The 288,358-nt window shown below is 48.9% G+C and overlaps 1 protein-coding gene across 6 annotated transcripts; it reads left to right on the top strand.

Moving 5' to 3' along the window:
• The first annotated feature begins 50,222 nt into the window (after window positions 1-50,222).
• LOC138491400 (zinc finger protein 883-like) lies at window positions 50,223-259,624 on the top strand. 6 transcript variants are annotated; one of them, XM_069617911.1, is made up of 4 exons: window positions 50,223-50,362; window positions 52,362-52,405; window positions 192,769-193,393; window positions 257,317-259,624. In XM_069617911.1, exons 3-4 carry the CDS (start codon window positions 192,895-192,897, stop codon window positions 258,399-258,401), a joined length of 1,584 nt encoding a protein of 527 aa, XP_069474012.1. In that variant the 5' UTR covers window positions 50,223-50,362; window positions 52,362-52,405; window positions 192,769-192,894; the 3' UTR covers window positions 258,402-259,624. The 6 variants fall into 6 exon arrangements, with proteins under 6 accessions (XP_069474012.1, XP_069474008.1, XP_069474011.1 ...); XM_069617907.1 differs by having other exon boundaries at window positions 50,223-50,517; XM_069617910.1 differs by lacking the exon at window positions 52,362-52,405.
• The last annotated feature ends 28,734 nt before the right edge of the window (window positions 259,625-288,358 follow it).

Genomic DNA, 288,358 nt, shown 5'->3' with positions numbered 1-288,358 from the left:
GCCAGCAGGCCCCCAACCATGTCCCCTTGCACCCCCACCCCCCAGCAGGCCCCCACTCATGTCCCCTTGCACCCCCACCCCCCAGCACTGTGGGGCACCTGCCAGCAGGCCCCCAACCATGTCCCACTCATGTCCCCCTGCACCCCCACCCCCCAGCAGGCCCCCACTCATGTCCCCCTGCACCCCCACCCCCCAGCACTGTGGGGCACCTGCCAGCAGGCCCCCAACCATATCCCCTTGCACCCCCACCCCCCAGCACTGTGGGGCACCTGCCAGCAGGCCCCCAACCATGTCCCACTCATGTCCCCCTGCACCCCCACCCCCCAGCAGGCCCCCACTCATGTCCCCCTGCACCCCCACCCCCCAGCAGGCCCCCACTCATGTCCCCTTGCACCCCCACCCCCCAGCACTGTGGGGCACCTGCCAGCAGGCCCCCAACCATGTCCCACTCATGTCCCCCTGCACCCCCACCCCCCAGCACTGTGGGGCACCTGCCAGCAGGCCCCCAACCATGTCCCACTCATGTCCCCCTGCACCCCCACCCCCCAGCACTGTGGTGCACCTGCCAGCAGGCCCCCAACCATGTCCCACTCATGTTCCCCTGCACCCCCACCCCCCAGCACTGTGGGGCACCTGCCAGCAGGCCCCCAACCATGTCCCACTCATGTCCCCCTGCACCCCCACCCCCCAGCAGGCCCCCACTCATGTCCCCCTGCACCCCCACCCCCCAGCAGGCCCCCACTCATGTCCCCTTGCACCCCCACCCCCCAGCACTGTGGGGCACCTGCCAGCAGGCCCCCAACCATGTCCCACTCATGTCCCCCTGCACCCCCACCCCCCAGCAGGCCCCCACTCATGTCCCCCTGCACCCCCACCCCCCAGCACTGTGGGGCACCTGCCAGCAGGCCCCCAACCATGTCCCACTCATGTCCCCCTGCACCTCCACCCCCCAGCAGGCCCCCACTCATGTCCCCCTGCACCCCCACCCCCCAGCACTGTGGGGCACCTGCCAGCAGGCCCCCAACCATATCCCCTTGCACCCCCACCCCCCAGCACTGTGGGGCACCTGCCAGCAGGCCCCCAACCATATCCCCTTGCACCCCCACCCCCCAGCACTGTGGGGCACCTGCCAGCAGGCCCCCAACCATGTCCCACTCATGTCCCCCTGCACCCCCACCCCCCAGCACTGTGGGGCACCTGCCAGCAGGCCCCCAACCATGTCCCACTCATGTCCCCCTGCACCCCCACCCCCCAGCACTGTGGGGCACCTGCCAGCAGGCCCCCAACCATGTCCCACTCATGTCCCCCTGCACCCCCACCCCCCAGCACTGTGGGGCACCTGCCAGCAGGCCCCCAACCATGTCCCACTCATGTCCCCCTGCACCCCCACCCCCCAGCAGGCCCCCACTCATGTCCCCTTGCACCCCCACCCCCCAGCACTGTGGGGCACCTGCCAGCAGGCCCCCAACCATGTCCCACTCATGTCCCCCTGCACCCCCACCCCCCAGCAGGCCCCCACTCATGTCCCCCTGCACCCCCACCCCCCAGCAGGCCCCCACTCATGTCCCCTTGCACCCCCACCCCCCAGCACTGTGGGGCACCTGCCAGCAGGCCCCCAACCATGTCCCACTCATGTCCCCCTGCACCCCCACCCCCCAGCACTGTGGGGCACCTGCCAGCAGGCCCCCAACCATGTCCCACTCATGTCCCCCTGCACCCCCACCCCCCAGCACTGTGGGGCACCTGCCAGCAGGCCCCCAACCATGTCCCACTCATGTCCCCCTGCACCCCCACCCCCCAGCACTGTGGGGCACCTGCCAGCAGGCCCCCAACCATGTCCCACTCATGTCCCCCTGCACCCCCACCCCCCAGCACTGTGGGGCACCTGCCAGCAGGCCCCCACTCATGTCCCCCTGCCCCCAGGTCCTGACGAAACGCAATCATGGCAGTAATGGGCAGCATACCCAGCACAAACACCCAGCCAAGGATTGCATCCACCCACATAGTAGATGCAATTACATGATACAACCCCAATGGCAAGTATGTAAATGAACACATGTCCGTCACACACACATACACAATGGGTGCAAGTGAATGTCAAAACCCATATCATGACATGCATGAAACCAATGAGAAAATACCACAAATGTAAGTTATAAATATATGTATTAAAGATGAAAATGAAGTAAAGAAATAAAACACACAACAATGGGGATGACAAAACTAATGGTCCATGTCCGAGAACTAATAGAAAAAACAAAAAAACAAAGGAATCCAAAAACTAATGTAGTCCAAAGCAAAATAATGGGGGGAAAAAATAAGGAAAAACCATTGCCTCATGGTGAACGGAAATATAAATCCAACAAATGTTTTCCAAACATCAAACTATGTACAAGAAGATCCCAGGGTCCAGGAGCCCAACACCATAAATGAAACCTACTACTACTAACTAATGAAAAAAATATATACAGAAAAGTGGCCATTGTCCGAGCGGTCCAAAAAAAACGTAAAAAATAAAGGAAACCTAACACTAACTAACTAAAGAACTATATACAATGGCAGCGGGCAAGTCCTGCGGCTCACTCTGTGATGTTGCCGGCCAGGGCATCATCGAACTCCATGTCGATGTCCCGGAGGCAGGACTCTGTCCTGGCCCCGAGGTCTCGCAGGGACAACCCCGTGTCCACCTCAAACTCCCTGCGAGCTTCCTCGAGGCACTCAGCCCGCCTCAACGCCCGACGCATAGAGAACTCCGCCCTGACCATGGTGAGCCGCTCCTCTTCCGCCCGCTGCCGCTCCGCACCTATCCGCTGGACCAACTGCTCCCACACGGAAGACACTGCCATCCCAGGGTTCACCTGCCCTCCGGCCGATGCCTGCCCCTCTGATCTTGATGGCCCCGAGCCATGATGCCTCCCACGTCGAGCCTGCTGCTGCCTCCGACGCCACTGCCTCTGCCAGCACGACGGCATCCAGGCTGATGGAATCCACCGATGCCGTCGTGCACGTGCCCTGCCAGATGATGCCGGCACATCCTCCATCTGCAGGGGGACAGTTGCTGGTGTGTCCACCCCTGCTGGACCTTCGACTCCTGACTGTGGCAGGGATGGGGTCCCCACCGAGCTGGCTGCGTTGGTCGGGGCAGGTCCACAGGGGGCCCTGGTGGCATCTGGGCCGGAAGACGGCATGGAGCACGACTGGCGCATAGCCCCCACAGAGGAGGAGAGGGTCGCCAGAAGGCCACACACATGTAGGAAACCCCCGACCATGGCGGCTCCCAAATGGTTCACGTACGCACGGTGCTCTTCGTGATGATGTGCATGCTCCTCCCGGGAAGCATGCACCTCATCACGAATGCCAGCCGTGCGCAACGCGACACCAATCAGGACCCTCTCCACACGGCCAGGGGTCCCCTCGTCCGCAGGTAGAGGAGTGTCAGATGACATGGACATCTCCCCTACCTGCGGACGGGCCTGGGATGGGGCATCCCTGCTGGTGCATGGTGGTGCAGTCACAGTGTCAGGGACAGTGACATGCACAGGCACCTCCACGGTGACCTGTGCTGCCTCCTGCCCCTGGCCCTGGACTGCACCACTTGCACCAGCGGGGATGCCCCCACCAGGCCCCATGTGTGGCTCAGTAGCGGCCTCCTCCTCCTCTGTGGAAACCACCAACCTGGATGTCTCCACGCCGTCTTCCGCCGGTGCAAGCCCCTGTGGGGGCTCACCCACCCCTTCCGCTGCAGCCGTGGCGGCATCCCCGCCGCTCTGCTCCACAGCGCCTTCTCCGCCCTCTTCTTCACTTGCCACTGTGTAGAGGGAGACATAGGACACAAGCATCTGGGTACTGTACAATGGTCCCCTAGACAGGAAGCAACAGCAGATGAGTGGCACTGTCATACATCACTCCCATCATGTCCCTCCACAACACATGGGTCAGTGCAGGCAAAACACATACAGTAACAGGCATGGGGCAGGCCATGGACATTGGCATACATGACCAAGGGACTCATGATTCATACAATGTTGGTTTCAAACTCACATGCATCATGGGTCTTTCCATCACATGCACACACCTCACCGTAGCTCCATCCATCTGGCCTTGTGCACCACAGACGCAGTGGATACAAGGATGACTAGGCTGCATCAGTGAATCTGAACATTGTCACAGACATGTGTCATGCATCCATGGCGGTGACAAGTCACAGACACGCAGGTCAGACACACACACATGGACACCATACGTGTACATGGGAACAGCACCCATCCCTCACCCCCACCCATGTCCAGGAACAGAGACTGCCATGCTTCCATGTGTCCATTCCGCACAGAGCCCCCCATGTTGCAATAGAACACATCACTGTACTCACATGCCTGACCATGATGTCCCTGCACACACACATACGTACATGGCCTATGTCACACATACAGGCAGGTATCAGACAACCAGCACACTGCAACATGCCCTGTCTCACACAGCAATGCTTGGCCACTTACCGGCCAACTCCAGATGGGTCTGCCTCCGAAGGATCTGGGCGTGGAGCGCTGGGTCTACGCGTTCCAGGACCCTCATCTGGATGTCACTCAGGCGTGCCCGGCCCCCCTCCGCGAGGCGCCGGGCCTTATTGAGGGTCCTGGACCTCAAGTCCTCCCAGCGCTTCTTGATGTGCTTGATGTCGCGGGTTGCCACCCCCTCCGCGTTGATGGCAACCACTACATCGTCCCAGATCCTCTCCCGTCCTTCCTTGTTGGCGCGTGGTCTTCCGAAGAGGGCATCATAATGCCCCAGGACATGCTCCACCAGGACACCAACTTCCTTCTCACTGAAGCTGGTGGCCCTCTGCCTCTCTGGCTGGGGGTCGCCACTGGTCTCAGATGGTGCTTGCCCCGACATGGCGACCCCCGAGGCAGGTGTGGGTGGGCAACTGGGTCCTGGGGCTGGGCTGTGGAGCGATGGTATCCCAGTCGGGAGTCTACTGTTCCAGCAGGGGTGGACACAGCAACTGGACCCCTGCAGATGGCTGATGTGCAGGCATCAAATGGCAGGGCACGGTGGCAGCAGGCAGGCAGGCAGGCAGGCAGGCAGCAGCAGATGGCACGTGGGAGGCTGCTCGGGGCACTGGGGGGGCAGTGATTCGGCCTTCTGGGCAGGAGCGTGGTCTTCCGTGTGTATTCGCGTGGCCAGCTTGATACGGAGTGAATTGGCACGTGAAAAATCTGCACGTCAGCGTGTAATTCGAGGAAAGGCCCTTAGCGCGTAAGCGCGTCTGCACGCATACGCATTTTCATTGGACCAAAGGCCCTCAGCGCGTGTGCGCGTCTGTGACGTGACGTGCGAGGGTGTATCCCTCATTGCACGTGATGACAGAACACACGTGGATTTCAACCAATCGCGTGTGAAAGTTCACGGCACCCCGGAACACACGTACCCAGCCCATTCGCGTGTAGATTTTCTCGCGCACCCCTGTAATACACGTACCCAGCCCAATCGCGTGTACGCTCGCTCCCCTCCAATCACACGCGATGACACCCGAATACGGGAAACACGTGCACGGCAAAAGACGTGCACAGGCGTCAACGAGTCCGCCCACACAGAGGCGTCCCGCGGACAGCATAAAAGTGCGCGCAAACAACAAACGCGTATATACAGCGACGATGAATGCCCCATTTGTTGCTGCACTGATCGTGGGACACCGCAGGAGGAGGAGAATAGCCAGGGCACGCATTTTTGCACCACGGACAAGCCTTTTTGGGATGCCTGACGACCAGGTCTACGGCAGGTATAGGTTTCCACCCCATATCATCCTAGACCTGGTCAGGGAGTGGGAAGATGACCTCACATCCCCCACCCTTTGCTCCCAAGCATTGAGCCCCTTGGAGAAGGTGCTCAATGTCTTGCATTTTTTGGCCACTGGGTCGTTTCAGCGGACCACTGCCATAGTGGGGGGGGTCTCACAGGCCACGCAGTCACGCTGCCTACACCAGGTACTGGCAATCATGACAGAGCACCCCTCAGTCCGCAGGCACATATACATGCCCAGAACACCCGCAGAAAGGCAGGCCGTTGTCCTGGATTTTTACAGGGTGGCACACTTCCCCAAAGTGCTCGGTGCCATAGATTGCACCCATGTGGCCCTACGTCCACCTAGGGCCACTGAGCACATCTACCGAAACCGCAAGCACTGGCATTCCATCAATGTACAGGTGGTATGCGATGCAAAGGGAATCATCACCTCTGTCTATGCAAACTACCCTGGCTCCACCCATGACAGTTTCATATACAGAATGTCCGCCCTGAGCCGGGCCCTGGAAGCTGGGCAGCATGGCGACACATGGCTCTTAGGTGAGTACAAATGCCCTTGCACATGCATCCAAGTCACACACAGACAAATATCCAAACCCTAATAATCTCAATTATTATCACCTCCCCAGGGGACAGTGCCTACCCTCTGAGCAAACACATGATGACGCCAATCCGGAACCCCACCACACCACCCCAGGTAAGATACAACACTGCCCATATTGCAACCAGGGGCATAGTGGAGCGCACATTCGGAGTGCTCAAGTCACGTTTCCGCTCCCTTGACCGCTCTGGTGGGCAACTACTCTATGCACCACCAGTAGTGTGCAGGATCATTGTGGCAGCATGTGTCCTGCACAATGTTGCAACACGGCAGGGCGTCCCGGTGGACATGGTGGTGCCCCCACATCCCCAACCACAGGCACAGGCGCTGCCCATGGGAGGGGAAAGGGCACGTGGCGAGGAAGCCCGGACCCAGCTTGTGGCCACATTTTTCACCTAAACTCCCACCCCTGCGGAGTGCACACAGGCCTGGCACATACCAGGTGACAATCGATGATGACAAAGTGACAGTCAACTGTCACAACCCTACCACCCTGAGATAGTTGCCATGGAAGTGCCACATCGTCTGCATCCCTAGCTACTTAAACACAAGCTATCCTGTGCAACCAAAAAGCACACATATGACATGTGAGATGACATGGGCCATACACAAGTATTCCAAGGCGCAATGAGGCAGGGGGGGGGAACAAGGGAACACAGAGAACGGTACTACTAGGCCAGGTGTCATTGAGATTGTGCAAGTGCAGGGGTAGGGGGAAGGGAAAAGTGCAAGGGGAAGGGTGGGGGGGAGTCCAGTACAGGGGAAGTAGGCCAAAAAAATAATACATAGGTCGCCTGGTGGCAACTGCAAAGGTAAGTGCAGACAAGTGCTGGGAAGGGAAGGCTGTAGGGATGGAGAGACAGTACTGCAGTGCAGGGGTTGCCAGGGTGGCAGTGCAAGTGGACAGTGGCTGGGCCAGGGACCGAGGTTGGTGAGAGTGTCCCAGTAGCAGCTCCTGTGCAGTTCCTGTGAAGAATTCTGCAAGGGAGAGGCAGAGAGTAAGCAGAAGCAAAGAGGAAGGTCTTGAGGTGCTTCCAGAACTGGAGATGGTTCCCCTCAAGTTCAAGTCAGGCAGGAAGTCAGTTCCAGGGGGAGGGCCCTGCTGCGGAGAGAAACCTACCCCCAGCTAGTTGCTCTGAGAAGCGGATGACCTGGACATGCAAGGTGTGCATCACACACACCTGCAAAACAGGCCATGGCCATCACTGTCATGTCACTCAAACCCTCCCAAACATCAACATGACATGGCAAGCAATACCCATACACCGACGCAGTAACGATAAGGTACACATTGCCATGTCCTAAATGTACAGTGGCATCGGACAATGATGCCTGACCCGGAATCAGATGAAATGACAGACCAACAAAATGTCCCACCCAAAATAAGTTGTTTCCAAATGCATTGCAACAGTCGTAGACGTAACATCACAATGAATGCCTGTCTATATGCACATTATGCATTGCAAAATCAACACTGCAGCTCATGTGTGCAGTGTCCCACTCCTGCATCACACTGCTCAGCGCACAGCACAGTGAACAGCCATTGCGTGTGATGCACACCCTGAGCATCACATCTAAGTGACAGACTACATCAGACATCAAATTAGGCATGTACTGGAACCATAATCGGTCACAGAACATGTGCTGCCGGGACACAGTGGGCACCAGAAGGCAAACAGTGTACACGTGGATATTCAAGGGTGGGAGTACATGGAGTGCATCCGAGTGCAAGTGTGTGGTTCTGCAGGGACATACACTCCACATATGCATGTGCACTCAAGTGACCATCAGTGTTCCCTACACATCACATGTGAACATCCACCATGTGTACACCCCAGCATGTCAAACCACAACTATCCCCTCGCACCTGAAAGGAAAACACAACACATGAACAGGCATTGATCAGCAGAACACAACATGTACATAGGACAACAACATTACAATGTCAGAGTTCCCTTCACACTGCAGGGCAATGCAACTATCAACAACAACCCCCCCCTCCCGCGCAAATGACCATGGCCCACTGAACAACTGCACCTGGGTCATGGAGCCTCCAACCCTCATTTCCACCCGGCCACAGGATCACCTTTACCCTTCGTGTCCATCTCCCACCTTGTGTGTAAAAAGATGCCTGAACCCTCAGAATCCACAACCATTTCCAAAATCACAAAATCCAAGGCATGAAAACGAACCCAAACACCCTCCAGTAGATGACTTGACGAAGCAGTACCTCACAAACGCCAAGTACTACCACAATGATGCAACAACCAAGGTAGCACAGCAGAACAATGTCACGACAGGATATGAGACATGTGTGGTACATGACATAGGATGATGCATCATGAATGGATGTGTACTGTTACAGGTCCCCTGTACAGGCGCGGGAGTCTCATGAAACAACCACCCACACCATGTCCCGGGTGCCTGCAAGGTCAAACTCACACAGGCCCCTGAGATCATGGTGGGGAATGAGGTTCAGGGATATGCAGTCGGGACAGGTGTAGACACACTGGATGACTGGAATGAGTGGCAGGTGAGGGGAGGAGGAATGACACATGAAACTAGGGAATGCACGAATATGTACAACCTGCATGAACACATACACAATCCAAACAAACTTGGACATCATTGTCATGGCCTTCTGTAATCCAGGCTCAGGAGTGGTACGAACCAACCACCCCCTCTAGGGTTTTGGCGCCTGCAAGTTCGGGGCTTACACAGGCATCCGCAACCCCAGTGGGGAAAGAGGGTCAGGGAACGTTGCTTGGATAGGCACGGGAAGCAGGAACACCGGGTAGAGGGCACAGGTTTCATTATTGCATAGGATCACGGGTGATTAGGGCAAAAAACATACCAAATCGGACCACACATACATCCATGCATCAGTACACTCCACAGCAAGCCTATGCAGGGCAGTTTGTAAGGAAAACAACAAGACACTTAGCTCTGGTTTTGAGTGCTGGCCTCCTGCCTGCGCACTCTCAGGGCCGGTTACAGGAGCACTGCAATGCTGCAAAGAGAGACACAGTCAACAACCTGTATGTGCCAATTACACTAAGACACAACACAAAACATGCCCCATAGCAACAAACTACTCTACAAACAGACAATCAGTGCTCGATGCTTCGTAACCATATATAACATCACCCCTGTGACGGGTCATGCACAGTCAATGCAGTAAGTCAGGCGCTGGTGGGTGCGTGGCAAATGGAACACCAATGTGTCACAATTCACACAACATGCAATGTTCCCTGGGTAAGCAGACAGACCGATATGGCAAGCCATGACTACAGAGCAAGTTGCGTACCACCATGACCAAAACAAAGTTGGCAGTGCATTAATCATGAAGTACGTGGAATAGACATGCACTGCACCCAAGTATGTCCCTTGCTGTATGTCCCTGTGAGCTGCCCCTTTCCATGTCTCGGAAGGCTACATGGTTGATACAAGTGCCTCAATGAACCTTGTTGTACCGCAGGGTATGTGCCACTGCCCCTGCATGTGTCCCAGACAACCCTACTATCAACAGCCATCAGTCCACAAACACATCTGAGCTGCATTGTGTGCTTCAACACCAATATTCGTCTAAGCTCACCCTCAGTGCTGTGACTAAGCCCCCATGTGCAAGTCGCCTGGTGCAAGCTTTGCTGTGTCGTGGCCCCCCTGTGCTGCTCACCTTGCCAGGAGTTCCTTGGAACATGTCAGCAGTTCTAGGATGTGGGTCTGCAATCACTGTGGCTCTGCTCGTGCACACATGTGCATGTGGGCACCAAGAAACGGGTCAGGAATTCCGCCATCCAATGGGCCATGTCTGCTGCCAAAGGTGCTCTGGTGCCTCATCCCCCTGCAGAAAGTGCATGAAACAAATGATTAATGCATCAAAGTGATCTGTGTGTGTCTCATCAGGCATCTCATTACTTGACCATGCCAGAGAGTCACATCACAAATCACACCATCAGCCCGTCTTTGACTTCCAAAGTGTGGAACACTATCTACAGCATGAATTGCAACAGGCACGTGTACAGGAAAGATATGAGACATAATACACAATGCATAGCAATCAATGTCCACATTAATCATGACACACCCCATCTAGCAAAAGCTGAACAGTGGACAATTACACCCAAATCATCCCCACTAGGGGTGTCAACACAAGTCACAAAGCACCAGACATGCCACAGATATGACAGTCCAAAGCCCTTGTGTAAAATTCTGTAACACCGAACCATCCTTGCGAGCCCATGGATAAGGGAGGCAGGAGTGGCATATGTGAGTCAAGGAACCCAAGCAGCAAACACATACACAAGACAACCATGAAGGGCCCAGCTGGAACAGACAGTGGATGCCTTCAAAAACCACAAGGCACCGCACTGTCACATGAAAGCACAATAGACTACAAATTTTAAACTAACTCAACTATTAACTAATTACACTGACTATGGAAAACCTACATTACCTATTTAAACTAACTATCAAACAGAAACTTAACTAACTAAACTAAAAGAAAAATCAAAAATGGCCACATACGACCCGGGGGGGAGGGGAGGCACCCAGGAGGGGGGAGGTACAGGGTGCTGCTCAACATCCACATGCGATGATGCTGAGCCAAAAAATAAAATACCTCCATGGGCTCAACGCCTGCACAGCACGACCTATGTGGGAGATAGTTGGTCGTCCGAGTCTGGCTCATCCTGGTAAGGAGGACGTGGCACAGTAGCCTGGCCACGCCTAGCCGCAGCTTGCCCCTCGTCGGCAGCAAGTCTGCCGGACAGGTGAGCCTGGTTCTGTGTGGCGATGTTACATAGGTCTGCATGCAGAACCTCACGTGATACACGTGCTTCCTCTTGCAAGGTAGCACGTGTAACACGGAGTTCCTCCTGCAAGGCCTGGCTGGACAACCGCTGCACCTCCCGGCAAGCCTGTAGCTCAGCCGAGATGGTGCGCTCAAGCTGTGCAAACCTCTCCTCTGCCTGCTGCCTCTGGGACATCATAAGGACACCCAGAGTGGATCTGAGGGAGGCATACTCCTCCCTCAGGGCATCCATGTGCGCCTCTGCGTGAGCAGCAATTGCTTGACGCAGAGACGACATTTCAGCCTGGCGTGCCCTGTCTGAGGTCGCCATGCCCAGCCTGAGCGAGCGGGCCGTGGACCGTGCCGCCTGCTGCTGGAGAAGCACCTGCCTAGCAGGGGGGAGCACAGATCGGGCCACACGCTCCATGCTGTCAGCGATGTTCTCCATTGCTGCCCCCTGCCGTTCGGAATTGGCAGTCATGTCTTGCTCCCACTCAGTACACAGCGGTTGCGCGCGGCGACCGCGTTGCCGGGCTTGACCCCTGCGGGACCCAAGGACCGGGGGTCCTCGCTGTGTTGGCACCGCCTGCGGCTGCACGACTACATGCCCCCGTCGACGTGATGTCCCAGGCACATCAGTGACTGGTGTGGAGGGTGACCCTGCGTCCCGATCCACCACGGGCGGAGGAACCAAGACTGTCTGATCCCTCAGTGCAGGTGTCGCAGACAGAGGAGTGTCCACATCAGAATCACTCACCCCTGACACATGGACTTGGTGCTCATCCAACTCAACATGGACGTCAGAGTCGTCATCAAGGCTGGACTCATAGGCAGCCAGAGACAGGATGGACTGCAGCACTTGGGGGTTTTCGTGGCCTACCACCCCACGACCCCCACTAGTGCCGGGTTGATGTGGTCTTACAAACCCTGTGTCTGGCATGACAACACCATCCTCTGCATCCATTGCGTCATCACCTGAAAAATAGAGAGGAAAAGGTCACTACACATGTCAGAAGCACACAACACACACACACACACACCGACAGCAAAGGCATCCGGCAGACATGTGACACACAACATATGACCTGGCATGCATGCTGGGTCTACTTTGATTAGCTACTGTGATCAGACCTGTTGAAAGGTGGCAGTTTGCATCGAAGTGGGTCTATGCAATGCTGAAAATGTGTACGCCACTCACTACCTACATGTACAAGCACTCCATGGTGTGTGCCAGGAAATGTGAAGGCAGTGCAATGTCAAATTCAGACATCACGTGCATTGTGTATTCAATGTGTACCATGTCTAGCAGCCAAGCACCCCTCCACCCCAGTACCAAAGCAGGGATGCCTAGCATGGTATCAAAAGGCTGCCCATACACCTGTGTATTGACAAGCAGTGTTGACTGGCATCAACAGCTTAATGTGATTCAAATTACAACACTGCAAATAATGCTGGGACAGTGGGCAGGACACATGATGGAAGATCCGGAGGCCGGCCACGTGTGAAGAAGACACGACAAGAGTTGGACTGAGTCATTGGCCATTGAACAGGCTGAGGCCTGTGAGCCACACAGATTGTCAGAGCCTAAACATGTGTGCAACGCAGGACTGAGCCACAGTTGACATGGGGAGGCCGATAATATGGCAGGCAATGTATGTAACCAAGGACTCATATTACAGTGATCATCCAGTCAAGGATACATAGGGGCATGCGTGCAATGCACATGGAGCATGAATGGGCACTCAAGTCCCTGCGGGACATCTGACCCATGCACAGTACAAGTGGGATACCCTGCATCGAGTACTAAGGCTGTACCACACAGCATATGTCTGGCAGTTTCTTAGCTGCAAGTTAGCATCTACACAGGACACATGAACAAGAAACTACACATTGGCAAGAATGTAGCAGACCAGTGCAAAGGTGGAACTGGGGTGCAGAGTGGCGGAGGAGGGGCAAGGGAGCATGCCCACATGGAGTCCCGCATGCAGGCAGAGGAGACATGCATGACGGTAGCATTGCATTACTTACACATCAGAACCATGTACACGTCACATGTAGCAGCAATCATGCACAACACATCCCACAAGTGAAACACACACGTCCTCAACAACTACGCATCAACACTCACTGGACTGGGCATCAAAGTCCAGCATCTCTCCCACACCTTCGACCAATTCTGGTGGTATGAACTCCGCAACGAGAGCCTCATGCGGAGTGAGTTCTTCCTCCTCTGGTGCAGGCCCACCGCCAGTCACCAGAGTCAAGTTGTAATTTGAGGCACGCTTAGCCTTAGTGCTGCGCTTGATGTCATTCCAGCGCTTTTTGCACTCCTGCGCCGTGCGCACCTCATGGCCGAATGAACTGACATGTTCCGCAACATGCTTCCAGTGGGTGTCACGTTGGGCAGCCGTAGTCTGACTATTGGCACCCACTAGCATGTCACGGCTGTGTCCCCGCACGTAGTCCACGAGGAAGTCCAGTTCCTGCTTACAGAAAGGCTTCTTCCTCGACGTGCAGGAGGTCGTGGCTGTGTGTGGGGTCCCAGCCTGTGCTGCAGGTGCAACCTTCCTCCTCTTGGACAGTGGCGCAGACCCTGGCTGGCTAATGCCGCCCTGACCAGTATGGCCAGTGGGTTCGGTGGATTGAGCCGAGGGAGTGGCAGGTGGAGGGATGACCAAAGGCCTGACTTGTGTCAGTGGCAGCTGGGTGCCCACTAATGGACCCTGCGCAGCAACATCAGCTGTGGCAGGGTCATTTACCGCAACGGTCCTGGTTGGCAGACTCACAACCGGGGTGCTGTTGGGTGCATCTGCCCCTGCACTTGCCAACACCCGGCTGTTCGGGGCAGCAGATGACATGACTGCCCCAGGGACACGTGTCTTGGTCTGAGCAGCCCGGCGTGCCCCTATGGTTTCCCCCCTGGCCTGTTGGAGATCTACCAAGGGCTCTTCAAGTGCCAACGCAGCCTGCGCTGGCAGACCCTGAGCCTGGGTGGCGGTGTCCACAGCTGCACCTGCAGCTACCGCTGCCCTTGGGCCCGTGGCAGTCGATGGAACGGACTGCCGGGTCATACGGGTGCCAGTGCCTGATGCAGGAGCTGCATCCCCCGGAACCACAGGGGGTGGTGGCATGGCTGCACCAACACATGGCACAACATTGTGCTCAAGTGGCGCACCCCTGCCTCTTCCCCCTCTGTGGCTGCCCTGGACACCCTGGAGTCCCCCTACTCCCTGGTCACCACAGCCACGTCCCCGACCACGCCCGCCACGAGGAGTACGCCCAGCTGAGGCGCCCCTCACCTTTGGTGGCCTCCCACCCATGGCACAGATGTAATAGTGCTGGCACAGATGGAGTGGTGCCAATGGGAGGTGTACAGCACAATTGACCTGGGCAATTGGGGTGAAGGGGGTGGGAAGCAAGATGTTAACAGCCCCCCTGCACCTGCAAGGCTGTATGTGACCCCGGTGATGTGGTGACGGGTCACGCAACGCTCAGGCACCCCAAAACTGCAGTAAAACCGTGCACGCAACCCTGCAGCCTACGTGTGTGGATTTAACCTCCCGCAGTACGCGGTGGCACCCAGTAACACGAATAACGCGTACGCGTGGGACACGCAGGCTACGATGACATCGAAAATAGGTGCAATACACAGGGGCACCCGCAGTGGGAAAAGGAGCGTTTGCGACTCACCGTCTGACTAGCGCGATGCAGAAAAACATGCGTAGCCAATACCCCCGCCAAAAGAAGAGATACGTCCTTGAGAGCTGTGAAGTAGATGGCGCGCGAAACAACTGGAAGCAGCAACACACGTCGGTCTCCACGGAAGGCACGTACAGCGAACTGCTGGGCCCGCTCACCTTAAACCCGTGCTGAGGGAAACGCACGCGCGCGTCACGTCACATGCGGACGTGCAGTTTTTCACGCGATTACGCGCATTACACGCGGACGTGCAGTTTTCCACACACGATTAGCCTGGGTACGTGTGTTTCCGGGTGCGCGGGTAGTTCCACACGCGATTGGGCTGGGTACGTGTATTTCAGGGGTGCGCGTGAAGTTCCACACGCGAATAGCCTGGGCGCGTGTATTTCAGGGGTGCGCGTGAAGTTCCACACGCAATTTCAGCAGGGTACGTGTATTACAGGGGTGCGCGAGAAAATCTACACGCGAATGGGCTGGGTACGTGTGTTCCGGGGTGCCGTGAACTTTCACACGCGATTGGTTGAAATCCACGTGTGTTCTGTCATCACGTGCAATGAGGGATACACCCTCGCTGAGGGCCTTTGGTCCAATGAAAATGCGTATGCGTGCAGACGCGCTTACGCGCTAAGGGCCTTTCCTCGAATTACACGCTGACGTGCAGATTTTTCACGTGCCAATTCACTCCGTATCAAGCTGGCCACGCGAATACACACGGAAGACCACGCTCCTGCCCAGAAGGCCGAATCACTGCCCCCCCAGTGCCCCGAGCAGCCTCCCACGTGCCATCTGCTGCTGCCTGCCTGCCTGCCTGCCTGCCTGCTGCCACCGTGCCCTGCCATTTGGTGCCTGCACATCAGCCATCTGCAGGGGTCCAGTTGCTGTGTCCACCCCTGCTGGAACAGTAGACTCCCGACTGGGATACCATCGCTCCACAGCCCAGCCCCAGGACCCAGTTGCCCACCCACGCCTGCCTCGGGGGTCGCCATGTCGGGGCAAGCACCATCTGAGACCAGTGGCGACCCCCAGCCAGAGAGGCAGAGGGCCACCAGCTTCAGTGAGAAGGAAGTTGGTGTCCTGGTGGAGCATGTCCTGGGGCATTATGATGCCCTCTTCGGAAGACCACGCGCCAACAAGGAAGGACGGGAGAGGATCTGGGACGATGTAGTGGTTGCCATCAACGCGGAGGGGGTGGCAACCCGCGACATCAAGCACATCAAGAAGCGCTGGGAGGACTTGAGGTTCAGGACCCTCAATAAGGCCCGGCGCCTCGCGGAGGGGGGCCGGGCACGCCTGAGTGACATCCAGATGAGGGTCCTGGAACGCGTAGACCCAGCGCTCCACGCCCAGATCCTTCGGAGGCAGACCCATCTGGAGTTGGCCGGTAAGTGGCCAAGCATTGCTGTGTGAGACAGGGCATGTTGCAGTGTGCTGGTTGTCTGATACCTGCCTGTATGTGTGACATAGGCCATGTACGTATGTGTGTGTGCAGGGACATCATGGTCAGGCATGTGAGTACAGTGATGTGTTCTATTGCAACATGGGGGGCTCTGTGCGGAATGGACACATGGAAGCATGGCAGTCTCTGTTCCTGGACATGGGTGGGGGTGAGGGATGGGTGCTGGTCCCATGTACACGTATGGTGTCCATGTGTGTGTGTCTGACCTGCGTGTCTGTGACTTGTCACCGCCATGGATGCATGACACATGTCTGTGACAATGTTCAGATTCACTGATGCAGCCTAGTCATCCTTGTATCCACTGCGTCTGTGGTGCACGAGGCCAGATGGATGGAGCTACGGTGAGGTGTGTGCATGTGATGGAAAGACCCATGATGCATGTGAGTTTGAAACCAACATTGTATGAATCATGAGTCCCTTGGTCATGTATGCCAATGTCCATGGCCTGCCCCATGCCTGTTACTGTATGTGTTTTGCCTGCACTGACCCATGTGTTGTGGAGGGACATGATGGGAGTGATGTATGACAGTGCCACTCATCTGCTGTTGCTTCCTGTCTAGGGGACCATTGTACAGTACCCTGATGCTTGTGTTCTATGTCTCCCTCTACACAGTGGAAAGTGAAGAAGAGGGCGGAGAAGGCGCTGTGGAGCAGAGCGGCGGGGATGCCGCCACGGCTGCAGCGGAAGGGGTGGGTGAGCCCCCACAGGGGCTTGCACCGGCGGAAGACGGCGTGGAGACATCCAGGTTGGTGGTTTCCACAGAGGGGGAGGAGGCCGCTACTGAGCCACACATGGGGCCTGGTGGGGGCATCCCCGCTGGTGCAAGTGGTGCAGTCCAGGGCCAGGGGCAGGAGGCAGCACAGGTCGCCGTGGAGGTGCCTGTGCATGTCACTGTCCCTGACACTGTGACTGCACCACCATGCACCAGCAGGGATGCCCCATCCCAGGCCCGTCCGCAGGTAGGGGAGATGTCCATGTCATCTGACACTCCTCTACCTGCGGACGAGGGGACCCCTGGCCGTGTGGAGAGGGTCCTGATTGGTGTCGCGTTGCGCACGGCTGGCATTCGTGATGAGGTGCATGCTTCCCGGGAGGAGCATGCACATCATCACGAAGGGCACCGTGCGTACGTGAACCATTTGGGAGCCGCCATGGTCGGGGGTTTCCTACATGTGTGTGGCCTTCTGGCGACCCTCTCCTCCTCTGTGGGGGCTATGCGCCAGTCGTGCTCCATGCCGTCTTCCGGCCCAGATGCCACCAGGGCCCCCTGTGGACCTGCCCCGACCAACGCAGCCAGCTCGGTGGGGACCCCATCCCTGCCACAGTCGGGAGTCGAAGGTCCAGCAGGGGTGGACACACCAGCAACTGTCCCCCTGCAGATGGAGGATGTGCCGGCATCATCTGGCAGGGCACGTGCACGACGGCATCGGTGGATTCCATCAGCCTGGATGCCGTCGTGCTGGCAGAGGCAGTGGCGTCGGAGGCAGCGGCAGGCTCGACGTGGGAGGCATCATGGCTCGGGGCCATCAAGATCAGAGGGGCAGGCATCGGCCGGAGGGCAGGTGAACCCTGGGATGGCAGTGTCTTCCGTGTGGGAGCAGTTGGTCCAGCGGATAGGTGCGGAGCGGCAGCGGGCGGAAGAGGAGCGGCTCACCATGGTCAGGGCGGAGTTCTCTATGCGTCGGGCGTTGAGGCGGGCTGAGTGCCTCGAGGAAGCTCGCAGGGAGTTTGAGGTGGACACGGGGTTGTCCCTGCGAGACCTCGGGGCCAGGACAGAGTCCCGCCTCCGGGACATCGACATGGAGTTCGATGATGCCCTGGCCGGCAACATCACAGAGTGAGCCGCAGGACTTGCCCGCTGCCATTGTATATAGTTCTTTAGTTAGTTAGTGTTAGGTTTCCTTTATTTTTTAAGTTTTTTTTGGACCGCTCGGACAATGGCCACTTTTCTGTATATATTTTTTTCATTAGTTAGTAGTAGTAGGTTTCATTTATGGTGTTGGGCTCCTGGACCCTGGGATCTTCTTGTACATAGTTTGATGTTTGGAAAACATTTGTTGGATTTATATTTCCGTTCACCATGAGGCAATGGTTTTTCCTTATTTTTTCCCCCCATTATTTTGCTTTGGACTACATTAGTTTTTGGATTCCTTTGTTTTTTTGTTTTTTCTATTAGTTCTCGGACATGGACCATTAGTTTTGTCATCCCCATTGTTGTGTGTTTTATTTCTTTACTTCATTTTCATCTTTAATACATATATTTATAACTTACATTTGTGGTATTTTCTCATTGGTTTCATGCATGTCATGATATGGGTTTTGACATTCACTTGCACCCATTGTGTATGTTTGTGTGACGGACATGTGTTCATTTACATACTTGCCATTGGGGTTGTATCATGTAATTGCATCTACTATGTGGGTGGATGCAATCCTTGGCTGGGTGTTTGTGCTGGGTATGCTGCCCATTACTGCCATGATTGCGTTTCGTCAGGACCTGGGGGCAGGGGGACATGAGTGGGGGCCTGCTGGCAGGTGCCCCACAGTGCTGGGGGGTGGGGGTGCAGGGGGACATGAGTGGGACATGGTTGGGGGCCTGCTGGCAGGTGCCCCACAGTGCTGGGGGGTGGGGGTGCAGGGGGACATGAGTGGGACATGGTTGGGGGCCTGCTGGCAGGTGCCCCACAGTGCTGGGGGGTGGGGGTACAGGGGGACATGAGTGGGACATGGTTGGGGGCCTGCTGGCAGGTGCCCCACAGTGCTGGGGGGTGGGGGTGCAGGGGGACATGAGTGGGACATGGTTGGGGGCCTGCTGGCAGGTGCCCCACAGTGCTGGGGAGTGGGGGTGCAAGGGGACATGAGTGGGGGCCTGCTGGGGGGTGGGGGTGCAGGGGGACATGAGTGGGGGCCTGCTGGGGGGTGGGGGTGCAGGGGGACATGAGTGGGACATGGTTGGGGGCCTGCTGGCAGGTGCCCCACAGTGCTGGGGGGTGGGGGTGCAAGGGGACATGAGTGGGGGCCTGCTGGGGGGTGGGGGTGCAGGGGGACATGAGTGGGACATGGTTGGGGGCCTGCTAGCAGGTGCCCCACAGTGCTGGGGGTGGGGGTGCAGGGGGACATGAGTGGGACATGGTTGGGGGCCTGCTGGCAGGTGCCCCACAGTGCTGGGGGGTGGGGGTGCAGGGGGACATGAGTGGGACATGGTTGGGGGCCTGCTGGCAGGTGCCCCACAGTGCTGGGGGGTGGGGGTGCAGGGGGACATGTTGCTTGGCTGGGGGGCATGCCCATGGTGGATGGGCTGCCTGCGGGACATGACCAGGGGTGCAGGCTAGTCCCCTGTGGTGTGGGCTGCCTGCAGAGGTCGTGGAGGGGGTAGAGGGGAGACCTGGGAGGACCCACACTGGCAATTCACCTCTTCAACTTCCCGCACACCCACGTAATACACTGCCCCACTCGCACAGGCCCAATCGCGTGTAGGATTTCTCGCGCACCCCTGTAATACACGTACCAGGCCAATCGCGTGTAGCATTTCTCGCGCACCCCTGAAATCCACGTACCCAGCCCATTCGCGTGTAGATTTTCTCGCGCACCCCTGTAATACACGTACCCAGCCCAATCGCGTGTAGCATTCCTCGCGCACCCCTGAAATCCACGTACCCTGCTGAAATCGCGTGTGGAACTTCACGCGCACCCCTGAAATACACGCGCCCAGGCTATTCGCGTGTGGAACTTCACGCGCACCCCCGGAATACACGTACCCAGCCCATTCGCGTGTAGATTTTCTCGCGCACCCCTGTAATACACGTACCCAGCCCAATCGCGTGTAGCATTCCTCGCGCACCCCTGAAATCCACGTACCCAGCCCAATCGCGTGTACATTTTCTCGCGCACCCCTGTAATAGACGTACCCAGGCCAATCGCGTGTAGCATTTCTCGCGCACCCCTGAAATCCACGTACCCAGACCAATCGCGTGTAGATTTTCTCGCGCACCCCTGTAATACACGTACCCAGGCCAATCGCGTGTAGAATTTCTCGCGCACCCCTGAAATCCACGTACCCCGCTCAATCGCGTATTTGACTTCCCGCGCGCCACTTTTTTGATGCGCTGGGACTCTACCGCCTGCCTTCGTGTGGCGGCCGTGTTTCAGCTTGTGCGTGTCTTTGCCTGTGCGTGGCTTTGCCCTATTCGATTTCATGAATACGTGTGGTTCGAGTGCGTGTGGGCGTTCCGTCTGCTTCCCTGCAGTACATCCCCAGTTACGCCCTTATTTTCCCGTGTTGTTCCCCATTCCGCGCGTTACGCCCCATGTCCCGCCCACTTTCTGGTGTGTGCGCTGAGGTTGTGCGCTTTCACTGTGCGCGTCGCGCACGCCTTTCGCGATGTTGCAGTGACTTGTAGGCCATGCATGGGTTTGGCGCACATCCCGCGGTGAACACGCGCAGGGACTTCCATGAATCGCACGCGTGCGCGTGCGCCTGTTTTTTTCCGCTTGCGCATGCTTGCGCGTAGATTTTCGGCGCACGTTTGTTCCATGAATCGGCCCCTGAATGTTTTGGATGACATCTCTACGCCTTGTAGGCCACCACAAGTTCTGTTTTACCTTGGCTAAGGTCTTGGTAATTCCAGGATGTCCTTCGATCAAAGAATCGTTATAACCTGAAATGATTTGTTGCTGTAAATCCTTGGTGGGTATGAACAGATGACCCTTAAAAAAGGGTAAGTGATTGTTGATGGAATATTCTTCCCCCTGCGCTTGCCATTCAAGGAGGGCATCCAGATTCATGGTTTGTTGAATTTCTTTTCCCAGTTCCATTTGGGTTAAGGCCGTAGTGAGGCCTAAGAGCTTGTCTTCGGGTATGAAGGGGACTGGGTCTGGGGCCATATAAACTATGTCATCAGTGCCAGTACGAGAGAGTGCGTCAGCTTTTCCATTCTTGACCCCTGGTCGAAATGTAATGACATAATCATATTCGGCAAAGAAAAGAGCCCACCGCAACTGGCGCAAAGACTGGGCTTTAGCTGTTTTAAGATATTGCAGATTTCGGTGGTCCGTGATAACTGTAATGGTGTGTCTGGCCCCCAGAAGGTAGTGTCGCCAAGCTTTAAAGGTGGATTTGATTGCCAAGAGTTCTTTGTCCGTAATGGCGTAATTTACTTCTGGAGGTGAGAACTTCTTCGACCAGAAGGCCACTGGATGTAGCTGGCCGGGGTCAGGATCTCTTTGTGAGAGGACAGCTCCCATTGCTATACTGAAAGCGTCCGTTTCCACGATATAAGGAAGATCTGGACGTGGATGTCGCAGGATTGGCGCTGAGGTGAACCCTTTCTTAAGTTCCTGAAAAGCTTTTTCTGCTTCTTCGGTCCAGGCACATTTTTTGTTATTTTTTCATAGTAATACAGTGATCGGGTGTACAACTTGGGAGATATCTGGTATGAACCGGCGATAGAAGTTCGCAAAGCCTAACATACTTTGCACTCCTTTAACTGACGTTGGTGATGGCCACTTCAGAACGGCGTCAACTTTGTGCAGGTCCATCCTGATGCCTCCGGGAGTAAGGATAAAGCCTAGAAACTCTACTTCGGTTACGTGAAAGAAACACTTTTCAAGCTTTGCATATAAACGGTGTTCACGGAGCTTTGCGAGGACTGAACGGACGTGCTTGATATGATCCTGTTTTGAGGTTGAGTACACTAGGATATCATCTATGTACACTAGGGCGCAGACATCAATTAACTCTCTCAAGACGTCATTCATGAAATATTGGAATGCTGCCGGAGCGTTGCATAACCCAAAGGGCATGACTTGATATTCCAATAAACCATATTTGGTACGGAAAGCAGTTTTCCATTCGTCTCTGCTTCTGACCCGGACCAGGTGGTATGCTCCCCGAAGATCCAATTTGGTGTAAATCTGAGCATCTTTGACCTGGTCCAGCATTTCCGGGATAAGTGGCAAGGGATAACGGTTCTTTACAGTGATCTATTTTAATGCGCAGTAGTCAATACAGGTTCTTAAATCCCCTTCTTTTTTCGGCACGAAGAACAAAGGACTGGCTGCAGGGGACTTCGATGGATGGATTAATCCGTTTGCAAGGTATTGGTCTAAGTAAGACTTCAGATGAAGATTTTCAGGTTCTGTAAGAGCATAGATTCTACCACAAGGGACTTGAGCACCAGGAAAAAGGTCGATTTGACAGTCATAAGGCCTGTGCGGCGGCAGGGTGTTTGCTTAGTCCTTCTGGAATACATCCTGGAAATCACGGTATTCCTCTGGCAAGGTCTTAGGTACACACAGTGTTGGTGTTGTCGCTCCGGGAGTTGCAGAAATACTGAAAGCTGGTTTCTGTTCTTGATAATAACAGGCTGGAGAGCAGTCACTGGGGAAGGTTAATTTTCTGGCCCGCCAGTCGATCAAAGGGTTGTGAGCGACTAACCATGGCATCCCTAGTATTAGCCGGAATTGAGGTGCCTTGATGAGATCGAACGAAATGAGTTCTCGATGCCCGTCCTGGCACAGCAAGGTTATCTCGGCTGTGCATTGGGTTACGGGTCCGGAAGCAATTTCGGTCCCATCTACCATAGTCACCTTGTCTGTAGTCGGCTTAGAACATAAGGGAAGCCCCATCTCTGCAGCCAGGTCTTGATCTATATAATTTCCCACTGCTCCGCTGTCGATGTATGCCTCAGCGGCATGCATTCTTGACGACCGTTGGTTATTGATTAAGATCACTGGTATTGCAAAGTCTGAGGTCGCTGGCTCTTTCCTCTCACTCGACAAACTGACCTCTACGTTTGCCGAGGCTGGGTAGTTTTCTGATTTAGATTCTTTCTCTTCATCTTTTTCAGTGGCCCCGACGATCTTCCTTGGAGGTTTCACCAGGCAGTCCTTCAGGAAATGCCCAGGTTTTCCGCAATACAGACATAACTGTTGTTGCCTTCTTTTATCTTGCTCTTGTTTTGTTAATGGAGGTCGCACCCCCCTCAATTTGCATGGGCTCCACAGTGCTTTCTTGTGCTCGGGTTACATTGTCTCTAGACCGAACATACACAGCCCAAGGATCCATTTTGGAGCGATCTGCTTTTTGGTCTTGCAACCGGTGGTCCAGTTGTAAGACCCGATTTATGAACTCAGAACAGTCTCGAGGAGGATCAACTACTTGAGCTAGAACGTCTTTTAATTTGCCTCATAAGCCCCGATGAAACAATGTGGTTCTTTTGTTTTCAGGCCACCTAGCTTCGGCAACCAATCTGTTGAAAGTAGCAATGTATGTTAACAAGTCCTGATTACCCTGTGGAGGGGAAAGGAGTTCATTGTCCACTGCTTGCTCTCGGGTATGGCGAGCAAAAAGTTTCTCCATTTCCCTCTGAAATCCCCCAAAGTCCTGTAATAAAGGATCATCATGGGTCACCAATGGTACAGACCAATCTGCTGCGCTACCGCTCAGGTATGATAAAACAAAGGCTACCTGAGCTTGGTCGTTTGGGAATGCTCCTGGCCTGCAAAGAAAGTGAAGGCGACACTGATTCATGAAAGCTGCGTATTTCCATGGATCACCTGTAAACCGCTCCGGCGGTGCCAAAGGAACTGTTCCTGTAGCATAATTTGTACCGGAGTAGAGGAAGTGGATGGCAGGGTAGGATTCTGCACGTCGGGTTGCTTCCAGGCAGAGGTGTCTGTCCTGCTTGTGATTGCAAGTATTGCCTGCTAATGTCTTCTGTGCGCTCCTTAGTCACTATTAAATCTCCTTGGAGAGCGTTAGTCTCCTGTCGGGCAGAATGAACCTCGGCGCGCAGTTCTCCTATTAACTGGGCCAATTGGTCTATTTCCGATGTCTCCATGGCACCCAGGTGGATTGGTTTGGCAGGCTTCGCGTTCTATTACGCTCACCTGGTTCCACGGGGACGCCACCCAGCAGTTGGGACTCAGGTATCCTTTTCTGCGGTTCCCAGGTGTGACCAGCGGGAGGGTTCTGTCTGGAATACAGGTGGGCAATGTTCAAGACTGGGCAACTGGGGTAAACAGTACCCCACCACCCCGTATACCTGCGGCCTCACTGGACCTCTCCTCACCTTGTTTTTAATGCAGGGGTGCTCTCCGTCCTGCCTTCTTGACAGGGGCGCGTTGTGCTTGGTGGGCATTTCCGATAGAGTTACTTCACTGATGCTGGCCCACTTTGAGTCTTTCAGGTAGGTCTTATTGCTGTGCTATATTATTGTCCTTGCATGCCTTTTTTGGTTTAAATAATGTCTTTTCTCTTCCTTAGGTGCGTGGAAGTCCAATATGCGGCATAGACTGAATTGGGTCGGTAAGTAATGGCGTTTTTAGAGAGCCTTGATGCGGTGAGTAGGCGCTACGCGCAGCGCTATGATGCCTTGCCTCTTGCTAACCTGTTGTCTTGTCTTCCCACAGGTCGCAGTGCCTACCCGGTGCATGGAATTCCTGAGGCGACGCTGGTCATGGAGTGGCTTGTGAGGTAAGCTTTTTGGCACCGTTCATTAAATTGTAAAAAATGTCTAATGCCTTGTTTTTTTCCTATTTTGCAGATCCGTCGGTTCGGGAGGAGCGCTGGTTCCAGGATGCTGATCTCAAGAGCCGTGGACAGCTAGCAGTGAAATTACAGGTAAGCTGCTGCTACTAACAATGTCTTTTTTCTCCTTTACAGATGCTGTTCTTCCGAGGTTCGCGGGTGCAGCTGAACATGGTGAGCGTCACGTTGCAGAATTGCAAAGTAACGCAAAGCGTGTTATCCCAGTCGGGTGTGGTTTAAATGGCTTCAAGAAAGTAGTGCAGGTAAAATAGTTCCTATGGTACCACACCCAAAAATACTATACCGCATAGCTTGGTTTCATCTTTGATGGGGGTTCATGGGAGTGGACGACTCATTCTTTGGAATCTTTGAATTTGGTGAGCATGCTCTAGGACATTAGTCCTTTGTTGACATCCAGATTTGGTGCCAACTTTGTTGTTGGAATTGTTTTGAAATGTGTGCACATATTTGCCAAGCTAGAAGACTGGATCTGCTTGTTTAGAGATGCCTGAAGCTTGTTTTGAGACTTGCACATGTTGTGAGGCTATGTTTGTTGAGAAACTCAGAGGGTTAGAAGATAACATAGCAGTAATGAATCCATACCTTAGTGGCCTTAGGGCAATAAGGGATAGACTCAAGAATATGCTAAAGAATTGGGAAAAAGTCCCAGAATCAGGACGAGACAGTGAAAGTGCATGAGAAAGGGGTGGCCCATGAGGAGAAGCAGTTACCTAGGGCAAACTCGAGTGTGATATGTGCTATGTCACGAGGAAGTGTGACACAGACATGTTCCATTGACAGTTCAGTGGTTCTAGATGATGCCATGTCAGCAGGGCGACAGAATGTTTTTTTTAGTAGATAGTGCATGTATGCCAGAGATATGTCCTATGTTAGAAGTAGTACCCATAGAAGAACCTATTGTTGTTGTGTGTCACTTTGTAGAGAAATTTTATTCACAGACATCCCATTGTGGAGAGAATATAGAGAGAAATGTTTCTGCACAGCAGTACTTAGCATTGCATTCTGATTTGATGCGGAGAAGTGAGATAGTGAGGATATTTGATATAAATTGTAATGGTACCAATTTGCAAGCTAATAGGGAAGCTGACAGATTTGAGATTTACTTAGAAGACAAATTGAAATTGAGCACAAATTGTGCACAGACATGTTTTGATATGCAGAATGCCTTGAATTCATTGACCTATGCTCGGGGATACACTGAGAGTACTGGCATTTACAGAGGAATGCGGGATGATAGATTAGAATTGCCACAACAGTACACAACATTGCTAGCAGCAGTCTGCTGTTGTGAAGTATGCCAGGTGGACATGGTTTGTTTACTGAATGGAAATGTGAATGAAGGACACAGAGTTTTGATGAATGAGTTCCTGTTTTACCAACACGAAGGAAGACGTGGTGGTTTCTTCTTGTTGAAAGAGGGTATCGGAATGGCCAAAGAGATTGTGCCAGAGGAAATGAAGGTTGCATTAGCATTGATGGACATAGAGGATGCTTTTGTTACATTGCAGCTCGACATAGAGTGGTTTGCAATCTTGGAATTTTCAAATTATTTGAAGGAATTTGTTGAAAGACAGAAATGCAGTATGCAGAGAAAGTGGAGGCAAGATGCTTCACAGAATTGACAGCAGCTGGAGATACAGACCTTTGTATACACTGAATGATGATGGGCAGACACTGAGATACTAGCACTGCTGTATGAGGGGCAGCCACAGTTTTTGTCTAGTTTATGCAGAAGGGCAATGAGAAATGAGAATAGCTTTGTTTTGTTTGAATACAGCCTGATATAACCTGAAAACACTGATACTGCACTTTCTTTCTTTTTGGTTTTGAGTTACATCTGATGCTGGGAAGACTGCCTACGCATGACAACTTGCTGATCATCTCAGAGATTGACCTGTCCAGAGAGATTACCTGAGCGACGCAGACTGACTGCATTCCGAGCTGACGACTTGACATTGAACGCACATGCCATGCGAGGTTACCGAAAAGCAGCAAGAATTCTGCGGAATGCCACTTGGAGGCCTTGGGGTGTGAACACGATATCCGTTCTGCCCTGAGAAGTATGTTGGATCCAAGCTTGCTTGCTGGCTTATTTCCAGGCTGAGAGATTTGCCGTGAGAGAGAAATCCTGGCACTTGGCGTTGTTCCTTTGTTGATGTTTTCGAATCGACATCTTTGCCACATGCTGTTTTGCGAGCTGTTTGCATTTGCAGCGACAGAAGAATGACAACTGATTGCCTTACCTTTGACCTGGAGGGGTTGAGAGGTTGAGGCCTAGGGAATGGAGTTACGTATGGGCCCTGACAAATAGGCCCCGACATGTATTCCCGATGCTTGTTTTGCTTTGGCTCGTGTGTGGACAAGCATGAGGTCATGGTTATTTGAAAGTTGCCATCTGCATTGTTCTGAGACAAAAATGTGAATAAGTAACTAAGAGAAAGGAGTGTTGTGTTTGAGACTGTTACCTAAAAAATTCCATGTGATATTAGTTTGCTTTATTCATGTTATTTTCAGTTGGTCATAAGGAGATGTCTTGGATGTATTATATTTTATTAGTATAATCTGCATTTGTGTGCATATCTGAATTTGATTTCAGATGTCCCAGTGAGAAAGGAAAAGTAAAGTGTTTGATGTGCTTGATTCTTAAGTTGTCTTTTCTTTTTACTCTCGAAAAATAATAGTTTTCCCCGTCAGTGCCAGATCCTTGGAGCGCCAGATCCTTGGAGCACTGGATCCCTGGAGGATGCCACTGGACTGGAGTCCCCTAGAAAGCCCCAGGACTGAAGAATGAGGTGATGATGATGACCCTGAAAGATGTGAAGATGATGACACCGAAAGAAGTCCCATGAAGTCCCTGGATGGAGGTTCATTTAGCTAAGAATGGTTTCCTGTGCAATTTTACAAAGACTGCGGGGGTCATTACGAGGTTGGAGGTAGCCATGGCGCTATTAGCACCATGGCTACCCGCTTACCGCATACCAGGTCCAGGTACCCTGAATGGGGAATTACCGGGCCATTCCAACCTTGGAGGTCGGTATTTCCCCATTTAGGGAACCCATCCCCATTCCCATTCGAGCCCCCATAGGGCAGAAGTGCTGGTTCCTGGACAGACTGAGTCCAGTGCTTGCAAGCTGACTGTCTGCTGGGCTGTCGCTCTCCTGAGCTGGCAATCATTAGAAGATCTGCAAAGTCTCGAGCAACCTTAGCTGTGAATGACCCTGGATCACTGCCAAGCTGAGTCAGGGAATATCGCCAGCTTAAACTAGGTAATTATGAGGTTAACTGAGGTGCATGTGAAGTGAGTGATAATATGTAGCACAGATTAAATAATTCAGTTCATTTATAGGCGCTGCATTAACAATGAGAAGCTAAACGTGCAAGTACCACTGTGTTTGTATTTCTCGATGTTTTGCTTCAAGTCAAAGTGTATTTATCCTGCCAACTGTTGTTGTGAAGCCAAGGTTGATTTGGCAGAGCTTTGTACATTATCACAGATAGAGGGTTGAAAGGCATTGCAGGAAAAACTTTGCTTACGTTGTGAATTACAACATGGGTGTACATGTCACTCTGTGTAACTTGCATATTTCTAGTTTTATGCTAAAAAATATAAATTCAAAAAGGTAATTTAGTCTCGTATTTTTCTGCATTTCATTCTCATTGGTTTGGTGTGCATAGGTAGTTAGATTGTGCGCTAAAACATCTGAAAGCAAAGTGGGTCACGCTAAATAAGAGAGGTTGAATTAATGTTTTATATTTCATTTGCATGCTTTACATTTGTTGAAACACAGACAGAAGGGCATAAGTGTGATGTTGTAGATGATACATCACAGGAAAACATGAGCCATGTATTCAGAGTGTATTAAGTCCAGTGTTTGTTTATTGTTAGTGACCCTGGTGAAATAATTATTTGGCAGTATTCTGAAATTAACCTCACCACTATGAAAATACCCCAATAGGTTTACCACAATATATTGCCAATAGCTAAGAAAATACCCCCATAGCAAAATACCACTAAATACCATGAAATATTAGATATAACCCCAAATATCTATCTATACCTGACATACATCATTTTGGATTTGTTCATATGTTACCCTAAAGAAACGATTGTGCATTATATAACTTTTTTCCAGGAGCAGTTGTTTTCCATGGCTTCGGGTGTGTGCTGATTTTGTTTACATTTGAAGACATGTGAAATTGCATAGTTTCACTGCCACTGGACCTTCCTGTTAAATAGACTCTGCTTCGATCGCACTGTAAGGCAATCCTGCAGTTGAGACCCTTTGCCATCTCTGCCTCAATGTGTAATCCTTGCCCTTATGACCTTGGAAGCTACGTCACATCGGGAGGTATTGGTTAGGGATACAGCTCACTTTATGTTCTAAAAATAAAAAAATGAAAAACATTGCATGGAGACAGTCAAATAAATCCTGATCCTTAGCTTCTGAATTACAAGTGAATTTCTAGTTTGGACAATACAGTAAAAAAAATATATACAGCTTGAAAATAAAAGCAAAAACATAATCAATTCAAAAAATAATTGAAAAACACTTGTGGCAAACAATATTTCTGCAAACTACTGCTGGGAAGATATGTGTTCAAGTGCTTGAGTTGCAGACTGGTCTGTAATCCCAGCTTTGCTACTTAACCAAAGTGTTTGCTCCTGGGCAACTTATTTTATCTAACTTTGTTTTAACTGTCAAAATTAGAAGTCCTTAGGAGGAATACAGCTCACACAGTCCAGTACTGAAAAAAGCCTTCCTCGTGATATTGATCCATATATAAGAATAATGGTGAACTTTCATATATTAGCTATCACAAAATGTATCACTTGGCTTGCGCCTAGCAACTTCTTTTTATGTAACTTCTGTGAAGGGGCACCTGCCCCAAAGAAACACTCTGGTGATGGGAATACGTTCCAAGGGTCTTTATTATAGTTATTCCAACAATCAAAATAGCTGTTAGGGCCTAGTGGGTTCTTAGGATGTTTGGCCCTAGGGTCCTCCCTCTCTAATTCGACAACCCGGCCTTTGCCTCCTTGCTAGCCCACGGGTCCATAACTGGGTGTTAGTAATACTGCAAGATGACCCCTACTGTCTGTATTTCTTCCTTAGTCTAAGAGGGGTATCCATAAGATGGTGGCTGTCTTCCTCCCTAGTCAGTTTTCCCTGACCTAGCCCTGCTTACTACTCTATGGGAGCTATGGGTTGGTGCTTCCTTCCACACAGTTCTACTTGTTCTCCTTGCACACACTGTCTCTCCTGATCCTTCTCTTCACTGGGCCCCAGGAGGTTTCCCTCCTCTCTCACACTCCACATTCCTCTGTCCACCCTTAGATGTTTTTGAAGCATAAAGTAAGGGTAGATGGATATTGCAAAACAGTTCAAAGAGTCTGGCGAAAGTTAGACTAAATATATCAAATATTTATTAAACACATTTTCTAAAAGTTACAGTGAATAATTCATGAAAATTCATACATTAGTACAAATTAAAACTATTATAAAAATAGTCTGTGACAATCTATTTCCTATTGATGGCACTCTTGTTAATGAGATTAAGTTAATTGACAAGTATAGAACAACTCATTAGTTATTGTTCAGGTCGTTGATGTTTACAACTTATTTTCTATACACCCTAATACTCAGAGAGCTATACCCTCTATAAATCCTCGTATTAGGGTGTATACGTTTACTTTATACTTCAAATTTATCCTCACCCGGAAAAAGGTGGGGATTTCACTAAAGAATAAGTGTCTATCGAGACTCTTTTTATATTTAGAGTCACCCTTAGATGTTACCACTCTCTTTATTCCTCTATCTCCAACCACCGGTCTACTACCAATACCTCTGCTACTATCTCCTTCCTTCCTCCTCACTACTACTCCACCTTCTACTCCCACTCTACTGTTGCCACTACTTCCATGCTACCACCACTACCTCTCCGCTGTTCCTACTACTCCTACTACCACTACTATTCTCACTAACCCTCTCTCCTGCTACTGTTACTTCCATTACTGTTAATACCACTCAATACCAACTACCACGTCCTGCTACTACACCACTCCCAACTACTACTACTTTCTACTCTTTTGCTATTTCGCACACTCCCTACTCTGACCAAAAACCTCTGCACTCCTTTCGCTCTTACCGCCTCGGGTCTCTCGGCCGTTCTTCTCCACTGTCTGTCCTCACCCAACTAACCCACACTGCCCAACTCACAGGCACCTTCTTAAATACCCTGTCCCCCCCCCAGGATTGGATACTCACCCTGTCCAATCAAGGGGGTGTGGCAGGGGGTAGGCGGGCTTCAAAAAGGACTTGTAAGCCCCGCCCCGTTTTCTGGCATCATCTCTTGCGGGACTGGAGTCCTTGTTTGATAAGACTTTCTGCTGGGCCTTTTAATGTAGAGTCTCTGTGGCATCCCTTTCTCTTGCGGACGGTGTTGTGCTGCTTGACGCATTCTGCAGCAAAGTGCGGACCACTGCTGCGTTGTGTCTTCCTTCTGCTGCTGCCTGTTGCGGCTTCTCCTTGTCAGTGTTCTCCTGCGGCGGGGACACCGTCAGCATACACAGTTGCACGGACAACGCTTGTTGTTTGGGGTGTGCTCCCTCTCTCCACTGACAGGGCCTGTATGCAGGCCTTATCATACTTCCCATGATACCCTTCAGTATCAAAGACTAATTCGGTGATGTCTTTTCCTGTGATGTCACTAAATAAGCTAATTGGAGGGCACACAAAATATCTGCCTGCAGGGCCCCCAAAATCCTAGGGCTGGCCTTGGCACTATGCACACCATCAACTGTGGCACTGCACCTTCGCCTTGACACAGGAAAATGCTTCCAAGGCCCCTCGGACAATAACACAAACTACACCCATGCCCCTTATTGACCTAAAGCACACCTCTCTTCCCCCCCATCTCAAGCCCCCTTCCTTCAATTGTACTCCCATGTGATCCCCCTGCCCCCTTCTACCATGAACTACCATGTGTATGCCACTAACAACACACCTTTTGCTCAACTGTGCCACTTCAGGCCACCCTTATAACAGAAAAATGCTTTCAGTGTCCCTGGGATGGCAAAAAACAAACTCACTGTAAATAAATCCCCCTTATTGGGCCTAAATTGTTACACTCTTGCTCCATCCCTGATTTGAACCCCAATATGCCCCCTCTTTCTCGTAGCATCAGTTAAGTTTAAAAAAATGCAAGAATGAAGGGCTGTAGTAAGCTTCTTTGAGGCTGCTGCTGCTCGAAATGTGCAGGTTTCGGAGGAGGCGTGGCTATGTGCCGATGACGCAAGGGAGCATGGCTTGGGTGGACACTGAGGCAGCGTGATTCAATCAAGCTAAATGAGTAGCGTCCAGGAACGGCTTTTGGTCCTTTCAACTTTTTTAGTTGAAATGGACCTTGAGCCTCAAGGGTCCCCAAGCTGCTGCCCCCATTTTGGCAATCTTATCATAAAGCAAACTACTTCTTTAATTCAGCATATTAAATGGGAGCTTTGAAATGCATGTGTTACAGGCTGCCTTTGTTGTCGTCTTTATGCCGTCCACTCCCTTCAGCCTTGCAGTATCCAGCAGCCAGCAGCCTTCTTATCACATTGTTGCCTTTTTACTCTGGTTTAGCCGGGATCATACCATTACTGTGCCGAGTTTACTGCGCCAGCCGAAAATGCAGACTTTTTAAACCTTCTTTTCTCAACATATATATGTGGGGGATGGGGTACAGTAAATTATTAATGTTGGGGCAGTATGGGGGGTTGCGGGGCATCTCCCCCCGCATATATATGCTGTGAAAACATAGTGGGAAAAAAGACATGTTTTTGTCCGGCACAGTAAACGCGGCGCAGTAATCACATATATCCATTTTGCCTACTTTATCACCTTGTTGAAAAAGAGAGCTTTACAGCTTTCTGTAAGTGGGCATTTAGTCTTTCAGTTCCTTGCTGGTTGCCTTTCTTTGTTATGCCTTGTATTGGCCAAGAAACCTATCTCTTGGTAATCTGCAGCTACTCAACCCCTCCCTCCCTTGCTTTTTCTAGGATTTTGCCATAGAATGGGGTTTCTCAACCAGAGACAAGGGGGAGGGCCCAAACATCATTTTGAAATAGGTCCCAACGATCCACAACCCATCTTCAGTTGGCCTTGGTTGTGTCTGCTGTGTGCTCAAGTACTTACCCTTGGGCAGCGTAACATGTAATGAGTGCCCTGGGGTGTTTAAGTGAGAGAATAAAGAGGTAAACTGGCCTTGCCTAAGTCACTTGCTGCTTTAAGACATTCCCTGTTGTTAGAGCCCACTCTTCCCCCTCAATATTTCTCATTCAACTTAACGCACTGGCAAAGAACAATTGTAAACTGTTTGCCTTTTTACACACTTTTTTTTTTTAAACAAAGTATGCTGTAACAAGCACCATTCTACCCCTTAGCCAGCCTTGATTGGTTTGGGGGCTATGAATATGCCTGAATGTATAGCTCTCAATCGTTTGTCTCGGAAGGATAGCTCAGCAGCAACGTGCTCGCCTTGGAAACAAGACGACACGGAACAACACAGGTTCAATCCCCGGGTCCGCGCTTAGAAACATCTGGGTATTAAGCCCATTATGAATAACCTATCATATCTTTTGTGTCCCCAGGGTGGGTGAAAACAGCAGATTTTCTTTTGGCACGTGAGAGCTCTTTGAAGTGTATAGGGTTATAGGAGACTTCCTGGGTGAGAAAACCTATTACAGGGTGGGTGACACCCACCAAAAGCTGGTGAGTTGAGAGGTATGTGCATACCCATTACTGGGTAATGTGAGTGTTATTGCACATTCTATTACATGATTACAAAGTGGAGGTGACTTTGAACTGTCATTATGGAAAACATAGTCAGTCAATATTCCATTTACAACCCATAACGGCACGTTTCCCAGTTCCAGAGGTGACACCTCGAGCCAGTCCTGGTTTTCCCGAGGCATGAGGGGACTTGTAGCTTCGTCCACCCTCCCCCCCCCACTGTAAGTATGGGCCTACAAGTCCCAGCATGCAATGGGAAACATCAGGACTGACTCGAGGTGTCACGCATGGAAATGGGAAACTTGGCAGCCATGATAACCGTAGCCCTAGTTCTTGGTTATATTCTCACTGTACTTGTTGTTCACCAAAACACTATTTGAGCAAATAGCAAATAAGCTTCTATCAACACCACTCTTAACTTTTATTTTTGGTTGCACGAACATGCCCTGCACACAGGAAGTAGTAGCTCCAAGCTCTACCTCATTGACAAAGTGCATCAGGTCCGTGATGAGTGGCTCGATCCCACTTCTCGTTTGTTTTTTTCTTCTTTTAGATAGTATAAGTATTTGTAGTACTCCACTGGTCTTCTGTTGTCCGTTTTTTATTGTAATACTGGTCCAATATCTCACATACAGTTGCCACACGTCCGGGTTTAGTCCGGACTGACCTCATTAGAAGAGCTGTGTCCGGGTGTTTGGTTGACGGACAATAAATCCGGATTTTCTCTCTCCCCTTGGTTGGCAGTCTGAGTTTCTAGCACAAGCAGCCTCTGGGGTTTTGAGGTGTGTGTCAGACTGCCCGGCTGTCAATTGCATGTCAATTTTGTTGTGTTCTCCTTGGTGCTGTGATTTACCTCTCTTTTGTTAGTTTAGGGCTGCCCAGTAGGCAGCAATGAATGGAAAATGGGGAACGGTGGAAAGTTCACCTTCAGTGACCGTTTCATGTGCACAATTCCAACTCTTCCTGCAATGTGCTACTATTTGGGCTGTTGCTTGTGATGGCCCATTTACATTATAAAGCAAAGTCCAGACACCAAGTCTCACAAGCTATCCTTTCACTTGTGAAAGAATAGGTACACTGCATAGTTATAGACATATACAAAGTTGCCTCCTTGTTTGAAAGCAAAACAACATACTTTTTTTGCAGAACTGCACGTTTTATCTACCCCTATGCACAACAATATGATGGATGCCAATGACAAAAGCAAGCAATGTTTATTAATAATGGAATCAACTCGCACCGGACTTAAGACACATGCAGTTTTGGAAGTGTCAAGTGTGAATAGGACATCAAATCCTACCTATGAATACAAGAATACAGAGAAACACTTAGCACAGGGTGAACCACTCACACCTTACCAGCATGGAATCAGTGAATATACATCTCTGCTTCACAACCGCCATATAGAGAAGGAGGAAGTGGTGGGAAAGAAGTGGACTAGTGGTCAGTGTTTGCTTTTTAACCAATGGCAATCTGCATTTGATGTGTGGTACACACATTTGGGAAAAACTAAACTACAAGTCACAGGTAGAAAATGGCTGTTGAATAAACGGTAGGGGCTGGACGGGAGGTGACCGGTTATGGGACCACTTCTCCATACTTACAGGCCGATTCATGGAATTCATGTGCGCCAAAAATCGCCATGCAAGCGTGCGAAAGCGTGCGAATCGCAGTGCAAGCGTGAAAATCGCGGCGCAAGCGTGAAAATCGCAGCACAAGCGTGCGAAAGCCACGCACATCGATTCATGGAAGTTCGCACGTGTGTAAATCCTGGGATGTGCGCTAAAATCGTGTGTGGCACATGCGCACAGCCAAAGTGCACATAGTGCGGCACACACAAAAAAAGTGGCCGGAACACGAGGCATAACACGTGGAATGGGGAACAACGCGTGAAAATGTGGGCGTTATGGGGGAAGTACAGGAGGTAAATGCGCGGAACGCCCACACGCGCGTCTACAACATGTATTCATGGAATCGAACAGGGGAAATGTGTGTGCCAAAAAAGACACGCTAATCCGGAAACATGTACGCCAGCAGGAAGCAGGCGTACGCGGCCCCACAGAGCATAAAAGTGCATGCAAACAACAAACAAGCTCAGATGCCGTCTGCCTTGAAAAGGAACGTGAAAAAGATGCACGTGTGCGTGTTGGCAACACCCCCGACAAAAGAAGAAAAGAACGCAGTCTGAGGAAACAGGGAGTATGAACTGGAAACGTTGTGAAGTAATCGCGTGTGAACCGACAAGAAGTACAAGAATCACCCGCTTGCTCTGCACAAAAAGCACGTACAAGAAAATAGCGTGATACTCGTACCTTTAAAGCCAGGTCACACGTGCAACGTCACTTACGCGCTTACGCGGTAAGGCCCTTTCCTCCAATAGCACAGTGACGTGCAGTTTTCTCACGTGCTGATTCACAATGCACCCGTGTTGTGGGGAACGCCCGCGCGCGTAACGTCACTTACGCGCTTACGCGTTAAGGGCCTTTCCTCGGATTTCACGCTGACGTGCACTTCTTTCACGTGCCAAATCACTCTGTATCAAGCTGGCCACGCGAAAACACACGGAAGACCACGCTCTTGCCCAAAAGGCCATTTTCATGCCCCCAAGAGCCCCAAACACGCTCCCACCAGCCATCTGCTGCTGCCTGCTGCCCACGTGCCCTGTTATTTGGTGCCTGCACGTCAGCCATCTGCAGGGGTCCAGTTGCTGTGTCCACCCCTGATGGAACAGAAGACTCCCGACTGGGATACCATCGCTCCACAGCCCAGCCCCAGGACCCAGTTGCCCACCCACGCCTGCCTCGGGGGTCGCCATGTCGGGGCAAACACCATCTGAGGCCACTGGCGACCCCCAGCCAGAGAGGCAGAGGGCCACCAGCTTCAGTGCGAAGGAAGTTGGTGTCCTGGTGGAGCATGTCCTGGGGCATTATGATGCCCTCTTCGGAACATCACGCGCCAACAAGGAAGGACGGGAGAGGATCTGGGAGGAAGCAGTGGTTGCCATCAACGCGGAGGGTGTGGCAACCCGCGACATCAAGCACGTCCGGAAGCGCTTGGAGGACTTCAGGTCCAGGACCCTCTACAAGGCCCGGCGCCTCGCGAAGGCAGAGGATGCAGAAGGGTGCCGGGTCAGCATGAGCAACATCCAGATGAGGGTCCTGGAATTCGTAGGGTTAGCGCTCCACGCCCAGATCCTTCGGAGGCAGACACGTCTGGAGTTGAGCGGTAAGTGGCCAAGCATTGCTTTGTGAGACAGGGCATGTTGCAGTGTGCTGGTAGTCTGATACTTGCCTGTATGTGTGACATAGGCCATGTATGGATGTGTGTGTGCAGGGACATCATGGTCATGCATGTGAGACCAGTAATGTGTGAACCACATGGATGGTGCATGTGTTCCAATGCAATATGGGGAGCTGTATGTGGAATGCACACATGAATGCACGCCAGTCTCTGTTCTTGGACATGGAGGGCGGGTGAGGGATGGGTGCTGCTCTCATGTACATGTATGGTGCACATGTGTGTATGTCTGAGAAGTGTGTGTGTGACTTTGAAATGCCATGGATGCATGACACATGCCCGTGATGATGTGTAGATTCACTCATGCAGTGCGGTCACCGTTGTATCCACTGTGTCTATCCACTGTGTCTGTGGTGTACAAGCCATGATGCATGACCCTCCGGTGATGTGTGTGCATGGGATCAGTGTGAGCCATGATGCATGTGAGTTTGAAGGCAACATTTTGGTTAAAAGAGGCCCTTGTACATGGATGCTGATGTTGATTGCAGGCGCCGTGCCTGTTTCTGCATGTGTGTTGCGTGCATTCACCCATGTATTGTGGAGGGACAGGATGGAAGTGACATTTGACAGTGCCACTCATGTGTTATTGCTTCCTGTCTAGGGGAATATTGTACTGTACCCTGATGCTTGTGTTCTATGTCTCCCTCTACGCAGCGTCAAGTGAAGAAGAGGGCGGAGACGGCGCTGTGGAGCCAAGCGGCGGGGATGCCTCCACCGGCGGCGACGCAAGGCCCAGCCACCCTCCCAGGAATTGCCATCATCTGGGAGTGAGGGGACTGGTGCCGCGTCTGCCACTACGGCTGTAGCAGAAGGGCCGGGTGAGCCCCCACAGGTGCTTGCAATGGCGGAAGACGGTGTGGAGACATCCAGGTTGGTGCTCTCCACAGAAGAGGAGGCGCCCACTACTGAGCCGCACATGGGGTCTGGTGGGGGTAGTACCACTGGTGCAAGTGGTGCAGTCCAGGCCCAGGGTCAGGAGGCAGCACAGGTCACTGCGGAGGGGCCTGTGAATGTCGCTGTCCTTGACCCTGTGACTGCACCACCATGCACCAGCAGGGATGCCCCGTCCCAGGCCCGTCCGCAGGTAGGGGGGAGTGCCACGTCATCTGCCTCTCCACTACCTGCGGACGAGGGGTCCCATGAACATATGGGCTCCGTCCTGATTGGTGTTGTGTTGCGCACGTGTGACATTCATGATGATGTGTGTGCTTCCGGGATGGAGCACACACGCCATCACGAAGTGCAGCGTCGCAAGGTGGCACTGTTGGGAGGGGCCCTGGTCGGTGGGTTCCTACATGTGTCGCACACTCTGGCGGGCTTCTCCTACTCTGTGGAGACTATGCACCAGTCGTTCTCCCTGCCGTCTTTCGGCCCAGATTCCACCAGGGTCCCCTGAGGACCTGGCCTGACCAACACAGCCAGCTTGGTGGAGATCCCATGCCTGCCACAGTCGGGAGTTGGCGGTCCAGCAGGGGTGGACACCACAACAAATGGAGACCAGCTGATGGAGGATGTGCCGGCATCATCGGACAGGGCACATGGACAGCAGCAGCAGGCTCTAGGTGGGAGCAATGATGGCTCGGGCCCATCGACATCAGAGGGGCAGACATCGGTCACAGGGCAGGAGGACCCTTCCGGGATGTCTTCCGTGTGGCTGCGGTTGGGCCGGCATATAGATGCGGAGCGGTGGCGGGCAGAAGAGGCACGGCTCACAATGGTCAGGGCGGAGAACTCCATGTGGAGGGCACTGAGTCGGGGCGAGTGCCTCGAGGCTATTTTCAGGGAGTTGGAGTCCAACATGGCATCGTCCCTGCGAACACTCAGGGCCATGGAAGAGGACCGCCTCCTGGATATTGAGCAGGAGTTCGATGATGCCCTGGCCCGGGAAATCGGAAAGTGAGCCGTCGGACTAGCCCGCCGCCATTGTATATAGTTTTTAGTGTTAGGTTTCATTTTCGTTTTCCTTTATTTTGGGGTGTTTGGACTTTGCTCCACACATTTGTATATAGTTTTTTTATTATGTAGTTTTTTTCATAGGTTTCTGTTCTTTCGTTGGGCTCATGGACCCTTGACAATTGATTGTACATAGTTGGACAATGGATTTATTGGAACTTTTTCTTTGGATTTCACCATGGATTAATGGATTTTACTTTTTACGTTTCCTTTGGATTTGCTTTGGTGGAGGGAGAGTTTGGACTATTTTTGTTTTGGATTTGTTCGGATTGGTTATACTTTTCATGTACTCATCTTTTGGACATGCTTTTCATTTCATGTTTGCAATTTTTTTATGCTTTCATTTCATTGCTTTATTTTTGTCCAGAATACATTTTGATATTTTACTTCCATGTGTGTAATTCGCTCTTTGAGTTCATGCATGTGAAAATGTGGGTTTACACAATCAATGCCAGTGTGTGTGTGACAGACATGTGTTGATGTACATATTTGACTTTTGGTTTGTGTCTTGAGATAGGCATGTCAGTGTGGGGTGGATTGGGAAATCATTGTGTCTCAAGACTGGGGTGGCGTGCTGTGGTATTTTGGTGGAGATGTGGGCCATGATTGTGCATCTTTATGTCATGTAGCGGGGGACATGATTCGGGGCCTGCTGGCAGGTGCCCGTCAATGCTGGGTGGGTGGGGGTGCTGGGGGACATGAGTCAGGGCCTGAGGCTCACTGGTGGGGGGGTGGGGGTGCTGGAGGACATGATTCGGGGCCTGCTGGCAGGTGCCCATCAATGCTGGTGGGGTGGGGCTGCTGGGGGACATGATTTGGGGCCTGCTGGCAGGTGCCCCTCACCGCTGGGGGGTGGGGGTACTGGGGGACATGAGTCAGGGCCTGAGGCTCACTGCTGGGTGGGTGGGGGTGGTGGGGGACATGAGTCAGGGCCTGAGGCTCACTGCTGGGAGGTGGGGATGCTGGGGGACATGAGTTGGGGCCTGCTGGCAGGTGCCCGTCAATGCTGGGTGGGTGGGGGTCCTGGGGGACATGAGTCAGGGCTTGAGGATCACTGCTGGGGGGTGGGGGTGCTGGGGGACATGAGTTGGGGCCTGCTGGCAGGTGACCATTAATGCGGGGGGGTAGGGGTGCTGGGGGACATGAGTCGGGGCCTGAGGCTCACTGCTGGGTGGGCGGGGGTGCTGGGGGACATGAGTCAGGGCCTGAGGCTCACTGCTGGGTGGATGGGGCTGCTGGGGGACATGAGTCAGGGCCTGAGGCTCACTGCTGGGGGGTGGGGGTCCTGGGGGACATGAGTCGGGGCCTGCTGGCAGGTGCCCGTCAATGCTGGGTGGGTGGGGGTGCTGGGGGACATGAGTCAGAGCCTGAGCCTCACTGCTGGGTTGGTTGGGGTCCTGGGGGACATGAGTCAGGGCCTGCTGGCAGGTGCCCCTCACTGCTGGGGTGTGGGGGTGCTGGGGGACATGAGTCGGGGACTGCTGGCAGCTGCCCCTCACTGCTGGGGGGTGGGGGTGCTGGGGGACATGAGTCAGGGCCTGAGGCTTACTGCTGGGTGGGTGGGGCTGCTGGGGGACATGAGTCGGGGCCTGCTGGCAGGTGCCCCTCACTGCTGGGGGTTGGGGGTGCTGGGGGACATGAGTCGGGGCCTGCTGGCAGGTGCCCCTCACTGCTGGGTGGGTGGGGGTGCTGGGGGACATGAGTCAGGGCCTGAGGCTCACTGCTGGGTGGGTGGGGGTGCTGGGGGACATGAGTCAGGGCCTGAGGCTCACTGCTGGCGGGTGGGGATGCCGGGGGACATGAGTTGGTGATCACTAGTGCAAGGTGACATGTGGGCTGGCTGGGGGGCATGCCCATGGTGAATGGGCTGCGTGCAGGACATGACCAAGGGTGCTGGGTAGTCCCCTGTGGTGTGGGCTGCCTGCAGGGGCCGTGGAGGGGGTAGAGGGCACAACTGGGAGGACCCACACTGCCAATTCATGTGTGGGACTCTCCGCGCACCCACTGGATACACGTACCCCGCTCTGACAGCGAAATCGCGTGTGAAACTGCCTGCGAACCCCAGTAATACACGTACCCCGCTCGCACAGGGCCAATCGCATGTGAAACTCCACGCGAACCCCAGTAATACACGTACCCCGCTCGCACAGGGCCAATCACGTGTGAAACTTCCCGTGCACCCCCGAAATACACGTACCCCACTCGCACAGGGCCAATCGCGTGTGAAAATTCCTGCGCACCCCCGAAATACACGTACCCCGCTCGCACAGGGCCAATCACGTGCGAAACTCCTCGCGGACCCCAGTAATACACGTACCCCACTCGCACAGGGCCAATCGTGTGTGAAACTTCCTGCGCACCCCCAAAATGCACGTACCCCGCTCGCGCGGGGCCAATCGCATGTGAAACTTCCCGCGCACCCCCAAAATACACGTACCCCGCTCGCACAGGGCCAATAGCGTGTGAAACTCCCCGCGAACCCCAGTAATACACGTACCCCACTCGCACAGGGCCAATCGCGTGTGAAACTTCCCACGCACCCCCGAAATACATGTACCCCACTCGCACAGAGCCAATTACGTGTGAAACTCCCCGGAAACCCCAGTAATACATGTACCCCGCTCGCACATGGTCAATTGCATGTGAAACTTCCTGCGCACCCCCGAATACACGTACCCCGCACGCACAGGGCCAATCGCTTGTGAAACTTCCTGCGCACCCCCAAAATACACGTACCCCACTCGCACAGGGCCAATCGCGTGTGAAACTTCCCACGCACCCCCGAAATACATGTACCCCACTCGCACAGAGCCAATTACGTGTGAAACTCCCCGGAAACCCCAGTAATACATGTACCCCGCTCGCACATGGTCAATTGCATGTGAAACTTCCTGCGCACCCCCGAATACACGTACCCCGCACGCACAGGGCCAATCGCTTGTGAAACTTCCTGCGCACCCCCAAAATACACGTACCCCGCTCGCACAGGGCCAATTACGTGTGAAACTCCCCGCGAACCCCAGTAATACACGTACCCCACTCGTACAGGGCCAATCGCGTGTGAAACTTCCCGTGCACCCCCGAAATATATGTACCCCGCTCGCACAGGGCCAATCGCGTGTGAAACTCCCCGCGCAGCGGGGTAGGTGTATTCGGAGGGGTGCGCAGGGAGTTTTACAGGCGTTTTCGTGGTTGGGGGCCTGTATGCTGGTCCACTGGCCTGTGCGCCATGTACGGGATTTGTGCGCTGTACATGGCGCATGGGGAGGGATTGGGGGCGTAACTGGCGCTGCTGCAGGGTCGCTGCACCACTCTGCGCCACGGCTGGTGATGGATGTTAAAATCCATGAATACGCTGTGCACGGGAATGGATTTTGGCGCACGCGGCTGGCGCAGACTGTCGCACACGCACACTGTGCGCCAGCCGCGTGCGCCACTTGTGCGCTGAATTCTATGAATTCCCCCCTTAGTGTTTTTGGAATGCTGTCCCTTCTCCCAGATATATCTACCTAACCAATTTCAAGTGAGAGATATTAATCATTTGTATTTTTTCTAACTTAATTAAATACTGAGGGTTGGTGGGGTGCTGGGGGACATGAGTCAGGGCCTGAGGCTCACTGCTGGGTGGGTGGGGGTGCTGGGGGACATGAGTCAGGGCCTGAGGCTCACTGCTGGCGGGTGGGGATGCCGGGGGACATGAGTTGGTGATCACTAGTGCAAGTTGACATGTGGGCTGGCTGGGGGGCATGCCCATGGTGAATGGGCTGCGTGCAGGACATGACCAAAGGTGCTGGGTAGTCCCCTGTGGTGTGGGCTGCCTGCAGGGGCCGTGGAGGGGGTAGAGGGCACAACTGGGAGGACCCACACTGCCAATTCATGTGTGGGACTCTCCGCGCACCCACTGGATACACGTACCCCGCTCTGACAGCGAAATCGCGTGTGAAACTGCCTGCGAACCCCAGTAATACACGTACCCCGCTCGCACAGGGCCAATCGCATGTGAAACTCCACGCGAACCCCAGTAATACACGTACCCCGCTCGCACAGGGCCAATCACGTGTGAAACTTCCCGTGCACCCCCGAAATACACGTACCCCACTCGCACAGGGCCAATCGCGTGTGAAAATTCCTGCGCACCCCCGAAATACACGTACCCCGCTCGCACAGGGCCAATCACGTGCGAAACTCCTCGCGGACCCCAGTAATACACGTACCCCACTCGCACAGGGCCAATCGTGTGTGAAACTTCCTGCGCACCCCCAAAATGCACATACCCCGCTCACGCGGGGCCAATCGCATGTGAAACTTCCCGCGCACCCCCAAAATACACGTACCCTGCTCGCACAGGGCCAATCGCGTGTGAAACTCCCCGCGAACCCCAGTAATACACGTACCCCACTCGCACAGGGCCAATCGCGTGTGAAACTTCCCACGCACCCCCGAAATACATGTACCCCACTCGCACAGAGCCAATTACGTGTGAAACTCCCCGGAAACCCCAGTAATACATGTACCCCGCTCGCACATGGTCAATTGCATGTGAAACTTCCTGCGCACCCCCGAATACACGTACCCCGCACGCACAGGGCCAATCGCTTGTGAAACTTCCTGCGCACCCCCAAAATACACGTACCCCGCTCGAACAGGGCCAATTACGTGTGAAACTCCCCGCGAACCCCAGTAATACACGTACCCCACTCGTACAGGGCCAATCGCGTGTGAAACTTCCCGTGCACCCCCGAAATATATGTACCCCGCTCGCACAGGGCCAATCGCGTGTGAAACTCCCTGCGAACCCCAGTAATACATGTACCCTGCTCGCACAGGGTCAACTGCATGTGAAACTTCCTGCGCACCCCCGAAATACACGTACCCCGCACGCACAGGGCCAATCGCTTGTGAAACTTCCTGCGCACCCCCGAAATACATGTACCCCGCTCGCACAGGGCCAATCGCGTGTGAAACTCCCCGCGCAGCGGGGTACGTGTATTCGGAGGGGTGCGCAGGGAGTTTTACAGGCGTTTTCGTGGTTGGGGGCCTGTATGCTGGTCCACTGGCCTGTGCGCCATGTACGGGATTTGTGCGCTGTACATGGCGCATGCGGAGGGATTGGGGGCGTAACTGGCGCTGCTGCAGGGTCGCTGCGCCACTCTGCGCCACGGCTGGTGATGGATGTTAAAATCCATGAATACGCTGTGCACGGGAATGGATTTTGGCGCACGCGGCTGGCGCAGACTGTCGCACACGCACACTGTGCGCCAGCCGCGTGCGCCACTTGTGCGCTGAATTCTATGAATTACCCCCTTAGTGTTTTTGGAATGCTGTCCCTTCTCCCAGATATATCTACCTAACCAATTTCAAGTGAGAGATATTAATCATTTGTATTTTTTCTAACTTAATTAAATACTGAGGGTGTTCCAATAGCTTTACAGACCTACAGCTCGGGGCGTACCGGGCGTTATGATCCCTCATACCTTGTTAAAGGCCCTTGCTTCACTCGTGCCATTAACTCTATCTTCAGGGCCCCTAACACCCGGTACGGCCCTTGTTGCAGGTCTATAAAGCTATATTATTCAGACCCTCCCGAAAATTACTCCATGAAATTGAACATTTTGCAAAATAAAAAAGTACATTTTGTTGGACAAAGTTGCATTTACTGCAGCATTTTTGCTTCACATTTTTTATTGACTGGAGGGTGCTAGAGAAAGAGGTTGCGTGATCGCATGTGAAATTCCACGCGAACCCCAGTAATACACGTACCCCGCTCGCACAGGGCCAATCACGTGTGAAACTTCCCGTGCACCCCCGAAATACACATACCCCACTCGCATAGGGCCAATCGCGTGTGAAAATTCCTGCGCACCCCCGAAATACACATACCCCGCTCGCACAGGGCCAATCGTGTGTGAAACTCCTCGCGAACCCCAGTAATACATGTACCCCGCTCGCACAGGGCCAATCGTGTGTGAAACTTCCTGTGCACCCCCAAAATGCACGTACCCCGCTCGCACAGGGCCAATCACGTGTGAAACTTCCCGCGCACCCCCAAAATACACGTACCCCGCTCGCACAGGGCCAATCACGTGTGAAACTCCCCGCGAACCCCAGTAATACACGTACCCCACTCGCACAGGGCCAATCGCGTGTGAAACTCCCCGCGAACCCCAGTAATACACGTACCGCACTCGCACAGGGCCAATCGCGTGTGAAACTTCCCGTGCACCCCCGAAATACACGTACCCTGCTCGCGCAGAGCCAATCGCGTGTGAAACTCCCTGCGAACCCCAGTAATACATGTACCCCGCTCGCAGAGGGCCAGTCGCGTGTGAAACTTCTTGCGCACTCCCGAAATACATGTACCCCACTCGCACAGGGTCAATCGCATGTGAAACTTCCTGCGCACCCCCGAAATACACGTACCCCGCTCACACAGGGCCAATCGCTTGTGAAACTTCCTGCGCACCCCCGAAATACATGTACCCTGCTCGCACAGGGCCAATCGCATGTGAAACTTCCCGCGAACCCCCGAAATAACCGTACCCCGCTCGCACAGGGCCAATCGCGTGTGGAACTCCCTGCGAACCCCAGTAATACACGTACCCCGCTCGCACAGGGCCAATCGCGTGTGATTCTCCCCGTGCAGCGGGGTACGTGTATTCGGAGGGGTGCGCAGGGAGTTTTACAAGCGTTTTCGTGGTTGGGGGCCTGTATGCTGGTCCACTGGCCTGTGCGCCATGTACGGGATTTGTGCGCTGTACATGGCGCATGGGGAGGGATTAGGGGCGTAACTGGCACTGCTGCAGGGTCGCTGCGCCACTCTGCGCCACGACTGGTAATGGATGTTAAAATCCATGAATACGCTGTGCGCGGGAATGGATTTTGGCGCACGCGGCTGGCGCAGACTGTCGCACACGCACACTGTGCGCCAGCCGCGTGCGCCACTTGTGCGCTGAATTCTATGAATTACCCCCTTAGTGTTTTTGGAATGCTGTCCCTTCTCCCAGATATATCTACCTAACCAATTTCAAGTGAGCGATACACAATATATCAACCTTCAAGCCTGATATTTGGAGATCTACATTTCCTTTGGGAAAAATTATACTTAATTAGAACACGCTAGTGGTGTTTCCAGAAATCTGATTGGTCAATCTGCGGGCTATACGACTGGTTTTGCCCGCAGATTAATTATAGCCTGAAAGTTAAGTGCTGTTGCTACCGCCACCGCCCATTATAAAGCACTTCCCGCATTGACTACAATTAAACACGGCACACAGAACTGAAACAGTTAATTTTCTGTGTGCTGTATTGCTGTAGAAGCGTGCAAAGAAGTTAACTTTTGTTTTTGTGCGTACCAATAAACCCCGTTAAACTTGTGCGCACCGGCACAACTTAATGCCCCAATTATGCTGCTGCAATAGCTCGGCATGTAGAACATCAACTAGCCCCTCACAATGCTTCCTTGGATCGCTCGCCGACCTTAATAATATGCGTGCTGTGCAACCCTGTCCCGTCACGTTAAGAAAATAAACACTTGGTGCTTGAATACAATCCTTCAAAGACACAGCAAAAATATAAGTATCAACCATTTTTTTAATTGCTTAAAAAGCAATATTGGACAGTATTTATTTACAAATCTTTTGTCACCAATGTGTAACTAGTTTAGCCCTCCATTTGCATACATACAAAGACACTCAGGGAAAACACTGGTAGGGAATTTGTTAACTGCACCCTTAATTTCTGTGGCACCACACTTTAGATCCAGAATTACCTTCTCCGCCCTCTAACCGTGTTCCCAATGAAAAAGAATTTCTGCAGCATATATTAATCATTTGTATTTTTCTAACTTAATTAAATACTGAGGGTGTTCTAATAGCTTTACAGACCTACAGCTCAGGGCGTACCGGGCGCCATGATCCCTCATACCTTGTTAAAGGCCCTTGCTTCACTCGTGCCATTAACTCTATCTTCAGGGCCCATAACACCCAGTACGGCCCTTGTTGCAAGTCTATAAAGCTATATTATTCAGACCCTCCCGAAAATTACCCCATGAAATTGAACATTTTGCAAAATAAAAAAGTACATTTTGTTGGACAAAGTTGCATTTACTGCAGCATTTTTGCTTCACATTTTTTATTGACTGGAGGGTGCTAGAGAAAGAGGTTGCGTGAGGCTGCAAAAGAGCCACATTGTCGATTTACATTATTTGCACATTTTGTACATAGTTTCTGCTATCCAGTTAATAGAGTCCCAGATGTCTGTGTTTTGACAGCACAGTGTTTGATTTGCTCAAATATTTTTTGATTTATTTTGCGAGCATTTTTATTTTTATTAACTTTATTGATCAATTTCACTTGTAATTGTGAAAATATTCCCCTTATATGTTCTTTACTCCCCCACTGACCAACATGCCCCCCACTGACCAATACTCCCACACTCACCAATTCTCCATCATAACGTACACCCCAAACGACTTATTCAGCCAGTCATGCTCATGCTTGCTTGCGCTGCCAAACCACAACTCGCACTCACAAACGTTCTCTAGTTCTTCTTGCAGTCTACAGTTCTTCATTATTTCTTGCTCCTCCATCTTGAAACTGTTCTTCCAGTCTACCATGTTCTTCCCCATCCTTTCTACCAATCTGCAGCTTGCTCCCTCCTTCTGGCCTACTAGTGCTTCTCTTTCTGCTCAACCTCTCTCTCCGTTTCTGGCCAACCCCTCACCCTCTGGCCTACCCTCCCTCTCTGCTTTCCGTCCCACCCCTCTGCTCCCCTCTTCTTTCTGTCACACGGCTCCCCCAATGGCCCACTGATTCCTCTCTGGCCCACTGCTTCCTCTCTGCTTTCTGGCCTGCCCCTTCCCCTCTGGCTCATCACTCCTTGCTGGCCCATTGCTCCCCCTCTCTCTACTTTTTCCACTCCTATGGGGATTCGTTTTTTTCTTATTTTTTTAAAATGCAGATTGTTTTTTCATTGTTCTCTATGTTTTTGCAAGAATGGCTGATATCGTGGGTGTTTTGGCCAAATGAACGATTTCACAGATGTTTCAAAAATGTCACATTTTGCGATTCTTTTTTTAAGCGATCGCAGAATCACTATAAACTGAGGAGGTCTGAGTATTGTACACAGGAGCAACATATCGATAATATTGATGTATGATATGCTTAACAAGTGTAACAACAAAGATAAAATGGGGATATTGAATGCCAGGCCAGTATCTGTCGAAGGCTAGGAGGAACTGGGAGAAGTCAGTTGGAGGTCAGTGTAAGTGCTCAGCCCTTATCTCATTTACAAAATGAATACTATTCTGGTGGAAAATATTATCTGTCTGGATCTTATAACTGTCCGATTTCCTTTTAAAAGGTTGATAGGGATTGGGAAGAGCCAGCTTAATGCTTGATGTGCCTAAAACATCTTTTAAACTTTCTTGCTCGTATAAAATTAATTTGGTTGGGCAATATTTTTATTTTTTTATTTTATTGTTTAAAGCACTGACCTAGCTCGAGAGCAGTGCAGCGCTGTACACGGTTTGGGTAGTCAGCGTTTGGGCTGGCATCTTTCTACAAAATCATACATACCAACCCTCCCGATTTGGGCAGGGGACTATCGATTTTCGTAGCAAAAATGTTGCCGTATTTTACTGCCTCACTCCTAAAACAATTCTAACCCCAATGCATTCTAATTGGGAAATTCAACTCTCACGACTGCTCAGAGAGAATCTCCCTCCCAGCTGTTGTAAAATGTAGACATGTATACCGTAGTGCAGTACTGTGAGTTGCATTCTGTGTGCCCATTGGGATTAGTCCATGGTCGGTTGCTATTGAAAAAGGCCTGTTTTGAGAGATTTGCGAAATTGGAGAAATGTGGTAGCATTCCGAGTTGATACTGGGATCGAGTTCCAGACAGGGGGCGCATGACAAGGGAAGGATTGTTTGCGGGTCCTCTCTTTGTAAACTATTTATGATTTGAGCAGGTTGGTCGATTTGCTGCGCGAGGAGCATGTGCCACCAGATATGTGGAGCTTAGCTGACGGGTACGTTGGTGTGCTACTCGTGACTGCTTTGTAGATGATAGATGCAGTCTTGAACAGTATCCTGGCCTGGAGAGGCAGCCAATGTAGTTCACGCAGGACGGGGGTGGTTTGTTCACATTTCCGTGCACCCGTAATAAGATCTGCTCCAGTGTGGTGGACTGCTTTTAGGGGAGTCAAGTGAGTGGCTGGGTGCCCTGTCAGGAGGGCATTTGCCCCATCGATAATGTCAACGTTTCTGTAAAATTGCAACAGATCATTCTGTAATTGGTATGTGCTTTATAACATGATTAAAGAATCCCTCTTACCATTTCTCCTGTGAGAGCCTTTTGGAATGTTGGCTTGATGTATTAATGTGCACAGAGCTTTGCTGCAGGTTCTTGACCCTCTGAGCTAGTTCAATGATTCACTCATTTTCAAAGCCTAAAATAAATCATTACAATTTTTTGTACAGCTCCTTTTAAAACTAATAACATTTCATAAATGATGAGTGACATCTACTAATTGGGCAAGATGGTGAAGTGGGTTAATGCACAGCTTGTTAAAATCTGAACAGCTCGACAGTCCCTGGATCCAATTTTGTTAGAACCAGCTCAGCTTTTCATCTTTTCTATGTATGATATATATTTTAGTGAAATGTCACTTCAGCATACATGATGCCAACCCTCCCAATTTCGGCGGAACACTCCCCATTTTTCAATAACAAATATTGGCTCTTTTAATTTTCTCCCACCCAAAATAATTAAACCCCAATGCAATCCTATTACCAAAATTATTTTCTCTCGAATTCTGTGGCAAAATCTCCCCCGCAGGTGCCCGAGAATGTTGTATGATTCAGCCTTAAATAATTATTTATTTTAATAAGACAGATTGCTTTAAAAAAAAACGGATTTACGCACATTAAGAAACAAAATAACGTAATCATGTTTTTCCTCTTCTCTTCCTATTGTTGTACAGCTTGAAACACTTGTGTATAGGCGCGTTATAAATTCCATATCATATCAAATGTATAAAACAGGAGTGTCAACTGCTATCGCTTTTACAATGTGTGTGAGACTTCAAGTTTCGGATTTTGGTTCAAGCATCGGTGGCAGCCATAATTTTATATCAGAAAATCTAATCTGATTACTGCCATGGAGACGTGGATAGCGTGACACGTGTCACATGCCACGTTCGACTCCTACCCCTGCTGGGTGCGTGTAGTTATTCCTCATTATCTGACTCCCGCAGCCAATGCTTTTCAGATCCTGGAGAAAGGAGTTGTGCTTGCGTGCCTCATTCACGGACACCCTTTATACAGTAATGAGGTGGGCGAACCGAGACTGTATGAATGAGCTCTGGGTTATTGTTACCGTTATATTCATAACCTGTATTTCCTCTGCACGGGCAGGACCGCCCTTGCGCTTGCGCAGGTAGGCGATTGTGAGGAACGCTCTGCTGTTTGATGGTGGAGCGATTTTACAATTTGTGACTTTAGGTTTCAGATCCAGGACCTCCGTGTGGAAAAGGTGGAGGAGGCAGAAAATCTTCCACGTATAGTGTGGCGCGATGACGCCATGTCACTGAGGTAACACATTTCCAGTGCCAGGCGTTATGAAACTATTGCATTCGAGGAACTATGCGATTAATAATAATCATTGTGTGTATGCCTACTATTTATATAGCACTCCGTTTTGTATTCAACTCTCTTCTAAGCGCAGTAAAATAGGCTTTATGATTACTCAATGTAATTAATTTGCCAAACTAGTAATGTTAAAGGACCAGTCGGTACCTCTTGTTTCCAGAGCAAGCCCTTAACTCGTTGAGCTATCTTTTGCACCCTGGTACCTTATCTTAGAGCTGGTTAATTTCAATGGAACGTATTGGGCTGAAATAGGAGTGCGAGTTGGAATCATGAGGTCATGATTGTTTGTGTTTTTCTTGGGGAACATTTTGGAACATTATGCTGAATGTGCCTTGGGGGTAAGCATTTTTCAAAAGCTGTTTTTGGGACATTTGGATTAAACGTGAGTATTCTGAGTGAGAAGTCTAAAATATCAATGAACAGTACCATAACAAAAGGCAGGTTGGACGTCAAGATGTCATCATTCTTCCAAATGCAGAGGATGTCCTTTGAGAGGGACAGGTTACACATCCCGTGTAAGAAGGGAACGAGGCTCCTTTTCTTGCATGCGTGTATGAGGGGCAGGACCCCTGTTGTGACTATGCATGGAATGCATCACTTTCTTAATACATGGAGGGACATACGACCCTTCTCCTGTTTGTACGGGTTAAGCTAGGGACAGGATCCCCTTTTCTTCACGTGTACGCAGTGTAGACCCCTACTCTGGGGTGTGCCTGGGAGGCTGGGGTATGACCTCCTCGTGTGCATGACTGTGTCACTACCCTTCCATACTTTCTGTGACCAAAAGATGTAGGATTTTTCAAGTTTCAAAAATAATAATTCCCATAACAAAGACATCACAGGAAAATACAAAACATACAAACAGCAGAACATGGAAAGATGTTGAAATGTTAAAAAATTATTATTCTGAATGGTAACTTAACACCAAATTGTCTGCAGATGTTGTGTGAAGGTGTTACACTCTGCCACTTGCTTTCACTGGTGCTTCACCGAAGGGTTGTCCTGGCAAGAGTGCAGGACATAGTCAAGTAGCTGCCAGGTCAGCGGATTGGTCTGAATGCAATCAAAGTAATCACCTGCCAGTCCACTGTACAGACAGACTAATTAATGTGCTACATGCTCTGTCCTGGAGTTTGCCTTAGAGTCACATAAATGACCTGCGACTGTAAAAAGCAGTAGGATCTGTCTCTGAAATCTGTAGGCGGTAGGACTGCTTCAAAAGCAGTAGCCTACTGCCTAAATCTGCAGGGTTGGCAAGTATGCCCTTCTCCTATGTTGAGTTGCAATATTTTTTTCATGAAAGACAGACTCCTTCTCTGCTGTGTAAGTGGGGGGGGGCATTTTAACTAATTGGGGCGCACCTTCCAAGATAGGGTTGGACTGCTGCAAAATAATAGGCCCTGGTTATTAAAAAATGTGGCCCAAATTCACGAATTGCAATTCGTGACTTTTCAGGACAAATCGTTTGGGTAGTACCAAGGCATACATTTTGGGGAACATTTGTGGGAAATGGCACCTTTTAAAGCACTGTCGCCCTGCACCAGTGTTTAAAACTAGCAGCTGCTGCTGCACAGATCGTGAAGTGGCACAGGGGAGAGGCCCTTGTTGCTCTAACGGGCCTGGGCATTGCCACATTGCACTGTGAGCAGAGGTTCAACTGAGCAGACACCAAGAGGCCACTGGTTTTACTTTTTATTGTTAATTGTTTTCACTACATTTTAGAGACCTTCGTATCTTTCTGCAATAGTTCTTTTGTAGTTAAATAATGTCTCCATTTTACTTGACAGGGGTCTTTGAAACTAACCAATTCACCTGGGCTCCGACAGAACTGGTAAGCAGTTAAACAGTGTCCAAAACCTTGGTAGGCGCTTCTTTTTGTGTGGTTGTGTGGTGGGGAGGCGGCTGGGGAGCTTGCTCTGCGTGGCGAGCCATATATTCACCACATCATGTATCTATTGTGTTCCTCTAAAAAGCTCTTGAAGAACAATTATGGCCTAAACAAATGACTTCTTTCCTGCATCTATGTATCTCTTGGTAGTCATAGTTGCCCCTTTCCAATTTCTGTTGATTCGTAGGTGTACATCTTTATTGACCGCATAAACACATCTGTTCCTGTCCACATTGAGTCATCATATCCAGCCATGTCTCCTAGAGCCTGTTCAGAGGGAGAGCGTGAAGTTTGAAACATGATTGAGCCCCATTAACTAGTCAGCACTTGACAATGGGCCTCATTATGACCCTGGCGCTAATGGGTTAACGGCGCCGTAAAAGGCTGCGGCGCCGTTAACCAATTAGCGCCTAATTATGAGGTCCCTTTGTGGGACCCGACCTTAACGGCTGACCAGCCGTTAAAGTAGGGACCCACAAAGGGACCTTCACAGTAAGTACCGTACTTAGCGCCTTCGCCATTCCCATTATGCCCTATGGGGCAAAAATGGGAATGGGGAAGGGCCATGGGGAAATGGGGAAATACCGCCCCGCCAACCTTGGAATGGGGCGGTATTTCCCCATTTCACCATGGTGGACACGTTACGATACCGGCACCAACCATGGTGCTAATAGTGACATGGTTTAGTGCCGGTATCGTAATGAGGGCCAATGAATGAAGAATCAAAATGGCCCTTCTGCCACACTTTCTTTGGAATGTCTAGAATTTGCAGGGGGGAAATGTCCCAACGGGTTCTTAGGTGTCACATCTAAACTGAAATGTGTTTCAACAGAAGAGAACAAAATGTAAAAATATCCAGGAACATCCCTATTTTTGCCCATTCCACTTATTTTTCTCTCTACCCACCCTGCTTCCAGCAGCACCTCGTCATAAGTGCTCGTACATGCTCTTGACCTCCCTGCAGGGGTCACGGTTCCACTACTTCTTTTGTTACACTTCTACTCCCGAGCATGCGCCTCCCTGAGTCTGCCGAAACATGCAGGTTCTGTTATGTGGGATTTGTAAAGCACGCCTCTGCCATTTACACAACCCAGTGGCACACTGGGCCTCATTGCAAGTCTACCGGTCTGGAAACATCGTTGTCGGTATGCCTACCAGCACAGTTGTTTCCAGACTGGCACGCTACGTGTTTGCCTGCCAGGGCCGTTGTGCACAGCGACCACCGTAGGCAAGCCATCACGGAAGCACCGGCACCGTTAACGACGGTAGCAGTGCTTCCGTGGTCCCCATTCCCATAAAGTCCCAGAGGAATGGTGACTTTCAAATTACCGGCGCCTGACTACCCAGACCGCCAGGGTTGGAATCCCCCTGTGTTACCGGGAAGTCAAGCGCCAGTAAATATTTTCGGGTCCGGCGGCAGCGTTAGCGCCGGTCCCGTAATGAGGACCACTATCATCTTAATCTGGTATTGGGTCAAATCTTTCTTGCATGTCTCCAGGTCTAACAGCCACCACTCTCTGGGGGCCTCCCTCATTTCACACACACCATCAACCTATGTATTCCAGATTGTGAATCCTTACTTGTTAAGTCCAGGCCCTCACCCATATCCTCACACTCTTTCTTGCTCATATACCGAATTTGCATATAGTAGAATGGGAAAGCCACAACATACAGTATTAAATCTGTACTGCTTCATTTTGGATAATTTCTAGCTTAGTGTTACATTGTTTATTTACACCTTGAAGAAGTGCATTATAATAGTCCAGCCGAGGCATGATGATGGCTCTGACTAGTACTTTGCGTTTTTTGTGTGATATGAAGGGTTTGGCGAGTCATAGGCCTCTTAGGTGGTAATGTGAGTTGCTAATGACTCCATCCACATGTCCTTTAGAACTGAGGGAGGCTTCAATATAGACACTCAGTGTTTTGGCTTTCTCAATGGTGTCTATACAGTTCAGTTACCCTCCAGAGTCATGGATTTGTATTTAGGGCTTAGTTTAACCCTTGCTTGTGCAGATCCAAAGATCATCAGTTCCATCTTTGCCAGGTTAAGACACATCCAATTCCTGCACATCCACTCTTTTATTGAAGTATAGATGGAGTTGAACCAATCGGAGTCGCTCTTGTGATCCCCACATAACTCAATCACTAGCTGGGTGTCGTCAGCATAGTTAGAAAAATACACACCCAAGCTGGATAACAAGTCACAGAATGATTAGATGTACAAGTTGAACAGAGCAGGTGAACGATACGCACGCTATGGGAAACCATATAGTATTTTCTCTGAGTCGGAGCATGCTATGGATCCATTCTCTGGCCATTTTTCGAGCCATTCTTCGAGCATTTCCCCGTTGTGATCAAGACATCTAGTAATCGATCATGATCAAACAAATCAAATGCAGCTGATCAGTCTAACAGTACTAGGAGACCCACTTCACCTTTTTCCAGGAAATTGAGCATATGAGTTTGCAGGTCTAATAGGGGGCTTTCTGTATCGTGATGAGGATGGAAATACGATTGCATAGTGTAGGATTCTCATCATTTCCTGATGTTGTTGGAATTGGGCAGGCGCCACTTTGCCAACCACCTTAAGGAGAAAGAGTGAGTTAGTAATGGGACTAAGATTGTTAGGGTCATTTGGGTTAAGGTTGGGATTTTTCAACAAGGGTGTAATTGCTACCTGGTTCATTGAATCGGGAACTACATTGTGATGAAAAGAGGAGTTTACAAACGGAACCAAAAAAGCAGCAAAGATGTTAGGGTTGCTTAAAATGAATTTAGTGGGCAGAATTTCGCAATGACAGTGGGTAGGGCGCATAGATCCAAGAAAAGTGCACAAATCAGTGATTGTTGTTAGTTTTAAATGAAAGGAGCCCATAGATTCATCTCTAATTTCGGGCTTGCGATTGTTGTCTATTTCATTCTGTGGCATCTCCGAAATTTTAGCCCTAGCTGTGGTGATTTTGTTGGCAAATGCCTTTTGTACTTCGATGCACTCTTCCCTAGACGACGTATAGGCCTTTAAGTAGAGGCTGTTCTAAGCGCCGATATATTTCAAACCGTTTTTTGGATTTATTCTCTGCTTCTTCTATTTCTTTATTGTAGAATGATTGTTTTGCCTCAAGAATGTTTTTTTTATAGCTTGATTGTAGCGTTTTCCAAGACGTTTTATTTTCTTCCATTTGATTTTTTTTCCCCAGAGGCATTCAGCTTGCCTTTTTTTCTCTTCAGACATGTCCTGTCATTTGAGAACCAAACTTGCTTGCAGTTTTTGTCCGTGGCTATATTGTTATTCACCAGGGCAACTCTGTCTATAAGGTTGGTTAGTTGTTTGATTTATGTATTAAATAGAGCTTCTGGGGGATCTAGGTCTGAGGTTGTTTCCATTGCCTGTGCTAAGCATTGAAATAGATCATTAGAAACAATCTTTTTCAGATTCCGATTGGTAACTGTTTTAGGTAGATTGTGGATCTTACTGGCACTGATTGGATACTGCATAAGACCTTCCACGAACAAATTATCAAACCAGACGCATGGTCTGGTCTTGGCAATGTTCAGAGAGATATTACTGCTGTCAATACAATCCAAGATGTTACCCGCTACATGTGTGGGTTCTGTATTCAGAATATGAAGGTTTTGATTTTTTAGATGTCTTGCCAACTCTTTAGCATCCTTGTCTTTAGAGTTGGCCAGCCAACTGTTCAAATCTCCTAGCAGGATGGTAGCACTGTTGGGTATATTCAAAGGAGCCAGAATATGTAGTAGTTCTTCATTAAACTCTATCATCTTTACTGGAGGACGATATATCAGGATGAAGTTAACGAAGAAGTTGGCATTTGGTAGAAAATTAAGGTGGATGATCTCACATCCTGCACAAGCAATGGGTGCCTCCAAGAGGTGCAGATCTGATTGGCTAGAAGAGCCATCCCTCTCCTTATTACTTGGTCACGATTCTTACCATAAAAGCTGTAGCAAGGCAGAATAGCTAGACTGACATTAGGACCACTAGAGACCGTGAGACATTTTTCCCTTATATACATGACTTCCAGATCTTTTTCCAGTATATAGTCATGTAAATTAATTGCATGTTTATTCAGCAAGCACGTGTTCAATAGTGACAGTTTAATAGTGGGCCTGTATAAATTGTTCTTTCGTGTGAGGTGGTAAGGGATTATCCCCCTCGACGATGTTGTCATTGTTAGTTTGAAATGTTGTGGTAGGTGGGTGCATTGGCTCTAAAGATACCTTCATCTTGCAGCACCTGTTTTTATTATGTAAGTCTGAAGTTACATCAAGTAGAGGCTGTACTTGAGTATGACATAGGTCTGTATTATGGACAGGGTTGTTTAATATGTGTTTTTTTAATGGTGGCAGGTCATTCCGTGTGCATACGCTATTGGAATTCACCAAGTCGGCAGAAGTCAATGGGTCTCATTACACGTTATGCGGTAAACCACGGTGCTATTAGCACCATGGTTGCCGCCGGTACCATACCAGTACCACCATGGAGAAAAGGGAAATTACCAACCCATTCCAAGGTTGGCGGGGCGGTAATTCCCCCTTTCTCCATGGCCCTTCCCCATTCCCATTTTTGCCCCATAGGGTTCAATGGGAATGGGGAAGGAGCTAATTACGGTACCGCAAATTGCGGTACCGTAATTAGCACCAAGGTCCCTTTGCGGGTCCCAACTTTAACGTCTGGTCTACACTAGCCGTTAAGGTCGGGTCCCGCAAAGGGACCTCGTAGTAAGGCGGTAAGGGTTTACCGGTACCGGTGCCCTTAACGGTACCGGTAAACCCTTACCGCCTACTGTGTAATGAGGCCCAGTCACTCCTGAGCGTCCACCATAGGTGGAGGCATGTTTTCAATACTGTCCATCCTCAGATGTAATCTGTCTGTGCCTTGTTCGTAGAAATCCAAAATGTAGTTCTGTACCTGTTTCTCTCTCCTTAGTTTTTGTAGAGCTAATAGTGAGGTAAGTTCTGGGAGAATCCCTATACTGAGGGTTTCAGTGATGGGGTTTCACGGCTGGGAGATGGGAATTGGTTGTCCCTTGGTGTAATCTTGCTGTCCCTGTGGCGTGTAATTCCTGTCACTAAGTGTGTAAAGTGTGCTTTTATGTTCTAGTGATTTATACAGATAATAGGTGGTCGGCGGCACACGCTTCAGCCCGAGTGATCAGTGATCACTCTAACAAGCAAGCAATACAAAGCGAGATGTGTGAAGATGTAACAGTATTCGTGCAGGGCAGAGCGGGTCATCTTACTGCAGTAGTGCACTAGTACGTGCTTCCCTTCCTTCCTGGAAGTAAACCAGCGTTAACCGGCCTCGCAGAATGCGCTGGCGCTGACGCGCCGCAGTGGGAAAGATAAACTGAGGGCTGAAGGGAAATGTAATCCAAAGGAACTACACACATAGCCTAAGGGTTAAATAACGAGATAATCTTATTGTCATCATCTTCTCTTGCTTAGACTGTGCCAGTGCACAGCTAACTGGAGCTCACTGCTCTCATCTGACAAAATTATAGCGCATTCAAAACAAGACTGCTCTTACACCTTCGACCGAGGGACCACATCTCACCTGCACTTCATGTACTCCACTGGCTCCCAATCGCTTGGCGGGTCACCTTCAAAGCCATGTGTATTACTCATCAGGCTTTATACCTCATTGGTACTGAATACATGCAAAAGAAGAAGTTCTATCGAAATATACCAATCAGAACCCTCAGGCCAGCCTCTGCATCACTTCTCATAATCACTGTGACCAAATCAGAGGCTTCTCTTTCTCAGTTCAAGCACCAACAGTCTGGAACTCCTTACCAATAAACATTTGCAACATAGAAGACTACCTCCTCTTTAGGAATGCTCTGAAGACCTAGTTGTTCCCAGCCACCCCCCAAGGCATAACCCTCCATCTCCAACTCAACTTCCCACTTTCATCACCTTGGCTAACACATATAAGCACTGTTTCATGCCTACCTTGCCTCCTTCTCTAGGCCTCCAGTGTACCCTGAGTTTATCCTGCCTTTAATGCACCTTCCTGCCCAGCTCATCCAGAGCTGCAGTGTTGCCCTACTGGAGGCCTTCAGAATAATTATTCATTCAGTGCCAGCACATCCACCCACCCACCCGCATCTAATCTTCCTCCAGCCAAACTAATCAAAGAACATCTTCCTTCACTGATCCAACACATTGGACCTGGACCTGACCTTCCTCCTCCTCCTGGACCTGTTTACAGGTTTGGCGGCTACCTGCCAGTTTTACTGGCACGGCTACTGCCGGACCCTTAATGAGGCCCATTGTCTTGATCTTTTTGTTGAGAGTAAAATTGCCACTGGTTCCTACTATCCCTTTTCCATGCAAAGGCCACAAATCCTCCACCAACCTTTCAATATACCACATAACATGTATGAGCACCCTGGCAGGGGGAGCCAGCCAATCAGGTGGCCAGGAACGCATGCTTGAACTGGCGATGAAAGCCTGCGTTCCATGCCACCTGACAGCCGGCTCCCCCTGCCGCCATCTTCCCCCATTCCTTTTTTTCTCCCCCCTTGCGTATAGAGCCCTGCCTTCCCTTTCCATGGCGGCCATCTTGGAAAAGTATTTTCCTTCATTCAAGGGGATGGGTGCATTGAACAAAGGAAAATACTTTTTTTTAGCATCCCGGGTTACCGCTTTGGCAACCTGGGTGATAGTAGCCTTAATCCCCCGTTCCAAGGGCTGGAATGGGGGTAACGGCCCAGAGCCCTTGTTATCCGCCATCGCCTCACTGAGGCTGATAACCTGGTCTGCCGGTCCGTTACCCCCTCCCCTCGTTCCAGCATTAGGAACGTGGGATTAACAACATATTAAAGCATCCATCACATGGAGGCTTTGCCTAGAGACTTAAATTGGGGAAGGGTCATTATCCCAAGCGATAACGACCCCTTCTGGGGCTATTAGCACATAGTTTGGGAGTTTTCGTGGTGAAGTAAAAACTTTACTTTTATAGTGAGTAAATAGACAAACTGAGTTAGAAAATTAAATGTGTATCAAACTTCGTTATAGTGGTGTGGGTTTAACATGATCATGTATATTAGGTGTCATGTAAAAGTAAAAGATTTCTCTATAAGAAAGTGAAAGCATTTTACCATGTTGTAACTTTCTCTTTGTTGCGTTAAATTGGAAGTTGCAGCAAAAAAAGCTCTTTGTGGAAACTGCCTTATTGCAAAGTTCTCACTTGGAAATTGCATTGTTTTTTCGGTTTACCTTTGAAGACAGAATGTTCAGAATGCCGTCAATAACAGTAGTTATTGATGGCACTCTGAACATTCTGATTGGCCGAGAGGAGGTCAATAACCATCTCCATGTGCTAATATAAAATGGTAAATTAGCCCATTTGTGTTTGAACTAACTTTTTGTACGTAACAGACACTGCAAATGTCTTTGCATGACCATGTCGACGTTTGCCCAAAACACATGAGTGATGGTAAAGTAGAATTTGTAGATCGTTAATGGCTGGCCATTAATTATATGTTCCTTTTTTAAATGTATTATAATATAGCCTTATAGACCGAGGGAGGGGTTGTTATTGTGCGCTTTGGGCCTTAAGTTGTGGATGCGTCATCATCCCTAGATATAATGACCCCTTCTGAAATATATAGGGCTATTAGCACATAGTTGTATTTTTATTATTATTATGGTATTTATTGAGCGTGGATCTAGCTTCGAGAAGCAACGGAGCACTTTACAGAGGTTTATAACAATACAGATACACAACAGAGATACCAAGGTGCAGAGGTATACAACAGTACAGAAGCATTACAGAACACTTTTCAGAGGTAACAACAGAACAGATATACAGCGGGGGTAGGATACAGAGGGGCACAGAGGAGGGGTACAACTGTACAGGGTTGTGGGGAGGACAGGGACAGACAGCGTCTGGCGTCTAATGAGTCACGTGGCGTGGGGGGCGGGGGTGCAACGCGATGGCCTAGGTGTTGAGGAGGAGAGACTCCTTTAAGAGCTAGGTGTTATAATTATATCAGTGTGGGGGTTAGTCTGGTGCTGATGGGGAGGAGGTTCCATAGTCTTGGGGCAGAGGCAGAGAAGGCTTGTTTTCTGGTCCTTTTGCACCTGCGGATTTTAAGTCTGCACGTGTACTTGCTTCTGGTGATCCGCTGTCTGCAAGAGATGCTGAGTTTCTCTGTGAGGCCAGTGAAGGTTGATGAAGGCCGTGTTGATGTGGTGATATCTGCGTAGACCCTTCATGAGGCCTGCGGTTGTGTGAAGGACACTTCTCAGGGGCACAAGGGGGGATGATGGGAGGCAATACATTTTTGGGAGTTTCAGTGGTGAAGCACAAAACGTTAAAACCGCAACTGAAGTAAAAAGCAAACAATGTTTGTAAATTAAATGTGGTTTTATTTTATAGTGTTTAAATAACATGCGTATATTCTTTTTAATTGCAAACCTGTTTAATCTGGAAAATGTTTAACATGAGCCTGCATTAGGTGTAACATAAAAGTAAATGATTTCTCTTTAAGGAAGTGTAAGTATGTTCCCATGTTTCAGCTTTCTCTTTGGTGTCTTAACTTGAATGTTGCAGTGAAATAAATATCCTCTCAGAGAAGGAGTGCATTTAAATAAAATATCCTGTCCCGAAATTGCATTGTTGTTTTACTGTGTGCTTTTGAAGTAAGAATGTTCAAAATTCAGTCAATATCAGTAGTTATTGATTGCACTCCGATCTTTCTGATTTGCCAAGAAGAGGTCAATAACGATCTCCATTTGCTAATAATCCATAAACTGCCTATGCTGTTCCACCAGCTCGAGCTGTCATTGTTCTCCGATGCCAGTTATATCCTATTTGGAAATTATTAGGGCTATGCAAACATGCAAACAGTTTCCTGTATGGAAGAGTATATTTGAAACAGACATTGGCCCTCATTACAGCCCCGGCTGTAATGAGGGCCAATGCTTTTAGCACCATCGTTGGTGCCAGTGTTGTAACGAGTCCGCCATGGTGGAATGGGGAAATACCACCCCATTCCAAGGTTGGCGGGGCGGTATTTCCCCATTTCACCATGGCCCTATTAACGGTCCCGTTATTAGCTCCCTCCCCATTCTCATTGAGCCCTATGGGGGCTCAAACGGGAATGGGGATGGGTTCCTTCAAGGAGGAATTACTGGATCCTGCAAAGTCGGAATGACCCGGTTATTCCTCATTGAAGGAACCCGGTACTGGACACGAGTATGGAGGCAGCCATGCCCTTGTTAAGGGCATGGCTGCCTCCATACTCGTAATGAGGCCCTATGTGACTCTATGGGAATGGGGACTTATATTTTACTGGCGCCTGACTTTCCGGGCTGCTGGGTTGTAATCTCCCGGTGGCACAGTAAATATTTACTGGTAGCACCGGCAGGGTTACCGCCGGTCCCGTAATGAGGCCCACTGTGTCTATATATCGGAGGCCTTGTGCAACGTGGTGTAAGGCAGTATTGGTTGTGTCGAGATTGTGGGATTTATTAGAAAAGGTGTGGTGTCCTTCTCTTTGATGTCAGTATCTGGGGCTGTTTTAGGTGTTATGTTTGCATGGCATAGTTGGTTTGCTTGTGATATGTCTGCAGGAGTACAGAGTGTTTTAGTATGGATTTGTGTGGGAAAGAATGCAATCCTCATGGCATCTGGTTAGTCTGAGTCGCACAGGTAGCTTGTTGGGTAACTAAAACCAAGTGTGCTATTGTCAGATGTGTTTGATCTCTCTTCGACAATGGTATATGGCTTGCTAATAAGTTTGACATATTTAATACCCATGTTTTCCTGAGCTTCAGATGTTCTTCTATTGTGCATATTCCCTTGGGGTGGGAGTTCCAGATTTTCATTGAGATGCATGAAAATGCGTATGTCATTGCTAAAACTCAGTGGGCCTCATTACGACCCAGGTGGAGGACCATGGTGTGATGTGTCCGCCATGACGGAATGGGGAATTACCACCCCCTTCCAAGGTTGGTGGGGCGGTAATTCCCCATGCCGCCATGGCCCTTCCCCATTCCCATTTTTGCCCCTTAGGGCTCAATGGGAATGGGGAAGGCGCTAAGTACAGTGCCGCAAATTGCGGAACCGTACTTAGCACCAAGGTCCCTTTGCGGGTCCCTACTTTAACGGCTGGTAAAACCAGCCGTTAAGGTCGGGTCCCGCAAAGGGACCTCGTAATTATGCACTAATAGGTTAAAGGCGCCGCAGCCTTTTACGGTGCCGTTAACCCATTAGCGCCTGGGTCGTAATGAGGTCCAGTGGGCCTCATTACGACCCAGGCGGTAACCATGCCGCTAGTAGCGCCATGGTTGCCGCCGGTATTTCACCAACTCCGCCATGGTGAATGGCAGAATTACCGCCCCATTCCAAGGTTGGCGGGGTGGTAATTCCCCATTCACCATTGACCCTTCCCCATTCCCATTTTTGCCCCTATAGGGCTCAATGGGAATGGGGAAGGCGGTAATTACGGTACTGCAAATTGCGGTACCGTAATTACCTCAAAAGTCCCTTTGAAGGTTCCTTCCTTAATGGCTGGTAAAACCAGCCTCCTTCCTTAACGGCTGGTAAAACCAGCCGTTAAGGTCGGGACCCGCAAAAGGACCTCATAATTAGGCAGTAAGGGTTTAACGGCGCTGACACCTTTAACAGCGCCGTTAACCCCTTACCGCCTGGGTCGTAATGAGGCCCAGTGGTTCTGTTTGTGCTGTAGATGGAGAATTTGTCTTGCAGGAACTCTGCTCATTGGCTGTGAATTGCTCTGTGTAGAAAGCAGAGTGTTTTGAAATAGATCAACTCTTTGACGGGTAGCCAGTGTAGCGATCTTGCTGCTGGCATGATGTGTTCTCTCTTGTTGAGTCTCACTGCAGCATTCTGGATTTGTTGTAGTTTTTTGGTGAGGTAGTGAGGCATGCCAAGGTAGATTCTTTTGACATAGTATATTCTTGACATGTCAAGTGAGATCATTCTTTGTGGGAAAGTGAGAAAGGGTAATATCCATCTGATAGATCGTTAGTGGAAGAAGCATTTCTTTACTACTGCATTGACTTGAGGTTCCAGTGTTAGCCTATTTTCCATCATGATTCAGAGATTTCTAACCACTTCAGAGGCTTCTGGTCTAGTTCCCATTTCCGTAGACCACAGTATGATTGTTTGGATAGAAGGGTTGTTGGGCATGAGCATAATTTATTTTTATCTGTGTTGTGTTTCTGGTTGTTTTTGCTCAGCCATGCATTAATTTGTGAGAGGCAATTAACAAGGGTTTTGAATATGGCCATTGCTGGTGTAGATTGTGTAGATAATTTGAGTGTCAGCTGCATAGTTGCAGCATGTAAACCCATGTTGTTTGATGAGTTTCATGAGAGGGGCCATGTAGATGTTGAAGAGTGAGAGGGATGCGCCTTGTGGCACACCACATGTGAGTATGCACGAGGTAGAGCTGAAACGGGTAGCCAGATGTTTTCCATTCTTTCAGAAAGGATTTCATCCATTATAGCACAATATTGTTTACCCCTTTTTCTTCTATTCTTTGATGGGGGTTGCACGGTTGACTGTGTAAAAAGCTGTTGGAAGGTCTAGTAGTATCAGTGTGGCATTGGTGTTGTAGTCTAAATTAATCTTTTGGTAGTCCCAAATGCAGAGTAGTACTGATTCAGTCCATCTCATAGATCTGAAACTGACGTGCACCTGATTCAGTATATGGTTGGTTTCAACCTGTGTCAGGATTTGTCCATATACGTAGGTTTCTAGGCATTTGGCCAGGAAAGGGATGTTTGATATTGGGTAGTCGTTGGTTGCATTGTCTGTGGTTTCTGTGGGATCTTTGAGAATGGTTTAATGAAGGCAGATTCAAAGTTTCTTGGGATGTTTCCGGTTTCCAGTGAGTGGTTCATGTGCTTGCGGAAGTTGTTCCTTTTCTGTAGATGTTCTTGTAGATGTCTGGTGGGCGGAGCTGGCTTTGTTGCATTCCTTCACCAGTTTGCTAAAGTCTTGTGTGAAGTTCACTGCAAAGCAGACAGCCAAAAAAAGGGAAACCAGGCCTCAAACACGCATACCCTAATGCTAATGTTGTGAAATATCAAGGGTGTAACGATTCAACATGTGTAAAAACACTTCAAAAAAACTCTGGTTCTATCAGTTGATAGAAGGGAATTCAGTGTTATCGCTCGTAATAAAGGCACCAAGTAATAGATCAATTTCACCAAAATGTACAAGAATACACTGACAATGAGCAAGCGATTATCTTGAACTATACATCAGTAATTGTTTATAAGATGGTCATATAAAGTGTCGGAGTATGCAATCCATTTAGCTAATGATTTGACAATTGACCAATATTGTGCTAAACATGCTTCAATTCTCTGTAGGTGTATGTAGAACACAAACTGTGAGTGAGTGTACAGTCATTGAAGAAAGAAGTATAGATAGTGAAGTGTCAGAATATAAAAAATATAAAATGTTAAATGTATGCATGTAAAAATTGAGCTACAGTGAAAGTGATAATTGTGCTTTCACTTACCTCAAAAGTGTGAGGACATTTAGTGAAAAAGGAAACCATTGTTGTTCATTGAAAATGTCTTTTCTGTTACAGTCAGATTGTAGCCTGCGGGGTCCAAAATAGCACATACATGTGTGAGTGTAGGAGTACTTACTACTTAGAGGTATCTAATGAATCAGTTAGAAACCCAGGCCTGATTAAGACTCACCTGCTGGTGACCGGTGCGGTACCTTGCAGGTAACTGTGTGTCAAAACAGAGAACAATAATTGCTATACTAAATTGTGTGACATGTAGCAATGTGATAACTAATGTCGATTAAAAGATAATGAAGAACTTACTGAGGATTATTGGTACAAAACGAGTGGACCACTGATGTTGCCATCTTGTTAATCTAGCAGTGACTGGAGACGTTTCAAACGTAGGTTATTTTGTTGACCTAGCAGTGCATTGCCATGGGAGCACTACACTGTGTAGGGAGGTGTAGAATATGACCCAGTGGGGAGCCCTCTTGGATGTCCCCAATAAAAGGTCCAAAGCCAAGCCATGACTGTGATGAGAAGGGAAGTCTGCATGTGGGGGATGAGCTTAGCAATTGAGACAAGTTTCTCATAAACCTGAAGGTGTCTGAAAAATGAATGAAAAGCTGGACAAACGTGTGGGGTGAATTTTTTGAAGTGTATAATGGGGGGTACAGGGCACAAGCCTGCAGGGCGCCATCTTAAAGGTTCTCAGTAATAGGGAACTACACTGCACATCCGTAGTTGTAACCAGAGGGCAGTCAAAATGAATGGCTGAGCAGATATGAAAAACACATATTTCTGAAGTATATGTGGAAAGTCCTACAGAGGCGACTATGATTTTATCAGTGCATCATCATAAAATTATTGAGGCCCATGTGTCAAAGCCGTGAATAGGTATCAACTTTTATATGAACCCACAGGAAACTTAAAGTTCTAATTTTGTTGGGGCGTATGTTGAAAGATTTACAACCAGCAATGTCCGCTCCTGGTTGTTTTCGAGTTCGTCTCTTGCCCTAAAAAAATCCTATCTTGTCTTTTGTTGTTTCTATTATGCTATCTGCCTCCTCTTCTTTTGTTTCTCTGTCTCCGTGGGTTATAGGCGGTCTCTGGGGTACTCGAGGGGACTCGAGGGGCCAGCAACTGATTAAGTTCCCTCACGCATGGTGTCGGAGTCCGTACTGTATGAGGTACCCTAATCACTGCAAAATAGTTCAGAATTGTGATTGCTTCTGGGAATGGGTCCATGGGCATGGTTCTGCATATGTTGTGGGGCATACCGCAAAGGACTTCCTGGATGTTTATGACTTTGTTTTTAAAGCTGTTTGGAAAGTTGTCACAGAGTTTCTGCGAGGGAGTGGACGTTATTGCATTATGTCAGGTCTCCTTAATGATGATGAACATCTCTTTCTGCATATTACTTGCTTTCAAGATTCATTTGGAATAGTGTATTTTCTTTGGTCTTAGGATTTCTGCTTTTTTAGAGCCATATCTATTTTTGGTACGCGATCCTGTCCTGTTGTTTCCTCCATGCTTGTTCTAATTTCCGATTTGCTTTCTTCAAAACTTGGAGGTGAGGAGTAAACCATCTTGCGGCCAATTTCTTTTGGTTGGGGGCTAAAGAGTTTTTTTCATTGATACAGAATGTAAGGCTTCTCGGATGCTTTTTTGGAGCATCTCCATTATTTGTTCTGGTGATAGTTGTGCAGTTTTGAGAATTCCAATATGGTTTTGAGTCCTGCTTTGTTGAGAGATTTCCCCTTTCATTTCTCTATTGGAGCTAAGGTTTTGTGGGCAGCGTGCACTCATACTGGAACATGAATCACAAAAGGAACCATAAGGTGATTGCGCCAGAAAATGTGAACTGGGGAGGAGTTGTAGTTAGACTTTCTTTGCAGAAAATTGCATCCAACGTGTGTCTGACATTGTGGTTTGCCCTCTTCACCATTTGTTGCAAGTTCATGCTAACTAGGTGGGAGGTTAGTGATTTGGTACAGTTGCTATTCTGCTCTTCGATGCAGTATGATCAGATGATCATGTTCTCCTTCAATGCTGGTTATGTTGTCTGAAAATTTCTCTGTGAAGTTGGGTTGTATGTCAGTCGTCTGTAAATGAGCAAGAAGATGGATTGGTTTGATGGTCCAGTTGTAGGTGGAGAAAGAGTGAGTCACATTCTGGGATATTTAGGGGTGGTGCCGGTATGATTCTTGCTGTTCTTCAATACTACCAACTCTCTTGTCCCTCGGTCTGTTACATTATTCAAACAGTTTCATGGGAACTCAGTCTTTGCAGAAAGACCTGCAATACATTCTAACAGGGTAATTCATAGAAATTTGCACAAAAGTGGCGCACGCGGCTGGCGCACAGTGTCCCCGTGCGATACACTGCGCCAGCTGCGTGCGAAAAAATCCTTTTCATCGCACAGCGTATTCATGGATATTAGCCTCCGAAACCAGCCGTGGCGCAGAGTGGCGCAGCGACCCTGCAGCAGCGCCAGTTACGCCCCCAAGAACGCCCTCGCGCAAGGAAAAGCCTTCAAAATTCCCAAATCATCGCAAAGGGCTGCGCCAACCCTGGACCAGTTCACAGGGCTGCCAAACAGCAAACGCCAAGCGGGGAAAGTGTATTTCAGTGGTTCGCGGGAAGTTTCACACGCGATTGTCCTGGGTACGTGTACATCAGGGGTGCGTGGGAAGTAACACACGCAATTTCATCAGGGTACGTGTATTTCAGGGGTGCGCATGAAGTATCACACGCGATTCCATCAGGGTACTTGTATTCCAGGGGTGCGCGGGAAGTATCACACGCAAAAGCAGCAGGGCACGTGTATTTCAGGGGTGCGCAGGAAGTATCACACGCAATTCCATCAGGGTACGTGTATTCCAGGGGTGCGCGGGGAGCACCACACGTGAATTGCACGTGTGCGTCCTCCCAGATGTTCCCTCTACAACCTCCATGGCCCCTGCAGGCGGCCCACATCACAGGGGCCTACCCTGCACATGTCCCGCAGGCAGCCCATCCACCATGGCCATGCCCCCCAGCCAACCCACATGTCACCTTGCACTACTGCCCACCAACGCATGTCCCCCTGCACCCCCAGCCCACAGGGGCACCCTACACCAGGCCCCCACTCATGTCCAACTCATGTCTTCCATCAACCCCACCCCCCAGCAGTGCAGGGCACCCTCCACCAGGCCCCCACTCATGTCTCCCAGCACCCCCACCCCCCAGCAGCCAGGGTCACCCTCCAGCAGGCCCCCACTCATGTCCCCCTGCACCCCCACCCCCCAGCAGTGCAGGGGCACCCTCCACCAGGCCCCCACTCATGTCTCCCTGCACCCCCACCCCCCAGCAGTGCAGGGCACCCTCCACCAGGCCCCCACTCATGTCTCCCACCACCCCCACCCCCCAGCATCCAGGGGCACCCTCCACCAGGCCCCCACTCATGTCCAACTCATGTCTCCCATCACCCCCACCCCCCCCCAGCAGTGCAGGGCACCCTCCACCAGGCCCCCACTCATGTCTCCCATCACCCCCACCCCCCAGCAGTGCAGGGGCAGCCTCCACCAGGCCCCCACTCATGTCTCCCACCACCCCCACCCCCCAGCAGTGCAGGGCACCCTCCACCAGGCCCCCACTCATGTCCAACTCATGTCTCCCATCACCCCCATCCCCCAGCAGTGCAGGGCACCCTCCACCAGGCCCCCACTCATGTCTCCCAGCACCCCCACCCCCCAGCATCCAGGGGGACCCCCACCAGGCCCCCACTCATGTCCCCCTGCACCCCCACCCCCAGCATCCAGGGGCACCCTCCACCAGGCCCCCACTCATGTCCCTCTGCACCCCCACCCCCCAGCATCCAGGGGCACCCTCCACCAGGCCCCCACTCATGTCTCCCTGCACCCCCACCCCCCAGCAGTGCAGGGCACCCTCCACCAGGCCCCCACTCATGTCTCCCACCACCCCCACCCCCACCCCCCACAGTGCAGGGGTACCGTCCACCAGGCCCCCACTCATGTCTCCCATCACCCCACCCCCCAGCAGTGCAGGGCACCCTCCACCAGGCCCCCACTCATGTCCAACTCATGTCTCCCATCACCCCCACTCCCCAGCAGTGTAGGGCACCCTCCACCTGGCCCCCACTCACGTCCAACTCATGTCTCCCATCACCCCCAGCAGTGCAGGGCACCCTCCACCAGGCCCCCACTCATGTCTCCCAGCACCCCCACCCCCCAGCAGTGCAGGGCACCCTCCACCAGGCCCCCAACCATGTCTCCCAGCACCCCCACCCCCCAGCAGCCAGGGGCACCCTCCACCAGGCCCCCACTCATGTCCCCCTGCAACCCCACCCCCCAGTAGTGCAGGGGCACCCTCCACCAGGCCCCCACTCATGTCTCCCTGCACCCCCACCCCCCAGCAGTGCAGGGCACCCTCCACAAGGCCCCACTCATGTCTACCACCACCCCCACCCCCCAGCAGTGCAGGGGCACCCTCCACCAGGCCCCCACTCATGTCTCCCATCACCCCCACCCCCCGGCATCCAGGGGCACCCTCCACCAGGCCCCCACTCATGTCTCCCACCACCCCACCCCCCAGCCGTGCAGGGCACCCTCCACCAGGCCCCCACACATGTCTCCCAGCACCCTCACCCCCCCAGCAGTGCAGGGCACCCTCCACCAGGCCCCCACTCATGTCTCCCATCACCCCCACCCCCCAGCAGTGCAGGGCACCCTCCACCAGGCCCCCACTCATGTCCAACTCATGTCTCCCATCACCCCCACCCCCCAGCAGTGCAGGGCACCCTCCACCAGGCCCCCACTCATGTCTCCCATCACCCCCACCCCCCAGCAGTGCAGGGACAGCCTCCACCAGGCCCCCACTCATGTCTCCCACCACCCCCACCCCCCAGCAGTGCAGGGCACCCTCCACCAGGCCCCCACTCATGTCTCCCACCACCCCCACCCCCCAGCAGTGCAGGGGCACCCTCCACCAGGCCCCCACTCATGTCTCCCATCACCCCCATCCCCCAGCAGTGCAGGGCACCCTCCACCAGGCCCCCACTCATGTCCAACTCATGTCTCCCATCACCCCCACCCCCCAGCAGTGCAGGGCACCCTCCACCAGGCCCCCACTCATGTCTCCCAGCACCCCCACCCCCCCAGCATCCAGGGGCACCCTCCACCAGGCCCACACTCATGTCCTCCTGCACCCCCACCCCCCAGCATCCCGGGGCACCCTCCACCAGGCCCCCACTCATGTCTCCCAGCACCCCCACCCCCCAGCATCCAGGGGAACCCTCCACCAGGCCCCCATTCATGTCCAACTCATGTCTCCCATCGCCCCCACCCCCCAGCAGTGCAGGGCACCCTCCACCAGGCCCCACTCATGTCTCCCAGCACTCCCACCCCCCAGCATCCAGGGGCACCCTCCACCAGGCCCCCACTCATGTCCGCCTGCACCCCCACCCCCCAGCATCCAGGGGCACCCTCCACCAGGCCCCCACTCATGTCTCCCTGCACCCCCACCCCCCAGCAGTGCAGGGCACCCTCCACCAGGCCCCCACTCATGTCTCCCACCACCCCCACCCCCCAGCAGTGCAGGGGCACCCTCCACCAGGCCCCCACTCATGTTTCCCATCACCCCCACCCCCCAGCAGTGCAGGGCACCATCCACCAGGCCCCATTCATGTCCAACTCATGTCTCCCATCACCCCCACCCCCCAGCAGTGCAGGGCACCCTCCACCAGGCCCCCACTCATGTCCAACTCATGTCTCCCATCACCCCCACCCCCCAGCAGTGCAGGGCACCCTCCACCAGGCCCCCACTCATGTCTCCCAGCACCCCTACCCCCCAGCATCCCGGGGCACCCTCCACCAGGCCCCCACTCATGTTCCCCTGCACCCTCACCCCCCAGCATCCCGGGGCACCCTCCACCAGGCCCCCACTCATGTCTCCCAGCACCCCCACCCCCCAGCATCCAGGGGCACCCTCCACCAGGCCCCCACTCATGTCCAACTCATGTCTCCCATCACCCCCAGCCCCCAGCAGTGCAGGGCACCCTCCACCAGGCCCCCACTCATGTCCCCCTGCACCTCCACACCCCAGCATCCAGGGGCACCCTCCACCAGGCCCCCAATCATGTCTCCCTGCACCCCCACCCCCCAGCAGTGCAGAGCACCCTCCACCAGGCCCCCATTCATGTCCAACTCATGTCTCCCATCGCCCCCACCCCCCAGCAGTGCAGGGCACCCTCCACCAGGCCCCCACTCATGTCTCCCAGCACTCCCACCCCCCAGCATCCAGGGGCACCCTCCACCAGGCCCCCACTCATGTCCGCCTGCACCCCCACCCCCCAGCATCCAGGGGCACCCTCCACCAGGCCCCCACTCATGTCTCCCTGCACCCCCACCCCACAGCAGTGCAGGGCACCCTCCACCAGGCCCCCACTCATGTCTCCCACCACCCCCACCCCCCAGCAGTGCAGGGGCACCCTCCACCAGGCCCCCACTCATGTTTCCCATCACCCCCACCCCCCAGCAGTGCAGGGCACCATCCACCAGGCCCCATTCATGTCCAACTCATGTCTCCCATCACCCCCACCCCCCAGCAGTGCAGGGCACCCTCCACCAGGCCCCCACTCATGTCCAACTCATGTCTCCCATCACCCCCACCCCCCAGCAGTGCAGGGCACCCTCCACCAGGCCCCCACTCAGGTCTCCCAGCACCCCTACCCCCCAGCATCCCGGGGCACCCTCCACCAGGCCCCCACTCATGTTCCCCTGCACCCTCACCCCCCAGCATCCCAGGGCACCCTCCACCAGGCCCCCACTCATGTCTCCCAGCACCCCCAGCATCCAGGGGCACCCTCCACCAGGCCCCCACTCATGTCCAACTCATGTCTCCCATCACCCCCAGCCCCCAGCAGTGCAGGGCACCCTCCACCAGGCCCCCACTCATGTCCCCCTGCACCTCCACACCCCAGCATCCAGGGGCACCCTCCACCAGGCCCCCACTCATGTCTCCCTGCACCCCCACCCCCCAGCAGTGCAGAGCACCCTCCACCAGGCCCCCACTCATGTCTCCCACCACCCCCACCCCCCAGCAGTGCAGGGGCACCCTCCACCAGGCCCCCACTCATGTTTCCCATCACCCCCACCCTCCAGCAGTGCAGGGCACCATCCACCAGGCCCCCATTCATGTCCAACTCATGTCTCCCATCACCCCCACCCCCCAGCAGTGCAGGGCACCCTCCACCAGGCCCCCACTCATGTCCAACTCATGTCTCCCATCACCCCCACCCCCCAGCAGTGCAGGGCACCCTCCACCAGGCCCCCACTCATGTCTCCCAGCACCCCCACCCCCCAGCATCCCGGGGCACCCTCCACCAGGCCCCCACTCATGTTCCCCTGCACCCCCTCCCCCCAGCATCCCGGGGCACCCTCCACCAGGCCCCCACTCATATCTCCCAGCACCCCCACCCCCCAGCATCCAGGGGCACCCTCCACCAGGCCCCCACTCATGTCCAACTCATGTCTCCCATCACCCCCACCCCCCAGCAGTGCAGGGCACCCTCCACCAGGCCCCCACTCATGTCTCCCAGCACCCCCAACCCCCAGCATCCAGGGGCACCCTCCACCAGGCCCCCACTCATGTCCCCCTGCACCCCCACCCCCCAGCATCCAGCGGCACCCTCCACCAGGCCCCCACTCATGTCTCCCTGCACCCCCACCCCCCAGCAGTGCAGGGCACCCTCCACCAGGCCCCCACTCATGTCTCCCACTACCCCCACCCCCCAGCAGTGCAGGGGCACCCTCCACCAGGCCCCCACTCATGTCTCCCACCACCCCCAACCCCCAGCAGTGCAGGGGCACCCTCCACCAGGCCCCCACTCATGTCTCCCATCACCCCCACCCCCCAGCAGTGCAGGGCACCCTCCACCAGGCCCCCACTCATGTCCAACTCATGTCTCTCATCACCCCCACCCCCCCAGCAGTGCAGGGCACCCTCCACCAGGCCCCCACTCGTGTTCAACTCATGTCTCCCATCACCCCCACCCCCACCAGTGCAGGGCACCATCCACCAGGCCCCCACTCATGTCTCCCAGCACCCCCACCCCCCAGCATCCAGGGGCACCCTCCACCAGGCCCACACTCATGTCCCCCTGCACCCCCAACCCCCAGCATCCCGGGGCACCCTCCACCAGGCCCCCACTCATGTCTCCCTGCACCCCCACCCCCCAGCAGTGCAGGGCACCCTCCACCAGGCCCCCACTCATGTCCAACTCATTTCTCCCATCACCCTCACCCCCAGCAGTGCAGGGCACCCTCCACCAGGCCCCCACTCATGTCTCCCAACACCCCCACCCCCCAGCAGTGCAGGGGCACCCTCCACCAGGCCCCCACTCAGGTCTCCCACCACCCCCACCCCCCAGCAGTGCAGGGGCACCCACCACCAGGCCCCCACTCATGTCTCCCACCACCCCACCCCCCAGCAGTGCAGGGGCAGCCTCCACCAGGCCCCCACTCATGTCCAACTCATGTCTCCCATCACACCAACCCCCCAGCAGTGCAGGGCACCCTCCACCAGGCCCCCACTCATGTCCAACTCATGTCTCCCATCAACCCCACCCCCCAGCAGTGCAGGGCACCCTCCACCAGGCCCACACTCATGTCTCCCATCACCCCCACCACCCAGCAGTGCAGGGCACCCTCCACCAGGCCCCCACTCATGTCCAACTCATGTCTCCCAGCACCCCCACCCCCCAGCATCCAGGGGCACCCTCCACCAGGCCCACACTCATGTCCCCCTGCACCCCCACCCCCCAGCATCCCGGGGCACCCTCCACCAGGCCCCCACACATGTCTCCCTGCACCCCCACCCCCCAGCAGTGCAGGGCACCCTCCACCAGGCCCCCCTCTCATGTCCAACTCATGTCTCCCATCACCCCCACCCCCCAGCAGTGCAGGGCACCCTCCACCAGGCCCCCACTCATGTCTCCCATCACCCCCACCCCCAGCAGTTCAGGGCACCCTCCACAGACCCCCACTCATGTCCCCCTGCACCCGCACCCCCCAGCATCCAGGGGCACCCTCCACCAGGCCCCAACTCATGTCCCCCAGCCAACATGTCATCACAATCTAGATCCCTGGCCCTTATGGTCAGCCTCCAAATGCCAAACACCCACCCGAGTATTGCATCCACCCACTTAGAAATGGCAAAAACATGATAGAACCCCAATTGCAAGTTTGGAAATGAACACATGTCCCTCACATACACCCAATGGGTGTCAGTGAATGTCAAAACCCATATCATGATATGCATGAAACCAATGAGATGATACTACACATTGAAGTTTGAAGAAAAAATATGTATTAAAAGCAACATAAATTGAATCAAAAATAAACAAACAATAATGGAAATTTAAAAAAAATAAACCAGCATGTCTGTGAAATAATGCAAAACCACAAATCATAATCCAAAGGAAAGGTGTCCAAAGTCACAGTCCACAAAAGTAAATCCAATGGAAAATTAAAATCGAAAACCATTGCTCCATGGGTAAATCATTAAAAAAAATGAAAATCCAAAAGTGAACTATATTCAGATAGACAATCCAGGGTCCATGATCCCAACAGAAGAAATGAAACCTATCTAATAACACTACCTAAAGAAAAAAAACTATATACAAAAATGTTGCCCATTGTCCAAAAGGTCCAAAAAAAATGCAAAACCAAAGGAAACCTAACACTAACTACAGAACTATTTACAAGGGCAGTGGGCTAGTCCGACGGCTCACTTCGGGATGTTCCGGGCCAGGGCATCATCGAACTCCTGCTCAATGTCCCGGAGGCGGTCCTCCTCCATGGCCCTGAGGGTCCGCAGGGCCGTCAACATGTTCACCCCCAACTCCCTGCGGATTGCCTCGAGGCACTCAGCCCGCCTCAGGGCTCTCCGCATGGAGTTCTCCACCCTGGCCATCGTGAGCCGTGCCTCTTCCGCCCGCTGCCGCTCCGCATCTATGGCGTGGCCCAACCGCTGCCACACGGAAGACACTTTCCGTCCTGGGTCCTCCTGCCCTCCGGCCGATGCCTGCCCCCCCGATGTCGAAGGCCCCGAGCCATCATGGCTCCCACCACGTTGCTGCTGCTGCTGTGCCTCTGCCCGTGTACTGCCTCCTGCTGCCTGCACATCCTCAGCTGGCTGGGGTGCAGTCGTTGATGTGGCCACCCCTGCTGGACATCCGACTCCCGACTGTGGCAGGGATGCCTCCTCCACCAGCCTGGCCGCACCGTCAGAGGCAGCTCCACAGGGCACCCAGGTGACTAATGGGTGGGAAGATGGCACGGAGGACGACTGGCGCATAGGGGGTTCAGTTGAGGAGGGGGTCTGAGCAAGCCCCATCAAACCGAGGAATCCGGCCTGGGTGACCTGTCCCAGTAGGCTGACGCGGTCAACGAGCCATTCGAGATGACGTGTAGTCTCCTCATGAAAAGACTGCAAGTCACCTCGCATGGCCCGTTGACGCAACGCCACACCAGTCAGGACAGGCTCAACCCTGACCCGGATAGCCACGTCCGCAGGCAGAGGAAGGCCAGTTGTCGTGAGCTCATCCCCTGCCTGAAAACGGGGCTGGACGTAGGCATCCCTGCTGGTGCAAGATGATGCAGTGACAGGATCAGGGACAGGATTGCACACAGGCACCTCCGCGGCGACCTGTGCTGCCTCCTGTCCCTGGTCCTGCACTGCACCACTAGCACCAGTGGAATCCCCACCAACAGACCCCGTCTCTGTTGCTTGCACGGCCTCCTCCTCCACCAAACCCCCCACCAACCTGGATGACTCCGTGCCATCTTCCCCCTTTGGGCCCTGTGGGGTCCCAGCTGCCCCTTCTGCTGCTGAGGAGTCCAACTCCGACCTCCGCCTCTTGGACCTCCCCCCGGCAGCTGCAGCCTGGGACGCGGCACCGGACTCCTCACTCCCCGACTAGATCACAACCTGAGAGGGGAGCCGGGCCTTGCGTCTCAGGCTGGCGGTGCGATCCCCGCCGCTGTGCTCCACAGCACCTTCTCCGCCCTCTTCATCAGTTGACGCTGCAGACAGGGAGAAATAAAACACAGGCATCAGGGCACTGTACAATGGACACATCCACACATGACAGTTGCACATGAGTGGCATTGGCAAACCTCAGACATGGCATCACAATTGGCAACACACATGTCATTTCAACTTACACACATAAGCCATACCACAGCCATATCGCAACTGCCAGCACCATCCATACACATACAACAGCATGAGCAGGCAAAGGTGAGCCAGACATCACATGCAACACAGGGAGTGCACTACACATGCACGCACACCACCACACTTGCATGCATGTGTACACTTCAGCCAACTGTGGCAGTGTTCAGATGGGCATCCATGTCACATCTGCCAATCAGGCTTCCACATCCCGCTGTCACATGCATCCATGTTGCATCACTGTTGCACCCTTGTCAAATACACACACATGGACATGTACACAGTGCTGATACATGCAGCTGAAAACAACATACATGCGTGACATCACGAACATGCCTACTTACTTACACATTCATCCAAACATGTGTGCCCACACAACTGCATTTGGCATGCAAGCCTACACACACAAGCACCATCCATGTCTCACACATGACAGCCCTCGCATGTGTTAGCCTCACGGCCCTGTACACCCCCACCCATACTCGGCCCCATACAAACAGATGTGCAACCGGCACACTACTGGCACATCACCACACGCACAGCTTACAATCATGATGCATGCACACTTACCGCTCGACTCCAGACGGGTCTGCCTCTCAAGGACCTGGACGTGGAGCGCTGGGGATATGCATTCCAGGACCCTCATCTGATCTTCCGACAAGTGGCCCCGGCGCCCCTTAGCATCCGCTGCCTTCAAGAGGCGCCGGGCCTTGTTGAGGGTCCTGGACCTGAAGTCCTCCCAGCGCTTCTTGACATGTTGGAAGTCGCGGACTGCCACCCCCTCCGCGTTGATGGCAGTCACGATGTCCGTCCAGATCTGAGTCCGTCCTTCCTTGTCGGCGCGCACACTTCCGAAGAGGGCATCATACTCCCCCAGAAATTGCTCCACCGGGACACCAACTTCCCTGGCACTGAAGCTGGTGCCCCTCTGCCTCTCTGGCCGGGGGTTGTCAGTGGTGCCAGATGTTGCAGTGCCCGACATGACAACCCCAGAGGCAGGAGTCGGTGGGCAACTGGGTCCTGGGGCTGGGCTGTGGAGCGATGGAATCCCAGTCGGGAGTCTTCGGTTCCAGCAGGGGTGGTCACAGCAACAGCACCCCTGGCTGATGTGCAGGCAGCAAATGGCAGGGCACATGGGAAGCAGGCAATCAGGCAGCAGCAGATGGCAGGTGGGAGCGTGCTCGGGGCTCTGGGGGGCAGTAAATCGGCTTTCTGGGCAGGAGCGTGGTCTTCCATGTGCTTACGCGTGGCCAGCTTGATACGGAGTGATTTGGCACGTGAAAATCCTGCACGTCTGCGTGTAATTCGAGGAAAGGCCCTTAGCGCATAAGCGCTTCTGCACGCATACGCGATTTCATTGGCCCAAAGGCCCCCATGTGCAGCTATGACGTCACGCGCATGGCCGTAGAGAATGGCGCGTGTAAAAAAAATGATACACGTCAAAGCATGTAATTGGTGGAAATGGCCTCATCGCGTATGCACATCTATGACGTGTATATAAAAGGTACGTGTAGAACGCCATTTCCTTGTAGGTGCTTTTCGTGGAGAGCGAGTGGGTGAAATCTGTACTTCTTGTCGGTTCACACGCGATTTACTTCACAGCGTTTCAAGTTCGTACTCCCTGTTACCTCTGACAGCTTTTTCTCTTTTCCTCTTTTTCCTGGGCCTGTTTCCTCAAACAGCGTTCCCTTCTACTGTTGTCCTGTCTCCTCAGACAGCGTACAATTCTTCTTTTGGCGGGGGTGTTGCCAACGCACGCACGCGCATATTTTTCACGTTTTTGTTCCGGGCAGACGGTGAGTCGCGCACGTATTTAACATCTGTGTTTGCCCCGTGTGTCGCATACCCCTTCAGAGGTCATTCTAGGCTGCGTGTGACACGCATACGTTCATTCTTGTGTTTCTGGGTGCCACAGCGTAGTGCAGGTTTATTTTTACACACACGTGGTCTAGGAGGGGTTGCGTGCACCTTACTTCCCTTTTTTGGGGTGCCTGTGCGTTGCGTGACCCGTCATCTTTCCCCAGGGGTGACATACAGCCTTGCTAGAGCACTAGGGTACGATTACCATCTGGTACCCAACCCCTTTGACCCCCAATTGCCCAGGACAATAGTTCACAGCGACTCCCATACGCACAATAACATCAGTGCCATGGCTGGGAGGCGAACAAGCTGTAAGGGTGGCAAAGGTGGCCGAGCCCCAAGTGGTGGCCGTGGTGGATCCGGAAGGGGACGTGGCTGTGACTTGCAGGGTGCCCCTAACCCCCCATGTGTGGAGGAGCAGTCAGGGACACCCATGCCCCCCCCCCTGGTTGAGGGTAACGTGGCTGACACCATCCATGCTCAGCCCTTGTTGGCCCAGCCCACTGTGGAACCAGACCTGGCACAGGGTGACTCCATGGCTGACTTCCAGGTCAGCAGGTCTAGGCCACGGGCGCCGGTGCACGTTGGTATCATCAGGCCACGTGGATCAGGGGCAGCTAGGTCATCTGCTGCCCCGCGTAGGCAGGCTGGGGAGGCTGCAGGGGCAGCTGCGGCTCCATCCACCCCACCTCTCACACACCCAGCCAGGACAGTGTCGGTCCAAGTCCATCCTGCTGACATTCCCCCTGACACCATCACACTTGAGCTAATGCCTGCACCAACTCCCATGCTGAGTGTGCAATCCCACACTCCTAGTACAGAGTCCACCGGGGCTCCTGCCCCTAGTGTCCAGAGCGGCGTAGGACACTCAGGATCCCCACCACCTTCCAAGCGGAAGAGGAAGAGTGCTCGTCCAGTAGAGGCTGATGCCCCAGACACGGCTACACAGTCCGGCCCGTCAAGGAAGCCCAGCTTCAATGAGGCCGAACTGAAGGCACTTGTAGAGTATGTGTCCGCACATGACCGCGAAATGGTGATTGTTGCAGGATCCAAGACCACACCTGCACAATGTCAGGCACACTGGCAGACCATTGCGGACATCATAAGTGCCCTTGGAATCGTGAGGCGCACAGCTACTGAATGCTACAAGCGCTGGAATGACCTGAAGCGCAGGGCAAAGAATAAGCTGGCCTCAAGTCATGCCGCTACTCTAGTGACTGGAGGTGGGTCTCCAGCAGAGGACATAGAACTCACTCCACATGAGCAGGTTGCTGGGACCTACGTCACGGAGGAACAGATCCAAGGCGTGGGAGAACTGGCAGATTACGAGGCATTGCCCGGTGAGTGCACATGCATGTGTTTGTCATTCATGTGCATGGTGTGTGTGTGAGGGCTTCTGTTTGGGTGCCAGGTGAGGGTGTGTGTGCCTGAGTGGTTTGGGTCACCCATGTGCCTCATCCAATACATTCTGCGCATCAACATTTGGGTATAGCAGTATCCCTTCTGCCAACATTAAACATCCAGCCCAACACCACGCCAGTTGCCCGTGAAGTGTCATCTTGCCACAACATTGTTGCTTATTTTCCTCTGTTTATTCAGGCAGATTGTTTGCATACCACCACTTTTACTAGGCATTTCTCAGTCCTATTGTCACATGTCTGACATGGCTATTGTACAGTGGACTGGCTTTGTTTCCTGGACATGATTTGTTTAGACATGTCCCTGTGCTATAGGACCATTTTGGACTGGCAGCTCCAGGTTAAACATTTGAACCATTTCAATGAAAAAATCAATTTCATGAGCAAACTAGACTGAATGAACAATTGGTGCCCTCCTCTCCCGCTTCACTTTATGGCTAGGGTACATGCCATCTGTGTGATGGCATGTGTATTTGACCTACCAATCACAGGCCAATGTGTGATGCCACTGCTAGGCAGCATGCAGCAAATGTGTTCATCTTCCACCTTGGTGTCATCAATGTGTGCCATCTGCCTCCCCTTCACACGCAGTGACGGTGCATGCATGGGAGGGTTTTAGTCATGTGGGACATGTGTCAATCAAGTACTGTTTCTGTAGCTTCTCAGCCCTAATTGTGTGCCATAGTGCTAATGCCTATTTCCATTTGTTTTCTTTTATGTCTTTGCAGGGGATGACGCACTTGATACTGCTGGGGTTGTGGAGATGGTGCAGACCCAGGAGGGGTCTCAGGCTCGACCGACCACCAGTGAGGGACGTGGTGTGGTGGTGGGTGAGAACCCACAACTGCTGCAGGTCGTGCTCTCAAGGGGTGTCTCTGGCTGCACCTCCCCCGAGCTGTATTCAGGTGTCGATTCGGATGATGAGACCTATGTGCCGTCGCAGGTGAGTGTTCCTGGGAGGGATTCTGTTCTGTCCGACCCACCTGCACCAGGGTTAGAACCCTCAATGGGGATGTCAGTGTTGGCAGGTACGCCTTTGGTGGTTACGGATGCAGGGTCACACTCTGCAACATCTGATCCTGTTCCTGGGCCAGCAGGTCAGAGGGGGAATGCAGTCCTGCAGCCTCAGGCAGTGCCGGCACAGAAAGGCGCAGTTCGCCTTGCCCCAGACAGGTGTGGTGCCCGCCGACGTGGTGTCCGTACGCCACCTGGCAATACCGCATGGGAGCAATCCATATACGGTATGGCAACCCAACAGGCAGCATCATCAGAGATGATGGCTCAGGCCATGGTTAGGGTGGCCACTTCCATTGTCCCCCCCGAAAGGCTGATGGAGCGACTACAGCAGGCAACAGACTCCATCTGCCAGTCACACAGGGAGGACATGTTGGCGTCCGACAGGGACAGGCGAGCGGCACTGGCGACTCTGCGGGAAGCCATTTCCATAGAGTCCCAGGGCCACAGGGAAGCCCTGAGGGTGGAACTCCTTCACCTCAGGACGACTCTTGTTGAGCTTGAGGCTTCAACAAACAGAAGGACAGAACAGCAGCTGGAGCGTCTCACACGTACGCTCTCAGCTGAGATGCAGGCAACTAGGGCGGAGGTCCGGGCATCCCGTGAGTTGTTGCATGGGGACCTACGCACAATTATCCTCCAGAACGAGACCTTCCACACCCGCATGCTTGCTGCCATGGAGGACCAGACTAGGGCTTTGCGTGGGCTGCCTCCCATAGTGCCACCACCTCCTGATGCAGCTGCAGAGGGTGAGGAGAGCGACAGCAGTGATTCTCTCACAATAGGGTAGCCGTGCAGGCCATGATCCCATTGAGGTTTTTTTTTTTCACAAGATCCACACAGGTGGGTTTTGGTGTGCACCCTGTCCTTGGACCTCCTGGGTGGCCTCCCCCACACCCCCCAGCCCATTAATGGCCATTTTTGATTTTTTTTTTGATTTTTCTTTTAATTTTTGTTTTTTGGACAGTGTGTTGCCATGTGTGGCTCCCGTGGGCATACACTGTATTGTGGCTGGGCACATGCAGGCTTGTCATGATTTTGGGTCAGATGCTTGGGTTTGTGTGACACACACCCCTCCTGCTTCCCGTTTCCATGGGCTTGCAAAGGGTGTGCCCAAGTGACATTGACGTACATGGTGACGTTGCACTCCCATTTGATGTGTGGGCAGTCTGTAGTCAATACTGTGTATACATTCATAGTGCATATTGTTGTTGTATTGTACACTGCATGGTGTATTGATATGTGCCTCTGCATCCATCTCATCCTCCTAATTTGCAGGTCCATTTCTCATGTCTTCACAAGGCGGTCTACCTTGGAACTGGAGTCCATGTTGTAAGCAGTGCACCTACACTCTTGCGTGGCGCTAACACTGTATACTTGGAAGTGTTCGAAGTGCTGGCATTATCAGGTAGTGAGGCTACCAATTTTTTAAGTCTGTAATGTCATGTTTAAGGTAGGTTGGAGGTTGTGTAGGTGATTGGTATTCTTGGTAAGTATTTGGTAATGTGTGTTGTAGGTCCTACATTACTGTGAGCATTTCATGTGTGGCCATGTTTCCATTAGGGACACTGTAGTTGGTGACACTTGGGGCATGTTGTGGGGATTAATTTGTTTGCTCTCACATTGCATGACATGCCATGGTGTGTTGTGTGGCCGTGCCGGGGAGGGGTTGGGTGACATGGCACTGTTCTCATGTAGTATTTTGCAAGTGGGTATTCATTTCTGCAGCATGGAAGTGTGTCCTTTGATGACACTGCATTGGTGGTGTTTGTGTAGGTAGGGATGCACACATTGTGACACTTCCACATGAACAATCACAGGCTGCTATGGTTCTGACAGTTGACTGTCCCTTTGTTCGTCATAATTGTCAGGTCGAGTCATCATTGCTTATCAGATGGTATGTGCCAGGGCTGTGTGCACTCCACAGGTGTGTGATTTCTATGTGAAGTAATTAGCCACCAGCTGCGTACGGGCTGCCTCACCCCGTGCCCTTTCCCCTCCCATGCGCAGCGGGCGTGCATGTGGTTGGGGATGTGGGGGCCTTTCTGCAGGTGTCCTGGGCAGGTATATGTGCCTGCGGACTGATGGGCGTGCAGTGATGATGTTCAAGACCTGGTGTAGGCAGCGTGACTGCGTGGCCTGTGACACCCCACCCACTATGGCACTTGTCCGCTGAAATGATCCAGTGGCCAAGAAGTGCAGTACATTAAGGACCTTCTCCAGGGGGCTGAGTGCTTGGGAGCACAGGGTGGGTGATGTGAGGTCATCCTCCCACTCACTGACCAGGTCCAGTATTATGTGTGGTGGAAACCTGTACCTCCCATACACCTGGTCATCAGGCATCCCAAAAAGGCTGGTTCTGGGAGTGAAAATTCGGGCCCTCACTATCCTCCTCCTCCTCCTTTGGTAACCCACGACCACTGCTGCTAGGAACGGTATATCCTGGCGTCTGAGCTTGTTTGTTGCTTGCGTGCATTTTTATGCTGCGCGGGTCGACGTACGCCTGCTTCATGCTGGCGTACATGTTTCAGGATTGGACCATTTATTTTTCGGCGCGTTGTAGGCGACCGTGTGAATCTTCCCGCCCACCCCAGGAATACACGTAACACGCTCTCCCAGGTCCAGTCGCGAGTAAATATTCCTGCCCACCCCTGGAATACACGTACCCCACCCTCACAGGCCCAGTCGCGTGTGGAAGTTCACGCACACACCGAAATACACGTACCCTGCAAAATCGCGTGTGAAACTTCACACGCACCCCGAAATACACGTACCCAGCGCAATCGCGTGTGGAACTTCCCGCGAACCCCGTAATACACATAGGGCCTCATTCCGAGTATGGCGGTAAGGGATAGCGGCCACCGCTAACGAGAGCGGTGGCGGTAATCCCTTACCGCCATACTCCGAGTTCCCTTAGCGCCATGGTGCTTTTAACGCCTGCTTTTAGCAGGCGTTAAATACCATGGCGCTAAGGGACCTTGATGTTAATTACGCCACCGTAATTTACGGTGGCGTAATTGACGCCTTCCCCACTCCCATTATGCCCTATGGGGCAAGAATGGGAATGGGGAAGGGTAAATGGGGATTGGGGAATTACCGCCCCGCCAACCTTGGAATGGGGCGGTAATTCCGCCAACCACCAAGGCGCTGCGGGTCCGGGTACGGCGTCAACCAAGGCGTTAATAGCGCCATTGGTTAGCGCCGTACTCGGAATGAGGCCCATAGCCTGCTGGTATCGCGTGTGGAAGTTCACGCGGACCCATAATACACGTACCCTGATGGTATTGCATGGGAGACTACCCGCGCACGTCAGGAATACACGTACCCAGGCAAATCGCATGGCTGGGGGGTGGGGGTGCTGGGAGACATGTGTGGGGGCCTGGTGGAGGGTGCCCTGCACTGCTGGGGGGTGGAGGTCCAGGGGGATATGTCTGGGGGCCTGGTGGAGGGTGCCCCTGGATGCTGGTGGGTGGGGGTGATGGGAGACATGAGTTGGACATGAGTGGGGGCCTGGTGGAGGGTGCCCTGCACTGCTGGGGGGTGGGGGTGATGGGAGACATGAGTGGGGGCCTCGTGGAGGGTGCCCCTGCACTGCTGGGGGATGGGGGTGATGGGAGACATGAGAGGGTGCCTGGTGGAGGGTGCCCCTGGATGCTGGTGGGTGGGGGTGATGGGACACATGAGTTGGACATGAGTGGGGGGCTGGTGGAGGGTGCCCTGCACTGCTGGGGGGTGGGGGTGATGGGAGACATGAGTGGGGGCCTGGTGGAGGGTGCCCCTGCACTGCTGGGTGGTGGGGATGATGGGAGACATGAGTGGGGGCCTGGTGGAGGGTGCCCCTGCATGCTGGGGGGTGGGGGTGATGGGAGACATGAGTGGGGGCCTGGTGGAGGGTGCCCCTGCACTGCTGGGGGGTGGGGGTGATGGGAGACATGTGTGGGGGCCTGGTGGAGGGTGCCCCTGGATGCTGGGGGGTGGGGGTGATGGGAGACATGAGTGGGGGCCTGGTGGAGGGTGCCCCTGGATGCTGGGGGGTGGGGGTGCAGGGGGACATGAGTGGGGGCCTGGTGGAGGGTGCCCTGCACTGCTGGGGGGTGGGGGTGATGGGAGACATGAGCGGGGGCCTGGTGGAGGGTGCCCCTGGATGCAGGTGGGTGGGGGTGCAGGGGGACATGAGTTGGACATGAGTGGGGGCCTGGTGGAGGGTGCCCTGCACTGCTGGGGGGTGGGGGTGCTGGGAGACATGAGTGGGGGCCTGGTGGAGGGTGCCCCTGCACTGCTGGGGGGTGGGGGTGATGGGAGACATGTGTGGGGGCCTGGTGGAGGGTGCCCCTGGATGCTGGGGGGTGGGGGTGATGGGAGACATGAGTGGGGGCCTGGTGGAGGGTGCCCCTGGATGCTGGGGGGTGGGGGTGCAGGGGGACATGAGTGGGGGCCTGGTGGAGGGTGCCCTGCACTGCTGGGGGGTGGGGGTGATGGGAGACATGAGCGGGGGCCTGGTGGAGGGTGCCCCTGGATGCAGGTGGGTGGGGGTGCAGGGGGACATGAGTTGGACATGAGTGGGGGCCTGGTGGAGGGTGCCCTGCACTGCTGGGGGGTGGGGGTGCTGGGAGACATGTGTGGGGGCCTGGTGGAGGGTGCCCTGCACTGCTGGGGGGTGGGGGTGCAGGGGGACATGAGTGGGGGCCTGGTGGAGGGTGCCCCTGGATGCTGGGGGGTGTGGGTGCAGGGGGACATGTGTGGGGGCCTGGTGGAGGGTGCCCCTGGATGCTGGGGGGTGGGGGTGATGGGAGACATGAGTGGGGGCCTGGGGGAGGGTGCCCCTGGATGCTGGTGGTTGGGGGTGATGGGACACATGAGTTGGACATGAGTGGGGGGGCTGGTGGAGGGTGCCCTGCACTGCTGGGGGGTGGGGGTGATGGGAGACATGAGTGGGGGCCTGGTGGAGGGTGCCCTGCAGTGCTGGGGGTGGGGGTGCTGGGAGACATGTGTTGGTGATCAGTAGTGCAAGGTGACATGTGGGTTGGCTGGGGGGCATGGCCATGGTGGATGGGTTGCCTGTGGGACATGAGCAGGGGTGCAGGGTAGTCCCCTGTGGTATGGGCTGCCTGCAGGGGCCGTGGAGGGTGTAGAGGGAACACCTCGGAGGACCCACACGGCCAAATTACATGTAGCATTCCCCGGCACCACCGAAATACACGTACCCTGCTGAAATCGCGTGTGAATCTTCCCGCGCACCTCGGAATACACGTACCTTGCTGAAATCGCGTGTGGGACTTCCCGAGCACCCAGAAGTACACGTAGCCAGGCCAATCGCGTGTGGAACTTCCAGCGCATCCCGAAACACACGTACCCAGGCCAATCGCGTGTGGAACTTCCCGCGCACCTGAAGTACACGTACCCAGGCCAATCGTGTGTGGAACTTCCCGCGCATCCCGAAGTACACGTACCCAGGCCAATCGCGTGTGGAACTTCCCGCACACCCCGAAACACACATACCCAGGCTAATCGCGTGTGGAACTTCCCGCGCACCCCGAAGTACACGTACCCAGGCTAATCGCGTGTGGAACTTCCCGCACACCCCGAAGTACACGTACCCAGGCTAATCGCGTGTGGAACTTCCCGCGCACCCCGAAGTACACGTACCCAGGCCAATCGCTTGTGGAACTTCCCGCGTGTTTGTCGGTACCCCTTTGCACCTCATTTGTCCTAGAGGGCCACTGTATGGACCATTCATCATGGCTGTATATGGGTGCTTTTTGTTAGCGCACATTTTGGCGTACATTTATTTCAGGCGCAGAGAGGCTACCGCCTGCTTTCTTGTGGCGTACTTGTTTGGCCCTGTGCGCGTCTTTCACGGTGCGCTGGTTTGCCCTATTCGATTCCATGAATACGGGTTGTAGCGAGCGTGTGGGCGTTCCGCGCACTTGCCTCCTGTACTTCCCCCGTGACGCCCATATTTTCACGCGTTGTTCCCCATTCCGAGTGTTACGCCCCGTGTTCCGCCTACTTTTGTGATGTGCGCCGCACTATGTGCGATTTCGCAGTGGCCGTGGCGCACGCTGTTGTATGACCTGTGCGCCGGCGTGCGCGGCGCACTTTTTCAGCGCACATCCAATGTTTTTCTCGCGCACGGACTTCCATGAATCGATGTGCGCTGGTTTCCCTGCGATTTTCGCACTTGCACTGCGATTTTCGCACTTGCACTGCGATTTTCGCACTTTTACTGCGAATCGCACGTTTTGGCACCTCTGCGCGGGAATTTTCGGCGCCAATTATTTACATGAATCGGCCTCTAGATCTCTATTTTCATCAGGGCATCAATTTCTTTATCTTTCTTCATGTATGCAGACATTGATATATTTGTCAAATCCTATGCAATAACATTCAAACAGAACTGTTTGGAAGTCTGGAGGCATACATCTCAGCCTTTTTCTCACTTCCTTCCAAAATATGAGTATACCCGCTAAGAGAACAGAAAGGAATATCACACTTATAGTGATAGTTTTGACAGGCTTTGTCTGCATCATTTCAGTCATCACATGTATAACATCTGAAGAGGTACACAGAGTGGCATATCGATGAGCCATATGAAAAGCTTATTTTTCCTCATCAAAAATGACATTCAAAACTTGTATTAGTTTCTTTACCTTAGCAATCTTATGCACCAATCTACATGATTTGATTAAAGACTTACATTTGTAGATCCTATTTATCACAGAGACCTGGATTCCAGACAATAATGGCACTCTAGTGGCCGATCTTACCCCATCTGCCCTCAGCTACATCTCGAAATCTAGACTCAACAAAAAGGGTGGGGGTTTAGCCATTGTTTTTAAATCAGAACTTAACATTGGGGGTCATTGCGAGTTTGGAGGCAGCCATGGTGCTATTAGCACCATGGCTGCCTCCAAACTCAGGTCCTGGTCCGGGTAGGCGGAATGGGGACTTACTGGGACATTCCGACCTATGCGGACCCGGTAAATCCCCATGCCGAATACCATTCCCCATTCCCATTCAAGCCCCCATAGGGCTCAATGGGAATGGGGAAGGCGCTAATAATGGGTCCGCAAATTGCGGGGCCGTTATGTGCTCCCTGGTCCCCTAACGGGACCCGCTAAGGACGTCTGGTCTGACCAGACGTTCTTTGCGGGTCCCGCTAGGGAACCTCGGAATAGGGCGGTAAGGGGTTACCGGCACCGGCATCCTTACCGGCGCCGGTAACCCCTTACTGCCCAACTCAGAATGACCCCCATTGTCTCGCTCCCCAATGAGGTTGGGAAAATTGGTCAACTGGTCCGATTCCACGGTCACCTGACCATGGAATCGGACCAGTTGACCAATTTTCCCAACCTATCAAGCAGCAACTTATGATCATTAAGATCAAAAGCTGCTGAGATGTCGAGAAACATCATAAAGCTATCCTCCCACTGTCAACAATCTTGGGGAGATTTTCTCACAAATCTAGCATAGCAGTTTCCGTTCCATGTAAGGAGCGGAATCCTGAATGCCAAATACTCAGCACATTATATTTATCAATATGCTCTTGAATCTGCAAGTAGGACACCCTATCTAGAATCGTTAATAAGAATGGAACATTAGTAATAGGGCGGTAGCTACCTGCATCATTAGGATCACCAGTCTCTTTTTGGAGAGTGGGAGTTATCCATACCTCCTTTAAACATAGAGGAACAGTAGAAGTAGTGAAAGAAGAGTTCACTATCTTGGCAATGGAAGGTGCTAAACAAGTGATAGACGCCTTTATTACACTAGTTAGGCAAATGTCTCCCTTGCAAACGGAAGGTTTAAGACTTTTTTACAATCTTGATCAGTCTTATTTGAGTGATTTCATTTAGCCTAATGTCTGGAAATGTTGAATGAGCTATTGAGGCATTGTGATTGCTACACAATGTATGAGAGGAGCCAGATAGATTCTGGCGACCTGCACCTATGGTAGCTTAGTGTGATTTTATTTTATTGGAAAATCCAGTTTGGATCATGGCACAACATATATCACTTTTATAATCGGCCAGGCACGTGGCCTTCTTCTCCTCAAGTTCTTTTAAAATGCTAAAATGTTCTTTTTGATCTGATTTTGCATTATTTATTCTATTTTCGAAGCTGCCTTTCTTAGCTTCCAAAATATATTTTTTGTATCTGGCAGCTGTAGTTCAATAAAGTTCCAAATTAGCCGGCAAAGGGTGTTTCTTCCAAAGCCTCTCACTTTGCCTTTTCATTTTCCTACTATCTATAATTTTCGTTGAGAACCACGTTTTTCCTAATGTTTGTTTTTATTTTTTTGATTGTTAAGGTTGCTAAAATATCAATCACAGAGGTAGTGATATTCTGAAATCGACAGACCAGAATATTAGTTTCCCACGTTGAAGTTAAATTCAGTAGCATAGGGCTAGCCAGATTGGGAAAAGCCTCAGATTTAACTTTACAGGGGTTTCTAACCTTATTGTACTCATAATACTTCTTTATAGGCCCCAGGTCCCAAAAGATGAATTTGTGCAGAAATTGCCAGAATTCCTAATTGAGACATCAATGTCCTATAATAAGTTATTCTTTTAGGTGACTTTAATTACTGGATTTACGGTTAGATTCCCAAGTAGATTACCTCATCGACTCTGGAAGATCTTGAGTTAAAACCACAGGTTAAGTTTCGGACTCATAATGTTGGACACACTTTGGACCAACTTTTTCCCCGCCATCTACACATAACGGTCTAAACTCACTTGCAGATACTTTAGTCGGATCATGCAGGGTTACCGTTCAATTGGGCCTCATTATAAGTTTGCCGGTCGGGTATTAATGGTGCCGGTAAGCTAACGGCACCGTTGCTACCGGACTGTCAAACTATGAGTTCTGCGGGCGGGTGCCCTCCTGCCCACCATGTGACCTGGCGGGTGGACCGGCACCCGCCCGCAGACACTGACGGTAGCAACGGCACCATTCTGAATGGTGCCGTGCTACCGTGCTCCCCATTCCCATTGAGTCCTATCGCACTCAAATGGGAATGGGGAGTAATAATTTCCATCACCCGTGAATGGGCAACTACTGGGTCCACCGGGGCTGTAATTTCCCCCGGTATTGGCCATTCCCAGGTGCCAGAAAATAAATGACTCAGGCGGCAGCCGTGCCGTTTTTACTGGCATGGCTACGCCTGACTCATAATGAGGCCTGTGTTGATGGAACCGCATTTAACTGTAAAGAACCAATGTATCCGCCCTTTGTGTCGCATGCTGAAGTATTGTACAATATTGCCCCAGTCACCACATATTGTGGTTAAAACCCCCAGAGAGCTGGGAAGAAATTCTTTACACCAGATTTGCATGTTTCGCGAAGTAAGGAACAAGGAAAGGCGATGGCGCCTAGCATTTGATCCCCTGGTCCTCAGGGAACTAAAACAACTCCAACAATGCTGTAAAAAAGAGATTTTTAAGGCAGAAAAATGTGATTATGGCCAAAAAATCGACATAGCGCCCAATAGCACCCAGAAATTATTTGCAGTGGTGAACAAACTATCTGATGGTTCAACACTCCCTGAACTAGCTCCGTCTCAATTCTTAGTTGATCACAGCACTGCCCATTTCATTAAAAAGATTGAGAAGATCAAGAATGAACTGAACAGTCTCTCTTATAACGAAAAGGCACCTGGGTTAACACCTGAAAGCATAGATATTGCTCCAACCAATACATTAGACACGTTCACACCCCTACATAAGAGTGAACTCCATAAACTCCTCCATTCTGCCAAATGTTCACGGTTCCTATTAGAGATAGTTCTTCCCAAACTGGCCAAAGACATTTACCCCCTTTTCCAGAAGGATGTCTTAAATATATTTAACTCCTCCCTTTCCTCAGTAATCTTTCCATGCAAAAATCTACTGTAAAACCATTGCTAAAAAAAAAAACTCCTAGAAACTAAGGAGCCAGGAAATGTCCTCCCAATATCACAGCTTCCCTTTCTGTCAAACGACTAGAGAGAGGGGCAGTGTCTAAAATAAAGTCTTTTACTGAGAACACAGGTTTTTTTTAACAGGAACCAATATGGCTTCAGACCAATGAGGAGCACATCATTCATCTCTACTTCTATTGTAGAACACTGTAGAGAGAAAACAGACAGGGACCAATCAGGTATATTACTACTAATGGACCTGTCCACAGCATTCGATATGGTGGATCATGAAATCTTACTCGTTTAAATGACTGTGGTTTTAGGGGCAAAGTCCTGCTCCTTCTTAACCAATCGCTGTCAACAAGTTCAAATGGGCTCCTTTCGCTCCCATTCTATACCAGTAACCTGTGGGGTACCCCAGAGCTCAGCCCTTTCACCTATTTTGTAGAACCTTTATATACAACCAATAATGAGAATTATTCACCAACATACGCTCCTGTTTTTCAACTACGTGGCTGACACCCAAGTTCTAATTGACATCGGCCAAGTGGCAAATGGCCAATTACAGCAGGCAAAAAATGGCCTAGTTGCAATTAAGGACTGGATGAACAGGAACTATCTGAAAATTAACACAGAAAAAACTGAGATCATGTTCATCAACTTCACCCCCAGTCCTCAACCATTTGCATTCTGGGCAGAAGACTTTGGAGTGTGTCTCGATTCAAAAGAAGTGATAAAGAACCTAGGAGTTTTTCTTGACAGACGCCTTACACTAAAAGGACAAATAAATGCTGTAACCAAATCGTGTTTTTTCTTCCTGCTAAAATCAGACTTATACTCGCACTTCTTTCTTTTCCACAGCAAGTAACTATCTGATCCTTTCCAGCCTAGATTTGAGTAATAACACATATCTGGGTATCTCGGTGTCTCGACTCCACCATCTCCAAAGAGTGCAGAGCTCAATGGCCACAATACGTCTGAAATTGAAGAAATTCGATCATATCACCCCTGCCTTGAAATCATTGCACTGGCTTCCTGTGAGAAAACGGATAGCCTTTAAAAGCATGTGTATTGTTTTTAAGACCTTGTTCTGGCCAGATACCGCTCCCTTTTCAACTAAACTGAAACTTCGCTCAATTCAATACAATGGGCCTCATTACGACCCAGGCGTTAAGGGGTTAACGGTGCCGTAAAAGGTGTCGGCGCCGTTAAACCCTTAACGCCTAATTACGAGGTCCCTTTGTGGGTCCCGACCTTAACGGCTGGTTTTACCAGCTGTTAAGGATTGGACCCGCAAAGGGACCTTGGTGCTAATTACGGTACCGCAATTTGCGGTACTGTAATTAACGCCCTCCCCATTCCCATTGAGCCCTATGGGGCAAAAATGGGAATGGGGAAGGGCCATGGCGGCATGGGGAATTACCACCCCGCCAACCTTGGAATGGGGTGGTAATTCCCCATGCCGCCATGGCGGACTCCAGCATGGACCATGGTGCTCATAGCACCATGGTTTAGCGCCGGAGTCCTAATGAGGCCCAATATCTGTCCCAAGTATAGGAGGGAACGGAAAGGTGGCTGCACCTTTTCAGTGCTAGCAGCAAGCATGTTGAATACCCTACCATCAGTGTTTCGGAGTGAAACAAATATACAAAAATTCCAGAGATTGTTAAAAAGACACCTCTTCTATCAGAACTGAGTTCATACATATCACCATGAGCACATTGCAGAAGTGTCTCTGCGCCAAAATGCCATCCGGTGAAAGTTGCGCTTTACCAACACACATATAAAATAACATAACACATGGGTCAAGATTTTTGAACCTGTGTGGTATTAACTGAGTTCAGTTCTTGAGCAAGTCAGGCTTGAGGCTTACCATCTCTGACCATTCGATAGACCAGAATACATTATGGGCCTCATTCTCAATTTAGTGGAGTGGTAAAAAAGTGGTGGTAAATTGGTACCGCCACTTTTTTTGCATCATGCTGGTGGTAAATCCTCAACTACTCTAAGGCCAAAAACCTGCAGAATTACCACAGCAGAATTACTGCGTGCAGTAATTCCCCCACAAATCACACAGAGTCCTGTGCAATCCAAAAATGGGGACTAACACTGTTCTACAACCACTTGTAATCATGTGGTAAACCCACAGGACCAAGAGGTGGTAATGGTAACCAATTGTGGCAGTAATTTCAAATTGCCACTGAATTACCGCCAAACTTGGAATGAGGCCCAATGTTCCTTAGCACTTGTTCTAAGAAGAACATCTATGTCAACGGATAGTGTCTTAGTCCTCATGAAGCAACTGGCTCAAAATACTTATACACACTGAAAAACAGTACCCCTAGCCAATCCCTCTCAAAATATCCTATTCCCTACGAATATTACCCGTCCTTCTAGCTAACGTTCTAAGTAAGACATACATTACAGCTGTCAAGGCTGGAGGGGCCACAATAACCAATCAGTGCCTAACCCTATCCTGAGATCTGGTGTTTTTCCTGTGGCACCTGTCAGCCAAAGTACTGAGCGCTCATCTGTCAGACACTGTGGTGTGTCACCCCTTCCAAACTGCAACTAGGCCACAGACCAGGTACTTGGAAGCACAAACTCCATCAACAGGTCCTCTGGCTTGAAATGTACATAGGATTCTTTGACATTACCAAATGCTGTAATTCAATGTCTTCCTCCAGGGCCTGAGGTCTTTGCAAGTCCCAGAATTATTTCTGAGCTCATGCAGTGAGGATTGGTGCTGCACATCTTCATGGATGCTTATGAGATGATAGTTCAGGAAATCTTGAATCTCTGCATAGTCAAAGTCCCAAATCAGGGTGGCTCCTGATGTTGTGATATTCTAGATGAGAGTTGTTAAGAACTTCTTCATGGATGTAGCGGGTGGTGAAATTATCTGTAACTCCCGAACATTCACATTGGTGTTGGTCATTTGTGCCCTGGTGATAATTCTTGTGGCTCGCTCAAGCCTCTCCAAACAGTAACTTAGAGCCTGGCCTGTATGCAAACTGCATGACGCAAATGCTGTGTTATCCCCATCTCACACGGGTTCCAGGTGTTAAAATCGTGGCAAAAATGGCTCTGAACACAAACTATAATGGCAAAAAGGCTGTGGTTTTGCCACCACAATCCATGTAAAGGATGCGGGGGACACCCCTGCAACCCCTGGACCCATTGTGCCATTTAAGGGGAGCAGGGAACACCCCCACAACCCCGCTCCCCTTAAATGGTGTAATGGGGTACACCTTTAACGCGTCAAACCACAGGATTTTTGCCGCGATTTGCCGTGATTTTATCACTGCATACCCTCACACGTTATCCCCCCATGGTAGGCAAGAATTCTCTTTTGCAACTTTCTCTCCATATTGTCTATGGACCCCCATTCTTTTTGCTTCGTTTTTTTTTAACATGATCTGACATTTTGAAGGGAAGTAAAGCCTCCAGATTCACTTCCCTTGCCTTTTTCTCATTGTTTTGAGGAAACTAACCAGTCCAACTATCAGTACTGGGAAACTGTTTCCCTTTTTGAATTTGTCTACTTTTTAACATTACACACAGCACCTTACAGTGCAGTGCAATGGGGATACATTTGTATCACCCTAGCCTTTTTCATTTGGGATGTTTGGTTACTTTTAAATGTGCCCAAAGATAAGCTGGTAGCAGAGATAACATTTGTGCAATTTTTGCATTATTTTTCGTGTGCACGTTCTCATTTAACACATTTGGCTGCAAAACGTGTCTAGTGCCCTAAAATGCAGTGCCGTGAGATTGTTCACTTGTTCTTTGGCCATATTTTTGTTTGGCATCGACCTGCCTTGCCAGGTCTGGAAATTCCTTATAAAGTCATGCACTTGCCTGCGAAAGCTGCAGCTTTTGCGGGCTAGTGATGCCTTTGGGTGTGTGTGGCCCAGGAAGTGGTGGGACTGTCTAGTCCCACTCCACATCTGTGGTGCCAGAAAGTATAGGTGTAGGGCAAATGCAAAACCAGGAGTTGTCCCTGATTGGACAACTACTGTCTGTTTGAATGGTGTAGATCCTTACCATTGGTGGGCTTGGAATTGCTTCCAGCTCAGATTCTGTATAAGAAGAGGACCTCTGCAGCGATTTCTTGAGATCACTGTTAGAGCCAAGAATCCCCCAAAGAAGCACAGCCTGCTGAAGCTCAAAATACGACTCCTGGAAGGGCTGAGCATCTCTTCCTGCATACAGCCCATTGAAGCCCTATGTCACTACCTGATCTCTGAAGGCCCTGAGCGGTGCTTCAGCCCTTTGACTAGTGGGACCAACTAGTCTAGATGCTTTCTCGAGGATCCTGCCCTTCATAGCTTTCGGAAGTGTCCCTGGACTGCCCAGTGAGCTGACCAGCTTTCCCGTAGGCTACCTCGCCAGAAGTGTCACCGTTCCGTGTTCAACCGCAGAACTTCGCTGGTCGCCAGTTTGTGTTAAGTTGTCTTCTCCCCGAATTTCAGCATCCCAGCAGTAAGGGATCCTGTCCTGGATCAGCTTCTGTGAACGCAACAAGAAGGACGCCTGTGTGCAGAGAACGTAGTTGTAGCTGGCCTTTCTCCAAACTGTGAAGTGTCCTGAGGAGGTCTGAATCAGTGTTTCTTGCGTTTCATCATTGCCAGGGGTTGAATCTTGCAGTTGTACCCGACCGGACAAATCCTCAAACCTGCAACTCTCGGGCATTACTCAGCAAAACCAATGGCAGAAGATCAAGCCCTCAGTGACACCCAGCAGCCCCCATATGATCTACAATGATATCTGGGAAAATCAGGTGATAAGTAAACGAAGTGTATCTGTCCCCCCCTTGTCTTCCGTAGGATAACATTGGGAACAAGTCCCTTTGAATCCTGCATTCCAATCCACTCACCTTTCGGTCATTAAACCTGGGTAGAATAACCTGATATATAAGAAAACATTTACTTACCTTAAGTAACATTTTTGAAGAACTTTCTAAACTAGTCACAACACAAGTGAATTGTAATTTACCTGCAGAGGCTCCCTTCAGGGGAGGAAAAATGCTGGCTCCTGTGATGTTTGGGCACAGGGCCCCATTCGTCTTAAGGTTTGGACTGCTTAAGTTACGTAATTACCTTGTGAACGGGTTCCATCTTCTATGATGTTAATTCTACTTACCTGATTGCTGAATAAGTTACTATTAATGGAATATAATAGATAACTGTATATTTTCTACTTACTGGCCCTCATTAGGACCCTGGCGTTAAGGGGTTAACGGCGCCGTAAAAGGTGTCGGCGCCGTTAAACTCTTAACACCTTACTACGAGGTCCCTTTGCGGGACCCGACCTTAACGGCTGGTCTAATCCAGCCGTTAAAGTAGGGGCCCGCAAAGGGACTCTCGAGGTAAGTACGGTACCGCAATTTGCGGTACCGTACTTACCGCCTTCCCCATTCCCATTATGCCCTATGGGGCAAAAATGGGAATGGGGAAGGGCCATGGTGGCATGGGGAATTACCGCCCCGCCAACCTTGGAATGGGGTCGTTATTCCCCATTCCGCCATGGCGGACTCCGGCATCGACCATGGCGCTAATAGCACCATGGTTTTCCGCCGGAGTCCTAATGAGGGCCACTGTCTAAATTGAATTATTGTGTGACATAATGTATGGACTCATTGAGGGTCCCTAACCCCACTCACACTCTCCCGAGCCTGCACTGGTTTCCATTGCTACCTTGTAGGGTTTGGCTAACCTCTTAGAGTTCCTTGTACACTATAATTAGGGTGGCCTCCTAAAATCTGTCAATCAGGTCAGATTCTAGAAATCCATCTTAACACCCCAGATCTCGCTTATTTCTCTTTGATCGTTATACTTGCCGCTGCTAATATAGATGTATGGCTGTCCCTGTGAAGTGATCTCGAAAGCTGACCGAGGCAATACAAACGTTCTACTGCCCAAAGACCCATTCACAAGTGTATACCTACATCCAGACTAATCTATCTCAATAACCATCTCATACCATAATGACTGTGTGGTTATTGATGTTCTACCTTTGATTTGTGTAGTGTAAGTGAACATAAAATCCAGTAAATAATAAGAAACCCATACATAGGCCGGGATGGCCCCTTTCTGGTGACAGAAATCCTTTTTAATTATATGTATGCAGGGCAATCCCATTAACCATTGCATAACTCCTTCCTCCCTACTTACAAGCCCCAAAGTAACCCCACCCAGCTCCCACCCTTATCCACAAAATATTATAGAAAACAGGAAGATTACCCACATACAGCATATAAATTAATATCCACAATTTTGCCTGCCCGGCCCGTTGTGCCCGGCAGGTCTGACCTGCCAGATGCGATGCGGCCCCAGGAATCAGAGTTGTCAGGGAAGCACCGACAACATTAGCAACAACATTAGCAATGGTGCGAGTCCTATAGGACTCCACGGGAATGCGGACTAACATTTTCTAGCGCCTGACTTCCCGATCCGCCAGGACTTGTAATATCCTGGTGGCACCGGGAAGTCAGGCACCAGAAACTGTGCTACTGGGTTGGTGGCACTGTGGTGACTTCAAGCCAGAAATCAGAGTCCAGAAAAGTAGCAACACAGCATGTTAATAGTGCATCATGCACAGTTTAAAATCCATAGACATATGGATTCCCACAGGCAATGGTTACTGAAAATTTAGCAGCATTCTGTGTTTCGCAACTAACACGTCGCTTGATCACATATATATCAGATTTAGTAATTTAAGTGACATCTCACAAAGCAAGCGCCACCCAGTAGCCATTGTTGAAAGCCCGGTTGCAGTTCAGTGCCATATGGGCAATGCATTGAGGATATGCAAATTAGCTAAAATGTCAAAACTCTGCTTCAGGAAAATTTCTTTGTCTAGAGGGCAATTCTATTTTTTAAATAGAGCACCAGGGGATCACTCAGGTCGTGATAATGTGCAGTATAAATATCCTTTAACATAACATAGCATTTTTCAATGCAAGGCAGACAGCTCTCAAGGATTCAGACAACTGCAAACAGAGCAGAGCTCTGGAAATATGTTTTTATCACTTTCATAGATGATTTACAGGAAGTAGCAATTGGTAAGGCTACATCCTGTACATTAACTATGATATCTTATGGGCAACATGCTTGCTTTGGGAATAGTACGATGCTAAGCAGCATTGGTTTGATCCCGGGTCTGGTTCGTAGAAGCTATAGGAGTCTGGCATTAAGCATGACTTACATAGTGTGAGAAACCTGAGGGAATTCTCACTCCTACTTCCTGTGTATCCTCTGTCCAGGTGGCCAGGGAAAGGCCATCGCTCTTGGATCCTGACTCTGGGGTTGGAGAACCGAGGGAGGATCACCTCAGTGGAGGGTCTTTGAGGATTGGGAGTGGGGTGCCCTTGGGTGAGACATGGTTTCCCCCCTTTCCCTATTGACAACCACCCTAACCCTCCTCCCAACCTTTGTGGGCTATTATAAGTCAGTTCCCCCCATTTTTTCACTTGTAACACTTGACAGTAGTGAGACTAAGAAGAGGCAACAAAGAGTGATGAAGACTACACCTTTACACCACTTTGGTACTGGGACAAAGAAGATGCCTGCAAGGAACTGTGAGGGTCAGGCTTGTCCTTTTAATTGTGGTCAGGCAGGGCTAATCAGATCTCCAAACCTGCAGCCTGTCAAGGGGCTGCAGGTGTATAAAGGGAGACCAGCCCAACAGGGCAGCACACAACAGGTGAAGTAACAGGGAGACCTGAGTGTGGAGGAGTAGCAGGAGCCCTGTGTAAGGAGTCAGCCGTGGTTGCCCAGGAGAAAAGAACCTGGATGCTGGCAGAGGACTTGTGGAACCCAATGTAAGTGGGCTCCATATTCACCACTGTGATGCTGGAAATGCATTGGAGGGACAGGGCCTCCCTGTCCTTGTCCTGTAGCACTTTTTCATTAGTGTTCTGTATTGTTTTCTGCCAAGGAGTCCATGTGGGACTCCTGGCAGTGCAGCCCTTCCTGTTTTTGGTTTGGTGTACAGACCCGTGGGATACCCTTATGGCACCCATGGGTGGGGGTGCACCCCTGTGCCCCTAGTGTATGTTTTTGGGCACCTGTGTGTGGCCCACAGAGCAGGGTATGGGCTGGTGGCAGCCCCATGCTGAATTTGACACGTGCTCTGAGTATCCTCCATTTTGGGATACCCAGGCCCTGCCATTGGAATCAGTTGATTCCTGATAGGAAACAAGATGGCCCCTGTGGCCTCTTGCTTTCTATTGCCTGTTACCTTGTTTTCCCAAAGTCATGGGAAGCCCTGACTCTGTCCCTTCCCCCTGACTGGCTGTTGGGTGGAAGTTCCATATATGGTGTTGTTGTGTAGTCCAGGCCAGACTGGCTGGAGCCTTCCCAGTGACTGTATGTTGCGGGTACACCCTGTGGGTGGGACCTGGGTGAATGGAGTGTGTGACCAATATGCACTTCTTGTTGCGGATGTCTGGTTTCTGGTATGAGAGACAAAGACTGAGACAGCCCTGCCCAAATCTGGCATGAATGCAGTGTGTAGTGTTGAATGGCTGGGTACTTGTCCCAATCCACATTCCTTGTTGTGAGTGTCTGAGAGGGAGGAGTATGGCCTGAATGCACTGTATGCCTGATTGGCTGACTGACTGCATGAATGCCCTTCTGTATGATTGGCTGCTGAGTGTGACCCAGCAGTGTGGATGAAATACAGAGTAGTATATCTGAGGACCTCTCACCACTGGAAATTGTTCAGAAGCTGAGTTGACACTTGAAGAGTAACTGGAACTGCTTATCCTCGACACCCAGCTGGAAGAAGAAGAACTGCTGCTGCATTTGCTTCGACCCGATCCGAAAGCTGTCGAGTTCGTCGAGGACTGATCCGAGAGAGGACCTGGTTAGGCGCCCTCTTCCCGTGCTCCGAGGGACCATCGAGCACCGCTAACCTCTATTGGCGCCTCTTCAAAGAACTCTTCTCCACCAGGTACATTGGGGGTGGGGGGGTAGAAACATTATAGAAGGAAATAAGACTTATAGAACAATATATGGACTGGGCTTGTGTTATATCTTTATTTTACAGGTAACCCAGGTGGGGGGATTTACACACAGAATTGTGCTTAACAGTAGAGGCCAGTATTCTGCCAATTGTTCTAACCAACTGCTTTCCTCCTATGTCTACTGTTGGTTGCCTTTATTAAGTGATCTGTGTGACATTTGACCAGAGTATAGTTGATGCATTTTAATGAGATCTGATAATAATTGTGGTACCACTTTAGAACTGTATATATTTACCATTGTTGATTTTCTGAGCACAAAGTGAGTTATTGTGATAGTGTACATAACCTTGAATATTAATTATATAAAGACTGTGTTTTAACTAATAGAGTGTGTGGACATTCCTTTGTGGGGGGTTGGGGACTACACTGTACTTAAGAACCAGCCTGCATCACCTCCTGAGAAGCTAGGCCTTGATTGCTCGACTAGCGCTATCCTATAGAGAATCTTGGCTGGGGTCCTCTGTGCTTCTCCTCTGCCATATAGAGAGCAGAAGTACAGACCCCCTCCAGTCTTTACACTGGTGGCAGCGTTGGGATGCTTATGGTTTTAAGACTCAGTGTATAACCGTGCCACTTACAAAATATCTGCACTTTGTTAAATTGAGGTTTAGTTGTGTACAAGATAACTGCATTACAAGCAATGGAGTCTATTGCAAATGGTAAATTGACTAGGATGAGCTTAGAGGCTCTCCAGAGTGCTTGTGAAGCCAGGGAGTTAGACTTTGTGGATAAGTCTAGGGCTGAGCTGATAGCTGCCCTGGCAGACTAACAGACTGATGGTGAAACTCTTGAAGGGGGGGATGCAACCAATGAGGACTCTGCCCCTGGGGTTGTTGCTGAATCTGTTTCTGGGAATGCCACCATTCCTGCTGCCTCTGTTCCAAACCCTAGCAAGTCCTTGGAGCTTGAGTTATTAAGGATGAAATTGGCCTTTGAATAACGCAAGTTGGAAATATATGCTGAGTTTAAGAAGGAGGAGTTGGCTCAACAAGTGGAGCTCAAGAATAGGGATCTTGAAATCAAAAATAAGGACCTTGAACTCAAGAACAAGGACACTGGGCCTCATTACGACCCAGGCGGTAAGTTACCGCCTGGGTCGTACCTTTACCACCATGGCGTAAACTATGTTTACGCCATGGTGGTTGGCGGATTTACCGCCCCATTCCGAGGTGAGTGGGGCGGTAAGTCCCCATTAACCCATTTACCCTTCCCCATTCCCATTTTTGCCCCATAGGGCATAATGAGAGTGGGGAAGGCGTTAATTACGCCACCGTAAATTACGGTGGCGTAATTAACAACAAGGTCCCTTAGCGCCATGGATTTTAACACCTGCTAAAAGCAGGTGTTAAAACCTCCATGGCGCTAAGGGACCTCGGAATCAGGCGGTAAGGGTTGGCGCTGTTTACGCCGCCGTAAACCCCTTACCGCCTGGGTCCTAATGAGGCCCACTGAATGTCAGAGAATCCAGCTAGAGAAAGCTAGAGAGGAGACTTCAGCTAAACCCAGTGAGAGTGTCAGGTCCCCAGCCACCAAGTTTATGAAAGATTTGGTTGGTGTGTTTGTGGAGGGTTCAGATATCCTCCAATGGATTGAAGCGTTTGAAATGGCTTGTGCAATTCATGATGTTGATAAGAGAGATTGGGCTAAGTGTTTGTTAAGCAGAGTGCCTCAGACTGGATATGACTGTATTCTGAAACTGAGTGTGGAAGAAAGGGGTCAGTATGAGTGCATGAAGTCTGCTTTGATTGCCAAGTTTGGCAAGACACCTACCCAATACCTTAAAAGGTTCAGGGATTTTAAGAAAAGAGAGAATGTGTCTTGGGTTGACTGGGTGAGTGCTGCACACATGAACATGATGGGGTGGATTGATGGTTACAAAGTGAAAATGTTTGTTGAATTGTCTCACCTTTTGTTTTTTGAGCATTTATCTGAAGCCTGTTTACCAGAGCTGCGTCAGTATGTTGCTGACCAGAACATTTTGGATCCCTTTAAGCTGGCTAGGTTGGCTGACAATTGGGTCTCCCACCGGGTGTCCCCTAAGGACTCCAGTGGGAAGGACAAGGACAAAGAAAAGGGGACCTCTCAGAAAGATGAGGAGTCCCAAAAGCAGTCACAGTCGGGTAAACCAAAACCTTCCTCTCCTAAGAAACAAACATCTAGTGGGGATAAGTCATCTGTGGGTGGGAATAAGAGTAGTGGTCCACCTGCTGCAAAGCAGGCTCCCGGTGGTTCCAGTACCATACCCCGCATTCCTGGCACCTGTTGGGAATGTGGGACTCTGGATCACAAGAAGGGTGACTCCAAGTGTAAAGGTAAGGCACTTGGAGTACAGGCTGTCAGCCTGACCTACCCTTACCCCATGTCTGAGGTGGAGGCCACTGTCCTCCCCTCCTCTACAGGGATCGTATTTGGTGCTCCTGTAGAGATTTCCTAAGTGTCCCTTGGGGCCTGGGACCAGTACGCAGACGTACTGGTGACTATCCCACAGAACAACCGTAGATTTTTGAGAAGTGTCCTCTTGAATGGCCAGCCTTCTATTGGCTTGAGAGACACTGGGGAAAGCATGACAGTGTTGGACAGGACCCTGCTCAAGCCAGAGGACTATGTAGGTGCTCCTCTGAGAACCACCAGGTTAGCTGGTGGGCCCCCCAAATTATCGCCTGTAGCCTTAGTCACATTCATGATTGGAGACAAGACAGAAAAGCTTCCTGTCCTGGTTCAGGACAATGTCCCTGCTAACATTCTGTTAGGTAATGATCTAGTAGAGTTGGGGGTTGATCTCGGATGGTCTTCCCATGACTGCTGCTACAGTCACTAGGTCACAGGTGACACAGGGTCTGGCTGTGAGTCAGGTACCCAAGTCAAAGGCGAGGCCTAAGGCAAGAAGAAGGAAGACCAAGAAGCCCATCCCTGTGAGGGGGGCTCCTTCTATTCGTGGTATTCCTACAGCACACATTGGGATCCATGCTACAGAAGGGCTGGGTCCAGTGGAAAACCCAAACTCAACTCCTGAGGGAGAAGAGACACAAGACTCTCCTGTGGGAGAGTTTCTCAACCCAGGGGACCACCCTGACCTTCAATGCCTGTTGGCTGAAGGGGGACTCTCCCGGGATGACTTCTGTAAGGGACAGAGAAAGTGCCACTCTCTCAAGGGTCTGAGGAAACAGGCCCTGTCCCAGGCACAAGTAGAAGTGCCTAGGACTTTCCGGATCTATTGGGAGGGTGAGCTCCTTGTTACTGAGCCCACTAAGCCTGAACCTGGTGCCCTCAGGAGGTTGGTGGTACCCCAGGTTTACAGGCCCTTCCTACTGCAGTTGGCGCATGAGGTGCCCTTAGCTGGTCCTCTTGGTACCAAGAACAGTAAGGAGAGGGTTTCTGCCCATTTCTACTGGCCTCGGATGGGAGTAGAAGTGGAGTCCCACAGCAGGACCTGCCCAACTTGTCAGTTGTCTGGCAGGACTGGATGCAGTGTCATTGCCCCACTGCAACCATTGCCAGTGGTGGGCACACTGTTTGAGAGGGTGGGCATCGACATTGTCTGTCCCCTTAACCCTCCCACTTCAGGTGGACATTGGTTCATGCTGGTCTTGGTTGATCATGCCACCAGGTAACCTGAGGCTATACCCCTTCGGACTATTACTGCTAAAGTGGTTGCCAGGGCTCTCCTGGGCATTTTCCCCCGTGTTGGATTCCCTAAGGAGGTTGTCTCTGACAGAGGATCCAACTTCATGTCTAGTTACATGAAAACCATGTGGAAAGAGTGCGGGGTAACCTACAAGTTCTCCACCTCTTACCATCCTCGGACCAATGGTCTGGTTGAGAGGTTTAATAAAACTCTCCAGGGCATGCTAGGCGCTTTGGAAGAGCCCCTAAGGAGGAAATGGGATCTCCTCCTGCCATGCCTGCTGTTTGCTTACAGAGAGGTACCTCAATAGGGTGTTGGTTTCAGCCCCTTTGAGTTACTCTTTGGACATCCCGTGAGGGGACCCCTTGCCTTGATCAGAGAAGATTTGGAAGCCACCCCTCCAGGTCCCGCCAAGCAAGTGCGGGACTATGTGTTAGGCCTCAGACAGAGGATGACACTGATGATGGGTCAAGCAACAGCGAATCTCAAGGCCAGACAGGAATTGAAAAAATACTGGCATGACCTTAAAGCCTCACAAGTGGATTGGACTCTGGGACAGGAAATCCTTGTGATGGAGCCTACCAAGCCTAGAACGTTAGCAGACAAGTGGACTGGACCCTTCAGGATCATCTCCAAGATGGGCAAAGTCAATTATCTGGTTGAAATGGGTGTCCCTGAGGTAGCCCCTCAGGTATTCCATGTTAACAGGCTCAAGCCTTTCCACAGGCGAGCAGAAGTCTCTTGTCTCTTGCTAGCTTCAGAGCAAGAAGAGGATAAGAGTGAGCCCCTTCCTGATTTGCCGCATAGCAACCCTCAGGATGGCTCAGTGGAGGGAGTACATCTCTCTCCCGATCTGACGACAGAGCATCAGAAGGCCTGCAGGGCTTTGCTCCGGCAGTATACCTCTCTGTTCTCACTGACACCAGGCCTTACACCTTGGTGTAGGCAGGAAATTGACACTGGTGACAGTGTGCCTGTCAAAGGCAGGTGCTACCATATGTCAGATACAGTTAAGAACCACATCCAGGCTGAGGTTGCCAATATGTTGGATATGGGTGTTATTGAACCCTCAGCCAGTCCCTGGTCCAGTCCCATGGTCCTTGCCCCCAAGGCAAGTTCCCAGGCAGGTACCAAGGATTGGAGGTTCTGTGTGGCCTACCGAGGAGTCAATGCCGTCACCAAAACTGACGCGTACCCATTGCTCAGGGCTAATGAGCTTGTGGACACCATAGGTGCTGCCAAATTTGTGAGCACCTTTGACCTTACCTCAGGCTATTGGCAAATAGCTCTGACGGACCATACCAAAGAAAAGACAGCCTTCTCAACACCTGAGGGACTCTACCAGTTTAGGGTCATGCCTTATGGGTTGAAGAATGCCCCTGCGACCTTCCAGAGATTGTCAATCATACGCTCAGTCGGCTGGAGGCTTTCTGTGTGGCCTACTTAGACGACATTGCCGTCTACATTTCCACCTGGGAAGACCATTTGACACATCTGGATAAGGTGTTGCAGGCCTTGAAAAGGGCTAACCTCACTATCAAGGCCACCAAGTGCCAGATAGCTCAGGGGAAAGTCACTTATCTTGGTCATGAGGTAGGAGGGGGTCAAATCCAACCTCTCACCAGTAAAATACAGGATGTACAAGACTGGGAGACTCCCACTATTCAAACCCAGGTGAGAGCCTTTTTGGGCCTCGCAGGTTATTATCGCAATTTCATGGCGGACTATGGAACCATAGCTGCACCACTGACATCTCTGACTTCACCCAAACAGCCTAGGAAGGATAATTGGACTGAAGACTGTCAGAGGGCCATTGATGGCTTGAAAGAAAGTCTGTGTAGGGCACCTGTGTTGTGTGCACCTGACTACAGCAAACTCTTTATCGTCCAGACAGATGCCTGCAACACCGGAATTGGAGCTGTCTTGTCCCAGTTAGATGACAAAGGGAGGGAACATCTGATCATCTTCATCAGTAGACAACTCAAGGGTAGAGAACTTAGGTGGGCTACTTGTGAAAAGGAATGTTTCAGTATAGTTTGGATCCTTAGGCATTTTAGGCCCTACCTTACGGGCTCTACCTTCAAGGTCCTAACAGATCATAAGCCCGTGAAATGGCTTATGCAGATGAAGGGTGAAAACCCAAAACTGCTCAGATGGTCCATTAGCCTGCGAGGGCTAGACTTCGCAATAGAGCATAGATCAGGGAAGAGTCACGATAATGCAGATGGCCTTTCCCTGTGGCCTCTTGCTTTCTATTGCCTGTTACCTTGTTTCCCAAAGTCCTGGGAAGCCCTGACTCTGTCCCTTCCCCCTGACTGGCTGTTGGGTGGAAGTTCCATATATGGTGTTGTTGTGAAGTCCAGGCCAGACTGGCTGGAGCCTTCCCAGTGACTGTATGTTGTGGGTACGCCCTGTGGGTGGGACCTGGGTGAATGGAGTGTGTGACTAATATGCACTTTTTGTTGTGGATGTCTGGTTTCTGGTATGAGAGACAAAGACTGAGACATCCCTGCCCAAAACTGGCATGAATGTAGTGTGTAGTGTTGAATGGCTGGGTACTTGTCCCAATCCACATTCCTTGTTGTGAGTGTCTGAGAGGGAGGAGTATGGCCTGAATGCACTGTATGCCCGATTGGCTGACTGACTGCATGAATGCCCTTCTGTATGATTGGCTGCTGAGTGTGACCCAGCCGTGTGGATGAGAGACAGAATAGTATATCTGGGGACCTCTCACCACTGGAAATTGTTCAGAAGCTGAATTGACACTTGAAGAGTAACTGGAACTGCTTATCCTCGACGCCCAGCTGGAAGAAGAAGAACTGCTGCTGCATTTGCTTCAACTCGATCCAAAAGCTGTCGAGTTCGTCGAGGACTGATTCGAGAGAGGACCTGGTTAAGCGCCCTCTTCCCGCGCTCAGAGGGACCATCGAGGACCGCTAACCTTCGTCGAAACTCCCTGGAAGTCAGACCCTCAAAAGGCTGTCGACCAGAGACGGGGTCGGCGAGGAGAACGAAGTGAAGCACCCAGACATCGACACCATCGAAGTCCATTGCCATTGACCAGGGTTCGGAGTATCGCCGTACCCGCTGGAAGCCCATTGAAGCCGTGTTGCCCAGAAGAGGGGACCGCTTGACGCCGTGCCGCCGACAACCGGAGCCGCGCGCTCCTTTGCCTAAGACTGTTGAATCGAAGGACTCTCTTGTCCGCACAATCGACCACTTTATCCCGCCGGAGAAAGTCGAGGATGCCGACGCGCCGAGGAGAATCCGCCAGTGGGTTTCCCGCCACCCAAAGACCACAATAACTTTGATGACTCAATGGGCCTCATTAGGACCCAGGCGGTAGGGGGTTTACGGCAGCGTAAACAGCGCCGACCCTTACCGCCTGATTCCGAGGTCCCTTAGCGCCATGGAGGATTTAACACCCAGGTGTTAAAATCCATGGCGCTAAGGGACCTTGTTGTTAATTACGCCACCGTAATTTACGGTGGCGTAATTAACGCCTTCCCCACTCCCATTATGCCCTATGGGGCAAAAATGGGAATGGGGAAGGGTAAATGGGGATTGGGGACTTACCACCCCGCCAACCTCGGAATGGGGCGGTAAGTCCGCCAACCACCATGGCGGTAACTTACCGCCTGGGTCGTAATGAGGCCCAATGTCCTTGTCGGGCCCCAGTTCTTCAGAAACTGTTTGGGGTCCTGAACTATCAATCGCCGAGGTGCCCGGCACACCTCATCCTCGCAGGACGTCGCCGACAAGCACCGCCTGGATCGACGCTGTGGTCTCGGCCCCCTCAAACTTTTCATCGATGCTGTCGACGCCAAGTTCACCTTCTTCAACGCCTCTCGACGATCTGTGGCTCCTGCTTTAAAGGGAGAAGGAGAAGGATCCATTGACTCGAGAAGGATCCATTGACGCCTCATCAAAGAACTCTGCTCCACCAAGTACATTGGCGGGGTAGAAACATTATAGAAGGAAATAAGACTTATAGAACAATATATGGACTGGGTTTGTGTTATATCTTTATTTTACAGGTTGCCCAGGTGGGGGTATCTCCACACAGAACTGTGTTTAGCCATAGAGGCCAGTATTCTGTCAATTGTTCGAACCAACTGTTTTTCTCCTATGTCTATTGTTGGTTGCCTTTATTAAGTGATCTGTGTGACATTTGACCATAGTATAGTTGATGCACTTTAATGAGATCTGATAATAATTGTGGTACCACTTTAGAACTGTATATATATATTTACCATTGTTGATTTTCTGAGCAAAAAGTGGGTTATTGTGATAGTGTACATAACCTTGAATATTAATTATATATAGACTGTGGGCCTCATTACAAGTGAGGCGGAACGGGTTAACGGGCTCCGCTAAAGGAGGCGGACCCGTTAAACCTGTTCTGCCTCATTATAAGCTCCGCTCACGGGACCCGGTAAGTAACGCCTGGTCAAACCAGGCGTCCTTACCGGGTCCCGCGAGGGGAGAAGGGAGCAAACAACGGGCCGCTCGTAATCGGCCCGTTGTTTGCTCCCTCTCCCATTCCCATTCAGCCCTCTGGGGGCTGAAATGGGAATGGGGAAGGTCCGGTCCCCGGGTTCCTGGAGGGAGGAATTACCTAGCCCTCCGAACTCGGAATGGCCCGGTAATTCCCCATTCTGGGAACCCGGACCCAGACCCGATTTTGGCAGCAGCCATGCCGCCAATAGCGGCATGGCTTCCGCCAAAATCGTAATGGAGCCCTGTGTTTTAACTAATACAGTGTGTGGACATTCCTTTGTGGGGGCTTGGGGACTACACTGTACTTAAGAACCAGCCTGCATCACCTCCTGAGAAGCTAGGCCTTGATTGCTCGACCAGCGCTACCCTATAGAGAATCTTGGCTGGGGTCCTCTGTGCCTCTCCTCTGCCATATAGAGAGCAGAAGTACAGACGGCCCCCCCCCGAGTCTTTACAAACACAAGCCTGGGAGCCTCCGAACCTCAGCACATGCAGCAGGAGATGCAAAGGAGCCCGACATGCCGAGGACGCTGTCCATGTCTGGAAACAAGCATCGGAGGTGCAGGTGTGAAGCAGGGAACACACTGCGAATGAGCAAAGCTCACAACAGTGGGTTATCCTGGCTTCAGGAGGCGAAAAGAAGTTGTGGGAATCACTGAAAGGGCGAAGAGAAGGCAGGCGAGTGTCGGAGAGGCGCTCCAGCACCAGGGAGCTCCTAAAGGACCACAAGTGATTAATGGTCCATGAGAGTAAACAATTAAACACAAATTGAATACCAAACTAACAAGCCGATTCATGGAATAAATGTGCGCCGAAAATCCCGGCGCAGAGGGGCCAATGCGTGCGCTGCGCCGAAAATCAGCGCAAAGCGCAGGGAAACCAGCGCACGTCGATTCATGGAAGTCCCTGCGCAAGAAAAGCAGAGGACGTGCGCGGAAAAAACGCGCGGCGCAGGCCGGCGCACAGGTCAACCAACGTCGTGCGCCACGGCCACTGCGCCATCACTCCGAGCGCAGCGCACAGCTCTAAAGTAGGCGGAACACAGGGCGGGACACTCGGAATGGGGAATAAAATGGGGCACAACACTCGGAATGGGGAAGAATGTGGGCGGCACGGGGAAAGTTCAGGAGGCAAGTGCGCGGAACGCCCACACGCTCGCATACAACACGTATTCATGGAATAGAATAGGGCAAAAAAGCGCACGCTCAAAGCAGCGCACAGGCACAAACAGGCACAAACACGACCGCCACAAGAAAGCAGGCGGTAGCGTGTCTGCGCCTGCAAGAAATGTGCGCTAAAAGGCGCGCCAACAAATAGCACCTATATACAGACATGACCAATGTACAATACTGTTGCCCTCCTGGACAAATGACGTACAAAGGGGTACCCACAAACACAGACACGCGCAGAGAGAAAAAATAAACGTGTGCGTGCATACCGGGGTGCGCGGTAAGTTCCACACGCGATATGGGCGGGTACGTGGATTGCAGGGGTGCGCGGGAAGTTCCACACGCGATATGGCAGGGAACGTGGATTCGAGGGGTGCGCGGGAAGTTGCACACGCGAAATGGCCGGGTACGTGGATTTCAGGGGCGCGCGGGAAGTCCCACACGCGATATGGCAGGGAACGTGGATTCGAGGGGTGCGCGGGAAGTTGCACACGCGAAATGGCCGGGTACGTGGATTTCAGGGGCGCGCGGGAAGTCCCACACGCGATATGGCAGGGAACGTGGATTCGAGGGGTGCGCGGGAAGTTGCACACGCGAAATGGCCGGGTACGTGGATTTCAGGGGCGCGCGGGAAGTCCCACACGCGATATGGCAGGGAACGTGGATTCGAGGGGTGCGCGGGAAGTTGCACACGCGAAATGGCCGGGTACGTGGATTTCAGGGGCGCGCGGGAAGTCCCACACGCGATATGGCAGGGAACGTGGATTCGAGGGGTGCGCGGGAAGTTGCACACGCGAAATGGCCGGGTACGTGGATTGCAGGAGTGCGCGGGAAGTTGCACACGCGAAATGGCCGGGTACGTGGATTGCAGGAGTGCGCGGGAAGTTGCACACGCGAAATGGCCGGGTACGTGGATTGCAGGAGTGCGCTGGAAGTTGCACACGCGAAATGGCCGGGTACGTGGATTGCAGCAGTGCGCGGGAAGTTGCACACGCGAAATGGCCGGGTACGTGGATTGCAGGAGTGCGCGGGAAGTTGCACACGCGAAATGGCCGGGTACGTGGATTGCAGGAGTGCGCTGGAAGTTCCACACGCGATATGGCCGGGTACGTGGATTTCTGGGGCGCGCGGGAAGTTCCACACGCGATATGGCAGGGAACGTGGATTCGAGGGGTGCGCGGGAAGTTGCACACGCGAAATCGCCGGGTACGTGGATTTCAGGGGCGCGCGGGAAGTCCCACACGCGATATGGCAGGGAACGTGGATTCGAGGGGTGCGCGGGAAGTTGCACACGCGATATGGCCGGGTACGTGGATTTCTGGGGCGCGCGGGAAGTCCCACACGCGATATGGCAGGGAACGTGGATTCGAGGGGTGCGCGGGAAGTTGCACACGCGAAATGGCCGGGTACGTGGATTGCAGGAGTGCGCGGGAAGTTGCACACGCGAAATGGCCGGGTACGTGGATTGCAGGAGTGCGCTGGAAGTTGCACACGCGAAATGGCCGGGTACGTGGATTGCAGCAGTGCGCGGGAAGTTGCACACGCGAAATGGCCGGGTACGTGGATTGCAGGAGTGCGCGGGAAGTTGCACACGCGAAATGGCCGGGTACGTGGATTGCAGGAGTGCGCTGGAAGTTCCACACGCGATATGGCCGGGTACGTGGATTTCTGGGGCGCGCGGGAAGTTCCACACGCGATATGGCAGGGAACGTGGATTCGAGGGGTGCGCGGGAAGTTGCACACGCGAAATCGCCGGGTACGTGGATTTCAGGGGCGCGCGGGAAGTCCCACACGCGATATGGCAGGGAACGTGGATTCGAGGGGTGCGCGGGAAGTTGCACACGCGATATGGCCGGGTACGTGGATTTCTGGGGCGCGCGGGAAGTCCCACACGCGATATGGCAGGGAACGTGGATTCGAGGGGTGCGCGGGAAGTTGCACACGCGAAATGGCCGGGTACGTGGATTTCTGGGGCGCGCGGGAAGTCCCACACGCGATATGGCAGGGAACGTGGATTCGAGGGGTGCGCGGGAAGTTGCACACGCGAAATGGCCGGGTACGTGGATTGCAGGAGTGCGCGGGAAGTTGCACACGCGATATGGCCGGGTACGTGGATTTCTGGGGCGCGCGGGAAGTTCCACACGCGATATGGCAGGGAACGTGGATTTGAGGGGTGAGCGGGAAGTTGCACACGCGATTTGGCTGTGTGCTCCCAGGCATTACCTGTACACCCTCCACGGCCCCTGCAGGCAGCACACACCACAGGGAACTACCCTGCACACCTGCTCATGTCTCCCACCACCCCCACCCCCAGCACTGTGGGCAACCTGCCAGCAGGCCCCCACCCATGGCCAACCCATGTCTCCCACCACCCCCACCCCCAGCACTGTGGGCAACCTGCCAGCAGGCCCCCACCCATGGCCAACCCATGTCTCCCACCACCCCCAACCCCCCATCCACCTGGGGCACCCTCCACCAGGCCCCCACCCATGTCCCCCTGGCCCCTGGTCCTGACGATACACAATAATGGCAGTAATGACCAGCATACCCAGCACAAACACCCAGGCAAGGATTGCATGCACCCACATAGTGAATGCAATCACATGACACAACCCCAAAGGCAAGTAAGCAAAAGAACACATGTCCGCCACACACACATACACAATGGGTGCAAGTCAATGTCAAAACCCATATCATGGCATGTAAGAAACCAAAGAAAAAATGACACAAGTGTAAGATAATATTAAAATGTATTAAAAAATAAAAATAAAGTAAACTCTGACAACTATCTGGTAAAGCAAATAAAAGGTCCATGTCCGGGAACAAAAATGAGAAACCAAAAAACAAAGGATAGAAAAATGAATAGATTTTGTCCAAAGTAAACACATGTAGAATGAAATGAAAGATAAACCATTACGACATGGTGTGACCAATATGAAAGTAAAAAAATTTATCTCACAAAAAATAACTATATTTACAGGATTGTTCAAGGGTCCATGAGCCCAACACCACAAATTAAACCTAATACTAACTATTTAAAAAAATATGTACAAAGAAGTGGCCATTGTCCAAGCGGTCCAAAAAAAAAAAATTAAATAAAGGAAACCTAGCACTAACTAACTAAAAAACTATATACAAAGGCAGCGGGCTAGTCCTGCGGCTCACTTGGTGATGCTGGCCAGGGCATCCTCGAACTCCATGTCAATGTCCTGGAGGCGGGACTCAGTCCTGGCCCCGAGGTCTCGCAGGGACAACCCCATGTGCTCTCCAAATTCCCTGCGAGCCTCCTCGAGGCACTCAGCCCGCCTCAATGCCTGATGCATGGAGATCTCCGCCCTGGCCATGGCGAGCCGCTCCTCTTCCGCCCGCTGCCGCTCCGCACCTATCCGCTGGCCAAACTCCTCCCACACGGAACACACCGCCATGCCAGGGTTGCCCTGCCCTCCGGCCGATGCCTGCCCCTCCGATCTTGATGGCCCTGAGCCATGATGCCTCCCACGTCGAGCCCGCTGCTGCCTGCGACGCCACTGCCTCTGCCAGCACGACGGCATCCAGGCTGATGGTAACCACCGACGCCGTCGTGCACGTGCCCTGCCCGATGATGCCGGCACATCTTCCATCTGCTGGGGTCCACTTGCTGTGTCGTCCACCCCTGCTGGACCTCCGACTCCCAACTGCGGCAGGGATGGGATCCCCACCGAGCTGGCTGCATTGGTCGGGGCAGGTCCACAGGGGGCCATGGTGGCATCTGGGCCGGAAGACGGCAAGGAGAACGACTGGTGGATAGCCTGCACAGAGGAGGAGAGGGCCGTCAGATTGGCCAACACATGCAGGAACCCCCCGAACATGGCCGATCCCAATTGGGCCACGTCGGCACGGTGCACTTCGTGATGACGTGCGTGCTCCTCCCGGGAAGCACCCACGGCATCACGAATCACAGCCGTGCGCATCGCGACCCCAATCAGGACCTGCTCCACGCGGCCAGGGGTTCCCACAGCCGCAGGTGGAGGGGAGTCAGTTGACATGGACATCCCCTCTACCTGCGGACGGGCCTGGGACGGGGCATCCCTGCTGGTGCATGGTGGTGCACTCACAGGGTCAGGGACAGCGACATGCACAGGCCCCTCCACGGTGACCTGTGCTGCCTCCTGCCCCTGGCCCTGGACTGCACCACTTGCACCAGCAGGGATGCTCCCACCAGGGCCCATGTGTGCACCAGTGTCGGCCTCCTCCTCCTCTGTGCAAACCACCAACCTGGATGGCTCCTCACCGTCTCCCGCCGTAGCAGGTCCCTGTGGGGGCTCACCCACCCCTTCCGCTGCAGCCGTGGGGGCATCCCCGCCGCCTTGCTCCACAGCGCCGTCTCCGCCCTCTTCACTAGCCGCTGCGTAGAGGGAGACAAAGAACACAAGCATCAGGCTACTGTACAATGGTCCCCTAGACAGGAAGCAATAGCAGATGAGCACCCCTGTCAAAGTACACTTCCATCATGTCCCTCCACAACACATGGGTCAGTCCAGGCAAAACACACACAGTAACAGGCATGGTGCATGCCATGCACATTTCCATGCATGTCCAATTGACTCTTGAAACATTCAATGAAATGTAACTCACATGCATCATGGCTCATGCATATCACATGCACACACTACACCTCAGTCACATCCATCTGGCCACAATCACACCAAACACAGGCAAAACAAGGGTAAGGTGGGTGCGTCACTGAATCTGTGCATTGTCACACACATGAGTCATGCATCCATGGCATGCACAAGTCACAGACATGCAGGTCAGGCACACAGACATGGCTACCATATATGTACCTGGCATCAGCACCCATCCTCACCCCCATCCATGTCCAGGTACAGAGACTGGCATGCTCTCATGTCCCAAATCTGCATAGTGCTCCCCATGCCGCATTTCTACACATGCAACAACCATGTGGGTCACACATCACTGGTCGCACATGCATTACCATGATGTCCCAGCACACATACATGCATACATGGCACATGGCACACATACAGGCAAGTATCATAGAACCAGCACACCGCAACATGCCCTGTCTCACACAGTGATGCTTGGACACTTACCGCTCAACTCCAGACGGGTCTCCCTCTCAAGGATCTGGGCGTGGAGCGCTGGGCGTACGCGTTCCAGGACCCTCTTCTGGATGGAACTCATGTGGCCCCGGCCCCCCTCCACGAGGCGCTGGGCCTTCACAAGGGTCCTGGACCTCAAGTCCTCCCAGCGCTTCTTGATCTTCAAGACGTTGCGGGTTGCCACCCCCTCCACGTTGATGGCAACCACACAGTCGGCCCAGATCCTCTCCCGTCCTTCCTTGCTGGCGCGGGACGATCCAAAGAGGGCATCATACTGCCCCAGGACATGCTCCACCAGGACACCAACTTCGGTGGCAGTGAAGCTGGTGCCCCTCTGCCCCTCTGGCCTGGGGTTGCCACTGGTGCCAGATGTAGAAGTGCCCGACATGGCAACCCCAGAGGCAGGTGTGGGTGGGCAACTGGGTCCTGGGGCTGGGCTGTGGAGCGATGTAATCCCAGTTGGGAGTCTTCAGTTCCAGCAGGGGTGGACACAGCAACTGGACCCCTGCAGATGGCTGATGTGCAGGCACCAAATGGCAGGGCACGGTGGCAGCAGGCAGGCAGGCAGGCAGGCAGCAGCAGATAGCACGTGGGAGGCTGCTCAGGGCACTTGGGGGGCAGTAACTCGGCCTTCGGGGCAGGAGCGTGGTGTTCCGTGTGTTTTCGGGTGGCCAGCTTGATACGGAGTGATTTGGCACGTGAAATTCCTGCACGTCAGCGTGAAATCCGAGGAAAGGCCCTTAGCGCGTAAGTGCGTCAGCACGCATACGCGATTCTATTGGACCAGAGTCCCTCATCGCGTAAGCGCGTCTGACGTGATCCGCACGGGCGTTCCCCACTCAGCACGTGAAGACGGAGCACACGTGGAAATCCTGCACGTCAGAGTGTCATCGCGTGTAATTGGCCAAAAGTGCGCGTACACGCCATTGGCCTATGTACGTGTATTTCATCGCGTGTAATTGGCCAAAAGTGCGCTTACACGCCATTGGCCTATGTACGTGTATTTCAGGGGCGCGCGGCCACTTACACAGGCAAGTACGTCAGCGCACCTGTATGCCTGCAGCGTGGGAATTTCCACACGCGATTGGAGTGGGAACTCGATTCCAGGGGTGCGAGGCTCACACGCTGCCTACTACACGCGCAAGGCATTAATTTGCGCACTTTTCAATAAACAAGCCAGATGCCAGGATGAACATACCGTTCCTAGCAGCAGTGGCAGTGGGCTACCAAAGGAGGATGAGGAGGAGAGTCAGGGCCAGAATATTCACACCCAGAACCAGCCTATTCGGGATGCCTGATGACCAGGTGTATGGGAGGTACAGGTTTCCAGCACACATCATACTGGACCTGGTCAGTGAGTGGGAGGATGACCTCACATCACCCACCCTGTGCTCCCAAGCACTCAGCCCCCTGCAGAAGGTCCTGAATGTACTGCACTTCTTGGCCACTGGATCCTTTCAGCGGACAAGTGCCATAGTGGGTGGTGTGTCACAGGCCACGCAGTCACGCTGCCTACACCAGGTCTTGAACATCATCACTGCACGGCCTTCAGTCCGCAGGCACATATATCTCCCCAGGACTCATGCAGAAAGGCGGACGTGCATCCAGGAATTCTATGGTGTGGCTCAATTCCCCAAAGTGCTTGGTGCAATTGACTGCACACATGTGGCTCTACGTCCACCCAGGGCAACAGAGCACATCTATAGAAACCGCAAGCACTGGCATTCCATCAACGTCCAAGTTGTATGCAATGCCAAGGGAATCATCACATCAGTATATGCCAACTATCCAGGGTCCACCCACGACAGCTTCATCTACAGAATGTCTACCCTATGCCGGGACCTAGAGGCTGGCCAGCATGGATATACATGGCTGCTTGGTGAGCATGAATGCCACTCCACATGCATGCATGTCAGATACTGGGTCATGACACAACACCACTAATGATACCCATCACCACCTCCGCAGGGGACAGTGCCTACCCTATCAGCCCCCACATGATGACCCCAATCCGGAACCCCACCACGCCACCCCAGGTAAGGTACAACACAGCCCACATTGCTACACGGGGCATAGTGGAGCGCACATTCGGAGTGCTCAAGTCACGCTTTCGCTCCCTTGACCGTTCTGGCGGGCAGCTGTTATATGCTCCCCGAATAGTGTGCAGGATCATAGTGGCAGCATGTGTCCTGCACAACGTTGCAACACGCCGGGGCCTGCCCGTGGACATGGTGGTGCCCCCACATCCACAACCACATGCACGCCCGCTGCGCATGGGAGGGGAAAGGGCACGGGGGGAGGCAGCCCGTACGCAACTGGTGGCCAACTTCTTCACCTAGGAATCACAGTGCTGGCTAGTGCACACTGCTCTGGCACATACCATCTGACAATCAATGATGACTCTACCTGACAATGTCTGGAAATTACTTGACAATGAACTGTCAGATACACATCAGCCTGAGATTGTTAACATGGAAGTGTCAATATGTGTGCACCCCTAGCTACACATACACCAGCTATGCATCACAACGCAAAGACACAACTCCATCAATCTAAAATGCATTGCCACAGGCGATTCACTACATGACAACATTGCCATGTCACCCACTCCCTTCACAGTCCCGCCACTGAGGACACCATGTCATGGTATGTGACAGCAAACAAACTGGCCATCACAACATGACACCAGTGTCACAAATAGCAGTGCCCCAAATGGAACATAGCCGCACTTGAGCAGCTAACCGCCCTGGAGCCACTACTACACACCTGTGTAAGAGTAATTTCTATCAAATTACACACCAACCCACCCTGAAGCCCACCCAAACAAGACACATTGCATGTAATCAATGGTAGTCTCATTACCTGATTCAGCTGGTATGTCCTCACCGTCCAGATGTACAGTGATGGCGCCATGCAAAAGTGTCAGTGCACATCTACCGACATGTAGTGTGACTCCAGAGAGTATGCCCTTGTGAAGATCTGTGTGAAATACCTGCAAAACATGAGCAACATATGTAAGTAGAGGCACATATCATACCATCATGCATAGTTAGGTGCAACAACAATGAACACTATGAATGTCTACACAGTATTGACTATGGACTGGCCAACAGCTCATGGGAGTCCAATGTCACCGTGTAATTTGCTGTCACTTGGGCACACCCTTTGCAAGCCCATGGAAACGGAAGCAGGAGGGGTGTGGATGTCTGCTACCCAAGCATCGAAACCAAACTCAGGACAAGCCTGCATGTGCCCAGCCACAATACAGTGTATGCCCAGGTACCCACACAAGGCAACACTCTTGCAAAATAAAAATGAAAAAGAGAAAAAATGGCCATGAAAGGGCCGGCGGGGGGGGGGGGGGGCCACCTATGAGGTCCGAGGACAGGATGCACGCCACAATCCACCTGTGTGGATCATGGGAAAGGAAAACACCCCATAGGCTCGTGGCCCACACGGCTACTCTGTTGTGGGAGATGAGTCGCTATGGCTCTGCCCAGACCCTGCAGCTGACTCTGGAGGTGGGGGAGCTGCCTCAGAAGATGGTGTGACAATGGGAGGCAGCCCACGCAAAGCACGAGTTTGCTCCTCCATGGCTGCAAGCAGGCGGGTCTGGTAGTTCTGGTTCTGGGTTATAATCATGCGGAGGTCCCCATGCAGTAACTCCCGGGATGACCTGACCTCCGCACGAGTTGCCTGCATCTCGGCCGAGAGCGTCCGTGTCAGACGCTCCAGCTGCTCCTCTGTCCTTCTATGGGATGAAGCCTCAAGCTCTAACAGGGTCGACCTGAGGTGACGGAGTTCTTCCCTCAGGGCTTCCCTGTGGCGCTGGGACTCCATGGAAAGTGATTCCCGCAGAGTCGCCAGTGCCGCCCGCCTGTCCATGTTGGACGCCAACATATCCTCCCTGTGTGCCTGGCAGATGGACTCTGTAGCCTGCTCCAGTCGCTCCATCAGCCTTTCTGGGGGGACAATGGAAGTGGCCACCCTATCCATGGCCTGTGCAATCATCTCGGATGATGCTGCCTGTTGGGTGGCCATACCGTAGATGGATTGCTCCCATACGGTATTGCCAGGTGGCATACGGCCACCACGTTGACGGGCACCACACCTGCCTGGGGCAAGGCGGACTGCGCCTTGCTGTGCCGGCAAGGCCTCAGGCTGCAGGACTGCATTCCCTCTCTGATCTGCAGCCCCAGGAACAGGATCAGAGATTGGGTGGTGTGGCCCTGCATCCGTAACCACCGGAGGCTGATCTGCCGACACTGACATCCCCATTGAGGCCAATGGCCTGGCTGCAGGTGGGTCGGACAGAGGAGATTCTCTCCCAAGAACACTCACCTGCGACTGCACATAGGTGTCATCCTCCGAGTCTACACCTGAATACTGCTCGGGGGAGGAACCCCCAGAGACACCCCTCGACAGCACGGCCTGCAGCACTTGTGGGTTTTCACCCACAAACACACCACGTCCCTCACTTGTGGTAGGTCGGCCCGGGTTGCCCTCCTGGGACGGCTCCACCACCACATCCCCAGCATCAACAAGTGCTTCGTCCCCTGCAAAGACATGAAAGAGAAAAATGGAAACAGGCATTAGCACCATGGCATGCAACAAGGGCTGATGAACAACATAGGCAGTAGTCCTACGACACATGTCCTACATGACTGGGAGTCCTCCTATGCATTCACCATCACTGGGTCTGTAGGGGAGGCTCAGGGCATACTATGTACTGATTGGAGAGCAACGCCTGCTCACCTTGATGCCTAGCACTGCCATCACACATTGGGCGGTGATTGCCATGTCAAAGGCACATGCCATCACACACATGGCATGTGACATAGCCACCAAGTGAAGAGGGAGAGGAGGGCTACTTTTTTGGATTTCAACCACTCTGGTCCTGACATTGCATCGTCACATCAATTAGTATACATGTTGTACATGGATCTGCTAGTCCAAATTGGCAACGATGCACAGTGCCTTGTCTACATCAACATAATGCAGTAAACATTGTGATTCCACCTCCCCAACACCTGTAACGGAATAATTTTGCATTCGTGAAGCACCGGTCAAGTAATGTTTGTAGGTGCAGCGGAGCACTGAGGGGTGGTGGGGCAGAAGGGGATGCCAGTCAACAATACTACTGGTGCTGGTGTCATTCATGTCACGCAAGTGCAGGGGTGGGTGGCACAATGAAGTGCAAGGGGAAGTGGCGGCTGGAAGTGCTGTACAAGGTAAGTAGGACTTGACGTCAAGGGCAGATGGTGTTAGGCGCAGACAAGTGCTGGGGGGGTGGCCTATAGGGGTACAGAGACAATCATGCTGTGCTGTGGGCTCGGAGGGGACAGGGGAGGTACACACTGCTTCTGGCTCGGCAAGGTCCTTTCAGATTTCTATGTGTCCTGCAGAGTTGTCACATGCCGCAGATATGTGCCCTTGGATTGGGGATCTCATCTTGGTGAGAAGGGTGAGGCGCTATTGCCTTTGGAGCATGTGGCAGGCCAGTTTGCCAGAGGATGGCCATGATGCAGGACATTCCCTCTCTGCCACCCGGCACCTGTGGTTTGGGTTCCCAAGATCCGAGTCATGCCAGGACTCTGCATTGGCATGGGGCTTCAGACAGGTGGTCATGACCGTGGCAAAGACATCCAGTGTACCTGACATGGAGTGGAGCATGGAGTGGGCCCTGTCAGGATGGGAGTGAGCCTAAGGGGGAGCTGGATGGGGGGGAGATTTTGGCAGCATGAGCCTCGACTGACACACACTTCATGGGTCGGAATACCAAGAAGGTGTGTGACAGTGGTGAGGGTGGCTTTGCCTGTGGGGTGTTGAGGGTGAGCTGGGAGGAGAGGAGAATGTGATCACTCCAGGAGAGAGGAGTGCAGAGATGGACGGAGAGGGGAAAGTCAGATGAGATCAGAGCATCAAGAGTGTGCCCTGCAGAATGAGTAGGGACAGACGGGAGTCTAGAGGGTGAGAGGGAGTTGCTGAGGTCACAGAAAGGTCACGTGGGGGCGTCAACAGGCATGCAGGTGGATGCGTACCGCACCAAGGATGAGGAATTCTGTGTCTGGGGACATGAGTGAGGAGGAGAGGTGAGGACACTCAGAAAGGAAGTAGTACATTTGACCAGTTTTCCCAGACACAGTACGCACTGTTTGAGAATGTCAAGGTGTGGTGGACAGAAACCTCACACAAGCCATTCCAGAGTGGAGTAGGTCTAAGTAGGTGTGACAGTGGCAGGAATACCCTCAGGGAAGCCAAGGGCACACCCCCCCTGCACAGTAGTGGCGGGCCAAGGAGAGGGTCAAGGATGCAGACAGAGCTGGCCGTCAGACATGTTTCCATGAGACCAAGGATGTCAAGGTGCATAACCTCATGTAAGTGACAGTTATCGGAGGAATGCCTGATGCAGCCGCAGTGAAAGGAGTGTAATTGTGGAGGAGGTTGACAGCCTTGTAGGACTTACGGGGAGTGCTAGAGATCAGAGGTGCCGCATGTGTAGGAGTTGGAGTGGGAGGCGGAGAAGGTTCATGGGAGGGTGCAGGGAGGCAGTGCAGGATTGATGAGGAGAGAGGAGGGGGGACAGCAGGAGAGGTAAGGAAGTTGATGAGATGTGGGTAGCATTTCTCAAGGAGATTGAGGTTGGCCTAAGGGCCTTGGACTGAGACGCTCCCATTACCATGCACATCAATAGTGGTATCTGAGGATTGGAAGGAGGCCAGGAGTACACCCCAACGGGTCCCACCTATGATGGTGGAAGAGGAGCAAGGAGAGAGGACAGGGACCATGTGAAGGGTCTATGGGACAGGCAAAGGCATGTATGAGCAGATGTCAGTGAGAGTTAGCTTAGAGTAGGCTCAGATGCACTGGTCAGCAATAGGGTGGGTCGCATTGGAGGGCAGGCTGCCCTCATTTGACTTTTGGCAAGCAGGTGTCGTGCGTAGGGCACGATGGTCTGAACTGTAGAAGTCATGGAAGATATACCATGAAGAGCAGCATGGAGTGTGAGGGAATGGGGCTCGAAACCAGACGGTACCAAAGGACCCAGGAAGGAGGTGGATGTCAAGGCTACATCCACAGTATGACTGCATGTTGGTAGGCATTTATATAGAGAGGACGCATTAGCATGTGGTATCATTGCATGTCAGGCATGTGAAGATGAAACTTGAATGGCTGGGGGAAAGGAGAGGAATGGTATGTAAGACATCAGATGAATAGACAGGGGAGTATGAGCAACAATGTAGTGACAAAATTACTAATCAAGGGCAACTTCCATGGTGTTGGCCCATATGTGCACTGTTGCCAGTAGGGATAGTGCTGTGGCCAGATGGTGTTGCACTGAACATACTGGATGAGGCACATGGGTGCCACTATCAACTCTGCCACACACCCCCTTGACAGGCACCCAACATGAATGCTTCACACACACACCATGCACATGGATAATACACACATGCATGTGCACTCACCGGATGATGCCTCGTAATCAGGGAGGTCTCCCACACCTTGGAGTTGTCCCTCGGTGACGTAGGATCCAGCTACGGACTCGTGTGGTGTGAGTTCTATTTCCTGTGCTGGGGACCCACCTCCAGTCACCAAGGTTGCGGCATGACTTGAGGCCAGCTTATCCTTTGCCCTGCGCTTAAGGTCATTCCAGCGCTTCTGGCAATCACTAGCTGTGCGCCTCACTACTCCAAGGGCACTTATTCTGTCAGCAATGGTCTGCCAGTGTGCCTGGCGTCTGGCATGTGTGGTCTTGGACCCTGCAACGATGACCATTTCCCTATCATGATCTGACACATACTGAACAAGTGCATTAAGTTCGGCGTCTGTGAAGCTTGGCTTCCTTGATGGGCCGGACTGTGCAGCCGTGTCTGGGGCATCAGCCTGTGCCGGACGTGCACTCTTCCTCTTGCGCTTGGAAGGGGGTGGGGATCCAGAGTGTCCTACGCCGCTGTGGACACTAGGGGCAGGAGCCGTGGTGGACTCTGTACTGGGTGTGTGTGATTGCCCACTCAGCATGGGAGTAGGTGCAGGCATTGGGGGTAGTGGGATGGGGTCAGGCCTGATCTGAGGTGCATGAACTAGGACCGACACAGTCTTGGCAGGGTGTATGAGAGGTGGGGTGGATTGAGCCACACCCTGGCTACGGGGGCCAGCAGATGACCTATCTGGCATAGATGCGCGTGCCCTGATGACACCAATGTGCACCGGTGCACGTGCAGTGGACCTGCTGACCTGGATGTCAGCGATGGAATCACCCTCGGACAGGTCTGGTGCCACAATGGCCTGGTCCGACATGGGCTGATCAGGGTTGGTATCAGCCACATGACTCTCAACTGGGGGGGGGGGGCATGGGTGTCCCTGACTGTTCCTCCAGACTGGGGGGAACAGGGGCGCCCTGCAAGTCACAACCACGTCCCCTGTTGGATCCTCCACGGCCACCACGTGTGGCTCGGCCACCTTTGCTACCCTTACGGCTTGCACGCCTCCCAACCATGGCACTGATGGTATTGTGCGTATGGGAGTGGGTGTGCACAATTGTCCTGGGCAATTGGGTGTCAAAGGGGTTGGGTACCAGATGGTATTCGTACCCTAGTGCAGTGGCAAGGCTATATGACACCCCTGGGGAAAGATGACGGGTCACGCAACGCACAGGCACCCCAAAAAAGTTAAGGAACGTGCACAATACCCCTCCTAGACCACGTGTGCTGATGGAAAACCCTGCACTACGCTGTGGCATCCAGTAACACAATGAACGTATGCGTGTCACACGCGGCCTAGATTGACCTCTGAAGGGGTAGGCTACACACGGGGCAAGCACAGATGTTAGATACGTGCGTGACTCACCGTCTGCCAGGTAAAAGAGCGTGAAAAAATAGCACTTTTGGTTGGCAACACCCCCGCCAAAAGAAGAGGTGTACGCTGTCTGAGGAGACAGGACAACTGTAGAAGGGGACACTGTTTGAGGGAACAGGCCCAGGAAAACCAGTACAAGAGGAAAAAGAGAAAAGAGCTGTCAGAGGTAACAGGGAGTACGAACTGGAAACGCCGTGAAGTAAATCGCGTGTGAAACGACAAGAAGTACCGAATTCACCCACTCGCTCTCCACGAAAAGCACGTACAAGGAAATTGTGTTCAACACTACCTTTTATACAGGCCCACACGTACATCGTCACTTACGGCGTGTACGTGCTTGGCCCATTTTGACCAATCACACGCTTTGGCACTCCTGCGTGTAGCTCTCTTTTCACCAATCACACGCTTTGTCACTCCTGCATGTGGATCCTTTTTCACCAATCACGCGCTTCGACACTCCTGCGTGTAGCTCACTTTTCACCAATCACACGCTTTGTCACTCCTGCATGTGGATCCTTTTTCACCAATCACGCGCTTCGACACTCCTGCGTGTCGCTCACTTTTCACCAATCACACGCTTTGTCACTCCTGCATGTGGATCCTTTTTCACCAATCACGCGCTTCGACACTCCTGCGTGTCGCTCACTTTTCACCAATCACACGCTTTGACACTGCACGTGCAGGTAACTATTGACGCACATATGCTGGTGACGGGTTTTCGCGCGATGAGTGTGGGGTTTTCAGGTGCAAAATCACTCCCTATCAGGCTGTCCACGCGTTCTAACACGAAAGACCACGCTCCTGGACAGGAGGCCAAATTTAAGTCCCCAAGAAGCCTGAGCACGCTCCCACCTGCCATCGGCTGCTGCCTGACTGCCTGCTGGCCACGTGCCCCACAGTGCTGGTGGGTGGGGGTGGTGGGAGACATGGGTGGGGGCCTGGTGGAGGGTGCCCCTGGTGGATGGGGGTTGGGGGTGGTGGGAGACATGGATGGGGGCCTGATGGCAGGTGCCCCTGCACTGCTGGGGGGTGGGGGTGGTGGGAGACATGGGTGGGGGCCTGGTGGAGGGTGCCCCTGGTGGATGGGGGTGCAGGGGGACATGATCAGGTGTGCAGGGTAGTCCACTGTTTTGTGGGCTGCCTGCAGGGGCCGGGGAGGGTGTACAGGGTACACCTGTGGGGGCCCACCCAGCCTATTCGCATGTGATAATTCCCACGCACCCCTGTGATACACGTACCCTGGCCAATCGCGTGTTGAACTTCCCGCTACCCCTGTAATACACGCACCCTGCCTGTTCGCGTGTGATGATTCCCGCGTACCCCTGTAATACACGTTCCCTGGCCTATCGCGTGTTCTACTTCACGCGTCCCCCTGTAATACACGTTCCCTGGCCCATCGCGTGTTGAACTTCCCGCTACCCCTGTAATACACGGACCCTGGCTGTTCGCGTGTGATAATTCCCGCGTACCCCTGTGATGCACGTTCCCTGGCCTATCGCGTGTTCTACTTCACGCGTCCCCCTGTAATACACGTTCCCTGGCCCATCGCGTGTTGAACTTCCCGCTACCCCTGTAATACACGCACCCTGGCTGTTCGCGTGTGATGATTCCCGCGTACCCCTGTAATACACGTTCCCTGGCCTATCGCGTGTTCTACTTCACGCGTCCCCCTGTAATTCACGTTCCCTGGCCAATCGCGTGTTGAACTTCCCGCTACCCCTGTAATACACGCACCCTGGCTGTTCGCGTGTGATGATTCCCGCGTACCCCTGTGATTCACGTTCCCTGCCTAGTCGCGTGTAGTACTTCCCGCGTACTCCTGATTTGGAGATTGCCCGCTTTGCTTTCCTTGTTTGCCTGCCCTGTGAAGTGGTCCGGGGTTAGCGCAGCCCTTAGCGATGATTTAGCGCTTTTGATGGCTTTTCCGTGCGCGAGGGCGTTCTTGGGGGCGTTACTGGCGCTGCTGCAGGCTCGCTGCGATTCTCTGCGCCACGGCTGTTTTGGGAGCTTGAAATCCATGAATACGCTGTGCGCGGAAATCTGTTTTAGCGCACGTGCCTGGCGCAGACTATCGCAGGCGCACGCTGTGCGCCAGCCGCGTGCGCTACTTGTGCGCTGGATTCTATGAATTACCCTGTAAATGTAAATTCAACATTGAAAACCCAATGCATATTGAATACCGAACTAAATAGAAATTGAGCATTAAAATAAAAGCAGCACATATTGAATGCTAAATTAAATAGCAGTTTAACATTAAAGAGAACAAGTGTGCATTGAATACTGAACTTAATTAAGGAACATAAGAGAGCATTGAACTTTGAACTGAAAGTGAACTTTAAATATATGTGGCTCCATGAATTAACCCAAACCTTGAAGTCCAATACATTAAAGGCTGAGGGAAGCCAGACAGTGAATTTCAATGAGTAAATGCAGTGTGGAAAGGCTACAGTGTGGCAAGGGGTGTGTGATATATGGTGGTAGAGCCACAAGGCGACCAAGGAGGAGCCAGAGGAGCAAAAGAATACACCTCAAGCCAAGAACCCAATAAATCTAATCAAGTGACAGTGGGCCTCATTACGACCCAGGCGGTAAGTTACCGCCTGGGCCGTGACTTTACCACCATGGCGTAAACTACGTTTACGCCATGGTGGTTGGCGGACTTACCGCCCCATTCCGAGGTTGGTGGGGGCGGTAAGTCCCCAATCCCCATTTACCCTTCCCCATTCTCATTTTTGCCCCATAGGGCATAATGGGAGTGGGGAAGGCGTTAATTACGCCACCGTAAATTACGGTGGCGTAATTAACTCCATGGTCCCTTAGCGCCATGGATTTTAACACCTCCTAAAAGCAGGTGTTAAAACCTCCATGGCGCTAAGGGACCTCGTACTCAGGCGGTAAGGGTCGGCGCTGTTTACGCTGCCGTTAACCCCTTACCGCCTGAGTCGTAATGAGGCCCAGTGACTTGGTGCACAGGAACAAGTGCCAAGTAACCTGTGTGTGTGGGCTAAGGAGCCCAGGGGCCCTAGTTGGGCAACCTGTGATGGGTGTACCGTGTGGTCTGACAACTGCGCCTAGGCCAGAGAGCTCTGAAGGGTGAAAGCTAAGGACACCGTTAAACAAGCCCAACAAAACCACTGCAAAGGAGCTGGCAAGGCAAGCCAAAACAAGGGTCAGTTTGACCTGGTGTTTTCTTATAAACTTCAGAAAAGACTAACTAAAGGCATTGAAGTCTTGGGGAAGGGAATCCTGAGACCTAAGGGAAAACACTTGTTGTTTTAGGACCGGAGTCTCACGACCCCTTTCTTTTGGATTGTGTTATTTGAAACTTGGTGAAGGGAACCCCAAAGATTGATTCTGAACTATATCATCTTGAACTGGAGAATGGAAAACTTGTAGACCTTTTTATTGAACTTGCATATGCTTTGGGAAGGGGAGCTGAATGAAAGCTGTGAGATGGAAGAAGACTCAGACCTTTCTTAGTTTAATTCAGGTAGGGAAATCCCACCTTAGCATAGGGCAACATAGGCTTTCAACCATTCTGACATTTAAGTTAATAAATATCTTTTTGTTTGAACTTGAAGTCTGGTGTAAGCGTCGTACTTCATGATTCCTACACAATAGCCAATAATAATAACTTAGTAACTGAGGCTTTTGGCAGAAGGAGTATGGCTCTCTTCCTCCATAAACCCCCACACTCCTCTCCAACCTGAGGGTGATCATCCAGCTGCCAATAGGAAACACGTTAGTGACTCCATGGAAGAATGCTATGCTTTGTCTTCTTTTTCTGTTTTTTATCGTGCTGTGGCACATAAAGAAAATATAGGCCTTTCACAACATACACATTTTTAAAATGACAAAAAAAGAACACATTTTAAAAAAAAGTTTCTGAAAGGAATGGCAGAAACAGATAAAAAGTAAGTTAATATCAAAACAAACAGGATAAAAACAACAATCAATCCTGAGGTAACACATTTGATTCATATCTAGTTATCCTCGAGTTTTTCCCAATAAGACTTTAAAAAAAGCATATAGTGACAACGTTAAACTGTCTATTTCCCCACATCAACCATACCCATAACCTGTCGGTCAACTGTGCCCAAAAGTTGAGTTTGTTGTTCTCTAAATGCCTTACAGTCAACAACCAAGTGTTTTAGCGTTTCAATGAGGCATGAATCACTACAAAATCTACAGTCATGGGCGTAATTTTAGTGGGGGACGGGGGTGTTTGTCCCCCCCAACTTTCATGGCACACTATTTTGTCCCCATTCATTTTAATGGGGCACCTTTTCTTCAGAGGTCATGTCCCCCCCAACATTTTCAGCAAAATGTCTCCACTGTCTACAGTGCATATCCGTAATTGACTTTTTAGTTCCAGTGCATGAAATTTTTTAAATCAAAATCTTAGATATACCGCCAGGACTTTAGGACAAGGAAAGAGTGCAATACAGCACAGGGTAGCCTCCTTTTTGCTGCTAAATTTGGCATGCTCCTTATAGAGCGAGTATGCTGTCAGTAAATCAATTGTGACTGCCCAGTCATATGTGAACAATTTGTATTTTACATTACACACGTTGCTGGTTAGTTCTTCAGAAGAAGAGCCCATTTTTGATAGGATGGTTATCATTTTTAATTTGAATTCATTGATACCAGTTGCTGAGACCCAAAGTTGCTCCCCACCCAGACTTTGGTGGTAACGGGTGTTATTAGGCGGACTCTTGAATTTTGCGAATTCTGCATGTTTCCTCCAGGTAGCTTGCGGCCAAGGAGATCAGGCCAAACAACAGCGTTGGGAACAGAACTTGTCAAACCCCAAGTTCTCTCCCACAGCATACCCTTCAGAGAATCTAGATGTTGTCCCAGATCTATCAATGGGCCTCATTAGGACTCAGGCGTTAAACCATGGTGCTATTAGCACCATGGTCCATGCCGGAGTCCGCCATGGTGGAATGGGGAATTACCACCCCATTCCGAGGTTGGCAGGGCGGTAATTCCCCATGCCGCCATGGCCCTTCCCCATTCCCATTTTTGCCCCATAGGGCTCAATGGGAATGGGGAAGGCGGCAATTATGGTACCGCAAATTGCGGTACCGTAATTGCCATCAAGGTCCCTTTGCGGGTCCCTACTTTAACGGCTGGTGTAGACCAGCCGTTAAGGTCGGGTCCCGCAAAGGGACCTCGTAATTAGGCGCTAAGTGTTTAAGGGCGCCGCAGCCTTTTTACGGCACCGTTAAACCCTTAGCGCCTGGGTCGTAATGAGGCCCAATCAAATGTTCCACCCATATAAGAGCGTGGGCTCCACCTTGATTAAGTAGTGCTGGACGAGTGGTTTAAGGGAGAAGCGACACAATTGAGAATAGATTTTCTTCATCTTTGTTAGGAGAGAGGTAAATGTACCTTTAAGGAACGCTTTCCAAACCTCCCTTGAAGTACTATTGGATACACTGTACCCTAAGTACTTCAGTGACTGTACTCTTTCCAAGGTGTGTTTTCCCACCTTCCAATGCTTTGCCTCTCTATTTGCACACCCCATTTTTGACAAATGAAAGTACATCAGTATCAAACGACCTGTTTGTCTTTACACAGCCCTTCAGATGTTAGGAGGACCAAAGAGTGATTAAGAGGATGTGCTTCACCTTGGATGTATAGCCTGGGGATAGGATTCATGCAGATTCCTTGATGATCCTATCCCTTTGGCTGGAGTCTATAACATGTTCATGAGTGTAGGGCATATTGGTATGCCAGGGGTACAGGATCCTTGGGTATTCAATGTTTGATCCCTTCACTTTAGTGCACCCACATTCTAAAGATTGGTCACCACCACCTCATGTGCCCGACTTCTTGCAGTCCCATATGAGTGCACAACTGGAAGCTCCTGGCAGGAGCAAGATCATAGTAGGGTGCCCCAGATCTACTATACCAGATAAAGCTATAATAATGCTAGACACTGATCCAAAAAATGGCAAGCATATTTCTAAGTTATGGAGGGATACAAGTAAGAGGGGATAGGTCATGGGAGTTCTGCTAGTACCCTATGCTAATTTTCCTGGGTCCTGTAATAAAGATTTTAGAAATAGTAGGATCATCTTTGATAGAGAGAACCTCAATAGATCCAAATATGCTGAGTGGCTTGGCCCAGGGAGAAATTGGTTTCTTGAGTGATGCTAACACATCAATCGCTCCTGAACATCACAAAATCATCCCTTTACAACTCAGTCTTGGAATGGCAGGGCTGTTTGCAGTTGCAACCTAGAGCTAATGCTGAAATCGGATGTAAGCCAGTTGGGCTAGTGTGTGAGATGCAGTTCGTAATTTGACTCGGGGGGTAGTGGGGTGTCAATGCTCTAGGAAGGTATTCAGGGTTCATATTAACTGTTTTGAGATGTGTTCTCGTTTCTTTGTGATCCAGTGTTTTGCAAAACACAGAAGTGTTTGGTACTGTCTGGGTAGTACAACATCAAATCATCTTTCAGATTTAGTAAAGATTTTGGGGAGATTCTGAATCACATATCAGAAAAAAGTTACAAGCAGAATACCTCTCGGAGACGAACCAGCAAGTAGCAGACTGGTGTTCCCATCAACTGATAGATTTGAGTAACCGGTATCCTAACTGCTACATATTTTAGACGCAGTGAAGAATTTGGAGTCCTTTCAGATAGATCTGTTTGCATCCCTTATCAACACGCATCCCCCACACTTCTTTATTTGGAGACCAAGCCCGATAGAAGAAACCATGGCTGACTTCAATCAGAAGTGGGACTAGGTTATCAGTTATGTGCCCCGCTTTCTCTTTGATTCCTAGATAACTTGTACATTCACAGAACCAGCTGGCCTTTGGCTGTCTCAGACATCATTTTCTCTTGTTCCTGGTCTCAGAATCGCAATTCTTCTACAATGAAAGACAAGACATTCTATAAACTCCATTGGTTCAACCCCTTCCTTTGGTCACCCAGGGCTCCCTCGGATTGATGGCTTGCCGTTTTGTTTTGCTTGAGTAGATGCATTGCATGAGGCCTTTCAAAAGAGGAGTTTGGACTCTTGGACCCCAGGAACACTTAACATGTACTCTTACACCTCGGGATCTTGAGTTCACTGATACCACACAGGAAGTTTGCATCTCGTTCAGGCTCCTGTGCCTTCAGCTTTGGATTATTTGGTGGAACTCACAGACAGATTTCCCCCCAGGTCTATCAGTGCACAAAGATCAGCATGTTCAATCATTATTGCCTTGTGGAAAGTCTGCTGTTCAGGTAACAGCCTCTGGCATGGTGTTTTTTGTAATGTTTTAGATGTAGAATGACTTCTTGACGCATATGCTCTAAGCTTTGGGATATCAATATATCTCCATGCATTGTTGGACTGTCTAAGCAATCATGATTTTTCCCTTGATGTACTTTCTGCTAAATTGGATCAGCTGATGTCACTAATATCATTTAGGCAAGTGTAGGGTGTGTGTGTGTTCATTTGCTACTACACGTAATACTGTTCCTACATCTGATGTTTTTCATAACTCATCCTGTGAAGCAGGTGCACCCACTACTGAATATCTACTGAATATCTACTGCTACAGGATGCCCCTGAACTATGTGTGGTTCCATTTTTGCATCAGTATAAATGGTGGACAAAGGACTTCAACTTTTTTCTTCCTTTCAGAAAGCCCATCAACCAGTTTCATCTCCTGGCTAGGTGTGTCAAGTGGGTTATGAATTTGGCAAAGGTGGCTGCTTTGATGTTTATAGCATGGTCTGCAAGGAGTGCAGTGGAATATAAAGCTTTTTTCTCTGGACCCAGGTTGGGACAGATTGTAAGGTCTCATACGCATAGTGGATGCACCCACTGCCATCTTCCTGCCCTCTCCACACCGCTTCCCCATCCGCTCGGCCCCTGCTGTCAGCCTCCATGGCCCAGTCCCCACTTACCTCAATGCCTGTCCTGGCTGTCATGGAAATGGAAGAGGGCTCCAGATGGAGCGCTGCCCTCCATTTCCATGGTAGCCATGTTAGATGAGGTTGTCCTTGACAGAAACGAGGGGTTGCGCGATTGCTGCAGCCTATTATTTGTGACAAATACATTGTCCTTAGAACACTGCGGGTTTGCTTCAGGGCGCTAATAGCAATAAGCAGCTATTCTGGGGGCTTAACGGGATGGTAACAACCTGGCAGCCCTCATTAAAGAGATTCTATTATAAGTCTATAGAGCATGCTTTAGCCCCAGCGATTGCACAAGTTTGCTCAATATGAAGTTTGCCGTTTTTTGCTCAATAGGAAGCTTCCACCCCATGTATTCAAATACCAATTGCTCCTAGTTCTTCAGCTGGGAGTTGTGATTTTATGAATGTCACAAAGACCAGTATTATCCAGCCCTGTGCTTCCCTTTCAATGGGGGTCATTCAGAGTTTGGAGGTAGCCATAGCACCATGGCTGCCTCCAAACCCGGGTCTGGGCCCGGTGTCTCTGAATGGGGACTTCCATCCTTGGAGGACCCGGTAAGTCCCCATTCAGAAAACCATTCCCCATTCCCATTTGAGCCCCCATAGGGCTCAAATGGGAATGGGGAAGGAGCTAATAACGGGCCCGCAAAGTGCGGGCCCGTTACTAGCTCCAAGGTCCCTTAACGGGTCCCGCTAAGAACGGCTGGTCAGACCAGCCGTTCCTGATGGGACCAGCTAAGGGACCTTGGAATGTGGCGGCAGGGGGTTAACGGCACCGGCATCCTTACCGGTGCCGTTAACCCCCTACCACCAGGGTTGGAATGACCCCCAATGTTATTTTGTCCCTTAAGACTCCCTGGAGTTGGACAGTGGATACTTTTTGGAGGGCATCCAAACAACAATTGTGGGCTGGTGCTTGTTTACAAAATGGTGATGGTGGATTAGGGCACTGCTGTTGTTCCTCTTCTAATCTGTATACTCAAGTGTTAGGGGAATATGCAGTTTGTTTCTTCTCTTACTACTGTGTTATGAAGGAAAGGGTGAAATGCCTAATACTTACTTCCAGGCCATTTATGAAATCACAACTCTGTCATAGGACTAGGAACAATCAGTATTTAGCAATAGCTTAAACCGATAAGGCAAAAATAGGTGATGAGTCACCAAAAAGATTTCTCACGTGAAAGGCAGAAATATCATTGTCATTTTAGTTTGGTTTTAGTTGATCAAACGTATGATAGTCAAGCTTTTGGAATCTAATTTAATTTATTCTGTTTTCTAATATCTGTGTTTTTAGCTTTTTTAAAATTATTATTAGGGTATTTATTGAGTGCGGACCTAGCTTCGGGGAGCAATGTAGTGTTTTACAATCATAGGGGGAAGAACTAATTGAAGGAAGCAGAGAAACAAGGAAGCAGGGAGCTAACAACTGGGGAGTGGGAGGGCAGGGAATTTGGCTGTAAGGGATCTAAAAGCAACCAGGGTAGGAAACAGTGGGGAGAAGTGCTGCAGAAAAGGCATTGCCACCATCTAGGTGGGAAAAGACCAACCACGCTTGGACAGCAGATCTGAAGTTGTTTGATGAATTAAGGGCTTGGTTTTCCACAGGAGAGAACGTTGGTACCAAGCTGTCTGTGTCTTCCTTGCTATGTGCTGTTTGAAGGAGAGGTATTTGTCGATATCAAACTCAAGGGACTTGGTGCAGGTGGCCAGCTGGTGTGTGAAGCTCTTAGTGTGTGCACTAAATTGAGCTCTCTGAAATGTCATTCTGGAGGACACATATGCCCTCAGTTACAGATTCAAGCAGAGACTATATCGGGTCTACACACCAACATGACCCAGATGTTCACCTTTGTGATTAATTAATGTTAATGTTAAAGGTATTTGTACCGCACACCGTCACCAATGGAATTGGTCCCCAGGTGCTCTGGGGGATCTGCAAACAAAGAAGGAGGGGTAGGGGTTAGTAGCAGCGCTCTGAGGCATACGGGCATGTAGCGCCTTATGAAAAACAAATAAATACATAAATAAATAGTAGGGCGAAGTTCAAGTAGGAAAGTGAGAAAGGTGGTGTCCTGTTGGCAGCTTCAGTTCGGTTTTCACTGTGCACTGAGCTTGGGTGTGATTATCGGATCGATGTCGGTGCTCATGTGCTGTTGGTGCGAGTTATATGTTGTGTTGTTTGTTTGTAGTTGCAATGTGGTGAAGTACCTGCAGTTTGCTGTGTGGAGAAGTGGTTGTGTGGTTTTTGTGTGAGAGATGTATGCAGAAAGTTGAGCTTATGAGGTAGTGTTTTTTTTGTCTCTTAGGGCCTCATTATAACTGAGGCGGTAAGGGGTTAACGGCACCGGTAAAGGTGCCGGCGCTGTTAACTCCGTACCGCCTCATTACGAGGTTCCTTCACGGGACCCGCTCTGGACGTCTGGTCAGACCAGACGTCCTTTGTGGGTCCCGCGAGGGGACGAGCATGCTAACAACGGGCCCGTCATTAACAAACCCGTTGTTAGCATGCTCCCCATTCCCATTGAGCCCTATGGGGGCTCAAATGGGAATGGGGATTGTCTGGGTCCGGATTCCCTGAATGGGGAAATACTGGGCCCTCGGAAGTCGGAATGGCCCGGTATGTCCCCATTCAGGGACCAAGGACCCGGACCCGAGTTTGGAGGTAGCCATGCCCTTAATAAGGGCATGGCTACCTCCAAACTCGTAATGAGGCCCTTAGTCTTTGCAATTCTTGATCCACGTCTCTGATTGTTTTATGGAGTTGATATTTTAGTTTGTACGTCTAGTTGTTAGGTTTGATGGGATGGCAAGTTTCCATCTGAGCTATTTCGGAGCTTTGTGTAACTAGGTTGAGGCATGCATTATTTTTTACATTCATCAGCTCCCTTCCTATCTATTTCCCTGTTGGTGTTCCATAGGTGCTTATGTTTGCTTCGTCGGCTAAAGATGTGTTGACATGTCACCCTTACCTCCTGATCGCTCCATATTCGCTCCTTAGTGTGATCCTAACTTATCTATCTTTCATTTTGGTATAGTGATATGCCGTAAATTGTTCTTCCCCCTCCCTCTGTTTATGGAGGCTAGCTTAGGGAGATAGGGAGGATCAGTTCCCTCTCTGAGTATTGTTTCAGCTGCGTATGTGCACCCATAGACATTCCTTCGAGTTATGGGGAGAAGAGACAGGTTTTGAGTAGTTTTCTGAATAGAAGGTGATCTCTCATGTTACTTAGGTTCTTTGGTAGCTCATTCCAGGTTTTTGGTGCAGGTGAAAGAGGATCCTCAAATTTTCTATTGTTGTGTGGTTTTGGTTCCAAACGGAGGTCGCTGCTAGATCTGAGAGGTCTTGTTGGGTGGTAGACATTTAATTTCTCTTAGGAACTGTGCCCCTTAGCCGTGGATTGCTCTGTGCGTTATGCACATTGATTTGAACTTTATTCGCTGTTTTATTGGTAGCCAGTGTAGCATTTTCAGAGCTGGTGTGATGTGTTCTCTTCGTGGTAGTTTGAGGAGGAGTCTGGCAGCCAAATTTTGTATGCGTTGGAGTTGTTTTAGAAGTCGCTCTGGCATGCCTATATATAGGCTGTTGACGTAGTCTATTCTGGACATGATGAGAGCAATGATGGTGAGCATTTTGTGGCCAAATGAGAGGAATGGTAGGATCCTTTTTACTGCTTGAAGGAGGAAGAAGCATTTCTTGATTATAGCTTTTACTTGTGGCTCTAGAGTTAGTCCGTTATCCATCAAGACTCCCAGGTTTTTTACTATCGTCGATGGGGCTGGAGTTGTACCAAGTTCTGTTGGCCAATGATGTATTGATTGCTTTCTCAATTTTTAGAGATGATCATTATTTCAGTTTTGCCTGGGTTGAGTTTGAGGACGTTCGAGTTCATCCAGCTGTAGAGTTCATGAAGGCAGCTCTCTAGAGTTGTGTTTTCTTCTTATGTGCCTTGTATCTTGTAGACTATTTGTGTGTCATCAGCATAGCTGTAGCATGTGAGGCCGTGTCTTTTAATGATCTTGATTAGTTGAGCCAGGTAAATGTTGAATAATAACGGGGAGAAGGATGATCCTTGTGTACTACACAGGTGGCTTCTTTTGAGTTGGATGTGAAATGTTAGATCCATATGGTTTCTGTTCTGTTTGTTAGGAAGGATTTAATCCATAATAAGGCTAGGTCGGTGATTCCAATTTCTTTTAATCTCCTGATGAGGATGTTGTGATTATCTGTGTCGAATGCTGCAGAGAAATCTAGAAGTATCAGAGTAGTGCTTTTGTCTGAGTCTGCCTTTGACTTTAGATCATCCCAGATTGAGAGAAGTGCTGTTTCCGTTCCTCTCATTGGTCTGAAACCCACTTGTGCATGGTCCCATAGGTGGTGTTCATCTATGAGTTCTTAGGTTATTCTATAGTCGTATGGTTCGAGTAGTTTCGCTCGGTACAGGATGTTGGAGATAGGTCGGTAATTGGAGAGGTCCTCCACGTTTTCTGCTGTGTCCTTGAGGAACGGCTTGATGTATGCTGATTTGAAGGATTGTGGCACTTTCCCTGTTGCGATTGAGTGATTGAAGAGGTTTCTGTAGTAATCTATGGGTGTTCCTTGTGCGAGGTGTGATTTGTATGTGTCTGGGGACCATGGATCCACGGGGGAGCCTGTTTTGTTGCTATTGCTTACCAGTTTAACAAATGTCTTCGCAGATATTTGGGGGAAGCTTCGGAGTTTGTTCAGGCGTTCCTCGTACGAGTGGGTGAGTTGTGGTTGCATGGTCTGCTTTGTATGGTCTGTTGGATGGTGATGACTTTGTTTTTGAAGTGGTCTGCAAGGTCGTTGTATAGTTTCTTCGATGGTATCGGAACATTGTTGCAGCCAAGCGTTTCTTTTTATTCGATTATGATTTTAAACAGTTCTTTTTGGGTGTTTGGCGTTTTGATGATTCTGTTGTCAAAGTATTTCCTTTTAGCTTTTTGGATTTCCTTTTTGTATGAGCAAATTTGTTGTTGGAATTGGAATTTCTTCGCACGCTCCATTTTTGATCCTCCATTCTAGTTCAAGTTTTCATTTTTTCCTTTTCATGGTGCTGAGTAGCGGGGTAAACCATTTTGCTGTCGCTCATTTGCGTGATGGGGTAAAAGGTTTTTCTTTGGCAATCTCGTCTATTTTTGTTGTGATCCAGTTTTGAATAGTTCTATATTTTTGTGGAGGTCAGCTTCGTCCATGGTTGTTGTTTGTGGTTTACTGAGTTCCAGTAGCTCAGTTAGGTTGCAATTTTTTATGGTCCTCCAGTTTCTTTTCATGATAGTCAGCAGATTGTCCTTCTGATTGATTATTGGTGTGGCCAGCCTGATCATGAAAGGGATGATGAGGTGGTCGCTCCAAAGGATCTGAATTGGTGGTGCCATGCTAATGAGATTTTTGTTGGAGAAGATTGCGTCTAGTGTATGTCCTGCCGTGTGGGTTTCTCCTTGGACTAGTTGATGTAATTTCGTTGTTTCCATTTGTTTGGCTAGTGATATTTATGTAGTTATGGTTTCTTCATCGAACCAGATGTGGAAGTCACTGAGGATAATCAGGTGTTCCTGCTCGATGGCTAGGTTTGTGATTGCTTCAGTGAAGACGTCTACGAAGGTTGCATCATAAGTCGGTGGTCTGTATACCAGTAGGAATTTCAGGTTTGTTATGGGGTTAGTTTATAGGCAAAGGATTAGAGATTTGCAGTTTTTGAAGTTTAGTGGGTCTTTAATTTCCAGGTGTTTCTTGTGGACTATTGCTAGTCCCCCTCCTCTTTTGTTTTTCCTGTTTGCTTGGATGCACTTGAAGTTTTCAGGCAGGCAGTTGTGGAGAGTGATTTTGTAGTTGTCATCTAGCCATGTTTCAGTTATGAATAGGATCTTGATACCTCCGTCGCACAGTAGGTCGTAGATTTCCGTGGCATGTTTGGACATTGACCTTGCGTTGATTAGATTGCAATGGATCTTTTTGGTGTGGTACAGTTTGTTTGTTGTTTCCAGTTTTGACTTGTGAATGTTCAGTTGGAGTGCTTCTGTGTTGTTGTCACCGGTTGTTGAGGTTCCATGGAGGCCGCTTCGTCGTTGAACCGGTCTGTTAGATTGATAGTTGGGTTGATGAATTTTGCAGCTTCATCATCTTTCGTGTTTTGATTTGGTTGTCGGTGGTGCCCTTCTGTTCTTGTGATATATGGAGTAAGGTTGTTGGTATTGTCTCTTTCTCTTCTTGGGTCCACTCATTTTTTTTGCGGGGTTCAGGAAGATTCTTAGCTTGTCTGGACATATCAGTGGCTTTGAAGTGTTGAGGTTCTGCTGTTCTTGCAAGGTACGGTGTAAGGTATAGGTATTCTTCTCTTGTGATGTAGGTTCTGTTGGTTGTATTGTTTGCTGGGGTGCGTTCTGTATTCCAGATGGCATCTACTGGAGAAGGGTGAGTTTGTGTATCTGTTGTGGTTGGGCCTTGTTCCAGGTCTCTTTGGCGGCGTCCAATTCTGCGTCGGGTATTTTGTGTCCTTGGTAGTAGGATTGGTTTGGGTATTGAGTTTACACGGGCAGTAGCCCACCTGTCGGTCCTTGTTCTAGGACATGGGACCCGGAAAGGATGCCTGGTCTGACCAGACGTCCTTTCCGGGTCCCACGAGGGAACCTCGTAATAGGGCGGAGTGGGTTTAACGGCACTGGCACCATTACCGGTGCTGTTAAACCCATTCTGCCTGGGTCGTAATGAGGCCCTTAGAATTTTGGGATCTTAGAGAGTGGGAGAAAGGCCTAGGTTTAACAGAGTGGCAGACAAGTTATTAAAAAAACCCTAGATTTGAGACTCCTAGATAACAGGAAAAAGGCCTAGGTTTCACAGAATGGTACTCAGTAGAAAAAACACCTAGATTTTAGACTCCAAGATAACGAGAGAAAGGCATAGGTTTCACAGAATGGCACGCATGAATTTTAAAAAAAACGAGATTTTAAACTCCTGGATAACGGCCGAAAGGCCTAGGTTTCACAGAATGGCACGCAATAATAATAAAACGCCTAGATTTGAGACTCCTAGTTAACGGGAGAAAGGCCTAGGTTTCACAGAATAACACGCAGTAATTAAGAAACACCTAGATTTGAGACTCCTAGATAACGGGAGAAAGGCCTAGGTTTCACAGAATGGCAGACCATAATAAAAAATCTAGATTTGAGGTTCCTAGATAAGCAGATGGATGCCTAGGTTTCACCATGCAGTGGTACTTCAGTGTAAGTATGTAAGGCTTGTTCACATTGGGTGGGATCCCAGGCGGTGTCCTGGTTGTGTATGTTTAGTGAATAGATTACTTAGTGCAGGAGGTGGTAGCAATTAATACCCGTAGTTCTCCCTACCTTGTCTGTTGAAGCTGGTTGACGGCTGTCTGTTCCTCTATCGGCATGTGTGGATACTGTCCGACGGTGCTTATGCTGTCTGCGGGCCAGTTGGGGTGTGAGTGCGAGAGTTGTGGGCAGCTGCTTTGGGAATCTGCAGAGTTTGTCACTGCAGTCGGGAGGCCGGCACTTCTTTACCTGCGGCTTATTCTCAGCGTAGTGTGGTGTTCAGGTAGGCGGGTGAGAGGTTCACTGGGTTCTCCAGTACACAGTCATATGTGGGCAGGGTTCGGGATAGGTTTTGGTGGCCGTGGATGGCGAATATTCTTTTAGTGATGGTCAGCCTACTTCCCCTGCTGACACCTGCAGGCACCTCTTGGGCTGCATATAGGGGCTTCCCTTTGCCTTAGGGCCCTTAGCCGCAGGGGCTGCAACAGGCAGAGGGCTGCCCTAGCACTATGATATTTCTGGGAACCGCTGGCCAATCAGGGGAGCAGGAAGGGACAGGAGGCGGGAACTAGGGAGGAAACACACAGGCTAGAACCCTGTGTGGAGAGCTGGGCGTGTGAGGCCTGGGGGGCTAAAATCAAGTTGGTGAAGCCAAAAATGGGGGGCACCAGTAAAGGCACGACACTCACCTGTACCAGGGACCAAAATGGTGCGGTGGGTGTTGTGGATGTTTCAAATGCTTCTCGTGTGGATACACACAGAGCTTTGGCCAATTAGGGGAGGAAGGAGGGACAGGAGGCAGGACCTGGGATGAAACACACGGGTTATGACCCGTTGTGGAGGGCTGAGCGTCCTGTGCCTCTGGGGCTAAAATCAAGTTGGTGTAGCCAGAAATGGGGGGCACCAGTAAAGGCACGATACCCACCTGCACCAGGGCCCAAAATGGTATGGTGGGTGTCGTGGATGTTTCAAACGCTTCTCGTGTGGATACGCACTGAGCTTTATCTAATCAGGAGAGGAGGGAGGAACAGGAGGCGGGAGCTAGGGAAGAAACTCATGGGCTAGGACCCGGTGTGGAAGACTGAGGGCACGGGTCTGGGGGGCCAAATTCAAGTTGGTGAAGCCAAAAATAGGGGGGAACCAGTAAAGGCACGACACTCAACTGCACCAGGGACCAAAATGGTGCGATGAGTGTCGTGGATGTTTCAAAAACTTCTTGTGTAGATACACACAGAGCTTTGGCCAATCGGGGAGGAGGGAGGGACAGGAGGTGGGAGCTAGGGAGGAAACACATGGGCTAGGACCCAGTGTGGAGGGCTGAGCGTGCAGGGCCTGGGGGGCCAAAATCACGTTTGTGAAGCCAAAAATGGGGGGCACGAGTAAAGCCACGCCACTCACCTGCATTAGGGACCAAAATGGTGCGATGGGTGTCGTGGTACAGAAAAGTATCATATCGTTAATGTGCCCATGAGCCTCAGTAAGAGTGTGGCGGTATTACCGCCAGACTTTTAATGAGACTTTGAATCATGCAGACCCTTCCATTACTCCGCATTTTAGAATCCCATAGGACTCCATTGGAGATGGTATATTTCCACATGTGGTAATATCGCATGCGATAATACTTTTTTGTGGAAGAAATGTACTCCTCCAAAACCAGGTGGATTATGGTGAATTTCAGTACACATTCTTAAATTGGCAGTGCAGTAAGTGCTGGTAATACCATTACTGCATTCTTTTTACCACACCTCCAAACTGTTAACAAAACCTCTAGTGTAAAGAAATATTTGCCTGCTTCTAAAAGCATGTTAAAATAACAGCATGTGAAAACAGCTAACTGCTCGGAGGAAGCCATCGGCTGGATTATGTTGTTCCTAAAAGACAGGATATCTAAGGTCCATTGGGGCGACAAGTTCTCCATGGAAAAGGAAATCATTTGTGGAGTTCCTCAAGGTGCAAGCATGTCACCTCTACTTTTTAACATCTACTTGAGATACCTATGCCTCGTTCTTGATTACATCAATGCGTTCTTTACCAACTACGCTGACGATACGCAGCTGATGATGGAGCTATGCGGCGACTATCAAAAAGATAGTGACCAGCTCACCTTGATCTACAATAACGTGGAACATTGGATGGACTCCAATTGGATGTGCCTGAATGGACAAAAAACCGAGCTTCTGATCTTTGGATCCCCTTCAGTCACAGCCAAACTATCCACCTCGTATAAATCCTTTAAAATAAAAGATACACTCCATGTTGTGTATATTGAGATTTGCAAATGCAGATACTAACAGCTTGTGAGATGTAATGTGTTCGACAGCAAAAAATAAAGGTTTTAAAATAAAAGATACACAGATTCAGGTCCTAAGTAAAGTTAAAACCCTGGGTATGATGCTTGAAGCCTCATTGGGGACAAACGCGCAGGCACAATATATTTAAAAAAAACTGTGCTTATCACCTCAGGCTACTAAAATCCATCCAGCTATATATATCCGAGGAAAACAGTGCCACCATTGCCAGAGCCGCCATATTGTCCCGTTTGGACTATGGCAATGCCCTGATCCCGGGTGCTTCTAAAAAATGCATACACAGCTACCAGGTTTTCCAGAATAATGCGGTAAGGATTGTGAAGCAAAAAACCAAATCATAGCACATCAGTGACTCCAGAAGAGAGCTACACTGGTTGAAAATAGAGGATAGGGTCAATTTCAAGGCCTTAACAATCGTGCATAAATGTTTCCATGGAAAAGCCCCGGGCTTACTTGAAATCCAGGATTCATTCCTATGTGCCAGGCAGAACACTAAGATCTACCCACCTCGGTAAAATCACAGTTGCTCTGCATAAACTTAAATGTGGTCTTGGCAGATCCTTCCCTATACTGGCACCCGGCATTTGGAACAATCTCCCCACTCATACTCGATTGCAAACCAACTATTTGAGTTTCCGCAAGCAAGTGAAGACCCTCTGTTTTAAATAATCTCCCTGTCGAACCTACCTTTTAGGCCGTCTGCTCACTTGTTTGTCTGTCCTGTCTTTCTAAGCACTGTCCATTTGTAAACGTGTCCATATCTCTGCGCCCCGAGGCCTGCGGGTTATCGGCGCATTATAAATTAAAATAAATAAATAAACGTTTTCAATGGGGGAAAAGGCGATCACTGTGTCCCAAAATAATTTTGTCCACGAAAGCCCAAGATTGCGTACACATATCTGTCACTAATTTGGACTATATTTAAACCACCCAAAAATACTCATACCTTCCATAGGTGTCAATGGGATCTCCCTCCCTATAGATTCTCATCAAACTAAAATATGTTGTTCAGCTGCATTTTCTTCAATGGATCTCAATTCAAAAACATCTCACTGCACTCATTGGAGACTCAAAAGCGAACTATAGAAAGATAGGGCCTTATTCTGAGTGTGGCAGAGCAGTACAAAAGTGGTGGTAATTACATTACCACCACTTTTATTCGTGGCAACAGAATTACTGTTGTTTTACTGCGCTGCCAAATCCCGAGATTGACGTTGAAGTGGAGGATTTGCCTCCAGCATCATGTATCATGCTGGAGGTAAATCCTCCACTTTAAAGACAAAAATTGGCAGAATTACTGCAGCAGAATTACTGCTTGCGGTAATTACGCCAAAAACACCATGGAGTTCTATGGACTACAAAAATGGGGACTAACATTGCCCTACCACCACTTGTAATCCCGTGGTAAACCCACAGGAACAAGTGGCAGTACCAGTAACTGATTTTGGCTGTAATTCTGCAGAATTACCGCCGAACACAGAATGAGGCCTATAGTGTCTTCTGGGTACATGTGACAAAAAAATGATCTTGAGGCTGAACCCTCTATTAACCAGGCAAATGTTTTTTGACATTTACACCTAAAAATATGAGCAACAGATTATGGCAAAAAAAATATGTGAAACACAGTAAAGTGAAATCCCATATCTGGGTCCACGTTTAGAAGCCTGCTTCATAGGCGATCATGTTATTCCATGATTGCTATGCTTGCACAAAGATGTTCGTGGGTGCTCACAAGTACGGCATGCGAGTAAAAACAGCCGTAATGGCCAGTAATTCCATTACTGCTGCAGCATACTTGCCAACTCTACCGATTTGGGTGGTAGGCTACTGCTTTTTTAAGCAGTCCTACCGCCTACAGATTTTTTTTGTCAAAACCTACTGATTTCCAAGCCTGGCTGCCTGAGGGCCAGCCAGCCCTGTCCAGTGTGAGATTCATGAAGGGGGCATGTTAAATGTCCCATTCATTTGATGGATGTATGCTGCCTGGCCATAGAGGACATGAAACAGACACTCTGCCCAGGGCCTGGGCACTGTGATATCCAGGCAAGTGTCGGAGCATCACAGAGGGACACCACACACATTGATCCGTGCCTCTCAGATCTACCTGAGCTCATTGTGCCATGGGGTAATTGAATGTGTTTGTTCAGAGGTCCGAGCTAGTGCTCTGTCTCTCAGTGCAGAGTAGTGAACTTCCAAGTGTCTTTGCTGTATACACACAGCTGCAAACATCTATTCTCTGAGGCAAGTAAATTAGTTATTTTTTAAAATATTTGATGTGCCATGGGCAGGGAAACCTTTTAAGTTGAAAGGAGCCATGAGCCTCAGGGAGGTCCCCAACAATTGCCCCATGTTGCCAGTCAGCAGTTATAACACAGCAATATATGTCTCTCTGTATTACTTTTGTTCTGGGACTTGCCTTACAAGATGCATTTGCGGGATCCTTTGTGGCCGTCACTTCCCTTGGGGTATACAGAAGTGTTACCACCTCAACCTTCACTGGATCCTCCACATCAGGCACTTGCTGACATAGAAGTATTTAAAGCTTTTCAGTGGGTATTTCCTGTTTGAGCTCCCTGCTAGCTGGCCCTCTCGTGATAATCGGCGGCTATTAACCCCCAGCTGTATTTCGTTGTCGCCCTTGTAATATAAACTCCTCACAGATGCCTCTGACCTTTTTCCGCTCTACACAAGTGGGTACCCAGCCATTATGTTGAACTTTCCTGTGATCTCTTCAAGGTCATATGTCACTTGAGCTCTGTGGCAAGGCGCGGGTGTTGGAAGTAAGACCACACTGAGCAACACAGGTTCGAATCCTGGATCCGTGCTTGAAACCGATCTCGGGATTAAGCGCATTATAAATATCCTGCACTTGCACAATCTGAATGTAGGAGGATCGTTCGTTCACCTTGCCTTGTTGCGTATTGAGACACATGTGTATAGGCATATAACAAATGACCAACAAAATAAACAAAAATGTCATACAGTCAAAGTTCACATGTTATCATTTCCTGTGATGTCATGCTCTGTCATTACATTGGGTCAAATTGATGTGACATCATTTCCAGTGATGCCATCAGTATGCTAATTCCCATTTTTGAAACATCAAGATTCCTACAGATTTTTGGTCACAGAATGTCGCCATGTATGCTACAGCCATACTACAAGTTGGAGGTAAATCCTCCCCCTTACCACCAAAAATCAGCAACATTGGTAATTCCACCAAAATAGCTATGTAGCACTATGGCCTCTGAAAATGGGGATTAACATCTCCCTATCACCACTTGTAATCCCATGGTAAATCCGTGGACCAAGTGGCGGTAACGGTAATCGGTTTTGGCAGTAATTTGACAGATTTGCTGCCGAATTACAACCAAACTCGTAATGAGGCCCCTACAGAAAGCTAGAAACACAAAAGAGGTGATGGCCGGAAGGTTTAGAACCTTTGACATTGCTTTGGGCAACCTTCCAGACCATCGGTTTTTGCCTGCCAAGCCCTTACAGAAAGGGGAAAGACCATATGCAAATCAGGCTTGGTCCCACCTCAAAAGGGCCAGTCCAGCCCGAACTGCTTGGTCACATCCCCTCTGCACGAGACCACGTGTAACCGCAGACATATTTTGGCCTCAATGGGCTTCATCAGTGAAGTATAGCTTGGATCTCTAGGCCCGGCAGGCATAGGACCCATGTCTGAGCATACCTGTCACACTCAGGGTGACTGTGACAACACAAAAGAGGTGATGGCTGGAAGGTTTAGAATTGCTCTGGGCAACTTTCCAGACCATCGTTCTTCGCCTATGAAGCTATTATTGAAAGGGAAACGACGTGGGTCCCAAAGCTTGCTGGCTCTAGACATCAAAGCTACTCATCAATGATTACCCCCAATGAGGCCGAAACTGACTGATAACCCCCAATGAGTACAAAACATGTATGGGGATGCTTGAGGTCTCGAAGGGATGTGACGTAGCAGTTCAGGCGGGACTGTCCACAGCACTTTAAGTGGGGGGCTAAATTGTGGGGGGGCGTGGTGTACTTAGGTCATGCCCCCTAATTAGAGCATCCCCTTGCCTAAAAGGGGGGGCTGGTTAAAACAAGGTGGGCTGGGGCGCACTGGCTTTATTACCTTTGGTGTGCCCAAGGAGGGGGCTGTGCGCTCCAAAGGTGTGGCACCAGTGAGCCCCAGCTCTCACATACAGCAGCCAGCCCTTTCATTTACGAAGCTTTAATCATGTGTCTTCTGGAGTGAAAGGGCTGCATGTGTGTCTCTTTACTCGGACAGGAGGAGGGCGTGCGTGTTGCATGATAACTCTTTACTCAGAAACAAAAGGAGAGCCGGGTACTCCAGTCCTCCTCCTGTCTCTGAGTACAGAGACATCAGGCACCTTGATTAGCCGAACGCTTTGCAGTTAAAGGGCTGACTGCAGGTATCACTACTTCAGATTAGAAAAAGAAGAGGCAATGCATTTTCTTTTTTCCAAACCGAAGTGCTGACACCTACAGGTAGCCCTTTAACTGTGTAGTGTTTCAGCTACACAGGCTGCCTGAGGTGTCGGCATGTCTGGGGTTAGTCAGTAGTGAGCCCCAGCAAGGTTCCTGGCTCAGGAGGCCTTTTGGGAGACTGCCACTGCCCGTGCTTGACCCTGGCTCATACCAACCCACTTAAAGCCCAGACTGTCCCATTTGGGGTGGGACCAAGCCTGATCTGCATATGGTCTTTTCACTCCTGTAGGGGCTTGGCAGGCTGAAAAGCGGTGTTCTAGAGGGCTTCCCAGAGCTGTGCCCTTGGTTAATATTAATTCTCAACCTTCCAGCCATCACCTTTTGGTTTTACCTTACGGAAAGTTAGCATTCTGGTGAATTAGGCTTTGTGACTGTGGAGTCATCCGCATCCCTCCCACATGCGAATCTTAATCTCAAGGAAACGTGTATTCTATTATTCTTTCTTATTTGATATCTAATTGCCCACTAATGCCCATAACTCCTTCCCGCTTGGTGCCCTGTTTCTAACTCATTCGAATCCTAAATTGTAGAACTCCCTGGCAAAGGAGAGTTAGGTGAATGTTTAATGGCGTCCTTCCTCATTTTCTGACTACCGAGTCGCAGTGGAGAATGGAGCTGTGCGTCTGCGTGGTACTCCCCATTCTCGGACTCCGCCTAGACTATCATTTTCAGAGCCCAGAGAAAAAGAGTTGGGTTTGTCTCTGTCTTTATCTAGAAAGGTATTTCTCAATTCCCGACACTTTATACAGTATTCCGGTCGATCACGACTGGAGAAAGGAACTGTGGGTTCTTTTTTCGTTATTTGGAGACTGGCTTTGCTCTGCAAGTGTAGCTGTCCCCTTGCGTTTGTTCATTTAGGGCATAGGTAAAACGGTGTTAGTGTGTAATTCATGAATTGCATTCAATTCGTGACTTTTCATGACCAACCGTTTGAGTAGTACCTGCGGATGCATTTTGGGGTACATTTGTGGGAAATTGCACTTTTTAGAGCCCATTCGCCCCGCAACAATGATTACAACTTCCAGCTGCACAGATCATGAAGTGGCCCTTACTATTCTAACGGGCATGCCCTTCGGGCATTGCCACATTGCACTGTGGGCAGAGGTCGAACTGAGCAGGCACCACGAGGACACTGGTTTTATTTTTTATTGTTAATTGTTCCACTGCATTTTCGAGCTATTCGTATATTTCTAGAGTAGTTCTTTTGTCGTTACATAATGCCTCTCCATTTTACTGGCTAGGCTCTTTGAAACGAATTACTTCACCTGTGCCCCTGCTGAACTGGTAAGCATTTAACATTGTGTCCAACCCTGGTAGGCGCTTCCTTTTGTGTGGTTGTGTGGTGGGGAGGCGGCTGGGGAAGCTTGCTCTGTTTGTAAAGGCACATATTCATCACAACATTGCATCTATTTGGTTCTAAAGCTCTTTCTGAACATGTATGACCTAAACACATAGCTTTTTTAATTGTATCTATGTATCTCGTCAGTGTTCATGTTTCCTCTTTCCGATTGTTGTTGACTCGAAGGTGTGTGTATTTGTTGACCACATACACACATCTGTTCCTGTTTCACATTTATTTGTTACATTTGTGCAACGCCCAGACGCTGAGGTATCACAGCGGTTGTACACGTGTTTCACCATTCCTTTCATGGCTCATCAGGAGGGGTTAAGACCTATTAATTACACATTTGGCTGCAGGTGAAAGTCTCTATCAGCATGTGTTGATGGCTTCAAATGTTCCATTTAGGTGTGGAACCAACACCCTGCAGGATCGGCGTTCTTATCATCGAAGCAGCGACTTCACAGACTGGAGCAATAATCCAGTCAACTTTTAGGGATTCTACCCAACCAGGAGAATCCCGAGCAACAACACCCACATATAGGTGGTTCAAAACCTAAATGGAAAATGTGAAGCCATTTACACATGCTGAAAGAGACTTTCACCTACAGCCAAATGTGTAATTTATTTATTTTCTAATGAGTACTACTTGATGTCATTCACCAAATTGTAGAGATAGAAAGGATCTTTTTTTAAGTTAGTTTTTAAGTACATAGAAGCCAGTGAATTCAAACGTCCCAAAGGCATGATTTTTCATAGGATGCCGAAACCTAGGGTTTCGTTAAGACAGGTGTCACAATTTACACTAGTCATTGGTGAGTGATAATTGACTCCTTGTGAGTAAGAAATGGTAGGCTGTGAGCATGCAGAGCGCTGAAGGTCAGATTACTTTTTATACCTGGCTAGCAGTTTACCACTTTAAATGTGGACACCTGATTAGGGGGAATATCGATCTTGGAGGGAGCAGCTGAGGATGCCAATAGAGTGCAATGGTTTCCAATGGAGTGGAATAAGCATTGCCTGAAATGACAGATTTTGAGATCCCTCCTTAATTGGTGATCATGAGCGGATATTGTTATAGGGTTTCGGGGTGTAGACAAAGAATGTGTGTCATCGTCTCATTTCATCCGCCCGGTCGATGCAAATCATGTGGCCGTGATTGCAGCAAGTGCATATTGTTTTGTTACTTTGAAAGATATTTTCCAAAACTCACTGGGTTATGAGAATAACTTTACCCTCACAATCTTTACAATTTCTTTCCACGGCAGCTTCTTACAATTTACATATCGCACAGCATACCCCTAAAACATAGAGAACATCTGTATGACTTTCCAGACATCTTGCCAGAACCCATTATGTGCAGCTTTAACAAGGCACAATAAAGTACCTGCAAATATGTATATTGCATTGCATTATAAGCCAAGACACACTGTTCGATTCCGAGTTAGCCTATGGTGGTATGGTAAAACACATCCTAATCCCGATGTCATCAGGTAGAAAAAGAGAATTGCTTCAGAATCCATGTACAGTCAAGAAGCTTCTGTGACATGCTTATTATACATCTGGATAAAGTCAAGAGGCCGAAGAAGCCTCAGTGAAGAGCTCATGTATCCAGATAAAGGCAAGTGTGAGGAGAAGCCTGTATGAAGAGCTTGCCAATACTAAGGAGTACAACTGTTGCTTACAAGCCTCTGAGAGACTTCCAATGCGGAGGTGGCGTACACAGGTTGCTGATCATGAGTTGAGTGTCGACTGTGTCAAGGTAGAATAGGTGGCCCAGGACTTTGCGTAGACATTAAAAACCAAGGTGGCAATGCCAAGCTTTGAGGACTGTCAATGGAATAAAGAGGGGTCTGACTTGAAACCTCACATTATGACTTCCATCAATTCTGGAGAAAGGTTTTTAACCATTTTAATGCTAATCCCGTAATGCCCATTCACATTGTCATTCTGTGTTCGAGGATTATATGGTCTACTGTGTCGTACACATCAGTTAGGTCTAATAGGGTTAACGCTGCCGCATGGCTCTTGTAAAGACCGAAGTATGTCTGGGGATGCTTGAGGCATTGAGCAGAAGGGATGCAACCAATTAGTGTGGGCTGGTCTGCCGCTTTTGGGGTGGGGCAAGCCTGACTTGCACTTGGTCTTTCCCATTTTGTAATGGCTTGGAAGGCGAAGAGCGATGGTCTGGAGGGTTGCCAAGAGCAATGCCACAGGTTACGATTCAATCATAACCTTCCAACCATCACCTCTTTGTTTTGCTATTGTCAAGGGATGACATGATTTCTTTGCGAATATTTGGCAGGGTAGATTGGGGTTTTCTCCCTGGGCTGAACCCCCATTGGTGGTCATTTAACAGCATGTTAGTTTAACTATGACCTTGGAATTGAAGGGCCTCACTTCTTTCAAGAATGTTCTCTTTGAAAGGAAAACAGGCACTTGGTCTATGGTTTGTTAGAGTGGATGGGTCCATGTTTTATTTCTTAATATAGCCTTATAGAGTGAGGGACAGGTCATTATCGGGGGATAATGAGTTGGGGAATGGTCATTATCTCACGCGAATCTGGAGACACTGCACTTGAGTCTCGCTCCTTAGTTTAGGGGCACACGTGGAGTGGAGAGAAACTCCCGCCCATTTGGAGGGAATATAGTTTGAGCATTAACAAACAAACAAACATTAGGAGTACGAGTGCTTCTAGATTGTCAGATGCATTCCTGGTTTTTAATTATTTAATGTAGGGTCACTTCTCCTTCTCTCCCTCTTAGGCGGATCTTCACTGTGGCCTAGGGCCAGGGTTGCCTGCTTTGAGGGGAGCGTTTAGTTCTTCCTGCGTTACAGTTTAGTGAGCATTGAGCAGGTTGTAAGCATGTCCAGCTGTGTGTGCTATACATCCACCCTGTATGGTGGATGTCGTCCAACTATTAGGATTCAATATACACTCCCTGATTGTGCCTTTGTGGATTTAACATGAGCATGCTTTATGTAAAAGTAAACGGTTCACCTAAAAGAAAGTGAAAGCACATTCCCATGTTTTATCTTTCTCCCTGGTGTGTTAAATAGGATGTTGCCATGACAAAAGGCTCCTCCCAGAAAGGAAGTGTCTTGTTGAAAGACGGGTTGCCAGGAAATTGCATTGTTATTTCCCTGCTTGGTTTTGGAATCAGAATGTTGAGAACGCAGTAGTTATTGATTGCATTTAAAACATTCTGATTGGTTGAGAGGAGGGCCATAACGACCTCCACGTGCTTATATAGAGAGAGGCCACTTTTTTGAGGGGTGGGCATACGATAAGGCCCTGTATACGGGTTTTAAGGTTAAAGTGAATGCTGAATTCATAAAAAAATGTCCGTCGAGACCATCAAATTATTAGAAATAAAATGTTCCAAAATTAATTCTTTAAAAATACCTTATTGCCAAATTTTGTATAATTATACATCATTAATGTAAAGTAAATAGTTCAGACCATCCTTTTGGAAAACATATCATAAGAAACACTACAGTATATGCATATTTTCAGAGGAGTTGGTGCACTTTTTAGTGCATACCTGCCAAAGTAACGTAGCTATCTTTCATGCAGCATCTGTTTAGTGTAGTGAATACGCTTTTGATTATTTTTTAATTATTGTGATGTAATCACTGGCAATAATATCCTTTTGGAGCATCAGGGTCATCTGATCGCATTTGTGTTTTGCCACATTTTTCGTGGCTTTTTGATAAGTGGCAGGCCCACAAAACCCCCCTCTCACTCACGCACCTCCACCCAGCCCCTTGCCCTCCAGTACCTCATAAGTAGAATTTGAATGCAGCCTATCCTGGCATGCCCCCTAAATACATGCTGCATAAATTGCGGCAAAATGGCTGTTTCACCATTGCGGTGAAATGGCTACGATCAGATGGGCCGCTACCGCTTTTGGATATGGATTTATTAACGTGATTGAGTTGGTTTGTTAACATCGCAGGGGTTGTGTTTGTTGAAAAGTTCTGGCTCCCTCTATTTTCTCTGTAATGTGACTACACCATCAACCCTTCAATCAAGCAATAAGCCCCGAGCTGGGGTGGCGGGCCATTACCGCTTCAGGTAATGCCCCAGGGCCCATAGTTACACACACGAGCGAAGCTGGCCCGGTGTGGTAAAGACCTCGATCCAAGCCTCCTCATCGGCTGGGAGGCTGCCAGACCTCCCTCGCCGGGTACTAATACGCTGTATAAGAGGTAACAAAGGTTCCATCCCAGGGAACCTGTCAATCATTGTTGTCCAGTATATTACCACATTTGTGTCTGCAATAACTTTTTATATGTAACAGACACCGTTGATGCCCTTTCATGATCATATAGTAGTTTACTGAAAACAGCATTGGCTAACCATGTACCCAGACATCTGGGTCTAGAACAAAATCAAATGTTTAGATCTTAAATTGGCAGCCACTTTATATGTTTCATTCTCAAATCTATTCCAATCCAAAAGCCAACTAGCTCTACCCTAGGCTATGTGCAAATTATTAGCACCAAGCAGAATGTTTTGTGCATAGAAAACTGTATTTGAAGCCAGCATTGACAAGGCCAGTGGTTTTGACTGCTTTATATTTACAACGTTTTGTGAGTTAATGGGCACAGACACACTTAGGCAGGCGGGGTATATGCCCAAGGGGAAAGCCGACAGAGAGGAGTGAGGGTGCATGAAGGGTTGGATGAATGCATATGAATAAATAAGGGTGGGGTGCTGGAATGAAATATTTTGAAGATTAATTAATGAACCTTTACGGGCATGGGATCGTGTTAGGCTTTATGGGTGGATAAATGCATAATTCTAAAGTGCATTAATGGATTATTGAATCGCAATATAGGGGTGGATAAACAAAAGTTAGGGTGGGTGAATATGTGAGTGTGAATGAAGGTCAGTGGCGGCTAGTGATTTTTCTCATTGGAGGTTCACTAGGATGTCCCATGAATTAGTGCAAGTGACTGTCGATCCCAAACCGACGTAAGGGGATTTGGGGAGGAAGAGGGAGGGTTCCCACTGACATTTCTAAATTGGTTGAAACGGTGCATTTTAGAACACACACTTTGAGAAAAACTGAGTAGAATGGCATGCACTTTACAATCGGTTCTATAAGATAACACATGAAAAAGCCAATAGATTGATGTGTGGTCAATAGCAGTCCACAAAAGATTTGTGCATTGTTTTTGTGATGAGTGTGCCCCCAATATGTACCATCACGGCACTGTAAAGCACATGTTCATAATGCTGACATCTGCAATATATGCCGGCAATCTGTAAAACACTTGTTCATGCGGACAGTGCTATAATATTTGTAACTGTCAAACACTTTCATGATGATGTCTACAATATATGCCAGTATTCCACTGTTAACTAAATGGTCATGCAGCCTCAGTCCACAATATATGCCAGCATGTCTTGTAAAGTAGTTGCTCATGCAGGCTGTGCTCAAATATATGCCAGTTTGCCACTTACATGGTGATGCTCACAATATATGCCAGAATGGCACTGTAAAGCACATCTTCATGAGGCAATGGTCCACAGTATCCACTGACAATACACCTTCATGCCCCTGGTGCACCCACCTCCCCCTCCAAACACCATGCACAGTCCCACATATGCATGCACTACACACACATACACACATTCATACACATACATATATAGATTAGGAAGTTTAGGGTAGTCCGAAATTGTGTGCGCTTGGACCCAGGTTTCTATCCCTTATGTTAATTGGGTGCTGTGTCAGTAAGCCACAGTCCTAGTTAATATAGGTCCTACCCTTGACCTTGGCCATATTTAAATCATTAATAAAGATATATGACAACAGTTCTTAAACCAAGTAGTAGTTGTATTAATATTTAGGTCCAAAACTAAATGACAGTTGTTATACGCTCTTAGCCATGATTGTCATTGCATACTTAATGACCAAAGACTCATTTGGTCTCCATCTACAGTAATATTATTTTCATCCTAAACATAAATTCTATGAAACAGCCAGCAATCTGGCATTCAAGTTGTGCAAATCATAAACATACGTCCCATATACAGCCAACGGGGCCGTGGTCTTTCTTAAGGATGATACATAAACTGTTAACATTATACAATGTAAGTTAACTCTTTTAAATTCCAATTTGAGTTGAACATAATACAGAAAAAATGAAAAAAGGGATGGGGACAAGACAAAAACAAACAGAAAAAATAAAACAAAAGCAGGATTAAGAGCAATCTATAACAATCATTATATACTAGCAGAGTCCAGGACAAATGGCAACCCTTAGTGCTGTTGGTGAAGCAACTATAGTCCTCAAGCCACCATTCCAATTAGACCTGTAGAGCAATTCAAATCCGGTCTGTAAATTACCCATGAATTGTGCCATGTTAGGGCCCATTCTAGCAAAGTACTTTGGTGGGGTGTCAGCACTATTCTGCCTGCATTTGGCTGATTACTATAAAGGTGTTGTTGTGTTCAAGTGTGCACTTAGTAACCCATACCATGTTAAACCTTAAAGATTGCCCGTGTATAAGATATTTCTCAACTCACTGCACTCTTCCTGTTAGTTGAGTTAAATTGTTAGGACCTCATATTGGCCTTAGTCCCAATTATTAATTGCGATTCTGAAAATGCAAAGATGCACCATTATAGCCGTTTAAAGTAAGCTTATATTTGTCTTAACATACTAATTTGTTGTGTTACACATTATTATCTTACCCAACATAAGTGCGCCAATCATACACCATTACTGTAATTTCCGTCTCATTCTGGTATCCCATCTTTCGACATTGCGAGCTGTAATGGTATTACCAAACAATAGATTGGCCATGTTGCCATATACAAATCCCTGATAACCAGCTCTAGTAGTAAAAAAACAGGCATTTACCTCTCTGCGGTTAACTGAGGGCCTCATTACACGGATGGCGGTAAGGATTTACCGGTACCGGTAAAATACCGGTACCGGTAAATCCTTACCGCCTTACTACGAGGTCCCTTTGCGGGTTGGGGGATTTAACACCTGCTTTTTGCAGGCGTTAAAATCCAACCCGCAAAGGGACCTCGGAGCTAATTACGGCACCGCAAAATTGCAGTGCCGTAATTAGCGCCTTCCCCATTCCCATAGAGCCCTATGGGGCAGAAATGGGAATGGGGAAGGGCAATGGTGGAAGGGGGATTTACCGCCCCTCCAACCTTGGAATCGGGCGGTAAATCCCCTTTCCACCAAGGCGGTGCCGGTATTTTACCGGCATGAGCCATGGCGCTAATAGCGCCATGGCTCACCGCCTACCGTGTAATGAGGCCCTTAGACTCAGCAATTCTTAGATTATAATGTTGCTTGCACTCTCCACGTCTTTTCTGTTAAGGCTACAATCAATGAGATTGAAAATAAAGGACCCTGTTGGTCCTTATCCAAGCTTCTGGTATTAGTACTACTTAAATAGTTAGCATGTGGCATGCATTAAATCGGTTCCTTTGCTATCCTTGCTTCTCTGTCCATATTGCTTCATCCCACAAAATTTTAACAGGCCGATTCATGGAATTAATGTGCGCTGAAATTTTCGGCGCAAGCGTGCGAAAGCGTGCGAATCGCAGCGCAAGTGCAAAAATCGCAGCGAAACCCATGCACAGCGATTCATGGAAGTCTGTGTGCGTGTAAATCCCTGGATGTGCGCTAAAATTCTGCGTGGCGCACGCTGGCGCACACGTCTCCAAACAGCGTGCGCTAAGCGCACAGCGAAAGCGCACATAGCGCAGCGCACGCAACAAAAGTAGGCGGAACAGGGGGCGTAACACGCGGAATGGGGAACAACGCGTGAAAATGTGGGCGTCACGGGGGAAGTACAGGAGGCAAATGCGCGGAACGCCCACACGCGCGTCTACAACACGTATTCATGGAATCGAATGGGGCTAATGCGTGTGCCAAAAAAGATGCGCTAATCCAGAAACACGTACGCCAGCAGGAAGCAGGCGTACGTGGACCTGCGCAGCATAAAAGTGCATGCAAACAACAAACAAGCTCAGATGCCAAGATGAACATACCGTTCCTAGCAGCAGTGGTCATGGGATACCGCAGGAGGAGGAGGAGGATAGTCAGGCCTAGAATTTTTACACCCAGAACCAGCCTTTTTGGGATGCCTGATGACCCAGTATATGGGAGGTACAGGTTTCCACCTCACATAATACTCGACCTGGTGAGTGAGTGGGAGGATGACCTCACATCACCCACCCTGTGCTCCCAAGCACTCAGCCCCCTGGAGAAGGTCCTCAATGTACTGCACTTCTTGGCCACTGGATCATTTCAGTGGACAAGTGCTATAGTGGGGGGGGGTGTCACAGGCCACGCAGTCACGCTGCCTACACCAGGTGTTGGCCATCATGACTGCACGTCCATCAGTCCGCAGGCACATATACCTGCCCAGAACACCTGCAGAAAGGCAGGCTGCCGTCCAGGATTTCTACAGGGTGGCAAAATTCCCCAAAGTGCTAGGTGCCATTGATTGCACTCATGTGGCTCTACGTCCCCCCAGGGCATCTGAGCACATCTATAGAAACTGCAAGCACTGGCATTCCATCAACGTGCAGGTAGTATGTGATGCCAAGCGAATTATCACCTCAGTATATGCCAACTATCCAGGGTCCACCCATGACATTTCATTTACAGAATGTCAACCCTAAACCGGGACCTAGAAGCTGGGCGGCATGGCGATACATGGCTGCTTGGTGAGTATAAATGCCACTGCACATGCATGCATGTCAGATACTGAGTAATGTCACAACCCCACTAATGATACCCATCACCACCTCCCCAGGGGACAGTGCCTACCCTCTGAGCACCCACATGATGACGCTAATTCAGAACCCCACCACGCCACCCGAGGTAAGATGCAACACAGCCCATATTGCAACCCAGGGCATAGTGGAGCGCACATTTGGGGTGCTCAAGTCACGCTTTCTCTCCCTTGACCGTTCTGGTGGGCAGCTGTTATACGCTCCCCCAGTAGTGTGCAGGATCATAGTGGCAGCATGTGTCCTGCACAACGTTGCAACACGCCGGGGCCTGCCGGTGGACATGGTGGTGCCCCCACATCCCCAACCAAATGCACGCCCGCTGCGCATGGGAGGGGAAAGGGCACGTGGTGAGGCAGCCTGTACGCAGCTGGTGGCTAATTACTTCACATAAAATCACACACCTGTGGAGTGCACACAGCCCTGGCACATGCCAGCTGACAATCAATGATGATGACATAAGGGACAGTCAACTGTCACAACCATACAAGCCTGAGATTGGTCACCTGGAAGTGTACATTGTGTGCATCACTACCTACCCAAACACCACCAATGCTGTGTCATCAAAAGACATACATCTATGCTGCTAAATTCATTACCCCCTTGCTAAATACAACATGAGAACAGCGCCATGTCACCCAACCCCTCCCCAGCTCCACCACCAAACACACCATGGCATGTCATGCAATGTGAAAGCAAACAAAGCAATGCACAAGACCTGACACAAGTGTCACAAAGTACACTGTCCCTAATCGAAACTGCCCACACACAATATGCTCCAAGTAATGTTTAACTAACAGCAGACATTACCAAATACTTACCACCAACACAATGCTGCAACACACTGTGGAAAAATGCAAAAACATGACAGTACTAAGTTCAAGTAGTGGTAGTCTTACAACCTGAATACGCCAGCACATCGACCCCTTCCAACTTTAGAGTTTTGCTGCCACGCAAATGTCTCAGTGTACTGCATACAACGTGAACTGCATCTGCAAAGTAGACGGCCTTGTGAAGACATGAGGAAGGAACCTGCAAATTAGTAGGAAGACATGGATGCACAAGCACATATCAATACACCATGCAGTGTACAATACAACAACAATATCCACTAGGGATGTCTACACAGTATTGACTACAGACTGCCCACACAGCACATGGGAGCCCAACGTCACTGTATAATTCACTGTCACTTGGTCATACCCTTTGCAAGCCCATGGAAACGGGAAGCAGGAGGGGTGTGTGTCTCACGAACCCAAGCATCTAACCCAAACTCAGGACAAGCCTGCATGTGCCCAGCCGGAATACATTGGATGCCCACGGGAGCCACACAAGGCAACACACTGTAAAAAAAAAAATCAAAAATCAAAAATGGCCATGTGGGGGCCAAGGGGTGGTGGGGGAGGCCACCCAGGAGGTTCGAGGACAGGGTGCACACCAACACCCACCTGCGTGGATATTGCGGAAAAAAAATACCTCCTTGGGCTCATGGCCTGCATGGCTATGCCATTGTGGGAGAACTGCTGTCGCTCTGCTCATCCTCTGCTGCTGCATCAGGAGGTGGTGGCACTTTGGGAGGCAGCCCACGCAAAGCCCCGGTATGGTCCTCCATGGCAGCAAGCATGCAGGTCTGGAAGGTCTGATTCTGGAGGATTAAAGTGCAGAGATCCCCATGCAGCACATCACGGGTTGCCTGCATTTCTGCACGCATGGCCTCGCGTGATGCCCGGATCTCCTCACGTGTTGCATGCAGTTCAGCTGAGAGTGAACGTGTGAGCTGCTCCAGCTGCTGTTCTGCCCTTAAATTACTGGAAGCCTCAAGTTCAACCAGAGTCTGCCTGAGGTTATGTAGTTCTACCCTCAGGGTTTCCCTGTGGCCCTGGGACTCTATTGATATGGATTCGCGCAGAGTCTCCAGTGCCGCCCGTCGGTTCCTGTTGGACGCCAACATGTCTTCCCTGTGTGATTGGCAAATGGAGTCTGTTGCCTGCTGTTGTTGCTCCATCTGCCTTTCAGGGGGGATAATGGAAGTGGCCACCCTCTCCATTGCCTGAGCCATCATTTCTACTGATGCTGCCTGTTGGGTTGCCATACCGTACATGGAGTTTTCCATACAGTATTGCCTGGTGGCGCACAGCCACCGCGTCGACGGGCACCACACCTGTTTGGGGCAAGGCGATCTACACCTTGCTGTGCTGGCAGTGCCTGAGGCTGCAGGACTGCATTCCCCCTCTGATCTGCTGGCCCAGGAACAGGATCAGATGCTGTGGAGTTTGACCCTGCATCCGTAACTACCAAAGGCGGACCTACCAACACTGACATCCCCATAGAGGATTCTACCCCTGGTGCAGGTGGGTTGGACAGAACAGAATCCCTGCCAGAAACACTTATCTGCGACTGCACATAAGTCTCATCATCCGATTCAGCAACTGAATAGAGGTCTGGGGAGGTGCACCCAGAGACACCCCTGGACAGTATGGTCTGCAGTAACATTGGGTTTTCACCCACCACCACACCACGTCCCCCACTGGTGCCCGGTCGTGCCTGAGATTCCTCCTGGGTCTGCACCATCTCCTTAACCTCAACAGCATCAAGTGCATCATCACCTGCAAAAACATGAAAGACAACAAATGGAAACAGGCACGAGCACCATAGCACACACATAGGCTGTGACAAGCCAGAGATCCAGTACGTGATTTACACATGTCCCACATGACTATAACCCTGCCATGCATGCACTGTCAAAGAGTTGGAAGTGGAGTCAAAAAGGCAGACACTGGGGAGAGCAAGATGAAAAAGCAACACATTTGCAGCATGTTGGGTAGCACTGGCATCACACATCAGGCTGTGAGTGGCATGTCCAATACACATACATGACACATGCCACCACACAGATGTCATGTAGCATAGCCACGTTAAATTACAAAACTACAGCAATATGTCAGTGAATGAGTATTGTCACACATCCATGTCACATCGACATGATGCGAAGATTAATGCTGAATAGTGTTGCTAAATATGCATGTGCCACACACTGAAACACATCCAGTGTCCAATAATACAGTCATTGTGGGCTGATCAATGGTTGGTCACTTTAACATTACAGGAAACATCTGTCATGTTCCACATCCAAACAGGCCCTAATAAAAAAATTCTGCAGCCCAATACTCCATCGGCCTGAATGGTGTAATCATTAACATTACCAGGTAAAAATAGTGGCCCAGTGTGGGCTGTAAACAATGACCGAAGCATATCACATATGTTGCAATAGGGCAGAAAAATGTGTAGTAAAAATGGGAGAGTGGAAACAATCAGCCTGAAAGAAAACTTACAAAATATGAACAATGTAGTTGCAAGATGACAGTTCAAGGTAAAGTGCACTAATGTGGGCCTAATTGGCAACTGTGGGCAGAAGGGATACAGTCATACTCAAATCCAAGGCACGTGAATGTATGGGAGGAAGCAAATGGGTGACCCATAACACTCAGGAGTACACACCCTCACCTGGCACTCAATCAGAACCCGTCACCCAAACAACATACACATGGATTACACACACACGCATGGGCACTCACCGGACAATGCGTCGTAATCAGGTAGATCTCCCACACCTTGGATCTGTTCCTCTGTGACGAAGGTCCCAGCAACAGACTCAAGTTCAGTGAGTTTGTTGTCCTCTTGTGGAGACCCACTGCCAGTCACCAGAGTAGCGGCATGATTTGAGGCCAGCTTGTTCTTTGCTCTGCGTTTCAGGTCATTCCACCGCTTGTAGCAATCATCAGCTGTGTGCCTCACAAATCCAAGGGCACTTATGCGGTCCGCGATGGTCTGCCAGTGTGCCCTACGTTGACCAGGTGTGGTCTTGCACCCTGCAGTCACCAACATTTCGCGGCTATGTGCCGACACATAGGTCACAAGTGCATCAAGTTCAGGGTCATTAAAGCTAGGCTTCCTTGACATGCCGGACTGTGTAGCCGTGTCTGGGGTCTCAGCCTGTAGTGCCAGAGCACCCTTCTTCCTCTTCTTCAAAGGTGGAGCAGAGCCTGAGTGGCTTGCGGAGCTCTGGTCAGTAGGTGCAAGCGTACGCGTGTTACACGCAGCTTACAATGATCTCTGAAGGGGTGTGCAACACACGGGGCAAGCACAGTTGGTAAATGTGTGCGCGACTCACCGTCTGCCTGGAAAAAGAACGTGAAAAAAACGTGCGCGTAGGCAACACCCCCGCCAAAAGAAGAATTGTACGCTGTCTGAGGAGACAGGACAAAAGAAGAAGTGAACGCTGTTTGAGGAAACAGGCCCAAAAAAAATAAAGAACGCTGTCAGAGGTAACAGGGAGTATGAACTTGAAACGCTGTGAAGTAATCGCGTGTGAACTGACAAGAAGTACAGAATTCACCCACTCGCTCTCCACGAAAAGCACGTACAAGGGAATGGGGTCCTACACGTACCTTTTAAAGCGGCCCACACGTGCAGCGTCACTTACGCGTGTACGCGCTAAGGCCCTTTCCTCCAATTACACGAGCTGACACTCGGACGTGCAGTTTTTTTTTTTTAAACTATTTTTCGGTTGCAATTCACAATACACACGCATGAACCACTCCGTGGTAATGGATATACATGTTATACACTTTGTTTTCTCCCATACATATACCTGTATAAAACAACATCACAGTTTATGATATTAAACGTTTGTTGCCGGAGTTAAGGCACACATTTCAGTCGGTATCATCCTCTTCCGAGTTAGGTGGGGTGGTGCGAAGGTAAGTCCTGAACGCTGACCAAATGTTTTTAGGTCTGCACGGAGAGGGGACCAGACCTATGTACGTTTCTTCACATTTTTGCACGTATGCCAGTGATTTTAAGAATTGTTCTGCACAGGGGGCGTGGGGAGTCTTCCATTTTAACAAAATACATTTTTTAGCCACCACACATGCGACGTTGAATAGCCTCCTAGTTTTTTCTGGGAATTTTCTGATGTCGCCAAACAGATATTTTTTGGGGGTAAGTTGTGCGGGAATTTGCGTAATGTCTTCCAGTATATTTGCTACTGTCTTCCAGAATCCCATTATTTCAGGGCAGGCCCAGTACATATGGTATGAGTCAGCTTGAGGGTTATTGCATTTGGGACAGTTCGTGTTTGTGGACACCTTGATTTTAGCCATCTTAACAGGGGTATAGTGGAGTTTATTGAGCATTTTGAATTGTATGAGTCTGAGCCCCGCATTGAGGGAGACCTTCTTTGTAAGGAGGCAGTACCTGGACCATGTTCCTTCCTCTATTGTTGTGCCCATGTCCTCTTCCCAGGTGGACTTTATATTATTGGAGGACTTCGTATGTGTTTGGACTACGTTGTACAGTATGGAGACGCCTATATGAGGCTGTAAGTGAAGTGCCTGGTAACAAGGGTGCTCGGGTGGCTCAACTGGGAATGATGGCCAGCGTTTCTTGAACGCCGCTTTCATACGATGATATTGTAACGTGACAAGTTGGCCCCTCCCCACTGCATCAGCGAAGTCTTCGGGGGTGACGAAGCTTCCATTGGGGAACATAGCCTTCATTGTAATGTCATAGTTCGGGATCCAGGCTTTCTGTATACCAGGGTCATACGAGGGGAAAATGCCCGGAAAGCTGCACAATGGAGCTTGGGAGTCATAGGAAATATCGATGTGGAGGCGCTTGCCAATTGCAGCCCAGGCTGCGATCGTGCAAGCTACTGGATCGAATTTACAGTCGTCTTTATAAGATGTCGCAAAAATAATAGATCGCAAGTCCGTTGGGCGGACCGAGTGCCGTTCAATGGGCACATGAGGTGCTTCTGTTGTAGGGTTCTACCAGTAATTTGGCATAATGAGCCTGAGACACAAGATAGTACAGCTCATAATCGGGCGCAGCGAAGCCGCCCGTGTCGTAGGGTTCCACCAGTTTTTCCCATTTGAGCCTGTTAGCCCCACCATTCCAAATGAAGGTGGTTGACAGGTACCGCAGGTTTTCAAAAAAGGGTCTGCCTGGCCATATTGGGACGTTATTAAAGATATATAGGGGTTTGGGGAGGATCACCATTTTGAGCACTGCTATCCGACCAGCCAGTGATATGGGCAACTTGGTCCAGATCTGGAGTTTGGTGTGGATCGTCTCTAAAGTGGATTCGTAATTATCTATATATAGTGACTGTTTGTCTCTAGATACAAGGATCCCAGATATCTGATATAATCCGGGGACCATCGCAGACTGTGTGTGCGTGAAGGGCAGGGGGTGGACTGTGTCCATGGGAAGATTTCAGATTTGGCTGTGTTGATTTTGTACCCTGAATGAAGAGTGAAGTCCTGTATTACTGCCAATATGGGTTCTAAGTTGTTTTCCAGTTTACGTATATACAACAGAGCATTGTCTGCATATAATGAGATAGATTGGTAGCTGCCGGCCAACTTGATGCCCCTCAATTCATGTTCTCTTCTGCTTGCAGCCGCCATTGGTTCAATAGTGAGTGCAAACAGGATGGGGGAGAAGGGGCAACCCTGTCTGGTGCCCCGATGCAAGGTAAAGTGGGTAGAGAGGGTGCGGTTTGTTAGGATCCTAGCCTTGGGAGAGGTGTAGAGCAGCCTGACGCAGTGTGTGAAGTACGGGCCAAAGCCGAATTTTTTGAGGACCTCAAACATGTATGCCCATGAGACGGAGTCAAATGCCTTCTCGGCGTCCAACGAGACGGCCACTGCCTGCGCATCAGGCTTGATCTGGGCCATAATTCCAAACAGTCTACGCAGGTTCAGGGCAGTGGATCTCGTTGGGATGAAGCCACATTGATCAGGGTGTATTAGGGAGGTCATTTTAGGGAGAAGTCTATTTGCGAGCACTTTCGCATATATCTTGGCGTCTGTATTTATTAGGGAGAGTGGACAATAGGACGATCGGTCATGGGCCGGACGTCTAGGCTTCAATAGGACCGTTATGACTGCGTCGGTTATGGAATCTGGGAGGGAGCCGGAGCTCAAGGCCTCCTCCCTTACATGAGTTAGAATAGGGGATAGTATTGTTGTGTATGTTTTATAGAGGTCCGAGCTTAGGCCATCGGGGCCTGGGGTTTTTCCAGCTGCCAGTGCTTTAATTGCCTCAGCAATTTCCTCCTTGGTTATTTCTTGTTCAAGGACAACATTGTCCTCAGGTGAGAGGGTAGGGAGATCTATCTCGTTCAAGTATGTTGCAATGTCTACAAGACTCCGTGTATCATGATTTGCGTATAGGTTGGTGTAATATTTAGCAAATTCGGCATTGATTTCTTCCTCTGTGTGCACGGGATCGCCACTGTCTGTCATTATACTTGCGATGGGGGCATGATTGTGTTCATTTCGTAATATGCGTGCTAAGTGGTGTCCTGCTCTATTTCCTTCACCGTATCTGCGGGCCCTGGTTGGAGTAGACATGTATTGTAGTTCTTAGATTGCTAGCTCATTAAATCTAAGGAGGTGTGCATTAATATCAGCCAATATGTTCTTGTCATGTGTTACACTATAGTTGTTTTCAAGAGTTTTCAGGCGTGTTTTGGTCTTACTAAGGTTGGATCTGACACTTTTTAGGAGACCAGTGGTTTTTGACATAAGATTACCCCTCACCCAGACCTTAAACGTTTCCCACACCGTAGCCCAATCCCCCACCGACCCCGTGTTCAGCTGAAACAACTCCTCCATCTCAGTTTGCAACGATTCAACCACGTTGGGGTCCTTCAGGATGTTTGGAGGCATTCTCCAGCGTGGGGACGGACGTTTAATATTCTGGAGCGATATCTCAAGCGTAACTGGGGAATGATCAGAAAACGTGCGGGGGAGGACTTCACAGCCCACCACAGAGCTCAGCAGGAAAACGGATATGAACCAGTAGTCAATCCTGGATTCAGAGTCATGAGCTGACGAATAGAAAGTGTATTGACGGTCTGTGGGGTGTACCCCTCTCCAGACATCGGTCACCGCCCTGTCCTGTAGGGCCTGATGGATGGTATTAGCGGATCTGGTGAGTGACCTTTGTCGACTGGAGGACCTGTCCAATAGCACATCTAGGATAGTATTAAAGTCTCCACCCCACAGCACCCATGTGTCAGTTGTCGTGTCAATTTCGGTGAGGAGATGGGCATAAAATTCGGGGTCGTCCGTGTTTGGACCATAGGAGTTGACCAACACCCATCTTTCCCCAGCCACTGTGCCCCGTACCACCACATATCTACCCAACGGGTCGGATTTACTCTTTTCGGGGACAAACCCCAGCGATGGATGTATTAGTGTGAAGACACCCCTGCTCTGTGACGAGTATTCAGTGTAATCCCTGTTGTTACCCCATTGTTTCAAGATCTTCTTGTTAGTCTCTCAGAGAGCATGGGTCTCCTGAAGCATTACCACATGCGACGGTGCCTGTTGATGTATGCCCTCACCTTACTGGATTTTGCTCTATTGCTCAGACCCCGGATGTTCCAAGTTAGCAGCTTAAGTGACAATACGCTGGAAGTGTGGGGTTTATGTGCCATGTCAATAGGTGTAAAGACAATCTTGGGAGAGCAGGGTGACGATTTGGGGGAATCAGCGCATGACTTGTGACTGCATTTTTAACATTAAACACAACAATAAACTGTTTCGCAACTTGCCCAACTGGGGCTTTCGACCATACCTTTGGCCGGTTAAACAGACCCAGATTCCTGGTTCCCACCCCCACCCACACCATCTGGCCCAACTTGATGATGAACCCCATTTAAAACCCTGTGGTTTCACTCGTGGAGGGGGGCGAGAGCTGCAACACCGCCTTCGTAGCCGAGCGCGTCTCATCCGACTGTCCTTGAATGTTGAAGAGTAATAAGAAGCACGAGTAAAAGAACAATCCTGCCTGTCCTTGGTGAAACGAGGGTAGGCGATTCGTTGTAGGTAGAAGGTGGTTCATAGCTGCGGTCGGACAATATGCTGTGTAGATTACTATACCGGCCACTGAAGGAGATTTTGATCAGGTTCGTTCCTACCATGAGGTAGGGGAATAGCAGATTCCACGTAGGTCAACGCAGCTGCCAGAGAGTCAAAGAAGTGCGCACGTCCGCCATGTTGTAGCCGTAACTTTGCTGGAAACAACAGCGCATATGGAACCTGTCTCACCCGCAGCTGTTGTTTGATGGATTCGTAGGAACGTCGCTGGGTTTGGACTCCCGCAGAGAAATCCGGATATATGTGTATGTTGTGGTAGCCGTGTCTCAAAGGGCCCTTCTCCCTTGCCAGCCTCAGAACCGCGTCTCTGTCTCTGTAATTTAGAAGCTTTGCCACTATCGTGCGGGGGGGGGGCCCTGGATTGGGCGGTGGAGCCAGGGTGCGATGTGCTCATTCGACCAAAAATTGTGAAGAGAAGGAGTCAGCACCTAGGAGGGACCTCCAAAGGGCTTCGATTTGGGTTTCCATCGGGCCTTTGCAAAAGGATTCTGCTAAGCCGTCAATGCGTATATTGTTCCTTCTCGACCTCGACTCCAAATCATCACACTTATCACAGAGTTTATTCATTTCGCTTTTCAAGCTAGCTATGTCTTGAGTGTTTTGATGGGTCGAGTCTTCGTTTGCACTTATTCTGTTTTCGGCATCAGTGATTCTGGCACTTTCCTTATCTACTCTGGCTTTAAGGGAGCCTATCGTGGAGACAATATCGTCCAGCTTGATGTTTATCGCCAGGAATCCGTTCTGAACCGTCGTCAAAAGATGGTCGAACTTGGAGTCTTCCGTGGCGGGGGGGTCAGATGTCGAAGGGCCCGAGGCCTCTGCGGTTGCTTGTGAGTTTGTGAAAGAATCCATCGGCCCGGTCTTCCTGCCCTTGAGTGCATTTTTTCCAGGCATCACACAGGTGACCTAATATTAATATCCGTTGTAGTGAGGATCGTAGATGGCCACTGGGGGATGGTTCGCTCGGGCTGTGAGTGGGCCTGCTGTGGCAGTTGGTCTCGGAGCTGCGATATGATACTAGGGCGCTGTCGGCCTCGGGGCCACAGGCCCGAGGAAGGCACCGTACGAGGGACGATCGCCGTGGGGCGGACTGCTTCTGATTCAACAGGAGCTTGCCTTTGGGGACCCACGCGCTGATACCAAGCAGGGTTGTTCACAGTGTCCCTCTCTGCTTCCCACGTTTGCCCGCGGGTCCGGTCCGCAGCAGGCCCGTACCACCTGCCCCGCTCATAGGCCGGCCACTGGGTTAGCGTCTGTGACGGCTCGTATACTTTCCGTTTCGTCCCCCCCTTCTTTATGGCAGTGTTTGAGATCAGTGGGGGTTCCGCCCGACCAGGACCGCCCAGGGCCGTTTAGGAGAATATGGGTGATTCAAGCGGGAGGATGGGGCAGGGCGCATGCAGCTTAGGTCTCAAGGCACTTCTCCTACCAGACAGGACACCGTCCTCGATGAGCGAATGTTGTTTCCTATCGGGTGGCGTTCGAGGCAGTCCCGGTACAGGGAGTCCGTTCCGCCCGCGGGGCCTGACCCGCCCACTGCAGGGCCCACGCTCCACCCAGAACCGCGGCCCTCGCGTAGGTTACTCCGGAGCTGAGGAGCGGCCCAAGGACCCCCGCCTGCCACCCTGTCCGTATCTGGGCACGCCGGGTCCGATATCTCCCGTTGTTTCTACCGGTGGGTGCAGGATAGGTACAGTGGTCGAATCCGCTGGTCCAGTAGCACGGATGAAGGCAGATACAGGATATAATTTTAGAAGGATAATACGCCGGAGAGGAGCTCCACTCCCAGGCGGCCATCTTGTTGCGTGACAGCGCCCCCATAGGACGTGCAGTTTTTGGATGTGTACGATGACCATGCACCTGTGTTGATGGAAACGCCCGCGCGCGTCACCTCACTTACGCGCGTAGTCCCTTTCCTCGGATTACACGCATCCACACGCGGACGTGCAGTTTTTTCACGCGCGCTGAACCACTATGCCCATGTCACGAGGGAAACGCCCGCGCAAGTCACGTCACAGAAGCGCTTACGCGCTAAGGGCCTTTGGTCCAATGAAACCGCGTACGTGTGCTGACGCGCTTACGCGCGAAGGGCCTTTCCTCGAATTACACGCTGAAGTGCAAGATTTTCACGTGCCAAATCACTCCGTATCAAGCTGGCCACGCAACAACACACGGAAGACCACACTCCTGCCCAGAAGGCCGAAATACTGCCACCCAGACCTCCGAGCACGCTCCCACCTGCCATCTGCTGCTGCCTGACTGCCCGCTGCCCACGTGCCCTGCTATTTGCTGCCTGCACGTCAGTCACGGGTGCAGTTGCTGTGACCACCCCTGCTGGAACCGAAGACTCCCGACTGGGATACCATCGCTCCACTGCCCAGCCCCAGGACCCAGTTGCCCACCGACTCCTGCCTCTGGGTTTGCCATGTCGGGCACAACACCATCTGGCACCACTGGCAACCCCCAGCCAGAGAGGCAGAGGGCCACCAGCTTCAGTGCCAGGGAAGTTGGTGTCCTGGTGGAGCAAGTCCTGGGGCAGTATGATGCCCTCTTTGGAAGTTCGCGCGCCGACAATGAAGGATGGACCAGGATCTGGATGGACATCGTGACTGCCATCAACGCGGACGGGGTGGCAGTCCGCGACTTACAACATGTCAAGAAGTGCTGGGAGGACTTCAGGTCCAGGACCCTCAACAAGGCCCCGCGCCTCTTGAAGGCAGCGGATGCCAAGGGGCACTGGGGCCACCTGTCCGACTACCAAATTAGGGTCCTGGAACACATATGCCCAGCGCTCCACGTCCAGGTCCTTGAGAGGCAGACCCGTCTGGAGTCGAGCGGTAAGTGTACATGCATACTGATTGGACGCTGTGTGTGTGGTGGTGTGCCAGTAGTGTGCAGGTTGCACATGTGTTTTCATATGGCTATGTAGGGATGTGTATGAACAGGGGCGTGAGGCTGCCACATGTGAGTCCTCTTAGGTGTGAGACACATCGATGGTGTATGTGTTGCTAAGCATGCTGTGCAAATGCAGGTGTGGGAGCACACAAGTTTGAATTTCTGTGTATGTACGTTGGCATGGTTGTGGTGTCACACATGGATGGTGGTTCCTGCTGCATGTATCTGCACTGTGTACATGTGCTTGTGTGTGTATTTGACAAGTGTGCAACTGTGATGCAACATGGATGCACGTGACACTGATATGTAGAAGGCTGAATGCCAGATGTGACATGTATGGCGATCGCATCACTGCGACAGTTGGAGGAGATGTAGACGTGCATGTAAGTGTGGTGGCGTGTGTGCATGTCTAGTGCACTCCCTGTGTTTCATGTGATGTCAGGCTCACCTTCGGCTGTTCATGCTGTTGTATGTGTATGGATGTTGCTGCCTGGGGCAATATTGCTGTGGAAAAGCTCATGTGTGTGAGTTGAAATGACATGTGTGTTGTGGAGTGTGATGCCATGTCTGAAGTTTGACACTGCCACTCATGTGCAACTTTCATGTGTATATCAGTCCATTGTACAGTGCCCTGATGTCTGTGTTTTATCTCTCCCTGTCTGCAGCGTCAACTGATGAAGAGGGCGGAGAGGGTGCTGTGGAGCACAGCGGCAGGGATCGCACCACCAGCCAGAGATGCAAGGCCCGGCTCCCCTCCCAGATTGTCATCTTGTCGGGGAGTGAGGGGTCTGGTGCCGCATCCTAGGCCGCAGCTGCCGAGGGTAGGTCCAAGAGGCAGAGGTCGGAGGTGGACTCCTCGGCAGCAGAAGGGGCAGCTGAGACCCCACAGGGTCCAACGGAGGAAGATGGCATAGAGTCATCCAGGTTGGTGGGGGGTTTGGTGGAGGAGGAGGCCGTGGAAGGGACACACACAGGGTCTGGAGGTGGGGATTCCACTGGTGCTAGTGGTGCAGTGCAGGGGCAGGGACAGGAGGAAGCACAGGCTGCCGCGGAGGTGCCTGTGTGTAATCCTGTCCCTGATCCTGTCACTGCATCATCTGGCACCAGCAGGGATGCCTACGTCCAGACCCGGTTTCAGAGAGGGGATGAGCGCACAACAACTGGCCTTCCTCTCCCTGCGGACGTGGCTATCCGGGACCGTGTTGAGCCTGTCCTGAGTGGGATAGCGTTGCGTCAACGGGGCATGCAAGGTGACCTGCAGTCTTTTCGTGGAGAGACTGCACGTCGTCTCGCATGCCTCTTTGACCACGTTGGCCTACTGGGACGGGTCACCGGTGCTGGATTCCTCCGTGTGCTGGACCTTCTTGCGACGCCCTCCTCACCTGAACCCCCTACGCGCCAGTCGTCCTCCATGCCATCTTCCCACCCATGTATCACCTGGGTAACCTGTGGAGCTGCCCCTGAACCAGCGGCCAGGCTGGTGGAGGACACATCCCTGCCACAGTCGGGAGTCGGACGTCCAGCAAGGGTGGCCACCACGACAACTGCACCCCAGCCGGAGGAGGACGTGCAGGCAGCAAGAGCCAGGGCGCAGTCACAGGCAGAGTCACAGCAGCAGCAACATGGTGGGAGCAATGATGGCTCGGGGCCTTCAACATCGGAGGGGCAGGCATCGGCCATAGGGCAGGAGGACCCCGGATTTCAAGTGTCTTCCGTGTGGCAACAGTTGGGCCACGCCATAGATGCGGAGCGGCAGCGGGCAGAAGAGGCACGGCTCACAATGGTCAGGGCGGAGAACTCCATGCGGAGGGCCGTGAGGTGGGCCGAGTGCCTCGAGGCGATTCGCAGGGAGTTGGAGGTGAACATGTCGTCGTGCCCCTGACTACTGGGGGGTGGGGGTGCTGGGGGACATGAGTGGGACATGAGTGGGGGCCTGCTGGCAGGTGCCCCTGACTGCTAGGGGGTGGGGTGCTGGGGGACATGAGTGGGGGCCTGCTGGCAGGTGCCCCTGACTGCTGGGAGTGCTGGGGGACATGTGTGGGACATGAGTGGAGGCCTGCTGGCAGGTGCCCCTGACTGCTGGGGGGTGGGGGTGCTGAGGGACATGAGTGGGGGCCTGCTGGCAGGTGCCTCTGACTGTTGGGGGGAAGGTGCTAGGGGACATATCTGGGACATGAGTGGGGGCCTGCTGGCAGGTGCCCCTGACTGCTGGGGGGTGGGGGTGCTGGGGGACATGTGTGGGACATGAGTGGGGGCAGGTGCCCCTGACTGTTGGGGGATGGGGGTTTTGGGGGACATGAGTGGAGGCCTGCTGGCAGATGCCCCTGACTGCTGGGGGGTGGGGGTGCTGGGGGACATGAGTGGGGGCCTGCTGGCAGGTGCCCCTGACTGCTGGGGGGTGGGGGGGTGCTAGGGGACATGTGTGGGACATGGGTGGAGGCCTGGTGGCAGGTGCCTCTGACTGCTGGGGGTGGGGGTGCTGGGGGACATGAGTGGGGGCCTGCTGGCAGGTGCCCCTGACTGCTGGGGGGTGGGGGTGCTGGGGGACATGTGTGGGACATGAGTGGAGGCCTGCTGGCAGGTGCCCCTGACTGCTGGGGGGTGGGGGCGCTGGGGGACATGAGTGGGGGCCTGCTGGCAGGTGCCCCTGACTGCTGGGTGGTGGGGGTGCTGGGGTCATGAGTGGGGGCCTGCTGGCAGGTGCCCCTGACTGCTGGGGGGTGGGGGTGCTAGGGCCATGTGTGGGACATGAGTGGAGGCGTTCTGGCAGGTGCCCCTGTCTGCTGGGGGGTGGGGGTGCTGGGGGACATGAGTGGGGGCCTGCTGGCAGGTGCCCCTGACTGCTGGGGGGTGGGGGTGCTGGGAGGACATGTGTGGGACATGAGTGGAGGCCTGCTGGCATGCAAATTAAATAAAATGCTTCCATTTTTTGTTCCATATGAGATGAGTGTCATTGTGGCTCATTACAAGTCCCCCTGTATCCCACCAGTAATTCCGGTGGGCTACTGGGGGACTACTGTACCATCTCTGCCACCCGATATCCTAGTATAACCGGAATATTATGGGTGGCGGAGATGACAGTAAGTCCCCATTCCCATGGAGTCCCATATGACTCCTTGGCATGGGGATACTGCAATCACTGGCACCGGTAATACTGATGCCAGTGCTTGTGGCAATTGTCTGCCGGTAGGGGCCTGAACTACAAGCAGGTCAGGCCCGCTGGTAGATCACTGCCCCTACAGGCAGACTTTGAGTTTTCCTGTCCAGAAAGGTGCAGGTACATGTTCTTACCAGGACCTTATTTCCATACCGGAAAACTCATAATGTGCCCCATTGTCTTCAGGGTAGCGCTGTTTGGTACATAACTTTATCAGCCCACGACTGACCGCTCTTAAGGATGAAGCTACTATATACATGGTTCACTCTTACTGGGGAACATGTAGGGATCAGGCCTGGTTGCATGGATGTTCTACAAGAAGGAGACTGCACTTTGTATGTTTACACAAATCGGAAACCCCATATGCATTAGAATACTTAACCAAAGTTTGCTTCACCAACATTCAGTCAGCACATAAAATAAAAATAACAAGGACAGATTTTTTAGAAGTGGTTGTAGTTTCCACATTGTTGAAACTCCTATTCTTAACTCTTTCGAATATGACAGACTCACACAATTTATCCCAAGCTACCCTGCCAACAACTATAGTATTTGAAACAAAATACATAACCAGTGGTTCTGAACTTGAGAGGCATTTAATCTACAGTCTGGTGTAACTTATCGATGGCGATCTGGCTAACCATGTACAAATAAATCCCATAAAGACATTCGGAAGAGCTAAAAATGAATGTGACATTTTATGTTATCTTGTTACCCAGATAGAGTAGGATTGAACACAATGATGCAGCTCTCGGCTCCTAACAATTGGGTTTCATCCATGTATGCAATGATCTTTGTGCTAATATGGTTTGAACAAATCCTCACATCTTTAATTCAATTCGATAATGATAATAAGTTCACATATGCCAGCACTTCAGTACAAGTTAATTAAACAAGCATTAACAAAGCCAACAGTTTTGGGTTTTAGGTAGGCAAGGAATAGGTATTTGCCACATAATCGTACTACCTGGCCCTAAGTGGGCAACAGCTGGGCAATAGTCTGGTAATATGGGCATAGGATGGCAGTTCCTGGCAAATACCTATCTGATTCTATGTGATTTTAACGAATACAAATATAAAGAATACATTTTTACTGAAACAAAAACGACAAAATATAATTTTTTTATTTTTTATTTGTTGGTGGGTCCCCTTCCAAGCCCTGTTTCTCCCTTGTTTAAACCCCCACTTCAACCCCCTCCCCATCAGATGTAAGCCCCCTTATCCCACCCGCGCATATATTTTTTTAAATGAATTCTTTATTTTTTTATTCATTAAAATCATTGGATACCATCTGATACCTGTATGTAAGTCAAAATTGTTGGCTTAGTCAATGCTTATTTTAAAAGGACCTTTGTGCAAAGAATGGAACATATATAAATTAAGTGACTGAAAGCAGACTTGGTGAAGATATTTTTATTACGCCAGTAGCACATTTACAACTGCAATTAAGCCATTCAATATCAGTAGACTGCTTTGAAATGACACTAGCAGGCCATATTATGTTGCTGATGCTTGATAGAGTTAGCTTGATTAGAGCCTGGAGGCTGTGGTTTGGGCAGGTAGGGTCAGGTGCTGGGTGGAACCGCCATAGGGGTTAGCATGTCCATGGGCAGCCAATTGGTGGGTAAATAACCAAACAAAACCCACAAATAGTGTCTGCATCCTCATATGTTATCTCTCTCCTAGCTGGTCTCCAATGGACTAGTTTAGACTTGTATGTGGCACTTGAGTGCCATCTAATAGCCGCAACTAAAAATGTATCGAATGATATAGAACGAAACGTGTTATTTCAGTAGCAATTGTTAAAAAAAGAGATCATGATTTTCAACAACTTGATGTAAAGAAAATAGTGATTTTATTATTCTACGACCCCTTCATTTATTCTTGCCCACAGCAGCAAGAATGTATGTACATTTCAGAACATTTCTATCCACTATAAAAAAAATTCTCTTTGACATGTTTTCTTTCTTTCTGCTGTGACCACCCTCTAAGGACCTAGTGACTCACTTCTAGAAACTCGCTCCTAGAAATTGTCCCTTGTCTCTGCCCGTTCCACATCGGCACAGGATCTCTTCCTGCGTCTGCCAGTTCCCTCTCAAAGGCCACCAGTTAATGAGCTAAAACAAAGCATGCCATAATTATCTTACTGGTTTAGGTCACATAGTTGGGATAATGTTAGCATAAGTGTTTAGCAAAGCATGATGGCTAACATCTACGCTGTGATACCCAGGGTCTGGGCGTATAATAAATGCAATAAACAAAATAAATAAATAAAAATAGCAAATATTCAAGATCAAGGTCTTTCAGTCGCGCTCCTAGCCACACTGGGTTTGAATCAATACCTCCTCACCACATTTTCAGACTATACTCTGCTGATGTCAGGATGTCTTGCAACCTTCTCACAACCTGTAAAGCCTCCAAGCCTCCTCTAGCTAAATTGCTCCCATATATACTGATATCTCTGTCTGTGCCTCTGTCAAGACCACCATCTCTGTGACAAAGTCCCCTGCCTGTCTCTGGTGAGGTGAAGTGGTCACAGGTACTGAGTGAGATATGATGTTGGGCCCGCAGGTGGTATATGTGGGATCCCTTAGAGCCCCCTGCATACGCCACACCTTGCAACACTTACTGCAGTCTCTCATCTGCTCTTCTCTTCCTGCCTCTTTGCAGGATCTGTTCACACAGGCACCAGTTTTCCTTCATGCCCATTTGACTCTAAGGCCAAGGGCTTCATCTTCTGTTTCCATTTTATGGGCTCCTCCGGTGAGCCAGCGTGGACTTCACCCCCCACAAACCCAAATGAACCCCCATCTTCAGGCCTCCTGGGCTGACCCAACTCATCCTCATGGGTTGGGTCTTGTACTTTACCAGAAAGCCATTCATTTTAGCTGTCAAGCTTTTTTTTTGCTTTCCTCTGCAACATTGTCCTTTGTCGTCAACAAAAAGGACAACAGGCCAACTAAGCTGCCACACTTTGAGATCGAGAGCCTTTCCTCTAATCCTTCCATCCTACTGCCTTCTATTGAGCAAGCCTTTGCTAAAATTACTCTGCCTCTTTGGGTGCCTTTAAAACCCCTATTCCACCCTTGCCCATGGTCCATTCACACCATAACCAACTGATAAACCTCTCTGTGGGGTGACTGATTCCCAATCTTTCAAGCACATCCTCATCCACCCTTCTTTCCCAAAGTCGCAAAATAATGTAAGCATGTACTGACCAAGCCTGCCAAAGCTTATGGCTCTATTGATGGGACGAACTGCAGGATGTCACCCAGAGGTTCAGTTAGCCTTTGCATGTGGGACACTCCTGCATGCACCGTGCACCATGAAATTCAAGCAGTGTTGCCACCCCTGCACTCACAGACACATAACTCATGACAGGGCAGATGTTTACAATCAGGCCCAAAAGCCTTTCTGGACCCAACAGATGAGTAAGGCACCAGCATGCAAAAACACAATTGCTCATCTCCAACTGATCTGTCTTGCTCGTTCCTCTGCAGGTGAATCAGCCCTCCTCACTGTCAGGATTCAGGAGACACGAGGGAAGATCAGGATGAGGGAAGGACCAGAAATGGGATGGACAGTTTTTCATGAATGAAAACAGAGTGAGAAAATAACTAGGAGCCCAAAGTTAATCCTGTTAGGTTCCAGTATTTTGGCAATCATGTATACACCATTCCGAGATGGCCCCTGGGTTAGATCTCTGGTTGAAACCAAAACAAAGGACTCAAGGGTAATGGGATTGGATGGGACTAAAATGATTGTAATTGTAATTGTCTATTTGTAAAGCGCTTATACACAAAGTGCTTCAAGGCGGAAGGGAATAAGGGAATATAGTAGTCATTCTTAGGCCTTGAAGTTTCCGAATGATCTAACAAAATTAACTAGCATACTAGGCCTGAGGCATTTCTACTAGTGGAAGTGCATGATAGGAGGGAAGGAGAGAGGGGGGCGGGGGGAGAAGGAAAGAGCTAACTATCAATACGCTTGAAGAACTTGTTTGAAGAACTTGCTTGGCAACTCTCCACAGTGGATATTTATGGTTCCATTCCAGCCCTTTGATTGTGGATTTGCCTTTTGTGATTTTGGGCTTAGTCTTTCCTCTTCTGTTCTCTGACCCCCTCTCTGATTTGGTTTCTTGCTCCTCTGTTTCTCTCGCTTTTCCCCTAGGCCACCCTGCTTCTACTCGTACATACCCTTATGCGATTTCCTCTCCGGTGGCCTCTTTCTAGTCGGCAGCCTTTGCTTCCCTGGCTTGGAAGTACTTTCCCTGTGCTATCTGTGGCTGAGCTCTGGCCTCTCTCTCGCTCTACCTCGCTCACGCTCTCTTTCTCTCGGTCACCTCTGCTTTTGCTCCTGGAGCTGGTGCCCATGGCCTTATGACAGCCCAAGTACTACCTGAAATATCTAATCTATTGGATATCTGGTACCACTGTTTTCCCTAACGCTTCAGGGATGGTCCCTGCCTGGACTTGAGGGGATACAAAAGGGTTAGGTAGGTGTTGACACCATGACAGAATGCTCTCTACTGGTTATGTCCTCAAAATCTAGGTTCGGTATTGGATTCAGCCACTGTTTTCTGCTAGTAGCTTATGCATGTTCTCTCTTGCCTCCATCGTGGGTTCCTGTGAAGAACCTGGTCCAGACCTTCACTTGGTTTGTTTTCCCCCTTTCACTGAATCATAGGGCCCCAATGTGTATCATTCACCCTGGTGCTCTTGGATACAGTATGAAGGACGGGGTTGTCATCCGAGTTCCGAGATACTCCTCCAGATCTTGTTGGCCTCAGCATATTGCTTTTACCTGCTGTGCACGCATGGACTCTCTCTCTCTCTCTCTCTCTCTCTCTCTCTCTCTCTCTTTCTCTCTCTCTCTGTCTCTCTCTCTCTCTTCACTTCTGGGTATCCTCTCCTGCTCACTCCATAATACTGTAAATCAATAACCCATGAGCTGCAAAAGGTATTTAACTGATCTGTGTACAGCAAGAAATAATGAAAAGATTGTGGGAAAGCAATCACTTGTATTGTTTTTTGTGGTGTTGAAGATTAAGGTTCTGAAATGTAAATACATTCTTGTTGCTGTTAAAAATACAGTGCTAGCATAATGTTGGCCCCCACATTTGGCCATAATCGAATATTATGTATTAGATTAAACCTGCCAATGAGGAAAAGGGTAACATGTCTATTGACCTCTATGCTTCGTGTCCATATGTCCAAATGGTTTGTAGAACCCATGCTGTAGCATGAAGAAACCACCCCCGACACGAATAACATGGATGTCTTGAATCTCTATTTGAATCAGAATATTTCAGAGGATCTTAAACCCACAAGCCGTTCAAATCATTTTTCCACCCGTCTTTTGAGAAGTCTAAATTTTGTCAATACATTTGTTATATTGCATTGAGCTAAACTTTATCAATGGACACTAATCTTGAATTTCAGTATATTTTCTTGTATCACATTGACTGCTCATATGCACACTGGAAGAATGCTCAAAGTCAACACAATTGAGGAATGTACCACCCATTATATTACTCATAATTCCTGATGCGTGAGCTTGGGAGCATAATTACACATGCATTTGTGCCAAATTTCCCATTGTTTTAGTCTGAAGCTGGAACAAAATATTAAAAGGTTGTTCTTTGATATCGTTTTTAAGTTGTTTTGTTTTTGCTTGCATCTAGTGATAGGCGTGAAGTAGCGTGTGATTGGGTGATGTTCTGTACTGCACACTGTATAACCTAAGCTTTGAAATTCTTATCACGCTGTTTAAGCAACCATTTTGAGAACTCGCCCACCAAACCTCACATTTATGTATTTCTCTTGAAACCTTCTTGTAGAGGCTTTAACGTGACTGAAAAGAGAAATCCACCAAGTATTCAGCAAATGATGTAAAGGAGTTGCATAGGTTTTTAACGGAACAAGGTGAAGACTCAACCATTTGCACCTATATAAAAGGATGATCAGTGATGATGGTATATTGGTGCGTTAGATTTACTTTCATCAATCAGTAAAGTGCTGTGTGCACGTGGCATCCTGACTCTCTATTAACCTATGAAAAACCAAGCCATGCACCCTCTCCTTGACTGCTAGTCCTTACTATCATTCAATTCAGCCTTGGCCTTTTGCTATCCATAGTGCATAGGGAAGCCAGCCAATTGTCTGTTGCTGCAGCATTTTGTGAATTGTTGGCTAAGTGCCTGTAAGATTACACCACACGTGACCATGAGGCAAGATAGTGTGGACTTGAACTTACTCCATCAATGGCATTCCAGTCTCACTCTTTCTTTTTTCTCACTGTGATGATATGTGTCTCAGAGAAGGGGGCTTTCTCTCAAACTGTCCTAATGGGGTTTGCCATGTTCTGGCAATGTTCTACATCTTCTCCAAGAAGACGTGATGTTCGCAGAGATATTTGTTAGGCTGTCGCACACTAGTCCTGTATGCACAGAAGATGGTGATTTTAAGCTTGATCTTTTATTGGCTTTCGGGAGGTGTCACAGTGCGTGTGATAAACAGACCACTCAAACCCAACAACTATAGTTCAGGGGTCTTTATTATAGAAAAAATAAAGGATTAGTTTTCATTGAGGTATGTTTGTAGGAAATTAACTGAACATAGACACTTAAAGCTTCTCTTTGGGATCATAGTCCTCAGTTGTTCTTTCTCTTCCTAGGACACCGCTTTCCTGGCGGGAAACAAAAAATAATGTATAGTCTTTGGAGTTTTTTGTACAATACATTTTTTTCTTTCGGTTGTAGTTTGGTGCTACCTTTTCGTTGATGTTGTCCGAATGTCACACTTTTTCAAAAAACACCAAGCACCGGCACCACCAGTCCTGAAGCTTTGGGTTCTTTACAAGGGGGGGAAGATATCAGGCACTTAAAGATCCTTCACAGGACCGTGGTAGGCCCTGGGATTGTTATGCATAACAGCTTGATGGACGGCCGGAGACCTCCTAGGGTACGACTCCTCCCTCAAGCTAGGTCTCGACGGGGGCTCAGGTCTCAACCAAGACTCTCTCCTGCTGCCTTTCTCCATGCATGCTTCCACCTCCTTGTCACTTGCTGTCTTTTGCCTCCTATTTTCATCTCTTTTTCACTCTCCTCCTTTCCTCCTCGAAGATCCACCACACTTTACTTTGTACCTCCTCTACCCTTCTCTCTTCCTCACTTGCCATCTGCTCCCATATAGTAGCCAGCTGCCCCCCTGCCCCCTCTCCTGGCGGATTCCTTTTTCTCTCTTTTGCCTCCTCCTCTCCGCCTCTGTACTGTTTCTCTGCACATTGTTTACCTCTTTCTAATCCACTCTTCTCCCTTTCTCTGATGGTCTCCCCATCTCTGAGGAACCACTTCAATCCTTTCATATGCTTACCTCTCCCCTTAACAGGTGTTCTTTCTGTCTCCTCCTTACTGCTCCTTCTTGACTTCTTTACCGTCACCCCTCCCACCTTTGCTGATGTTCTCTCCACCATCCCCTTACAGCTCTTCTGTATCACCTCCACATCGTCCTTTGCTTCTTTCTCTGATCTACTAACCTCTTCTTACATTCTACTCCTCTGTGCATCCTATTCTTCTCTCTTTTCTTCCATGCCACTTCACCATGCATTATCCTCTACCAGCTCCTGCAACACCTGACTCTTAATCTATTTTTCGTTTGATCCTTCCTTTTATATAGCTGAGGGATTGACATTGGTTCTCTCAATTGTTTCATTGACTGTACCTGGTATTGTCATGGAGTGGGAAGTGCCATTGCTCCACTTTCCAAGAAACTAGAGGTTTCCCAGCTCTTGCTGCTTGGTGTGTGGCCCTTTTTGCTGCTCTTCACCCCGCACTTACTTTGCTGCGGCCACCATTTTGGTCCGCATTTCTTTCCTTGTCACCTTCAGTGTCCAGCAGGTTTTGAAGTTCTTCCTTGCTTGTTTTCAATATGCAATGTTTTCCTTTCCTTGCGCAGGGGCTTGCAATCCCAAGAAGACTGGGTTTGGACAAGCACATGCTGACTGACCTTGGGAGAAAGCTTCTGCAGAAACCAGTCCCCCATTGGAATGTCAATTGATCTGTGGACATCTGTTGAAGCAGAGTTGCAGCCCAATAGGATAAATTCACCGGATGAAGGTGTGGGGTATATGTAAAGCTTTCAGCATCACAGTTCTTTGACATTGAAACAACAGCTTTCTTCCCAACGAGTGAACCATGACCATTTCTCAATTAAGGCAGGTCTTTGACTCACCTTCATGTCTATATGGCCTCCAGACAAGTGGGCTAGTAGCTTCCCTGGGCTGCTTATGGAGTATAACACATAAGGTTAGAGGTGGATTGAGGATCCTCAGGTACACTTCATGTGTCCATAGCTTCCATGGTCCATCCTAGACCCATCCACTAGCCTAAGACATGGGACTTGGTCGCAAAGGGCACCTGTGGCTCAGTCTGTCCTTTTATATTTGAATGTGTCAAGGGGGAATCAAATATTTTGCCACTAATTTACAAAACATGTAGCCCAAGCATGAACATCCAATTGTTTCTTACAAGGGGAGGAAGGATAGCTCAGTGGCAACGCTGTTTGACTTGGAAGCAAGACGACGCGGTGCAACACAAGGTCGAATTCCAATCCCCCATGTAGAAACCACTCGCTGGTATTACGCGTGTTATAAATGAACAATAAAATAAATAAAAAACGTCAGCATGCACAACAAATGTAAAGGACACTCACCACCTCCTAAGCCCTTCCTCACAGCAGAAGGCAGCATCACTCTGTTCTGTAGAAGAGTTTTAGTAATGCCCATGTACCCATGCGTTCCGCATCCATGGTGGCAGTTAAAGCAACATATCAAGATTGCGGCTCCTATTGAAATATCTGTTTTATTAGTTGCCGACATCTGAAGATCACGTGTCCCACGCCTGTAAGTATGAACACAGTTTGACTGCAAATAGATATTTCCTCATGTAAACGTGGCAACAAGTTGTTCACAGTGTCACTTTTATGCCTTGACATTCCCCAAGGCTTCCATCAAGACCACCCTTGGGGCATGTGTATGCCAACCATGTTACCCAACATTTTGGAGAAAAATCATCTCATGCAAAAATAGAAGATGGTATAGAGTGGCTTGGTTTGGGTATAGGTGGGATATTTACATTGATGATCTAGAGCGACACATAGGGCCTCATTACGACCCAGGCGTTAAGGGTTAACGCCGTCGTTAACCCTTAACGCCTATTCTGATTTTAACGGCTGCTCTTAGCAGCCGTTAAAATCCATGGCGCTAACCTGCCATGATGCTAATTACGCCACCTTAATTTACGGTGGCGTAATTAGCGCCTTCCCCACTCCCATTATGCCCTATGGGGCAAAAATGGGAATGGGGAAGGGAAAATGGGAAATGGGGATTTACCGCCCCACTCACCTTGGAATGGGGCGGTAAATCCGCCATCCACCATGGTGTAAACGTAGTTTACACCATGGTGGTAAAGTTGGCGCAATTAGCGCCTGGGTCGTAATGACCCCCATAGCCTTTTTCCTAAAGCTCTGGCTGCAACATGATGCATATTTTCACAATTTCTCAGTACTTGAATGGATGCCAGCACAAAGGACATAGTGCTGGTGGATTGTGGTTGCTCCACTTCCATCCTAGAGGTCGAAGGGTACAACCCTGTCAATAAGAATAGTAAATATGTATGAGGGTAAGTGGTACCAATGATCCCTGAAACCAAATAGTCTCTTAACCTGTCGTTCATCACAAGTAATGGTCATGAAGTCACACATTAATACTTTGTAGAGGTGTGGTGGAATATAGATGCGTTTCGACAATTCATAAACCCAAAAGTTGATAGAGATCTGTAGATGCTAGCAAATATTTGATTTGGTAGTGTTATGGAAATGTACACTTCCTAAGAATACATAACCCAAATAAAAGCTGTCATCAACCTGTGTATGTTTAATACATGCACCAGACCATTTCTTTACAGGGAACAGCATGAGAATGCTTTCTGAACGTTCTTACATTCGCTGTTTTCAAGGGGTTAAGTGGACTGCAGAGATCTAGACAGACAGGGGACACTTCATGGGAGTCCTTATGGAGCCAGTCACTGACATTGCAGGAGTAAACATTTCAAGTGGCAAGCTACAAGCCAAAATGAAAAGTCACTCAGCACTTCAATTTTCCTACACACAGCACACAATGCCTTATTCACCAAGAGTAAATTATGTCTAGCCAATGGCTAGTGGCGAGTGCACATTTTGATGCATACAATATTGTACTGGTTCAGTGCTGGTGATGTGAAAACTTGCTGATGTCTTTGGTGTGATGGTGTCATCTTTCACTTGGGTTGACCTGTACAACTAGTCAAAACCCTTTGGTTCCAGCCCATATTGACATCACAGTTCAGTTTAAAGGCTGTGTTACATCATCTTTTTATTTTAGCCATTGTAAGGGTGCAGAAGTATGAGTCTTGAACAGTTGTGGTAAAGTGGTTGGGATAGACTTTTAGTTGTAATAGAAAGGAAAAGAAAAGCTTATCTTGCCCTACTTACTAAAAGGGCTTGCCTTACCGCCACAAAAATACTAAGAACCTAGTCAGGATGTCCATAAAGTAAAAGTCCACTGTCGTGTGTCTAAACCTATTTCCGTCCCTTACACTAACTAACTAACTAACGAACACTGGATGTCTTATTCACCCAGAAGGAGGCCTTCTCGTTCTGGATGTAGACTCCAAGGCCCAGTTCTTGTTCAAAGAATATATGGTTAAATGTATATTGCTTGTATGTTCAAACCAACAAAAAAACGGACTGTTCCTCAAGCTCCTGGGAGGAACCTCTTCCTTGAATCCTGTTCCTACTGGTGAACGTAATACAGTTCCTCAAATCTTCTGGAGGAATAACTTTCCTCTGTCTGATTAAACAAAACACGTTCTCCTCCCATCTGGAGAGAGCCTCTCTCTACACCTTAAAACAAAAAACCTTTTCCATAAGCAATACAATGTTCCCCAATCTTCTGGAGGGAGGATAAATCCTTTTCCAAATAAAACCACACACAGTTCTCCAGTCCCCTTACGTGAACCTCTTTTTCTGTCCTTTAAACAAAATACACCTTTCCAGTCTTTTATCAGGTCTGGTTCACTAACCTGCCAGACCTGACCGTAGACTTCCTCAACGGTATGCCAAGTCTGGCTAACTAACCTGCCAGACTTGACTTCGCAACTTTTAGAACCAAAAAGATATCTGCTTTGTCAATGGTTTCCTGTTTTTTTTTCTCCTTTTCTAGTCGGGGTTTCCCCAACTGCTTCTGGGCACCACCCCAATGGCTGTAGTTCTCTGCACTGTTGAGGGCCTTCAACCCTTAGATATGTTACTGATGGGCCTTGTCCGATTCCATTTGGGTCCCATATCCTGCTGCACACTGGCTGGGCTTCCCCACTTTCATGTGGGTCCCACACCCTGTTGCTCTGCTTCTGTGGGATTTCCTTCCCTCCTTTACTTAGTGCCCACTTGGACAGACCTGATATACGCTCCTGCCAGGCCCTAGCCCACATAGGTGTCTCCCTAATGCTGGTTTCAGCTTGAGTACTCTCTCTGTTATCCCTCTGTGATCTTTGGGATGGGTTCATCTACTATACAAGGTTGTCACTCTGTAAAATGCTGCTTTCGCCCCCTTGTGCTCCCAGGGATGTATTTAGGTAGTTTACAAAGTTTGTATAAAATATAATGCCTCTTGTATCCCCTTGTGCTCTTTGGGATCTATTTGTATGGTTCACAAGGTCTGCATCAAATATAATGCCAATTGTATCTGCTAGTGCTGTTTGGGATACGTTTTTATCGGTTTTCAGCTTCTCCAGCTTCCTCAATGCCCTAGTCACTGGTCCGACCCTTTCCCTACCTTTGGGAATCGTCAGGGCGGTACCCGGTCTCTTTGGGTGGCAATCTCCTTCTCACGGTTCAGCAGCTCTGGATTCACCCTCACGTCTCTGGCTGCCCACTCCTTCCTTCTTGCTTTGCTTCTTCCGGTTTGGCTGTTTTCCTTTCTGCTGCCAGCCAAGTCCATCTCGCCTGGACGTCTCTGGTCACCATGACTCTCTGCGTCCTGGCTCTCAGCCTTTGGGTCCCCTGCTATGGAGGAGCGTCTCGTTTTGTGTTCGTCCAGGGCTAGTTCGACAGACCATTGAGTTCTTCGCTTTTTACTCTTTGTAACGTGAAGGGTGTGAGCTTGTTCCTGGGACCAGCCCAAACACAAAATGACACCCCCTCTCTCCTGCAAGTTCGAACCTTATGTGACACACAATGATCTCACTCTGGAAAAAGCCAAGGCAGAATATAAAATACTTGCATCTATTTGACAATGAGTAAATAACATGAATGAAGAGCAATTTAGTAAGAATGAGAAGAATGCAAGTTATTGGTCCCCAATACAAGCACAAAAGCTTATGTTACTAGATAGTCAAGCGCCACATTTAGGACCTGTTCAGCCTAGCGCCTGGCCCCTCTACCTCTCTGGAGAGCACTGGACTGGCCTTTCTCCCTCTGTGTGGTCAGTGCTTAGGTGAGATATGGCAAGCTAGGAACTTCTGCACAAGAATATGCTATAAATTCTGGGCACTCCACACGTGCATAAGAGTTCTCCGGCCCCTTTGGGTGCAAACCTTTTATCAGGTGTTTCTGTCACTCAAGGTGATGTAACTTTACTCGAACCTTCAAGACAAAAATATGCTTTCTGGTGGTAAAACACAACTATGTATTGCTCCAAATCGCCCCCCCCAGCTCCGAGCCGAGCTGTGGATGGGAAGTGCCTCTCTGGAACGTCTCTTATCAGCACTGCCTGGGTCAAACTGTACTTTCTCGTACGAACGTGTACCTGTTTACAATGAACGGCAGAGCAGCTCTTGGGAAAACAGAGTGTCTCAGTGAAAGCTGAATACATGTTTTGCGATTACCCCTAGTGGGCTTCTTTGCGCTTTTTCGTTTGACTGCAGCTCACTAAAATGGGCCCGTAAGCTCTACTAAGCCGCCATGTAAGGAAGCATATTCTAGGATTGCCAGCATTCAGTATGCTCTTTGAATAAGCTATCAGCTCTGTTTCCTATATGCCTATATGCCTAATATGCAGTGTGGTTAGCTTAGCAGATGTATGTGCCTGTGCCTGCTTTGCTCATTACATTACACCATCCAGGCTGTCTCTTGACAGCTGTACCGTGCGTGTTGGTTCAGCTGTGGGCATGCGCCTCCTTGTTCAATCTTCTTCGTCTCAGTAGTTATTTGCAGCAAGCTTGGATAAGTCTCACTTTTCCTCATCACAGTCTTATCAAGGATAACCTCTGCTTTACTATAACATATAGTGTTATGGGGAACCCGAGGGACCTAAATGAGGGATGAGTTGAGTGGGGACACCAAAGGTGTAAATGGATACTGCATTCTCCCGGGGCCATCGTCAGCGGTCCCATGAAGGATTTCCCTCCCCATGAGATCCACCCACTGAGTACCACACAGAGAGGGAATATCGGGTAGTGGCCTCCCCTCACTGGCCGCATGGAAAGGGGCATCCCCCATGGAAACACTGTCAAAACCCTGGGAGTTGTCACATACCCCCATTGCAGCACATTTCTCCTTCTAGGTTTTCACAGTGTGGAGGTTAGGGTGGCATTCCAGTCCCAGATAGGCGTACCTGGTGAATCACTTCCTCCTCCCAGGTCTCGAGTGGAGAATAATGTGTGGTTGGTCTGTTCATTTCTTTTATAATTTCACCAAACCTTGGGAAGTCAGTTCCGATAATGGTTTCTTCCGGCATTCCGGGAAAGACTGCCAAATTTGTTACACTGTTTTGGTTCCATGATTTTAGTAACCATGGGAGTCCTGTGATAGACTTCTTGATCACCATAGACTCAGGTAACCCTAAAGGGTTTACCATGGTTGAGTTATGTCAATTCTTTTTATTTTTTTTATTTATACAGCGCTTATACACAGGTGAAGTGCTACAAAGCGCTTCAAGGTGGGAAGTGAACAAAGGAATACAGTAAACATTCTTAGGCCTTGAAGATTCTGAATGATCTAAACAGAAAAACTACCATACTATGCTTGACCACAATTCGCCTAGTACATGAAGTGGTACAGTGGCGACCAAGCTCGGGAGGGGGTACTTAAAAGGGTAGGGGTGTTCACTCCTTACAGCTGACTGTTTTCTCTGTGAATCCACCACAGCCAATGCCTGGATTCCGTTGACGGTAACCAGTTCATGAGTTTTGAAAGGGGTTGTTTGGCAGACATAATTGCTGGTAGTTTCAATGTCGGTGTCCAACTGGTGTTCTGGATCACCCCATTCTTCATCTGTCATACACCCTATTTCCATTGGCTCTTCTTTTTATTAGAGGGACACTGTCTGGCCAAATGTCCTTTTTCTACACCAGAGAAACTAACAATGGGAGTAGGTTTAGGGGTTCTGGTTTTGTCTACTTTCAAAGGTCCCTTATCTCTCATTATGGGTTGTCTTCGTTCCTCCCTCTCTGAATCTCAGGCCCAATTTTATTAGTTTTGGATAAACCATCATTAATTTATTCTCTCCCTGTGATCTTTGTTTCAGGATCGAAAGAGCTTCGGGGTCCTGATTTTATTCTCCTCTTCCCATCATCTGCTTTATGTAGAAGTCTCAGATGTCTATTGGCTTCTGCATGATTTTGAGCAGTTTCTGTTGCCAGCAGCATGGTAGGCTTGTTCATTTGTAGAATGGGCCTTTGAAGTGATGGGGGTAAACTATTGATCCAGGGCTAATGCTTGCAGCACTTCTGGGAGGGTCATCTTCCTTAGCTAGAGTGATAATGTGTTTTGGATTCTGGCGCCTAACTACATGGGAGTCTGCCCTGGATTTAAACTAATTTCCCTGAGCTTGTTTCGGTAAACATTTGTTTTTATCCTTTTTTTAACTCGTCTTCCAAGTGGAACTCCTGGGCTATTTGAAGTTTAGGAAGAAGCTACCTAAATCATCTCCTTCATTGTAGGGGTGCAAGATTCTGTGTGGGTGTATGGGTCTTGGTTTACCCTAGCAAGACGTTCCAGCAGATCCTCTAAGGTACTCATGGTGGTGACTGGAGTTTGAAAGACTCCTCAGTCGGTAGTTGATTTAGACTTGATTGGGCTTCTTAATGCTTGTAAGTTGGAAGAAGAAAGAGAAAGTGTGGGTGACCCAAAAAGAAAGTTTTCTTCTTCGAACTTTCAAGTGACTTCTTCAGTCTCTATGGGCCTGCGCCTCCTTGTTCAATTTTCTTTATCTCAGTATTCTTTTTCATCAAGCTTGGGTAAGTCTCCCTGTTGCTCGCCCCAGTCTTATCAAGGATACCCTCTGCTTAACTATAACATATAGTTGTATGGGGAACCTGTGGGACTTGGTTGGGGGATGAGGTGAGTGGGGATACCAAAGGGGTAAATGGATACCGCATTCTGCCGGGGCCATCCTCACCAGTTCCACAAAGGCTTTCCCTCACCATGTGATCAACCCGCTGAGTACCACCCCCAGGGGGAATATCAGGTAGTGGCCTCACCTCCGTGGCCTCATGCAAAGGGGCCTCCCCCATCGAAACGGTGGCAATACCCTGGGATTCGTCACACCATTAACAAAAACACATTTTTGCTGAAAAGAAACAAACACGTCATTCACACTATGCCTAAAAGCAACATTATGCCACTAGAATACCTACATTGCTAATCTGTTTACAATTTCATCAACATAAGCAGAGAAAAGAATCCCATGTTTAATCACATTTTCTATTTTGAACATGGCTATGCAAAATTACTTTCTTCATATAATATACTTCTAACAGTTCCTGACACGGCTTCCACTGGTAGGTAGAGCTGCTTGGTTTCTGGGGAAGGATATAGAGATGAACATACATGGAGCCATATTTTCAATGATATGCCTACCATGGCCAAAACATTCCTAGTTGTAGAGGAACCAGCTAATGCCCTGTTTTCAGCAATATGTCACCTAGTCCTGCCCAGACCTGTATTGAAGCTAGACAGGAGTATAAGATATGTGCAGGGGTGTTTCTAGGTCTGCGCTTTTGTCGGGACTCGGGACTAGCTAGCCTTTTGGTTGTATCTCCTGAGCTTCTTTCCGGGGCTACAGCCAAAAGACCTGGGGCTCAAGCCACTCCAACACCCCTCCACCCCAAGGACGCCTCTGGATATGTACCAAACTAACAATTATTATTATTTCTTTTTGGTTTTATTTAGCTGAAATTATTCAACTTTTAAAACAATTCAGAAATTATTTCATTATACAAAAACAGACAGGAAAGATTCAAGATTTAAAACAAAGACGATTCCTTTCTATTTCTACAAAAACTTCAATTAAACTTAAAAAGCATCATGATCTCAGGTTAAAAAACTATTAATATACATGGTGAATTTAAATGAGCTACTCATTCGTGTTCATTTACTTTTAGAATCAATAACAGTGTTCATATTGATGCACAACTTAAAATAAAACGAGATAACAAAGAAAACCAGAAGAGAATCCGAAAAAAACCAATTAATAGTTACTCAACATCCTCAATCATTATATTGTCATGTAATTTTAACTCATTAAGAAATATAATTGTGTTAATTCTCAACAAAATATTATCACCATCAAAAATGAGTTGCCATAGCAAGTTGGAGGTCTTCTCTCTATAATTCATTAGGTTGGATCTCAAGTAGTAAAGACGCTTGTCTCCGAGTCAATAACATTCAGTGAGAATGTGTTCTAAGGTTTCAGATTGAGATTTTTTTCGACAATATCTACAGAAATTGTCCTGTTGCGGAATACGTTTTCACTTTGCCAGAATCTCCCTTGTGGGCCACAGATTGAATCTCAAACGTAGGAATTCCGACCTATGGGTCACGGATGGGGACTTAATTCAATACGACTCAGCTTTGCTGTAGTTTTTATGAGATTGGAAGTTGCCTTTAAAATCTTGGAATTGTAAACATCGTTTTCTATTTTTTATCCAATCACATATGAACATTTTTGTTTTCACTCTTGTAGGATTTTCAATGAGTGTTTTAAGAGAGACGTCCGCATCAGCTAGAGCATCCACTACAGTATGACGCAATTTGCGAATATAAGAATCATTACTCGAAAATATGTAATTAGATAAGGTGCCTATAAGCATAGTCATATCGGTTGTTATAATGCACTTCCGAAATAGACTGACAATTTGCCATACATGATGCGTATATAATGATATTAAGCCTAATTCATTCCAAATCCATGGCATTGGAATACAATTCGGTAAGATAAGACAGCGCTTCCAAAATGCACTCTCCAGTTTGCTTCAAAGATGTTCAGGCATTAATTTCTGGGTTTCAGATCCATAAAGTAATATGGTGGTGGCCTTTTGGCTTAAATAAGTCAAAGCCAGGGAGATAGAAAACTTTCCAAACCTTGCTTTTATGATGATGACTTGCGATATCATGTGACTCAATTTATCATTTAATTTAGTCCAGTGTGCCTTGGATTTAGAGGTGGCAAGACTAATGCCTAGATACGTACATTGATGGACTTTTTCAATTGACAGATCTTGTACAGTACATACGTAGGGTTTCATGACAGTTTTCACATTAGGTTAAATGGTCATGACTTCGGTTTTTCCTAAATTAATAGTCAAGTTATCTTGGGCATATGTCGAAAGGCCATCCAAAAGATTTTGAAGGCCACGGGGAGTTTTGGAAAGTAAAATGAGGTCATCTGCATACAGCAAGGCTGAGATAGCTTTTGAGGCCAATTTGGGAGGATCTCCTACAACATTGTCAACAACATGCACAATATCAGCCAGAAAAATAAATTTATATGGCTGAGGCAAGGACACAGCCCTGCTTCAAGCCTCTATAGGTTTTGTTGATTTCAGATAAGGCCCCCTGTATGGTGTCAAATATGTCAAAATATGGGCCAAACTAATAATAAGATCTTGGCATAAAATGCATGCCAACGTAGAGCACAACATGCCCTCAAAGAACCTCAATGCAGTATAATGCCTTCTAAAGGTTTCTAAATGTAAATTCTTTGCATTCAGATATTTAAATGTTTACCTCGGTGCGTAAACAATGTCTTCATAAGTAAATCCTCCTCGATCACACACCTGCTGCTAATTAAATCCAAATCTTTTAGAGCTTGATGTATATGTCACCTGTAATAAACAGTAATCTTATAGAATGTAAACAAAATATCCACATTGTGTAACCACGGGTATGTGTGATTTAGAGCTGTCCAAATGTGGAAATATTTAACAATATTGTGATGAAATAGCCCACATTTATCTGGAGATCAGAAAATGACATCAATTCAGTCTTAGTGATTAAATATATTAGAGATGTTAGCACTAATAGATTCCTTTTCTAGTAATGGTATCCATAAGTGTTGTATATGCCTGAATGTTTGCATAAGAGACAAAATAAAACCTGCTTTACCCTATGTATTTATTTATTTATACATTTATTGGTTATTTATAAAGCACCTATACACAAAGAAAAGTGTTTCAAACAGCTTCAAAGCAGAGGAGGGACCAAGGGTAAAATGCAATCCAACAACATTCTAACTATGCCCTGAATCATTCAGAATGGGCCAGTGCTAAAGTATTATAATGGTACAGACAAGGAGCAGCATAGGGCGGTGTTAAGATGGAGTTCTAAACTCTGACCTGATGGGCAGAAGTTTAGGAGGCCACCCTACTTTGGTGGAACAGGGGAACTTTCTCGACAAGCCAGACCAATCACAGTAGCTTGGCAGGCCGTTCAGACTAAGAGGGTTATTACAGGGTTGGCGGTAGCCTACCGGTAAATACCGGTACGGCTGCTGCCGGAGTCATTTTTTTACCGGCAATGGGGATATACCGGGGCATTCCAGCCCTGGCAGACCCAGTAATTCCCCTTTGCTGTATGCCAGTAAAAATTACTCCCCATTCCCATTTGAGTCCCATAGTACTATATAGGAATGGGGAGGCCAGTAGCACCGGCACCGTTAATAACGGTGCCGGTGCTACCGTGTAGGTCTGCTCGTGGGTGCCGTTCCGCCCGGCAGGGGGCCGATGGTGACGATAGCAGGCCCAGGGTGCCAAAACTTCCAGCACGTCTCCAGCGGTTCCACTGGTCTGCTTTAGCGTTTCAGGCTACTTGGCTTGTTGTGTATTGCGGAGAAAACTTCAGGTGATCGACGTGGAATGGATGCAGAGCCCCTTCTCTTATCCAAGATCAATTTCACGCTCAAATCTGGGATACACAATCGAAGATTTGCCCTCTTGCATGCATGCCAGATGTGGGCCAATCACAGCCCACAGTGGTTCCAGTCGTTCAGGCATACCAGACATACTGGCACCAGTAGTGTGGGTTGGGACCAGGTACTCCCAATCCTCTTCCTGGGCATTAGTACACGTGACATGCAGAAGCCCACCAAAGTTGTAGTTTTCACGGTAGGCTGCATGACCAAATAAGGAATTCCAGGGTCTACTCGACCTGGGGGAAGGCAAAGGGACAAAATGGACAAAGGACAGAACAAAAGACTTTGTGGCATGGCCATATTCGGCACTGGCCACAGTCTTGAGCCAAATGCTGTAAACGCGTTATGGTTAATTAAAAAGAAGTAAAAATACTATAAAAGGAAACTGCTCCCACCAGTTTGTCCTAGGCATGCATTTACAATCACCAACAAATCCTTAGAGGGTGTATAGGGCCATAAAACCAAAGGACCCCTATGCGAGATAAAAAGTTACCAAGAAATGGCAACATATTGAAAGACTAAGGGGAAACATAGTTTCCCAGTACTGATAGTCTGAAGGACGTGTCAGTTTCCCCATAACAGAGGAGCAAAAGCCCAAGGGAGCGCAGCTGAAGGCTGTGCTCCACTGGAAAAAGTCAGGCTAGGATAAAAAAAATTAAAGCAACAAGTTTGGGGGTCCATAAAAATTGAAGGAAAGGTGCTGTAAAGAGAAACCTTTCCTAACAGACGGTAATACAGAAACAGACGGATAGACGGCATATAGAACAGAACTACCGTACTAGACCTGCCGACATTTCAGACAGTGCAAGTTCTGTGACATCTAATACAGAACAAACATACAGAGGGAATATAGAACAGAACTACTGTTCTAGGCCTGATGACATTTCAGACACAAGATGAGAGTACAATGCTATGACATAGAAAAAGATGAGAGAGGGTGGAGGTAGGAGAGGGGTAGGGGAGAACAGGAAAGAGGGCACTTGAAGAGGGTAGTAGAAGGAAAATAGGAACATAAATATGCAATGCAAGATGGACAGTACCGAGATGTAAGGCCACCAGAATTCAAGTGTAACAAAGAAAGCATATGATTGCAGTACAGAAATGGGGGGTGTACAGATGTTCCTAATCACACCAAAACCGGAATTGCCCAAACAGCACACAAATGCAATGCAAAAATAGGGAGGGTGTACAGATGATCAAAAACACACTTAAATTCGCAATTTCCCAAACAGCACACAAATGCAATGCAAAAATGGGGGGTGGGAAGTGTACAGATGATCAAAAACACACCTTAATTTGGAATTGACAGAACATTGTACTGCAATGGGAGAGCAGGGCTCCAGGAGAGTCACACGTGTGGGGGTGGTAGTACGTGTAGAGCTGCAGGGGACGAGAAGGGGGTGCCCTCCGAGCCCTCCATGCTCGGATAGGCTAAGACAGGGGCCTTAGTAATGGGCCTTGGCGAGGGGGGCAGCATTCGCCTGTCGGCTTCCCGGATTGGTCCGTTTGGGTGGAGGTCGGGCCAAAGGTTGCAGTGGCTATGTGTACAAGCCAAGCAGTCCAGTGCTTGAGGATGCGGCGGCCATGATGGTAGAGGGAAAGTACCAAGACACAAAGCAGCCCAGGTGCGGCCCTGTACTGCGTTGGGCCCGCAGTTATCACAAAAAACACATAGACGCTGCTGCATGCATTTCGGGTTGCAGCTGGTAAATGATCCGAAATGTGGAGCGCTCAATGCTTGTTTGAAAATAAAGCATGGGATGCATAAATGCACAAAGCCCTTCTGGGCCTTACCCCATGCTGATAAGTAGCACTCCTCCAGCAGCCTCATGGGTCTTGTGGGATGGTACTCCAGCTGGCTTTGAAGAAAGGAGGAAGAAGGAATGTGTGCCACATGTTTGTAAGCCCACTCAGCTCAATTGGAGGACACAGACAAACAATACACAAATACATATAAATATGTGGGAAATGTTATCATAGTAACCTTATTGATACATCCAAACAAAGTGATAGATACTTCCAAGTGCTTGAAGTAAAGGCTGATAATTAATCTTTCAAATGTCTTTTGCTATCCTCTGCAACATTTTATGTAAAGCTAATCCACTCTAGATTTTGGTAATTGAGAGAATTAGACAAGTGGACTGTGATAGTACAGGAATACAGTACAGTATAATCCACAAAGGCAATAGCTCTTATTTTTATACCAGGTTTTGACAACAGCATACTATTCAAATGGGTCTTAATTTTATAGAACATAGGTTGCAGATACACTGCAAACAATCAAGGTAACCAGAGGCATCCCTGTTGCGTACCCCTTGTGCTTGTGAAGTGCTGTGATAAGGCTTGATTAAAGCAAATCCAAGCCATTGGTTTCTGGGAGGAATTTCTAATTTGGTCAATAAATTCCATTGAAAAATCTCACACTGTCAAACACCTTTCAGCATCAACTAAGATTATTGCCAAAGGGCTCCTGTGTACACAGGTATAATAAATAAGTGTCTTAGTCATATTAGTATGTTCAATGTTATTTAAATGGGGAATAAACCCTTATTGTTAAGATGGGGCAAGGGAAGAAATACCAAACGTTTAATTATTTGCAAATATTTTGATTACATTTTACCGTCCACATTTAATAATTAAATGGGTCCATGTGAAGCACAAAGTAGCACATTCCCTTATCCTACTATGGAAAAATGTCTGTCTTAACACACCTTCAATAACACGGAAGCAATCAAGATTAAACATCAGAAATTCCCCTGGGATACGATCATGCCGAACCCTTTATTACCTGGCAGTGTTTGTTTCCCTGCATTCAGTTCTTCTATTAATATGGGTGCCGATAATTTACTTTGATCACTGAGTTATAGTCATGATTCCGTTCCATCAGAATTCTTAGAGCTTGATTTTTATTGTTGTTTTACTTTGATTACCGTACTTAATGTCTTTGGCTATATATTTAGAACCCTATACCTTTGAGCTTCCTCCCAAAGTTCTTTCTTAGTTTCCACAATCAATTTACTAGTATTTATTCATATATGTTTGCATATACTCTTGGTGCTCTTGTCCATTCTCTTATTGCCTCCACATCCACTGTTTGAGACTTTTGTAAAGTCTCTTTATTGACATGATCAGATTCACGTTGCACCTGTTTATTTTGTATTATGTACTTACTAATAAACCTCTAATATCTGCATTTGGGGCATCGCACACAACTAACATATGGTCAGGATATTTATTAACAGTGATATAGTAACATTATGTGCAAGTTTATTGGAAAATATTTATGTTTAAGAAGTGACTTGTCTATCATCTAAGGTTATTTTGAGTTTTCAGATTTTTAATGTTAATCGTAATGTCTGTATGCCCATACATGTGAATGGGAAGAAATAGATGAGTGACAGATTGGCACCTATCTAGAAGATATTAAAATGTAAAGGATGTGAACCTATTGTGTATGAGGGTCTGAGTAATACATACAGGTGATAGAAGATTGTGTCATCAATGCATCTACTTAATCTAGATTGGTCATGCACCTTGTAAATTCACCAGTAGTTTTTGGTCCTGTGTAAGATTACATTCCATAACAGAGCATATTCTGTAGCTGTGTGCAGGTTGAAATGTGTGTCTATTTATATTCTAAAATGTTACATGTTCCCTCTCCTTCTCTCTCTCTCTCTGTCCAGGGTTTTTAAGCTTGAAAATAAAGGATATACATTATGAAAAGTAAGATCTGATAGCTGCAGATTGGAAATAATCGTTTGACAGCGAACACAGTATCTAAATCATCTATCAGAAAACATCAGCCTGCCATGGACAGGTTTAGTATAGAAGAGGAAGTTCAACCACCTGTGAAGAATCACCAAATCTCCATGGCACACATCAACAATGACAGTGTGGAGGAGCCTTTTACAAGGGATTGTGGAGACTGCCTGAACGAAGTGAAACTTGAAGAAGAAGAGAAGCCACCTACTGGGCATTATCTGCCCTCTACCCATTGGGGCGAGTCTGAAGATGACCAAAAGCCCACTATCAATGACTGGAAGGACTCTGCGGGCCAGGTTAACATTGAAAAAACAGAGGACCAGCCTGCACATATTCACCCGGACTCTATTCACCTTGTGAAAGTTGAGAAAGACGAGTTGCCTCCTATGGATTGCCAAGATTCGATCAAACAGGTGAAGATTGAAGAAGAGAACATTTCCGACAGAGAACCTCAGGACATGGAGAAATGGGTGAAGTCTGAAAGCGAGGATGTAACACTTGCCTGCGATGTTGTGAAAGAAGAAATTATTGAACGCTCAGCTGCAGGTGAGTAGTAAATGCCACACTTTTCTCTTACAGTGGTATGTAATAACGTTTACTATTAGGCCGAACACACCATATCACCTATATTGCAGTGGCTTTCGATAAGTGATGGATTGGGCTAACAATACAACATTCCCCAGGCTTATTCCCTTATCCCTAAAGTAACAGTCTCACACCCTGTCTTACCTTCATTGGTCCTTGCCGTTCAATCGTTTTTGGTTCTCTGGATTGGTAACAACTCTTTAAGCTTAGCTTTACACTATTACAGATTGTACCTTGAAGGCCCACCAACAGCATTTCTAGTAATGTTCCCTGTCACAGCTCTGTACAAAAGATGCAACAGGGAATATATATTAAATGTATTTTGTTTTCTTTGCTAGGATGGTGTTTTCCTTGCTAGAATGGTGGGATGCAAAGTGTTCGGGCACTGTACGTATGTTTTTGTAGTGGTTCTTATCTTCTTCCTGAGTTAGTCCCCTTGTGATGCTTCTGTCATTTCTGTGTCTTGGGTTAGTTCTCAAGTGATGCTTCTTGCTTGTCTATGCTAGGATAGTCTCCAGGTGACTCTTTGGGCTTACTTTCTCTTGCCTCTTGGTCACAGCCTGGGTCCTTGCTATCTCAGCCCTCTACTTGGGCTATTCTCTTTCTCCTTTATTGGGACCTCCACCCTTTGTGCTTTATGTATGTTTGAACACAGCCTCCACCCTTTTGACTCTGCCCTGCCTGTGGATCCTTTCTCCTGGCCCTGGGTAGTGTTGTGGCCCTTCCACACTGGGATTTATCTGGGGGGCTATCCTTTCAGCCATTTCTTCATGGGTCTCTAATTTGGCTAGGGGATTGGCCAATTTTCTCTTTACTTCATCTTTAGCCAGGACTTATGACTTTCTTCTCTCCTCTCTCAGGGGATAAGGTTCCCACACTCTTCTTTTTCTCCTGGTTTAATCTTACCAGCTTGCCCTCACCTCCATATTCTTCCGCTTTTTGAGTCTTCTCAAATATCCCTTCCTCGGTCTTACGATGTGCCAGTTTCTTCCCTTTATGAGCCTTATGCTCTTCCTCTTCCTTCACTCTTGAGATCTTGAAGTGTGCCTAGTTCGGTGCTACCCTGGGCCAACAGAACACCTAATCTTTTGCTTTCAATCTTCCGCTGACTGCCTCTTCCTCTGCACTGTGCACCAGCCAGGTGAGCGTGTCATGTCATGGGAGTCCAGGGTGGGATGTTATGGGATGTTATGGCTTGTTTGTGTGCCTGAATTAGTTGGCAGCAGATAGTGAGTGAGGACGGCCTGGGTGGTGGTGCCGGTTCGCAGATGTACCAATTGCCTACTTGAGATGTAACCTATAACTAATAAAGTGGACTTACTTGATATTGTGGCGACTTCGTATCCATCATTCAGCCCACAACACTCTCCATCTCTTACAGTCTGCCTGCCTCACTTCTTTCGTGTTCGCCTTGTGTATTTTTCCCTCATGGGTGCCTGGCCGCTGCCACCACATCAGGGATAGGATACCTCTCAGCCAACCCCCTCCTCAGACCACCTGAAATATGGGTATAGCTTAGTCTTCAGGTGACCTGCTTAAGGGACGAAAACAGAAGTTGGCTACAAGCCACAGTCTGAGATCACTTGAAGGGGATGATGGAGCAGCCCATTGATACAGCAGCATCTGCAAGTATACAATTGCGTTAATGCATGTGAAATAAGCTTGGCAGCATAACCCAAACAACCCTCTGGGAAATGCAATCCAGTGCTTAGTAGTATACGATAGAGAAAAGCATATGACACTTGCAAACATTTAGTCCCTAAAGAGAATTTCTGTTCCCATTTAATCTTAAATAGCAAAGTTTTGTACTTCTCTTAATTGTACTTCTCTAACCCACTGGTCCTCCAACGGTTCTGTGTCCCCTTGTGACTGTCTTTTTTTAATATAATGGTTTTGTAGCTTTCGGAGTGCGTACTGTGTCGGCTCAGAGATACTGCAGCTTTCTGCTATTTGCCAAGGCCAGAAGCCTGAATCCAGAGCCTGAATTGCCCCAATTGCCCAATTTACTGTGAGCTATGAGCCACAGACCACGTTGTGGCTGAGGATCCTAGCCAATCCTGGGTGTGAGAGCATTTCTCTCTTGCTACGGTAAGCCTGGGTTGCTTGTTTGTGTGGCCGTGATCCCTTTTTCTTTTCGTGCGGCTAGGCGTATGCATAAGAAAAATGCCTCTGAGTACGTCTGTACGTCTTGTGGCTGGGGAGAGGCTTCTTTTAATGTGCTGTGCTTACTGAGTTGCAATTTGATGGTGCTACTGTTGTTGTTGTTGCCATGGCCACCTATGATCTCTGCACTCGCTCAGTAGCGCTCTCGCTACCAAGCGCAGCCCAGACATGACCTCTGCCTTGCTCAGCCCCCAAGACCTGCCTTGCATGCATGGAAATCAATCACAATCCATCAACATTTCCCCCATAGAGGATGAACCAGGCGCTGCTCAGCTGGAGTCGGAGCCGATGCATGATTTGGGACTTGTTTGAAAAGCCAATTTACCTGCTCACGGCCTAGGTGGGGAGTCATTAAAATGTCACAACACCAGTAAACCAAAACCCATGATTCCGGTGATGAGCAGGAGAGGTGATGGAATTCTTCTCCTGCTGGCGGTATTGAGGAATTTGGTACTGGAGGGGGTACCCTCGTTCTCCTCTCCTACTTTGAAGCAAGTCCGCTTCCATCCAGCCCCTCAAGCCTCAACACCAACGTCCTCCAATACCACAGTGCCCCCCCCTAAGTCGGCATCCCCTAGGGTCCTATTGATGCAGGTTACAAGAGACAGAGTTTTCCATTTTGGGAGATCCCACTGCAAATCCTTCTCCTATCGCAACAAAACAAATGGGGGGAGAGAGAGGCATCATCAGCAGCTAATTTTTCTAAATCTGGCACAATTTCCGAAGTGACTTTAACAGTGAATGACTCTTTCCTGGCCCTCCTTACTAAAAACAGGGAAATCCTCAAAGAGATCACGGACCTGGAACTTGGCTCCTTCCTCAATGAGGAAGGAGTCTGGTCTCCTATTTCTCCGCCCAGAACAGTCACAACAGGAAACCATACACTCCATAATAGGAATGTCTCCTTTTCCGACCTGGAAGATTTTAACCAGGACAATGTATGTCTCTTGAATCTAAGCCCAGCCTCTGCTCCTTTGATTCCAGCTAAAACTCTGCCGGGGACTCTGAAGACCCCTCTTTCAGTGACTATTACTTCCTCTCTAAAAGGAAACACTTGTGCTGTAACGAAAGATGTTGGGGCTGGCTTAATCAAAAAATCATTGACTGCTTGTAATGTGTGTGTGGGTGCGCAGCTGGATCTAAAGGCAGTATACGACCAGCAGGAGTTCGTCTCTACTGTAATTCGAGCGAAAATACTAATTTACTGTATGTGCCTCAGTGGCTGTTTGATTTTGTGAATAGACCCGCCCCCACAGAAACGATGGGGGTGCAGGCCCGGCCGGCTGTGTCATCAGTCCCTCAATGAAACACAACTGGGCCTCATTATGATACTGGCGGAAGCTGTGCCGGTAAAACCGGCACGGCTGCCGCAGGTGTAATTTTTTTTCCAGCGCCCACGAATGGGTAATTACTGGGTCATTACGGCCTTGCCAGACCCGGTAATTGCCCATTCGCAGGCACCGGAAAATATTCTTCCCCATTCCCATTTGAGCCCCATACGGCTCAATGGGAATGGGTAAGCCAGATGCACCGGCACCATTCATGAATGGTGCCGGTGCATCCGACATGCTCTGCTCACAGGTGCCGGTACGCCCGTCAGGTCAGACCTGGCGGGCGGAAAGCCACCCGCGAGCAGAACTCTTAGTTTGCCGGTCCGGTAGTAATGGCACCGGTAGCTTACCGGCGCCATTACTACCGGACCGGCAAACTTATAATGAGGCCCAGTAACCGAAGGCGAAGACGCAGTAGGTTGCTGTTTGCAGACATTGGATGCCACAGCTGTCAACTTCTTTGAGGACTCACAGGGGATCATGGTGGTGTAAGGGATCACATTGACCCAGCCGTCATGCAAATGGCTGAAGACCTTCTGTGTGAGGGGCGATGTGATCTGTAGTAACCTTGCTGTGGTCGAGAGGGATATACCACCTCCGGCTCCTCAAGTGCCTTTTGGGATCTTTGGGCCCCTGGAGTGAGGGCAAAGAAAGCATCTATGCACTCTAGTACCAAGCATCCAGAGCCGGTGGTGGAGACTTTAACAAGAGCCCAGGCCACAAAGAAATCATAAAACAGGAAAGGTGCCCACAGGAATGTGGGTAGGGGCTCAAGAAAATTCTTGAGGAATCTGTCACTTGCACGTCACCCCTTTGAACCCCATTGATTGAGGGCTCACCAACCCAAACCTCAGCACTGCCCTGTGGCTTCAGACTCGTTACTTATGCCATTACCTGAAAATCTGCCATTTGTGTCGGTGTCTTTGATCAACGCCGGGGAGGATGGCCGCACCACTGAAGTTCCACCACTTGGCAATGAGAGGAATGGAGATGGAGAAGTAATCATCTTGGTGTCCCTGTCTGTGGATTTGGTACCCATGCATGCAGTGTCTATCTCGCGCTCCATAGTCTCTGGCGCTCCTGTGAATCCACCTATTGTTCATGAAGAAAGGAATGAGAGCTCTCGAGAGGCCTTGTGCGACTATTTGGGTGTGAGAAGATCACCCGCCTTTTCAAAGCTGGAGGAGCGTCGCTGTAAACTTATAAATGAGGGCACAGTCGAGCTGCCGCCTGTTGCCAAATTGAAACCCTTGAATCTGCAACTGCTCCTGTCTTGGGAGCTGAAGGATTGCATTCAGTTGACATTGTACAGGACGGCTGTTCTGAAGCTGCTTACCAAAGTGCTTTTGTTATCTCACTTGAGCTCGATGGACATTAAGCCGGTCGAGTTCTGGAACAACTTGAGACTAAACAAGGTCATGCTCCACTTTGCCTTTGAGATGGTCATGGACCAGGTCTTAGCAGGCGTGGCTCAACCGGGGTCATGGGGTGTCTCCATTGCAGCCTACCAAGGTACCCAGCAAGCCTCTACCGCTCCGAACTTTGCAACCAGTTGTGACTCCAATCCTCCCATTAAGGTAGTAAGAGTCCCTCAACCGATACCGATTTTAACAATAACTTGCCCAACGGACGGTTTATCCGGCAGACAAACTACTAGGCAGTTAATGGGCAATTTGAAATCCAAGGACGGGATGGATTGGAAATAGGCGGCGACCTGTCTGAATGCACGTAACCATTAGCAATTCAAACTGAATAGAGCAGCTTATGTTAAACTGATTAAGTGCCTCTCATGGTATTCTAGGGGCTATGGCAACCTGCTGTCATCAAGGGTCTCCTTGAAGCTGATCTGTATTGTGTCCAGGAATCCTGACTCCTGGAGCCCCCGAGTGTGGACAGATATCATTGTCTGTTGAATCCGGCATACAAAGGGACTAAAGGAACACCTGCTTCAGGCCTACTGTTTGGCATCCGGAGCGACATGGGTGTAACGGCTACATCTTATGCTACTGTGAATGCCTTTGTTCAGGCAGTGGAACTGACTTGGGACAAGGATCTTTATATAGATATGTCTTCCACTTTAGTAGTTAATCTTTATTGGAACCCCACTGTGATAGCTAAAGATACCTTTTTGGGGGCAATTTGAAGATTTAATCTATGAGTGGCAAATTACTAATAATGATAATTCCATCTTGTTGTGTGGTGATCTAAATGCAATTTGTTGGGACCCTACTGATGTGAACACGTCATGTCATAAAATGATGGTTAGGAAGCGTGGAAGTGCATATGGATGGAGTTAATGAGTGATTGGGACATGTACATGGTTAACGGCATGGCGGAGAGTGACATTGCACCAAATGCCATTTGGCATCGAGGCACATCCAATAGTACTTTGGACTACATATTTGTCTCTGGTGAAATGCTACAGAACGTCAACTCATGATAATAGAGAAAACAGACCTCAGTGATTACTACACATTGTTCTTGGTGCTGAAGGTGGTGAAATGAGGAGAGTGCAGTAGAGGTTTCCATAGGTAAGAACAGGGTCCGTTGGAATAGGGCGAGCCTGGAGAAGTTTTATGACATACTCCACCATCTCTTTCCCTGGACAAACTGGAGCAGGCTCTGTTGGCTATCCCGTGTAAAGACGTCTTGGACCAAATATATAAAGTGATGCCTCGCCCTAGTAATATAGGAAACATTTTAATAAATCACGCCTTCAACCCCATTATCCAGTAAAAAAAAAGAGATCTGAGGCGGGCCCTTCGGCACTGCAATCCATTAGAGACTTTTCAAAGAAAGACATTGAAGCTCAAATATAAATAGTAGCTTTGATTTCACAAATATGAAATTCTGCTGCATGATGCTCAAAAGATGCTGCGGTTGGCTAATTCAAGAAATGTATCCTCCTTCTGGCAAACAATCAACAATTCAGTGTCCCCACTGTATAGCTCCCTGATTAATCCTATCGGGGAGCAAGGGTAGATTGACCCCTTTACGAAAGTATACAAAGGGGATACCGGGGAGGAAAGTTCCCATTTGGAACCAACCTCAAGACTGTGGCATTTGGCTTGTTCAGAGGAGCAGATAGTCTCCTTAATTACCCGCAGTAAGAATTCTCATGCACCTGGGCCCAAAGGCCTGTCAAAAGCTGTCCTAAAACTTGATCCTGACCTTTGGGTGCACATTTTGGGTCTAGTTTTTAATTAAAAAACCTCATATACCTTCCCTCGTGCTAATGCTTAGATGAGGCCGGTGAGCTTGAGACAAGACAGCTGTTGTCTTTGTTCCTCCTCGCCTTTTTTGGGAGGAGGGAAAAACCAAGGGACGCTGCAATCCTACAGGCCTTGCACAGGCATATTTGCTGCACCTGATGTGGGCCCAGCACAGCTGCCCCAGAGGGACTTTCTAGATGTCTCGCTCCTTGACAACCCCTCTACAGCTACAATTTTTCAAATTGAGCAGCACACTCCAGTATGCAGTATCACCATGGATGATGCTCAGCACCCTGTTCTATGGTAGGCAGATCCCGTTGTGCTTCAATCCTGAGGCGACCCACCTACTGTAATTTCCAGAACAATGCTTGAACACCTGCAAGAAGATAGTAGCCCAGCCCAAAGTAAACATATGTAATGAAAGCGTCTGTTTGGGCTATACTCTGACAAACATCTCACACCACACATTGGTTATGTGTTCCTAAATGAAACACATACATTAGTAACATTGGCATGCATGGGTTTGCTCCTGAATAGCTGGCGTTTAGTAACCCCATCAGATGTAGTGCTTGTTTAAACCAGAGGTTACAATACCTTCTTCTTACTCCTCTCAGGGTGTTCTCCTTTCTTTCTCCAGGTCTTACAGAGCCTCTCATTCTCACTTGTGTCTTCTTTTTTTCTCTTTACTTGTCTCATTCCCCAACAGGTGTCCAAGTCTCCAATGCTGCCATCCATTAGCTCTGCACTCCCAAAACTCCTTTTATTGTTGTCCTCTGAGATGGTCCTTAAATAGGCTTTGTACTGAAAAGTTACTATCTGAGTTGTTATAGGGGTCACGTGACCCGTCTGAGTGGGATGCCTTTGCAGTCCTGACTCCCTCTGGAGTCTTGGAATAGGCCGCCCACCATCTTTGATCTCTTTCCTGTGTGTGTGTGCCTGCTGGTAACTGGTCTGCATCTGTCTCTTTCTCTCCTTGTTTCTTGCTGGAGAACTTTCACACTTCTCATTTTGGTTCGGCTGTTCTCAGTAGTCCTCAGTGCAGGGTGTGTGTGTCTGCTGTGATTTGTGTTGAGACAAATACATCATGCACAAAAAGAAAAGTGAAGGATCCTACCGAATTAACTCCATCTTGGCGTGGGTGTCACCGTCCCTTAATAGGTGGAAGAGAAAAAGAGAGTGGGCCCACAATATGCTGCTTAACAGAACTGTGGAGTACTTCTTAGGAGTGAGAGGCTGGAGAACCATTTCTCCAGCATTCTAATTTAGAGGGATGTTCTCTTCTTGATTCCAAAGAATCCAAAGAAGGGAGTGGCTGCAGGGGACTCTCTCTCTCTCCACCATGCTTGCAACCGGGAGGGAAACCTGAGGTTGCCTATATCATTTAAAGTCAAGAAAGGAACTGTTCAAACCTAAGAAGCCATATTCGAGGACTTTAAGAGTGTTCCTGTGCCAACATTTCTAGAGCATCGCAGGACTCTTTACCAACCTTCTTATGGTTTAGAAATGCAAGATAACCTGCTCACTAGTGACTGAAGAGGCCTTCATTCATCTGAAATGCTTGTCTTGCCAGCCACCCCTGGTCTTAATGCATGCCTTTAATTGACTCCTCATGTTGTAGATGGATGTCTGTTGGGCTGGAATAGTGGCATGAGAGCATAACGGTTGCGACCAACCCATTCTCTAAATGACCTGGAAGCTTTTTCCTGGGAAGATAAATTACTCTGTTTTGCAATTTGAATGTCTGGCTGTAAAAGGTGACATTGAAGCCCTAAACTATTAGCGCAGAAACTTGTTCTCAGTGCATTCCATGCCCCCATACTTGGTTGGCTCAAAATAAAGATGCCAACGCTCCGGATCCATGGAAGGACTTCGGTCCTTGCGTGGTTCTGCGCTCTACAGTCTTAGAGATTCTCTGTAGTGCACCACCAGGGACATGTACCAATCAATGTAGATTTCTGAAGCTGGCAATCATAGATAATTCAGATATGAGCTAGGAAGAAAGAAAGAGAGAGGCGTAATAAAGAGCCGTGACTATCACTGAGGGTCAGGGATGGGGTAACCATGGGTGTCGGATACAGATTCCCACTAGGTGATGTAGGACCAGGGGACAGTGTGGGGAGAATCCACTAGTCTACCTTACTCTTCTCTATCCTCATGGTAGCGATTTGTCACAATGTGCAACCCATGGTTACTGGCCCTTTAAGAGATCATAGAACCCCAAAATCAACAATGTTTTCCCCCACTCAACCTAAGAGCCCTGAGGCTAGACCATATCCTCTGAGGAACCAAAATATATCTTGGTATTCGTTCGGCAGGATGCTGAAGAAATTGTGCCTGCAGCTCCACAGTGCACAGCACCTTGAGAATAAGGAGAGAGGGTGCAACACATCCATTGCAGACTTCTGTGCAGTGAACCCTGCATACCTACGAAGTGTTGTCACTGAATGAGTAAAACCGGTAGGAGCAGCAGAAAAGGGGCTGCAGCACAAACCGTACTGCATCCCATGTGGTTCGAAGATGTCATCCGGCCTTCATAAGGGCTTAGGCTGGAGATCCAGGACTGGTGGAGACAGCGCCTCTGAAGTATCAGCAAGGAGAACACACAAATGAATCAGTCCTGCAATATAACACTAAATCTACACACCTTTTCCGAATTAATTTATTGCAGTCCTGGGGCGCCTCTAGGAGGTAGTGAATCAGCAGGAGGAAGTAGTGAGTCAGATGAAGAAAAAGGCAACAGATAAGGGAACATGGAAGAGATATATCTCCTGGATGAGGTGATGACAAGAGCAGGAGGTGGGAGAACCATTGGTAGAGAATGCAGAGAACATGACCAGCTTGGGAAGGCTGAGATAGACAGTGAAGGTACCCCAAGTATGCTACATGCCTAGTGGATAAGAGGGCAGGATGCTGAAGAAATTGTGCCTGCAGCTCCACAGTGCACAGCACCTTGAGAATAAGGAGAGAGGGTGCAACACATCCATTGCAGACTTCTGTGCAGTGAACCCTGCATACCTACGAAGTGTTGTCACTGAATGAGTAAAACCGGTAGGAGCAGCAGAAAAGGGGCTGCAGCACAAACCGTACTGCATCCCATGTGGTTCGAAGATGTCATCCGGCCTTCATAAGGGCTTAGGCTGGAGATCCAGGACTGGTGGAGACAGCGCCTCTGAAGTATCAGCAAGGAGAACACACAAATGAATCAGTCCTGCAATATAACACTAAATCTACACACCGTTTCCGAATTAATGTATTGCAGTCCTGGGGCGCCTCTAGGAGGTAGTGAATCAGCAGGAGGAAGTAGTGAGTCAGATGAAGAAAAAGGCAACAGATAAGGGAACATGGAAGAGATATATCTCCTGGATGAGGTGATGACAAGAGCAGGAGGTGGGAGAACCATTGGTAGAGAATGCAGAGAACATGACCAGCTTGGGAAGGCTGAGATAGACAGTGAAGGTACCCCAAGTATGCTACATGCCTAGTGGATAAGAGGGCAGGATGCTGAAGAAATTGTGCCTGCAGCTCCACAGTGCACAGCACCTTGAGAATGGTGAGGTGACGAAGAGGTAACAGGAGCTCAAAGCAAGTAGAGAAACACAGGAGGGGACCCCGAGAAGAGAGAGCAGTTCAGAGTTGCAAAGAGAGTAGCTACAAGGGGAGTTGGGTGCTAGTAAAACATCCTCTACTGCTGAGCTATAAGACCCTCTCTTCAACCCAGCTAACCAGTCAAAAATCAGACAATGTCCTCTGGGCTTGTTTATCTCTTGCCTCATTCCTCTGTTCATCCAGATCTGGACATCGGAAAAGGCAACCCTTGGGAGAGGATCCCTCTAAGAAAGTAAAGAATGAAAAGACAATGGGCCTTATTACAATGAGGGCGGCCGCGTTATGAACAGTGCCGGTAAGGGACCGGCACCGTTAATACTGGGCCGCCCCATTACGAGTTCTACAGCAGGTCCCGCTCTTCACGCCTGGTTAGACCAAACGTGCAGCGCGGGACCCGCTAGCAGACCAGGATGCTGACAACGGCCATGTCATTAACAGGCCCGTTGTTAGCATCCTCCCCATTCCCATTTGAGCCCTATGGGGGTCCCTTTCACGGTACCAGGTGCGGGTACCGCGAAAGGGAATTACTGGGCCCTCCAAGGTCGGAATGGCCTGGTAAGTCCCCTTTTGCGGGACGCAGACCCGGTCCCAAGTTTGGAGGTAGCCATGCCGCTAAAAACGGTATGGCTACGTCCAAACTTGTAATGAGGCCCAATGTCTATTGGACTCATGGAAATTAGTGATGGAGGCACTTAAATACGCCAGATTGAAAGCGACTGAGGAAAAAGCAAGGATTGCCAAGAGGGGGCCAGACCTTTGAGACTGTTGAAAACCAATAACTGTCTTTTGTTTTATTTGTTTTAGGATCCAAGAACATGTCATTTTCTATGTTTATACAGGATTGAATTGAGACATGAAACATTAGGTGATGGCTAATTAGATGGGAAGGGTTTTGTAGGAAAAATGGTATTCAAGATGCATCAGATGTATGCCAAACAAATAAGTGAGTTAAAGTGCTCACACTCAATTAACATGAAAAGGTGAGCCACCTGACTCGGCGTACCTAGCCCTAAGGAAGAACACCCTGACCCTGACGGGTGCCTTTCCCTGGGTTACGCGTGATGTATCGCCTACTAAAAAGATATAGAGGAGAGTGCTGTCCCTCAACCTTCTATACTGGTGGCGGTGTCTGACAACAGACACGAGTAGTCCAACAGGGACATGTAAAAAGTGGTAAACTTCAGCATGTTAGGCAGCGTGCAACAAAACTGTATATTAGATCTTGAGGCTGCTAAAAAGTATGGATACAACCTGCAAAACAGGTCTACTGCTTATATTCCATCCAGAATGTATAGCTTTAATGATTCCCGTAGGTCATTGTGGTTGGAGTGTAAAACAGTACTGCTGGAGGCATCACTAGATAGTGTAATAAAAAACAAACCCAGCCTGAGGGCTGTAGGGCTAAAAAATGGCTCTTGTAAAAAGGTGTAGCTCGCTCTGTGAAGGTGAGTGTGCTACAGTAAGCAATTTTTCAAAGAATACAGTCTCTTAAGTTAGTGTGAAAGAGATCACGGGTAGGTCATGAGAGCCCTCATGACCGAAAGAGGTCGACCGGTTTCGATGGCATGGGAGATTCAAACCATCTTCTTCAGGACCGTGACTTGGAATGCAAACAAGTTTGCCAAATGTTCAGGTAGATGCTGAACAAGGGGATGCTGGTGTCTTCTGTAGGGAGACAGGAGGGGGGGGGGGGAAGAAGGAGAAGGGCAATCAAACAATGATGAAAAGCAAGCACCAATAGTGTGCAGACATACAGGTGGTGCTAATCATGCGTGGAGTAGAGCATGTCTAAGCAACAAGACTACAGCGGTCAGAGGTTTACAGGAATGGTGGAGGTGGACACCTGTGTAGGGGCAGCAAATGTGCTAGTGTGGAAAAAGTAGGAAAGGCGTGAGCCTCTGTGTGGTCCACAAAGAGGGGGGAGCTATCCCAAAATGGTGCAGGTAAATTGGAGGCTGAACCTACCTCTTCGCCAAAACCTCTAGGCATAAGGTCTGTCTGGGAGGCGAGGGATGACACTGGTTTGTTTACAGCATCATGCTGGTGTGGAAGGGTCAAAAACCCGCACAATCGGGTGATAATGTATCTGTAGAAAAACCAGAAGACCACAAAGTATTGGTGGAAATGGCTCAAAACAACATGGCTTTATGAGTAGGAGTGTAAAGCCAAAGTGTCTAGGGGTGTGCCGTACCTTTAGAGCTGTAACTGCTGGGCTCCGTAAAATCCGTGTGCTGTATCGAGCTGGTACAGCTCGAGACTGGCGTTCTACAGAAAAAAGGCCCATCGCCTATAAAAAGGAGCGAGCAACGCGCTCGCACTAGTTGAGGCGGCGTTGGCGAAGAGGTAGGTTCAGCCTCCAATTTACCTGCACCATTTTGGGATAGCTCCCCCCTCTTTGTGGACCACACAGAGGCTCACGCCTTTCCTACTTTTTCCACACTAGCACATTTGCTGCCCCTCACTACCTAGGCAGCAGCTCGTCTGTCACCTGGAGAGACTCGTTTTTTCACGGCCCACCTCCGCCTCACCTCCCTGTCCCCCATTCCTTCACACTTGGCGTTGAGAACCTACACAGGTGTCCAGGCACCTCCACCATTCCTGTAAACCTCTGACCGCTGTAGTCTTGTTGCTTAGACATGCTCTACTCCACGCATGATTAGCACCACCTGTATGTCTGCACACTATTGGTGCTTGCTTTTCATCATTGTTTGATTGCCCTTCTCCTTCTTCCCCCCCCTCCTGTCTCCCTACAGGAGACACCAGCATCCCCTTGTTCAGCATCTACCTGAACATTTGGCAAACTTGTTTGCATTCCAAGTCACGGTCCTGAAGAAGATGGTTTGAATCTCCCATGCCATCGAAACCGGTCGACCTCTTTCGGTCATGAGGGCTCTCATGACCTACCCGTGATCTCTTTCACACTAACTTAAGAGACTGTATTCTTTGAAAAATTGCTTACTGTAGCACACTCACCTTCACAGAGCGAGCTACACCTTTTTACAAGAGCCATTTTTTAGCCCTACAGCCCTCAGGCTGGGTTTGTTTTTTATTACACTATCTAGTGATGCCTCCATCAGTACTGTTTTACACTCCAACCACAATGACCTACGGGAATCATTAAAGCTATACATTCTGGATGGAATATAAGCAGTAGACCTGTTTTGCAGGTTGTATCCATACTTTTTAGCAGCCTCAAGATCTAATATACAGTTTTGTTGCACGCTGCCTAACCTGCTGAAGTTTACCACTTTTTACATGTCCCTGTTGGACTACTCGTGTCTGTTGTCAGACACCGCCACCAGTATAGAAGGTTGAGGGACAGCACTCTCCTCTATATCTTTTTAGTAGGCGATACATCACCCGTAACCCAGGGAAAGGCACCCCGTCAGGGTCAGGGTGTTCTTCCTTAGGGCTAGGTACGCCGAGTCAGGTGGCCCACCTTTTCATGTTAATTGAGTGTGAGCACTTTAACTCACTTATTTGTTTGGCATACATCTGATGCATCTTGAATACCATTTTTCCTACAAAACCGTTGTTTTTGTGTTACCCTATGTGATTTTGTTAACGGTTAAAAGGACAAACACGGTTGTACCGTGCACCTTAGCCTTATAAGCTCTCCCTGTTGTTTTTGGATAATTAGATGGGAACCAATTGCTTCGCTAAGGAGGGGAATGGCATTTGTGTGTTTAAAGTTATGATGTGTTTAGTGATTGTATGTACTTTATGTGTACATATCATTTTATAAAGTCTGAGTCAGCTGGGAAGCAAAGGGGCGCCATACACAGGGGACAGACCCAGCTTGTTATAAGTACAGAAGAAGAGGGTAGCAGCTGGGATGGCTAGGGGGAGCAGATAACAAGGAGAGCTCTAGAGGGAGAGAATTAGGATTTATGGGAGCAATGAGTGATTGTCATGGTCTATTTCATCACCTGAATGTATTACTCTGAAGATTACTGTGGGTGCAGGCACTGGCAAAAGGTTATGTACAATCTCTGTACTCCCTTACAATGTTTAGAATGTTGTTATTGTATATGGTTAGCACTGATCACTTGCTACTAGGATTTGTTTGTTCATGGGTATTAGTTGTTGCCATAGGGATTTGGGTCTTCCCCTCAAACTTGACTAGGCAGTTCCAGCTGTCCCTAATTCCAGGGACAAGTGCAGGAGTTACAATCACCCATTGTTGCACTCAGGCATAAAACCATTTAACTTTTGAAAATGTTCTGCCATCCAAATGTTGATCTTCTAACACACAGACACAGCAGCCTACTATTTAGTTGCAGGAGTGGAGTGTTAAAAAGGTGAAAGTAATCTGCTGTACACATTACAGAGGAATAGTGGTACAGATTAACAGCCTTAGTGCAAAAGTCTAACTCTATATTCCCAACCCCCACCACTGCACTCAGACCCACCGCAGCTAAACCCAACTACAATTATATTAATGTATGTGTGTTTATTTAACTGGGGTCCTGTTTGTACTGAAGTACCTGTAACTGAGAACAGTTGCTGTGTGTTTGAGCCACCGACTCGATACCAAAATCCCACAGGGTGCCTTTCTCATGATGCTACCATTTGACGCTTAAAGGAGCCATATGGAGACGAGGTGGAACTAAGCAAACATCATCTAAGGTGATCTTGAATTGATTATCTATGCTTTTGCATTCCTATATAAAATGGGTGGAAGTCCTGGATTACATGGACTGCAGGTCCCACATTGCATTTCCTGGTGGTTCTGACCATTTTTAAATGTCTATAGAACAGTCTAAAAACTTCAATCCACAGACGTCTGGGGTACCTGCTCTCCCCTTTCTTTATAATATTCAGAAAGAGAGGAGTATTATTATTATTATAAAGGTTTCCGGTTTTCCATGGGTAACTGTTAATAAGGACAGGAAAACACCAGGACCCTATGGGTCTGCGTAGTGATTACTCAGAGTGTTGGTGAAGCCGCTGCATGGCAAACTAAGGAAGAAGAGCTTATTCTGCTACATCTTTACTTTGTGTGAAAGAGGGAAAAGAAGGAGCACATGCACTAGCCCTTTGTCACAGTCATGGCCCTGTGATCTGCTGTGAGATGGTGAATGCTGAGTAGCTTGCCCCCTGAGAGTGAGACCTTCTCATGAGTGGTGATCCTGTAAGTACCAAATGGAGCCTCTACAGTATGTGGCATCATCCATTGTCTCCAGAGACTTCAACCTGCGTTATATCTACTATAGAGGGCCTCCCAGCCATGACTCCTTCCTTACGTTCTGTCGCGTGGGCTCTTGCATTTATAATGTATAAGAAAAGCAAGTACCAGAGCACAAATATATATTGGGAGTGCAACAAACTATATTGTCTGTTGTTGTTTTAGTTGTATGCTGGCATAATGTCATCAGGTGCACCCATATTCAGCCCCAGGCATTTGTAAACTATAACTCTTAGTTGTTTCCCCCACAATTCCCAGCATGCAAAGCACTGTACCATTATTACCATTATTATGCCTCGCTTGGAGAGGTTTTCAAGTAAAATGAACACTGAGCACTATCAGCCAATCTCTGGACAAAAGGACTTACATGTAGCATAAGGTAGGACAAAAAGAAACACGCCTTCACACCTGAACAAAAACAGGAAGGCAGTTTTAACTATTGGTTCAAGGCAGAATAAAGGGCAAAGGCTAAGGACAGTCATCGGCACAAGAAGACCTACAGGACAAAGCACAGAGGAAGACACAAAGAACTGGAGCAACAGCAAGGGCGCTGAAGGCTTGGCACCAGATCACCAACAGGGACGTCAAAAACTAGCCGCTGATGGGGAACACGAACACTACAAATGGGAACAACAACTCTCTGTGTGGAATGGGAAAAAGAGCTCTGCAAGCTGGGAACCAGAGGTCTGCGAAGTGGAAACCAGAGGTCTGCGAGCAGGGAACCAGAGGTCTGCGAAGTGGAAACCAGAGGTCTGCGAACTGGGAACCAGAGATCTGCAGACTAGGTGCAAGTGTTGTGCAGACTGGTACAAGAGTATGATAGCCAGGGAATGAGAGCGCTAATGACTGAGGCACTGGAGTAGAGAAGCAGGTCACCTGAAACGGTGGGTAGGATTACAAGAGTCTGCAGACAGCAGCGAAGGCACTGGAACCCAAAGCATAGAACTCGAGACTGGGAGCAGAAACAGGGCGTTGCAGGCAAACCACAGTTCACAGCAAGAAGTCCCGGATACACACTCAATGCAAGAACAAAAAGCTCTTGGATCCAGCTGCTTGCATACATTCATCCAAATAGGCAGGCATGGCTTGAGAAATGCTTAATGGGTTCACTTGGGAGTTCCACTGTGCATAATAATGAAGCTTGTTTTTACTTAAAACCTAAAAACACGCATATAACACCACCAGAAGACTTTTCCCGTCCTCTTTTCTTTTCTTTAGTCACGCCTCGGCTGTAGTCTCTTGTGTCATATTTTTTTAAACCTTTATTTATTACTGGCAAAAAGATACAGGACAGTAGGGATACATTTGGCACTATAAAATTGAGCATATTAAGTTCAGACAACTATGCATATCAGACAGCACAAGAGGTTGGAGGCTGGAAAGCATTACTGCGTTATAGTTTGCAGGAGATAGCATGTTTCAGTTCAGTTTGGGAACATCAGGATCACAGAGGTAAGAGCGAAAGGCTGCCCCGGCATCTCGGGGTATGGAGTGATAGGATAGAGAGGAAACATATAGGTCTTCACACTTTTGCGCCCATGTCAGTGCAACCAGCCATTCTTTTGTGCTGGGGGGATTCCTGTCTTTCCATTTTAATAAAATAGCTCTCTTCGCGATCATGCATGCTATATACACAAACGAGTGATGAGTTTTACTAGTAATAGTCGGCCAAATGCCAAAGAGTGTGCTTAGGGGGTCTTGTTCAAGTGGAATGGTGAATACCTGTGAGATTATGTTCAAGATACGGTCCCAGTATTCTCCTATCCGAGGGCAGGCCCAGAACATGTCTAGGTGGTCTGCAGGAGAGTGTTGGCATATTGGACAGGCCTGGGGTTGTGTATAATCTATCTTTGAAAGTCTGGCCGGAGTGTATTACAGTCTGTTAAGTAGTTTGAACTGCATAAAATTGAATCGAAAATTCTGTGAGACCTTTTGGGAGTGCAAACACATGCAAATCCATGCAAGTCCAATGGTTATCTGTAATTTTGGAGCCTAGCTCTCGGGACCAGTCCTGATGGGCTCGGGAGGTATGGGGGGAGTGGTGTCTATTAGTATCTTATATAGTGTAGAGAGAATATGTCTACAATCCCCCGAATTTGCAATATAGGCCAATGAAGTGGTCTCCAGGGGTTCGATTGGGTAGGAGGACCATCTGGCGTATGTGACCGCCCGCATTTTATTGTATTGTAGATGCTCCATCCCTGAGTTCCCATGACCAGGTTTCCAGGTAGCAGGTGTGATGAATTGGCCCTCTGGGAAGAGGTCCACCAAGGCCCTGTAGCCTAAGCGTTCCCATGCCGACTAGATTGCACCGTCCCATGTGGGTTTTAATTTGGGGAATTTCCACAGGGGGGCCAGCGGTAGTAAGGTTTCTCCATGTACGTGTGGGTGAGTAGTAATCGGCATGCGCGCAATGTGGAGGCAACCGGGTGATAGGGGCAGTCGTCAAGTATCAGCGTTTTTAGATCTGAATCAGTTGCAGCCCATGTCTCCAATTTTACATGTGGGGGGTGGATGTCATGGGGTACCAGAATGTGGCAAATTGCGCTTGGGTTGCTACCCAGTACAGTTCTAGATTGGGGGCAGTGAACCCCCCTTTGTCGTAAGGGTATGTCATCTCTACCATTTTCTTGCGGACCGCCCCGGAGTTCCATAGAAACTGGGCGGATAGGGCATGCATTTTGGCAAAGTATGGCTTTCCTAGCCACCCTGGAACAGTAGTGAAGGTGTCTAGCAGCTTGGGGAGTATTACCATCTTGATAAGTGAAGGTTTAGCAACAGGTGAGAGCGGGAGGGCCTTCCATTTATGTATTTTGGATTCTGTATATGAATTGAGTGAGGTGTACTTGTCGTGCAGCATGGATGGATGGGTGCGCGAAACTGTCACTCCGTGGTATTTGATGTGGTCTGGGGACCATCTTAACAAGGACGTACTTCGGCAATCAGCGGTGGCATCGGTGGGGGGGAATATTTCGGACTTTGAGAAATTAATTGTAAAGCCCGAGAGTCTCCCTATGCGTGTCATGTCTTCGAGGATTGGGGCCAGATTATTGTGGGGTCGCGGATGTACAATATCACGTCATCAACATAGAAAGAGACAATCTTGGGGGGGCCTTTTATCCGTATTCCACGGTGACGTGGTGTATCCTGATGTGTTCTGCCATAACCTTGATGGCCAGGGCAAACGGTATAGGAGAGAACGGGCATCCTTGTCGGGTTCCCCTCTCAAACTGAAACGTGGCAGAGGTGCAGGCATTAACAAGGACCCTGGCCAGAGGTTGTTTATATAGGAGTTTAATATATTTTATCATGTTGGGACCGAATCCCATCGCCTCAAGTGTTGCAAATAAGTAATCCCAGGCGACCATATCGAAGGCTTTTTGTGTGTCAATCGTTATCACGACTGCTTCTGCACCAGGGTCAATCCTAGCCATTATATTGACTAACCTCCTGATGTTGAGGGTGGTGGACCTTCCTGATATAAACTAGGTACAAAGGGGGTTTGCTCTGACGTCTGAAATTTTGGGGTCTACTAATTGGCTTCAGTAGACCTGAATTTATTTAATCATGTCTTCATACATACAGAATCACTTTGAATGCAGTTGTACTCATAGAATTTGAAAAAGTTCAGACAACAAAATAGAAAATAGAAAATACAGCTTATATTTTATTTTGCTGTAAAATGCATTTCAAAGTCATGCATTTGTAATCGTTTCTAAAAAGAAGGGGATTCCTTCCATTAAGGGTAGAAAGTTCTTAGTATTCACAAGTCCTTGGATGGACTGTATTGACAACTCAGTTGAAAATATACAAAGCTTAACAACTCGGTTGAAATATACAAAGCTTAAACAAAATAGTGCTTTGAGAATAGTCTGTGACCACCACCTATAGTGACAAGTGATAGAACAGATATTTAATGCAAAACAACCAAACTGAGAACAATAAATGGTAACACAATTGGTTATGTTTAGCCAGCTAGAGGGTGACCTAACACGTGGTCGACGTCTAGAGCTGAATCAGAAGATTGAAAAGACCAGGTAGAGTGTGGGTTGCTGGTCATTAGACGTTTCGGCAAGATGCCTTCATCTTGGGCCTGGAGTAGGTCTCCCTGGTGGGAAACAAATTTGGATGAAGCTTGGAAATGCTTGTACTCGGGTGTGAAGAGAAGTATCACTATGTCTCTGCTTCATGGGTGCAGCTGCAGGCTGTTATGTACTCTTGCACAGTGTGCTCATGTTTTAGAGGCACTGGAGGTAAGTAATTGCTGGGTAGCAACAGCTTAAGAAAAGACAAGCCCTGGCTGGTGTGGGTGTTTGAGTTCTCTCAGTGGTTAGCCAATGTCTGCTATTCTGGAAACGAAGTCCAGCACAGGAGACTGGTTGTCCGTGGCAGGGGTGCAGGCATTAACAAGGACCCTGGCCAGAGGTTGTTTATATAGGAGTTTAATATATTTTATCATGTTGGGAGCGAATCCCATCGCCTCAAGTGTTGCAAATAAGTAATCCCAGGCGACCATATCGAAGTCTTTTTGTGTGTCAATCGTTATCACGACTGCTTCTGCACCAGGGTCAATCCTAGCCATTATATTGACTAACCTCCTTATGTTGAGGGTGGTGGACCTTCCTGATATAAAACCCGCCTGGTTGGGGTGTACCAAGTGTGGCATTAATGGAAGAATGCGGTTGGCCAGGGTTTTTGCATATATTTTAGTGTCGCAATTGATGAGGGATAGGCGCCTGTACGAGCCACAATCATTGCTAGGCTTGTCCGGTTTCAGCATTACAGTGATTAGAGCTTCCCTCAAGGATTCTGTAAGAACATGGAGACATAGGGATTCCTCCCAGACCGCGAGCGTATTCTTGATAGAATTTGGCCGTCAGGGCCAGGGGCCTTACTTTTGGGCAGGGCAGACATGACCGCTATAATCTCCTCAAGGGTGATCGGAAGTTCCAGTTCCTCTCTGATTTGGGCATTCAAGGAGGGCAATGGGGTATTCTGGAGGAAAGTTCGAATGGCTTGTTCATCGCTTGGTTTTGGTGCGTTATAAAGGGTATGGTAGAATGTGCGGAACACCTGAACCACATCGGTATTTGACCATTTATTGTCCCCATCCATGTCCAGGATGCAGTCCACTTGGTCCCTGCCGCGTTCAGATCGGACCACTCTTGCCAGCGTCCTTCCCGGTCTATCGCCTTCACCATACTTCTTAACTGCCGCCGGGCAAGAGAAGTATTGGGTTTCTTTTATGGCGAAGCATTCAAACTTTTCCAGTTCGGACCGGATTTGCGCCAGCATTGCAGGGTCTGATGTTCTAGAATGTTCCTGCTCGAGGTCTCTGAGTAGTCTCTCAGAATTCTCGCGCTCCATCCTGATGCATTTAAGTACCCCTGCCTCCCTCGACATTGCCATGCCTCTGATGTATACTTTGAAGGCTTGCCATCTGATACTTTGGGAAGTGTCCTCTGATGTATTGGACTCGAAGAAAGTGTCGATATCAGATTTAATGTCAGCCTTGAACACCACATCCAACAGGGCTGTGGATTTAAACCTCCCGGCACAACGGGATGGGCCTGCTTTGAATTTCAGGGTCAGTGATATCGGGGAGTGGTCGGACAGGGTTCGAGGTCCAATGTACATGTTGGACACTTTCCCAAGTAATGAGATAGAGATGAGGAAGAGATCAATGCGGGAAGACCTATTGTGTACCGAAGAGTAGAAAGTATATTCTCTCGCTAATGGGTGTGTGGTTCGCCAGGCCTCCTTAAGTTCAAGTGCCTGCATGATGGATAACAGTTGGTGAGCCGCACGTGTTTGGGGACGGGGGGCTTTGTTAGTCCTGTCTAGTGTGCGGTCCAGGATGAGATTCATGTCACCTCCCCATATCAAGGGTAGGCCAAGGTATGTGGCCAGGATGTCTGAGTTGGGACAGTAAATGTTTATGAGTATGAGTTCTAGCCCTTCCAAGACACTGTGTATTACAAGGAATCTGCCGTCTGGATCCACATGGGTATGTTTAGCTACGAATGGCAGGGATTTGTGGACCAGCACCATGACGCCTCTGGATTGATTAGAGAATGAGGCGAAGTATCTATTCCCCCCACCCACGAGGTAGCTATGCTACGGCAAGTGTTTTCTCTAGCATGAGTTTCTTGTAGGAACAGTTTATTGGCTTTATGCCTATGTGCTTATTTTGCGGGACTGGGTGAAGTTCCCCAGGCCCCGGATGTTCCAGCTTAGTATCTTTACCTGCTGCACCATTGCTCTTTCAGTAGATCATGGTTATCCCTGTCTGTGCCTGCGGCTGCAGTGTCCCGGGTGTAAGATTCCCGTGTGCCTCTGAACCCAATCGGCAGTTTCTTTATAATTTCCACCCATTGTATTGGTGGGGAGGTGCAATAAGCGCTCTGGTAACAACTTATGCAACAGGCATATTGAATAGCCTCAGAGTCGGGTTCAACCCCTTTTTGATGTCCCCACGCCCCTCCCTCACTGCCTCCCCCAACCCAGCAGTGTAAATCCCTAACTTTACAGTCTCCCCAACTATCCCTATTTGCCAACAGGGCGTAAGGACTGAGAATAACATACTTCCAACTAGCAACTGCAAATGGGAGCACCGTTGCCACACGATAATAATCGACAAACAGGGACATTGCATCCTATCTATAGCAAGTATTCAGGTGGCAAGTTTAAGGAAGGTTACAAGCAGCACATAACATTGCATGAGATATAGGCATTGATCTTAACTCAGAGTAAACAATAGCTTGGTCAGTCTTCCTCTGCCGGCTTCTCCGGGGGGTTGGGCATCGGAATTGGCACTTCAATAAACTTCACTGCCTCACTGGGTACTGTAAAAAAGTACAGTTTGCCCCGGAATTGTAATTTGAGCAGGGCCGGGAATAACATTGCATATTGTACATTTAGTTCCCGGAGTATCTTTTTGACTCCAATAAATTGGTGCCGCTCTAGCTGTACAGGAATAGAGAAGTCCGGGAATATATGGACAGTTTGGGATCCGAGTCTCAGTTCCTTCTTTTCCCAGGCTAAGTGGAGAATTGTGTCTCTGTTTCTGTCCGGGTAGATCAATATTTTTGCTATAATAGGCCTGGGAATATCTCCTGGCTTCGGTGTGGGCGATAGGGCACTGTGTGCTCGCTCAACTGCAAAGAACAGACATAGGGTGGGTTGATCCAGTAGGTCCTTGAGAAGGTTTTCGACTGCCAGTTCCATATTGCCTGTCAGAGCATTTTCCGGGACCCCTACTATCCTGACATTGTTTCTACGGGAACGTGATTGAAGGTCATCGCATTTGCCTTTGGCTAGTTTCATGTCTCTGGAGAGGGTGGCCACCGTGTCTTGCAGTGAGCAGATGTTATCATCGTTGGTGCCAATTCTATCCTTTGCCTCGGTGATCCGGGCTCCCTCCTGTGCCAGCTGAAAACATATAGAGGCGACACTGGCGTAGATGTCATCCAGTTTTTCGTGCACAACTACAAAGCCCTTCGCCTTGGCCTCCATCATGCCTGTAAGGTCCGGCACTGGCGTGGGCGACAGGACAAATGTGGAGGTGTCTTCTTGCAGGGTTGCCCTGGCAAAATTGTCCATTGCGCCCACCTTCCTCCCTCCACCAATCCCTTTGGTCATGGCCGGATATTGCTGAGCTGGGCAATGCAGACCCTGTGATTTGGGGGCTGGCGGATTGGGGTCAGCTATTGGATCTCTGCAGTTTACGTGACCCACTTGGCACCCAGCCTCATATCCAGGTGGTAGATGTGGGTTCCCACTTAGAGGGGAGCAAAGAGGTGTATCGTGGGAAGCCTTGGTGAGTTCTCCTATGGAGTGTAGTTTGTCTCACGGTCCCGTTGTGCTGATATGTATGTGCTGTTACTGATGCAGCGATGGGTCACCCCTCCCGGCGAGTCCCGCTGGAAGTGAGAGTCGGCTACTTGTTTGGTTAGCTCAGGGTGGTGAGACGGATTGTAGCCTGGGGGATCCCTCTCATCGGTCGTGTTGTGGCGAGGTAAAGAGTTGCCTCTGTGCACTTCTGGTAGGGGTTCTTTTACAATATGCAGTTTCGTGGTGCAGTATAAGGGCCGTGGCATGCTTCCGGGCGTTGGGTTTTCTTTTTAGGGCGGTATCTTTGCACTTCATCAAGGAGCAGTGAGATGGGCCCCCTTTGAGAAGATTCAGGGTCTGGATGTGCAGAGGGCTCCACCAGATGAGCCGGGTTTTCCCAGGAAGAGCAGGAACGTCTGCGTTGTTATATGGAGGGTTGTTGGGGGCTTTCTCGGGGCTATGAGTCTTTGTTGGGGGTGCCGCCTGCTTCATGCCGCTCGCACACTAATAGATTCGACCTGCCGTCTCATATGCGGTCTTGTGGATCCAGTGTCGTAGAGGAGAAGTGCGGGTAAGTGGGCCCAAGTCCTAGGGCCAGCGCACCGTGGCGGATTGGTGACGTGCAGCAATCCCTTCAGCAAGTTACTTCAGGTGTGGAAGCTTTCCCAGGGTAGTGCCGTAGGAATGATTGGTTTCTGGGTTACCCTTATGCTGCGTAGATATGAGAGAGATTGCGACGCGGTCTGGGTTGTCCCTCTACCACTTTAGGTCTTCTGGTAGGTATGCCCCAGATTGGTAGTAGTAGGGGGTGGTATAACAGAGGGGCCCAATCCTGTTAGGAGCCAGTTGCCTGTGTCAGAGGGTTTAGCTCTGCTGACTTCAGCTCAGAGATTATATGCTGGTACGGGTGGAACAGCAGCGAGGGGAAAGGCGGCAGGGCTGCGAGGGGCCAAGTCACTTGCACGCACCTTATGTAGAGTGGGTCTGGTTGGTGTGCCACCTTATTTGCAGTGCGTATAGATGCACAGCGGGCCCGGCGCCCAACTGCAATGCAGGGACTCCCCCAGCTAGGGTTCTTCAAGCATAGAATGGGATGTAGCAGGAGAGGTACGGCTCCTCTGTTGTGCGGGCCAGAGGTGTCATTATGAAGGCAGGTGTGTGCAGTCAGGTAGTGAGTGAAATGGGGTGTGACACCAGCCCTCAGCAGGGGGGAGTGGGGGGTACGGGCACCCGCACCCTGCGTGCAGACGGGAGGCCGGATTGGGATAAATGGGCTGAGAAACGAGGTGTCTGGGAAGGCAGGAGGCCTCACCTTTGTGCTACTCCAACAGCGGACGTTGTGGGGTGTATCTGGGTCTTCAGGAGACCATGAGCGAAATGGTGAAGCACCGTGAGGGATCAGTGGCCCAGGACTGCCCCAAGTGAAGAAGGCTGCATCCACGGCTGTCACGGTCCATACCCCCAAACATCAGGTGCAGACCAACATGCCCAGGGCTTTGGGTTCCATGGGGGCCTTAAAGGCCCCAAAGGGTCTTGCAGGGGCCTCCTGGACTCGGTCCTGGCACCGTTCGCATCAGGCTCATACTGCCATCACCAACATGACACATTTCAAACCCAGTGAAGCACGTGTAAACCAATCTGAAGCGGGCTGAGGGGACTACTTGCCTAGGGAACTATTTGCTTGGGTGTGGTTGCTGTGAGTACTTTCCTAAGGACTACTTTCGGAAGACTATATAAGCCACGCCCTTTGTACAGAACACGCTTTGCGTTATTCTGCACTCCTGCAGCGTAACGCTCACCGTGTCTGCAAACTCCAGGACAGTCTTCAGCTACGCCCGTCCAGTTGTCTCGAGCTACCTGCACGGAAGAGAGAAAGAAAAGAGAGCAGAACAAGATACTTACCTGATTTTCCATCTCGGTCTTCCTGGAGTCACTGTTACTGCCAAGCTGCAAGGGAAAGGACACCAGGTTAGCTGTGCAGACCACGCAAGCTACATCGCTATTCAGTGCAACGCTAATACTTACCAGAAGCCTGTTCAATCCAGCGGTCCATCGGAGCAGCATCACGCGATCGCCGCCCATCATCCGATCGCCGCTCCGGAGCTGCCACATCTGTAGAAACATAGAAGACGACATCATGTCAGCCGCGCAGTGGGGAAAGCCTCATTTAGACTTCAAATCTTGCGCATCGCCGCTACGCACCCGGAGACAGCAGTTCCTCGCGGACCCCCAACACATCTTCACGCAAACTCTGTTCTGGAGATTCCACACCTGCAGAATGCAAAGAACAGCAGGTTAGTTGCGCAGAGAACAAAACCGTGGGGAAAGACTTTCGCATAGCGCTGGCGCAAAAAACGTACCCTTGGAAGCCAGCTACCATTCCTGAAAAGGACCTCGCTCCATATTAATCACAAGGGGAAACCTGTAAGGAAGGGGCACAGGAGTGGACTTTACAACTTGAACTCTTAAGCAATCCATACCATTGGAAAGAGACTTACCCAATGAGTCACAGTTGTTTGGAACTCTGCAGGATCAGTGAAGTAACTAGATCCTAGAACTACTACGCACCCCTGCATAGAGACGCAGGACGGAGAGCATGCTAATTACAATACAAAGGTGAGACATAGCAGAGGGGTGCAAGAGGAGGTCACGGGAAGCAGAATTGCCCTCGTCCTAATGGTTGGGTAAAATTTGATTTAACATTTTTAGGCAAACCTGCTTTTGTGACGAAGTCAGAGGGGGGCACAAGGAACCACTCATCACCAGAACATCCAGCTCTGTTTGGCGCCCCGTGGAGATCAGGTGAGCGTAACAGAACGCGAAGACTTCACACAAACCTCTACCTGGGCGCCATGGAAACCTCGGAGACCGACCAATTAGCTCAGCTTTTGGGGGAACTCAGAGCAGAGGTGCATTCGGCTTGACAAGAGACTAACGCTCTAAGAAGAGAACTGATTGTTGCAATAGAGCGCACCGATGATTTAGCCCGGCAACTACTACAAGCCCAGGCTAGCCACACGCCGTTGCCAACAATGGGGGCATCAGCCGACCTCTGTCAAATAATCGAGTGCAAGTGGTCCTTCCGGGAGCCATACCTTTGGCTCCACCAGAACGCTTTGCGGGGTATCCTAAACGGTTTGCAGTTTTTATGAACCAGTTCCGCTTACACTTCCTATGCAGGCCAGGGGCCTTTCCGAACGATCAAGCAAAAGTGGCTTTTGTTTTTTCTTACCTCAGTGGGAGTGCGGCAGACTGGTCCATACCACTGGTTAATCAAGACGACCCCCTTCTTCGTAACTTCCAGGGATTTCCGCAGAATATGGAGAAGCTGTTTGCCCGGCACTCCCAAGGCCAAGCTTAGATAACGAACTGCTGTCTCTTCTTCAAGGGAACCAGGATCTGTTAACTTATATTGCAACCTTTACAGATTAGTGGTGGAAACTAGCTGGACGGAAGAAAAAAGAATCACGTTATTTCATCGTGGGCTGAGAGGCGAATTGAAAGATGTCCTGGCTCAAGTGGTAAACCCACCCCAAGATTTTCCGGAATACATTGACTTAGTGGTACAACTAGATCACAGACTGCAGAATCGGAAAGCTGACCGAGCTACATTTGAGAATCAAGTGTTTTTGCGTCTGAAAGATAGCACTGCCAAGACTACAGACACATCTGAACCCATGCAAATTGGAGGTGTGCGAGGGCCATTATCCAAGACCGAGAGGGATAAGAGAAGACAACAACAACTGTGCCTATACTGTTGCACGGCCGGCCATTTCCTCCGAGACTGTCCAGTGAAGCCACCCAAGAAGGCATTCGGGGTTGCCGATAAGATCAGCACCGAACCTGAGTCGGAAAACTACTCTGCCCGGCAAGCGTAGAGGTACGCCTGTCGAGCGAGAAGAATAATTACCAGACCTCACATCTAGCCTTGCCAATCATCCTCATTAGTCACCAGCACCCGTCTCATATGCACGCAGTCAGGGTTTACCTGTACAGTGGAGCTATAGGTAACTATATAGATCAAGAATTGGCTTCAAGGATGTGTCTACCTCTTTGCCCAAAGACAACAACTGATTTGGTCACCACCGTTGACAGAACGGAGATCTTTTCTGGTCCTGGAACACACTCGACGAAGGAGATGACGCTGTTGTGCCAAGACGGGCATCGAGAAACCATAGTGTTTGACTTAATCAAGGCCCCCCAATTTCAAGTGATTCTGGTTATGCCGTGGTTAGAAACGCATAATCCTTGTATAGACTGGCGTGATAAGAAGTTGAACTTCTCAAACTGTTCTCACACCTGCTATCCAGAAGAATCCCTGAGCAAGACAATTGCAACAGTCACAAGTCCGGCAAATCTGTTACCCCTGGAATATCAGGACTTTCAGGATGTTTTCCAGAAGGACCAAGCCAACACCTTACCACCCCATAGACCATATGATTGCCAGATCAACCTAATCCCTGGAGCTCAGATCCCATGCAGTAGAATCTATGCCCTCAGGGAACCTGAAAATCTTCACCTAAAAATATACTTGTATCAGTACCTGGCTAACGGCTTCATTCGTCCATCAAAATCTCCGGCGGCCTCGCCCTTATTCTTCGTCCCCAAGAAGGAAGGAGAACTAAGGACTTGTATCGACTACCGCGCATTAAACCAGGTGACAATAAAAAAACGGTACCCCCTGCCTCTAATCCCGGAGCTGATGGACCAAGTAAAAGAGGCTCAAATTTACACTAAGTTGGATCTCAGAGGGGCATACCATCTTGTACGAGTTAAAAAGGGGGACAAATGGAAAACCGCCTTCCGCACTAAGTATGGGCTCTTCGAATATCAAGTGATACCCTTTGGGCTTTGTAACGCCCCAGCAGCGTTTCAATATTTTATGAACGATGTCCTTCGAGAGCTAATCGATGTTTGTGTCGTTGTGTATATGGACGATATCCTGGTGTATTCAGCTTCCAAGCAGGATCATGTGAAACACGTCCGCGCTGTACTTGAAAAACCTCGACAACATAAGCTGTATGCTAAATTGGAAAAATGTTTCTTCCACGTTACGGAGGTTGAGTTTCTTGGTTTCGTTCCAACTCCAAGTGGTGTTCGTATGGACTCAAGGAAGGTAGACGCTATCTTCAAATGGCCCTCTCCTACTTCAATCAAGGGAGTTCAGAGCATGCTTGGATTTACACATTTCTATCGCAGGTTCATCCCAGGCTTTTCGCATTTGGTGCATCCCATCACATCATCACATCATTCTTATTACGAAAGAACAAACGCTTTCAGTGGTCGGATGAAGCGGAAAAGGCCTTCCAAGACTTAAAAGAAAAATTAACTTCAGCTCCAGTTCTGAGACATTCTCGCCCAGATCTCCCGTATGTAGTAGAAACTGATGCTTCCAGTTTGGAGATGGGGGCGGTTCTTTCTCAGAAAGACCCAGAGACAGGTCAACTTCATCCAGTGGCCTTTTGGTCGCGAAAATTCACAGCACCAGAACTGAACTATGCTGTAACCGACAAAAAGCTTCTGGCCATCAAGGCAGCATTCAAAGCTTGGCGACATTATCTCCTAGGAGCCTGACACACCATTACTGTGATTACAGATCACCGACATTTTCAATACCTAAAGTCGGCCAAGGCTCAATCCTCTCGTCAGCTCCGATGGCCATTATTTTTTGCAGAATGCGATTTCGTGATTACTTATCGACCTGGTTGCCGAAACGGCAAGGCTGATGCACTGTCCCGCATAGGGATGGAAGAAGCATACTCAAATCCGGACCCTGTACCCATCATCCCAGGGGGGAGAATCCTCGGAATCACTACCACACTGACCCTGGACGACATCCACAAGGAAATTTCACATCTCCTCCATTCCAAGAACTTACAAGACTGGTCAACCAAAAGCAAACATCTTTCAGTTACTAATCATTTACCTTATTTCCAAGGACGTCTCTACTTGCCTAGTAAGGAACTTCAAAAACAGGTCATCTCAAATTACCATGAGGCATTGGTGGAAGGCCACCCTGGAATTGCAAAAACCGAAGCCAAGATCAAGAGACATTTTTGGTGGCCGACATGGCTTAAGGCTATCAAACAATTTGTGCTTTCGTGTGGCATTTGTGCTCAGAACAAGGCCAGAAAAAGAAACCATCTGGTCTACTGCAGCCCCTAGATGTTCCACCTACCCCCTGGTATAAGTTGTCCCTTGATTTCATCACAGATCTACCTCCCTGTAACAGCTTCAACACCATACTTGTGGTGGTGGACCTATTTTCCAAAATGGCTCATTTCATTCCGTTAAAAGGTTTGCCCTCCGCTTCAATTTTGGCAAAGGAATTCCTAGAACAAATTGTCCGAGTACATGGATTTCCCTCCGTCTAAGTCTCAGATCGGGGCAGTCAGTTCATCTCACAGTTTTGGAGAAAATGTTGTCAGTTGGCCCAAATTGACGTTAGACTTTCAACCAGCCACCACCCCCAAATGGATGGTCAAACCGAGAGAACCAACCAAACTTTTGAACAATACCTAAGATGCATGTTGCATCAAACTGAAAACAACTGGAAGGACATTTTATGGATAACCGAGTATGCCTACAATAATTCTTTGCATTCCAGCACGGGGCAAACTCCATTCTATACAATATATGGAATGCATCCACGAACCTCAGAACTCGATCCACCTCAACATCTGGAAATGCCTGCCGTAAGCAGTCTGCACACAACCATCAACCAAGCCCTCAAAAGAGCAACAGAACATTTAAAACAAGCTAAAGAGAGATACAAGAGATTTGCAGATCAACATAGGAGCGAAGCTCTGAAATACCAGGTTGGAGATGAGGTTTGGTTAGCCTCAAGACATATACCACTGAAAGGAACCCACACATTTAATCCCAGATATTTGGGACCATACACCATCAAGGCCATCATTAATCCTGTGGCAATAAAACTCGAACTACCTCCAAACATGCAAATCGACCCTTTATTCCATGTTTCCCTTTTGAAACCAGTACAACCAGGAACTCGGATAACGAAACCGCCAAGACCCATTTTGGTAGATGGTGAACCAGAATTCGAGGTGAAAGACATTATAGACTCAAAGTGGGTCAAATCAAAACTTTTCTATCTAGTTGACTGGAAAGGCTACGGTCCCCAAGAAAGATCATGTGAACCAAGTGACTATATTCATGCACCACGCCTAGTAAACCGTTTCCATCGAAACCTGGACCAGTGGGACAAACCACCTTGGGAGGGGCTTTGGGGGGGAGTGCTGTCACGGTCCATACCCCCAAACATCAGGTGCAGACCAACATGCCCAAGGCTTTGGGTTCCATGGGGGCCTTAAAGTCCCCAAAGGGTCTCGCAGGGGCCTCCTGGACTCAGTCCTGGCGACGTTGGTGCCAGGCTCATACGGACATCACCAACATGACAAGTTTCAAACCCAGTGAAGCACGTGTAAACCAATCTGAAGCGGGTTGAGGGGACTACTTGCCTAGGGAACTATTTGCTTGGATGTGGTTGCTGGGACTACTTTTCGTAAGGACTACTTTCTGAAGACTATATAAGCCACGCCCTTTGTACAGAACACGCTTCGTGTTATTCTGCACTCCTGCAGCGTAACGCTCACTGTGTCTGCAAACTCCAGACCAGTCTTCAGCTACGCCTGTCCAGTTGTCTCGAGCTACCTGCAAGGAAGAGAGAAAAGAGAGCAGAACAAGACACTTACCTGATTTTCCATCTCAATCTTCCTGGAGTCTCTGTTACTGCCGAGCTGCAAGGGAAAGGACACCAGGTTAGCTGTGCAGATCACGCAAGCTACATCGCTATTCAGCGCAACGCCAATACTTACCAGAGGCCTGTTCAATCCAGCGGTCTATCGGAGCACCATCACGCGATCGCCGCCAATCATCTGATCGCTGCTCCGGAGCTGCCACATCTGTAGAAACATAAAAGACGACATCAGGTTAGCCGCGCAATGGGGAAAGCCTCATTTAGACTTAAAATCTTGCGCAACGCCGCTACTCACCCGGAGACAGCAATTCCTCGTGGACCCGCAACACATCTTCACGCAAACTCTGTTCTGGAGATTCTACACCTGTAGAATGCAAAGAACAACAGGTTAGTTGCGCAGAGAACAAAACCGTGGGGAAAGACTTTCGCAAAGCGCTGGTGCAAAAAACTTACCTTTGGAAGCCAGCTACCATTCCTGAAAAGGACCTCACTCCATATTAAGCACGAGGGGAAACCTGTAAGGAAGGGGCACAGGAGTGGACTTTACAACTTGAACTTTTAAGCAATCCATACCATTGGAAAGAGACTTACCTCATGAGTCACAGTTGTTTGGCACTCTGCAGGATCAGTGAAGTAGCTAGATCCTAGAACTACTACGCACCCCTGCGTAGAGACGCAGGACGGAGAGCCCGCCAATTACAATACAAAGGTGAGACATAGCAGAGGGGTGCAAGAGGAGTTCACGGGAAGCGGGAGTTGCCCTCGTCCTAATGGTTGGGTAACATTTGATTTAACATTTATTGGAAAACCTGCTTTCGTGACGAAGTCAGAGGGGGGCACAAGGAACCACTCATCACCAGAATGTCCAGCTCCGTTCGGCGCCCCCGTGGAGATCAGGTGAGTGTAACAACGACCCCGTGTCCAGTGGAGCTGCAGTAGTATCGTGAGCGGTCTCAGCCTTTCCCTCCTTTGTAGCCATAGTGTCGGGCCTCAACAGCAGATGACGAGAGGCAGCGGTGAATCCCAATCACACCAGCGTCCCGGTTGCGTCCCAGACTGCAGATCTGCATCGATGCGGGGGGCCCCCGCAATGCTCCTGGTCAATGTGGGAGGCCTGTCAGTCCCGGCGGGAAGCCACCGCGTGATCAGTGAGGAGGGGCGAGCGGAGGAGAAGGTGAAGAAGCAGCCTCAATCAGCAGGGGGCCACCGGCTGCAGGCCCAGCAGTCACTAGAGGCGAGGCTCACCGGCCAAGTCTCTCGAGTCAGGCCAAACGAGAGGTTGTCGCAGGCGGAGGCACAGTGGGGAGGTGTGGACAGTGTGGATCGCGTAGCTAAGCCCCCTACGGTTTCAGTTCATTTGGGGCTGTACGGCAGAATGAGTCCCTGGAGCGGGGGAAGGGAATGAGGTCATGGCACCCGTGCACCCGGGGCTCAGGGCGGCTCAGTGCAGGAGTCTTCAGCAGTCGCCAGGGGCCCCTAACTGGCAGCGTATGTCGGGACGTCTTGGGGGCGAGAGCAGGCTGCAGAGTCAGCTCAGGTGGGCTCCAGCAGTGTCAGCTGTGTTTTTGCGGCGCCCTTATCTGGGGCACTTCATGCAGTCCCCTTCCCTCTCTGAGGCGGCTGCACAGTTCAGTCGGTCGGAGCTCAGCAAGGCAGGTTCCTCCGAAAGTGAAACTTCGGCCAATTGTTCCCCTGGAGTTCTAGATCAAATAGTCAGAGATGTTTGAAGTATAGCAGTCTGAATCTGCCACTGTATTGCGAAATGTTCTGCCGTTTTGCAGAGCTTCACGCTAATCGGTCATGCTTGTTGGCTGCTCAACAGCACCCCCTCTTGTGTCATATTTGATAACAGTGTGGTGGATCTTGTTTCGGGAGCCAGTAACTGTTCTGTTCCTGTTGGACTAATAGAGGCTAGTGCGTTATGTGTATTGCTTCCTGTTGAGCCTTAGGCAACAGATATAGAGATCCACTGCTGCTACTCCTTAATGTGAGCTAACAGAGTGGGGTCAATAGGTGTTACACTCACCTGATATCCCCGGGGGTGTCTGGAAGCTCTTAGATCTGGAACCCTGGATACGTAGTTGCCCAGTGCTGAATAATGAATCTGCAATTACAGAAGGGAGGATTTGTGATAACTGTCTCTAATGGGTGAATCTCCCACCTCCGTCTGACCGATTCCCTTCCCACTGGGTTCTTTTCTCACCTTAATTATCTGTATGGTGAGCTATCCATCCTGCGTTTCTTGTGCAGGGGCACTTGACGTTTGTTGGCGAGCTGCCCGAGTTGCTTCACTGGTGCAGTACGCCTTCCTTGGGCCCAGGCCTGTTGTGACCCCGAATCTGCTGGTAGGCAGGTAGGTTTGTTAATTGTAAGTCTTTGTTCTGTTTATGGTGGGAATTCGTTAATGTCTTTATCTCCTTCTTTTCAGGTGTGAATGTCTTGATGCTGGCGTGCCGTATGGAGAGGCACGTTTCTAGGTAAGAGAAAAGCGCGAAGCGCAGCACCTTTATTGTCTATTAAAGCTAATCTGTGTTTTCTTTTTCTCCTCACAGGCTGCTGTGGTGCTGCAAGTGGATGAGAGCGCAATGAAAAACAGGCCCCCGGGATCCGTTAAGGTAAGTACAGCACTGTGCGGTTGTTTAATATTGAAAGCGAACCTGAATATGTCTCTTTTCCTTTGCAGATGTTGCTGTGGTGCTCCGAATGGAAGCGTGGCGTAGCGCGATGGAATTCTGGTAAGACTGATGGAATTCGATGTTTTGGAAGCGCGCGTTCTAATATTGTTTTTCCCTTTCTCGTTATTGCAGGTCGCAATGTTCGAACAGCAGCTTTGGTAGCGGTTCGCCAGAAGTCCTTAATCTAGCACTCACAGGTGGGTGACGTTTCTTCTTATCTCGGTTTCTACAGATTGCAGCCCAGTTGAGATGCTGAGCGCTGGATGGTGTTTTCTCCGGTAAAACAGAATAATCTTGTTCTTGCAGAATTACAGGAAGATGCTGAAGATCAGGAGCTGGACACGGTGAGCGTCACGCTGCTGGTTGCAGAATAACATGAAGCGTGTTCTGCAGTCAGGGTGTGGTTTATATAGACCAGGTAAAGTAGTACCAGGGGAAGTACTTCCAGGCCTGCCACACCGAAAACACTAGACCGCATGGCTTGGTTCTTAGAACTAGACTGTGTGGGTGCTTCCATGTTGGATTTAAAGGCCCATGTACATAAATGGGACCTAGTTTGAACAGCTCTTCCTTCCTACATATGAGCCTGGTGCCAAAGGCGCCAAGACTGACTCCAGGAACACTTTTGCAGTGGTTTTAAGGCCCTCAGGGGTCTGGTGGGAGCCTGCTTGTGGCACAACGTGTGCCCCCTCACAGTGGTCATGACAATAGGATAGTAACTAGTTCAGAAGGATAGATGTCCCATGTTACTGTAGGAAATCTCCGAGACCACTCTGCTTAGACCTTTTGTGGGAGCCCGATAAACCTGGCTCATTTGTAAACGCCAACTCTTTTCTGCTTATTGCCTTGGGCCAGGCCTCAAAACTTGCCATTAGCCATTGGCTAGTGACGATTGAGTCTTTGCAAGTAAGAAACGATGTGCTTAGTGCATGTGGAGAACAGAGTTGGCAAGTCACTTTTGGTGCCTGTCTAGTTGCTTGCAACTTGAAATATGTACCCATGCTTACACACAAATGTGCACACACACGCACACACTCTCATTCTCTCTCGCTGGCTCTCTCTCTCTCTTTCTCTCTTTCTCTCTCTCTCTTTCTGTCTCTCTTTCTCTCTCTCTCTCTCTCTCTCTTTCACACTCGCTCATTACGAGTATGGCAGTGTGGGAAAAAAGTGGCAGTAAATCGACAGAATTACAGCCGAAATCCCCAATGGGGACTGTGAGAAACCAGAAGGTGTCTCACCCACTAGTCCGCAGGGATCTGTCATCCAGGTGGCCTGGGTACGGCCATTGCTTTTGGATCCAGTTCCTTGGGGTGGACCAGTGCAGGAGGATCACGTGGGTGAGGGGTCTTTGGGAGTGGGACACTGGATGGTGAGACGTGGTATCCCCTTCCTTATAAACAGCATTACCCGATCCTACCCTGTAGGATATTTGGGAACTCTGCCCCCCTCTTTACAACACAAACACATTCACATGGACAGCCCACAATGAGAGAAAACAGACTAACACCCGAGCAGTATACCTGACATGTCCCAATACCATGGTCAGGCGAGGTCAAGCAATTACTGATCATCACACACCTGACTTCCATTAAACTTCCCCACACAGATAAAAGGTGGAGCACGAGAGCACACTCTGAGCAAGGCAAAGCACACGAGGAAACAGCAGTTTTCAAACGTCACTTTAACGAGAGAAGAAAGACGGCAAAACAGAAGTGGATCCCTTGACCTTTTTGACGAGGAATCGTTACTTTCCAGAAACCTCAAGAATAGAAAGTGTAAGACCAGGAAACCATGCTGAAGAATCCTGCATTGTGTGTCAGAGATACTCAGGGCCCTCCCGCGTCAATAATTAAGGCAGAGAAGTGCCAGCCGCTATGGTACCGTCCTTGACTCCAAGATCAAAGCAGCGTCAATGAAAATAACACAGCCCGTGAGTTGGGGAGAGTGATATAAGACCAGTCTGTATTGGAGCCGAGGTTGCAAGCAGCAACATTGTATGGCGAGTTCTGGAATGAACATTGTTAAAACATGTGATAAGAGACGCAAGTAAAGTTGCACTTCTGATGAGCGATTGAACTTTCAAAGCAAGATACTCATCAGCATGTGCGCTAACTTTGCTTGTGAGATACACTATTGTGGTTTCAATCTTTCCTGGACACAAACCGGCCTTTCATGTCTTTCACTAACTCACCGGTTGTGCGCGTTCCATTCTTGTCTCTGCGGCTTTGATTCACGAGTCAAGGTTAATACCACAGGCTTGGCTTCGCTTCCCCAACTCTGTCGTTCACCTGGGAGCGTCACTGGTGTCCTTAAAACACAAAGCAGGTTTCTTCTTGTTTGCGATTTCTCCACATCTCCTTCATGGCTTCCCAGAGGCAACAACCTTCTGCAGGGAACTTCAGGGTTTCTCTACTCTTTTCTCTGGTCCCTCGATCGTTCCACTGCTCCAGTAGGTTCGCCTTTGCCCCGGAAGATCTGCTCCTTCTCATGTTCCACCTTACTCAGAGTATGTCTCTGTGTTCCGCCTTTTATCTGTGTGGGGAGAGCTAATGGGTATCAGATGTATGCGATTAAAATCAAGTGCCTGACCAGATTAGCGGGACATGTCCAATGATATATATATAAGGGTTAGCCTCTTTACTCTCAGTCGCCCTCTTCCTCGGCCCAATGTTTGTACAGAAAGAGGAGGGAGTTGGGACTTGGGAGAATCCTATAATATAGTATCGGCCATGGGTACAGGAAAGGGGGGAATACTTTGTCTCACCATCGGTTGCCACACCCCCACTCCCGAAGACCCCTCACCCAAGTGATCCTCCCACACTGGTCCACCCCCAGGGTCATGGATCCTCTGCACAGGTGGCCAGGGAAAGTCTATCGTTTTTGGATCCCAACCCTGGGGTGGACACGCCAGTGAATATCACCTGTGTGGAGGGTCTGTAGGGACTGGGAGTGAGATACCCTTGGGAGAGACATGGTACCCCCCTTCCCTAATAATGACTAAATCAACCCATCTTTATGGGGTATTACAAACCAACTCCCCTGAATTCTTCACACATGACTACAAAAAGTACTGAGAAGAGGAAGAGGCAACTAAGAGCAGTGAAGACTAGTTGCTTTCACCACTTATGCCTATTAAAGGGCTGCAGGTGTATACAAAGCCACACGAGATTAGTGTAAGAGGAAATGGTCACAGGAGCAGTGGCAGTGAATTTGCAGCAGCAAAGATGCCAAGAAGAACAGCAAGGAGCTGTCTGTGTGCATCATGCTTATGGTTCAGGGAACAGTGGCCGGGGAGCTGGGGCTCTGTGGAACCAACTGAAGCGTGAAATGGGAGCCATGCTGGAAGGCTGGCCCTTTTTCTTTTGCTCAAGGTGCTCATTCTCCTGGGGCCAGAAAGTGACCCAGGTGTGCCTGAGGGGCAGGAGGTGGAGCTGCAGGAACTCTCATCAAAGCAACCAGTGAGTTTCTAGACAAACAGAAACCCAGTATGCAAGTGTTTGATGCTACGCATTAGGATATTTTGTATCGAAGTGGTCATGTAAATTAATGCACATTGTCGAAGGTCTAAGACTAGAATCCTTGCGGGGACAAGGGTGCGGGGTATTGGCATCCCGTGATGCATCCTGTTGCAGCGCAGGATGGCTTTTCATTGGTGGATTCTTGCAGGCCATGCGCCACAACCTTTAAGGATCTGAACCGTGCCCTTCCAGGGTGAAGCCAGTGGGGACGAGGGCGCGGGGTGTTGGCGTCCCGCGACGTATCCTGTTGTAGCCCATGAGGGCTTTTCATTGGTGGATTCTTGCTGGCCACGCCCCCCACCTTCAAAGACCCAAGCCCTGCCCCGCCAGGGTGAAGCCCACAGGAACAATGGCACAGGGTGTCAGCGTCCCGCACTCCATCGTGTTGCAGTGGAGGAGGGCTTTTCATTGGTTGATTCTTGCTGGCCACAACCCTTCCCCCACCTTCGAAGACCCAATCCCTGCCCCGCCAGGGTGAAGCCCGAGGGGACAAGGGCGCAGGGTTTTGGCGTACCGCGTGGGTGTTTGCAGAGTGTTGGATTGGCAACAAAGTATCTTTCATCAAAATTGTGAGGTGAGGTGTGAGCCAGTCAGAGCCAGAGTGCGGCCTACGTCAGGGAGGGGGGACTGCCTGTGTCTGAGTCATGCCGTTGAATACTATTGGAAAGTCATAGAAAGAGTCTGGAAGATGTTCTTTGGAGGCAGCGATGCTTTCTCCCATCTCCCCATTTCCCCTACTTTTCCTCTGCAAGTATGCTCTTTTATCCTCCTTGCAAGACACCCTAGAACCAGAAACAAAAATTAGACACAAGGCTGTGATGGTGAGAAGGAAACGGGGGGGTTGTGTTTTGGGTTCAACCCGTGTCATAGCTGTTGGTAACCCCGCTCCCAGAGGAAGTGGAACCAGGGACCTCTCCATTGAGAAATCTTTTAGCACCTCCACATCAATGAGGGAGGTTCATCTTCCACCAATTGTGACCCAGCATACCCTGGGGCTTGATCATGGGGATCTGGGCAGGAAATCCTTTACACCAGGTACTCACTCTGGGGGTGGACCGAGTGGCCCAACTGCCTTGTGCCCTGAGGATGGATTCCCAATCATGTCCCAAGAAGGAATGGCCAGCAATGGAAATTAATTTACCATAGCAGGGCATCCAGTCTATGCAGTCTCTGCTATTGCACCAGTCAATGAAGTTTGCTCCCAAGCCAAGCGGATCGCCCCCTGGCCTGTGACTCATTGGTCTCCCCTTTGGCTCTCACTGCCTTTGCTCCCATCCCTCCCATGTCACCTAACTCCCCTCCTGAGAGACTGCGTATGGCCTGGGATCCATGGACCCCCTGTTCGCATTTGGTCCCACTCTGACCCATCCTCCACTCACCCTTCCATCCCTTCCTCTGGACCAAACTGGCACGGAGATGGCTGAATAACTTTGGACAAGGACGCCCTTAGCTCTGCTAGTAGTTCATGGAGCGACAACATGCTAACTGTTTTTTCTGGGACCAGCTCATTCCTTCGTCTCACCCCTTTTAGGGCTACAAACCACATAATCCAAGGTAACCAGCCCACCCCCGATCCATCGCATTAGGAAGCCCATACTGGTTGGGGATGCGTCTGTGACCAGGTGCTCCACGAACTAGCAGCAATAAAAAAAACTGTTACTAGAACTGATTGAGGGCCAGAGGAGATGGGAAGCGTTGAGGGGAGGAGTAGACCTACCTGGGGAATCTTCTGATTCTTTTCCTAGCAAAGCATGTTCCCATTCCTTGGGACCTCCCATGACCACTGTCTCCAGCCATCTTATCACTCCTACTCTGTTCAGACAGCTCCAGGGTGAGATACAGTCAAACTCCAATATACCCTGGAAGGACCCCAGGGTCTTTTTCCCATGTGCTAAGCCCATCCCATTGGTGGGGCATGTTCCAAGACCATGGAGAACTAAAAGCCCTTGGAGATGGGCAGCTAGCGCATCTGGTTATCTTTGTAGGGAGCGCACCTTTATGAGCAATACCAACGGGGACGAAGTAGAGCCACTATATTTCTTCACTGGGTTCGCAGACTGCCCATCGACAATCGCAAACCGAGGGATGCCATCTTAAACAAATGTCTTCACTGGCTTAGTACTGTTGGGGATTGTGCCTTTGTGTCAAAGGAAGCCATGGAGGAGTGTGCAATAGTGTTCGGCGAGGGATCAAACCCCTTTGACTCTGTAAAACTGTTTTTCAGGGATGAGAGAATGGCAAGGGATGTTCTGGAAAGACTTGGGCGCTCTGGTCGGCCTCCTAACAGTGGGATTTTTGCCAGCTCAAGCGCTTTTCCAGGAGTGGTTACACCCCCTGAAACTGATCCTTCTAACAACATTGTATCTGGTGTGAATCTCCCATCCTTGGGGATAAGGCAAACATGGAAAAAATGTGGTACCAGGCCCGAGGCTTAGAGAACTGTGCTATGCCCATTTAATAAGGACCCTATCCCATCCCTGTGCGGTGTTATGTATTTTGGCTATTGTAGTAAATGTTCATGATGTTTTCGATAAGATGTGCTTTGATGGCCCGACGGCCAAATAAAATTATGTTTTTACTTTGATAGAAACTTGCAGGGCTGCAGGTGTATAAAAAGCAACACCAAATGAGTGTAAGAGAGGAAATGGTGACAGTAGTAGTGGCAGTGATTTTGCAGCAGCAGAGAGGCCAAGAAAAACAGTGAGGAGCTGTCTGTGCGCGTCACGCTCATGGTTTAGGGACCCGGTATGCAATTGATGCTACGCAGAAGGATATTTTGTATCAGAGTGGTTGCATGAATTAAAGCATGCTGTGGAAGGTCTCTGAATGCTGGGCACATATAAAGGCCAATTATAAAGACAGATTACAATACGTAATGAATTGAACAAGGACAACAAAGTTACTTACCTCGCAACCTTTATACATAACTCATGTGCCGAATGCAAAGGAATATTGAAACCATAAATCTGCACCATTTTGAATACCGCACTGAAGGAAAATCATTTCATATGAAGAAAATAAGAGAAAGGAAGCTTTTTCCATTTAACTATACACTGGGGGTCATTCTGAGTAGGGCGCAAAGGGATACCGGGCACCGTTAAGGACATTGGTGCCGGTAAACCCTTTGCGCCCTACTACGAGGTCCCTTTCCGGCCCCGTCCTTAACGCCTGCTTTTACCAGGCGTTATGGACGGGATCCGCAAAGGGACTTCAGAGCTAATAACGGTACCATAATTTACGGTACCATTATTAGCACCCTCCCCATTCCCAATGAGTCCTATAGGGGCTCAAATGGGATTGGGGATTGACATTTTCAATGGGGACTTACCGGTCCGGCAAAGGTCGGACTAGGCCGGTAAGTCCCCATTGAACGAGGGCGGACACAGTACCGTTAATGGCGCTAATAGGGCCATGACTAGCACCAACCTTGGAATGAGGGCCACTGTGTGCTGATTCCTAAGGTGAAGGAAACTTACACTGCAAGCAACTTTCAAATATGTCATCTCTACAGAACAATTAAGCATAATTACAGAGAAGCCAATGAATAATGAACTTTAAAGTGAGTGCAACTTTAAACCAAGCCAGCAAACCCAATGTGCATTATTTCCCAAAGTGAATGGAACTTTGGGAAGTGAACTTTAAGAATTTAAAAAGTTGAATTTAACTGAACTGCTCTAAAAAGGTGAATTTAACTGAACTGTCAATTTCAAACAAAACTTTTTGTGGTCCAAAGACCAGCAATAAAGCAGAGGGTGCAAGTGTGGCACAGAATATTAAAGAGACACCTTCATATTGCTACATCATTGAAATTACTTTCCCAAAAAGTTGGGGAAGTTCACTGTCAACTTATTGCGCTCTGCGCCCTCTTCAATTTAGTTACTTTTGTATGTGTTGCTAGCGCGTGAAAGATAACAGAGAATTCCTTCCCCCACTCCGTGACAGTCAAGTAGAATCAGAAACGTTCACACTGGTGCTGCGCCACTGTTGTCCACAAGAAAAAAACGTTCTTCTGTTTGAGTTAAATTGATTTTATTCGAAAGCTCCTGTGGGAGTGCCCTCTGAGAGACACGTGTTTCGGCACATCTTGTGCCTTTTTCAATCGGGGCAGTGTATACTACATAATCTAACAGCGCTTCTTCCTTTCCATGCGTGCTACGGTTTTAAAATCGGTAGTCATAATTCTGTCTTGTATCCTGCGTATAATGCCTCCTTATTTGTCAGCTTTCACACCTAACCAAATTGTGTGATCTTGGTCACCTAACTATATTTTAGCTCTCCCACTGTAACCAGGGGCAAAGGGATCAGAAAGTTAATCAATTTCCCTTGGAAAATAAGCCATTATTAACAAAGGTTGAGCCAAATTAATAAAAACAATGTGAAAGGGGACACACATTGTCAACTCAAGAACTTTGGGCTACTATACTGTCCGAAGTGTTCCAATCTCTGGGTTAACATTGAAAGATCTTGCACCTTCTTGACTTCTTCTTGACTTCTTGCTAACCCACATCAAAGGGTTGCTGCACCCTTCTTCTCGCCACTAAACGTGGGCTTAATGGTTTTCCACACCTTTCTTCTCTCTCTTAATGGTGAACTTAGAGGTTTCCTCCATACATGTTCTTTCTCTCAGTCTCAGGCTTATGGGTTTCCAGGACTCTTTGTTTGTCACTAAGACTTGGGCTTCTGGGTTTCTCACACCCTACTTTCTGTCTGTCTCTTTCTTATGGCATTCTCTGACCCTTTTTTCCTCTCGCAATTTTGGGCTCATGGGTTTCATATACCCTTATTCTCTCTCTCATTCTCAGGCTTATTGGTTTTCCATGCCCTTTTCTCTTTCAATCTCGGGTGTAAAGTTTTTTCATACCCTTCCTCTCCCTATGAGACTCAGGCATCAGTTTGGGTTTGAAAAAACATCTTTAAAAGTAGGTTAAACAGTATATTCCTGTGCCTAAACCCTAAATGGTGATTCAGATCGAAAATATTTCAACACAATTGTACCTTTGAGACTGCTTGACAAAGGCCACTTAATGACATTCAACCCTGTGTTGTCATAATCCAAAGTACTAGGTAAAACTAAAGACTGTATGGCATAAAGCACCAATGGTGTGGTAAAATAAAGTAAAGTAAAGTACACGCATTTATAAAGAATCCTTCCAATTCTTTAGTAAATATATACATCAATTAACATAGAAAGAAAATGTATACATTTGGTAGATTCATCTTTGTTAGCCAATCATAAAATGTCTGATTTACAAAACGTATATCCGATGATGAGTTCAAGCTATATACATTTGGAATACACTAACAAATATTCATTCCAATGAGCAGCCATCCAAATATTGGGTATATGTTTCACTGTATATTTGCCAACACCATGGTCATGTGTTTCTTTCACAGGGATTTCTCATGGCTAATGAGACATCAACAATGAACACATCTCCCTGTAATAAATATAATATTCTTTGAGAACATTGCCTACCTTCTTACCTTTGTGTTTAATCTTAAAGGTTCTTGTGGGATCAAATTCCCAAGCAAAGAAGTACAGGTAAATATCAAATAAGCACATTTATTTATTTATTGTTAATGTGATATAGTTTAAAAAATAAACTTTACACATATTTAAATATAAATAAAACATGAAGTAATATAATTTACATTATAAAGAACAATTCATTGAACCAAATAACAATCAACAAAGAAATGAGAAGAAAAAAGATAAATATCTAAAAGAAGAACCAAAAGGAAATTTAAAAATAGCTCATAATCGCATGTGATAACATATATAATGTAAAATAACATAAAATAAGTTATACTTTCATACATCACATTGATTGGTAAATAAGCAAATAAAAGTGGGGGAAGAAAAAAAGAATTATAGTAAATGCTACTGTTAATTAATGTCATCATTAATTAATTCCTGCTGAAATTTGAAATAAGTCACTTTTCCACAAGGTTAATTGACGATATCCTGTCTCTTCATTAAAAAATGATTTGGGATTTTCGAATATCTGCTTAAATATCTGTTCCTGCAGTGGATAATTTAATTTAAAATTGACTACTTTACATAAATTAGCATGTGACTCCACATTTAACTAGTACAATAAAAATAAAGTTGAACAGTTGTTCTTGCAGCTTACCTCTTCTTTTATATGTGCACTCTTTTATTTATTTATTTATTTTGTATTTGTAGAGTGCACTACAGCCCGCAGGCATCGAGGTGCTATAACAGTGCTTACGAAGGCTTGATTCTGGGTTACAATAAAGCCGCCCAACATAAACAGACTTAGAGCAAGGTACATCAGACATCACGTTACTAGGTTACAGTTACAGGTACAGATAAGTGTGGGTGAGGACAGGCTGGCTCATACAAAGAGCCTGGTTTTGATGGCCTTGCGGAAGGCTGCGTGGGAGTCAATACTCCTGATGTGAGGAGGAAGGTAAATCTTCATTTGTACCCTTCCTGTTTGTCCTGAAGTGTTTAGACACATCTGCATCAGTAACTCATTCTGCCAATAATTAGAACTCTCGTATCCCTATTGGCAACTTACTGTGTTTGTTTGGATGTTTTTGATCCTGCCGGGGTCGGCTTCTCAACACTTCATTGTCATTCCGTGTGCTTTGTAATAATGTACACCATAGTGACATCAGCATGACTGCCGTGTGACCTCATATACCAACAACAACGTGTTGTTTTAGGTCTACAACGACTGTTATTCATTGTTGTTTAATGGAAAGAGAATTTTGTTGGTGTTAATCCATATATTTACTAAAAGATGCTCTTTCAGAGAACATTTTATAGGGTGATGTTGAGATTATATTTAAAAATATATAATCAGGCTTTGCAAATTTCTTAAAATCCTACTAGACCTGCAGGTCGAATAACTGTTTTCTTACCTGACTGAAGAGAAATGCACTCATCCCAAGACAACAGATGACAAAACATTTACCAGGGCTTTCTGTAAAATGGTTTATGTCACCATAAACCCACTTCATGTTTGGCACACTGCTGGCACGTAGTGGACAGTTGCACGCAGTGAAACTTTAATTTGATATTTAATACATACAACGTTTGTTTGCAGTAAATGTCAAATAAATATTTAAAACATCCCAGAATGTTATTGTACTCACAAGCAAGCTCAGGTACCATGCAAATGCTACTCAACCTTTATGAAAGCTCCTTGACTACACGGTTGGTTGAGTAGATTTTGCGAGACTTGATAATGTATAGTCCTTAATGTATGAATAATTCATAAATAATACTATAGCAATATATCTCAATAGATCAATATATACTACTGCTATTTTTATGTTTTGAATCTATTACAATATTAGAAGACCACTATTTTATGTGCCTAATTGTTTATTAAAATATGTAATATCTAAATTGTATTGTGCCATAAAATAAATCAGATTCAACACCTATCCATACACATTATGAAAAGGACAGTTATATGAAATAGCGCACATTTCCAAATAAACCCAAGGAAAATAAATATAATTTTCATCAAATCTCATATTTAGTGGCAGTTAAAGATATAATCTTTTCAATCAGCTATATACAGAAATTATCTCTTAGCCGTAAGTGTTTCAATTTATGACAGGCTTCTCATTGATGTTCAAGTATTATGGTCATAACATTTTTTCATGCATGAACCTTTTTAAGCCCTAAAATCCATCCTAAATACATCAGTATCTTGCCAAAAGTCTGCTTAAATTCAAACATCTGTTGCCACATCTAGGAGGCTTTTGCACACAGTCTATCATCAGGTGTTTGATAGCCACCATCCGATCCAATTGGTGATTATCATTCCAATGCTGCGTCAATGGCAATTTTGGATCCTGGTTCCCAATCATAATGAGGTGCTCATGTCCTCTTACATAGTTCCCATATAATATTGCCAATGTTTATCTTTTTAAAGACGCAAATGATTTCTTACACAACAAATTTACTACAGCAATTAAAATGTCTGACATTAACCGTTGTCCATTCATGGTGGCTAAGAATTGAGTATTATCATGTGCATATCTGCATATGTTACAATGTCTACATTTGTAAAACCCTTTTAATGTGTTGGCGGGGGGGGGTGTTGCCTGCAGCCTGCAAAATGGACGCTTAACTGCAGAACTTCCAATCCCCTGGTACCTTCCCCTAGGCATTTACCCCATCAAATCCTTCAACTTTGACAGTAAAATGAGCACATGATCCCCCCGAATACCTGGTGAGCAAGGAGGTACTGGCGGCTGGGTCCAAGGAGGGCTAGCTAAACCCGAACATGAAGCAGCAAAGATCTCTGCATGTGCATGCTGCGGAATTGAAAATGGTGGCCAGCATGAGCCGAAGTGCAGGGCGAGTGGTGGAGCAGTGCTGCCACTGTGCTGGTGTATGGAGCTGAGGCAGTGGCTGGGTAGAGCAGATGTGTCACCAGCACGGGAGCCAGGCTGCGGGTGCCTGGTCTCGAGGACTTTGGCAGCGCAGCAAGCGCAGGTGAGTGGGTAGAGGCTGCAGTATGGCAGCAGAGACACCCAGGGAGCACAAGAGCAGTGTGTCGAGCAGTGTGGCCGAATCACGGCTCCCCTGCTGGCGGAAACGAAGGAGAACTTGCTCTCCCAGCAAGAAAGCAAAGACAGCAGCATTGGGGTCAGGGAGTCTCGCTGTGTGGTCTGGTGGCTTAAGGAAGAAGAAATTGGCTGGGTGGCGAATGTGGAACTAGCAGTCTGCTTCCTGCTGTGTTGTCTGCAGGGATCGTGGTGAAGCGATTAGCTGTGCCTGGAGAAGGAGCAGGGACGCAGCATTGTCAGGATTTCTCCCACGATGCCGGGAAGCTCCACAAAGGCGGGTGCCCGAGGGGAGAGAAGATTTGACAGAGCAGGGGCACCTTCCCTGCAGAGAAATGCAGCACTTATAGTGAACTCTGCAAATAATTGGAAGACAACACATGGAAGCCCAGTTTAGAGTACAGTGAGGCAGGGCAATAGAAATTTGCCAACATCATCAGGCCTTGAGGGCTTCTTAGCCTGGATGTTGGTAGAGCCAGAGGCAGCATGGTCTATGTAGTACATGGAGGGAGGCTGGAAACGCTTCTGACTCCCCTCATTAAGCAGATGCATGGTAAGAGGAAAGCAAAGGTGGATGGCCAGCCCATAAAAAGGAGGTGACTGGAGTGCAGATATTTGTCTAAAACTCTCGGGGGAGGACGGTGGTGTCCCTTGAAGAGGTGCTACCTGCACAGTACAAACACAGCACAAGGAGGGCCACCTAAAGAGATGATAGAAGGAGTAGAGGGGCCCCTGCAGAAGCCGGGCTGGTAATAAGAAAGAACTGGCAGGAGATTAGCCCAGCCCATGTGGCAGGCGGACCAGAAAATAGGGCAAAGGCGCTCTTAGGAAGCAGGAGTCTAACGGAGGGCCAGCTCGGGGTCTACCACAACAAGGAGGAGTGTCCTCAGAAGGTAGAAAGTATCTGATGTGCAGTAAACATAGCGTGGGCTAGCAAGAGATCCCCAATCAGTACAAATGGCGGCCACTCAGGTAGAGATGGAAACATCCAAGCTAGACCTGAACTTGCAACAATTTGCAAAATTCAAAGAAGCTATCACGGGTATGGATAAGATCTTCCTGATTCAGTCACAACTCGAGGAGGTGAAGGCGGCATGAAACGAATTGGAGGACAGAAATAGGTGGCGCAACGTTTGTTTCTTTGGTTTCCCGGAAAAAGTAGTGGAGGGGGACCCAGTAAAAGTTCTGGAAATAATGGATACCATCAGTCCTGAAGCTGGAGATGGGCAGGCATCTGCAGAGCCAAAGAGCTTGTAGGATCAAGAGGCGCAATGGGAGTAATGTAAGAACACCCCGCCCACTCATTGCGTGTCTCCTAAAATATCCAAAAATGAAGCAGATACTGGCGGTAGTCAAGAAAGGAAATCCTATCATCTGTGAAGGACACAAAATATACATATCTGCAGACTACTCCGGAGAGAAGATGGAGACCAGGAAAGAATTCCTAGCACTCAGACCACAACTCAGGAAGCTAGATATAAGGTATGGACTGCTAGATCCTGCCACATAACAAAGGACCAGAGGACACTGGATTTGAGGGAAACAGCAGCGCTCTGGGACTTTATACAGGAACAGACGCCAGTAACGATGGACACCTCTCAACCCGAGCGAAGCAGAGAAGCAAGGAGCAGCATGAGCGCCGGATGGGAGCTGCATGAAGGGAGAAAGTGCGGGACTTTGGACTGGGTGCCAGCATGCAGGTAGAACCTAATGGCTGATAGGCCCACAGCGCAAAATGGTCCAGGAGGAGAGAGGCTAAAGGAGAAATCCAGATTGCCAATAACATCGCCACCTTTAACAGAGTTAAGGGGCGGAGGAGAAAACTGAGGGGATGTTTGAAGAGGGTGCAGATAAAACGGCCAATGCAGACTGGGAGTTGATACCTGGGGAATGGCCTGGGGAATGGAGGGAGAGAATAAGGAGTGGCTGGCCTGGGGGGTGGAGTTGCAGGCATAGCATGCCCTGAGGTGTAAAGTGGCGAGGGGAGGAAGGGACAGAGTTTTATACTGTCCCAGGGAGGGACTCATGGTGGTGCCACAAATTGGAGGGGAAAAAGGAAGGAGGGTTCTCATGGGCACCTCAAGTTGTTATTGGTTTTGGTTCCTCGGTAAGCAAACATCGGTACAAGGCTAATGTTAGCCCCCGTCAGGGTTCCTGGCCAAAGGAGGTGGTATTAATCTGGAGAGAAGCAAAGCAGGATTTTGTGGCTCACGAGAAAGAGCTCTACATGTTTCATAGCATGAGCAGCGGCGCCAGGGAGCATACAAAGAAGAGATACAATGGGTAAAGCTTTGCACGTAATATCGATGAATGTCAATTGCCTTAACAACTATATCAAGAGCAAAAAAGAATTGCATTACTTAAACATGAATGGAGCAGACGTATCGCTATTGCAGGAGACGCAGGTGAAGGCAGAGGTGGAAACGCTGCGGAGGGGTGTGTGGGGAAGGTGTATTATAGCTAATGGGAAGAAATGCAGAGTAGCCATCCTAATACGGAAGATGCTACAGGCCAGGATTAGCAGCATTATACTGCGCGTGGGACTGGAATATTACTATAGACACCATCCTGAATAAGTTAGGCAGGCACATTGACGGGCTCAATAGTGAAAGGGACACCCTAAAGAAAATAATGGCAGATGATGGCCTTGTAGATGCGTGGAAGCTGATGAATCTGACGGCCAGGGAGTATACCTTAACCTTGTGTGTCCATGGCACGCAGTCAAGGATAGACTTCTTTCTACTATCGAGGAGGGCGGTACCCCTGCTGGCATGCAAGGAGATATTTGCGAGGGGAATATCAGATTATGATCCAGTTCAAATAGCTTTAGACACATCCATGAAGGGCCAAGGCTCCAGAAGATCGAGGTTGAATGTCAGCATGCTGACGAACCCGGGCGACAAGAAAGAGGTAGTGCACCTGATAGAGGACTTCTACGATCTCAATGAGGGCTCTGTGGGGTTGGCGAGCAATCTATGAGTGGCAGGGAAGGCGTACTTCTGGGGGGTTCTTTTATAGAAGTGGACTAAAATGAAACGCGAAGATAAGGACAGGTTGCCATGCTTAGAGAGGGAGGTGAAGGAGTTAGGGCAACAGTATGGGAAAAATCCCAGGGGCAAGATGTTGCTGGCACTTAGACGGGCAAAGTATGAGGTGAATAAGCATCATACGCAGAAAGCAGAATATTCTCTCTTCCAGTTGCAGGCTTCTCATTATGAACAGGGGGAAAAGGCAGGGTTTTTTATGGCAGCCCAGCTCACGAGGGGGGAGGAGCAAGGGGGCATAGGCGTGATATAGAATAGGCACAGCAGGAGGCAGGTGAAGCAAGTTGACGACATCCTGCGGAAGTTCCATGCTTTTTAGGAAATCCTGTACACGACGGAACGTGCCGAGGACACAACAACAGAGCAACGATTCAGTCATGCGTTGCCCATCCTGTATCTTGACCAGCAAGACCAGTCAGAACTAAGGGCCCGATATGCGCTGAGGAGGTCTAGGAAATTATCGTCAGTATGAACAGTGTGAGGTCCCTGGGGGTGGACAGGCTACCAATAGAGTTCTACAAGGTGGGGGATCAAACTGAAATTCAAGCTGGTGCAGGTCTTCAATGAAGCAGTGGCATTGGGGGTGCTCTGGGACGGAGTTCATTGAGGCGCTGATATCGGTTATCCCCAAACCAGGCACTGATCCCACCTTCTGCAGTAACTACCTGCCAATCTGGCGAATTAATGCAGGTGTCAAAATCTTTGCAAAAGTAATAGTGGTGAGGCTGAGAACAGTCATTGGTCCATGAGACACAGGTGTGGTTTGTCCCAGGCAGGTCAGTGAGGGACAATATGAGGTTGTTGCTGAACTTGCTATGGCAGAAAAGGAATCGGACAGAGCCAAGAATAGTTAATCCGCTCGATGCTGAGAATGTGTTCGACAGGGTGGAGTGGGGCGTACCTATTCAGGGTGATGGAACGCTTCGGGTTGGGGCAGGGATTTTCCACTATGGTGAGACTACTATACAAAGACCCCAGTGCCAGAGTTAAGGGGAATGGCTGGGAATATGAGGTTTTTCATATAAAGAGGGGAACTAGGCAAGGGTGCCCATTCTCCCCTCTATTATTTATCCTGGCTTTGGAGCCGCTGTCAATGGCTATTCGGCTCAACCAGAACATCAAGGGCATAAGAACTCCGGTGGGAGAACAGAAGGTGCTATAGTTGCCTGTGGGGGAGCCAGCTGCGATGGGTGAGTGAGCGGATCAAATATCTAGGGGTATATTTGAACAAGGGTCTGACGAACATGATAAGGGACAAAGTGGAGCCGGCATGGGATAGGTCACAAGCAGAATTTGAACGGTCGGCGCCGCTGACCTGTCTATATGGGGGCAGACTCAAATAGTAAAAATGGTAACGGTGGCCCGGCGGAACTAAATATTCGGTATCCTGCTCCTCAAGGTACCACACGTGCTGATGAAGAAGATAATTCAGGGTATCAAATTGTTTGTTTGGGGAATCAGCGCCACAGTTGAAGGTGGAAAAGTTGTATGCTCTGCTGAGAGCAGGGAGCCTCAGGCTACCTCTGATGGAGGCGTATTACGTTGTCCAACAACTGTCTCAATTGGTGCTCTGTTTTCAGGTGGAGGCGCAAAGACTAACATGGGCACTATAGGAGCAGGAAATTGTGCTGAGGAAGGACCTGCGAGTTATCTTCGGGGCAGAAGGGAAGGACAAAATGCATCCCATACTTAGCACAAACATCCTCACATGGATGAGAGCCCACGCCTGGATTAAGATGGGTAGCTACTGGCATTTGGAAGCGCCAATTTCGTGCAATGTGAGGATCAAAAGAGGGGGCATCTCGGTCGACTGGCGGAAATGGGCAGATGCTGGAGTGAGGCAGGTGCGAGAAATTCTGAAGGAGAACCAGTGCATGTTACTCCAAGATCTCTGGGAGACTTGGGGATTGGGGAGGAAGAAGGATGGAGCCACAAAAAGATGGCCCACTGCATGTCATCAAAGACCACCGGGGGAGGTACGCAGCTCACTCCATAGGACCTGGTTAAGGAAGAGGACCGGGAATAAAGGGATGGTGGGTAGGCTTTATACAACACTCATGGACTCTCTTTACTTGAGCAGAGTTAGGAAGGGAGTTGTGAACAGGTGACAGAAGCTGCTGGCCGAACAGTTCCTGAAGGACTCGGCCCACAATATCTTCCAGAATTTTGAGAGCCAAGTCACGGAAGCGAGGCTAAGATGAATGCAATACAAGATACTGTACGGGTGGTATTGGACCCCTGACCCCCACACGTCTCACACAAGATTATAGGTGCTGGAGATGCGGCAGCAGTGGAGGTGATCTGGGGCATATCCTGTGGTACGGTTAGAAGGTGCAAGGGTTTTGGGCAGGGGTATGGGAAGAGATACAGAACATATTATGGTATGCCACCCGCGTGAAGCCGAGATTATGCATCTTGCTAGATATGTTGCAATTGCTGCATCTAGCCAGGGAGGATGGGATGTGGCTGAGCACAACGCTGATGGTAGCAAGGCAGGTGATCTTGAGAATGTGGAAGTCTGATTCAGCCCCAGAGTTAAGTGCTTGGGAACAGGAGATGGCCAATGTAGCGTCTTATGAGCGGCTGATATTTAGGGCGTGAGATAAAGAGGTCGTTTTTCAAGGTGAGAAAGTTCCTGTGGGCATGTAAGCAGCCCAGGTGGGTCACTGACGGTTGGGGGCAGTTAAGGGAAGCAGGAATTTGCAAGGGTGGTGAAAATGACCCCAGAGGACAGCGGAAAGCCACGTTGAATAGTTGGTGGATGGAATAATTTACCGTACTGAGTTTAGAAGTTTGTTTTTGGTTATTGTTACTTGTTCGTTTGTTTTTTGAGGCAGATTTCTAGGGAAGTGTCTGGAATTTGGCAGAGCACTCTTTAAGATGATCTGAGCTAACACTCTCACAATAGAGCTTAGTGTACTCCAGGAAGGGGCCGGAACGTGCAAACTGCAACTTCACACATGAGGAGATGTTTGTCGAGGGGGGCAGGGAGACTGAGCCACTAGAGGGTGCTAGCCTGGAGATGGACAGATGAGTGGGGCAGGAGCAGGGAGGGTACCCCCTGCTTGCCAGGTGGCGTCTAAGGAGGTTGATGGGGAGGTTGCAGATTGGACTGCAGGACAAAGGTGCAAGTAGGGTGGCAGAAGAAAATGGTTATATATGACTCGAGTTGTCAGAATGAGGACACAGAATGAGCAAAGGAGGGGACCAGGAGGCGGTTGGCTTGGGTGGGTATGGTACTATATTATTGGCCTGCGACGAAAGACAGAAAAATCAGGCTGGAGCAGCACAAACTCAAAGAAATGTACAGAGCTGCAATCAAGGGTGGTGTAGGAGGGTAACCAATGCACTGTGAGTGGTCTGTAATTTCATTATTGCCCTGTAGTTGGTTGACTGATTAATTAATTATTTATGATGCTCTGTAATGAATTGCTGTTGTTATTGTGTTTATTTCAATAGGATCTATAATGATAATTTGTTGGCCAGGCCCCTACCAGGTAGGTGAACGTACCTGTTTTCATAAAATGTGCACAAAGTTTATTACGCAATGATAGTGCCTTCTGACCAATTGCAGGCTTTTATTAATATATTGCTAAATGCCCTCATCTATATTTAATATATGCTAATGTTTGTTCAAAATACCAAATAATGTATTACTTTGATTAGAGTATCTTGTAATAAATGTAACTTTGTTCCACTCAGCATTTCATTTTTCTTGCTGTTTTTGAACCCTGTGAAAAGGTTACTCATTTCTAGTTGTGTTCATACCTTTTTTAGTTGCCTGCCCTGGTATATCGCCTCTGTCTTAATTTGTTGTCGTTCAAATGGAATTCAGTTTTGATTATGTTTTTTCATGTGCTACAATTCATATGTGGCCTAATGTGTTCTCCAATAGGTATATTTATTACATTACATTTACTGTGACAATTTGTGGCAAAGAAGGTGGAGTTGAGCTCTGTCAGTTTACAGTAAGTCCGTGTCTGTATCTTATTACTCTTGATATAAATCAAGAGTCCAAAAATGGTGTACTATGCCAATATGGCCCACTAATTGTATGCCAGAGTTATTATGGTTAAGAAATGATCTATAAACTACGCATTTAATTTCCATTTCATCCCAAATCGAGAGAATATCGTATATGTAACTACTACATTAGCATAGGTTGTACTAATGATTTTGTGAGAGTGCATGTGTTTGCTCATAGTGTCCCATAAACAAATAGTCTGTTTGTGGGCTTGGTCTTTGCTTCCCAAATAGTCTTGTAAGTGCTGGGGTCTTGCTCTCAAACACTTTGAAAACTAGAGGAGTCTTGCAAGAAGCATTACAATAGTTGAGGAGCCTATTCTAATCTCAACACCTCTTTTCTGGTCTTGGCCTTTTTTTCAACACTGAACCATAGCCTCCTTCCCTCTCCCAGCATAAGGTCCAGCCCCTCCTGACTGGTGTATTCCTCCTCCTGGTTAGAAGCCTACTTCTTCTGTTTTTCCACCACCTGTTGCTAATGCTTACCACCCTCCTTCTGTTTCCCCCACCATTCATTCTGATGTACTCCAACTTCCTCCTTGTTCTCTCCAATACCGCCTGCCGATGTATCCCAACCTTCATTTTATACTTTCTTCCACCTGTGGGAGATGTTCTCCAACCTGTCACAAACCAGCCTGATCATGCTCTCCTATCTCAAACTTCCTTTTTTTAAACACCTCCTGTTGATGTTCTTTAACCTTCACCTTACTTACTAGGACCACCAACAGCTGCTGTTTTCTTGCTACCACCTTACTTTGTCCAACCACTTCCTTAATATCCTTTATAACTTTCCCCTCCCTCCTAATTCCAACCTCCTCTATAGAGTTCTTCTTTTACCTAACCTCATCTACTTTCCAGGCTCCTCCTTCTCCTGTCTAAGGTCCCTACTTTTCCACACGATGTCTCTCCAACCACTGTAAGGAACCCATGGTGGCAACAGTAAAGACAGACACAAGTGATCACAGTTCAAGGGTGTTTGGTGAACAATGAATGCCCGGTGGAAATACACCTAAGCTAAACCGAAGTCTAAGATGGGAGTAAGCATCGACCATCAAAAGAAAAATAAGGCAGTCCTAGTGGTGTTGTGTCAAAGTAAAAGGGGGCTATACTAAAGAAAACCTATTGCCAATTCCTTGCAACTAATTATAGAAAGAGTGTTGGATAGGGTTTCAATAAGGAAAAGAAGTGTTACAAATAATAAGTCAGGATGTGATCGCCAGGGGTTTCCCTTCTCTACATTTTCAGCTCGGGACAAGGAGAGACCTTGGAGCACAGCACACGCTTGTGCTCTCTTAGCCTGAGTACACAGTTCCATTCCAGATATCAGGCTCTTCGATGGTAAAGTCTCTGTGCATTAAGAAGTCTCTTGCCTTCGAGGCCTGATGTATCCAACAAACAAACACAAACAAAAAGTTATTTTCCACAGTTCACGTTGAGTGATGGCTTCACCCCTGGTTCCCCCTCTTCCGGGCGCCGACTCCTCACGTACCATATTCAACAAATCAATTGAACAGTTCCTTTCTCAATGATCTTTGGTTGATGACTTTTCACCTCTGGATCTCCCTTGACCGGGTTCAGACCCACTTGACAAGACAGACAATTCACTGCCCCTGGTATTCCAAGATCTCTTACTTTCATGAGTCTTAATGTCTTTTTAAACCATACTTCAGGCTTTGTCTCTGATTGTCGACTTCCCTCTTCCGGGTTCACTTTCACCAACTTCTTCAAACAGTTCCCTGTACTTTGGGACTTTGCCCCTTTTTGTTAGCATCCTGCCGCCGAGTTCACTGTTGCCAGCCTTTTACCAAACAGTTCACTCTGAGACTTTAAACTTCATCCCGTCTCCCTAGCATCCCTCTGCAAGGTTCACTTCTTGCAAACTTTAACACACTGTTCATTCGCTCATTTCACCAAGCAGGATTCATTTCCCTTAACTTTGCAATAAATCTGTCAGGAACTGTGCTTGGAAGTTCTGGAACCGGTGGAGGTTTTGACTTTCTCAGTGAGACGTTCTAGTCCTCACCCAATATGGCGGAAGTTCCTTTAAATCCTGACTCTGCCCAAAAGCTGGTGCCTTGTATCTGTTTTTTCTAGTTTCAAAGCTCGTAGCTTGTTCTACTGTCGTTTCTACCTTCCAGTGATTACCCGCTAGTGCCTTCGTTCCTGCTATCCCTGTGTTCCTTCTTCAGCTTCAGTCTGCTTGTTTTCTCCTTCTATTGCTTTCTTTCCCGCTCCCTCGGCGGACTTTTGCTCGCACTGTTATTATGGTTCTGTCCTTTCTCAGGCATCTGCTGTTACGCATGTTGCAACCGGCGTCGCCTTTCGCCTGTTGCGTACACCTTGTTTTCTTTTTTTGTTTGTTTACTTACCTGTGATCTTGCCTTCTTGGTTTCCAGCGCCTCCTGCGCCAATCTTGTTTCTTGCAGAGTACCCGCTGGGTCGCGAGTGGTTACCGCGCCCTACCTGTTTTCTTTCACTCTCCTCGGCGGCGTAAATATTTCGCCGTGCCTAACCGTTCCAAACTTTCTCTCTCTCGGCAAGTCTTCCTTCTTCCTATGCTCCCCGACTCCTCTTGTTTTAATTAATTTTGCCTAGCCTCCACTCTTCTCTCACGAGTCTTAGTTTCCTTTCCTCTTTTATTTTCTCTTTACCTTCTATCTACTGCATTTCTTATTCTTTCTTCCTCGTACTTGTTCTCGTTATCTCATTCCTTCTAGTTTCCTTCATATCCTTTTTATTCCCTTCTGCTTATGTTTTCCTTCTACCATTCAGTCATTGGAGTTCTATAAAAACTATTTCATCTCTAGTCTGGAACATATTTACCCTGAACCATCTATTTTCTTTTTGACTTTGTGCATTGAAATCTTTGCCAACTCTTGTGGAACCCATCTATGGACTAGGGTTTTTTCTGCCTTCGGGCTTTTTCCCTGGTATCAAGGCTGGCCCCCTGGGATCCCTCGAGGACAGTTCTCCATCTCTGCCAAGGTGGCCTCCGGAGGGGCCAGACCTTATTTACACGAACGGAAGGCTCAAGTACCCAAGGTCACGGCTTCTACAAAGAAGAAGAGCCAGAGGAAGACTAAGGCAATTCTTCAGGGACTAACCTCAGAGGAATCAGGTGAGGAGAAGGGGGTGGTAGACCTGGAGCCTGACAGCATACAACGCCCAATCTCCACAATGGCTTCTTTGGAACAGTACCAAGACCTTGTTGCAGCAATGCAGAACCTAACTGCTGAAGTTCAAGCCTTGAGAACGGAGAATATCGCTCTTCGACAACAGGTGGTATTGCACCGAGACGATCGCGGGGATCTACCGGCTATGCCCCTCTCCTTTGGCAAATATGACGTCATCCGGGAGGGCTTAAGGAGTTTCTTGATGCATGCCAGGTGTATTTTGCCTTTCGACCTCATGCTTATGAGACGGCTAGATCAAGAGACGGTTTCATTATCGTTAATCTCACCGGCAACGCTCTATCCTGGGCTACCCCATTAGTCACCAGTAATGACCCTTCCTTGAATGACTACCATCATTTTATTGAGGCGTTCAAAGAAAGATTTGACGGACCCGAAGTTTTCTACTCTTCTCTTGAAGCAATTCTGGATGTTAAACAGGGGAACACTGATGTCCAAACATATATTTCCCGCTTCCAGAGATTACCAGCTAAGGCAGACTGGCCGGATTCTTCCCAACAGACAATATTTAGGAGAGGTCTCCATGACGAGTTTCAAGGATGAACTTGCAAGAGTCACCCAATCAGTATTGTGTCAAGAATTGATGACCTTGTCTCTTCAGATAGAGTTCCGCTTGTTGGAACGGCGACAAGAAGGAAGGCAACTTCGAAACACTCCTCAGGCTCTCAGTCTACCTTCTTCCTCACCTACAACCAGGTCAACACCCACTCCCGACGAACCAATGCAGATTGGATCCACCCAAGGGCCTCTCACGCCAGAAGAACGCAGACGGAGGCGAGATGCCGGATTGTGTATGTATTGTGGCTCTTCGAAGCACTTACTAAGAGACTGCCCTGAAGTACCTCCCCGACGGAAGGAAAACTCCAGCCCCCGATCTACTGCAAGGGAAGTTTCGGGGGAAACACCAAGTACCCTTGCAACCACTCAAGAACCATTAATTATTCTGAGGAGAGCAGTCTAATGGTGTTCCGAGTCAATCTATGGATTTCCAACTCAGGTCCCACAGATGTGTACGTCATGTTAGACTGCGGAGCAGCAGGCAATTTCATGGACTCAAATTGGGCAGCAGAACACCTTGTGTCCACGAGACCCAAGGCTACTCTGATCCCTGTAGAAGGGGTGGACGGAAGGCCTTTGTCCTCTGGACCTATAACTAGAGAGACAGTACCCTTGAAGATGAGGTTAGGTCACCATGAAGAATATTTAGTATTCGATCAGATCAGAGCAGCCCACTTTCCTTTGGTTATAGGGATCCCCTGGTTGAGGAGACATAACCCTCACATTGACTGGAAGGCCAATAGAGTGAACTTCAATTCACTCTTCTGTGAATCGAATTGCTTGAACCTGCCTTCCACCTCCACTATCCAGGAATCCTCTAAGGAAGCATGTTCCGCCCTCAGTCCAGTAGTAGTAGCTTCGATCCCAATCCAATAGCAAGACTTTTCGGATGTATTCCTGGACATTCTTCCCCGCGAATTACATCCACATAGGGCAGAAGACTGTGGCATAGACTTGGTCCCGGATGCAGTGATACCCTTTGGGCGCATGTACCCTTTGTCACTCCCTGAAAGGAGTGCTCTGCGAGACTACCTTGAAGCAAATCTGCAAAACGGGCTCATCCAAGAGTCTAAATCCTCTTGTGGGGCCTCCTTATTCTTCATTCCGAAGAAAGATTCCCCAGAATTACGCCCGTGTATCGACTACAGAGGGTTAAACAAGGTGACTATCAGGGACAGATATCCCATGCCACTGATACGGGACATTCGGGAGGCTGTACAAGAGGCGGTATACTTCACCAAGCTTGACTTAGGAGGCGCTTATCACCTCTTAAGAATAAGTCAAGGGGACGAATGGAAAACGGCGTTCCGCACCCCCTTTGGACTCTTTGAATATAAGGTGATGCTGTTTGGTCTTGTAAGCGCACCAGCGATTTTCCAGAGATACATGGAGAAGGTATTTGCGGACATGTTGTTTCTGTCAGTCGTGGTGTACCTCGACAACATCTTGGTTTTCTCCAAAATGCTAGCTGAGCACAGGTTAATGGTCAGAAGGGTGTTACAGCGTCTTCAGGAACATCAATTGCTGGTAAAACCAGAAAAATGCCAGTTCGAATCCACTTCTGTGTCCTACCTGGGTTTCATTCTGTCCAGGAAGGGTATAGAGATGGACCCCATGAAGGTTAAGGCAATCAGAGAATGGACAGAACCAGGCAACATCAAGGAGCTACAAAGTTTCCTAGGTTTGGCTAACTTCTATCGAAGGTTCATTCCCAACTTCTCTAACACAGTGCTTCCTCTCACTTCTCTATTAAAGAAGGGTGTCAAGTTTGCCTTTGGAGAGGAACCGCAGAAGGCATTCCTAGCCCTTAAGAAGTGTTTCTCTACAGCTCCCATCTTGGTTCAGCCTGATCAGACTAAACCTTACATTCTGGAGACAGATGCTTCTATAGGTGCAGTGGGGGCCATCTTACTCCAGAAATCAGAAGATGATTACGAAAACCTGGTGGCATATTACTCTAAAACCCTTACTAGCAGTGAACACAATTATTCTGTCCTTGAAAGGGAGTTATTGGCCATCAAGTTGGCCTGCCAATAGTGGCGCCATCTCCTACAAGGAGCTGCTCACTGCTTTGTAATCTGAACAGACCACTGTAACCTTCGAGTTTTACAGCAAATGGAATGTACTAATGCACGACATGCCAGGTGGGCCTATTTTGTCCTGCAGTTTGATTTTCTAATAGCTTACATTCCTGGTACAGAAAACAAGAAGGGTGATGCCTTGTCAAGGAGCTTAGGTGACAGTTCTGGGGTTTACGAAGGACATTATCTGGCCTTCCCTGATCTCAAGATTGTAGCATCTACGGTTTCCTTCCTCAAGGATTTAATCCCACAGTATCAGGCCTGCACCGAGCTCCCATCCACGGTCATTCAAGGTAGAGATCGGTTGTTTTACCATGAAGGGGCTCTCTTCATTCACACCAAGAAGCTCCAGAAATAAGTCCTTTCCTAGTGTCATGATTCTCCCTTAACGGGACATCCTGGTATTAGGAAGACTTATGAACTACTGCGGAGGAGTTTTTGGTGGCCACAGCAAAGAAAGGATGCATACCAGTATGTTTCTACTTGTTCTGTTTGTGCGTCTAACAAACATCGAACCGGTAAACCTTTAGGTCTACTGCAGCAGCATTCCTTACCGGAACGTCCTTGGGAGCATATTTCAACAGACTTTATAGTCGATCTTCCCCCGTCAGAAGGTATGACAGTGATCATGGTGAAAATTGACTCATTCAGTAAACTGGCACACTTTTCTGCCTTCAAACAAATACCTTCAGCCTCAGAGACTGCGGCTGTTTTTCTCTAGGATATAGTTCGCCTGCATGGGTAACCCCGGACGATAGTATCTGATCGGGGTCCTCAGTTTATGTCCAAATTCTGGGCCTCACTCTCGGGTTATCACCCGCAGAGTAATGGACAGACTGAAAAATTAAATGCCAGCCTGGAGCAATACCTGAGATGCTTCTGTAGTCCACAACAAGAAAGTTGGTATTGTTACCTTCCACAAGCTGAATTTGCCTATAATAATGCCCTGCATACGTCAATTCAGATGAGTCCTTTTTCTGTACTTATGGGTTCTATCCCCAACATCTGCCCTGCCTCAGCTCTCCATCTACCAAGATCCCTGCTTTGGACGGTGTATTGCAGGATTTACATGAAGTACAGGAACTTGTAAAGAAAGCACACCAGGCCAGCCAACAAACACAAAAGAGATGGGCAAATAAGAACAGAAGTTCCAATCCAAGGTGGGGAGTAGGGCAATCAGTCTGGTTATCCACCAGATTCCTACCAAGATGGGTTCATACAGGAAAATTCTCCTCACGTTTTCTTGGGCCTTTCCCTATTTTGCAACAGATTAACCCAGTGCCCTATAACCTCAAACTTCCAGACTATCTCAAGAAGGTGCATCCTGTCTTCCACGTCTCCCTACTTAAGGAATATAAGGAAGACCCGTTCCAAAGACCTGTCCACAAGGGTCGTGCACAGGTAAACCAGGTTCCTGAGGAATATGAAGTGGCTTACCTGGTTGATTCCAGATATCATAAAGGTCGGTTACACTACCTGGTCCACTGGAAAGGATATCCAGTGGAGGAAAGATCCTGGGAACCGGTGAGCCACATCCATGCCCCTCGGCTGATAAGGAGATTTCATCAACTCCACCTGGGCAAACCCGGGGACCCCCCGAGGAGACGGGGGTATACTGTCAGGAACTGTGGTTGGAAGTTCTGGAACCGGTGGAGGTTTTGACTTTCTCAGTGAGACGTTCTAGTCCTCACCCAATATGACGGATGTTCCTTTAAATCCCGACTCCGCCCACAAGCTGGTGCGTTGTATCTGTTTTTTCTAGTTTCAACGCTCGTACCTTGTTCTACTGTCATTTCTACCTTCCAGTGATTACCCGCTAGTGCCTTCGTTCCTGCTATCCCCATGTTCCTTCTTCAGCTTCAGTCTGCTTGTTTTCTCCTTCTATTACTTTCTTTCCCGCTCCCTCAGCAGACTTTCACTCGCACTGTTATTCTGGTGCTGTCCTTTCTCAGGCGTCTGCCGTTACGCACGTTGCAACCGGCGTCGCCTTTCGCCTGCTGCGTACACCTTGTTTTCTTTTTTTTGTTTGTTTACTTACCTGTGATCTTGCCTTCTTGGTTTCCAGCGCCTCCTGCTGCAATCTTGTTTCTTGCAGAGTACCTGCTGGGTCGCGAGTGGTTACCGCGCTCGACCTGTTTTCTTTCACTCTCCTCGGCGGCATCTATATTTCGCCGTGCCTAACCGTTCCAAACTTTCTCTCTCTCGGCAGGTCTTCCTTCTTCCTATGCTCCCTGACTCCTCTTGCTTTGATTAATTTTACCTAGCCTCCGCTCTTCTCTTACAAGTCTTAGTTTCCTTTCCTCTTTTATTTTCTCTTTACCTTCTATCTACTGCATTTTTTATTTTTTCTTCCTCGTACTTGTTCTCCTGATCTCATTCCTTCTAGTTTCCTTCATATCCTTTTTATTCCCTTCTGCTTATGTTTTCCTACTACCATTCGGTCATTGGAGTTCTATCAAAACTATTTCATCTCTAGTCTGGAGCATATTTACCCTGAACCATCTATTTTCGTTTGGACTTTGTGCATTGAAATCTGTGCCAACTCTTGTGGAACCCATCTATGGACTAGGGTTTTTTCTGCCTTCGGGCTTTTTCCCTGGTATCAAGGCTGGCGCCCTGGGATCCCCAGAGGACAGGTCTCCATCTATGCCAAGGTGGCCTGCGGAGGGGCCAGACCTTATTTACACGAACGGAAGGCTCGAGTACCCAAGGTCAAGACTTCTACGAAGAAGAAGAGCCAAAGGAAGACTAAGGCAACTCTTCAGGGACTAACCTCAGAGGAATCAGGTCAGGAGAAGGGGGTGGTAGAACTGGAGCCTGACAAAATCTGTAGGCCAAAGACTTTTGACGGTACAGAGGATTTTACAAGACCCCTTTATGACCACTTTGACCTCTTTACGCCTCTTCCCAAGGGCTTCTGGATGCAGTAGTTTCGACCATTGGGTAATTGCCCAGAGTTTCTTGCTTGAGCTCCCACTGGTGCTGGCCTCCTCTCTTACAGGTTTTCCCCCTCTTTCCTCAATCGTATCTTTAATTCTTTCAAAGTTCAAATTAGCCGTTGGTTACTCTACGTTCAACACTGTTCAGTTTCTTATCGATTCTCCCCTCGACTCACCAGTTGTGATGAACCGCTTGCCTTTCTCTATCCTTGGAGTCAAGGTCGGTACCACCGAGACCAGCGTCCTTCCCCGGATTGGTTATCATCAGAGAAGGGTCATGAGTACCATATAGATCTTTGTCAAAACACGCTGGCTATTGTTTGTGGTCTTATGATTCCTTCTCTGTAGGATTCACGGCCTTGGTCAGAAGGGGCAAGGTCGCTTCTCTCCTTGTCACCCTCTCGGTCTGTGCAATCTTTCTCTTCCTCTTGAACTGCCGTGCTGAGTTAGCTCTCACGTCATGCGGACTGCCTTGCTCGCCCTGTGCTCTTGTGCTCCACCTTTTATCCCTGTGAGGAAAGGAAAGGGCCATCAGGTGTGTGTGATTCTTGTCTATTGCCTGACTTTGCCTGACCTTTGGGTTGGGACATGTCGGCTAAACAGGTTTTGCATTAGTCTGTTGTCTTTTATATCGGGAGAAAGTATTGGTGTTGGAAAAGGGGAGAGGTAGAGTTTCTAAATGTTCTGCGTGGTAGGATGAGGAAAAGGTGTTGTATGGAATTATAGCTTTTGTACCAGGGGGTTTGTTAAACATGGAAGGGTGAGATTGATAGGATTTGTGAGACAGACGGGAATGAGCGGGGTTACTATCTTGAAATAAACAAGGGGGATTGTGGGAACCGTTGTGTTTTGTCCTAGTAGACTGGGTGTTTGGAAAAGAATAACCAGAAGGATGTGAAGACGAACAATTCTGGGAGTTGTAGGTTTGAGTGCAACAGGGTTTGAGCTCCTATGGTATCTACAGATATGGAGGGTTCCATGGATTTCAATAAGGGAGATATTTTAGGTGAAAGGGAGGTTGAGTTGGTGCAACCAATAAAAGCTAAAGGAAGCTCGTCTTCCTCGTCCCTTTCTTCGGCATAATACTGTGTCTCACCTTGGATATTCCCCCACGCATAACCCCGGGCTCCCCACCCATGTGATCCTCCCTCGCTCGTCCACCCCCAGGGTTGGGATCTGAGAGCGGCAGCCTGTCCCCGGCCACATGAATAAGGGATTCTGGAGGTCTTTCCTGGGAGAGTACCCTCAGGTTTCTCACACCACCGAGAAACTCTTGTCAACAGCTCTACTGCAGACACCAACACCTTCTGATTGAGAGCCTGTGCTTATATAGCCCTGTATGCCCTCACCCTGGTCTGAACTCTCTGTAAGGGTCTGCATCTGTGTTGGCAAATTGGTGAATCATTCGGATTGGCTGTGGTCATATAGTCAGCTGAGCTCATTAATTCAGCCAGGCTGGGAGGGTGAGAGGGGGCAAACCTAGTGTTTAAAAGGCTTGTCTATGATTTTGGATTTGATATATGTCTTTGCTGTGGTTTGCATGGGTCTGTGAGACATGTGATATGCTGAGGCCCGTTTTCAAAATGTTCAATAAGCGGAGGGTAGGTGATTTAGTATTTCCTACTTTGCTGGTGTCTGCAGTGCTTGTGAAGCAAATGCCAGTGGCAGCGCCTGAGAGGACTGCAGTTTTACATGAACTCTTTTCATGAACCATGTGGGAGGTTTCTGAGCCCTGCCTTTGCATGAGTGGGTCCAGGATGAGGTCACACATGGATTTCTTGAGAGCCCCTGATGTCTGTGTGGGCTCTAAAGCAGGGAACAACCGGTTCATGCATGGTATGCAATATATATCTTTCTGTAACATCTTGAGGTCCCATACTTATAAAGGCATGGTGTCCCCATTATGGTGTTATATATACTGTGTGGAATGCTTGGCACAAGAGTCTATGAGCTGTTATAAGAGGGTGTGCAGCCGACCTCTCTCGAACCACAAACCCTTTTTGGTGTTTGCAAACAGGCCAGTCCAGTTGCTATTCACTTGTTTTGTAAGTATTCATTTTTATGATTTTTTTAAATTTTGTTTATGGGAGGTTTGCAAATCCAAAGGACAATTTGCTAATAAATACACAGAATCACCATGCATGTTACTGTTGCAAGTGGCGAACATTTAAGTTATGCACTCCTTTGATTCACCCTTAATCTGCGCCATTACATAAAGTAATACGCAAAATGTCTACTTTTTTCAACAGAAAACAGTAATATTTCCAGCACAAAGAGTCTGCAAATAAGCCCTAGAAGATGGAATATCCAGAGAAAGAAGAGGAAACCTTTGGAGAATGAGAAAGGTCACTCGCCTTGGCTGGTTAACAGATCACCCCGCTCACAAGAGTGTCACATGCCCTGCATTTGTGCAGAATGTGGGAAAAGCTTCACAAATCCATCCCGCTTCCTTACACACCAGAGATGTCACTATAAAAAGGGTCCTTATAAATGCACATACTGTAAAAATAGCTTTATCCAGCACTCCCAACTCATTAAACATCTGAAGATCCACATGGAGGAAAAAGCGTTTGCCTGTAGCGACTGTGGGAAGGGCTTCCCCAACAAGAGCAGTCTAATCATACACAAGAGGTTACACACAGGAAGGACAGCTCATAAATGTATGAAATGCTTGAAAAACTTTAGCCACCTTCCTGCTCTTATGAGACATCAGGAAATCCATATTGAGAAAAAGCCCTATGAGTGCACAGAGTGTGGTAAGCACTTTACACAACCATCCACCCTAAAGCAACATAAGAAATCCCACACAGAAAAAAGACCATATCAGTGTACAGAGTGTGAGAAGAGCTTCATTCGCCACATCGATCTGTCTAAGCATCAAAGGATCCATACTGGGGAGAAACCATACAAGTGCACAGAGTGCGAGAAAAGCTTCACTCAGAGTTCAAATTTGAAAACACATCAGAGAATTCATACTGGAGAGAAGCCGTACCAGTGTCCAGAGTGTAATAGAAGTTTCTCTCAGGTCTCCAATCTGTACACACATCAGATTTTCCATACTGGGGTGAAGCCATATAAGTGTACAGAGTGCAAAAGGAGCTTCAGTCGCAGCTCAAATCTGAAAAGTCATCAGAGGATTCATTTTATGGAAAAGCCCCACGAGTGTGTTGATTGCCAAAAAAGCTTTTCTCTGAGGTCAGACCTGAATGCACATCAGAGGATACATTCTGGAGTGAAGCCGTACCACTGTAACCATTGTGAGAAAAGCTTTACCCTACGTTCATACCTTTATCAACATGAAATGATTCATTCTGGGGAGAAACCATATAAGTGATAAAGTGCATGAATTGTGGTGAGTACTTTAAGCAGGCGTCAAACCTGGAACAGCATCAGAGATCTCACTTACCCAACTTGGAACACTAACCATAGAAGAGGTTACATATTGGTCTACACACGCATCAGATGACCCATAATGGGAAGAAGTAGATGAAATGGAGGAAAGGCATAAACAATGTCTCCAGTCTCAGATCTCATCTGGGCTTTGAATCTTCACAACTGGTACTGTGATGTTAGTTCTGTGTGTTCCATTTCAGCCAGAAATTGAAGTATTAAAGCGCACAACCCACAGGACTATATTCTGTACAATCAACATAAGAAGTTTAAAATTAACGAATGTTCGAATAATTGCAATACAGAACATTGCCATTGAGTTACCTGGCTTAGGAGTCCCATCGCCTAATGTATACACATATTCAGAGGCACTTGGTCAAGGGGCACAATTTGTGAAAGGAGATATACAGTGCCTCCACCCTCCAGTCTGATCTTCCTTCCACACAGTCTGTCTCAATATGAACAATTGTTACCAACTCTCAGAAAGGTGTATTAAATTGTCTACTTATACCTTTTGCTATGTTGGACCTAGATGGTTGCATAGTGGTGAACCTGCTGTAATGTTAATTAGTTGTAAAATCGGTTTTGGGTGTAGAACAGCAGTAAGCTAAAAATAGAGCACAGTCACAAAGTCACAGACCTGGGTACTGTGCACTGGGTAGCACACCCCAATGGCATGCACACAATTTGGTAGTGTTTCATAAGTCAAAAGTCAATAAAGATCTAAACAGAATCCCCAAACAGTTTGAGAGAAAATTACATCAGTGAATGGTGCAGAGAACTAAAAGTATGGCTGAGAAACAGCTTAGCAACACCCAACAAATTGCAAACTATGTACCAATTTGGAATTCCTGTCCTATTCTACAAATTCATCTGGTGACACGTCTTTTTAGTTAAATTGTTATCATTGCCCATTTTCTGGGTGCATCATTAATGAAAGCCAAATGAAAGTAAGTTTACAAAAAAAAGAAAAAAACAGAAAATAAAACTGATGGTGGAAGCATAATTGAAGAAGAAAATGGTGAATACCAGAAGTCTCCCTATAGTTTTAGAAAAATGCAATGGAACTGAAAAATGTTAACGTTGCATCAAAAACATCATCCTGGAAAACCCCTGGAGTCCTTCGGAGTCATAGGGCCTCATTACACGGACGGCGGTAAGGGTTAACGGTCACCGTTAATGGCAACGGTGACCGTTAACCCTTACCGCCGTACTACGAGGTCCCTTTGCGGGTTGGAGGAATTAACGCCTGCTTCTTGCAGGCGTTAAGTACCAACCCGCTAAGGGACCTCGGAGCTAATTACGGCACCGCAAAATTGCGGTGCCGTAATTAGCGCCTTCCCCATTCCCATAGAGCCCTATGGGGCAGAAATGGGAATGGGGAAGGGCAATGGCGGAAAGGGGATTTACCGCCCCTCCAACCTTGGAATGGGGCGGTAAATCCCCTTTCCGCCAAGGCGGTGCCGGTAATTTACCGGCATGGTCCAGGGTGCTAATAGCACCCTGGATTACCGCCTTCCGTGTAATGAGGCCCATAGTTTGGCCAAATGAAATGTGGAAATAAGAGCAAGAAAAAACGGTTGCTTTTTGATCAGTTATTCTACTAAGACCAGTGCACTACCGCTATGCCTCCTGAGCATACAGTAAGCTTTGGGAATCAGAGGATTTGCTGCACTACTGGTCTGCCATCATAGGGTACTTCTTCACATAATCAACCGCCTGTAATCAATTACCACTGAGTTTGCATTTTCTTGCCGGCCTGGTCCTAATTCTACTGCGAGGACCTGCTTTTTTCCAGATTTGGGAATCGGTGTGGGGAAAGAGCTGTAAACTGGGTCATCCAAGATCTACATGAAGTGACCCAAGACGTTGTCACTTCTCCCAGTAACCGGTTACCATTGGTATGACCAACCCAAGTAATGTACAGAAGGGTGAATCGTTTAAGAATTTGGTTCAATTCATTTTTCCACTTGTCTCTAAGGCACATACAATAGGATGGGAGCTAAACCAGGAGAACACCAAGCATGCTTTAATATGACATGCAGAATAAAGGACCCAGTCCTCTTGACTAATGTAAAAGCTGCACGGATTAGGAGAATAAGTTAGAAAAAAGCATGTAAAAGCTGTCTTGACAGTAATTAGAAGGAATCACCAGTAGCACCATTGGTGCTACTAGCAACTCGCCTTGCATTTAATCAAATAGCCATGTTGGTAATTAGCTGCTTGTGGGCTTTCTGCTAACTATGTACTGCCATATTCCAGTTTTCCAGCAACTGCATGGGGTGAGCGTTTTAGTATGTTATATCGAAACACCCCTCCTGCATTCGGGCAGCCTCCTTGTGTTCCCTCAGAATTGATCGTTGAGCCTCCAGTACTAACCCCGAGACATGTTCACTTCGATCTCTTGAGAACGTCAGGATCGCACTTTATCGAGGGAAGACATTTAAAGAAGTGACTCAGTCATTTGGATCCTGTTTGTGACTGTGGTCTGTTGTGCCACCCTGGACACTACACTGATTCAGTTGTCATAGAGGAATGGTATCATTGGGCCTCATTACGACCCTGGCGGTAAGGGGTTAGCGCCATCGTTAGCTGCGCCGAACCCTTACCGCCAATCACGAGTTCCCTTTCTGCCATGGCGGATTTTACACCTGCTTCTAGCGGGTGTAAAAATCCATGGCGGTAAGGGAACTTGGTGTTAATTACGCCACCGTAATTTACGGTGGCGTAATTAACGCCTTCCCCACTCCCATTATGCCCTATGGGGCAAAAATGGGAATGGGGAAGGGTAAATGGGGATTGGGGATTTACCGCCCCGCCAAGGTCGGAATGGGGCGGTAAATCCCCTTACCGCCATGGTGTTAACGTAGTTAGCACCATGGCGGTAAAGTCACGGCCCTGGCGGTAACTTTCCGCCAGGGTCGTAATGAGGCCCATTGTAATTCTCTTTAAAAAGAGTGATTTCGTGAAACCAGTGACGTATTTATATATATCTTTCCTTGGTGCTACCTCCAAACAGTATGACAAGCTCTTTTCCTCTAGGCTGTACAATTAAGCCTCTGAGAATTATGTTAGGCCTACTTCCTAAGTAGACTTAAAACCATTGTTAAGTATTGTGGACAAGCCAATTAACTTCAGAAGTTTGATATCAAAGAGGACCTTCCAAAGGGCGAGAAGCTGTTGGTGGAGTTTTTGAAATGAATAATGTTTTTTTTAACAAGGTACATCAAAGTAGAGGTAAAGACAACCCAACATTATATCTTCCGAAACAACGTGAAAACTAGAGTTAAAGTGGGAGTTGCAGTCAGCAAAAGTTGGATAAGCGAATTATCAAAAAGCACAGAATTGAAAACAATGCTTTAGACCAGCGAACATTATTGAGGTCTCCTCTGTGAAGGGTGAAATTAACTAAAACCTGGCTTTAGACCCGTAGGAGTGGAATATATTCCTTAGAACAGGCTATTTGAGCCATGTTTGTTCGCGATAGGGGGCTCCAACACCTTTTGTAAACATTATCGAGGTCTTGTATTAAATCTTGCATATTTAATCAGCAAGGCGGCCACACCCTGATCAGAAATTGTTACCAACCAGTACTTTTACCTGTATGGTACCCAACCCACCAGTGTTCCACTGTTAGATGTGATCTTACCGACCACAGTTACAGAGTGGTAAATTTAATTGCAGACAAAACACTGAAAAACACTGAATTTCTTTTTATTTTTTATTTGGGGGGTCGCCCAAATCCCCTTTTTTTCCCACCCTTTTAAAGCCACCCCAAACCCACCCCGATCCATTTTAACCCCTTACCCCACTACGCTTTATATATTTTAAAATCTTTTCAGTGTTTTTGTCCGCTCTTTTATGTACCACTCTGTTTTGTTTGCAATAAAATGACTGGATACCGTGTTCCACTCGTGTGGTCTTATTATATCGCATATACACAGTGGGCTGGGTATTGTCTGGACAATTGTTCTGGATCTAGGAACAGATAGTGCCATGGGCAGGTCGATCTCTGATTTGTGCCCCACTAATCAGGCTGCTGTTTGTTTTAGACACTTAGTAGGAATTAGATGCCCAATTTCTGCATGAAAAGGTGTGTTCGAAGGTGTTGCCCTGTAAGTTCCATTTGAATAATATTTGCTAAGTGGTATTAGATGCTGCAACCCATGTGCAAAATCCCCAAAATTCCTCTGTTACTCTCTGAATATGATGTTGCGCGCAATGCCACCAGTGAGAACTCACTTCATTTTGTATTCATTTATATTTTAGATTTTTGTACAAAGTATACATTGTTGTTATATGCTTCTAAGTGTCAAATTAGATATGTGGGTCACCATTATTTCATAAGTTGTCCTTTTCTTTCAAACTGGGAGGCATCTTAAGGTGGTTGCCCATTTTTACTACCTCTGCCTGCAAGTTTACTAAATTGGCATTAGGTCATAGTTAACAAGTCTTCAGCTGTGCTTTCTGAAGACACTTGCATTGATTTACACATTTGGAGGCAATGCAGTTGTACCTGCGATGGAAGCTTTGAGACTGACAGTCCCATGTTGCCAATTTGCTGGGAGTCCTATGCATTGGTCACTTCTTTTGGGCCAGTTTACCTGACTTTTTTCTTGATGAGTCCTCATCTGAGGGCTCATCATAGACGTAAATATTGTATTTGCTCGAAAGGACCCTGAGGGCCCTACATGTAGTGAACATTGTGTGCAAACCTTCTCATACGGCTAGCTGTGTGGTCTACGCTGGTTGGTAGCAGCCTTCCGAGTGAGGCTAAGGGGTTCAACCTGATGTATCTTGGGCGGGTGGGGCCCTACCAGAGACCCCAATCCAAATTGCATCATAAAGTCCAACATGCAGGCCTTATTCTCATGAGACATTGAAAAGGATACTGCTGTGGCCATATATGATCATGGCTTCTACCTGCCTTGGTGAGCAAAGACTTTGGTTGCTAGGACCAGCTATAGCCAGGTAGTCAATGGTTTCTGGGATTCAAACCTGAATTCACATCTGAAATCAAGCCCAGCAAAGAGCTTCATTTCTTCAACCCCTTTCAGTCAGGCTTTCATCCTGGGCAGGGGACTGAGAGTGTGCATGTTTCAGTAGTAGAAAATGTGGGATCTAGGTGATTATTGTGACGGCCGAAAATGCAGACTTTTTTTTAACCCTTTATACCACATATATATGCGGGGGGAGACTCGCCGCAGCCCCCCCCATATTAATATTATACTCTAAACCCGCCACATATATATGTGGTGTAATGGGGGTAAAAAAAAATTTCGGCCATCGCATTTCCCAGGTCAACATTTTTGGACGATTCTGATGATGTGTATCGTCTCTCTGATCAGGGTGGTGTGGGTGCGCTGTTTTTATTAGATCTAACAGTGGCATTTGATAGGATCGACCACACCACACCTGGTTTCGGTCGTTTCTCACTTATCGTACTCAGTCTCTCTCTTTGATGCCTTTTCGTTCATGACCTGCCCCCTTAACCTGAGGAGTTCCTCAGAGGTTGGTGCTATCCTCTGTTCTAATTAACATCTATATTCACCCACCCACTTGTCGCCCTTTTTCACTCCCATGGTTTCCGTTGCTACTCCTATGCTCATGTGAAAAATGCTAATTAGGATACTGCGTCTCAGCTGAGGGGTTGCCTGGAAGCGGTGGGTGGCAGGATGGCCGACAATTGGCTCAAGCTGAACGGGGATAAGACCGAAGTTATGGTTGCGGGCACTCCATGTGCATCTGCCCTATGGTCTTCAGCTTTCTGGCCTTTTGCAATCGGCCCCTTGCCTGGCCCTGTTTCTGTGTTCAAGGACTTGAGTGTGAAGTTATATTCACCTTTGTCCTCTGTGCCCCAAGTGAATGCAGTCTGACAGTCTGGTCACTTTCAGCTGAAGATTTTGCAGAAGGTAATTTGTTTTCTTCCTTTGCATCTACGGGCTCCAGTGGTGGCTGTGTTGGTGCTTGGTATTGTGGATTATTGTAATGCTCTGTACCTGGCACAGCCTTGTTTTTCCTGTTCATCTGCCTTGAAATCTTGCAAAACCCAGCGGCCCGACTTGCTACAGTTTCTTCCTTGAAGGCTCACATTTCTCCAGTACAGCGTCCTTATACTGGCAGCTATTTGCGAAACTGCTCCAGTTTAATTCTTTATGTATTGTGCATCAAGCGTTTACATCGTTGGTGCAGAATATCTACAGCATACATTTCGTCCTTGTGTTCCAGCCTGACCCCTGCACTCGCAAAAAGCCACTCTCATCCAGGTACCCACTTATAAGCTTTCCTGGGTGGGAGTGCATGCTTTTTCTGTGGCCGCAGTGAATTTGTGGAATTCTCTCTACCCTAACTCTACGAGTCATTGATAATCATTTGCTATTTCACAGGGCGTTAAAAACTTTTATTTTCTAGATCTTTTATCCTAGCTTGTCCTTTCCTGTTGCTCCCAGCGCCAAGATGCCCTTGTGTGAATGCTTTATAAAATCCATAACATAACCAGCCCTACAGATAAGGGGCTTACCCCAACTTTTACTCCCTAAAAATAGGCAAAAACGCCCACAAAATAAAAATAGGAAGTAAAACGACTCCCAACAAAAAATAGGAAACAGACAAGTAAGACCTTCTGCTCCCTGGGTATGTTTGGACCAGTAATGCACATAGTACTACAGGAAGAAGCTACTATTATTAGTACCGCCTGATTGGAAGAAGTAAACATGTATATTTTAATGTGTATGAATAACTAGGTGCAAAGGAATAATTATTACAAGAACATTTCCGTTTTCCAGTTACAACATTTTTATTCGCTTATGAAATACTCCCATTGGGAATTGGAATTTCATTTTTACTCTTGTCTGGATCACTGGACATAACATAACTAAGAGCATGCAAATGTTTAATGTGGCAGCCCCGCCACTGATGTGGCGGCCGGCAACATGTTTGAACAGAGGCAACCTTGTGATTGTAATCAGGGTTCCCAACCAGCCTCAATTCCCACTATAAGTGGGGGCCTGGTGAATGATTGTTTAATGACCAATAGCACAACCCCCCTTTTTTCTTATAAGTGATCAATTCAGATTGTGGCCACAAAGTATATGTATACAATGTAAGTTTCCTGAGGGCCAGGACTCTCTTTCCAGTGATGCCTGCTTCCACCAGCTCACAAAAGGACCCACAGGTCAGAACTTTACCGCAAGTGCAAGTAGCTTTGGGTGGGGATGTCATAACATTCCAAGGCTAAAAATGTGGCAGCCATTCCTTTTTTTGGAAGTCAAATGCTCTCCCCTTTAAAATCTGGGGAGTAAACAACGCCCACGACCAAAAAAACAGAAATCAATCATGAGGTAAAAAAAAACAAGTAGAGTTCTCCCTGTTTATGAATGCTTCTAAGCTGGAACAACTGGGTGTCATATTTTAAACACACAGGCCCTCATTACGACCCTGGCGGAAAGGGTTTTACGCCAGCGTAATGCATGGCGTACCTTTCCGCCTTACTACGAGTTCCCGTAGCGCCATGGTGGTTTTTTCGCCTGGTTTTTCCGGGCGGAAAAATCCATGGCGCTACGGGACCTGTTGTTAATTACGCCACCGTAATTTACGGTGGCGTAATTAACGCCTTCCCCACTCCCATTATACCCTATGGGGCAAAAATGGGAATGGGGAAGGGTAAATGGGGATTGGGGACTTACCGCCCCGCCAAGGTCGGAATGGGGCGGTAAGTCCGCCAACCCCCATGGCGGAGTTGGCAGCTCTGCGCCATGGACCATGGTGCAAATTGCACCATGGTCCTCCGCCAGGGTCGTAATGAGGGCCACAGAAATCTATGGAAGTCTTTGATTTCCTGGCTCAAGTTTTTTTGTGTTTTTAGCCTTTTACTTGGCACAAAAACGTACCAAAAAGGGATTCAAAATTAACTCTGGCAAATGTGTTCCAGTGAGTCGCTAGGACATTTTCTTTCTATATTCCCTTGATGTGCTGCATTTTAACAGCTGGATCTGCCCCACTGCTTGGCAAGGCTGCAAACTGCCACAAACCTAAGAGCGCTTTGAGACAATGAAAATGGCCGCGGTGCCAATATAAATCCCAATAATTTAACATAACATGCTGGGCAATGCCATAGCAAAATATCGGGAATATGCCTTTGACATGTGTACATGGACGTTCATTAAGTCAAAATCTGCAATTTGGTTTGTAAGTGATCGTGTGCTCATTCCAGATCTGTTTGATTTTAAGGACTGCGCTAATTTAGATATGTTAACCACTGAGGCCAGACTACGCGTGTTAAGAACAGTGTTTATTTACTAACTGTTTAGGGCACAGTGTTACCTGCAGGACAGTGCTGAAGACTTGCCAAACTGACACTAGGGCCATCATTACAACACCGGCGCTAAACCATGGCGCTATTAGCACCATGGTTGTGCCGGTGTTGTAACGAGTCCACCAATGTTCAATGGGGAATTACCACCCTTTTCCAAGGTTGGCGGGCGGTAATTCCCCATTGAACATCGCCCCTTCCCCATTCCCATTTTTGCCCCATAGGGCTCAATGGGACTGGGGAAGGCGGTAAGTACGGTACCGCAAATTGCAGTACCGTACTTACCTCGAGAGTCCCTTTGCGGGTCCCTACTTTAACGGCTGGTCTAGACCAGCCGTTCAGGTCGGGTCCCGCAAAGGGACCTCGTAGTAAGGCGCTAAGTGGTTAACGGCGCTGCAGCGTTTTTCGGCGCCGTTAACCACTTAGCGCCAAGGTCGTAATGAGGCCCTAGGTGTTGAGAGGCTGTCTGGGGGCTTCCCCTGGATGTCTCTCCGCAGCAACGTTAAGTCGAGAATGCTGTTTGGGATGAAGAAGTCAGTACGGATTTATAAGATTGTAAATGAAATGAAAATCTCCGTCTGAGTGGTCTAGCTTTCTAACCTAGCCTAGTAGACCCATGTTAAATGCAGTGACTCTTGTCAAGCCAACCTATCACTTGTTAGCTATTGGACAATAATAGGTAGTTTGGATGTCGCAACTTTTTTTTTTTTAAAGCGTGTTAATAACATAGTATTTTCTAAATTTCAGTGTTTCCTTTGTGTATGTTGTTTTGTGCAGTGTTCGGCTAAATGTTTTACATGTACCAGCCTGCGACTTTAAATCGGAGACAATAAATGAAATGTAAATGGAGTGTTTATGTTTGCGTTTCTAGTTTCAGGATTTTTTTTGTGTGAAATAAATGTGATTTTGATCAGAAGTTACTCTATATTGTACAGAATTGTACATGGATACCTATCAATTATGGGCATATGTTCCACTGAGAGGTTCCTAATGGCGTCAGACAGATGATGAGGGAAGCTCAAGTTGTCTATGATGTCACTCAGAGTCCCGAGCAGGAATGTATATTTCCTTTGTTGACAGTCAGCCATCTGCCTTTATATGTTGCATATGGACCCCAGAGAAACTCATAAGAAGGAACAAGAACTGCATTTTAGGCAAAAAGATGTGAAGACAATGGGTCTCATTCCTAGCGTGGCAGAGCAGTAAAAAGGTGGGGGTAACGGAATTACTGCCACTTTTCGCATTTAGCCAAACTCCGAGCCCTGGAGTGGAGAATTTACCTCCAGCAAATGCTGGAAGTAAGTCTTCCACCTTAACGCCAAGAAATCGGCAAAATCGGCAGAATTACTGCCGGCGGTAGTTCTGCCTAACACCCCATAGCATCCTACGGACTCATAAAAATGGGGATTTATACTATCTACTGCCACTTGTTAGTCCGTAATAAACCCACTGGACCAAGTGGCGGTAACCGTAATTCTGTTTGGTGGTGTTTAGGTGGTTATTCCACTAAACCACCCCCAAACTCAGATTAAGGGCTGATTTGATTGGCTGTAGGAACGTTATTCGTATTGTTATTTTAGAAACTGGTAAGTACTTTTATATGGAGAGTGCTACATTTTGTCATGTTATTTCAAGGTTCAAAATAGCTGAGAGCTATTTAGCACTTGCTTTTAGCCTAGGAGAACTTGTTTGGCTTGAAACAAACCGCTACTAGGAGAACTGGTGCTTACACACATATGTATTTGACATTAGCTCTTTGTACTTGGGCATATGTTTAAATGAGCATTGGGTCAAATCTAGAACAAATTTAAAGTATAATAATGGGTCATGGTGGGATTTTGATGTATCTTCTCCAGTGTAACTGTCCAGACATCCTAGTAGTGGTGCATTATTGGCCAAAGGCACAATGAGGAGGTTCTTGGAGCACCCTAACGTTGGGGCAGATACCCCTGGGAGTAGCCTGCGGGTGCAGGACTCAGTGTAGAAACAAGTTAGGCACACTGAATGGTCCACGGGCGAGAGTAGGAAGGCCTCAATGAGAGGACTGTGCGCGAGTTAACAGAAGGGCGGTGTCTGAAGCGGCACATTTGACAGTGAATTTACTTATGTGCCTGGAGTGGGAAATGGCTTTTGTTTCCCATTGCAGTGATGTCATTGAGTCTGACTATGGCGTTTGGAATATCTTGTTCAGATTAATGTCACTCTCTGGCAGAGTCACACATTTCAAGTTGCAAGCCACTAGCCAGGAATGAAAAGCCTCTTGCCACCTCAATTCTTCAGATGCACACAGTTTCTTACTCGCCAAGAGCCAATTATCATCAGCCGCAGGGCCCATTTTGAAGCATGGTCTATGGGGCCCATGTACATTCATGAAATGCATTCCAGAGCTATTCCGGTTATCAGGTTAAGGTTTCGGACATGTAACTAATTATCCTCCTAAATCTGCAGGGGATCAAAGCAGCAGAAGTAACAAAATAGAAAAATAAATGTAAACCTAAAATGGTGTGGTCCATAGAAAGAAAAGCATCTCTGGAGGCAACATGAGTACATTGTGAAGTATAAAGAACTAAAAAAATAAAAACATTTTTAAAATGCTTCCCCTTGTTCAGGGACTGTTTTGATGCATCATTCTGTAAATGAGAATTGAAACCTAAAGTTGAAAGATGAATTCATGTCAGTCAGTGACACTTGCCTGCTATCAAAAGAGATTACGGCTTGCAGAGAAACCAAGCATCAATAAAGCAAATAGGCCTTGGCTTTGTGTTTGTAGGAAAAACACCAAGAAAGGTATAGAGATTTATTGTATAGCCTTCAGATTACATTGTCTGTAAGGTTATGCCTGAGAAGTGGAGTATTATTGGTAGAAGTGTTATATTTGTGTTTTAATGTTCTTTTGTCTTTTTGCTATTCACACATAGTAAATAACAGAATCTATCGTTTTGCCTTTTTTGTCACTATAAACAAAGCAAAGCAAATGAAAAGTCGAATGAGCAGGGATCTATCTCAGGACCACTCGAACGCCATTTGAGGCGGGACTTTCAAACCCTTAACGATCTGGACTAAGCATCAACAGATTATCTGGCGAGCTAACTAGGCTTTCCATCATCACATTCCATATAAGATGTGGTACACACACTGATGCGATTTACTAATCAAATTTCACTAACCTTATCAGATCATTTTCTTACTACGCGCAACGTCAGCCATTAACGGCTAATTTTGTTACATTGATTGATTGATATTTTATTTCTATCGCGCTCGTACACAAGTGTTCAGAGCGCAACAAGGCAAGGGAGGGGAACATGGGAGAACAAAACAGCGAACTTACTAGGACCAGTGACATTGAGAATGCGCAAGTGCATGGGAGAGGGGGAGGGGAAAAGTGCATGGAAGGGGGGAGAAGTGGAAAGTGCGAAGCAGAGGAGAAACAGATAAATAATAAATAAATAAATAAATACTAAAGGCAACAAATAGTGGTAATGCAGCCAGCAATTTGCAAGTGCTAGGTTTAAGGCAGCAGACAGGGTAGGTCCGATAAGTGCAGGAAGAAAAAGGGGGCGGGCTGTATAGGTACAGATACAGTCCCCAGTGCAAGGGGTGGCCCGGAGGCAGTGCGGGAGAGTCGCAGGGTGAGCAGGTACCTGAGCCCGGAGGACAGAGGGTGGCCAGGTGAATGGTGCCTAGAGAGAACAGATCAGCAGGGTACAGGGGACACAAAGGCAGAAGAAAAGAGGAAGGTCTTGAGGTGCTTCCGGAACTGGAGATGGTTCTCCTCAAGTTTTAGAGTGGCAGGGAGACTGTTCCAGGGGGGGGCCCAGCCAAAGACAGACAATCATTGAAGAAGTGCCTTGACAATGACCATAGTGGTCGAAACACGTGTCAGCTGAAACACTTGGAATAAATTGAATATTTAAAGAATCCTGTCTTGAAGTATTTTATGAAATATGTTATGGACATGTTATTTCAGAAAAATTGTAGACAGTGCGCAAGATACTCGTCTCCAATCCTTATCCACTATTGCACATTACCGAGGCCCTGGTTTGGGTGAGCCTTGTGAAAGGGAGAAAGCTGCATGTCCAACCTTAGCATTATTTCCGAAGGTGGTTATTAAGTGCACAGGTTTCTATTCAAACCCACTCGCCAACGTATCTATTCAAATGAAAAGTCAGTTTACATTTACCAGGGCTTTCATAATATCCTGTTTTCAACTTCCACTCAACTTTTGCCAGGGTAACCACCTAATTGCCCCTGTGTTAACTATAGAGGAATGAATGGCAACTGCAATTGCTCTGATATTCATTTCAGGAGGGTGGGGTCAGATGTTTGTAAGATTGCACCAGCAATGATTTAAGTGAGCGGAAATCAGGCCCTCAGATTTAATTGTTTGGCATTGCTTTTAGGAGGTTAGCAGTGCAGTTGTGGGGGCCATGCATCATTGTTCTTAGAGTCCAGCAACACGTGTCTGTAGCAGTGCCGGCCAAATTATCACATTCGTTTTACCTCAGGGAACAGCAGCTGACCCAGCCCAAGTAGGGGGCATTAGAGGGGCAGATGGCATAGTGGGCTGCCCATCTGCCCCCTGTTTACATTCTGCATCCACTCCTCTGATGGAAGCAGAAATGGCAGTCCTCCACCCCTGCTAAAACCAGCTTCCGGCTTGGGGCAGTGGGGGGGGGGGCTATAAATTCCCGGTTGCATCAGAGAGGGTCTTAATACCCTGATAACACAAACCTATCCTAAAGAAATACTGTTAATACATAGCATGCACAACACATCCTAACATCCCTTATTACATGGAGTGGGTGTCGGGTGTCGCATCCCGGCCGCCAAAGACAGACACTCTCTGATGCGGCTGGAAATTTAAAGAGCCCTGCCGCCCAGCCAGAAGCTGGTTTCAGCTGGCCTAGAGGGACTGTCCTTTCTGCTTCCAGCTCCCTCTGAGGAGTGGAGGCGGAACAAAAACAGAGGGGCAGCCCTCTATGCCAGCCGCCCCTCTAGTGCCCCCTGCGTGGACTGGTTCAGCTGCTTAGTGGACCTAACCCCCACAGGGCCCCCGGGAACATTTCTTGCAATATATTCAAATAACTTAGTTGCAGACAATTTGATTCTTTTGGAAGAAACCAGATCACTTTATTCAGAGTCAGCTTACAGGCAATCCTAGCATTGACAAGCCCCCAAGAGGACCTGACCCTAAGCACATTACTGAGTAGTCATTTGCCACCCACAGTGTTTTTAAACAAACCAGTGAACCCTCACTTCGGTATAATGTCTTTCCGGATGACTCTGTCACTTTTGGTTTTAGTTCTTCTAGGTCAAGCCCGCCTCTGGAAGCCTTTCTACCAGGATCGGTTCATATCTCCCATATCCCTTTATGAAGCAAAAAAACCCAGGCCACTGCAGTTTTTGAGGAGTCCAACCGTCCGTAAGGGTGTAAGTGCCTGTCGAACCCTTCCTGGCCCTGCAGCCAGCAGGTAATGCTTGTGGCAAGCACCTGCAGCGTGATTCCCCCCAGCTAGGATTGCCCAATAACTCTACCACTCTTTGGGGATGGGCATCCCGCGACCCCCAAGGCCTCCTCACCTGCAGCTCAAATACTCACCTGAGCCCTTATTCACATCCTGCTCTCCGGACGGCAACAAAAACATCCAGGAGAAAAACATCATAACAATGGTCTGATAGGTATACCCCATCATGTGAGAGGTTAATCGGGGCTCTTTCACAAAGCATTATATGCCTGACAAAGCCTAGACCTTCCGCCTGCATGCATTTTTCCATATCCTTATTAATCCTCCTAGATTTTTCCACAGCAACACTGGACCCTGCTCTTCAATGCTTTCTCCTAGGAATGATCTCAGACCATTAAAATCAGTGTCCACCAACGTTTGCGCCAACATTTGTATGCCCTCCTGTATCTGGAACAGTAAGCGCCCCCTTCCCATAGAGGTAACGTTGTTGCCCCCCCAGGTGGATCACGAAGACCTTGGGAGCCGCGATCCTCCCCAAATACCTCTGTACTGCAGGCAGCAAGACAGCCTATCGCATATCTGGCATTCCACGCAAGACGATTTCTGTTTTTATCAGTCCAACGTTGCCACCTCCCCGAGGCTATTGGTGAGCTCTCTTCTCCGCTCTTGTTACAAATGAACCAACCTTTTCCTCCTACTGGATAAATGGGAGACGTTAACAGACATACAATACTGAACATGACAGCACATTAAAAGTAAAAGCAGAACATAGTGCCAGACACCTATTATGCCTATACTCTACTACACCTCTTTCAATGTTGTGCAAGTAATCATGTTTAAGGTGCTGGCGTCATTGTGGGACACTGCCAGGCTCCTGGCAGTAGCCTTACCCACCTAATCCTGAGACAAGGGTTCCCCTGTTCTTACATTCCCTGGGCGAATATACAGCTTGTACCGTTCTGCCCAACTTTTGTATCTCTGGCTTGACATCCCCTGCTGAAAGGCAGTTATGGCTGCCCCAATACTGAAGGAATGAGAAGACCGACCGTTCCCTTGAAACCCTACTCTCTGTAAAGACACAGCTAAAACCTTCTGAAACTGAAACCATCTTCACGCACTGAAAGATATGCCCCTTTGACTGACCTGCCAGCCAGGTACTGTGTGAGGAGCTTGGTGGGACAGGTATTCGCAACCTCAGCGGAACTGTTCAATACTATGTACTTTCCTTTACCTGCCTGATCCGTCTTGGACATCCTCACTTTGATAACCATTCCCTGGCTAGTGAACGAGACATCCTCCAGCAACAGTGCCAATTGCAAAAGCTGCCCTGAACAACACTACCTCAAAACCATCATAGCACACCTTCGGGCATTACCCGAAAAGCTTGGTCAATACCTCAAAATCTATGGGCCGGCGGCAATCCCTGTTTGGCCCCTCCAATTTCGCCCTGCCTTTGTTAGCCGCATGCACCACAAAACCCTTTATGGGATCCTCATTTCCACCCAGCTTGCTGTAAAATGCCACCGCCGCCAAGTGATTTGCTGCCCAACTTTTTTGCTTTACCCGAGTTGCGCGCCCACGTTACAAACTCCTGCACTTACTTTTCCAATGAGTCAGTCACACACCCACTCTCCGCTGATACCCTCAAGAATGTACTTGAGCTCTGCTGGTACCTGGACCTTAGTCCTGACATGAGCGAAAGCTCCCCAAGTACCCAGAGCGTCTGCTCTATGAAACCAGTTGCCACCACTCCATCCTGAAGGGTTCCCCTGTCACCTGTGCCCATGGGTGGGCCTTCTGGAACTTGTCCCACTGAAATTGAGAAAGAGCGTCAGCTGCGTTGTTAGTAATACCTTGATCATAACAAGCCCTAAACTCAATGTTCTGATACAGGCATGTTTCAACCAATTTCCTCGGAAAATCCAGGACCACCGAAGAAGCTGACTGCAAGTTAATCTGACCAAAAACATACCTTTTTGTTGCGTAGCTTCCCTGGCTACAGCAAGAGTGCTATTTCAGTCGGAAAAAGCTCTAAATCCATGATATTCCTGGTGCTTCCTTTATTCTGCCCCTGCCTAGGCCACCTCTGTGCATACCATTCCTCCCTAAAGATGACCGCAAACCCTTTCCTGCCTGAAGCATCAGAGTACAGTTGAACCCCTGAATAAACGTATACCACATGTGTACATTTTCCTTGTTAGCCACACTGAGCTGGATATGATGATGCTTTTGTGTCCCTCTCCCCTGCTGAACAGCTAATGAATTCTTCACTAAACTGCACTGATCCTGCAACTGGACCACTCTAAACTGCCTTCGGTCCTGGGCCCAGTCACTGATCCCCTGAACCCCTCTGCACTACGGGACTGTCTCTGTATCCCTACAGCCCCCCCCCCCTTTCCCCAGCACTTGTTCTGCACTTACCTTGCACTTGCCACTAGCTGGCCCTTTTTTTTATGTATTACTTTACGCCACTTACCTTTACTGCACTTCCCCCCTCCCCTTCCCCTTGCAATTTTCCCCCTCCCCCACCCCTGCACTTGCGCGATCTGAATGACACCTGGCCTAGTAGGATCGTTTGTTATGTCTCCCCTTGTTCCTCCCCTCCCTGCCTCGTCGCGCCTTGAAACACCTGTGTATAGGCGCGTTACAAATACCATATCATATCATATCATATCATAACTCTGCTGTTAACCCTGTTGTTGCCCTTGACAACCTCCTTAGCAAAACGCTACCCATGGGAATGACCCTTGTAGCAACATTTAGTTTCCCAAGCTATTGCTGCACTTTCTCAAGGTTTGTTCTATCTGTTGATAAGTTGTCATTAAGCTCAGTCAACAATCCTTCCACCTTATCCTGTGGTAACCTGCAGCTGCCCCTGACGGTGTCAATCTCAATCCCCAGGAATGTCAAGACCTCAGTCAGACCTTGTGTCTTCTCCAGTGCCAGGGCCACCTCTCTGCTCTTGTATGTGTGCTGCCCACTCCAGCGATGAACTCAAGGCCTCAAACAATGCGCATGATACCAAGCAGCCCATGTGTCAAAGTAGAACTGACCCTCTGATTGTAACCCCAACAAGTGGAAACTGTTGGGATTCGGGATGCACCAGCAGGAGTCAGAAAGCAGATCCTAAATCCACTTTTGCTAAGAGGGCCCCGTTGCCAATTTCTGTGACCAGGGCTATTGCTTGATCAAACGTGGCATAGTACTCCGGATCCAGCCAGTCACTTGACAGAATTACCCTTTGGGTAGGACAAGTGGTGTAGGAGCCTATACTTCCTTGCTCCTTCTTACACACCACTCCAAGGGGGTTTACTAGGAAGTTGTCCATCGGGGAGAGGGAAAAAGGCCCACAATACTGCCCAACCAGTCTCCTCTCCTTTTTTCTGACATTTCAGCTGGTAGCTTCTCCGCCGATGGGAAGTTCTTGGTGGGCGTTCTCCCGGTCATTGGACTGTCACAAGGATGCAGAAGTCATCTCTGAACTCCTTGCACAATAGCTCCCTCTCCTGGTGTTTGGGATAATCATTCAATAAGACGTGTAGCCGAGGTCTGTGTAAGGCAGAAACCTGTGCAGTTCCCTCTGGGACCACTGCAAAAGATTTAAGACTACAGGTGTTTGGCAGTAAACCCACTTGGTAGCAGTCTGTACCACACAGATTCACTTGGTAGCTGTGACCGAGCAGTCAGACTTCCCTCAAGAAGAGTTAGGCAGTATACAGAGTATTCACAATAGGTCAAAAGAACACAGTAGAACAAGTAAACACTGACCAGGGCTTGGTGTAAAAGAAATATAATTATTTATTTAAAACCACATCTAGAAAAACACACAGGCACTAATAGTAAGCAATTCAAAAACACGGTCACTAAAAGATATACACTCCCTTAGAAGAATATTAGACAAGTCTTAAGTAAAGCCCCACTTATTTACAGACAGCGGTCAGCGCTTAATGCAGATGGCACTCTAAGAATTCGTTTTAAAAGGGAGAGAAAAGCAGAGAATAAATTGAAACAGATCCCAACACTTTTACAAGAACACAACAAGAGAGGAAGGCAAAGTAAAACCGTGAGTTTAGAGTTCAGTAGGCCAGATCCACTTTAAGGGGATCAAAACGAAATGTGTCCAAGGTCACAAGGTTGCAGTGCACAAGAGTCTTGCAAAGGTTCAAAAAAGAGTTGGACCAAAAGAAAGGGACCAGTTAGAGGGTCAAGGCGGCCAGCCCAGTCCAGAAGGTTAAGGGGTTATTATTACCATGTAGCAATCTTTAGAAAGGGAGGCCTGGTGGACACGGTACCTTAAAGTGGTGAGAATACTCCAGCGGGGGCAGTTGTTCCTGGCAGTGGATGCAAGTCGGTGCTTCATCCGGGGGAAGAGAGGATCTCATCGGGGAGGAAGACAGGAGTCCGTTGCACTGCCAGGGAAGAAACCAGCCGCAGAGTTCTCAGGTAAAAGGAGCGGTCCTTTAGCTCGCGGTCCAGTGGTAAGTGGCTATCCGGTTGCCGGGGTGCTTGGCACGGGCAATTCGACCACAAGCCGGGCTGGGGTGCGAAGAGAAGAAGGTAAACTGGTTGTGCCAACCAGTAACGGGAAGAAGCCTCTCCAGCAGGGAGATCTTCTCTGTCGTTGGGAAGTGGTGAGTCGGTTCCGCAGGGCTCCACCGGTGGTGTCGTCGTGGTAGGTCGGCTCAGCTTCTCCCTCGTCGGATTCTCAGGTCCTGTGGCGACTTCTGAAGTTCCAGTCCCCAAAGCCCTGCTTTTATGCAGCACACCCCCATTCACTCAGCCTAGCTGTCAATCAAACATGCTAAGTGGTGAGCCGGCCGGCTCACCACTTGGGCCAATCACACAAGAGTGCGCCTTGAGTTACCAAGGTAACTCAGTCCAGCGTGCCCAAACCCCCTCCCACACCTCCTGTGGTACCCAGACAGAATGGCACCACTTTTGGAGTCTTCTGTGGAGAAGCCCGCCAAAAAGTGGAACAAAGGGCTTGACTTGGGTTGGAGTCACAGAAGAGAACACAAACGCCATTTTAGAATCGAGTCCTGGCAAAAAATACCAACCCGCGAATTAATATTAATTAAATAAACCGTTGGTATGTTCGAGGCTATGAGAATTAAATAATTAAAGTTGGTAGCCTCGAACAATGGGAAAATCCCATAGGGATATATTCGCGGTTGAATATAAAAAGTAGTATCCACTGCCACCAGCCAAAACTCGATCAGGGGGGACAGAGACGTGCCCCCTCGACTAACAGACCCCGGGGCAATCAAATTGCCCCGACCAGTATGTCCACAATATGATGGTTTGTACTGGTTTCTGTTAATAATTTGGGACTAGTAAAGCCAATGGCGACTTTACATGCCAGTCTATGGTGGGGTGTCACTATGACACCCCTGTGTTACTGCACGGAGGGTGCTGTGTAACACACATAGTAAAAACACATGAGACCCTATGGAGTAAAGGACCCCCGAAGCCCATAAAACACATTAACAGTCAAATCATGTCCAAGAGTGGGAGAAAAAGAGTCTCACTCTTGGCAGGAGAAAAAAACAAACTCCAGAAATCCAGCAAAGCTGCTGGGGGACTCACTAGGTTAGGAAATTCAGCCTAAAGAGAGAATTCTCCCTAATACTCGCCCCCCCAGACTAAGGGACAGGAGGATTTAATCCACTCCTGGATGAATCTCATACCTCTAGTCGATGACATACATCCTAGAGAGACCATAAGCATTTTGGTGGTGACACCCTGACCTGTGCTCAATGGTGAAATCAAACCCTTGCAGGCAGATTGACCATCTCAATAGTTTGGGGTTTTCCCCTTTCATTTGCATTAACCATCTCAAGGGTTGGTGGTCAGTCTGAATGACAAAAGTAGAACCATACAAGTATGGCCTAAACTTCTTCAGAGCCCATACAATAGCAAAACACTCTTGTTCAATGGTTGCCCACCTTGTTTCAGGATCCTTCCGTTTTCTATTGATGAAGCAAATGGGGTGCTCCCTACCTTTCCCATCCAGTTGACTGAGGACTACACCTATTCCTACATTTGAAGCATCTGTTTGCACATTGAAAGTTTGGTGATAGTCAGGAGCTCTGAGTACTGGGGCTTGGCAAAGAGCCTTTTTCAGGGTTTCAAAGGCCTGATTGCATTCCTCATTCCACCTAACCTTTTTAGGGAATTTAGGAGAGGAGACGACATTCAGTGGAGAAGCTATGGACCCATAGTTCTCAATGAAATTCCTGTAATAACCAGTCAGACCTAAGAAGGCTCTCACCTGGGTCTGAGTAGTAGGTGTTGTCCAATTTTGCACATCTTCAATTTTACTGGGCAAAGGCCTTATTTCGCCACCTCCTACCTCATGTCCAAGGTAGACCACTTTACTCTGTCCAATCTGGCATTTACTTGCCTTTATGGTCAGATTGGCCTTTCCAAGAGCCTGCAAAACATATCTCAGGTGGTCCACATGTTCTTCCCAGGAATTGCTGAACACTGCTATGTCATCCAAGTATGCCATGCAGAAGTCCTCCATCCCATTCAGTACCTGGTTTACCATCCTTTGAAAAGTAGCAGGTGCATTTTTCAGTCCAAAAGGCATAACCTTAAACTGGTATAAGCCAACTGGGGTAGAAAATGCAGTTTTATCCTTGGCATGGTCTGTCAGGGCTATTTGCCAATAGCCGGACGTCAAGTCAAATGTGCTGAGGAACTTGGCTGCACCAAGTCTAGCCACCAACTCATCTGTCCTTGGCAAAGGGTGGGCATCAGTCTTAGTGACTGCATTAAGAGCTCTGTAATCCACACAGAATCTAAGTTCTTTAGATCCTGCCTTTGGTACTAACACAACTGGGCTAGACCATGGACTAGTAGAGGGCTCTATTACCCTGAGATCAAGCATCTTGTTGACCTCACCTTTGATGTGGGTTCTTACATTTTCTGACATTCGATATCCTCTGCTTTTGACTGGCAGACAGTCACTAGTGAGTATGTCATTCTGTCCCCAAGGGGTCAAGCCTGGCGAAAGTGAGAACAGAGAGGCAAACTGATTTAACATAGATTTGCACTCTTCCTGTTGCTCAGGTGTCAGATTTGAAGAGAGATTTACTCCTTCAATCTTTTTGTCTAAAGGTAAGCCTCTGAGGAGATCAGGAAGAGCTTCACTCTCTTCTTCTTCCTCTGATGATGCTAGAAGCAAAGCTCCTACATCAGGTCTGGAGACATAGGGCCTCATTACGACCCTGGCGGAGAACCATGGTGCAATTTGCACCATGGTCCATGGCGCAAAGCTGCCAACTCCGCCATGGTGGTTGGCGGACTTACCGCCCCATTCCGACCTTGGCGGGGCGGTAAGTCCCCAATCCCCATTTACCCTTCCCCATTCCCATTTTTGCCCCATAGGGTATAATGGGAGTGGGGAAGGCGTTAATTACGCCACCGTAAATTACGGTGGCGTAATTAACAACAAGTCCCGTAGCGCCATGGATTTTTCCGCCTGCAAAAAGCAGGCGTAAAAATCACCATGGCGCTACGGGAACTCGTAGTCAGGCGGAAAGGGGCGCCATGGTTTACGCCGGCGTAAACCCCTTTCTGCCAGGGTCGCAATGAGGGCCATACTCTTTTAGTCTGTTGGTGTGGAAGACTGTTGGAGCCTCCTTGGGGTTGCCCAAGTCCACCAGATAGTTGACCTCTCCAAGTTTACCCACAACTTTGAAGGGTCCCATCCATTTGTCTTGCGAGGCCCTCTGCCTTGTTGGAATCATAACAAGAACTAGCTGGTCCTGAGTAAACTCGACCATGTTAGCCTTTTGGTCATGCCAGTGCTTGACCAATGCTTGTCCAGCTTTCAAGTTATCACTGGCTTCTGCCATCATTTGTGACATTCTCCTTCGGAGACCTATCACATAGTCAGTCACTCTGACTGGCTTGGGGGAAGGAGCACTCTCCAACCCCTCCTTGATCAGGGCCAATGGACCTCTGACCGGATGACCATAAAGAAGTTCAAAGGGAGAATAACCTACTCCCTCCTGAGGGACTTCTCTATAAGCAATGAGAAGGTATGGCAGTAGAAGGTCCCACTTCCTTTTAAGGGGATCCTCTAAAGCACCTATCTTGCTCTTCATGGTTCTGTTGAACCTTTCAACCAGCCCATTTGTCTGAGGGTGGTATGCGGTTGAGAACTTGTAAGTAACTCCGCAGGTTTTTCACATGGCTTTCATGTAGTGGGACATAAAATTCGACCCCCTGTCAGAGATTACTTCCTTAGGAAACCCAACCCTGGTAAAAATACCAAGGAGGGCCTTAGCCACAGCCGGGGCTGTAACAGTCCTCATAGGAATTGCCTCAGGGTATCTAGTAGCATGGTCTACTACAAGTATAAACCTGTTGCCTGAGGAAGTTGGAGGATCAAGGGGACCAACAATGTCAATCCCTACTCTCTCAAATGGGACTCCCACTACAGGGAGAGGTACTAAAGGTGCCACATTCTTGGAGCCAACCTTACCAGAAGTCTGGCAGGTATGGCAGCTCCTGCAGTATTTATCTACTTCAGCCCCCATCTTTGGCCAATAAAAGTAGAGTGAGAGCCTTTCCTTAGTCTTCTTGAAACTCAAGTGACCAGCCAAAGGAATCTCGTGGGCTAACTGCAAGAACTGTGGTCTGTTCTCTTGGAGTACTACAAGTCGTTTGTTGTTCCCAGGTGCAGACTCCGTTGGTTCACTGTAGAAGAGGCCATCTTCCCAGTGTAACCTATATTTCCCAGGCTCTTGCCCTTCAGCCTGTGCATCTGCCTGGTGGCGAAGACCTTCCAGAGTTGGACATTCTCGGTGTCCAGTCATTTGGTCGACTGAAAACTGGTCGAATGACATTTGGTCGACGCAATTTGGTCGAAAACCAAATGGTCGAATTTTTTTTTTATTTATATATTTATTTTTCGGGTTTTCGTTTTGTAAAAAAAGGGGTTTTTAGAGAAAAAAAGGGGGTTAGGGGGGACCCCCCAAAAAAATAAAAAAAAGGGTTAAAAAAAAAAAAAAAAAATTGACCATTTGGTTTTCGACCAAATTGGTTCGACCATTTGTCTGGTCGACCAATTTTTTTCGACCAAATGTCTGGTAACCACATTCTCTCTGTCCCTTACTGAAGTCTGCCCTGTTGGGGCCACCTTCTGCCAGTAAAGACTGCAGCTCAGGATGGTCAACAGGATCCAGATCTCCAATGAGTTCCTGGCCTTCCACTAGTTCTTCTTCAGAGTCTAGTTCAACCACACAGGGTTGTACCTCCCGCTCAGCCTCAGCTGGAGGGGGAGTTACTGGTGTAACCTTGGACAACCTAGGGGAAGTCCTTGTTGGCTGCACTGGAGTGCTGGCTTTCCCTTTTTCTTCTAGTTTCTTAGAGACAGCAGGTGACATCTCCGGTGGATCAGGAGTGATCTCTTTCTTCATCATCTCCTTGGGAGTACCTCTCATGGTTCTCTCCCTTGCAGGTCTGGTGAGCTCCTGTAACCTTTTACTAGGAGGTCTGGGGGTATGTGACACTACTCCAAGAGTTTTCAAGTCATTACCCAGCAGAACCCTTCCTGGCACCTCACTTTGTATGCTGACAGGTATCTTCACAGTCATGTCATTACACTGGATGAGAACTGGTAATTGGGGAAGCATCTGCACAGGCCCCTCCAGCTAACTTGGTGAGGCGTTTGGGTGCCTTAGAAACATCCTCAGCCTGAAAAAAACGATTTGTCCACCACAGTTATGCTGGCCACAGTGTCCCTAATGGCAGGATTCTCCTGACCATTCACCTGGACACTGTCCTTATAATACTCGTTAGTTTTATCTGGGATAGAATTATAGACATCTAAGTTCTGTTGTTCCCACAGAACCAGAGACACTAAAGAAACACTGGCTGAGACTCCCGTGGGTTCATCAGCCAGTAATAGAAAGTTTCCACTTGCCATTTGGACTTCCTCCTCTGGAGCGTAGGCTAAGGAGACAAGCTGGACCCCTGGAGGTTTACCCTTACATCTGGGATCTCCTTTCACATGGTCAGTAGAGCCACAAACAAAGCATTTACCAAATGCTTTCTGGAATGGTGGCTTGTTCTGACCTCCTTCTGGTTTGGCACCAGGAGGTACACTAGCCTGATTTGGTTTCCCTTGTGGCTTACCCTTTTGGTTTTGTTTGGGGCCCTCTTTGGAATTGGAATTATTAGTATTCTCTTTGGAGTCCTTTTTTGGCTGTTTTCCCTCATCCTTTTTCTGAGTAGCCCCAGAATCCTTGTGAGTGGCCCTGTTGGCAACCCACAAGTCAGCAGCCTTAGCTAACTTCCTGGAATCTAATTCCTTTGAATCAGCCAAGTGCTGTCTGAGCTCAGGAGAGCAGGCATCATAAATTGACTCCAACATTACAAGATTCTTCATTCCTTCATAAGTGTTAACTCTGTAACCCTTAATCCATCCCTCTAAGTTTTTCAAACATTCACTCACCCAGGTAGCCCAAGGGGTACCATCATGCTTTTTGAGGGTCCTAAACCTCTTAAGGTACTGGGAAGGGGTCTTCCCAAATCTAGCTATCAAAGCTAGTTTCACACATTCATAATCCTTCTTATCCGCCTCCCCCAACTCCATTACCACATCAGTTGCAACAGGGGGAAGCCTAGAGAACAACCAGGGAAGTAACTCATTCCTTGTGATGTCCTGGAGCCCATGATTATACTCAAACATTTTTAACCAATCCAACACATCCAACCTAGGTTCATACATACCCACTAATTCCTTAGGCATCCGGGGTCTTTTGGGACTGGAACTCCTAGAGGAACCAGAGGAGAGAGAAGCATTTTCCACAGACAACTTTTTCATTTCTAGTTCATGATTAAGCTCTATTTCTCTGAGTCTTAACTCAGCTTGCTTCTGCTCAGCCTGCGCATTCATTCTTCTGAACTCTAGCTCTTGGTTTCTTTCAGATTGAGCAATAAAACGTTTGTACTCTAATTCAAGCTTCATTTTTTCAAGTTCAAAATAAGCAGGGTTACATGTAGGACCTGGTATAGGCCCAGTGGGTACAGTAGGTAAGGCAGACAGAGGCTCAGAGTGGCTAACTTCATTAGGTTCACTTTCCTCTTCTGACTCATTATCAAGACTTTGATTCAGATCAATACCATCACTGTTTTCTACATTTGCTGGGGGGGTAGATTCCTCTGTACCTCCCAGACTTTGGTTTTCTAACAATCTTTTTATAAGTTCCATTTTCTTGCCCTTCTCAGAGAGATTCTTATGTCTACACAATACTTTTAAGCAATCAGCAGTTTTGGCAGACAATTCTAGGGTATAACTCTCCATAGCAGACATAGGGCCTCATTACAACTCAGGCGTTAAGGTTTAACGCCGTCGTTAACCCTTAACGCCTGATTCCGATTTTAACGGCTGCTTTTAGCAGCCGTTGAAATCCATGGCGCTAAACCGCCTTGGTGCTAATTATGCCACCGTAATTTACGGTGGCGTAATTAGCGCCTTCCCCACCCCCATTATGCCCTATGGGGCAAAAATGGGAATGGGAAAGGGTAAAATGGGAAATGGGGATTTACCGCCCCACTCACCTTGGAATGGGGCGGTAAATCCGCCATCCACCATGGTGTAAACGTAGTTTACACCATGGTGGTAAAGTTGGCGTACTTACCGCCTGGGTCGTAATGACCCCCATAGTTAGAAAATCAGCTTTCTAGTGCTAAGGTCTGTGGTTAGTTGTCCTAAAGTGTTCGCACTATAAAGTGTATACTCAATACAAATCCCACCACTGTACACCAGTGTTAGGCAGAAACCTGTGCAGTTCCCTCTGGGACCACTGCAAAAGATTTAAGACTACAGGTGTTTGGCAGTAAACCCACTTGGTAGCAGTCTGTACCACATAGATTCACTTGGTAGCTGTGGTTGAGCAGTCAAACTTCCCTCAAGAAGAGTTAGGAAGTATACAGAGTATTCACAATAGGTCAAGAGAACACAGTAGAACAAGTAAACACTGACCAGGGCTTGGTGTAAAAGAGATAATATTATTTATTTAAAACCACATCTAGAAAAACACACAGGCACTAATAGTAAGCAATTCAAAAACACGGTCACTAAAAGATATACACTCCCTTAGAAGAATATTAGACAAGTCTTAAGTAAAGCCCCACTTATTTACAGACAGCGGTGAGCGCTTAACGCAGATGGCACTCTAATAATTCGTTTTAAAAGGGAGAGAAAAGGAGAGAATAAATTGAAACAGATCCCAACACTTTTACAAGAACACAACAAGAGAGGAAGGCAAAGTAAAACCGTGAGTTTAGAGTTCAGTAGGCCAGATCAACTTTAAGGGGATCAAAACGAAATGTGTCCAAGGTCACATGGTTGCAGTGCACAAGAGTCTTGCAAAGGTTAAAAAAAGAGTTGGACCAACAGAAAGGGACCAGTTAGAGGGTCAAGGCGGCCGGCCCAGTCCAGAAGGTTAAGGGGTTATTATTACCTTGTAGCAATCTTTAGAAAGGGAGGCCTGGCGGACACGGTACCTTAAAGTGGTGAGAACACTCCAGCGGGGGCAGTTGTTCCTGGCAGTGGATGCAAGTCGGTGCTTCGTCCGGGGGAAGAGAGGATCTCGTCAGGGAGGAAGACAGGAGTCCGTTGCACTGCCAGGAAAGAAACCAGCCGCAGAGTTCTCAGGTAAAAGGAGCGGTCCTTTAGTTTACAGTCCAGTGGTAAGTGGCTATACGGTTGCCGGGGTTCTTGGCACAGGCAATTCAACCACAAGCCGGGCTGCGGTGCGAAGAGAAGAAGGTAAACTGGTTGTGCCCACCAGTCAGGGGAAGAAGCCTCTGCAGCCGGGAGATCTTCTCTGTCGTCAGGAAGTGGTGAGTCGGTTCCGCAGGGCTCCACCGGTGGTGTCGTCGTGGTAGGTCGGCTCAGCTTCTCCCTCGTCGGATTCTCAGGTCCTGTGGCGACTTCTGAAGTTCCAGTCCCCAAAGCCCTGCTTTCATGCAGCACACCCCATTCACTCAGCCTAGCTGTCAATAAAACAAGCTAAGTGGTGAGCCGGCCGGCTCACCACTTGGGCCAATCACACAAGAGTGCGACTTGAGTTACCAAGGTAACTCAGTCCAGGGTACCTAAACCCCCTCCCACACCCCCTGTGGTACCCAGACAGAGTGGCACCACTTTGGAGGCTTCTGTGGAGATACCCGCCAAAAAGTGGAACAAAGGGCTTAACTTGGGTTGGAGTCACAGAAGAGAACAGAAACACCATTTTAGAATCGAGTCCTGCAAAAAATACCAACCGGCGAATTAATATTAATTAAATAAACCGGCGGTATGTTCGAGGCTATGAGAATTAAATAATTAAAGTTGGTAGCCTCGTACAATGGGAAAATCCCATAGGGATATATTCGCGGTTGAATATAAAAAGTAGTATCCACTGCCACCAGTGAAAACTCGATCAGGGGGGACGGAGACGTGCCCCCTCGACTAACAGACCCCGGGGCAATCGGATTGCCCCGACCAGTACGTCCACATTATGATGGTTTGTACTGGTTTCTGTTAATAATTTTGGACTAGTAAAGCCAATGGTGACTTTACATGCCCTGGGAGACAGTAGTCAGTCCAAGGGTATGGAGTCTATGGTGGGGTGTCACTATGACACCCCTGTGTTACTGCACGGAGGGTGCTGTGTAACACACATAGTAAAAACACATGAGACCATATGGAGTAAAGGACCCCATAGCCCATAAAACACATTAACAGTCAAAGGGACACCATAAATCATGTCCAAGAGTGGGAGAAAAAGAGTCTCACGCTTGGCAGGAGAAAAAAACAAACTCCAGAAATCCAGCAAAGCTGCTGGGGGACTCACTAGGTTAGGAAATTCAGCCTAAAGAGAGAATTCTCCCTAACACTCTGTATGCCAGTCATGGCCCTTTATCCCATCTCGCATTATCACCCTCCCCAGTAGTGACCCCTATCCCTAGTCGTACAGTGTGACCTGTATTAAACTGATGCAGGCTAGTTTTCCGTACACACAAGTTAACATGCATCTGCTGTCCTTGGTCAAGTTCACTATTGTTTCATCTGACCTGTCCCTCTTTTGCCTCTTCTTATCTTCTTCTTTGCTTTTGCGAAATCCGGTTCCGACGTGTCCATAGCAATGAAAAGATGTTAAAATACTCCAAATGCGCTCCTTCGTCTGCTTGTGAATATGCCAGGCCGTGTCAATCGGCCGGATAGCAGGGGGGCTATTTTCACCAATTTCTTAATACCTTCAACATCCCCTTCTCTGGGGGGCGTGGCCAGCAGCGCAATGGAGTGGACGTGAGTTCGATCGGCTCTGTGACCGCTGCAAATATCCTGTCTTTTATGGCCTGCTTCCTGAGAGTTCTATACACTTCTGATACCTGCATCGATAGCTGACACACTGGGGCACCATCGGATGCAAAATTCAGGAAAAACCGTAGCCCCAAGAGTGTACCCGAGGCGAGTGAAGAGCGAAGCGGAGAGGGCTCCCACGCTCCCAAGATGGCCGTCGCTGGCGCGTAATGCAGTTCGGGGCCTGTCGGGCTGCGGGGAGCGCCGGTGCTACAAGCAGACTTGACGGAAAACACCAGACCATCTCTGGCCCACGAGGAGTCAACCCCCCGTGAGGGATCGTGGCCCCGCCAGTCGGGGGCCCTGCGACTCGACTGCCGAGCCGGGAAGACTCTCTTACCGCGAAATCCAGCGAGCCCGGTGAGTGGCCCCAGGCACCAGCCCAAACCCACGCACTGGTAAACCCGAGGTGGAAGCCCCTCTCAAAGCCACACCTGCGGGAGACTTCGGCTGAAGAACTCGCCTAACCGGGACTGCCGCCGCACACGCTGACCTATCCGATCCACAGCAAGCCTCGGTCCCTCCCGGGCGCACACAATCCTGCAAAACCCGCGGCCACTGGGACTAAATACCACCACGAAACCGGCGAAACTACCTCTCTCCAAGGATGGGCAAAGACAAATTGAAAAAAGCCTCTACGCAAAGCAAGATGGACCAGTTTGGGGTGGCACAGGCCTCGCAGACCCACACACCACAGACACCCCCCCCCCAAGGACGAGACCGCCCTCTCCCTGAGAGATGTGATGGCCGCCATTGCCAACTCCCGCTCCACGATGGAGATGAAAATTGACAGTATAGCGGCGGATGTCTCCTTTCTGCGCCACGACTTGCAGAAACTCTCCGCTCATATGGGGAGGCGGAATAACGCATCTCGGGGACTGAAGATAACATTAGACGCATTCATCAACAACTCTCACAGACACTAAATCGTCTGAAAATGTTAGAGGCCCGTGTGGATGAGGGGGAAGGAAGATCGCGCCGCAACAATATACGCATCCTCGGCCTCCAGGAGGGGGAGGAAGGGCCCAGCATGGAGTTCTTCTTGGAACAATGGTTGGTGGACATCTATGCGCCTCACCCCTTCTCTAAGTTCTTCTCGGTGGAGAGAGCTCACAGAATGCCATCGGGCAGGCCTATACCAGGCGCACCGCCCAGAACGATCATAGCCAGATTCCTTAACTATCGGGACAGAGATGCACTCCTTCAGATGGCTCGCTCTAAGGGTACAATCACCCATAACGGCTCCCAAATCGCCTTTTTCCCTGATTAGACCCGGGAGGTGCAGAGAGCGAGACAATAGTTTGAACCGCTGAAGAGGCAACTATTCCACATGAAAGTAAGATACGGACTGCTGTTTCCGGCCCAACTCAAGATCCACCACAAGGGAACCACAGTTCATTTCACGGATCCGAAGGAGGCCTGGAGATGGGCGGAAGCACACATTGAAGGGGACTGGACGGCAAGACCGATGGATCGGGGAAGGAGACCCCGGCCTGGGGTGGGTCGTCCCCCTCCCGGGGGGCACCCGGATGCCCAGAAACTAGTGATCCTGGAACAGGCGGCAAATCCCGCCAACTAAGGCGAGGGAAACCAACGAACACTAAGAAGCGATGGAATACCGAACCGAGGAGAGACCAACGTCATACGTGAACCCTAAGAACCATGGAATGCTCAAAGGCGGTAGGAGCTGCGGACCCGAGGGAACCCCCTCTGTTCGCCTGCCAGCCAGGACCCCAAGTTTGAGCTGACACTCTAGT

This window comes from Ambystoma mexicanum, chromosome 10 (genome assembly GCF_040938575.1).
Source record: "Ambystoma mexicanum isolate Mex_15411 chromosome 10, UKY_AmexF1_1, whole genome shotgun sequence".
Taxonomy (NCBI): domain Eukaryota; kingdom Metazoa; phylum Chordata; class Amphibia; order Caudata; family Ambystomatidae; genus Ambystoma; species Ambystoma mexicanum.
The sequence above is the reverse complement of the archived record's forward strand: the minus strand, read 5'-3'. Positions and strand labels throughout refer to the sequence as shown.

Bases quoted from the DNA above. Each gene is read 5' to 3' on its own strand.
- LOC138491400 (XM_069617910.1), top strand. From the start codon at position 192,895: ATGGACAGGTTTAGTATAGAAGAGGAAGTTCAACCACCTGTGAAGAAT. The intron at 193,394-257,316 runs GTGAGTAGTAAA...TTTTTTCAACAG, and splicing joins TATTGAACGCTCAGCTGCAG to AAAACAGTAATATTTCCAGC.